Source organism: Chelonia mydas, chromosome 9 (genome assembly GCF_015237465.2).
Source record: "Chelonia mydas isolate rCheMyd1 chromosome 9, rCheMyd1.pri.v2, whole genome shotgun sequence".
In the NCBI taxonomy this organism is placed as follows: Eukaryota; Metazoa; Chordata; order Testudines; family Cheloniidae; genus Chelonia; species Chelonia mydas.
In genome coordinates this window covers 95417275-95682514 of record NC_057855.1, presented here as the reverse complement: position 1 = coordinate 95682514, position 265240 = coordinate 95417275, and the positions used below count along the sequence as shown (strand labels likewise).

At 43.5% G+C, this 265240-nt stretch overlaps 2 protein-coding genes and 1 long non-coding RNA gene across 3 annotated transcripts; 2 read left to right on the top strand and 1 right to left on the bottom strand.

Annotated features, from left to right (window-relative positions):
* Positions 1-68553: 68553 nt before the first annotated feature.
* LOC122461736 (zinc finger protein ZIC 4-like) lies at positions 68554-71847 on the bottom strand. The gene is made up of 2 exons (XM_043522713.1): positions 71117-71847; positions 68554-69766 (listed from the first exon to the last, which is right to left on the bottom strand). The coding sequence occupies exons 1-2, from the start codon at positions 71748-71750 to the stop codon at positions 69165-69167; spliced, it is 1236 nt and encodes a 411-aa protein (XP_043378648.1). The 5' UTR covers positions 71751-71847; the 3' UTR covers positions 68554-69164.
* A 12384-nt stretch (positions 71848-84231) lies between these two features.
* ZIC3 (Zic family member 3) lies at positions 84232-87893 on the top strand. The gene is made up of 3 exons (XM_007068670.4): positions 84232-85372; positions 86504-86667; positions 87419-87893. Exons 1-3 carry the CDS (start codon positions 84334-84336, stop codon positions 87599-87601), a joined length of 1386 nt encoding a protein of 461 aa, XP_007068732.3. The 5' UTR covers positions 84232-84333; the 3' UTR covers positions 87602-87893.
* A 20100-nt stretch (positions 87894-107993) lies between these two features.
* On the top strand, positions 107994-251845 carry LOC122461795. The gene is made up of 5 exons (XR_006283982.1): positions 107994-108209; positions 108549-108751; positions 248282-248419; positions 249391-249606; positions 251575-251845. It is a non-coding gene; the product is annotated as an uncharacterized LOC122461795 (long non-coding RNA).
* The last annotated feature ends 13395 nt before the right edge of the window (positions 251846-265240 follow it).

Genomic DNA, 265240 nt, shown 5'->3' with positions numbered 1-265240 from the left:
CTGCCTCCCTTCCCCCCCAGGATCTTGCAGAGCCCTCTAGCTGGCAGTCTGGGGTTTTCAATTCACTTTTATTCAACTGTATAAAGGCAAATCCAGCCTCCACATCTATGGCTTCAGAAGTCCCCTAGAAGTGGAACCGATGCAGGTCACCCACACTTTGAAGGGGTCACAAGGCGGTGGCACAGAGCCACAGCACGGTGGCATATGGGTAGGGCAGGAGTGGGACAGGAGAATGTGCCACTGTATGGCTCTTCTGGGCCTCCCACTGTGGTAGAGGGGCTTGGGGGCTGTGGGGAGCCTCTGGGCTGAAGTAGTCTCTGGAGATCATCTGTGGAGTTGCTTTGTGGCCTGGAGGAGAGGATTCCTTCCCCCTTCATCTCCTAAGACCGTTGCTTGGGCTAAGTATCGGTTCCCCTTTGGCCCTTAGTGCCTGTAGATTGACATAGATATCAGGAGAGAAGGGCAGACATGGTGGGCGAGAGGTTGAACAGGAAAGGGGGAGCTGGAAAGAGAAAACATGGGCTTTCTTGTCCCATTTCGGGATCCATGTGGCTGTGTAGGGCAACGCAAGGGTCTGCCTCATTTGGTTGATGCCCGTAAAAAAACCTGCATGGCAGGCAGAGCTCCCTTTCTTGCACGCCTGCTTCTCAGTGTGCCCACCCAAGTACTGGCATGGTTACTTAGGCTGTTAATTCCCTGTCCCAAAGAGTGTGCAGTCTACAGACGCCAGACAAAGGAATGACTATTATTTTCATTGTAAGCTCTTTGGGGGCAGGGACTGTCTTTTTGTTCTGTGTCTGCACAGTGCCTAGCACCATGGGGTCCTGGGCCATGCTCCTAGGGAGTGCAGTAAGACAATAATATTTATTATAGGTAGCAAATGAAGGTCTGTGAGCTGAAGAGTGGAATTTTCAAAAGGTCCAAGTGTGACTTGCCCAAGGTCATGTGGAACGTCTGTGGCAGAGCTGGGAAATGTACCCAGATCTCCTGCACCCTAGTCCCATGCCTTAGCCATAAGGCCAGCCTTCCTTTCTTTATTTTCAGACTTAAAATATTTGGAGATTCCCCTCCCCTCCCCAGGTTTTACACCAAGTTGATCAAACATCTTTAGAAATTGATCTCTTCTCCATGGGACTAGTAATGACAATTAATTTCTAACTCAACCAAGCCGCTGCGCAGTCTTGGCGACCCTTTGCCCTGTCTGTCTGTCTGTCTTCCTGCATCGCTCGGGGTCCGGGCTCATTTTTACACGCTTCTGCTGAGCTCCGGCATGGGAGTGCCAGCGACCTCTTTCTGGTGGGGGTGGCAGAGCTCAGTGACCACTTGAAGGCTTTCCATTTTCACACTAGGTGACAGCCAGCACTGAAAATTTGAGCCACCCTCCTTCTGACTAGTCAGGGGTGCAAAGCTATCAGCCAACAGCTCCGGCAAAGATGGCAGCCAGCCCACTATGTGGGCAGATGGTTACAGCTGAGGTGGGTGGCTTGTGGGTTTCTACCCACACTCTGAAATTTGGATTTGGGAGCCAAAGTCTGGGTTTGTTTTGTCTTGCAGTGGGGGAGGGGGGATTTGCAGCTTCAAGAAAATGTTCAGATGCTGTCTGTGGAACACGCATCTCCAAATATATCAGGACCCAGTTTATGCCTCTCAGAGGAAAACCCGGTGCATTTAGCCCAAACTTTCCTGGGGAGAGGCTCTGCCTGGAATCCGGATTTGCAGATCCGTTGCCGGGAAGGGGAGGAAGATACATAGAATGAACTGCTCTCCCCTGAGCAGCCCAGCTCTCTCTCTCCCTCCCTCCCGCTGCAGCTGTGGAAACCGCCCAAGTTATTGCAAACCCCTGGCTCTAGCCACCCTCTGTTCACAGCTTCCGTGCTGGGGGAAGGGAGTGCTGGGGCCATGTAATTAGATCAAGATCTTCCTTGAGACTTGTGGTGGATGGCTGCAGGCCAAGCTCTTCCTTCACGGTCCTGAGGGCTGTCTCATCCCCCTGCCTGAGATCTACCCAGAGCTTCTTTCAGAGACCCGGGCCCACCCAAGGAGCCTATCCACCCCAGCATGGGGCATGCTGTTAAACATGGTTTAAAATCTGCTTCCCCTGCCTGCTTCTTTCCCACCTCTGCTCCCATTCTGCCTTTCAGGGCTTCCCTTCCTGTGAGTTAGTTCTTCCCCAGGGCTCCTGGAATGTGATGTTTCACTTCTATAACTATTCCCCGCCTGCAGAGTAAGCAAGAGGGCAGACCCTCAGCTGCCACAGGCCCACTGATGTCAACAGGCCTATGACAATCTACCCCAGTTGAGGATCTACCCCAAAGTGCTGACTGTCTATCTTTCTGACCGTGTGCTTTCCAGTGGCACCTCTGTTACTGGCCCCAACCAGCTGAAATTAGTCTGCTGAGCCACGCGCTTCCTGTATTCGGCAGGTGCTCTCCCATGTGTTCTCTACTGTGGCTAACTGCAGTTCACAGGGGGCTCATCATCACCTTTTTCTTCAATGGTGGCTGAATGCTTTGTTCTTTATTGCTCCTTTCTTTAGAAAGAAGCCTCTGATAGCTCTTGGGAATTGACATATTCCATTAAGCATGCTCAGGGAATCTTCTAGCTGGTCTAGTGGGGGTTGTTCTTACTGGGGTGAATGAATGCCAGTGAGCTTGAGAAAAATGCCATGGAACTGTGGCCCAAAGTTTGGGGAACTGGCTCTTTCCTGGGTGACAGGTGTTTTCCTGCATCCAGCAAATGCGCTTTTTATGCCAGCTATCTGACTGCATACTCCTGGTATTGACTGGGAGGGAGAGGCCAATGGATGACATAAGCTGTCTGTGTGAATTCAGGAATGAAACTGCCAGCCAGGGAAGAGTAACAGAGGCCAAGAAAAATAAACCAGTGCATCCGATGCATCCGATGAAGTGAGCTGTAGCTCACGAAAGCTTATGCTCAAATAAATTGGTTAGTCTCTAAGGTGCCACAAGTCCTCCTTTTCTTTTTGCGAATACAGACTAACACGGCTGCTACTCTGATACCAGTGATTGGAATGCTCCCTTCTGGGGACATAAAATAGTTCCTCTTTTTAAAAGATGATCTGGTGTGTTACATGACAAGCCCATGAGCCCAGCAGTCCCCCTGGTTCTGAGTTCATATAGGAGAGGTATCAACTGGCACCTGCTTTGTAACTGCAGTTGGATTTCAAGGCAGCAAGAATTGGGGTTAGAGTAATTCATTTTGCCTAATTTCCCATCCATTTAAATACTGTGGATTTCAAAGTTCAGCTCAAATGTTGAATGATATTGGGTTAGCTTCCCACTTAGGAGAGGCTGTGGAAAAAATGTAGCTGAGATGGGGAGAGAGAAATTCTAATGAGAAAGTAAATTCTAATGAGAAAGACAGAATTTATACTATTTGTGCCACCCTAACTTTTGTTTGATCGTCGGGTGAGTGAGGGGAGAGCATCCTTCTCTCTGTAACACAAAACACAGGCTTCCTTCTAGCTAAAAAATCTTGTTTAGAAGTGAATCACTTTACAAAGTAATATGGGTTTAGATTACACAATAAAAAATAAATGAACTCAAACCATTTTTGCAAACACACTAATGAAGAGGTGTTTATGGGCTTCCGCAGAAAACTGACCGTTCATATGAACTGTACCCTCTGCCTCTGAATCTGAATTCATGACCCTCTGGAGTGTGCAGGACCTGGAGCGTTCTGGGGTGAAATCCTGGCTCCACTGGAGTCAATGGAAGAGCTTTGATGCTATGGTAATGGGCACATTAGAAATGCAAATACCATAGACATTATATCTGCAGCATTCAGTTTGCTGGGGTGGACCATAAACCATCAATGCTGTATGATAAGAGTGTGAAAACTTGCTTTCATAAACCTATTACAGATTTCCACATATTAAAAAAAGTGTAATTAATAATAAATTTTGCCACATATCAATGTCACTTTACATTTGTATTACTTTTCAGAGTGTGTGCTATGGTGGCAAGAACAACGTAATCTGGCAGAACTCTTTAACTGAAGTCAGCACATTTGTCAGCTGCCACTTGCACTGTGCACATTAGTTCTTCAAAACCCAGGTGCTTGAATTCCAGAAGGTGAAATTCTAATAGGCCACCATAAAAGTTCCTAATTTTCTAACATCCTAAGTGAGAAAAACTGGATCAACCAGCAACTTCCCTCTCTCTCTGTCTCTCTCATCTAAAATTTATGTTTTGGTCTTTGAAACAATTTAAAAATAATCAATGTTACAAATGTTTGTATTTTAAAATGAAAAGAAATGGTAAGGTTTCCTCGTTTAGTTTCCTTGTTTAGCCAAGGTTTCTCCTTATTAAGCTACTTAACATCTTAGAATAAATGTGTTCCCTCCAGTGTAATATAGGACCAGCTTCAAAGGGGAGACTGAGACGCTGTCTACATTTGAGAAGGTTCTCAAACGTTTCTCATTGCTAACACCAGTTCATCTCTACTAGTGTCAGGAATGTTGGTAGCCCTGGTGTAAAAGGACTGTCACATGCCACTGGCATTTTAAGCACCTAACACTGAATCTTGTCATCTAACCCTGCTTATGGCAGGTTCACTTGACACCTGGCTACCAACAGTGCTGATGCTCGTGCAATGAGAAATGTTTGGAAAATGTCCCTACTGTAGACCAGGCATTAGGGAGTCTGGGTGAGACTTCTGTAATGTACACCTCACTTCCACCCACCTCGCACTGTCACCCTAAGTTAGACTTACACCCCTTACCCTCATGTGACATGTGCCTGCTTCCACATCTCCTTTGAATATGGCCCACACACCTCAATCTATTTTATATAAAAATCAAGCACTGAATTAAACTGTGAGCTCTTCTAGTTAGGAACTGTCTCTTACTATGTATTTGTACCCGTATTGCCTTCAAAATCATGAATCAGGTGCCCAAAATCACAAGGTTGGCTTAAAAATCTGAACATTTTAAAAAAATAATAAACGTTGGGCTCTGTTATTTCTTCAGGAGTCATGTTTTCAAGCTTTTCTTTGCAACCACAAGGGCTAACAACTTTTTCTTTTAAAAAGCTTTTTAAATGAAAGCTGAGATGCTCACATAATCACATGACTCCAGGAGCTGGGGCTTTAAGAGCATCAAATATCATGCAACTTGTGATAAAATCATGAGAACTGGCAACAGTGACAGCGCCAAGCACAATGGGGCCCTGATTCTACTTGGGGTCTCTGAGTGCTACTGCAATACAAATAAATACTAGTAATATTAATAATTAGAGGGTATGTTCACAAGTAACTACCACCAGTACTAATATGTCGCAATAATGTGTATATACTGAGAGAGCAGTATGCCTTTTAGTCCTTATAGTATGGCATAAAATGTAGTAGAGACTTCTTGGAAGTGTTTGAGTCCCTGCTTCTCTGGTTAGAAAGACTCAGATGTTGTGTTGTGTTCTAATTTTCAGCTGCAGCTATTAATCTTCACATATATTAGTCACGTCACACAGCTAGAATACAGCAGCATACAAGGTTCCATTAAACAAACATTATAACTAGATTTCAGTACAGCAGGGGGAAAACACTTGAAGGTGACAGTAAATCATATAATATGCTTGCTGTAAGATGTAGCAGACAAGGATTTTGAAGGAAACTCCTGTTGATGGGATTTTTTCTGTGCCTTGTCTATGTTCATCCTTCTTTCTTTTCCTGTTTTTAAAATTTCATTTAAAATAAATTTTGTTGCTTGCGCAAAGTCCCTAGTCAACAACTTGACTGTTCAGCTTATCCCTAGAGCAGGTCCATTCTACCCATGACAAGACAAGTGTCAGCTTCTACATACCTCCACTCAGATCTCTAGGGCTGAGAAGGTAGTTTGGCCCCTCTGACCCACCCAGTATTTGACCCTTCTGCTTTGATTGCTACTAAGGGCTTGTCAAGTTTCCTTCCCCACTCTGAACTCTAGGATACAGATGTGGGGACCTGCATGAAAGACCCCCTAAGCTTATTCTTACCAGCTTAGGTTAAAAACTTCCTCAAGGTACAAACTTTGCCTTGTCCTTGAACCCTATGCTGCCACCACCAAGCGTGTTAAACAAAGAACAGGGAAAGAGCACACTTGGAGACGTCTTTCCCCAAAATGTCCCCCCAAGCCCTACACCCCCTTTCCTGGGGAACGCTTGATAAAAATCCTCACCAATTTTTACAGGTGAACACAGACCCAAACCCTTGGATCTTAAGAACAATTAAAAAGCAATCAGGTTCTTAAAAGGAGACTTTTAATAGAAGAAAAAGTAAAAGAATCACCTCTGTAAAAATCAGGATGGTAAATACCTTACAGGGTAATTCGATTCAAAACATAGAGAATCCCTCTAGGCAAAACCTTAAGTTACAAAAAGACAGAAAAGCAGGAATATTTTACCAGCCATTAAACAAAAGAAATCTAACGCATTTCTAGCTAGATTACTTACTAACTTTTTACAAGAGTTCTGAGCTGCATTCCTGATCTGTTCCCGGCAAAAGCATCACACAGACAGACAGACCCTTTGTCCTCCCCCCGCCAGCTTTGAAAGTATCTTGTTTCCTCATTGGTCATTTTGGTCAGGTGCCAGCGAGGTTATCTTAGCTTCTTAACCCTTTACAGGTGAAAGGGTTTTGCCTCTGGCCAGGAGGGATTTTATAGTTCTGTATACAGAAAGGTGGTTACCCTTCCCTTCATATTTATGACAGGGCTCCAAATGGTGCCGCTTTTGGTAGTGTATTTGGTGATGTGGACACTAGCCCAGTGGGCCAACTTACCTCTATTATATTCACTGCTTTGCATTATATTCTGCTTTATTATGTTCATCAGTAATGCAAGGAACCTACAGGCTTGTATCCCGTAAGACATGGCTTTAGCTGTTAGTATGAGACGTGAGGCCTATGAACTTTAGCAAAGATAAACTTAGGTAACTCATAAGCTTTGGTGAACTGGAAATAGAGCTTGGGGGGACTTTTGTCCATAATGACATCAGCCAACCACAGAACATGAACTGACACCAGCTTCTGGAAGGTTTTGGACATCTGGCCGCAAGAGTGCCATGGCAACAAATTGACAAATATGATAATGAGGTGAAATCATAAATACACTAACCTATAGAAGAAGGACACCTTAACATTGGTAAGGGGAGGAAATACAAATAAGGAAGAGGGGAGAAACCTCTATTGAATATGCATTAGACATGGTAATGTCAGCGTAACGTATTATAAAAGTGGCATCCCAGGGCAGTAGGGGTGAGAAACGTAGCCCTTGGGAGGGGCCAGAATGATGGCCACTGGTGAGGATGAGGAAGGTGACGGTGATGAGGAAGATAATGTTCCTAACAGTTCAGGTTGTTCTGCAAGGGATGGTGGGAGTATGGATGTTCAGATGTACTTTCTGCGTTATCTCTATCTACCTGACTGAGTTAGTGTGTGTGAGACTTTGCTAAATGTATTAATAAATTATTTATTTGTAAATATAGAAGAGTTCCTATAGTGTGAGTGTTGCACCTGTGCACATCGGGGTTCCCAACTATATAATAATTGTAATAATACCGGGCCTGATCTTGGGACATGAACCTGTCAACTTTCAAAGTAATAACTGGGAGTTTTTATTCATAATCTATGGATCAGGCTACAACACTGGGACAACCTACCTGCCACTGGAGCCCCATAGAGGGGCATCCAGAAAGCAAATGGCATGATGGGCCGAGAAATGCATGGCTAGGGGTGGGGGTGGGAAGAGGGGAAGTGGGATTGGGAGTCCAGCTTGGTATTTTTACAGCCCCAATATAGCCCTTGTAAACATGGAGATGTCCCCAGCGTTCCGAGTCTGTGGTGTCCCTTCAGAAGTATGTCAACACAGGGCACTTTTATTTATTCAGGTTGGACCAATTACTGCAATGGGTAGTGCACCTAACCCTGAAAATAGTGAGGATGTTTAGGGCCATTTTGCACCAGCCCTGAGTTTTTCATACCATTCTGTTGTTCCTAGCTGCAATGGTTGCATACACCTTCTCCCCAAACATTTCTACATATTGCTGCAAGAAGAAGTAAAACTAGTGAGCTGATTAGTCACTGTATCCTATTTGCATGAATGAACGTGCCGAGCACTGACGTGTAATGGTAGCTAAAGAACGGCTTGACAGGCTTTTGTTTGTTTAGTTCTGGTCACAGGGAGCTGCACTCTGAATAATGTAACTAGCTTTTTATTTGCAATGTATGCTGAACTTTACTGGCAACTCATGGATTCCAAGGCCAGGAGGGACCACTGTGATCATCTCGTCTGACCTCCTCCGTAACCCAGGCCAGAGAGTTTTCCCACAATAATTCCTAGAGCAGATCCTTTAGAAAAATGTCCGATCTTGATATAAAACTTGTTAGTGATGGACCATGACCCCTGGTAAATTGTTCCAATGGTTAATCATTCTCACTGTTAAAGATGTGTGCCTTATTTCGGGTCTGAATTTGTCTAGCTTCAACTTCCAGCCATTGGATCATGTTATACTTTTCTCTGCTAAATTGAAGTTCCCGTTATTAAATACTCATTCTCCATGTAGATACTTATGTACTGTAATCAAGTCACCCCTTAACTTTCTCTTTGTTAAGCTAAATAGATTGAGCTCTTTGAGTTTATCACTATAAGACACGTTTTCTAATCCTTTAATCATTCTCGTGGCTCTTCTCTGAACTCTCTCCAACTTATCAACATCCTTCTTGAGCTATGGGCACCAGAACTGGTATTCCAGGAGCGGTCCCACCAGTGCCAAGTAGAGAGGTAAAATAACCTCTTTACTCCTACTCAAGATTTTCCTGATTATGCATCCCAGATCACGTTAGCTCTTCTGGCCACAGTGTCACACTGGACGCTCGTGGTCAGCTGATTATCCACCACAACCCCTATATCTTTTTCAGAGTCGCTGCTTCCCAGGATAGAGTCTCCCATCATGTAAGTATGGCCTACGTTCTTTGTTCCTAGAGGTATACAATTACATTTAACTGTATTAAAACACACATTGCTTGCTTGCTCTCCATTTACCAAGTGATCCAGGGATCACCCTGTAACAGTGATCTGTCCTCTTCATTAGTTACCACTCCCCCAATTTTTGTGTCATCTGCAAACTTTATCAGTGATGATTTTATGTTTTCTTCCAGGTTATTGATAAAAATGTTAAATAGTTAATGGCCAAGAACAGACTCCTGGTGGGACCCTACTGGAAACACACCTGCTCCGTGGTGATTCCCCATTTACAATTAAATTTTGAGACCTATCTGTTAGCCAGTTTTTAATCTATTTAATGTGTGCTGTGTTAATTTTATATCATTCTAGCTTTTAATCAAAATGTCATGCAATACCAAGTTAAATGTCTTACAGAGGTCTAAGTATATTATATCAACACTACTATCTTTATGGACCAAACTTGTAAGCATAAAAAGATATCAAGATAGTTTGACAGGATATATTTTCCATAAACCCATGTTGATTTACATTAATTTCATTACCTTTCTGTAATTCTTGATTAATCGACTTCTGTATTAGCCATTCCATTATCTTGCCGGGGATCAATTTCAGGCTTACAGACCTATAATTACCTGAGTCATCCTGTTTACACTTTATAAAAATTGGCACAACATTAGCTTTCTTCCACTCTTCGGGAACTTCTGGAGTCCCCCAATACTTCCTGAAAATCAATATTAATGGTCCAGCAGTCATCTCAGCCAGCTCTTTTAAAACTCTTTGGTGCAAGTTTTCTGGATGTACTGATCTTAAAATGTCTGACTTTAGTAGCTTCTGTTTAACATCCCTCCAGAGATACTAGTAGATTGGAAAGAGTGTTATCATTACCATATGATGAGACTAGATCATCTACTTTTCCCCCCAAACACAGAACAGAAATAATAAATACTTCTGCCTTTTTAGTATTATTATTATTATTAATTCTACCATTTCCATCTAATAATGGACCAATATCATTTTCAAGATTCTTTTTGTTCCTAATATAATTAGAAACCCTCCTTCATATTGTCTTTAACTCTGCTGGCCATAGGTGTCGCCTTGTGTCCTTTTGCTTCCCTTATCAATTTTCTACAATTCAAAACTCTTGTGGTTTTACAGCTCTTACATCAGTTGGCAAGAGCAAATGGGACAAATGCCCAGTTTTGTCAAAAAAGTGGAGTGGGACCCCTACTGGGGCATGGAGGAACTTTGGGGGGAGTGGCAATGCCAGCCCTGTGCTGGACGGAGGGCTAGGGAGAACGGCTTGCCCTGTCTGGGCCGCCCCACATGCAGGGAGGAAAGGGGGTTCCCCGTGGGCAAAGGGGCAATGGGGAGGAGCTCAAGCCACCAGCCGCGTGGGTGGGAGAGTGGTGGGGAGAGGTCTCGGGCGGCTCTGCACATGGGGGAGAGAGGGACAATGGAGCGGCGGGGCTCATGATGGCCTGTGGGTGTCCCATATTCCCTTTGGGAAAATATGGTCACCGTAGGTTTAGAAGTTGCAAAGGCCTGGATGCACCAAGCTTACCCCATTCAGAAGGAGTTAGCATAAAAAGTGCCATTTTATAGTACAATGAAATTGACATAAAGTGATATGGGATTGGATATTAAAACTCTCTAGGAAAATGTTATTAAAACCTATAGCCGTACTCTATGATGTAAGTGCAGAATAGGTATCTCTATAGTATGCCATTCACAGCCCTGCCATTGATATGCCTGCCTATCCCCGGTTAATGCTAATGGGAGTCACACATGCACAGCAAGGGGAGAAGAGACATCTAGTACTTTTCAGTTATCTGTCAGCATTCCCATAAATATTTTAGTGAATATTCTTTGATTGTTCTTTTGCTAAAATATCTTTAAAAATAAATAATTTTTACTGAATTATGTTTTTAAAGTTACTTTTTGCAAGAAATATAGAACTTTATAAAAAAAAATCCCAACAACAACATCTGTAGCAATTTGTTTGAGGAGGGTCGAAAAATCCAAAGGCTGATTTCCCTTCAGCTATGAATAGTTAACATTCTAATAGAATTTTTGTTCTGTGATCCCAGACATTATCAGAACAGATTGATGAATAGCTAATCTTGTTATGGGATGTAATAGGTTGGTTAGAGCTAACGAAATAATCACATTTTATTAAAAATGGGACACATCCCAAGAATTTATCCTAAAGTACTTGAAATCTGTCTCTCACCATATCGGTCAGAGAGACAATTATTATTTTGACCAGGTTAAAGTGAATGGCTGAATTAAATTTAAATATTCTGGCTTTTTCTGCCATGAGCTACTAGTATCCGACTGCACAAACTTTAATGGAATTGCATGTGTGTATAAGAGAGCAGATTTTGGTCTGGAAACTCTATTTTATGATAACTGAGGTAAAGAAGGGTTCAAAACAATGCAAGATGGTGTTTTAAACTTCTATTATTGTCTTGGTGATTGACTGTACTAATTGCATCATGTGGTTGACATCTAGCTTTTAAAATATATATTTGTGATTAGTTTAATTCATGAGACCTTTTTCCTGTGAATTGATTTGATAAAATGAACTAAGCAAATAATAATTTTTTCACTTGAATGAATCTGTTTAATGAATTTAGACAATCAGTTTGTTCTTTGCTTAATAAGGTTTGCAAAAGAAAACAAAAGTATTTCATTAAAGGGATGACCACAGATTCATAATGAAAAGCGGCATCTAACATCAGGGTACATCTTACATATAAAATAAAAATAAGGAAATTAAAATGTTTGGTACAAATATTTGGCTCTAAAATTAATCTTCTGCTACTAAATTTAGGTATAAATCTTAAACTTTTTACACAGGTAAAATCCTATTGACTTATACGTAAGTTCTGCCTGTGTAAGAATTAGTGACTGGGTACACTGGTCCATATAGTGTACCCATTAAAACCAACAAGAATTTTGCTATTGACTTCAATGGGAGTTAAGATAGACCCTTAGTACATAATGTCCAGGCAAAACCCAGTAGTATTACATTGCAACTAGATACAGCCCTAAATATTAAAGTTATCTCAATATCATTTGCATTTCAAACAGGAAGTTTAATATGTACTATTACTGAATAACTAGATTCTTACAAGGGATTGAATATTAAAATCTTCTTTGACAAGCCAGCTAACTCAAAACATCTTCTCATGGCTAAAATAAACACTAGTATCCTGCAGAGTGAAATTGTTTATGTAGCAGCATACAGTACTGTTTGGTCTAGTCATTTTAAAGACATTATCTCCTCATGTTTGATTGTCTCTCTGTTATAGATTTTATGTGGATTTTAATTATTCCTCTTAGGAATAATATCTGGTGAACTGATGTTCGTGAACAGCAATGCAAAAGCATTATTCACCTATGGTAATTAAACATATTTCTTTGCCCCCAAGTACAACAATTTTACTTAAATCCTAGTGCAGAATGTCTAAACTCCCTTTGTAATCTCTGCCAGTGGAGTTTCTGACAATAGAAATCTCTAATACTAGTCTGCAAATTCTAGATGGCAGCTTCTAGGACCATTGAAAATCCCAACTGTTGTTCAAAAACCTATTTCTGTTCACAGCTCTGTCTCAAAAAAAGCAACCATAAGTTTTCTCATGTGCTCTATTAATTTAATAATTTGGGGCCTTGTGCTGTTCCTGTTGAAATTGGTGAGCTTTCTCCCACTAGTTTTACAGGAGCAGAATCAGATCTTTATAGATTGTTTTCACACATGTCTGTGGGCCTGATTCTGCTCTCTGCTCTCTCCCGATTCTGAAACTGGTTTTGACACTGGTGAGACAAGGTGGGTGAGGTAATATCTTTTATTGAACCAACTTCTGTTGGTGAGAGAGACGCTCATTCTAGTGAGTTCAGTGGAGTTACTCCTGGTTTACATTGGTGTAGCTGAGATCAGTCAGGCCCCAAATCTGTCTTACAGCTTCCCATTCTTTCTTGGTTACATCAATGCCTACTGCTGAATCAAAATCTTAGTCATCAAATATTCCCCTGAATTCAGTTCTGTACCTGCTCTGTAACATTGTTGCCCTGCTCTTTCAATACTAACAATTTCACAGTGATATTCACAAATACAGAATAATGTTGTTAGCCCCTACTTCATTCCAGTCTAATACTGTATGGATACGTAGTCTTAAATTTAATAAATTTAAATACCTTATATTAACACTACTTCTCAACCTTTGTTTAAAAAAAATTTGCTCCATCTCTTAATAATTTTAACCAGAAGAAGCTGTAATCCATAACCAGTCCAAACAAAAGAATAAGTATGTATAGTATGTATAGTATGTAAAGACAGATAACCTACCCTCTGGACTGCCCTCGATGAGCTCATGGGCCACCCAGCCACCCTTTCCTCCTTCGAATCCCTCCTCAAAATTCACCTTTCTGTACAGTCCTGCACACAAATATTCATAGAATTATCATGGCAAAATAAATAACTAAATTTAAAAGCAACTTGGAGCTAACATGATATGTCCCATGCATCTTGGCAATCCCAGGACCTTTTAATACACTCGTATTCCTTCCCTCACTTCTTTCTTCTTGCCTGCTGTTTATTTCTCCCTACACCCTGCTTTTGTCAGCTCTTTACTCACTGTGTAAAGTGCCATGCAAACCTATGGTGCTATATGCACATACTAGACAATAATGTAGGCTTTTTGTTTGTACACAGTGGATTGGGTTACATGTTATTCTGTAAAAGGAAAAGGAGTACTCGTGGCACCTTAGAGACTAACCAATTTATTTGAGCCTAAGCTTTCGTGAGCTACAGCTCACTTCATCGGATGCATTCAGTGGAAAATACTAAATGCATCTGATGAAGTGAGCTGTAGCTCACGAAGCTTAAGCTCAAATAAATTGGTTAGTCTCTAAGGTGCCACTAGTCCTCCGTTTCTTTTTGCCAATACAGACTAACATGGCTGCTACTCTGAAACATGTTATTTTGTCTCATTGTTGTACCAAAAGGCAGCCTGCAGTTAAAAAGTCCATGTTAATGTTTAGAGTCAGGCAGACTCATTTTAAAAAATGAAGAGTAACATACAAATATTGTTATACAGCCTTTATGCAAGAATTGGGAGAGCAAAAGGAAGCAGCACTATAATAAATAGTGGAGGAAAATGAAAACTTCCCTATTTAGTAAGTCTGTGTAGAATCCTGATAACTGGTTTCAGGGGAGATGTTTGTATATTAAAGGAGGCCACTGGGAAATATTCCTTTATCCCTTGCTGTACACAATCATCATCTCTACCCACCATTTTGGTATCCTTTGAAACCAGCAAAGTTGTAGTTGTCACATCATGCACATGCTAGTTGTACTTGCATCTTCCCAGTGATGATCGCTTGTATCTATTCTATTCCTGAGAAATGGATTGAATTTTGTGCTTTAATATTAATCAGTGTTCTTAAAGGCCTTAATGGCCCTTAAATCTGGGGGGAAATTATTTTAAGACTTCCTCTTTCAAAAGTTGTAACAATACGCTGTCATACCCTGCAAGCTTGACCTGTGGCGGGAGTTACGGTATGCCGCCAATGCATTATAACGGCATGGTGATTTGACATTTCCTGTGGTATTTTTATTGTACTGCAGAATAGTTAGAGGCAGTAAAACTGTGTAGCACGGTACATTCTAACCAGCTGTAGCTGGTTTGCAGGTTTCCCATCCTGGTGTTGGAAAACTCCCAGCTCCCCATTTAACACACTTTGCAGAGTTTATGTATTAGACCTAGGGAATTGTATATTTGTGAAAAACCCCTCCCCTTTCTGAGCTTTGCTCTCTTAGGTATACAATATATGAGACAGTTCATTCTCAGATGAAGAAATGAAAAGTGCAGCTCTTTAATTTTCAGCTGTGAAAAGTCACTATCAGTTTATGTCATAACTTTCTCAGCTGAGATAATGCTGTGCACCGATATGAATTGAACTTCTCTCTTCTGTTCAGCTTTATCTCATGTTTAAAGAAGTCAGGCCATCTTTCCCCCAAAAGCAGCAGTGTAGAATATTTAAGCTCCTCCATTCTTGTTTCCTATGGCTGTTAATGCTTTCCATGCACCACATTGGAAAATGGTAATATTTCCCACGCAGGCTTCTGGAAAGAATGAGAGTTGTTGTTCTGACAGTTACAGGGCCTGATCCTGCTTTTATTGATGCCAAGGGCAAAGCTCCTATTGGTTAAAATAGGGACCATAGTCTCTATTCATATAACGTTGTATTAGATTGAAAAGCAAAATGACAGAAGATTTGTATTCAAATTGCCAGTGGTATCCTAAATTTAATAATCCTGTAAATGAAACAGGCAATGCAATAACAAGCAATGGAAAGGATTTGTAAAATATAATAATCAAGGATTTCATGAAAAAATAAAGGGAAATATTTTCTTTTAATACTTCTTTCAAAGTTCTATTGAAACAATTCCCTAAACTTTCTTTTTGTGTAATCTTGTATTCATATGCAGAAATAATACATGAAAAATCTGTAGATGCTAGCACTACCTAGTGAGACAAGGTGGGTGAGGTCATATCTTTTATTGGACCAACTTCTGTTGATGAGAGAGACAAGCTTTCAAGCCACACAGAACTCTTCTTCAGAGCTATTGTACTTCAGAGCTATTTGTACTATTCCATATTAAACAACTAGTATGATTTAGTATAGAATAGTACAAATGAAAGACACATGAATACTGCTTTTTATTTAAATCACTTCAATAATTCATTTTACAAGGTTCCATTATGAAAAGTATTTTAATTGTTTTCTGTGGCATAAAATAATTGTTAAATAGAACCTGGTGCAAAAATGCATGTTACAAGATTAAACTGTCAAATGAGAAATGTTTAGAATGATGGAACTATATAGTCTATAAACAATTTGAACTATTTAAAAAAAAGTGTAATAATCAACATGCAGTAACGAGAGAGAGCCTCTAAAAGAAAAAAGACAAATTTAAATATGGTGAAATATTTCATGCTCTGTAGATACAATATATGCCTTACTTTTAGAAAGATTCTACACTGAGGGGGGGAAAATTGCTAACTCTTACATTGTACATTTCTTAATTTTAGGTGACTTAAGTTAAATAGAGTTATTTATACTGACATTTATTCCTGTACATTATATCTGAGTATCTGAGTAAACTTAAAACTGAATACAAAGCGGCATTGTTCATATGCAGAAATGTATTTCATTTTATTATTGGATTGTCATTAATCATGACCAATGTGTTTGAATTTTAATTCCTCGGAATGTTGCCAAGTGTTGTATGGTCAGGATCTATCTTGAAAGGTAAATTCATATTTTGTGTGTGTTTCCTACCAGCATAAAGGTTCCTAATTTATGAGACTATGATATCCCCCATAAAATAAAAATCAACACATGAAATATTCACAATCACAAAGAAAAATACAGTCTGAACTGTTTAAATATGTACAAATCAATTTTCAAAAGCCTCCCTTAGAATCTGTGTACTGAATTAGTTGTTTGTTACAATTCAGGAGCATGTTTTCAATAGCATATTTCTAAGCAGAAATTTCATATAATATTAGGGGTGAGGATGATCGTTCTGAACAATTTAACAAATTAAAGTGCTAGTTCTAACATTGCGCGAAAAATGTTGTTGCAGATTTAGCTTTACACGTTAAATGTCCCTGCACTTTGTTATTGTTGGCATCGTTCAGTAATTCGGCCAACTGTGCTAATAAACAGCAGAGCCGAAAACGTAGGGTTGTGTGGAAAACATGAACATTCTCACATCTACAGATTGCATCTCAGTAGAGCATGGCTGCGCTGTAAACATTAATGTTCTATTATAACATCTCTTGTGTTTTTAAGTACCCAGAAATCAAATATTACCAGGATTAAGAATTCAGTGTTACATGTGAGGCAAAGAGCTGTAGTTGGTGACAGGCAGCTGGATTGTGTTTGATCTGGCAGTTTTCATCTAGGCCACCATTTTATTGCTACTGTGGGACTGCAGCAAAATGGTGGTTTGCTTATACTGTACCTTAGTGATTAATAGGATGTGTAAAATAGCAGCATATATGCGCCTGGCTGTCTCTGGGAGAGAGAGCACTAAAAGAAATAGCCTTGCTAATATGTACTATATAATGGGAATTCCTACTGAGGGCTTCCCAATATTGGAGTGGGGAAAAGACTACATTAATTTCTCTCATGGGATGTGGATGTAGCAGTTTCATCATATAGTCTCATAGACTTCTAGACTTTAAGGCCAGAAGGGACCACTGTGATCATCTACTCAGACCTCCTGCACAATGTAAGCCACAGAACCTCACCCACCCACTTCTGTAATAACTTCTGACTGAGCTACTGAAGTTCTCAAATCTTGATTTAAAGATTTCAAGTTGGAGAGAAACCACCATTTATTGTAGTTCAAAGCAGCAAGTGACCCATGCCTCATCCTTCAGAGGAAGGCAAACCCCCCCAGGGTCTCTGCCAGTCTGATTGGGGGGAAATTCCTTCCCAACCCCAAATATGGTGATCAGTGAGACTCTGAGCATGCGGGTGAGACCCACCAGCCAAACACCTTGGAAAGAATTCTCTGCAGTAACTCAGAGACCTCCCCATCTAATGTCCCATCTCCATCAGTCCTCTCTACCTTTATAGTGTTTTCCTTGGGGGAAATCTAAGTACCAAGGGTCAGATCCTACTGTCCTCATGCAGACAAAACTCCCCCTCCCCATTGACGTTAGCATGAATTTTACTTGAGTAAGTATAGCAGGATTTGGCCCAAAGGCTGGGCATGGGGGCGTTCTGCAGGGGTCAGGGTCCCTGAGGAATGGTTCTTCCTTCTGAGTCCAAGGAATGGAAGTTGAGGCACTATGCAATTACTGCTGTTGGCTCCTGGCTATAGCAGCCCCATGGCTGCTACACACCCTCCCCCCATATGGGCTTGGCAGGAGAATTCATATACTTGTAACTCCCTGGGTCCCATCCTGTCCATCGCAGCTCCACCCCCAGCTTGGGATTTTAGCCTATGCACCTGAGTGTTCATGAATCCAGCAACTGTGTTTTCCCTGAGTGCCCACCTGCAATTTCCCCCACGTGCTGCCTGCCATGTGATGCTCTCCAGCAAAGCAAAGGAAGAAACAAAGCTGTCCTGTTTATTATCAGTCGGCCCTCTCACAAATCAACCCCCACACTAAAGCATCGGGAATCAATTTGCCAGTTCTGCCTTCTCTCCTGCCAGGCTGTTGCTTCAGCCATGCCTAAATCCCGACGTACTATTTGCTATCGATAGGGCCGTCTGGTTGATCAAAGTTAAACCTTTCACACGGGTCTCAAATGCTTGTCTATACATCTGAAAGCTCTCCATACATACCGAGTACAAACCCTTTGTTACTGCCTAACAGAATGCCTGGAGCTGTACTGACAGAGCAGGCACTGGAGAGCAAAGATATCCAGTGGACAAATGACCAGCAATCCATCAGCATTCATCTTACAAATGAATCTCGCCCCCTCGCATTGGCCTGGGAGACTGCGGTATTGGAGCTATCAGAAATACACAGGGCTGCGTGTCCCTCTCCAGGGGAAAATCCCCATAGGCGGGGAAATGCATGCAAGACACCCAGGAGGTGAGCCTCAAGGCATTTCCCTAGCCTGCTTTGCTCCAGGGTGCGGTTTGGGGATTCACACAGGAAGAGGCCTGCAAAGCCCACAGACTCTGGGAAAATGAGGCTTCACTTTAGGTGTTCCCAGGCAGTCACATGGGGAGATGTCCCCTGTGGAAGCCAGGCCTTCCTCTTTCCCTACCCCTCTGTAGAAGGCGCAGAGAGGGGAGCTGTCTTCACCCATATTTAATGACTGCATGGATTTCTACCAGTTGCTGAGGGGCGCTTGCTGCAGACAGCAGCTGTTCCCTCGCTGTCTGCCCCGTCCTCAGCCAGTATGCTCTGCCTCGCGCACCGAGAGCTCCGGCCCTGCAGCATCATGCTCTGGGAAAGAGCAAGAGAGATCATATTTCTGAGCTGCAGCTCAGTTTTGCAGTTTACACTATCAAGAATTTCCATCAGTCTAGTTTCACAGTGCTAATACTTTACAGTACTATATAGTGGAACAAAACACTCTTTGTTCGGCCGGTATGTTTAGGCCCAATCCAGCAACCAATGATTCCTGCAGATGACTTTACTCACACGAGTAGACCCTTTGATGCTTTCATACAGCATCGTTTGCAGGATCAGGCCCTTTATTTGCAAGAGAGAGTAGGGCCAAAGGGAGCATTGTTTGCAAGGGACGGGTGACATGGGCCATATAATTTCAGAGGATGTTGTGAGTGACCTTGGTGCTATACATAGTCACATATCTTGGCTGTGCCTAATTCTGTCTGCTGGTGAATTTTGTACTTTTTTTTAAAAGAACATTGTGACAGGGCACTGGAATGTATAAAGAGAGGTTTTGGGCATCGTAAAAGTTGTCTGCAGTGAGGTGTAATTAACTTAAAATAATGACTTCACTTAGCTCGGATGCAGACTTTTCCCTCTTCGGTGCATCTTACAAACGTTAATCCTCACAACAGCTCTTGCAAAGTAGGCAGGTAAGTAAAGGGGGACAGGAAATCCCCCGCCAATGAGATTAATTCAACTGATCCAATGCCCACTGAAGTCTACAGGTGTCTTTCCATTAACTTCATTAGACTTTGGGTCAGGCCCTAAGTGAAATGGGATGGCTTGTGTGAGTAATGGTGAGCTTCTAAAGACAATGGCTCCAGCAAATCTATAAATAAATAAAAACAGGACAGGGGTGGAGGCAGGGGGAAATATTGCATGCATCTCTCTGGGTCTATATGTTGTCTGTCCAGATTGCAACTCTTTGGGGGCGAGGATTTGTTTTGTTGTGTTAGCAAAGCATCTCGCACGCATTGGGTGCTGTATGAATAAGGCTACTTTAAATCACAGGTATTTTTAGTAAAAGTCATGGACAGGTCTCAGGGAATAAACAAAAATTCACGGCCCCATGACCTGTCCATGACTTGTACTATAAATGCTCTTGACTAAATCTTAGGTGCTCTGGGGGCCTCCAGGGTACCGCTGCTACTGTGGGGAGGGGGGCAGCCTGGGGCCTTGCTGCTGCTTCTTGTGGGTGGTCAGCCCGGGGTGCTGCGGCTTCTTTGCGGGGGGCCTCCAGGGTACTGTTGCTGCTCCTCGGGGGGGCAACCCAGGGCCCGTTGCTGCTCCTCATGGGGGGGCAACCCAGGGCCCGCTGCTGCTCCTCGGTGGGGGGGGCAGGGCCCCGCTGCTGCTCTGGGGGAAGGGGAGCTCCCTGGGGCACTGCAGCTGCTCCGAGGGGAGAGGGCTGCCCAGGGTGGTGTGGCTGCTCCTCGGGGGGGAGGGAGGGGGTGTGTGAGGGAGGCACAGCCCAGGGCCCTGCAGCTTCTCTGAGGGAAGGGAGGTGACCAGGGGACCCGTGGCTGCTCCCGGCGGACAGGGTGGCCCAGGGCCCCGCGGCTGCTCTGGGACCACTGCTGCTCTGGCATCCCCTGAGTCAAGCTGCCTGTGGCCGCCCAAGAAGTGGCAGGCCAGGTGGGCCCAGGGCTGCCAGCCACAGTGCTGCTGCAGAAGAAGCGTAGGTCCTGGAAAGTCATGGAATCCATGACTTCCATGACAGACCCGCAGCCTTACGTATGAATAACAAGAACGTCCTCTCCTGCGATTGTTTGTTTTCTAGAGGAACAAGTATGAGTTTAAAATGGAATTTTGTGCTGGGACAAGTTGGAAGAAAGAAGGCATTTAAGCCAAGAGCCTTTTCTGTGGCCTGCAATTTTCTGCGTGACTCAGCCACATTGTGTTTGAAAATGTGTGTATTGATAACAATTTCTGTACATTCCAATCTACTTTCTCCTTCTGCTCGTTCCTGTAAACAAGCCATTAAAATGTGTTTATGACATCACAGTTTGCTCCCATGGAGATGGCTTTGATGTTAGAATGACAAATACAGCATTATGACTTCACTGCAGGATCAGGGTGGGAGAAAGCCCATGTTCAAATGGTTGGTAATTAACAAAGGTGGTCAGGGGCGTCTTGAAAAACATAAGAAAAGTAAACTGATACATTTTTGAGTTTTCCTAAGCATAAAAATCCTCTTTAAAGAAAAAATCTTAGCTCATTGGTTGAACTATTTTAAATCAAGCCTGTAGGATAAATACAGAGCTGGAAAAACCTTCAGAATCATGATCACTCACATGCAAAAAACATGGTGCATCTTTTGAAGCTGAAATGGACTGCACTTAAATCAAATTTGGGACGTCTGGGACAGTCTAGACGAAAGGGGCTGATATGCCTGTATAAATCAGTTACAAAACAACCTGGACTTCAGGTAGAGCAGAACTGAGCCCATGGTCTGTTTTTTTTAAATCCCCATCAGCTGCTGTCTGCTTAGGCCACACCCTGCTGAGACTAAGCAGAATGGGATTTGATCCACAAGATTCAGAATGGCTGCTACTTACCCTGAAAAAAAATGCTCCTGATCAGAACTGGTTGCAAATTTTCTGATGGAACACTTTCCCTTTAGAAATATTGATTGACTTTAGAAATATTGATAGACTCATTGAAACCTTAGCTGGAAACCAGCAGGCTTTCCTGCCAGCCCTCATGGTTCCCCTGGCTGGCTAGTAGTCGGGGCTGACTGCCTGGTGGGATGGATGGCTCGCCAGCTCCCCACCTGCTTGGAATTTTTCAAACAATTGTGTTTCGATTCTTCCAAAATGGAATTAAGAACATAACATAAGAATGTAAGAACGGCCAGACTGGGTCATACCAAATGTCCATCTAGCCCAGTATCGTGTCTTCCGACAATGGCTAATGTCAGGTGTTTCAGAGGGAATGAACAGAACAGGTAATCAAGTGATCCATCCCCTGCTGCCTGTTCCCAGCTTCTGGCAAACAGAGACTAGGCATGGTTTTGCATCTCTGCCTATCCTGGCTAATAGCCATTGATAGACCTATCCTCCAGGAACTTATTTAGTTTTTTTTTTTAACCCTGTTATGGTCTTGGCCTTCACAACATCCTCTAGCAAAGAGTTCCACAGATTGACTGTTCGGTGTGTGAAGAAAGACTTCCTTTTGTTTGTTTTAAACCTGCTGCCTATTAATTTCATTTTGTGACCCCTTAGTTCTTGTGTGATGAGAAGGAGCAAATAATTATGTACTTTCTCCACACCAGTCATGATTTTATAGACCTCTATCATATCCCCCCTTAGTCGTTTCTTTTCCAAGCTGAAAAGTCCCAGTCTTATTAATCTCTTCTCATATGGAAGCTGTGCCCCTAATCATTTTTGTTGCCCTTTTCTGTACCTTTTCCAATTCCAACATATCTTCTTTGAGATGGGGCGACCAGATCTGCACGCAGTGCACGCAGTGTTCAAGGTATGGGCGTAACATGGATTTACCTAGAGGCAATATGATATTTTCTGTCTTATTATCTATCCCTTTCTTAATGATTCCCAATATTCTGTTAGCTTTTTTGACTGCTGCTGCACATTGAGTGATTGTTTTCACAGAACTATCCCCAATGAACCCAAGAATTTATCAAAAGTTTCTTTTTGTAGAAAATTTTGAAATTTTTTTGTTTTTTTTCCAGTTTGGAATGAAAACCAATTTTGACATTTTTAATTAAAAGGATTTTCTCAGCCAGCTCTGCTCCTGACTGTGGATGAAATCCTGGCCCCCTCGAAGTTAATAGGAGTTTTGCCATTGGTTTCAACTGAGCCACAATTTTACCCCATCTCTGCTTCCTCAGTGAACCCTGCTACCCCTTAATGGAACCCTGCTCCTTCCTAGTACACTCCGAAATTATCCTTCCCACAAAGAGCCCCCATCGGGGGAACGCAGCAGGGCTGGCTGACTTCCCCTGAGCTCAGCACTGCCTGTCTGTGTTACCAAAGATTCCTCTCCTTGGGCAAACATATTAAAGCAGTTAGGATGTGTTGTGAGCAAAGATGGGCCTAATTATGCAGAACTGGTCAAAATGAGCTTGATATGTTTTCTGCTTCATGTTTTCACAGCTCCTTCCGTTTTCTGATGGGAGATGCCCTCTGGAACTGAATGGGTGTATTTATGCTGATAACAGTCCTCTTTAATATTCTTTCAGTGACACATGATTGGGTCTGACCCAGCAGTGTAAAGCCACGCAAGAGGTCACACATCTGAAAGCAAGGCATGTCAGCACAGATCTTGGCCGTCAGTTCAGGTCTCTGTGAGTGGTGTGTTCTCCTCTGAGACCGACACAGAAATGTAAACAGGGAGCGGATGACTCATGGGGTTTGTAATGGGATATAGAACCTTTCACCTCTAGGTCACCCAGATCATATCCAATCCAGGTTAGCAGTGCCTGAAAGTTATTACTGTCTAATGGCTGTTCAGTGGCCCAAGTGGAAGGAGTTGGTGGTTTCAAGTCTGGCTCCCAGTGAAGTGATGTCCACGTGACACAAGCATCACCATCGTTGGCACTAATTAGAACCCTTAATAGCAACCCTAGCTCAGTTGGCATGCTGGACCACATTCTCACTCTCTGGGCTGGTATTGACCCACACTAGCAGGGCAAACTGCAGAAACCCATGCTGCTGCTGTGCTTGTAGGTAGAGGACTTTGAATCTGAAAGGCTGATCACCAAATTCCTTGCATGAGCACTGAGGACCTGAGCCAAAGCTCACTGACGCCCATTGACTTCGGATCAGGCCCTAAATTCACACCATTCCCCTTAGCAATGTTTCTATATTACCAGCTGTAATGGTTTTGCTGAATCACCATACTTCCCTCTTGAGTAAAGCCTGGGGAGATCTACCGTGTTCTCCTTTGCGCCTGCTGTGGAATGCCTGTTAGTGCTAGTGGCTTGTACTATGCATGTGTAGTAGGACACAATGAATCAGATTCCGATCTCATTTACTCAGTGTAAATGCAGGGTAACTCCACTGAAGTTAAGGTGGTTACTCCAGTTTACACCAGTTTAATGACAATCAGGATCCAAGCCCATAGAGTTTACCTACATGAGGAAATACCATTAACGTCAATAGGACTTTTCCTGGAAAAGGCTGCAGGATCAGGCCCATGCTTAATACACAGCATTGCAAAGAAAATAGGGCTTTGGGATAGGATTATTAAATAGCGCTAAAAACTTTAGATGCATTACTAAAAAAAGTACTGTTAGTCAAATCCCTTCTGGAGTCACTCTTTGAGCAATCACCCTCCAGTATGTAATTATGAATAAAACACCCTCTGAAAAGACCTCCTCAGAATCAGAGAGAGATGAGAACAATAGGGTAGGGATTAAAAAAGATTGGTTCGTCTCAGCTAATTGTTTTTAATAAAATGGTAAAAGTGAAGAAAACACCAGGAAACTATAATTAGGATAATAATCTATTGTTCTTCAGAAATATGTACCCTGTTGCCGCTGCCATTGCAAAGTAAGAAAGAAAATGAAGCAGAGGAGAAATGAATAGTAGGGATGAATGAGTAGTAAGGGTTGTTAAATGTCAGACTGCAAAGGTCAGGAATCCTTCCTTCAAGGTGAAGCTGGTGAAATTAACAGTAGTGGATACAGGACCAAATCCTGCTGGGTTTACTCAACCGGCTAGCCCCAGTGTAGTCAAGACCAGCAGGATTTGAAACCTTGTGATTTAAATACATATGTACAAATCTCTCTGCATACTGGTGCTAAACTCGCCCTCCCTGCTGCCTCCCCGTTCCCTTTCCGCCTTGTGGACATGGAGAGCTCTGCTTGCAGCAGATCCACTGCTGTCCTGATAGGAGAAAGGGCAGAACTCCTGGAGCACCAAAGGTGCTCTCCTCCTACCTGATGAGCTTTGAGGGAGCTTCTTCCACACCACTGCAGGGCTGGGGCTAGCAGATATGTGACTGCTCAGATCTGTCGGCATTATCATTGCCTCAGAGGGGAGCGTGGGCTGCTGAAGCTGCTGCAGTAGCAGGCAGGGAAAAGCTTCATTGCTGACCTGCAGAGGTGGAGAGAATTCCTTTCCACTCCACCCCGGCAAAGCCTTCCTGCACCAAGTCCATTTCCTGGGAAGGTTGTGTCACAATCCCACAGACCCTGGGGAGAGCATTTGCCTCAAGAAGAGGGATAAGTCCTCGGCAAAATCCACAAGGTCAGGACCATCTTTGTAGAGAGCGACTGGAAAGGACACATGTTTTAAACAGCGTTCCCAAAGGACCTGGCAAAAATGCATCTGAAAAACATCTTCAGAAAATGCATCCAGGATCTGTCCAACTCCTTGGTTAATGTGCTGTATATCTTCCTCTCCCCCGACTTTAATTTGAAAATTAAACATATATTCCAAGGGAAAGATCCTTCATGACCTATTGACTTTGATTATCCTATAAACTCTTTGTGGGCAAGAAGCATCTCTTTGTTTTATGTTTATACAGCGCCGAGCACAATGGGCTTCTGGTCCATGACTTGGGCTCTTAGGGCAGGAGTGACCAACCTGAGCCTGAGAAGGAGCCAGAATTTACCAATGAGCCACAGTAATATGTCAGCAGCTCCCCATCTGTTACCCTGCTTCAGCTCCCAGCGCCTCCCACCCACCAGCAGCCCCACCAATCAGCACCTCCCCCTCCCTCCCCACGCCTCCCACCTCGATGAAAACCTTAAAAATTTCCACTCAAAATTGTGATGAAAACAGAAACATAATGTCATGACTAGCTCTACAAATATTATTATTTAGATGGCACTAAGTGCCCCCCAAATCCTCATGAAACAAAGAGACAGTCTGTTTGCTGAGAGAGGACACATGCACAATCTGAACAAAGGTTTGTCTGATATTTTAAATTTTGATTTTCAGCTAAATCTTTTGATGAACACCTTTTCTCCATCCTCCCTCCTCTTCCGTCAATGCAACATGCAGCAGCTAAAATGAGCTCCCATCCCCACTATTCCCATTATGTCCCTTCGCTAGCTCCTTGTTTCTCTCTGGATCAAATGCAAATTGCTTGTGCTTCCCTTTAAAGTGCGATATGATGACTCTGCCCACCTTCCACATCTTGCCTAATTTTCTTCCATCCTCCTTTTGTGCCATACTCTCTGCTAACTGCGTTTGCTCCGTGGGTCCTTCATGTCCTCTGATTGGGTGCCGTAAGACGGAGCTTGATAAATTTATGAATGGGATTATACAACGGGAGTTGCCTGCAACTTGGGACCCAGGAGGTCCCTTCCAGTCTTATATTCCTATGTCCTTTTCTTGCTTGCCTTCTCTACCCCATAATGTTCCTGATCCAGTGCACCATAGAGCTGGGTGAACTGGCTGTAGCAAATAATTTATTCAGGTATCTTAGTCCTTTTCCTTGTTTTTAAATTTTCCAGGGACCGACTTGGATATTTACAGATTTGTTCGTTATTCAAAATTTCTCAGCAAATGGTTTTTGCCAGTGTATCTCGCGTTCTGGGTTGGTGGCAAACTCTTTGCTTTGGCTGTGTCTTCTACTATTCATTTTTGTTTGTTATTTCCAAAGTGTGATTGGTCCCCTAATCATGTGGGCATTGTATCTGCCTGCTGATTGGATGACTGACACTTTGACTTCTCTCCTGTTTTATAGAAGAGGTTTCAGGTTGACCTTGCAAGGGCTTTCCATGGAAATGTTCACACAAACACATATTCTCATGTGGATATGTAGGAGTTTTCACTTTCTGTGAATATTCTTATGAACAAAAAATTACTCAGATGTGCAAATACTACAAAGCAAATTTTAGCCAAACGAATATTTGCCAATGCAATGCCTTTTTGCAGTATTCACTGGGCTCTTCCTAGTGGGGTGTGTTGTACCTTGGGCCCTGATCTTGCAAGCAATTCTGCACTTTCCTAAGCATGTGCATAAGAATAGCCTTGTGATTCAGGTACTGGACTAAGACAAGTGGCCTCATCTTGCTTTGCCTCAGCTGTAAAACGTGGATAATAATTCTTCCTTTCTCACATCTTTTGCCAGTCTTGTCTGTGGCCAGCTCTTTGGCTTAGAGACCAAAGCTTTGCATTACTATTTGCAGTGCCCTGGCTGAGTCTGGATCACCTGTTGTATGAAAGCCATGGCTGTGGGTTTTAATTGTGCCTCCCAGGAGAGTCTTTTATGCCTCCAATTAACCTTCTGCATATTTATCAATAGATAAAAGCAGTCTGGCCCCACTGGAGATGGCAAAAGCCGCTGCTTGGCCAGGAGCCGTCCTTCCCTTTGAAGTGACAGGTCGCTCCTCCCTGTGGGCCCAGCCACCACATCCAGCACGACCAGGGCACTTTTATCTATTGATATTGATTGAAAAACAGGAAATATTCCATATCTGTATAAAAATAAATACAGACATCAGGTCCAGGTGTGTCCCAAGCAATATCCAGCCAGCCAAATCTCTGTCCACATGCAACTTACAGCCAAAAGCGTTTATAGGATACTAAACCTATGTGTTCCCTGCTCTCTGTGGGAAACAGGCCCCACAGAGCTGAGATCCCTTCGCAAAGCCCTCTCCTCTCCCTTTCTTGTACCCTCTAGGGTCTATTGCCCTTGCCATTTTGTCTTTACTCAAGAGAGTTTTTAATCTTCACAGCCACTGCATTATCCTTCATTATACCCCTCCTTAAGGGGCACCTCCGTCCTGATCCTTCGAAACCCTGCCTGCTGCCCATGGCTAGGCAAGGCAAGGCATGAGCTGTCCCTGGTCTCTTATCTAGATGTGTCCAGTATGGGGGGGGGGGGCTCCTTTGGTAGCTACCATAATATAAATGTTTAGTACTACTGCCAAGTTCCTTGGAGCAGGGTCCACGGGGCCAAATCTGCTCTCAGTGGTGTAACTCCATACTTACACCAGTGGAAGGACCAGTTCTGCTAAGCCCGTCCTGAAAGGGGTTCAGCTTCCTCATCTTATACAGACTCCAGTCGGAGGCCGAGGTGCATGCCACTTTGCAGAGGTTCTGAGATTCTTGCCGGATCAGCCCCTGGCTTCTGGCAGAATCTGGTCCGTGTCTTTCATACGCTCGTAAAGTGCCCTGCACATATGAGTTAGGTAAATAATAAGAAGAAGGAGTTCAAAGGGGGTGTTTTGTACTATACTATAATGGCCTTGATCTAGGCATTGCAGCTTTTCCAGTGGGTCAGGAGCTCTTTTAGCTACTGATACCTATTTATCAATAAATGCTGCCAGGTGGCAATGGCTCAGCCTTGAATGAGACACAACGAGCTGCTGAGCATGAATAACGCTATCAAAGGCACTATATATAGGATGGAGGAAGGGGGGTTGGGTGACACAGGGAAGCCAGAAGCAAGACGCCTGTATTGGGCTGTCAGGAAGGTTTTAAAGGTGATAGATGCTGTGCCAAATAAAACACGTACGTACAAATGTAGCCTGTCAGCTTGGTTTAGTGGATTTATCATTCAGCTTGGTGCAAGGGACCCCTGGAATCCCAACTTTGCTGCAGATTTGCTACTATATTTAACCTCTCTATCTTAGGTTTCAGAGTAGCAGCCATGTTAGTCTGTATATGCAAAAAGAAAAGGAGGACTTGTGGCATCTTAGAGACTAACCAATTTATTTGAGCATAAGCTTTTGTGAGCTACAGCTCACTTCATCAGATGCATGCAGTGGAAAAATGAAGTGAGCTGTAGCTCACGAAAGCTTATGCTCAAATAAATTTGTTAGTCTCTAAGGTGCCACAAGTACTCCTTTTCTTTTTGCTCTCTATCTTAGTGTCTCTATCTGTAAAATGGGGATAATAATACATCCACCCAGGGCCTGGTGAGCATCAGTGAAAGGAGCACTGCAAAGGAAAATACTTGGGCTCATGCCCTTTGAAACATCTTTATGGTGGATGAAGAAGGCTTGAAATGTTTCATTGTAAGGTGGTCATTTTCTGCTTAGAAATCCAGTTCTTGTCTAGGATGGAGGACTCTGTGGCGACTGGAGAAGTAGTGGAACAGTGATGCCCCAAGAGCCGGGAGGATGAAAGCTGAGTGTTGCGAGGGGAAGGAGCTCCTTTAGACAGGCTCATTTAAACTTCCTGGTTGTGTTTGTTACTGTTAACACCTGTTTCACTTCAATGCTTAATTAACATTTTAGCTAAAGGAAGCATTTGTTGATATTCAACGACCCCGCCCCTTCAATTAATACGATAAAAGCTCACTGCAAACATCTCTTAGTCTTCCCCATCCTTCAGTGAGGAAGTCAGGGCAGACCAGACTTTATATTGCTAATATTTCTAAAGCAAAACTCAAAGAAGGAGGAAAATAATAATGCTCTTTAACAAAACCCTTTCAGACTAATTTTATGCATCACGAAGAAACATAAAAAGGGCATGAAAACAATTTATTTTAAAATCCTTTGCCAGGTCACCTGTAACAGTTTGCAGGGCGTTGAAAATACAGAGGGCTAATCACAAGTGAGTGCAGAGTGGTGTTATTGTTTGTCTCTTTTTTCACTCCCACTTTTTTTTAAAGTTACTGTGGATTTAGATGAAAATTATGTTAAATTAGCAGTTTGCGGGGGGTGGGGGGGTAGGGGGCTGGGGGAAGTCAGTATGAGGCATACCTAAGAGTGCAGGTTGATTGGTTAGTGTTAAACAGTCTCCTTTCTTGTAGGCCGACTCCCTCCCTTGAGTTATCTAACCCTATAAAACCCCTCTGTGTTCCTCAAGAGAGTGGTCGTGATTTTCGCATAGCTGTTGTTTGAACTCTTTGGGTAGCAGGTAGGCAGTGATCACCAACATTTTAGCCACAAAGTCTTTTGTCAAAGGCAAAAATGTTGGTGGAGTGTCACCACCATGTGTATAGAGGGTTATTCTGGGGTTCTCAGAATTATCTGAAAACCAATCTTTTCTAACCTGAGTAGCTATTGAATGGATAATTTCCATACCCATTATCAAAATGATGTGCTGGAGGTGAAATGTAGCTGTATTGTATGTTATCAGTAATTGGGGAAATGTTTTCCTTGGGTTAAAAGTAGTGTCGGCAACAGCCCTGAATAGGGAATTACAAGGTGTTTAGATACATTTTGATTTATTCAGTTGCTTTATGTTATCCAAATACTTTGATAGTGTGGAAGAAGCTAACGGGATTTAGCTGAGTATTCAAAAATGAACCGCAAGGCTTTTTACCTTCCAAGACCTGATTTCAGAGTTCTGCATTTCTTCTGTTAATTACTGATGACATTACTAACACCTATAACTATGCTAGGAGCAGGACTCTTGATAATTAGCAATTTTCAACCCTGAAGCAAATTAAGATCGCCCAGGATTGATATCTAAGGCTCGAAAGAAAATAACACAAATATTATCGAGCAATTAGTAAAGAAAAAACAAAAAGGAGTGAACAGGCCCCTTGGTTTTGTTTCTTCTTTGACTCCCTGGTGGAAAGGTTTAAGATGATGTCTTATCCCTTTCTTCATCTTTGGCTACTTTAAATGACAATTTTATATCAGAAGCTTCTGTTTAGTTAAAACAAACCAAAGATTAGGACAAGCAGAGAGCAGCAGTGAATTCTGAAAGGGAGAGAAAATGTGATTTACAGTGAAAGGCAAACTGCAAAGGAAAGCTGCAAATGTGAACAGCTATTTTTCCCTCCCATCAAATCTGCCTTTTACATAATACGCTGTAATTAGGGGGTCAGTGCCTTACAACTCTGCATAGACACTTTAGTTTTAATTAACTGTACTTCAGTGCATTGGGGATATTTCAGTGTATAGGAAGATGGGACTCGCCAGGCGGGATCAGACTCCTGGTCCATCTAGTCCAGAATCCCATCACAGACAGTAGCCAGCACCAGATGCTTCAGAGGAAGGCTCAGGAAACTCGCAGATGTGGGATAATCTGCCCCCACCTGGGTCTCATCCCAGTCTCTAATAATTTAGAGATTGGTTTAAACCCTGAACCACAATGTTTAATCTTCCTTCCAAAATGTCTGGTCTTTAATTGTGGTAACTAGATAGTCTTGGTATTCATATCATTATCCAATCACACTTCAAACTTTGTTAGGTTCTTTCCTTCAGTGACTTCCTGCGACAGGCAGTTCCACAGGTTCTCCATTTTTGCATCTCTCCACTGGCTCCACCGCCTCATACATAAGCTACTTGTCTGCATTTTCAAGGCCCTTAGTGGCCTATCCCCACCCTACCTATCGTCTCTCGTTCACTATAAGGTGTTGACTCCTGCCACTGATTGGCCTCTTGATGCCAGCCTCACCCATTTGTTAAATTTTCCAATAAGCCCCTCTGTGCTTTCTCCCATGCTGCCCCTCAGGCTTTGGAGGTGCTCTCCACAAAGACTGACAAAGTTACTCCATGGTTCTCCTTTAAATGCACCTTAAAACTCTCCTGTGCTGTGATGCATACCAAAAACTTGCCAATGGTTAGGTTGCTGGTGTGCTAAGACCATAGCCATCATGCTGACCAATATTGTCTCATTGTTTTCTTGTACTCCCTGTTCTGCCTGTCTGAATCCATCTGTTCTCTTTTGTCTTACACTTAGGACAGCCCCCCATCCAAGGAATGCAAGTTTTACTCTGTCCACACTGGCGCTATGTCGGTGGGAGATGCTCTCCCGCCTATATAGCTTCTGCTTCTCACCAAGGTGGACTAATTATGCTGACGGGAGGGCGCTCTCCTGTCAGTGTAGCGCGTGTCTTCACCAGATGTGTTACACAGCACTGGTGCAGCTGCGCCGATGTAGTGCTGTAGTGTAGACTTGCCCTTAGATTGTAAGCTTTTTGAGGCAGGGAATGTCTTTTGTTGTGTGTTTGTACAGCGCCTAGCACAGTGGGGTCCTGGTCCATGACTGGAGCTCCTAGGCAATACCATAGTGTTGTGTTAGTAATTAATAATAATAATATTAATGTGTGGAAAGTGTTTCCTTTTTCAGTTTTGAGTTGCTCACCTTTTAAATTCACTGACTGTGCCCTTGTGCATGTGACAAGGTGGGTGAGGTAATATCTTTTATTGAACAAACTTCTGTTTTCAGAGAGATAAGCTGTAGTCGAAAGCTCGTCTCTCTCACCAACAGAAGTTGGTCCAATAAAGGACATTACCTCACCCACCTTGTCTCTCTAATATCCTGGGACCAACACAGATACAACTACCCTTGTTCTTATGAAAGAGGGAGAACAGATGCTCCCAACTTCCCTCCTTCCCTCTTCTTCATCTCCTGGCAAGGTAAACAATCCCAGTCTTTTCAATCTCTCTTCATCTGAGAGTTTTTCCAGGCCCTTGATCATTTTGTAGAGCAATATCTGCATGGCAATTGCCCTCCAAGTGGACTCTAAATTCTGTGAGATATGTGAGGATTTTGGAATGGCAGATTCCAGAAAGAATTATTGATATGAGTATGTGATCACCACTGTCAGTAAAGATTGCCCTGACTTACCCTTAGTCAGAGGTGAAAGTAAGCCGGTACGCCCCGGTACGGCGTACGGGTAAGAGCCGGTGCACCGTACTGGGGCAGCCCGGCTTCCCCAGGGGGCAATTTAAAGGGCCTGGGGCTCCCAGTAGTGGCTGGAGCCCCAGACCCTTTAAATTGCCTCCAGAGCCCCGCTGCTGGAGCCCTGGGGTAGCGGCTGCAGGGCACTGGCAGCTATTTAAACGGTCTGGGGCTCCCCTGCTTCTACCGCCCGGGCCCTTTAAATAGCCGCGAGAGCCCCGCCGCCGCTACTCCAGGGCTCCGGCGGCTATTTAAAGGACCGGGACGGTAGAAGCAGGAGAGCCGGGGCCCTTTAAATAGCCCCCGGAGCCTTGGGGTAGCGGGGGCTCCAGGGGCTATTTAAAGGGTCGGGGCTCCAGCTGCCTCTGCCGCCCCGGTCCTTTAAATAACCCCTGGAGACCCAGGCTGCTGCTGCTACCCCGGTGAGGGCGGGGCACTTACCTTACAGGGTGGGCTGGGGCTGGGGCTGGCTCTGACCCCCTCAACCCCGCTCCTTCCACCCTAGGCCCCGCCCCTTCTGGGGGCCAGAGTTGGCCCCAGAGTACCGGTAAGTCACTGGACTTACTTTCACCCCTGCCCTTAGTGAAATCTGGTGAATCAGTTCAGGAGCTATACTTCCCTTTCTCCATGAGAGGTAGCGTCTGTCAACTTAAACAGCATAACTTAGCAAAATATATAATTTTGCCCCCAAAACGTAAATTTTTTACTTGCCTTTGAACATTCCTAACGTAAAAGCAGACACCAATCAAGGGCCCACCATGCTTACACAGAAAGAGAACTGTCTGTGTCCATTGGATTACTAAGCTTCCCCTGGGTCAGTCATGAGATCCAAACCATCTCAGATAATGGACTGAGTCTAATCGGCTTTGCTAATGATTTTAGGAATGACAAAAAGTCTTCAAATATAAAAGTCAAGCCGGGACACTCAATTAAAAATGGAAGGATGGTGAACTATGGAGTCACCTGCTCGATCCCTCTGGCATTGGGAGGACAGATTTCACGGTTACTGAAGAATACTCAGTTCTGCAGTGAGTGATGAAGTCTAGCTCTAAAAAATGTCCCGAGATGGTGATTCTCTTGGAATGCAAACACCAAGTTTACTTCACACGTTATGTTCTGAGAGAATAAAGAGCAATTAATAAGGGAAGGCACGGGGATGGCCAGTCTCCTTAAACCGTGTCAGGTCATGCCTCGTGAAATGCAGAGCAAGGTCTTACCATAAGTCTTGAGTACGGGGCAGCACCAGAGCAGAGCAGAGGTGGAATTGGGGTTTGGATCCCAGCCTCTGCCCACTCCATTCTGTTACATCTTGCACTGGCCTTTATCTGGCGCAGCTTACTTCCCCCTCCACCCCAGCCCAGGTGTTGTGGGGGAAGGAAGAGGAACGGAGTCAGGACCTTACCCACTCCCTGCATTGTGTCCTGGGATGAATGTAGCCCTTGCAGAGGAGTAAGGGAGCACCTCATGCCCATTACTACTCTCCAAGCCATGTAAAGCAGCTCTCGGTCTGGCCCTTGGTAACTTACAAGACAGCACAGTGAGAGTCCCTCTTCAGAATTCTTCGCCTCCCTTCAGTCATTTGCAAAGGGATAGAACTGATCAAGTAAAGTAATGAACGGAACCAAACACGCCTGTCATAGTCAATAAGAATTGTTTGCTTCCCAGCAGCTTGTGAAGGAAATGGCCTAATGTTGACGGATGATGAGCCCTAATTTCTAAAGGAGTGAGTCTGTGCGAGCTTGTAACTCAGGATGGTCCCTATGTCTTGAGTGGCACCTGAGAAGTATTAGTCCATCAAAAATTCCCTTTGAAACTCCAAAGTTGTGCAATTTGCTTGGCTAAAAGGCAGTGTTACCAGGCATCTCTGCCTCTTTGAAAATTAGCCCCAGCAGGTGAACCATTACGCTTTCTATGCTGTGTGAAATGGTTTTTAGCAAGGCGTCAGAAGTCATCAGTGTACATGTGTTTGGTTTCTTTACCGTATGAAAAAAATATGCAAGAACACTATAAAATAACACTTTCTGATGCATCTTAAAACACATTGCGCTAGATGCCAGCATGGCGTATGGTCGCTTTGCACCATGATGCCAGTGAACTTTAGCCATCCTCAGACATGGGGAGCATCACCCCAGTGCCCTAGCTGCCTAGAGCTTGTGCAGGGGATCCTACACCACCCAGCCTCTTTGTTACCACTGTAGGGGCATGGCTCGGAAAACAAGAGTGTGGCATAGATTTGCCGCTGCTGTACAAATTCACCTGCCGTTCCTGCCTCCTTGGGTTGTTAGCAGCTAATAGTCTAGGAGCGAAGGAATACGGCTTGAGCTGTCTGCTCCTTGCCGAGAGTCATGTATCTGATCCACTGTATTTTAAGAAAATGTAGCCAATCAGCTAATGTATTTCTAAAGCACCCCTCATCATAGTACATCGGCACCTCCATATTCTCAAAGGAGAATGAACATTTTTACTTTAGCACATACATTTCTGGTACGTATAATCTGGTACACTGATCTCACGGCCTGCATTTTGGCCCCCAAAGAGCTGGTTAATACTGGTAAATAAGGTTGCAGCCTGAATTGTTTCATGCTGAAGCACTGTTGTGGGCTAGGCAGAGTGATCTATCCTTTTAAAAGAGCTCTACAGTATTCAGCATTAATGATCCAGAAAGGTGCAATTTACAGTTGGGTTATTGTAGGGTTTGGAGAAATTATATTAGCATACAGTAATATTTTTAAAGGGCATTTATTTGTGTCCTTTTCATGCTTGACATAAATTCAGTAGACTTACAGAAAGACAAATGCCATCTCTGTGTGGACTTGCAGATCCAAATTGCCAAGAATTTTGAGATGTTCAAAATTCTAATGCAAGTTTTGCAACTTGAGCCCATTTCTAGTTGTCCAGAAACACAGAAGAGAATTTTTAGCTGTTTTAGCGAATGTTAAAACATTCTAGCATCCCATCCTGATAGAAACTCATCCTGTGGTATGTCTATTGTATGATAAAGGATGGACTGCCACTGAATTTATAAATCCACTTTTGGATAACTGTGTACATTTTGTGGCAGAAATGTGCCTGTTTTTATCATCGGTTTATAGAATAATCTTTTACAGTACTTCATTATGTGCTGCATCCAACTCTCCTTCCCAGAATCTCCTCTCGCCCATGTGTAAAATAAAAGTTTAAATTATATAATACAGACTGCACTATGGGCTGAGAAGTCAACGGAATTAACTTGAATGTTTATTATGGAGTTGTACATTATAAACAAAGAGTTAAATGAAGTCAGTTTACAGGCTTTATTTTAGAATTTTAAAATAAAAATCGAGTGCAGTCTATTAAGGTACTTATGTGGCCCCATTACCATACATCTGAGTACCTCAGAATCTTTAATGTATTTAGTCACACAACACCCTGTAAGGTAGAGCAGTGCAGTTATCCCCATTTTACAGATGGGGGAATTGAGGCTAAGCCAAGATCAAACAGAGAATCTGTGGCAGACCAGAGAATTGAACTCAGGTCTTTCAAGTATCAGGCTCTCATTCTAATTCCTGGACTCTCCTTTCTCTCAAGCAATGACATAGTGTAATCTCTCTGGGAATAGAAGAACATGAATCATATTTAAGGATGTATCAAAAATAATTTTCAAAGCTTTTGTTGAGAGATCTCATGTAACATCTGTAACGGAGTCAGAGATATCCATTAATGTACTTTGCAAATTTCACCACTGACTTAGATGTTATAAATAGGCTTGGCAGAATTCAGTTATTTTTTCATCATTTCAATTGCTGATATCAATGTTTATTTTTAAGCCTTTCCCCCCATTCGTATGGGTTTAAATTTTCATATTTAAATGTGGGAAATTGTCGGGGAGGTCAGACAGTAGGAGGAGTCAAACAATCATTATTTAATGACAGGAGACATTGAGATTGGAGACATAAAACCACATTAAACCACAAACTGTCAACATCACATGTCAAAATATAAAAAGTAAATATCCTTAAGTCAAACTCTAATAAGTTCTTGAGCAGCATTTCTCTCACTTTGCGTATCTGTAAATTTCAATTATTATTGATGGAAACATTTTTGTCAGTCAGAGTGTAGACGGTGAAATCAGCATTTACGGATAAAAATCTAATCCAGCCAAGCCTACTTATAAAGCAAGCGTTAGCTCTAAATAGATTGTGTTAACCTGTATTTAAGACTGCTATCAACACTTGACACATGTGTAACATATGCTTATTCTAGGAGAACTCCGGCACCTCTAGGTTTGGCAGTTCATAGCGCTGGCAACTCTGGGCTTGCTGCATCAGTCATAAATGTAAAAAAATTGCTTGAGCCCCAGCACCTCTTTTGTTACAAATTAAGCACTGGGCAAAACTGAACTTTGCCTGTATAGCTTGTTTTGCTTGTGCTGGGGGTGGGGGGAATGGGGGGTTGGAATAAGCTATATTGGCAAACCCATGAATTTTGCTGGTATCAGCTGTGTCCATGTAGTAAACCAGTACCACTCTGCCAGCGAAACGTTCCTACCGTAAACCTGGCTCAAGAGAAGAAGGGTAAAAAAGCGGGAAGTTGTAGTGCACTCAGAAGTGATGCCTGGGAACACACACAACGCTGTAGAGCTGCCAAGTGTGAGCAATTTACATAAATTCTCCTCATCAGAAAAGCAAGCATGCTGAAAAAGTTCTGATGTGCATGGGAAGTGAATGCTGACCCTGGGCAGCCTTGATTTACATAGCACACTTGGGACCCGCTCATTACCTCAACATCTCCTAATCATCATTACCTGACATATGTAAATACTCCCTGAGATTCGTGACAATCACTAGTATTATCAAACCCAGTTTTTTCACAGTGATTGTGATGTGACAACTGCCTGTGTAATTGAAATCAGGGCTTCGCATCACATTGCACAATATAAATTAATAAAGTGAAAATACAGCCTTTAACACAACTTATGGTTTTGCCTATTATTACAATGCCCTACTTGTTCCAAAGGAAAGCAATTTTATGCTCCACTGAAGCACGGTTACCTTAGCCTTCAGCTAGCAGCAAATGCCAGATACTGCAAAATGTAACCATTATGGAAGCTATGTCCAATATTTATTTGCACGTACTAGAATAAAGACTAATTTCAAAAGAGAGCTGGAACTGAATTGCAACACCTGCTGCAAATACCTCTGAACTTTGGGAAAGTCAAGTACTCCAACTTTTGCATTTCTGCCTTCATTACATTGTGTACATCCCAGTTTATCAAGGTTCCCAAGACATACCTAACTTTAAGTATATAACTAGTCCCTTTGAACTCAGTGAAATGACACATGCTTAAAGTTAGGCAAATGCTTAAACACCTTGATGAACTGGGGCCTATGAGCCTTGTAATGAATGGGTAATAAACTAACCTTGACCTGAATCTCTTTTCATGCCATTAGGTGACTATCTGCATGGAGCAGCAATGAACACTACAGGACTATGATTTCTAAAGCACACAATTTGTTGTCCACTAACTGGTCTGTGTAGACCCTGCTGGTGTGCTTTAATGTAGTGCTGTTTGAAACAGTACCACATCAATACTAGGGAACTTTTACAGCTCACCAGCAGGGTTGGCACAAACAAGTCAGTGCACAACACATTAGTGTGCTTTAGAAATCACACCTTTGTACTGTGCATTGCTGCTCCAAGTAGACAAGCCCTTAAATATCTTATATAGGAGATGACTTTCCGCTGGGACATCCAAATAGCCATCCCTTCATCCCAACTATTCTAATCAAGAGAACAGGCCATTTAAAAATAAACACAATCTGAAAGACTTAAAGCTGCAAAAACACTGCATAGAATAAATGTACAAGAGTAAAAATTATAGCCACCGCGCATCCTCATTATTGCAAATGTGTTTCTTCCTTTTGTCATCTTTTTTCTGGGGAGATCTGTGTGAGAAGACCAGAGATTAACATTCCACATCTGTTTATCACTTAGTCAAATACACCTTAATCACTTGGCACTCAGGAAATGTGTCCCCATTAAGTGTGCTAAAATGGTCCCAGTTTAGCACAATATCATTCCACTGTTATTAAACTAAGCCAGCTTTTCCTCGGAGATGTCTCAGTAAACAATTCTTCTTGATTAAGCATGTCCCGACTGAGTGGACTACACTGTGAACAGACAAACTAATAAGCGGAAACCAACATTTTAAATCAGGTTCTGGCTACCTTCAGTGGGAGCTGAGGTTGTTCAGTGCCTCTGAAAATCAGACTATGTCTATAATACTACCGCGGTAGGTCGACCTAAGTTATGCAACTGCAACTACGTGAATAATGTAGCTGGAGTCGATGTAGCTTAGGTCGACTTACTGCAGTGTCTACACCATGCTGTGTCAATGGGAGATGCTCTCCCGTCGACTTACCTTACTCTTCTCATTTGGAATGGAGTACCAGGGTCAACCGGAAAGTGATCTGCAGTCGATTTGGTAGGTCTTCACTAGACCTGCTAAATCGACCCAGGTGCATCAATCGCCAGAGCGTCAATGTGGTGGCAGTGTAGACATAGCCTGAATGTGGATTTAAATGCCTAAACTTGGCCACCCAAGTTTGAAAGTGTTAGCCAGAATACACATGATATATGTTATACTGAATAGTTTTATTAAATTATGTTCTGACATCATCGAAATGAAGCATTTTACCTTATCAAAACAAAATGATTAGACATTATCCAAATGAAACATTTGAATAGTTCTGAATCAAACATTTTCAGAATTTCTGTTTTGTGGGAAATTTTGAAATTTTGACTTTTTCATTTTGATTTGCCACAAAAACAAATTTCAGCATGTCGGAATTTCCTGTGGCGTGGCCATTCCGGTTTCCAGCCAGTTCTCCTATCTATGCCATGCAGAGATAGGGGAGGATTGAAAGTTACAGTACATTGCAGTAGTCTGGGATATAGCCACTTAGGATGACGAGACGTCCTGATATTATCGGGACTATCGCAATATTAGGGGATTTGTCTTATATAGGCAACTAAACCCGCCTTCCTGCCCCCCCCCCAAAAAAAGTGTCCCAATTTTTCACACTTGCTATCTGGTCACCCTATAGCCACTGCAGGTGTGCTTCTTAATAAGGTATTAATTGATTAGTGGATGAACATAAATAGGAAGCATAGAGGGGGCTTATTGCTGAAGGAACCATGCTAATGTTGAGCACCTTTGTATCATGCCTAAGGACAGAATGCTGTGCAAAGGACACATATTTCTCCCTGTACAGTGCAACTCCATGGCATAAATGAAGATCTGTACAAAACCAGAATACCATAACGTGGGGCCGGAGGCATAAAAAGATTACATAGCCATCCCATTTTAAGCAAAACTCATTGATTTCATTGCGGAGTTGTGCTTAAAAACCTATTGCTATGTTTGCCTCTCTTTTGAAGTGGAAATGCAGTGTGAGGAATATTGTTGTTGTTTTGTGGTAGTTGAATAAAAAGAGAGTGTGCTTCACAGCTAATAAGTATTGGAGAATATGACCCAGACAGAAAGGTTCCTAGGAATTCAGTGCTGCTGCTGCATGGAGATAATAAATATTGTGTCCCTAAGATCACAAGAAGTGATATTGTTCATAAGATCCTCCCTTAGCTTTTGTTTGGTTACTTACATTCTCTAAGTGCATTGCACTGGCAGGAAGGGAGCAAGTGGAATCTGTTTTTTGGAAGTTGCTATTTGTATTACTGTTTTCATTCACTGGCGTGATGGTTGGATCTTTGCAGCAGTGGGAAAGGGCTCGGTTAGTGGGTGAGATTGCAGACCTCTATGCACACTGTGCTGATTTGCCTTTGAGCGGAGAAGAGAAGGAACAGCATCTCCATTAGGAAAACCCTAACGGGAGGAAAGATCTAAGGGCCACTCCTTGGGTCTGGCTGCACTTGGCACAGGACTCCGGGGTGGGCAAAGGTGGCTGTTTGGCACATCTAGGCTCATGTGACCCTGGGCCCCGATGGGGTCCAGGTCAGTCCCAGTGCAAATGGCAACCACCCGCCAACGAGCTGTTCTGTCAGCCAGCGATGACTGGAGTGCTGCAGTGCCCCTTCTCCCCTCACACCAGCCACAGACTCCAGGCTGGGGCTGGGAGGGGCATAGCTGTAGACCTGGTTATGCCTTCCCTGTGTAAGCCAGGGGTTCTGCTGCATCTGCTGGGCAGGTAAGCCAGCTGTGCACAGCTGGTGCGACTAGTGGCCAGGCCTAGCTCTACACATGGATGTTTAGGAGAGTTTTACTCAAGTTTGAGATTAAACTGACTTGCAGTAGCAACAGGCAAAACTCCTGTCCAAAGCACAGAAATCTTCACCACATCATGCCCCTCCTGGTGTCTCCAACAGCGAGTGACCCATGGTTGAAGACTGAAGATTGACCACGAGTGCGTAAGACCTCCCCATTCTGCCAGGGGCGATGCGCTGTTTTACTGAGCATTTGCCAGGCCAGGTTTTACTGGACCCTCACTAGCTGCAGAAGAGGCAGGCCTGACTGTGAAAGTTAGCAGGCGATGGCGTAGTAGAAGACCTAGTTTTCAGAGTGCGGGTGAATATGGTTGAGCACTGAGCCCGCAGCTGTAGAAGGAGGCTGCTTGCTGGTATTGCACTCGGAACTAGATACACTTTTCGGGCCCTGTCATCCCAGCCATAGCATGAGGCAGGAGAATGGAGAAAGGGGCATTTTATGTGCCATGGTTTCAACACAGGGACTAGGATAGAGTTTACAACGCCTGTCCTGGGCTGTCTGGGCCTGCACTGCCATCGGTGCCCATTCACCTTTGACAATGTGGTCTTCCTACTACCCCTATTTTCCCCTTTCCCCATTCTGGGGGGAAACTAATTACTAATGAATCCACCTACTTGTTTTTTCCATTTCTTTCTCCTTTGCCATTCCCCCATGGTAGCATCTTTATGATGGTACCTGGCCCTTCCCTTTGAATATATATGGTCTTGTTGCCCTTTTTTGGCCTCTGAGCTCATACTGGCTGCATGGGCCGTTGCACTTCACCGCATCATAGACTCATAAATTCATAGGTACTCAGGTCAGAAGGGACCATTATGATCATCTAGTCTGACCTCCTGCACAACGCAGGCCACAGAATCTCACCCACCCACTCCTTTGAAAAACCTCACCTATGTCTGAGCTAATGCGAGCACGGTTGCCTGTTATTCACTCTTTTGCAAATATTGGGAGAAAGAGACCGATTTTCCCCAGGTAGAAACTGATGCAATTTTCTGACATGACTTAAGCAGTCCCTGTTCATTAATGCATTTAGGAAAAGGGAAATGGAGCCCTCCCGTTTAATTGTGTCTATTATTTGGCCTAGGTTAATTCTGATTTTTCTCTTTTGATTCCTTTGTTATGTTTATTTCACGGCATTTATGTCACCTCTTTTTCTACTATAATGTGTTTTAAATATTTCTAACTGAAGTGATGACTTACAAGGTTCTGAGATTATGGTTTTTTGACACTCCTGTGTTCACCTAAAATTCCCACTGATTTCCTTTTTCCAAAATTACCCTCATGCATCTACAAGCTAGTGCTGTTACGCTGGAAAATTCTGTATTTCTTTAGAACTTAATGTTCGAAGGCATTTTCTACCCTCAGATCTCTGTCTGTCCCCTATTTCTGATTATGAGTATTAGGTTAACAATTATTTGTTATGATCATTCCGTGGTTGCATTTTTCTCTGGGAGGCTTTGAATATTCGTTTCAGGAGCTGAAAAAGACTTGAGGAAGAAAGTCAGAATGTTCTGTAGAAAATTCCCCACAGTCACAAACAAATATTGCCAGACATGAAAAACATTCAGCCAGCCTGGAAATTCCCCTGAAATATATAATGAAAATAGACAACTAGACAGATAGACACGTTTCTGTAATGTTGACATTAGCACGTAGCTTCTACTGTCACATGCAGACAGAATATGTGGACAGAATGATGATGTTGCTGTCCTGACTCTGGGGAATTTAATATATTATACAGACTAAAAGAATTTTTAATTGGACACATTTTACTTTTTTATCAGAGTCCAGACAATGCATCTGAACCCCTCTAGTTACCGGAGGCTTCCATAAGCTGCCAGATTATATTACGGAAGTTATGACTGGATTAATGAAAAGCATGTAACAAAACTATCCCAGTGAGGAGACGATCCTATTGGAGGCTTTAATTTCATTTGGTAAGACAAAATTAGTTTGAAATGAAACAAAACAACTAATTGTCTAGCTTTTGCTCAGTTGATAAATATGCTCGTAGATTCCCTTCCCAGGATGTCATTCGATTGTATAGACAGGTTTCAAGACAAAGTACACAAAACCACTCAATTTACCTGACTCCCCTAACTTCCGCCTGTCTTACAGCTACACCAAGTGCTTAGAGCTCTGCTGACTTGTAGATCACCTCTTATAGGCCCCAGTAGTGCAGCTGATTGCCTCCAGGAGACTGCTAAACCCGCCTAGATCCCCAGTGAAGACACTGGGGCATGCGGGAGTGGCTGTCTACTTGCATGCAAGAGGTTTCGGGAGTGGAGCCATACGTTATACTTCTGGGAACGATGCCATAGGTGAACCAACCAGCATCATTGCGTACCTTTGGTTGTTCCTTGCAAATAGGTTGGAACAACGTAGTACAGCTGGACCTCGGTCCAGCAAACTATTTATGCACATGAATAATCCCATTGGGTGCTTTGTTGCATCAGGATTTAGGACGCAACACCTACGCATGTGTCTGCCTGTATTGCTATGCTACCATCCAACAAAAGCTTCACATTTTCTGCCTTGCCTAGACACTTCAGACTGAGTTAAAGGGACTGTGTTTTTATTGGTTTATTTCTCAATATGACATGGACAGAGGTTTTGGGGAGAAGTAAAAGCATGTTCTTTCCCTTTGTCTCATTACTCTAATCAGCATCACTTACTGCATCCTCTGATAGAGAATATCCCAGCTGTAAAAACCCTTATACCTCAGACCTGCAGTTGGCAATGGGACACCTTTAAATATTTTAGAACTGGTTTATGGTGTTGGTGGTGTTTTGAAGTCTTTTTATCATTGCTTTGTGGCTTCTATGATTATTGAGTCATATCCTATTAGGAAGTTTTGCCATTTTTCATTGGAAAGAGAACAGCATAAAATACATACTATTTATTTAGTTTATAAACATTGAAGCCAATCTGCCAGATAAATTAGTGTTTTGACATTATCTTGACATGGCAGTTTGGTCTGCCCAGATTTGCACTGACACTGTCTAGAAATTGTTTTGATGTGGTTTTCTCTAACACAATTAATCTAATAGTCTTTAACCTGCATTGACACCACTTTTCCTCTAACGGCATCCTAATAGCATCACGAGATTGCGTTGGCTTTGGCTTGGAATCATGCTGGCATGGTGATGTTGTCTCCTAAAACTTGCAGTGAACTCATATTGCAATTCACAGCTAAGATAAGCACTCCAGAGTACACAGATATATCAGAAAAGACTAACTTTCAAGGCTTGTATTGGCATTTTAAAAGGGATTTTAACCCAAAGGGACAGTCTTGTGGGCAAAGGCACTGGGTTTAGGAGATCTGGGTTTAGTTCTCAGCACAGGTGCCGACCTCCTGTGTGACCTTAGGCAAACCGCTTAATCTCTGTGTCTCAGCTCCCCAGCTGTAAAATGGGGATAACCCTTTCTCACGCTCTTTGTCTTGTCTATTTAGGCCCCAGTCCTGCGCTGGGGACTTCACGGGTGCAGCCCTGCAGCTGTGTTGAGCACCGTGAAGTCAATAGAGGAGAGCAGGGCTACACCTACATGGTTCTCAATGGAGACTCAAGGCCAAAGAATGTCAATTCTTTAGGGCAAGGACTGTCTTACTATGTGTTTGTACAGCCCCTAGCACAATGGGCCCCGGATCCTGAGTGCATAATTATTATTAATAATAAGCCAACCTTTTGGCCCCTTGTGGGCCTCTCAAAAAGGGGATAAAATATTGGGCTTTTTCTCTGTTTTATTACATTTAGCATAAATCTATTATAAAAATGTTAATAGAAACTTTGAGCCATACTCTGGTGTTGTGTTGTCATTCCCCTCCACTCCTCTTCCTGTGGGCTCCATGGAGGGATCCAGGCAGGGGAGGGCTGTGATAAAGACATATCACTGTGACAACACTCACTTCTGAAAGGACAGGTTGCAACTGGTCAGTGCAGTACTGTCATCTGGGCCTCCAGCAGTAATTGAGGATTACCTCAAGAGTGAACCTCAGTCACATATAGTGGACAAACTCCACCAACTGAGGGGACTGATACTGCCTCCACTGAAATGTTTGAGGCTGTGGACAACATACCTGTAGTGAGCCATGTCTTCTCGTCAAGCAACGTGACAGACTGAACATGCAACACTGATAGGTCACGAGTACTCATGCAATGGCCAAATATCTTGGATGCTTTCATAACTTGCTGCTTATGCAGGGGGCTAGCAGGCCACATATCTAAGGAGCAAGCAGGAACACTTGAGCTGACTAGGCAGTGACATGCTCAGCTGAGAGAATGGAGAATGAAAGATTTGCTGACTCTTTGTCCAACCATCGCTATTCTTTACTCGTAGGAGATAATGTTCATCGGCAGGGGCCTTGGCTCATGACTGCGTTCATTGTCTCAGCTCGGGAGGAAGTATGGACCAGCCCATTTGACTCCTGCTCCATCAGCGAGCACAGTGTGGCTGCTGAAAAAGGGCTGCAGGTGCCTGGATGGGCTAAGGGCACACAGTTCTCATGTCCTTTGGCAGAGTGGCTTTCGCTGCATGTGCTAACCCAAGTCAGGAAAACAGACCACTGCAGAGGAGTGCTCCAAGTGGGAAATCATGGGTGCCGGAGCTTTATCAGCCGTTCCAGGACATTATAACACCAAAGGAGAAGGCAGCATTTCAGATTTTCATAGTGATTTCCAGAAGCTCAAGATAAGGCATACAAAATCCAGAGACGCACCATGTTCCAATATTACACATGATATTGGCCTCACTAGACAGGAAGAGGTAGTGGAGCAGGATTTCCTGTTTCTTATCCACCCAGACAACATCCTTGAGTCCAGTGTTTCTCAGTGACCAGTCTGTGGACCAGCGCTGGTCCCTGAGATCTCCCTGACACAAGATAGGAAGGCAGAAAGCCGGTCCCTGTATCAAAAAGGGTTGAGAAACACTGCTTAAGAATGCAGACTTTGGAGTTTGGTCCCCCCAGGTCTTTTTCTCCTGGAAAGTGTTAAAGATGCTGCCAAGGTGGCCTGAAATTAACACTGTAAGGGGATGGTATGCTTTCAGTTCTTGGCTCCTGAGAGTGGGTTCCTGAGACAGGAGAACCCATAGGATATATCTTGGCACCATGAGTGCCCTCAAGAGTAGGAAATCTAGGGAGTAAAATTATCTCACCATTGTGTAAAAAGAGCTGTGAGGTTTTGCTTGGAGTCAGCATATGGTAACAAGTGTATAAATGCAAAGCTATGGAGGCTATGCAAAGGATGGGGTCAGGAAGAAGCGAGTATCCCATGAACGAACACTGGCATCAATATGCTGCCTATCTTTCCAGCTTGTTCACAAGCTTAATTCCCCCCACAACTTGAAGGTTCCTAGCAGATTTGGATGTCCACAGAGGAGACAAAGGTCATAGAAGTGATAAGAGTCAAAATTACACCTGTATGATTTTCTCCAAAGCATCAAATCTGTTGGCTTAGGATGAAATTTGTCCCAGTTCAGCAATTTGTTCCTAAGCAATGCCCTGTACAGCACTGAGATATCTAACATTTGTGTTGGACATCATCCCATGACATCTTTGTCCTGCTGAGCTGGACCTACTGAGAGCAACTTCTCATATGTATTAATGTGTGAATATGTTGCATTCAGATACCACAACTGAACATCTCATTAGATAGATGTGGGATATTGGCAGTATCCTATTCTGACCCTGATTAATATTTCTAGTATTTTTTCCTACTGTTTAGTTACTTTTTTTACAAAAGGTACCTGGCTGGAAGATTCATCCTGCTTTTATCATGACATCATTACAGTGGATGTTGAGCACTGAAGTTATAATGCAACATTTTGCTCTTTCACTTTGTGAGATGATATCATCTCCATTGAAATGGTACAAATGGCTTCAATGGGTTTTACATTTCTATGTTGATGGTCTCCAGAGCTGGTGGTTCCACTATGAGACAAGATCAAGATCAGTCAAGAGTATTCATCAGTAAATACTATCGTTGAAGCCACACTTATTTTTGGGATCTTTCCTAGGTCCTTTTGTGTGTAGACACAGCTATTACATTAGCTTCTCTCCCAATGGTTGATATATCTCATGTTTATGATGAGTTTTAAATATATTTGCTAAGGAATTCTTAGGCTCTTTCTTTCCCTTCCCTATTACAGAGAGATGGCCCTCCTCTGGACCCAGAGTTTTGTCAGTCCGCATTCTAATTCTTTGATTTATTGTTGAGGTGCAAACCCAGTTTCCTTCAATATCTGTCTTCCGTCACTTGCCCTCATGTTGTAACTCCGAGGCAAATAAATCTTTGCTCAAGGCAATAAATCCATTGCCATTTCTCCAAGGTTTTATTTTCTCCCTTAGTGACCTCTTGTTCCTCCTGTTTTTGACACATCTCCTGTGTGCATTAACCAAATATGCAATCATCTTTTCATTCTCTATCTTTGCTTTCCTTATGATTTTTTACACTTCATTAAACTTCCCTCTGTAATTGCACCTCTTTGTTATTCCAAAGTTTTATGGTTCTTTCCTCTCCTCTATCACTTCTTGTGTTTCTTTGTTATTCACGTTAGCTTTTTTGACACTGTACTCCTAGTACATTTTCTAGGTGTCAGGCAAGCTCTTAGGCCTAAACTAATTTATCTTTGAACACTTTCCATTTCCACTTTATCGCTTTACCCCAGTGAATTCCATCCAGAAGTTCCTGTTCTTCTAAAATTTGCTGTGCTGCTTTTATTCAGTGTTCTCCCCTTTTGTCTTATTTTAGGCCTCATTATAAACCTGATTGTTAGATCCTGAATGCTTGCATGAGCACAACTCATTTAAGACTACAGTTTTGTCATGACTGCTGTGGGTGGATTATATGACAAAATTATATAATTCCCTGTATGTTAATTGTCATACTGGACACTCCAGCAGTCCACCTAGTCTGATATCCTGTCTTCAAAAGTAGCCAGTCCAGATGGTTCAGAGGAAGATGAAGAAACTCCATGATGGAATAACCTGTCTAAAGGAAAGTTTCTTCCTAACTCTTGTCAGTTAGTGGTTGGCTTATACCCTGAAGCATTATGTTTGTATCTCCTATGCGTTTTATCTTATCAAATGTAGCTGCGGGTGTTCTCAATATCAATATAAATGCCTAATCCTTTAAAAATCCTATTTATCTCTTGGCCTCAGTGCTATCTTGTGGCAATGAGTTCTATGGGCTAATTATTTATTGTGTAAAAATAAGTATTTCCTTTTATCATTTTTATATTTATTGCCTTCCAGTTTCATTGTATACCCCTTTATTATCGTGTTATGAGAGAAGATGAAAGGAACACCTTCTCTATACCATTCCCTATTTTATATACTTCTGTCATATCACCTTTTCTTCATCTCCCCATTACACTAAACAGCCTTTATGGTTTTAGTCTCTCCTCACATATAATTTTTCCCCCAAGCTCCTGATTATTCTCATTGTCCATCTCTGGACCTCTTCTATTTCTAGATCTTTTTACAGATGGGGTGACCAGAACGGAACACAGCATTTGTGGTAAAGTCAGACCATACGTTTCTATCTCAGTCCTATACAGCTAAACATTTTGTTTTCTTCTTTTGACCACTGCAGATCAATGAGCAAAGGTCTTAGTTGACCTGTGCACAGCACACCTGGGTCTTTTTCCTCAGAAGCCCTGAGATAATTTAGTGATAAGCACAGTATAAAAACCTATACAGGAAAGAATTTCCTGAGAAATTACAGCTAATTTAGAACCCAGACATGCATGAGTAATTCAGTTTTTTCCTTCCAGTGTGCATTACTACTTTGCCTGTATCAGCAATTAATTTCATCTGCCATCATGCTTTTCCTCCTCCATCCTGAGTCTAGCAGGGGGTCATTGATGGCACAGGAGAGAAAGGTTCTCTGCTCTCGGTTCAGTTGCTTGGTACCAGACCCAGCATGGCCCAGAGCAGCCCAGAGCTGTCATAGCAGGAGAAGTCCTGCTCAGCCCCATGTTGGAGCATGCTTAGTGTGGATAGAATCTTGGGGGAATTTAGCTGCTAAAATCTAAAAAAATCTCACTGAGCATGTGCGAACTGCAATTTTTCCAAAGGCTTATAACTTGGCCAAATTTGGGCAGATTTTCACAGGGAGGGCAAAAGGCACATCCACAACACAAAGTCTGCCCCCTGTCAAATGTCAAGACCCTTCTACAAAGCATGGGGGTGGGCTACGTTTACCTTCCTCCTCTGTTCCTCTTTTTCTTCCAGCAGCATAAGAGATCATGTTTAATGTACTCTCCAGGAGCTCTCAAGTCCTTTCCCTTGTAGGCTTTTTTCCCCTCCAATTCTGTGCTGTTCATGGAGGAAACATCACTTGCATTTGGGGACTCAGACCACAGCTCTGCCTTCCATTTTCTTTGACTCTCCAAACAAATAGCACCTTGTTTTGATGCTCCATCTTTACTCGTCTCCCCTGCCCTGTTTGTTGAATGCTGGTGCCTACACAGGTATAGACTGGAGGTGGGAAAACCATTCTAATGAACAATTTTGTAATGGATTTTGCCTCTATTCCTGCTGAGGAACTGTCAGTGACCAGACTGGGACTGTTTCAAACATATTTGTTACCCACAATCATTCTTGGTCTAGAGTTTGCTCATAATCAGTTTGTTGTGATTACTTGATGACAGAATTCAGGCCTGTATTTTCAAAAGTGACTGGGGGAGGGGGGGAACACCCATCTTGAGACTCTTTAAAGGGGTCTGATTTTCAGAGAGCAGGTGCTCAGCACTTTCTGAAACTCTGGCCCTTTAAGGTATCTCACTCAAAATCAAGTGACTCTGGAAAATTTCCAGCTGTTCTCACTGAGCACACAGGTCACCTGCCTATTTCTAATTCCTGATTGGATAAATGCAACTTAGATGCCCATTTCCAGGGTGGATACTTGGGCTGATGAGTTTGAAATTTGTTTTCCAGAAAATTTCTGCCATGTTTGCTTAACATAGGCAGACTCGGTGAATACCTGTGCCAGTAAACCCACTGGTTAGAGTTTTCATGGGACGTCAGCACTCATGGGGCACAGACAGTCCTAAATGTAGAACGAATGTATGTGAATATCCCTGGGGAAGTGTTTGCAGGATTTTCTCAGCTCTAATATAGATATCTACCTCCCCTCCCAAATCACAGTCAGAGCTAGATTATTACAGAAATCAGGTGGGTGAGGTAATAGAATATGAAAAAGATATTCTCATCCACCTTGTCTCCCAATCTCCTGGACTCACATCTACAGCTGCAAAGATTATGGCGGACATTGTCCTCTCATTCTGTTACCTTACAATTTCAGCTGTTTTAGCAGGCTTCTGCTCTTGGAACACCTTAAAAAATGTGCTATTTGGATACAATTCATCCTTCACTGCGAGTCTAAGAGAGGAACTGTAAGGTCTCTGAGGCAGGGACTGGTGCTTTGTGCTGTGTTTGTACAGAACCTGGCACAGGGGGTCCTGGCAGGGGCGGCTTTACCAATTTTGCCACCCCAAGCGGTCGCCGTTGAATTGCCGCAGCCGCAAGCCACTGCAGCGGGAAGAGGAGTGGAGCGGCCGCCGAATTGCCGCCGGGGGACACGGGCTGCTGCCCCATTCTGAATGCTGCCCCAAGCACCTGCTTGGAAAGCTGGTGCCTGGAGCCGGCCCTGGGTCCTGGTCCTGACTGGGGCTCCGAGGCACTATGGTAACATCAAGTAAAAAAGAAGAAGACTGGCAGCGAGTTTGCAAAGCTGGGGCAGGCTGTCAGAGCATGAAGCTGGTCTGTTCATTATTCATCTCTTCTCTAAAGCGTGCTTCTCTTACACATCATTCCTTCTGAAGCATCCGGCACCAGCCACTACCAGAGACAGGACACTGGGCTAGATGGACCACTGGCCTGACCCAGTCTGGCCGTTCTTCTGTTCTTACCTGTACTTAACTATTCACCATTTCCTGACCTGGCTTGTTCTGACCTTTTGGACTGGTACACAGGAAATGTAAGCAAGCTTTCCTGGACTGCCCAAATAATACAGGGATGGTCCCTTTAGGAAGGCTAACAAAAACAAATACTGAGATGTGCATTGTGTTTGTACGTGCTGAGTCAGCATGATCTGATTTCTGTTCCTGGCTCTGCCTCAGATTCCCCATGTGACCTTGGAAAAATCATTTAGTCACTCTGTGCCTCAGTTTCCCTACCTGCAAAATGGGTATAATAATTCCTATTGCACTGTGATGCTGTATGACGCTTAACTCTGTAATGTCTGTAAAGGGCATGAAGGTTCTCAGATGGAAGGTGCTGCAGAAATGCAAAATGTTGTTCTGAGTAATTCATGTTCATACCTGCCCTTGTCCAGGTATTTATGCAAGGAGAGAGAAATGTCACAGGTGGGGAGAGGACAGATGGCAGCACTGGCACACCAGGGCATACTGCAGGGATTGCACCATATAGCACAATAGGGAGTATGGAGGATGGGTTTAGAGGAAAGGGGGCATAGCTAGGCCCCAATAAAGGAGGGGATGGTGCCATTGTCAGTGGATGCTGGCAGGCACCTGGTTGGGCAATCACGTTCCTCAGGCTTGGAGGAACAGCAGCACGTGCTCCGGCGCCCGACAGTGTTTTGCAGCATCACACCCAGAGCCATCCTTCCCTTTGTGGTAAAGGCTTCATGTAGAGCAGAAGTTCTCAAACTTCAGTGCACCATCCCCCCCCCACCCCCCGACAACAAAAACTACTGCATGATCCCCCTTCCCCCAGCACAGGGCTGAAGCAGCAGCTCAAGACCCCTGCTGCCCCAGGGGGCTCGGGGTGGGGCTGAAGCTGCAGCCCAAGACCCCAGGTGCGGGGGGAGAGGCTGAAGCTGCAACTCAAGGTCCCCGCTGTCTCAGGCAGGTCAAGGGGGATGAAGCTGGCCCAAGCACCCCACCACCCTGGGCGGAAGCCCTCAGGCTTCAGCCCCAACGAGTTTAACACTGGCCCTGGCGGTCCCATTAAAACAGGGTCATGAACCACTCTGGGGTCACGATCCACAGTTTGAGAACTGCTGATGTAGCAGCATCTTGCCACTACATCAGTTGTGTTGGCCTGTCTCTGCTGGGGCAGGACTTGTGCTGTTTGCTAAAGCTGAATACCACAGGGGCAGATTGGAAAACTTCTGAACCGTTGAAATAAAACTAAGCCTGTCCAGATTCCAGTCCTCTCTTAAATTTGTTCAAGGTTACTGGGCAACGCGAAAAAAGATCCAGTACACAAAGCAGCAGCAGTTTTTAATATTGGCTAGTCAGTTTTTAGACATTCCCTGAAATTATATGAATTGCAATTAATTAAATGGAGATTAATGTGGCTATCCATCCTCTGGAATGCCTCTGCACTAATGAGTATTTTAACATAGGCCTGAAATTCCTACCATAACTTGCAATATCATTGCTTTTACTTTAGATATTATTTCGAAGCATTTGTGGGTATATATGTATGTGACAGACATTTTAATGATCTCTGGCTTATTTTTTGTGATAGCAGAAATGAGAGAAAGAGAGATACAGAGAGAAATCTCGTACAGAAGCTTATTTGATATACTAGACCTATGACAAGAGTTGACATGATAAATCAAATATCATATACACCATCATGTAAATAAATACACAGTCAGACTTTTTTCAAGTACGTAGTATTTGCTGTATGTGTGTAGGTGGCCAGTACTGGATCTTTATAGTCTTATCATTTAAGTGTGAATTTAGACAATGTTTAAAGTGACAATTATTTAATAGGCTAGAAGAAGCCTCTTGGGCCTGTTATTATCTCTCATGCAAATGCATGTGAAGACAATTGGAAAATGCACATCATGTTCTTGATGGAATGCATAGTTTCTGTGGAGATGCGAAGGGCCTTTGTGTTGTGTCATTCCACAGCCGACTGCTAGTGCTAAGCTGTGTGCGCTCCATGTGACATGAGCATTGGTTAATAGAAGAAGGAGGAGAGTGGATCCCTGGGGGCTCCAGACCAAAAGCCTTACTTACAGGAGAAATTAATCTACAAGTTAGATTGGGGGGAACTATAGTCCAGTCTACTAGCTGGAATGGCTAAGTGGGAAATGGCCCAGAAATCCAAGGTAAGTTAAAGATGAGAGTAAATCTTTGGGAGATGGTTTCGATGAACCTGCCTGGGCAGTTTCAGTCATTAATAGTGAATATTGTAATGTGATGCTGTTCCACTTTTAAGCTATTCGCCTTCCAGGAAACGAGAGCATAGGTCTATTACTTAGTGGGGAAGGAGAGCTAATAATTGGCAATACCAAGAAGGCTGAGGTGTTTAATGCCTATTTTGCTTCAGTCTTCATGAAAAAGGTTAATTGTGACCAGATGCTTAACACAATTAATATTAACCACCAGGGGGAAGAAGCATATGCCGAAACAGAGAAAGAACAGGTGAAAGAATATTTAGATGTCGATGTATGCAGGTCAGCAGGGACTGATGAAGTTCATTGCAGAGTACTTAAGGAATTACCTGAAGCAATTTTGGAACCATTAGCAATTATTGCTGAGAACTCATGGAGGCCAGGGGAGATCCCAGAGGCCTGGAGAAGGGCAAACATAAGACCTATCTTTTAAAAGAATAACAGAGAGGACTCGGAGAATTATAGACCAGTCAGCCTAATTTCAATACCTGGAAAGATACTGGAACTAACTATTAAACCACCAATTTGTAAGCACCTAGAGGATAATGGGGTTATGAAGAATAGCCAGCATGGATTTACCAAGAACAAATCATACCAAACCAACCTAATTTCCTTCTTGACAGAGTTACTGGCCTAGTGGTAGTGGGGAAGTAGTAGACATGATAAATCTTGATTTTAGTCATGCTTTTGACACAGTCCCACAGGACATTCTCATAAGCAAACTAGGGAAATGTGATCTGAATGAAATTTCTATAAGGAGGTGCACAACTGGTTGAAAGACCATACTCAAATGGTAATTCTACAGATTGTGAGGGTGTATCCAGTGGGATCCTGCAGGAGTCAGTTCTGAGTCTGGTTCTGTTCAATATTTTCATTAATGACTTGGCTAATGGAGGCTTATAAAATGTGCAGAGGACACTAAGCTGGGGCCGGGGGCTTGCAAGCACTTAGAAGGACAGGATTAGAATTTGCAGGGACCTTGACAAATTGGAGAATTGGTCTGAAATCTACAAGATGAAATTCAATAAAGACAAGTGCAAAGTACTTCACTTAAGAAAGAAAACTCGACTATATAGTTACAAAATTGGGACTAACTAGCTAGATAGTCGTACCACAGAAAAGGATCTGGCTGTTATAGTGGATCACAAATTGAATGTGAGCCAACAATGTGATGCAGTTTCAAAAAAGGCTAATATTCTGAGTGTATAAATAGGAGTGTTTTATGTAAGAACAGGAGGTCGTTGTCCCACTCTACTAAGCAGTGGTGAGGACTAAGATAGAATAGTTTTGCGTCCCACACTTTGAGAAAGATGGACAAACTGGAGACAGTCCAGAGGAGAGCAACAAAAATAATAAAAACGTTTAGAAAACCTGACCTCTGAGGAAAGATTTAAAAAACTGGGTATGATTAATCTTGAGAAAAGACTGAGCGGGGGAATCTGATAATCTTCAGATATGTTAAAGGCTGTTATTAAGAGCATACTGAAGGTAGGACAAAAAGCAATGGGCCTATTCTACAGCAAGGAAGATTTAGGTTAGATATTAGGAAAAACTCACTGTAAGGATAGTTAAGTACCGTAATAGGCTTCCAAGGGAGGTTGTGGAATCCCCATCACCAGAGGTTTTTAAGATCATGTTGGACAAATACCTGTCAGTGGTGGTCTAGGTTTACTTGGGTCCTGCTTCAGTGCTAAGGTCTGGACTAGATGACCTCTCAAGGTCTGTTCCAGCCCTATAGTTCCATGATTCCATGTACTGGAGAGTGAGGAACTTCTGAAAGCGTAAGGAACAAATGCTAGGGATTCTTTAGTTCATGTCTGTAAAAGGCTTTGAAGCGCTAAAGCACTATATAAGGGCTTAATATTATTACTGCTAATTAGCAAAAAATACAGTGCAACAATGCCATTAATAGGGGGTGGGGAGGAAGAGAGCCTGGCACTGCCCCAAAAGCTGGCTCCATGGCTAGATGTCACCACAAAGAAGAGGCACGCCTGGAAAGAAAAAAATTATAGGAGGTTCTCAAGATTACAATGTTACACTTGTGCTTATTGTGTGTTCTTGCTGCAGCCCATGAGTGCAGACCCCTTTCTGCTCTTGTTACAGCCTTTGGGCTAGATTCAGAAGCAGAAATAAGTCCCAACTGACTCAGGACTTTTTTTTTATTTATTCGACTCAATAAAAATCTGTGATTCATTAAGTGCTTGTCGTGTTTTGATGATTGATCAGTTCCTGATTCACGTGCCAGCCAAATTTAATAAAAGGAGCTCTATTCTTGGGAAATGAGCTCGTTACCATGCCAACTATCGATTTTCCCTGACAAGCTGCTGTAAGTCGCAAAATGGGGCCCTGATGGGCAGGTCTGTCTCCCTGCCAGCAGGAAATGGTGCCTATTTCATTCAACCTCTTTATTTTAAAGGGTTATACAACCCTATATTTTTTAATACTGCATCTATGTCATTCTTTGGGAAAGGCCCTAGAGTGCCCCAAACTATTGGAAATTGTCCAGAGACTTTATCTGACTTACCAGCATTACAGTGGTGGAAATATAACAGAAGAAATGCTGAGCTATAGACCTGTATGTTGACCATCATGCTGTTTGTTGCACCCTCGCCACAGAGAGAGAGAGAGGCTAAAGCGTAGCATCTATTGTTGTCTCATTGTCCCAAGGCCAGACCGCAGAGTCATTGGGCAGGTTGTCAGGTGCCATAAGCCTACCTCTGGTTTGGTGTGCATACATTGTTTATTGACATCCACTGGTGTGCACAGGTGCTGCATCTGCTGATGCAAACAGGCATTTGCTTGGCAAATCCAATCATTGCATGCCCAGTTGCCCCACTTTTGTATTCAGAGATCTTGATTTCATCAACTAAGGCTGTGTCTACATAAGGATTCCCCCCCGCCCCAAAAAACCCACCCCATTGTTGCTACCACCAGTCCAGATCATAGGAACATAGGAATCACCAGCCTGGATCAGGCCCAAGGGCTATTTAGCCCAGTATCCTGCCTCCAACGGTGGCCAGCACCAGATGCTTCAAGGGAAGGTGTAAGAACCCCACCGTAGGCAGCCTATAGGTCTTCCCTGTAGGTCTCATCCTGATCTCCGTGCATAAGATTAGATTCCCTGACACTAATGTATATTCACAGAGTATGTCTCCACTTGGAGCAGGGTGTGTGATTCCCAGCTCAGTGAGATCTAGTGCACTCAAAATCTAGTGCACATCTGATTGTACTTGGGGCAGCTAGCCCTTGGTGCCTGCACTACCATGGCTCCCCTACTGTTTTTAGCACACTAGCTCAATGACAGCTAGCATCACATCCCCAGCTCCAAGTGTAGACATACCCTTAGATGCCCCTTCTTCCACTTTCTTCTGCATCCTCAACATGAGAGTTAGAGCCACTTCGCCCCCTTCCACTTAGAGTGAGCAGGTGTAAGTAGGTATGGGGAGCCTAACAGCGAGCGGCAGAGCCTACGTTAGAATAAGATGGTCTTTATGATACCACCTTATGTGCCACTCTTGAACTTGGCCCAATATAAATACGTGTGTGTGTGTGTATTGCCAGCTGGTTAAAGCTGGGTAAGTGGCCAATAGAGATTATGGAGCTCAATAACTTTTCTTGTTCATTTATATCTTAAAACTAGAAGAAAAAAAACCCTTAAACCCTACTGGAGTGACTTGAAAATAGCTAATCGTGACTCAGCTAGTCCATGTAACCAAATGCGCCTCTCACTGCTGCCCTAGTCCCCTGCTCCCCATTTCCTCCATTTAGTTGTTGCATCCACATTGTAAGGTCTCCGGGTCAGGGATGTCTCCAACTATGTGTTTGTGCAGCTCTCAGCACAATGGTACCCTGATCCTGATGGGTGAGCCCTCTGGGTGCTCTTTTAATACAAATAAATACTCAAGCACACCATGTATGTGGCAGTAATATTCATGTGCCAAATCCCATTGATTCGACTTGTTCCCCTGCACCCTGTCCCGCTATTCTGTCTCCATCAGGACTTATTCTGAAATATCCAACCTCTGTGGGTGTGAGACCAGACTAGCCCCTTTGACAACCTCTCAATAAGCAATAAATCAGCATATTTTTCAAATGCCAGCTGCTGGACAGGGGTTTACTTCTCCCCACTCCCCTACACATATGCATGGAAAATTCCCCAAAACTGCACTGGTCTGAGATGGAGGCACCTATCATTCCCAGAACAGTGGCAGATTCAAGGGCTGGTGTTTGTGGTTCAAAAGGATTAAAAATGAGATTTTATTTTATTATGTATTATTTGTATTGTGGTAGCCCCTGTCATGGGCCAGGGTGCTGTATGAACACAGAGCAAAAAAGATGGTCTTTGCCCCAAAGATCTTACAATCAAAGAGTAAGACAAAAGATGGTACAAACAGACAGATGGGAGAGCAGAAGGAAGCAATGAGTCCATATTGCACACTAGCTACCATTATTTGATTCCCTGCCAGCCTTGCTTCTAGCATTGGAACGTTCCAAACCATTGGACGTCAAAGTCTCATGTTCTTCTCTATAAAAAAATGTTTTGTTCATTTTTAGAGGTTTTTAAAATGTATTAGCTACACAGGCTCTCTCTCAAGCATGGCCAATTGCACTGATTGTAACTAAGACTTTACAGGTGTAAGCATAAGGAAAACTGGCCCAACACGATATTTTAACACTCTCTAAGACTTTCCTAACATCGTTCATTCTGTACAAGAGGTGCAATGTGCAGAATGCCTGGTGGTGTTTATGAGGATCTTAATGACATTTGCCTGCATAGTTCACTCATAGCTCTGCCACAGCAGCAGCATCATTTGTCATTATTTATTCTTTTCTGTTGCACCAGTGCCTGCAATATACTAGGCACTGCCTACATAGAGAAGGGTTCCATCTGTGTCCCTAAGAACCTGGAATTTAAGGACACAACAAATGAGGGTTAGAGGAGAGGGCTACCCATGCAATCAAAAATAGTTTGCTTGTGAACATATATGTACTGTCACCAACTGTCCCTTTACCCAGTTAATAGTTGGTGAAAATCTCATGGTTATCGCAGTTACATGTGGGTTTTGTGAGGCGATAGGAAGGAAAATAGGGTAGTGGCCAAGAGGACTCATCTAGGGAGGCTGTTGTCAGGAATCAGAGCCTGCAGTTGAGCTACTCTCTGGGCTCCCCAACAAGCACAGCTGGCCTGCAGTAGATTGGCTACATCATTTGATTGGCTGGCAATGCCAGCTCTTAAGCCCTGCAGCAGTTGGGTGGCTGCTCAAAACATTTCCCCATTGCTGTGATAGTTCCTGTGTATGGTTGTATTGGGCCTTGCCCCTGCTTCGCCTTGTGCCAGGTAACAGTCCTGACCCTCGGCTCCTATTCCTGACTTCTGATTTCAGCTTGGACTGTTGGCTCTGGTGCCTGACCTCTGACTCCAGCTCTGATTCCTGGCTACCAACTCAGGCTCTAACCACTGGACCTGACTGTGGCTCCACTCACTAGGCCTGACTGCCCACACCCGGTCAGTGACAGATGTTCCCTGTGGTAGGGGTGGCTTGGAAGAAAGCAGGAAGGTAAGTGGATGAACAGCGGAGAGAGGCATGACAAGGCCGATAACAAGGCCTCTTGTGAATAATGTGTCCATTCCAAACTCATGTCAGTACAACCTTTATGCCACACAATCATGTATTTTCTCTCTCCATTGGTCTGAATGTGTGTATTGTGTATGTGCAGATTGATATCCTTATTATTACTGGAGTACCAAGGAGCTCTGGCATCGACCGGGACCCTGTTGGGCTAGGTGCTGAAAGAACACTGTGTGCATCTATTTACATAGAGAGAATTATACCCCATCCCGCAGCTAAAAATCCAAATACTATAAACCCATCCCCAAGTTGCACCTACTAGTTAAACCCCTCATAATTTATACCACTTGATAGCCTGTGAATTTACATTTTCTCCTCAATCCTTTTGCGTCTATGGAATGATGGATGAGAGAGAGAATGCTGTTAGACACAATTTAGATAACTGTATATTTCAAAAGTTGTGTGACACTCTCCAATTCCCTGATTTTAAGGATTTCATTGGATAGCATCTCATAACCCTAATCTGAGATCCACCATTCTTAAATCAATGAGTAACTAGCATGGCTAAGTGGTCAAGACTTAAAGTAAGGTAAATACCAAATTTATTTGCAGTGACATTTTCAAAAAAAATTTCGGCTCAGTTCTGTACTATGGGCTACATGCACACAGCACCTGAAAGCAGAACACGCCTGTACAAAGCTGGCACTTCGGAGTTATTAACCTGTGCTGCTGTCCACATTTCTGCAGTCCTCAGAAGTCCTGCAATCAGTACTAACTGGAAGGAATTACTACTTTATCTGCTTCCAAGGAATATTTTCCTTCTATTGAACATCCTCTAAGCCATATGCATTCATCCCCAATTCAACCCCCTCCCCTCCTCTCCTTCAGAGGTTCTGCGCTAACATGCCCGGCCACTTGGCAGACATGCCTGTGAAGCTTATTGACACTACCCATTGCATGGAACGGGTATTTAACAAGGGATGTAATTTCTTTGGTGACGTTTAATAATCTAGGGCCTGGTTCCCCATTGCATTACTCCAGCTTCATGTCAAGGTAAATCCATTGACTTCAATGGGACTTAATCATGTGCTTATAGTGCTGTATTGAATGGGGATGGTGTTAAGCATATGAAGTTAGGCATGTGAATAAGTGCATTGAGTTGGGGCCGAACACAAAACTCCTCTTAAAATCCAGTGAAGGTTTTGCTTGAGTAGGGACTGTGGGATGAGCCCTGTGATGACGATGTTCTGCAGATTCTGGCAAGATTTAAAAAAATGTTACCAACTTCCTGTAGGCTACCGTAACGGGGTCCACTCACCACTCTGGCGGCTCCTCAGCCTGTCTTGGGAATTAGCTCTGTGGTTGGGTGCATCCCCTGTGGGTGGTGCATTGCCGCCGTGACTCCCACTCTGGACCCACATCTCTCCAAGGATCGCAGTGTCCTCTTCAGCGACACAGCCCGCCGGCCGTGCCACACACTGTACTCCCCCCTTCCGGGGGGACCTGCAGTCCGCTGTTCGGCCACTTCCCATCAGTGGCTCCGGCACCCTCTTTACCCTTGTATCAGGGCCTCAGTCTGCAACCCGCCAGCAGCCAGCCAGGAGCGGTCTCTGGCTCCCTCGGCCCCTGTTTGCAGCACTGCTCTGTCCAGGGTGCTGGCAGTTCTCTTGGCCCTTCCGGGACACAGTCCTTCCTTCCTCCCCGGGTTCCCCACAGAGACAACTGCCTTCCTCTACCTTGCAGCTCCCTTTTTATATGGGCCTACTTGGCCCTGACTAGCTGCTCCCTTCAGCCCTCCTCTGATTGGCTGCCTCTGGCGCAGCCTCCCTAGGGCTGCTTTTAACCCCTTTTCTGCCAGTGAGAGGCAGCCACCCCATCACAGCTACTTTCAAAGCTTTGGACTACAGTCTATAGAGATCTCAAGATGGAGTATACAGTTAAATAGCTTGTCATATGCCAACAGTGGGCACATTTTGCAATTAATGTTGGAGACCTCAGACTCCTGACTCTGTAAAGCACACAGAAAGAGGAAAGATTTCAGCATTGCTCACTGGCAATAGGAATGCAATTTCTGTTATTGTCAATGGGTATTCCAAGCCAAATCCCTTCTGCGCAGAGCTACCATTCCCATCTGAGATAACTGAACCATAAAAATGTTGCAACAAATTCATCTGGATTATGATTTGACAGATTATCAGATTCGAAAATACCTCATGCTTAAGAGAGGTGTTAACTCTGTAATCCAAAAAGTCAGAATGCTACCAAAAGAAAATCCCACCTCACCATCATTAACTCTGATGGGTAAGTCCCTTCATGCCATGTTGGCAATGAATACATTCTTCATCAATTCTCGGGACCCTAACTCAAGGTTATAGATGCTTTAGCACAATGAGTTTTTCTCCTGAACGTTTAAAGAGCATGCTGTAAAGTTTCCCTGACAGACCAATTTGCCCTGCATATCAGAGTGATTTCAATTCAGATTGGAGATGGGTTATTTCTTTGACCCGAATATGTACAGTAAGTTTTCCAAAGACAAGATCTGTGTGTGTTTGGTGTGTGAAGTAGTAAGACTTTCCCAGCGTAAGATACAAGAAAAAAGTAACTTTGCCCTAAAATTCCAATGGAACCAAACACTTCTCCTGGGCAATAAATCAAAACAACATGAATTCTCCCAGACTGAACAGAAGTGGTTTCTTGGTTTCTTAAACAAACATGGCAGCAAAAAAGCCATCATATCCTCTTGAAAAGCCAAATTGACTCCTCTCGTACCGAACAGCCTCAACTCTCTGCTAAAAACAGCAAAATTAGGGTGGGAAATTGCTTTTGGAAAAATAGAGAGAAATATGCAGAAAGATGAGATCTGGCAACCCTTATGTGTGAAGTAGACCAGGCAGCTGTGTTTTATCATCAAATTAATACATAATATTGGTCATGAAATACTTTGATCTGGATACCATTCAAGTGTTCAAATACTGTGGAGATGAGAGTCTAGACAGATAGCTAGTTCAGCTCTATAGGAAAAAAAAGTCGTGTCGACTCATGTTTGGTGTTGCTTGTTTTCTCTTATGTTTTCCTTCTTATGTTTCTTTTTCTCAGCTAAAGTTGTTGTTATTCCTTTTCTCTGACTGCTTTTTCAATTTTCTTTCTCATTTTCTAGTCTTATCATGCAAACACATCATACCAAAGCAATGTAATCAATACATAATTTATTTGCTGAATAACTTATTGATTTTCATAATTAATATTGGAGTGTATACTGTATACATTTCATTATGTGAACACTCTTCAAAGCCTAATGAAATGTAAACCATAAAAAATAATAGCATGAATTCTGTGTAGAGATTTCTATGCAGTTTTGCACTAGTTGTAACAAGAATTTGGTACAAAGTCTACCCAAAACTCTTGCCACTGTTTTATCCATCCCCTTGCTCTAAAGGTGCAATAATTATGTCACACATCACAATATTGTCTAGTGCCATAAAATGGAATCTTAAAGACTTCTCTAGCTACAACCTCTTCCTCACTCTATTGTCCAGAGGTCAAGAATGAATATAGAAACAGTCATGCTGATTTCAAGGGTGGATGGAATTTATGAAGAAACATGTAATTGTCATACAAAGTGTTTTTTATGGTACAGCATGTAGATACAGCCAATAGCTCCATCCTTTAAGGTGCTGGGGTTGTCTTAGCTTCAGTGAGAGTTGAGGGCACTCAGAATCTCAGATATTATGCTCCAAGCACTTTATTTATATGCACGATAATTCTCTTCTATCAAATCAACCAGAAGAGCTTGAAGGAACCATCATAGTTTTCAGCTTCATAGAAAAGAAAACTGATCTGTCCTTCTTGTATTGTCCCTTTTATGCATTGTTTGAATAGTCTGACAAATTGTTGAGGTTTTTAATTCCTCGTGTTCATACTGAAAACTAATTCCAGCAACAAAGTCTACATGTAAGTGCTAATTGTTTTATTTTAATGCGGGTGAAGGGTATATTTAGGTAGGAACAGACCTCCAGGTAGAAAGATTCTCTCCACCCACCCACCCACCCACAGAGTTACATTCTGCCACCTTTACTCAAGCACAACTCTTATTCAAGTCCAGGGGCCATATCCTCAGCTTGGGTAAATAGCCAGAGCTCCACGGAAGTTGGTGAGATTATGACAATTTACCCTAGCTTAGGTCTGACCCAATGGGAGATTTGTTTGAGCTCAGGTAACAGTATCAGACGTGTGCTGTAGATATACACATGCTAAGGCTACCTGCTTCTCTTTCAACATGTGAGAGAGACCGTTAGTTAAGTTGTGCAAGTTAGTTAAGCATGTGCTTGAGTTCTTTGCTGGACTGGGGCCTGCAGGCCAAATCCTGCAACAATTGGCATGGATACATGTGAAAAAGCAGCGTTCCCTCTGCATAGGTGGTCAGAGGAGCAGAGAACCTACTCTGAGAGAGTCAACCCCCGTCAGTGATAAATGACAATGCATAACGAGGGGCCAAACGTTGCTCTGATTCACTGATTTCTTTGGAGTTGCACCAGATTTACACTGGAGTAACTACGAGCTGAATTTGGCCTTGTGTGCATCCATCAGAAACATCATTTCTTCTTTTGTATGTAAGAAGCTGGCTGTGTTAGAAATGCAGCTTCCTTTACTCTTCCATGACCAGAAACAATGTTTCTGTGTTCGGTTGATGCCCTATGGCTAACTTGCATTTCTGTCAATTTCACCTAGACACATTTATTACAAATAGCAGTTGGCAGCACAGACTGCAGTAATTGGGGTCCCTTCTACTTTATATATTCATGCACAGCTTCCATTGACACTATGCAATCATGTGGAGAAAGTAAGACTGCTGTAGACATGGTGAAATTAAATCTGGAACCTACCATTTGTAGAGATCAATGGGGGTCAGTAGTACAGAATTTATGCAGTCTGCATCTATCTAATTCAAACAACCAAACAAAAACTCTGCAGCAGATCTAGCAGTAGGCAGAAATCTGCACTCCTTCTGCACGTGTTCACTGCCCCACCAATCACTAAATTTCTCCTCCCACATAAAGAAGACAGCCCCATTTACATAAGGGGAGTTGCCCCCGTGTAATTGAGAGGAGAATTTGGTACTCTGATCAGCTGACTAGGTGTGTTAGAGGCTGGTTTAGGGTTGCAATTTTGGATTATTATTTTTTTTTAAATTTGGTGAGGATTATTTATATGTTAGGTAAGTATGTATACCGTAGGATCTGAGTTGTTTACACAGTGTTGCTAGCTCTCGCAATTGTATTGTGAGTCTTTGTGGTAATTGGCATTTTTCGTAAAGCCCCAGCTCCTGGAGTCCTGTGATTAGGTGACAATCTAGGCTTTCATTCTTTAAAGCAGTTATTTTTTTCTAGCCCTCATTATTGTGTAGAAAAGCTTAGTAATTTAAAACCCCGGTGCATACTAAAGGCTCAAAAACCAGAAAGTGAAGAAAAAAGAACCCGGCATATATTTTAAGCCAATTTCATGATCTTGGGGGCCTGACTCATGATTTTTGAATATTTTGGCCTGTCAATACTATGATGAACTCTATAAATAAATGAATCAAAAGGAAATAATTTTCTAAAATATGTCTAGTTATGTGTCACTTACATGGTTGCAGGTTTAAATCATACTAAAAATACCTAGCTCTCCTATAGCTGTATTCCTGTAGATATTCCCCCACCCACCTTCCTACATGGTGCTTATCAGAAATGACATAGTGGATAGCTCTCTGAAAACACCCACTCAATGTGCAGCGGCAGTCAAAAAAGCAAACAGAATGCTGGGAATAATTAAGAAAGGGCTAGATAACAGGACAGAAAATATCATGTTGCCTCTATATAAATCCATGGCACGCCCACATCTTGAATACTGTGTGCAGGTGTGGTCGCCCCATCTCAAAAAAGATATATAAGAATTGGAAAAGATGCAGAAAATGGCAACAAAATGATTAGGGGTATGGAACGGCTTCCATATGAGGAGAGATTAAAAAGACTGGGACTTTTCAACTTGGAAAAAAGATGGCTAAGGGGAGATATGATTGAGATTTATAAAATCATGACGGGTGTAGAGAAAGTAGATAAGGAAGTGTTGTTTACCACTTCTCATAACACGAGAACTAGGAGTGGCCACATTAAATTAATAGGCAGCGGGTTTAAAACAAACAAAAGGAAGTATTTCTTCACACAATGCACAGTCAACCTGTGGAACTCCTTTCCAGAGGATGTTGTGAAGTCCAAGAGCAAAACAGGGTTCAAAAAAGAACTAGATAAATTCATGGAGGATCGGTCCAATCGATGGCTATTAGCCAGGATGGGCAGGAATGGTGTCCCTAGCCTCTGTTTGCCAGAAGCTGGGAATGAGCGACAGGGAATGGATCACTTGATGATTACCTGTTCTGTTCATTCCCTCTGGGGCACCTGCCACTGGCCACTGTCGGAAGACAGGATACTGGGCTGGATGGACCCTTGGTCTGACCCAGGAGGGCCATTCTTATGTTCTTATGACAGCGGAGGGGACCATTTTCTGCTGCCAAGAGTTAATTGTAATTTGCTGACCTCAGAAATATCTATAAAGCAACATTCATAGGGGGCCTGAATCAAACCTTTTTGAAGCCAACGGGAGTCCTTCTAGTCTATTATATTTATTTTCTCATCTCCTTCACCCCACTCCTGTTACTTGTTTCTTTCATCCACTTGTTACATCTCCTCTTTGAGCTGGTCAGCTCTTTCTGGAAGGAGCAGTCATTTATTGTATGTTTGTGCCGCGCCTAGCACAATGCAGCCTAATCTGGCTGTGACTTTTAGGTGCTACCAGGATACAAGTGATTCATGGTAATAATCCTTCGAATGGGCTTTGGGTCAGGCCCATAGAGAGTCCTGGCTTTCCCCTAATACATCCTTCCTCTCACGCTTACCTATGTCCCCTTTTGGTGTCCAGGAGCTCCGCCTGGATTGTTTCCAAATCACAGCGTTCTCTGGGCGTCCAAGCATGGTCTCGGGTCACTACCTGCTGCGACCCCGAGGGACGATTATGTATCAGGGTTTAAAGTCCTAAATATCTTGAGTCAATTGCAGGAGCAAAACCCACCAAGCAAGGCGCTGCTGCCGCCAGTCACACCCTAGCCTGTGCCCTGAGGTCAGGGCAGCGTGTTAGAAATATTTCCCCTCCCTGGGCAGGACTTTCTAGGACTCCGTAGTGACCCCACCGCTTGTAACTTCTGAGCTCACCCCTCCAGTGGGATAATGTGTCTTTCATCCCAAATGCCGCCCTCCGCCTAGGCTGGGAAATCAACTCGAGGCTGAAGCAGCATCCACCCCTGAAACTTCAGATCCCTGCCTCGTTTACACCAGTGCAAATCCGGAGTGACTCCGCAGAGGCCAGGGCAGTACCCGGAGCGCACTTGGGGCATTCGGGCGGAGACAGCAGGAGTGTGCTTGTCGGGGTGACCACGGAGTCTCCTGGCTGTTGCATTGAAATAATCCCTGGGAGGGGGCTGAGAACTCCGGCTCCCTTTAGAGCAGCCGCGGGTGCCCGGAGAGGCAGCGTCCGGACCCCCATGCCAGTGTCACGGAGATGCGATGCGGGCGCCTTTGGGGGCGGCTGGGGCTAACAGCCAGGCTGCCGTGTGGCAGACCGGTTCGAGCCCCGGTCCACCCCTGCTCGCCAGTGCGGCTGAGTGACGGGCCAGCCGCTTAGCCCCGGCCTGCCCTGGCCTCCCTCCGCACGGGCAGAGCTCCCTCCTGCAGCCGCCTCTGCAGCCCTGCCTCCGGCGTGGCTGGGCGCCTGCTTTCCCTGGCTCCGCAGCGAGCTGGGAGGCCGGTCTGCTCCGCACACACTCTGCTGGGGGCGGGGGGGGGCGCAGATATTTCCTCTGCCGGGCACCTGTTTCCCCCCCCCCCCCAGTGCAGAAGCAGGTGGGGAAATAAAAGCTTTGAAACAGCCACGCTCCGGCGGTTCCAGCCCTTGCGCTGCATCCCAGAGTCGCCCCCGGCGGCTCCCTGCCTGGCTGTGGGTGCGAGCTGCCCAGCCCTCCCTGGGGGCACCCCGAGCGCAGAGAGGTCCCGCTCCACAGCCCTGGGTGCCGAGAGCCATGGGAACGCTCCAGACCAGGGGCTGGGCCGTGGCTCCCCCCCCCCCCCCCCACGCCACCCCTGGGCTCAATGGGCTGGGCTGGGGTTTCCTCTCTGTTGGCCTCTGGGGGTGCACTGACTGGGGGGGCTCCCCTTCCATTCCCCCCCTCCCCGCGGCTCTGCTGTCTGACCACAAGCCCCGAGAGCTGCGAACGACACACGGACACTGTCCCCCTTCCCCGGGGGTGACTCTGGGGTTCCGGGCCCCCCAGCCTGCCAGGAGCTTGCCCACCACAAGCAGCGGGGTGGGGGAAGAAACCCAGCCGTGAGGTTAGCCTCTCCGGGGAGCGGATCGTGTCCAACGCTGGGTTCCGCCGGCCAGAACTGCTCTGGGGACTGGGGCGGGATGAATTCAGCGACGAGCGGGTGGTAAAATGCGGTAGGGCATTGGGGGGGGGGGGTGTGAAATAAAGGGCATATTTTTCGGCGCGATCTACCCCCATACACCCCTCTGATCGATCTACCCCCATACACCTTATCTATCTATCTATCTATCTATCTATCTATCTATCTAAAGCACAGACTCTCCGCTAGTTTTCTATGAGAATTACATATCTTTAAAGGCTTTCGGATTTTTCCAGCCTAATTCATCAGAGCTCGGGTATGAGAAATTGGCCATGGAACACGGTCTAGTCCGGAGACGTAAATCCAAAGATCGGATGGCAAAGCGCTGTCTGCCCGGAGCCCAGAGCCGGGCGTTCTCTGTCTGCTCACTGCCTACTGGCGGCTGGTTGCCTGAGTTCTAGATTTCAGGGCTGGTTCTGATCTCGAACTCACGTGACGCACAAACTCCGCGAAAGATGGTTCGCCCCTGGCTCTGTCCGCTGGTGTCTGGGATCGAAGGTTAATGGGACGGAGGGTCTCTTTGTGTCCATCTGAGGTTTGAAGAATGGAACATCTGAACGCTGGTAAGCAGCCTCTGAATGCTTTTGATGAACTTAGGTAGGCAATGTAGCAATTAGGGACTGATCCCCTACCTCCATACTTGGGCAAGGAAGGGCCTCAGGATCGGGTCCCTCACAGAGCTTCAAAGTATCAGAATTGCATATGCGCACCGATGCTAGTCAAATCGCTGCTTACGCCAAAAGAGTTACAGGCACCAGTGTTAAAGGATCACAAAAATGTGTTAATAACGCTTGATCCGGAGAATCTTTTATCTGTCTGACATGCAGTAAAATTGCCACGGGCTTCCAAAGAGAATTGCTAATAACTGAAAGTCTGGGGAATCTGACAAGAGTTGATTAGGAATTACTTTTATATATATAGTGTAGATTAAAATACTCCACGTTTGCATGCTGTGTGCATATGAAAAGGGAAGCCGTCCTTTGCATTGCTTTGCTTGTCATTAAGGGTGAGACAAGCCATTGAGAATTGCATTCGCGCAAAATTGTTAAAAGTGCCACGGTTCACCCCCACCCCCAGCCCCGCAAAGTGTGACTTTTCAGAGATACTTTTAAGCTAGGAGTTCAAACCTGGCCAAAAAAAGGGAAAAGCCGTAGAGACAGATGGAGGTGGCAAATAGCCTGTCTGCATTTCCAGTGATGGATTGTGGAAAATGGTTTAATATCAATTTCCCCGACTGTGCTGGGGGTGGGGGGAGGGGGGAAGAAGAGAGGTTAATTCATGAGTAATTACAGCTAAGCGACTTCAGTCAAAGCCTGAGCTGTCGTTATCTAGACGCTTAACATTACAAGCCAGACTTGTATCACTGGGCTCCGTCCCCGGAAAATAGACTCCGCAGATCGGAGTATCTGCTGTCCAGCCCAGCTGACAGAACCGGTTCGGTGACTGGGATCTAGATAATTCCCAGCCAATAACTGGCAACACATCTCCCTGCGACCTGACGTGCCCGAGCCTGGAGCGCATTGGGTGATTTATTTCAAATCGTATGTCAAACATCGGTACCAAACGCGCACATCTAGAACATAAACAGAGCATAGCAAGGAAAGGGGCCAAATAATCCCATTAACATTAATGCTAAACAGTAAAACAACAAATCCCGCTTTGAGTGCTTTTCATGTCTATCTCTAAGCGCAGGGTTACAACCCTATTTTTGCAACGCCTCTATGAGACTGCAAATGTAACTGCGACAGGCTAAACCTCACTCGCCCATAACGTGCCAGTGAGAGCCAAGGAGACGCGTTCTGCACAGAAAGAAACCACTGGGCACACGGATGATTGAAATCCGTGCGGGCTAGTTTCCTGGCTGGCGGACAGGACCCAGGCTCAGCTGAGCGCCTGGAAGCACAGAACACACACGTCCTGAGTAACACGTGTGTGTGAGTGTGAGGGAGAGAGATGGGCCTTGAGCGCAGCACGTGGCACCGGGGGGCAAGAGGCGGGTTCGGGTTCTTGACGCTGATGAGCGCGGTGTTTCCAGGTGTTGCCGTGCCGGGAGGGCCGTGGGCTGCTCTTGGCTTGGATTCCTAGGCCAGCATTCGGGAGCCCTTTTGGCCATTGGGTGCTGCTAACCCCAGGTCCGAAGGAGGTTGCAGGCGATTCTCACCCACTGTACATGGACGGTCCAGTTCCCAGAGGGAGCTGCAGCTCCCCAGCGCTCGGCGCCGGCTGGGGGTCAGTGATTCCAAGCCTGGCGCGGGCAGGGGGAAGAAGGCTCCCTTTGGCCCCGGGGAAGTGACCCGTCAGAGCTCACTGAGCCCTCTCCTGGAGGGGGGAGCGCTTCTTCCGGGCCTGCTGTGGCCAGCGCCCGTGGCCCTGCTGTGCCCTGGCTCCCAGCCCTTTCCCAGCCCGGCCGGGAGTGTGAGTGGGCTGGGGGACCTGCGGGAGCCCTCGGAGGGCACCTTGCGCCAGAGCTGGGGGCGAGCCGGCAGAGGGGTCCGTCTGGCCTCACGCCCACTGCGGGAGGTAGCGTGGGAGGCGCCCCCTCTTTCCATCTCCGGGGATTCCCTCTCTCTCCCCTGGCACCTGGGGGGGCCACACCTGGTTAGACAAGCGGCGGAGCTGGCCAGTGACTGGCAGGCGCCAGCCCCCGGCTCCTGCGCCCCCGGGGGCTGTCCGGCCGCCCGGGGCTTGGTGGTGGCGGTGGAGGGGGCTGGCTCGAGGCTGCGGTGCGTTTTCAGGTGTTTGCGCAGGGAGCTGGGGTGGGTGTAGGATTTCTCGCACCCTGTGACTTTGCAGCGATACGGCTTGTCTCTCGAGTGCCCGTGGATGTGCTTCTTCCTGTCACTGCTGTTGGCAAAGCTCCTGTCACACCCCGCGAATTCACACACGAACGGCTTCTCTCCTGGAACAGAAACCCACATGCTCACCCGAAGCAAGGACTGGAGCGATCGCGTGTGGAAGGGGCACAAGAACGTGTCCGCGCTAGGCAACGCGTCATTTCCAGGAGCAAAAGGACCCACTGTTCGCAGAACCAGGGTTTTGTTCGTTCATGCCAGTAACTTTATGGTTGTCAGTGACACCTTTTAGTTACCCAGCATTTCAGAGCTTTCGTGTGATCGGCAGGCTGGGTGGTAGGCGCTTGCGGAGCAGCCATCACAACGTATGCCTTAAATTATGGCGCAAATAAATACATGAAATAATGCCTAGGATCGTTCAGGTTTGGGCAACCATCATCATAATTAATAAAGCGCCTGAAATCACTACCCCAATGCAAGTCCCCGCTCTGCCTTCAGAGGAAGCATAACATATGTTTACTCATTTCTCTGGTGTCAGAATTTGCTGGCTTTGTCTGGGTGGCTAGATAGAGGCAGTCACACACAGAGAGAATTTCCCAGCATGCCTCTAAAATTCTTGTTTTTTAAATATTTGTTTAACATTTCGGTTTGTCCACACTGGGATCTAATGCAAAATAATCCTCGGTAGCGTATTATCCTTTCCGCACAGCGTTTGCTCCCATCTTTCTTTTGGCCAGTAGAGATCTGAATAAAAAATTGTAGACTTGAAGGGGTCTTAAAAACGAGGGACACCAAAATCTAATTAGACAAAAAGCCGGGGCAAAATTTGGGCACGTTAAGTATATTTTTACAGGAAAACGTGGAGGAAAGCAGACGCTGCTGAGACATTTCTTTCACTCCTAGTTTTGTCTGTTTCTTCGTTCTAGCAGAAAAAATCACTTCCCTTTTTGTTTACTATGATATAATCACATGAAAGAAGACTCATTTTGTCAGGCGCTGTAAGGTTCTAGGGGAAGATAATGTCACTGGAACGTGAGTGTGGGAAGGGGAGGGGTACTTGTTACCTTCAGACAATATCAGTGTATTATTGACTGAAGAAGTATTAAATGTGGGTGGGTTGGGGGCTTACCTTTGGACAGTAGCCTGGAAACACAGAGTTTGAGGAGGAGGGGAGGGGAAATGTTAGTAAAAACAATCGTCTCTTGTTTCAGTTATAATACAGCAAAAATATTCCCCCAGTTATAATCAGCACCCAGAGGTAAAGCTATAGCACGTGCCACCGCTCTGGGGGCTTTTCCATTAATATGCAAGGAAAATTAATACTAAGGTATTATTTATTATGATTTTATTCTGATTGGCTTTTATTGCTAATTCAACCCTTTCAAGTCCAGGAAGCAAATGATCCCCCCAACCCCCCAAATCTACTTATGACTATTGCTACTTGCAGTCTAACTAACCTGTGTGGATTCTTTTATGTATCTTCAGGTTTTCAGCTCTTGCAAACACTTTCTCACACCCCGGAAACGGGCATAGAAATGGCCTTTCGCCTGTGTGCACTCTGATGTGGTTTATGAGTTTGTATTTGGCTTTAAAGGGTTTTTTCTCCCTAGCGCAGCCCTCCCAGTCACAAATATGGTTGGGCTGCTCTGGTCCTCCGACGTGCTCCATGGTGACATGGTGAACTAGCTCAAACATGGTGCTGAATATTCTCGAGCAAGCCTGCCTGGCGTGGTGTCCTTTGCTGTCAGTCCACTTGCAGATCAGTTCTTGTGGAATGGGCTGTCCAGGGGAGGGGAGAAAAGCGCCGGTCTCTCTGTGGATTGCCAGATTCATCGTCTGATACCCTTCTAGAACCGAAGAGGCAAAGGGCGGATCAGCCAGAGCTCCAGTTACTGGGCTGCAATGGTGGGACCTGGTTCTCAGACCCCTTGCCAGCCTCCGTGCCCCCTGCTCCTTAGAGTTTCTGGTGCTAGCTGTCTGCTTTGGCAAAGCCTGGTTTTCACGTCCCCTGTGCTTGGGTGAGTCTAGATACATCCGGAACGTGCCGTGGTACGAGGTTCTGGAGGAATTCTCATCTGCAGCTCCGGGCATGGAGGGTCCTGGGGGGATCTTGCTTTTGGGCGAGCTGTCCTAGCTGGTGTCGGAGACACTGGGGACCTCCAGCCATGCACCGAGCCCGGCGTCAGAATCTGGCAAACCGTGGGAGGAGCCGAGTTTTAAGGAATTGCCAGTGGGGTGCCCTCCATCCCCCAGTACTAAGGGTGGCAGCGCCATGCCGCGCTCGGTATTACCATCCCCAGGGTAGGGCAACTAATGAACCTCGACCAGCCTGTCATATTGTGAGCTAGGCAGGTGGATGGGAACCTCCAAAATTAATTATTCCTCCCCCCCCCCATATTTGCCTACTTGGTGTCCATAACAAACACAGCCCACGTGAGCCAGGAAAGGGGGAGAGAAAGACACACACAATAGCCAGGCAAATTGTCAGCAACTCCAGCGTTTGGGGCGCTCGGCACCGTAACTATGCCCTCGTCATTCAGAGCCCTTCAAGTGATAGTAAAAATGCATCTAAACATGCTGCCGTGTGATATATAAAAGCACAGCGGGATGAGCTGCTTTCCAGAAAGGGGCTCGGTGATTGGGTAGGGCTGGGCGTGATTGACAGGAGCTTAGTTTGGTGAAGAGAAGACACGCAAGCTTTCACAGCAGGATTTCTTTTCTAAACTATATCACACTGGCCTTTGAAAAGCGCCGCACACTCTCAGGGAAATAAGGTTTCACGGGCTTGCTTTCTAGGGCGCTGACATTTCTTTAAAACACAACGCAGATCAAAAAAAGAAATCAGATGTGTTCCGAACACAATGTGTTCATTAGTTTATTCCGCGCGGTTTGCTTTCATCTGGTGTCTATATCACCGAGCCCCACCCTTTAATTAAAACAACTGCCTGCCAGCCTGCACCGCAGCGCAGACACACGCTCAGCTTCCCCCTTTGTAGCTCCGGGCGAATGCAATTCAGTGCAACTCGCAGGCGCATGTTGAAAATAAGCGTGAGCGCCTCCAGAGCAGGACGGGCGTGGGCGAAGGCATCGGGAGCTGGCTGCTGCCCGGCTTTGGAGCCTTACGGGGAGCGGTGAGAGTACGTGTGAAATTCCGCTAGTGCCCAGATCGACTTCCACAACACCGCCAGGACAACGGGAGAGCCCGTTGCGACGCCCCTACAAAGGGAGCTCACATGGAACAACGACATGTAATTGTCTTGATCTGGGATCCACATGTGAAAGGCTACATTATTTATTTTTTAGTGGCAAAAGACATTCAAGCAAAGTTTAAATGCGCCCAGGTCTCGCCCCACTAGGCAATCGCTTCGCCGGCGTTTGCTGGTTCGTGTACCTTACAGTGATAACGCTCAGTCCTTTCTGAACCAGGCTTCTCATTGCAAAACTGACACGTCGAAAAACTGTCCCAGTAGGAATTGAATCCGCGGGGTGAAAAGCACACTGGTTGGAGGGGGGCTTAATTCTAGCCACAGAAGCGTGTTAGGTATTCTGCCTTACTTCTGCGAGCCGGAGAGAAAGCTACAATGAAATAATTGGATTTGTTTCCTAGCTGAGGCGTTCCTGCTAATATACCTGCAACCAACCAAACAAAAAGACCTAAAACTTCACCCTGGCAACTTCTAAAGCCTTTTGCAATCGACATGTGTTGATCTCTAGTCTGAGGCAACGACATGGTTATTCTAAACGAAAGACAAATTATTTGATTTATTCCTCAGTTATAAAAATATCCTATACAACCCCTTATAGCAGGCGGAAGGGCGGAATATTGAAATGCTGGTCAATGAATTGGCTAGTTTGCTGTGATATAAATGTAGCTACGGTCCATCAAATTAAAGTCAGATTCTGAGTTGTCGTGACATAAACATTTCCGGTTTAAATACAGTGCTGACGGGGAATTAATGATAACCCCGCCCGACTGATTAGTTTGTGAAAGTAAAAATAAACAGGTCTACAGAAATTCACAAATAAATGCAGCCGTAGTAGCAAAACTTGATCTTTTCTTAGTTCACTAGAAGGAAAATATGATGTTTTGCTAATCTTTCGCCCTCCGCATTTGGTTCTATTTTTAATTTTTGAAGACCAAATACAGGAGCTTTGAAAATAATATTTCCCAATGAAAGTGGTTCACTAATTCAATTCAACAGTAGGCAAACTGCAGGGGGAGCGAGGGACATTCCACTGAAGCCTAGTCATCTTCCCTAGTAAACTAGGAAGATTGCTTTCAAACTACATTTGCTTCTGTCGGTATAAAATTAAGTAATTGCGTCTATCTTCCCTTGACGTTGTTCCTGTCCTAGTCCTTTGTTACTTAACACACAGATATTGAAAAACACCTTATATCACCAATGAATATCTAATAGGTCCCCTATTCTGCCATCCGGGCAAATCAGACGGGTTCACTGAAAATAAAGCCATCTATCGGAACCGTTTAAACACTAAATAGCTCATTTGGTAGCAATAATAAACCCTTTATTTCAGGCATTCACAATAATATTATACGGTTTCCCAGGCTTGCTCGAATTGTCACTGATGTGATTACGCCTAATCCCAAACGATAAATAGAAACAAACGGACATTCAGTACCAACCTTCTCCACACAAACACGGAAGCTTTTATTGATCATGCCTTTTCGGTATCTTTTACCCCTGTGGCTGAAAACTTTCCTTAGCTCTCCAGGTTTATTAATTCACGAGGGATTGCTTTCGGAGCACGTGCATGGCAATTAAGACGTAGTGTGAATTATAAGCTGATTTCACTCCATATTTCCATTCAGAAATATCTTTGCAAAGGAATAAAGGGGTAAAAATAAATCCCAGATCAACATAAAGCCCTAGACGCAGAAACCCAAATGGCAAAATATGAAGAAACCGTTTCAAATCTAACAGGAAAGGCTACAAATATAGCAGAAGAAAAGGCTTAATTCTCCTGGGGGTGGAGGGGGGGGGGTCTAAATGTATCATTTAAGTGTTACTGAATATTGAAGCAACACATCCGGAGTGACTAAGGCATGTAAGCGAGGAAACTGAATACATTAAAACGATACTTCTGTGATGGGTTTTTTTGTTTTTTTGTAAGACCTTAAAATATTCAACACGTTGTTTAAAAATTTCTTCCGTGACATTAGAAACTCATTCGTTTCCTTAGGGGGTGCTAAATTATTTTGCTGGTACTTGAGAGCTAGTGAGTTCTGTGGGGAAACAACGCTAAAACAAACAGGAATGGAGTAATAAGGTGTCATGTTATGTCAAATACTCGGTGTTAACGTAAATCTGCCTCAGTGCTGCAAACCCACAGGGCCCACAAGTTTCCTGGGCTGCCAGGGCTGCCTGCAGGAATGGAGACCAGCAGCCTGAGGGAGGGCAGGAGGAGCAGACACAGGGCTGCAGGAGGGGAGGACCCAGCCAGCTCTGGAGAGGGCATGGCTCCGAAAGGAGAAGGGCTGGATCCTCGTCCCTCCTTCTCTGGGTCCCCTCTCTGCAGCTGCTGGCCAGAGGAGCAGGTGGGAGGGCAGGCACCAGAGACCACCTGAGCCGGAGCCCGAAGCGGCCCCGAGCTCATCGCTTCCGGCTGTGGCCTGCTGAACGTGGGGAGACCCAGCCCCACCGCACGGTGTGTGAAATCCATGAACCCCCCAACCCCGGAGCTCTCACCAAAGGGGGTGCCCAGTCCTCGGCCCTGGGCAGGCGGAGCGCAGCAGCTTCCTCCAAGCACCTGTCCGGGGCCAGGAGACTGCGGCTAGATAAACAGCTTCCCGGGGGGAGGCAGATCCCGCCCGGCTTGGGGAGCCGGCTGGAAGCCTCTGGTCGGATGCACGCAGATTGCCGAGCTACCAGCCACAGGCCCGCAACACGGACCCCTCTGCCCGGGTGGCTCAGGGCGCAGCGCTTGCTCTGCTTTCACCTGCTGGGCCCGGCCAGGCGTCCAAGAACTCCTCTTTCCCCTTATCTTTCATGTCAGGTCTCCTTGCCCACCCAGAGAAATACCTTTCACCTGCCCGCCTCCTGCCCCTGTGCTCCTGGGAGTCAGCTCCATCCCTCGGCTTCTCCCATTGCCAGGCTGCCTGGCTGCGGCTGCACCTGGAGGGCCAGGCTCCCATTGCCCTGACACTGGAAAAGCAAATCGGGCAAAAAGCTCGGGTTCTCTGGCGTGTCCCTGCCCAGAGGAGCTCCGGGAGCCGCCTCACACAGCTGGGTCTCCCCGGGAGGTTTAGGAGCTGGGCCCAGCTTCTGGTGCGGGCGCTGAGCACGCATAAAGCCGGGCAGGCCTTCACGGCAGTGGCCACAGAAGGGGCTGGTGGACTACTGCTGTCCATATGCAATGCGCCGGGAGCAGGGTCGGGCCCTACTCTGTAAAAGGCTGGAAGCGTCTCTTGTAAATAGTGTCGGCTGGTTTGGGGCCGGGGTGAGTCCTCCGGCTCCTTGTGGTACCCCAGGGGGGTACGTGGTCACGATGGGACCCAGGTCAGCAGCGAGAGAGACTTTAGAAGGGGAGGGTGTGACATTTACACCTGTTGGTATTAATTACAACGGCTCCGCGTGCCGAGGGAGAACCTCTCAGAACAGGGGAGACGTGGCAAGGGCCAGTCACACATCCCAGCCGGGTGGGGCCCGATCCTGCAAAAGGGCTATCTGCTTCGCTGGGAGCAGGATCGGGCCCGTATACCGGAAAACGAAGGGCGGAAATCACGGTTTGGCTAAAACCGGTAAAGCTACTGTGATGTTGGGCAGGACCAGAGCGGGCTGGCTGGGGGCGTCTTTCTTTTTTTATTGAACCTAAGGTCCCAGATTCCTGATGCGTTTAATTTCTTTTTTTCTCCATTCTAACGTGCTCCGCTTGTTTTCGATCTGGTATTTTCTCCTTCTTGGCAAATTCTAGGGTTTTTTCCCCTCGTAGTCTTTATGTTCCAAAGGGCCAGCGTGTGAGAGCTATTCTAAGAGAGAGAGAGGTGTGTGTGTGTGTGTGTGTGCGTGTGTGTGTCAGAGAGAGAGACCTGGTAAGCGGCTGGAGGGGGTGGGGAGGGTGATATGTATCCTGTTTGGAAGGGCAGAGAATAATAGAACAAGAGGCGACCCTTGTCCAAGGCAGCAGTTGTTCAGTGTCGCCATCCCAGGCCCGGGTGGCTCCAGGCAAGTCCGGAGCGAGACCCCGATGGCGAGGGAAACATGAAGACCGGGGGAGCTGGCAAGCACCCAGGCGTGACTCTAAGAGCCTGGGGCCCCGGGCCCAGCCCGGGGTGCAATTTGCTCTGCTCTGGAGCTCCCCCTAGTGTCGGGCTGCGCTCCCGTGCAGCTCGTTTCCTCGCCAGCCGCTGGGGCGTTGCTGGGCCGTCGCGCAGCCCGCGCAGTGGGTTTGGACGGCCGCCTTGCAGCGTGCGCCGAGTCCCGCGGGGCCTGCGGACGGGTTTGGGCCACCCCCCTCCGCAAACCTCAGCCCTTCTCCTCTTTCCCGTACCGAGCCCAGGGGCCAGCCAGCTCCAGCGGCTTCCCAACTCCCGCTGCTGCAGCCTGGCGGGCCGGGCGCTTGCAGAGGCTCCGGGGCGCCTGGCTTAGCCCCGAGCCCACCGCACTGGGGCGCGCGGGCTCTGGTGGGCGGGGCTGGGGGGGCAGGAGGACGCGCCAGGTCAGGACATGTGCAGCGCCCCCCCTCCCCCCCCTTTCAGAAACAGGGGGTCGCGCGCTGCCAAAAACGTGACACACACGCCTGCAAACGCCGCGCTGCTTCTCAGTCCATCGGGCTACCCGGGCGGAGGCCGGACTTCCCAGCCCGGCCTGAGCCAAACGGGGACGCGGCCGCAGTAAATCCGAGGGAGCCCGGAGCCGGGGCTGCTTGTCACGGTTCGCCGGAGTCTGAAGTCTCCACCTCAAATCTCCCCTGCAACGCTCCAGCCGAGCCGCGCAGACTTTGTTACAAGAGGATGCGGGTCTGGCGTTTTAGTGAAGTGATCGCTCCTGTTTTCATTCAGGGACTGGGCCCTGGGGGGGGGGGGGGGGGGGGGAGACACAGTAAATAACCTGATCGGTGCAATATTTGGTGCGACTCGAAAAGAAGGGCAAAGAAAAGTGCATATTTCTTCTGCACGTCTTTAACAGCCCTTTGCTACGCTCTCCCCTCTCGCCTCTTCCCTCCCCGTCCTCCGCACGCTGGCTCAGCCCGCTCTCCCCAGCTCAGATCTGCGGGGTGGAGCCCGGTACCCACCCTGCTCGGAGGGCAGCTTGCTTTTATGGGGCAGTTTCGTTGCTGATGAAAGCAGCCGAGGCCAGTGCGGGAAGCGAGGCGCGGAGCTGTTCTGTGGGCAGGCTGGGGACTGGGGACTCGCCACATGCCTTCGAGCCCTTTGGTGGCTTCGGTTGCCCCTCAGGGCTCAGTCACGCAGAAAGGGTCAATAAAGTGTGTGTCCCCCGCAAAAGAAGAAAGACAATAAAGCCACCCTCCAGGTCACAGGTCACCTCGTCACTGATTGAGATATTCGCAACTTTGTCCCCCTTCTACTTCTGAAAAGCTAAAGTTAGCTGGGGAGGGGGAGGAGGGAGCCGGAGCCTGAAAAGGAGACGGGCTTTTGATTCCGGCAACTAGCAAAAGACAACTTAAAATAAGCAAAACAGTCCTTGATTTAGTAAACCTCGCAAAGCTGTCATGGCACCCAGGAGCTGCAAACTCCCCCCCCCCCCCCTTGCCCATGCAAACTCCTTGCAGAGTGAAAGAGACCTGATTTCCTTCCCCAGGGTAGGCAGCTTTGATGTAACATCCCCTTTTTAAAAACAAATAATTAATGCCAGCATTTAGTCGACAAAGAAGGCTAAACAAGCTGGCAGGACTGCAGAAGTAACTTGGGTTTTTTTCCCATTCATATTCTGAAAAGCTAAAAGCTAGCATGCACGTTTGTTGTACCAAATGCATTGCCTGGAAGTAAGTGTGTGTGTGTGTGTGTGTGTGTTGAAGACAACATAATCGGGAGGTGGGGGTGGAAATGGGTATTCTTTAAAAAAAATTAATCTGTTGAACCCCAGATGCCTCTGTGTAAAATAATAATAATAGGCGGGTTGCATTCTAAAAAGAATCAAGAAAAGGAGTATTAGCTAATGTGGGGTTTTCAGGACAAATCTAGAAGTGATTTTTTAAATCTATGCGGTAAACGTAGAATTAAGGCACTGGCAGTGATGGGGGGGGGGGGTGCTGTTGTTTTTTGCTGTCCCTTTAGAAATGGATGTGGGCTCCCCAGATGGGAAAGTTCCTAAAGTCCGAGACATAATGCACACCTAAGACTAAGGTGTCTGAATCCACCCCTTAGACGTTTTTAATTTGTATTTTTACAAACACACATATAAGGAATACGAGAATCCACAGAGGGCACAACATCTTGCAAGAAGGGAGTGACTACAGTGGGCCCGAACAACTTTGTATTCAGCAGTTAATTACCGTCTCCATGTTATGGTCCCCTGGCATATTCCACCGTAAGCACAAATACTGTAAACGCGTCCACCTCAAACTCCGTGGTGTTTTCCCTCTGTAGCTCGCAGAGAGAAACTGAGCTCCCAGGTTCTCTGACTGAATCAGGCTGTATGTCACGAATTGTTTGGGCTTTTGAGAGCCCTGGTTTTGCAAAGGGAAGAACCCGTTTTATGTATGTATTTATTTTAGTCTTAAGAATAATTGAAAAATGCTCCTCAGATTTTGCAACCCAGAGGAACCATCCGTTATTTTAACCTGGTTTTTGTTCCCGTGTGGATTAAAATAGAACCTAAACTTCGCCCCGAAGCCAAATACAGAAAAAGATACTGGAGTCAAACAAGAATTCCGCTCCTTTTATTTACAGTATGTCCCTGATGTTCTTCCTAAGCATCACCCTGGCAGTTCAGCGATCTCTGCGTGCTTACTGGAGATATTTGCTTACCTTTCTATTGCTTTTGATTATCTAGGCTCTAGCATACAATTCACCCCATGCACTTATTAAATTTAATTCATTCATTACAGTACGCGGAGAGAGCGGGCGAGTTCCTACACACTTCCATTTTTTATAAACACAGCTCGTGTTTTTCACCCCCATTTTCGATACATTAAAGTATTTCTTCCTGCCTCTCTCTGCACTTTGATTTTCTGAACCCCTTTCTTTGTCGAAGTTCAGACCTGTTTACTTCAGCCGGTATCTCTGAAGTTCAAATGTACATGTGATTACCCCTCGACTGATTGACAGTTACAATGAAAATGTCTCATTCGCTTCTGGTTTGCATTTAATTACACTGGAATTGCAATATGGTTATGGCAAAAGAAAAACTACATTCCTTTCCGCTTATTAGTGAGATCCATTTGTCTATGATACACTGAATTGTAAAAGGAATTTAGCGCTCATAAAATATTTGCCTTTCTAGCTGGGGCTGCGGTTTGAAAACAAAAACTCTTTACACGGCCATCAAAAAACTTCCAGCCCAACCCAGCTATTCGCTTTTCAGCAGGCACAGAGCTGAGGAGAGATCAATACAGAAACTTCACCTGGAAAGCCCCATAGATACATTATCTTTAATGGGAAAGAAATGGCTTTGGGAAATTTGCCTCTTGTCTGACATTTCTGTGGGGAGTATCTGGGGCCCAGTCTCGCAGTTTTCACTCTGGCAATAGGACCATCGACTTGAATGGGAGTTTTGCTGGAGTAAGGGCGGTAAAATGAGATTTACAGTCAAGAAAACGCCCTTTTTGTCAGTTTCACGCACACACAAATGATCCTGGGTCTGATGTGCGTTGTAAAGCGAGGCGTACGGTTTGTCCGAGGGTAGGAGGATTTCGCAAAACCATGGGCACAGCAAATGGCTTCTTCACTCTATAAAACTCCCTCCCTCCCTGTATAACCAAAGACTCCTGTATTGAAATAAACCAGGGGTCATTCGCAGGAAGGGAAGGCGCTTGCTGCTTGAAAAGGTCTTTCGGGTTTTGTGGGTGTCCAATTCCAACCCCAGTCCAGATTTAAAAATAAAACAAACTAAAAAAGGGGCAAATTGCACAAATATGCGTTTGACCTGAAGCTGGAATAGGGATCCCCGCCTACTTTATCCATGCAGACTAAAAACGCCGGATGACGATTCAGCAATGCTAATTTCTTTGTGCATTTTTTATATTTAATGGCTTTAAAGGTGAGAGATATTTGACCTCTGTCTCTGCGAAATAAACACAAGGAATCTTGGACTGGTTATACAGTATACTGCAGTGAATCGAAACCACGATTTAGTGAACTTGTGAAAAGACAAACAAACCAATCACGTTGGTTTAGATGCAAAAAGGAAAAACAGAGAATGCGCTTTCCTATTAAACGTATGCAATTACTGGATATTTAGTTTCCTAATGCAAAATAAAAACAAGACCATCTACAATCTTTTATATACATACAAACATTATTACACACGCGCGCATATAGACCCGGCAAAGTAGACCTGGGAAACGTATAAAACAAAGATTTATGGGCTAGTTTATGTCGCCTGATCCACAAGTAGACTCTAGTATCTCAGGGCTGCTAACGTTGCCTTCTGCTAAGCATAGCATGGTTTCAGGAATGGCGAATCGGGGCTCGTTTAAAGCTACAGTCTCTTTCCCCGCTCGGGTTGCTTCTCTTGAGAAAATTTGGCGCTTTTACCACTAAAGAGCTAATATTTTGATATGCAAACGCCCCCCCCCCCCCAGCTTTTCCTGTGTAAAGCCAAGTTCGCCTCCCTCCTCCTCCACCGCGTTGAAAGGTTCCCTAAAAAAACCCGTGGCTGTCTGGCAACAGGGACTAGACTCTGAACTTCACTTTCTTTGCTGAGTTATTTATTTAATGAATGCTAAGCGGCCAGCAAGCCGCTCACATCTGGATAAATTTACCCATCCACCCTTTCAGAGCACCTGGGTCAAAAGAGAAACCACCCAACAAACAACAAATCCCCTCCGATGACAGAGCGCGCCCTGGGTTTTCGTGGTGAGCAGCAGAGCGCCTGGAAGCTGTTTTACATCATATTCAGGCTAAAGACAATGGACAGAACTACACGTGAGGCCTTCTGCAAAAGCAAAGGTCATTCGCCCTCGGTTGCCCCAGGTCGGGAACTTCACAGGCATTTCTCTACCCAACACTGGGTTGATGATCTAATTGAATTATGCCTTTTTGTTACAGAGACAACACAACACGTGCTGGAGGTAATTAATTATCCGACCTGGGCCCTCGCTCGGGCGGACACACAGACCAGGTACAGCACTTGGAAAGCCCCCTTCGGTTTGCAGTGTGCAATGAAACACGGAAAGGGGAAAGTTAGACGAACTTGGCTGAGCCCCTGGAGCGACACTGTAGTGATGTCGGAGTCCAGGGGCACTGGATATGGACTATCAGAAAACGGCCGAGCAGGTTACTGCTTTGGGCCTGAGTTTCGCACACTTCCTCTCACTCCACCCCCATCAGAGCCCTCAAGCATATTCTCAGATCTACACACACCGCACCGAACAAAGAACGACCACTGCATAGTCTCCGAGCTTTTAAATCCTTCCTTGTTCATTTTATTTTCTAACACTGATTCTCAGAGTTTAATGTGCCCCGTTTAGGCAAATGCCTCCCTGTTTGGTGTGTGTGTGAGAGTGTTTGTGTGTGTGAAACAAAACCCGAAGCAAACGGTATCCTCGGAGCCAGAACCCCGTCTCTCCTCCCCCGAAATCTGCATTAAATCGACTATTTTTCTATTGCAAGCGGGGTTTATTGTTTGTTTGTTTTTTTCTAGATGCAATAATCTAAGACAGAAGTGACTCACTCACCTTCCAACTTTGTGAATGTTCTTGATGGATGTGGAGTGTGAATTTTGATTGGTTTGATGGGAGATGGTGTTACTACTGAGGGAGATTTTATATCGGTGGCTTTTTTTTTCAAACCCTAAAATAAAGAATGTGAAGTCTTTCCTGGGGCTGATTGGGGGGAAGGATGTGAAAGGGCTGCAGTTATAAAGCGCTGCTTGAAGCAGTCTCTCAATGCGTCTCTGAACTTGATCAGATTTTATGTTTCCTGCAGAGAGACGGCGGCAATCCTGTGAGACTAGCTCAATAGACAGACTTTGGGGCTCAGCAAATCTCAGGATATTACAATTACAGCCATCTTTCTTTCTGCCTTTTATTTCCACTCTTGCTCCCCATAGTTCTTTGCAAATGCTTTCCAGAACAGAAAATGAGCGGATTTATGGGGCTGTCTGCAGCAGATAATTATTTCAAGGCAGAACGTTGCAATTGCAAAATAATAATAAAGTCCATCAATAAATAAATACAATAAAATAAACAAAAAAGGCAACTTTGATTGAGGCTTTGGTCCACATCTCTAGAGCAATTTATATAGTGATAAAAGAGAATCATTTACACTGTTTGTGGAGCTAAAACCCACGGCATTTAAGCTTAGGAACATGGCGGGTTTATGCCCTTTATCTTGTTCAGCCCAAGATTTGAAATAATCTCTCTTTTTTTTTTATTTCCTTCATCTTCTTGTGGGGAAAAAGAAGCGGTGTGTGGCGGCTAAACCTAAGCGAGGCCCACCAAATTTAGCACCTAAATACAATCGCTTTAAAGTCGCGGCTGTTCAGTCTCCCCCCTGCCCCCGCCCGCAGGAAGAGAGAGCACGCAAACGTTTGGCGAGCCGCTCTGATTTATGCCGCCTTAATTTTTATTCGTTTTTAAATCTTTTCTTTTTAATAGCACGAGAGATTTACGACTTCCAATCAAGGTGCCGTTTTTCAGCAGCTGGATCGCACCCGCGAAGGGCTACAGCCGCTATCCCGTTGCTCTCTGTGTCTTTTGATCTCTCCTTTGGCCCGTTAGTGGCTCCCCACGCGTTTCTTGGTTTATTTGTTTCTTTAAAAAAAAAAAACACCCCCCCAACCCGGACGCTTTAAAACGTGGGTGGAAGCAGGCGGGGGGGACGCACAGAGAGCGGGATGCGGGGGGGACTAGTGCATGGGATCCCGGGGACCGAGTGCAAGGAAGAGGGGAAAGGGAGGCAAGCCCGGGACTGGGGAAGCAGCCGGGAGCTCCGCCTCGCTTGCTCGGGCGGGCGGGAGGCCCCTTTAATGCGCTCCCGGCCCCAGCCGCTGCCGCGCGCCCCAAGAGCCGGGCCAGCCAACAAAACATGTGGGCTCGCGGGCACCCTTTAACCTCACCTGCGAGTCGCTAAAGCCGGGCGGGCCAATCAGCGCGCCGGCCGGGGCGCGAGCGGCCAGAGTCAATGTTGCACGCTGCCACTCACGCGCGGCGCGGCCAATGGGCGGGCCGGCCGGGGGTCAGGTGACGCCTTGCCAGCCGGCTCCCCATTGGCTGGGCGCGGGCTGGCTCCCGAGTTGGTTTATGTGCGGGGAGTGCGCGCGTGAGGGGAGCAGTCCAAGGACGTTGCCGGGCGGGAGCGGAGGGGCCGGACGCGGAGCCGGGCAGCCGGGCTGGGGTGCGCGGCGCTGCCCGCGGCTGGGCGGGGACGGGGGGCGCGGGGCAGCCCCCAGCCGGGCGCGCGTGGGGCGGTGTCGCGTGGGGCTGTGTCGCGGCCGCCGCCCGCCCGCCCGCGGTGCATGAGCTCGTCCCCCCGCGCCTGGCCCATTGTGCTGGGGGGGACCCTCCCTCGGGCTCCCGCCCGCCCTCCTCCATGGCCATGCTGCTGGACGGGGGGGCGCAGTTCCCCGCCCTGGGCGTCGGGGGCTTCGGGGCCCCCCGCCACCACGAGGGGCCCAGCCGCGGCGACGCCGCCGCCGGGATGGGGCTGAGCCCCTTCGGGGACGCCTCGCACGCGGCGGCCTTCAAGCTCAGCCCGGCCGCCCACGAGCTCTCGTCCGGGCAGAGCTCGGCCTTCACCCCGCAGGGCTCGGGCTATGCCAACGCGCTGGGGCACCACCACCACCATCACCACCACCACCACGCCGGCCAGGTGCCCGCCTACGGGGGCGCCGCCGCCGCCTTCAGCTCCACGCGGGACTTTCTCTTCCGCCAGCGGGGCGCCGGCCTCGGGGAGCCCGCCCCCGGGGGCGCCCAGCACGGCATCTTCGGCGGCTCCCCCGGCAGCCTGCACGGGCCGCCGGGCATCGCGGAGAGCCCGGGCTACCTGCTCTTCCCGGGGCTGCACGAGCAGGGCCCCAGCCACACCTCGCCCGGCGGGCACGTGGAGAACGGGCAGATGCACCTGGGGCTGCGGGGGGATCTCTTCGGCCGGCCGGACCCTTACCGGGCCGTCTCCAGCCCCCGCACGGACCCGTACGCCGGCGCCCAGTTCCACAACTACAACCCCATGAACGTGAACATGGGCATGAACGTGGCGGCCCATCACCACCACGGCCCGGGGGCTTTCTTCCGCTACATGCGCCAGCCCATCAAGCAAGAGCTGTCCTGCAAGTGGGTCGAGGAGAGCCAGATCAGCCGCCCCAAAAAGAGCTGCGACCGGACATTCAGCACCATGCACGAACTGGTCACCCATGTGACGATGGAGCATGTCGGGGGGCCGGAGCAGAACAACCACATCTGCTACTGGGAGGAATGTCCGAGGGAGGGCAAGTCCTTCAAGGCGAAATACAAACTGGTGAACCACATTCGGGTTCACACTGGGGAAAAACCGTTCCCTTGCCCGTTCCCAGGCTGCGGGAAAATCTTTGCCAGGTCCGAGAATCTGAAGATCCACAAAAGGACGCACACAGGTAAGGAGGGAGACGAAAAACGGGGTGCGTGAATTATGAAACGGTGGGAATTAAAGAACCGCCCTCAAATCCAAATATACTCCCCCCCCATCGATCCCACCGTGCGAGACCGAAAAGCGGGAATCAAATGCTACTTTCCCCGGTTTGGAGCTAAGTTACAGTTTGTTCGCGGTTCTTTAAAACTTCTCACTCTGCGAGTTTGGGTCGTTTAACATCCGCATGTTCCACGCGCTTGTAAATTTCAGTCCAAGAAGAGCAATCGCTTATTTCTCTATAGTCTAGCTTGACAGAGAGAAGATTTTGTCCGATTTTTTTGTTGGCTCGGTTTGGGGGTTTATATGAGGCAAAGAGAAATTGTTTTGTGTGGATTGCTTTACATACGATTTAGCTCTCTGCGTACATTCTGTTAAGGAAACCATACAAATGCTAATTCAATCTAATTTTCGGTTACTTCCGTTCTTTTTTAGTCTTGATTGGCACATCTCCTAATTAAATCAGTGATACTTTTGTCAAAGTATTTTTATTTGGAGCTCTGTCTTCAATTCAGGTCTCCACAAAAGTGAAGTAAAACTAGAAAAGGCAGGAAACCCACACATTTTCCTTCTTGTTGAGCGCATCTTGTAAAACTGTCTGTTGCTCCAGAATTTATCTGGATTTGCGCTCCCCCCCCTTCCCAACATCAAGTACTGGTAGTCTGCCTTTAACACTTCGCTTAGCACAACCGTTGCATTTGAAAGAGGCAAATTAAAAGTAACAAAGGACGGATTGAATTTAACTGTAACGTAACAAATCCTATTGTCTGATCCTTTTTTGTGTGTATGTGTGTGTGTGCATACTACCTCAGCCGAGGTGTTTGAGGGGTAAAGCTTGGGAAAGGAGGGGGTTGAAGGGAAATAAAAGTTAAATAATTAAGGGAAAAAAGAAATAAGTGTTTGATGCTTGGTGCGTTTCCACTGACATTGAAGGAAAACGGTTTGTGAGACGACGGACGAAAGCCAAGGGAGTGTCTGTCTTCCACTCTGCAGCAAATTAATTGTTTTAAGTGAGTTGCCAACGTGACCGATCCGCTAGCGGGGAATCAAAGTGAACCTTTCCTCTGGAGCCTCCTTTAACCCTTTCTGAATTTTGCAGGTGAAAAACCTTTTAAGTGTGAATTTGAAGGCTGTGATAGACGTTTTGCGAACAGTAGTGACAGAAAGAAGCACATGCATGTACACACTTCAGACAAGCCTTACATCTGCAAAGTGTGTGATAAGTCTTACACGCACCCCAGCTCTCTTAGGAAACACATGAAGGTAATTAACTCTTGATCGCTTTACTGTTACTAAATATCATCTCGGAGCCTGTTCTCTTCCCCCCCCTCCCCCTTAACCTACATTTGAACAATGATCGGTGCTGCTTTAGGATGACACAATTCACCCATTCGGAAAGATTTATGTTAACAGCATTTTACATTCGTCTCCGATTGATAAAAATGATCAGTAGGACTGTCTATTTTCGCTCTTATCTCACAGTTCAGGCTGTAATTGATAGCTAGGCCCTTTCAGTAATAACAGTCGTTTGGGTAAATTGCATTCTTTCTTTTCTTGTTCCAGAGACCGAATAGGAAAACATGTCCTGCAGCTCTTCAGTGAGGGATAAGTAGCTACTACCGATTACTGGCGAAGAAAGTATTGGCATGTTTTAAAAACTTTGACATCAACAACCAATGCTGAACATTCGTAAACGATATGTTCAAGTCAATACCTGGCATTTCCGCAATCAAACTCTAATAACTAGCTGGCATAAATGGTGGGGAGAAATATTCTCAGATTGTCAGTAAGGAGGGGGGAGGGAGAAAACTCGCTTTAAAATTACAATCTCACAGCTGCATGGATAAGTTTTCCATTCCCCGAATAATTTATGATTTGTTGACTGTATTAGGGTCATCAGGTAGGAAGTGTAAATACTTACCTGAGTCATCCTGCGCTGTTCGTCGTGTTCGAACTCGGACCGAGTAGTGTCAGTGTGACATGATATTTCTCACATTATACCTGTTCCTTTTAGGTTCACGAATCGCAAGGGTCAGATTCCTCCCCAGCTGCCAGTTCAGGCTACGAATCGTCCACTCCGCCCACTATAAGTTCTGCAAACAGTAAAGACTCTACTAAAAGTCCTCCATCAGCAGTTCAAAGTAACACAAGCCACAACCCCGGACTTCCACCCAATTTTAACGAATGGTACGTCTAAGGACAAAGCAGCCAAGCTTAACTGTAGACTGGACCAAATGAATTCAAAGGAAAACTGAAAATCAATCACACGGAAATGGAGTTTTCAGGCAAACAACCGTACAGGGCTACATCCAGTTCATTGCAATTATCCAGGAAAGGGTTTTTAATTTTTTTGCAAGATCCAGACGCTGGACTAGCATGTCCTTTTCTCAGGATTGGATTTTTTTTGTTTGGTTTTGGCATTTGCAGTAATTTCTTTGATTTTTTTTTCTCTTCCCCTCTTCCAATCGCCTCCCCTTCTCCCTTCATTTGAACACTGTTTTTTATTTTTTATTATTGTCTCTCTCCTTTTTTGGCTTTTTCTTCCTTCGGTGGGATGCTGACATGAGGATGCAAATTCTCCTTCGCCTTAGTGGTGATTGTTTAAACTCACATTCTTAAACCGTGCCAAAGTCCTGTTATGTCTTGAACCTCTCTCTCTCTCTCTCTCTCTCTCAGAGCATTATCCTTGTGAATGTATTCTCGTCTGATGGGTTCGTCCGGTATTTTTCAAGATGAGGCTGTGGTGTTATTCTACCCAGATTGTGACCGTTTAGTAAAACAGTTGCCTTTTTGTAATACCCTTTTTTGTAAATACATATCCATGATGCCATATTTATCGTTTGTAATTTAATTATTGATACGAAGTGCCGGGAACTGAACAATATTTATGGGGGGGGAAAAGTGTTTTCTAACAAAAAAAAAATACCCAACAAAAAAACCCAACAAAAAAATTACAAAACTCTGTACAGTTTTTGGTTATAACTGCTTTAGCATTAAAAATTTATTGTTTTTGAAAGAACACAATGGAATAGTTTTTGAACCACTGTCTTGTATTTCCTTATTGCTTTGTGAACTACTCTTTACACCCAGCACTGGCCGAGTAACCACATATCAAGGTGTTTGTATCTCATCCCCATTCTTTATAGGAATTGGTTTCCCTATTGCAGGCTAGCAATATACAGTGTTCCTTTCAATAGGGGAATGAGGGTCGTTGTTGTTTTTCCTTGTCTCCGCCCCCACATCCCAGTGGTTTGTTTTCACCTCGAGCTTCATATGTTTGTTCCTGCACTTTCTGGGAGCGAATCAAATATTACTGACCTGTCCTGTGAGTGTCCATGACGTCTCTCTATCTTGCACTTCAAAGAAGAAGAGCTGCATTTCGGCCTCCCAGTGCTGCATCCGTAAACATCAGAAGGTAAATGCAATGAGTTTTATCTTTGTGTGTGGCTCCTTTTTACCCTATGCAGAAAGGCATGCATATGTCTCCATGGATGGATGGATATACACACCCACCTCTCTCTATCTCTGTATCTATATATATGCTTTTTAAGAGGTTTAGCATGAATCTGAAATAGCTGGGTGGTGAGTAAAAGAGCCAGTTCCATCTGTTTACTTCAGATTAAAGTAAGTGCTTCTTAAAAGAATTATAGTTTCTCCGAGTATTAGAAAAGAAAAAAAAAGTGGATTTGTTTGGCTGTATATAACCCAATACACAGTTATCAAAATTATTCTGTATAGCCAACCCTATGATGACTTCAATAGTGTTTCTAGAAAAACACTATAGAAATTCTTTGACAAATATATTTTGCAAACCTAATGAGTTGTTGAGAGATGCTGATGAATTATTTCCATTAAAATCAGTAACATATGAAATACAATTGTTTGTTTTTGTAATAAAATTCTAACCTGGACATTTATTTTCTTTGGCCAAAGGAACATCGTAACTGAGCATATACACAATTCTAGACAACTAATATCTGTTTGATAATTAAATGTTTTTAAAAGAAAACCAATATTTAGTCATGTTTAGGAAGATTTATCAGTTTTCACTTTATACATGAAATTTAGGATGGTATGTTTTTATATTTAGTTTTTGGTTTCTAATTTTAGGTTAGTAATGAAGGCAAAGTGTGAACAGGGACTGTATTAAGGAAATGAAAGGCAGGAAATGGGGAAAAGATTGAAGAATTTAAGAGAGAAATGTTAGCTTGATAAATTACTACTGAAAAACAAAAAACACAAACCAAAACCTTCCCTCCCTCCATACTTCCCGCTCCAAAATATTTAAGATTTTTCATTTGTATCAGGATGATCTCGGTTGATGTAAACAATTAATGAATCCACCGTTTTGGTTTTTTCTCCGAGTTTTGAAAACTTAATCTTAGCATATATACACAGACTGGAGTGGACTGCTGTTTCTAATATTCATTTTGCATTTGGACCATCCTGTGCTTTGTTTAACTTTCTCAAAGTTAAAATACAGCCCCGTTCATTTTTAATTAATAAAAGATGCCATCTTTCCAGAAGTATTGGGATTGGAAATTAAAAATAGGTTGTATTGGTCTTCCTAAACTTGTGATTAAGATGAACTAATTGTTATATCTTATCTGCAGGATTTAACAATATATGATGCTACTGACTAGCACCACTTGTGTACATCCATAGAATGGAAGGCAGCATTTGAAGGTGTACACAGTTCAGCTGGAGAAAGCAACTTACTCTGTAGACTGTTAGCATTTCTCCCCTAGCTCTGAGGATGTGAGTAATTTGATGGGAGCCCTGCTGCACCTTTCATGTCTGGGTTTCCCCCAGACAGTCCCATCTTGAACTTGACACTGGGAAGGGCTGGACTGAGAATGCTGTTTGTTTACTTCTTGCTTTAGGATTTCTTTTATTTTAGGCAACTTAGATCAAATGCACAAATCGTTTTTTTTTTTTTTTTTAAAAAAAAAGGAAAAAAAAGAAAAAAGAAAAGTTGATCGGAAATAACGCCTGAGACCAAGCAGATCTATTAGGATCTTCGACAGGATGCCTGCACTTCCAAAATGAGGACTAGTTCGCCAGTTTCTACAATGCTCTTTTCCATGTCCTACTTTTCCCACTTGAAAGAATTATCTTTGATTTAAAAAATGTATTTCGATTTCTTCTGTGGAGCTAAATATTTCTTTTGCGATACACAGAGCAGACTTGGACCGCAAGGCAATGGATTGGAAACCCAGCACCACTAAAGTTCTCAGCTTTACACCGAAGCAAGTAGCCCTGTGCCACGCTGCAAAATAAAGGAAAAGCGCAAGGTGAGACGTTTTGTATTGCAACATGCTACTAATAAAATAAGAACTAAATGCAATAGATTGTTGCCGTGTGACAATTAAATGCAGCTTTTTAATGTTTTTTTTTTTTTTTTTTACATTTTCTGAACCTTTCCCAGTTACCTTCAGGTCTCACCAGACAATTCTCCATGATCATTTTAAAAATGCTCTTTTAACAGTAAGTTAAGGAGTTTTGCGTGTTCACCGCCCTGACACTGGACCTGTAACATACATCTCTAAATGCAGATTGGTTCGGTTTAACTGAGATGTCCCTTCCCGTGCTGTGCAGGAGCCCTAATGTTGGCCATTGGATTTTGGAATAACTTTCGGAGCGTTAAGTAGAGGGGGCAGGGTCGCTGGCCTGGGCTGCCCGCTGGCTTTCCGACGTTGCAAATCTTTTAAATGCTGTCAGACGCTTTTTGTTGCAGCTCCGGAAGCATCCTGGTGCTTGTTAAGCTCGCCCTTCCCCGTCTTCCGAGCCTCCGGTTTGAGCCTACGAGCCCCAGGCTCGCTGGGGGAGGAAAGGACTCGGAGCGCCGGGAAGTGTGGGGCTGGAAAGGCGGAGACGCGGCCGCCCGGAGCACACGGGGGTATGCCAACAAGTGGTGGGTGTGGGTGTGTCTCGGGGGGCTAAGTCGCTGCCCCCCAGAAGAAAGGGGGGGAATCGCAAGGGGGCGGCGTTTTCTCTCTAAATCCGTGGGAGAGAGAATCATGCCAAACCGGCCCGGCCCGGAGGATCCCCTGGCTGGAGGCTGCTGGACCCAGGAGGATCGCCCGGCCCGGCTTGGCTTGCTGGCTCGGACTCCAGCCCCGCTGAACCGCCCCCTGGCTAGAGCGCAGCCCCCAGGGCGGGCAGCCCGGATCGGCTCCTATTTTGATTTACACCGAGAGTCACGCTCCGATCCTGTGGCACCAAAGCCCCGGTTTATTTGTAGTCAGGGCTTAACCCTGGCCCGGTGGAGCCGGCCTTTCCGCAGCGAGGCACCGCCGGGGGGGGGGGGGGGGGGGCTGCTGCTGCCACCCGGCCCCAGGGCAAGTGGCTGCAACCCAGCCCCCCCTCTTCCCCACTCCATTAGTATGTCGGGGGCGGGGGGCCACTCTGGCTCGGGAACCCGGCTGCTTAGCGAGGGGGGGTATTTGTCTGGGGGAGGGGCGCAGGTTTGCAGCTGGCAGCAGCGCCCCCCATCCCAGCGGGGGGGGGGGGGGATCGTGGGGAGCAGCAGTCCCCGCCGCGAGGGGGGGGGGAGGTCTCCTGGCGCTGCGGGCTGGGGCTGCCCGGAGGGGGACTGGGACCTGCCTGCCCCTCCTTCCCTCCCCTCCCCCCGCCGCTTCCCTTTCAAGCCGCTTTGAAAGCGCCGGCGAGCCGCTGTTCCTCCCCCCGGGGCGCCGGCGCAAGCTTTGGGCTGGGGGGAGCCGCATGGCGGCGGGCTGGGCCGGGCCCTGGGGCACCTGCTCCCCGGGGTGTCTGGGGGGGACAGACGGACACGTGGCTGCTTCGCCCCTCCCTGGGCAGGGGAGGCTCTGCGGGAGTTGGGGTCGCCCCGGGCTGGCCCCCCAAAACAGCTGCACCAGCGGGGGTAAAGAAAGTGGAATGGGGCGGGGGTGGAGCCCCCCCCCCAATTGCCCTGGAGCGGGCTGGGTGCAGCATCCATGTGGGTGGGGCAGGCAGCCCCATCCCGGCCTTAGCGCGCCGAAACTGCCCCGTTTGCTCCACGGTCCGGGGGCCATGGGGGTAGCTGCAAAGGGGGCCCGCTCCAGCCAATCCGGGCACAAGCCGTGTTTGGCAACTCCCCTGGTTTTTATCCTGCAGTAGGGGCTGGGGGATTTCCCCCTCTTCCAGGCCCCAGCCCGGGGGCAGAGATCCTCAGCTCTCATTACAAAAAGAAAAGTGAGTTTCTAGCCCTCCTGCTCGCAGAGAAAAGGCTGAAGGGGAAGCCAGCGCTCCCCCATGGGCCGGCATGTATTGTTTAGTTTTGTTTTTTTAAATTCCTGATTTTATTGAAGTAAATCTGAGGACTTGGGGAAGGGCTGACTCATGATTGTCAAATGCTTGGGTTTGTGGCCACCCTGCTCATGGCTGCGGTCCCTGAGCACACCAGGGTCCCAAGTTAACTTCAGTGGCTTTCCACGGCCAGCGTTTATTTTATTTTTTTGCTGGTATGTGGATGTGGGAGGGGTTAAAAGATGTCCCCTGTATTGTTGGTGCCAGGCTAGTTCAGCTTTCAATGCATCATAATTAATAATAGCTCTGCCTTTCTTCTCCAAGTGCATTACCCACGCAGCGTCCCGGCGTTTACAAAGAAAGGGGACTGGCCTGTTTCATGCTGACAGCTCCGACGCAGTTACTGACACTGGACTTACTTGCAAGAGTCAGCTTAGCAGGATTTTACCCAAACTATACAGACCCCAGGAAGTTTTTTAAAAGCAGTAACAAGGTTTCATTGCATAATAAAGAATCTAAGCAAAAGCAGCTGACCAGCCATCCCCATTCCTCTTCTGCCCTGCTTTATGATCCGTGAATAATCTGGTTCCTTTGCGGGTATGATTGTTTTTGCATATTTGCATACCTTAGGTGCCAGCTTATGACAATCATGTTTTGTTTAAAGGTTTGTGTATGTTCTAAGCCCCGGCTGGTGCTTGAAGGCATGTGAAGCAGTTGTGCTCCCATATCTCAGTACTACCGCACCATTAATTAAGTTCCTATAGTAACTATTTTGGCTATAAAACTCTCTTGTTTCTGGAGCGGTGCCGTCCTATGGTGCACTGTTGCCGGTCGTCTTTTTTATAATGTTTCTAATCTAAAAACACTGCATATTAGCTCCTCCTCTTTCGACTAGACTGACTCTCCCAACTGCCCCAACACAAGTGCTGTTACTATGGTCAATCTAATTATGTGTGGAAATGTCTCTGCAGAGATATAGTACTGTTTTTGGAGAGGAACACTTCAGGAGATAGCCTTACATTTTCTGCAGAAAAATAATCTTAAAACTCTGCCTGTAAAAACAAATAATTAGATTCAGACTGGCTAATCTGCACATCAGTTGAAATAAGACACTTGTTTAACCTTGCTACAACATTAGCATTGGTTAGAAATATAGGCTGTCTCCGGCAAAGGCATACCCCTGGGAACCTTTGCTTATTCATGGCATCAAAGCCCATGAGAATACTCACAAGAGCTTGGAACCTAGTCTAGGCAGATTGGCCTCCAGAAGCTAAGGCTGTCTTCTCTCCAGGCTCTGTGACATCAGTGGGAGCTCTGTATGCAGAGTTTAGGGATGTGAGCAGGCTGAGGAATGAGCAGATATATTTTCATAGAATATGAGGGTTGGAAGGGACCTCAGGAGGCCATCTAGTCGAACTCCCTGCTCAAAGCAGGACCAATCCCCAATTTTTGCCCCAGATCCCTAAATGGCCCCCTCAACTATTGAACTTCCAACCCTGGGTTTAGCAGGCCAATGCTCAAGCCACTGAGCTATCCCTCCCTCCACAATTTTGATTGTGGGATGCTGAGTTTGATGCTCGGTAAACAAGGTATTCTGCTCTTTAGATATTTTTCAAGTACACGCATGCTGCTTGGTTCCATCGGTTTGCAAGCAAGGAAAGTTTAATTAAAAAGCGTTTAGCTCAGCGTTTTTGTGTTGCCAGCTCGTTCAGTAGCATCAGCTGTTGAATTGCTAAAACTAGGCTTTGTCATGAGCCAGGTGGGAAGCTTGCCATGCCTGAAGTTGGACAAGTTCTTTTTTGTAGGGCCTGATCACATTGTTTCATTAAAATCTCCGGGTGTACTCCTTTGCAAAGACAAAGACTATGCATGAGAGTAAACCGGGAGCCAGCCCTACGTCCTGAGTAACAACAAGAGACACACACCTATCTGGCTATGAGGGAAGTTAAGGACGGTGCGAGGCAGGCTTTAATTGCCCAGAAACCCTGAGGATAAATGTGGGTGGTTGCACTGTATATACATTACTTCCCATGTCTTTGGACTTTTTCAGAAGGGCAGGGGGCTCCTCGTTTGAACCTGCATTAACTCCAGAGATACAAAATGGCTGTTATGCAGCCATTTTGGATATGTAACGTGTAGATAAGGGCCCTGACTCAAAGACCACTGAAGACCGTGGTAGTCTTTCCATTGACTTCAATGGGCTTTGGATCAGGCCCTCACTGCATGTGATTCCTGACACACCCTGCTTCCAGCATGTCTCTTTTCGGGTTACATGGCTGCACCTGGTATGGCAGGAGCAGGAAGGTGAACCAGTCCTCTACAGCCCCGTTAGGGTGACCAAGACAGCACGTGTGAAAAATCGGGATGGGGGTGGGGGGCAATAGGAGCCTATATAAGAAAAAGACTATAAAATCGGGACTGTCCCTATAAAATCGGGGCATCTGGTCATCCTATGCCCAGTGTATTATGTGGAATAAACACTGTTCCACTGGGCGTAGGATGTCTAGGGCCTTATCCTGCCATGCGTTCTCAACTGCTGTTCATTTCAATGGGAGTTGAGGGAGCTCATCATGTTGCAGGATCAGCAATGGATGTGCTGCTCTGTGTATCCCAGTCCAGGACATGGCTCCTTGCTGGTAGTATTGTGTCAGTAAATATAAACCCTCAATACTTTGGTTCACACACCTTAAGGGCTGTGTGCATTTCTAGCCTACAAGAACTGTTTGCTTTGCAAAATGTTGTAACAATTGCAGAAAGTCCCTGCAGGGGTTGCATAGGGCCGGGGTGTGTGTGTGTGTATATATATTATATATATATATTGCCAGAGCTGGCAATGTTATAATAGTATTTATAGCTATTTTGTATTTTTAATCTGTCTATACATTTATTTTAAAATGAATCTCACACGAGGATTCTATTATTTGCTCTAACATTTTCATAAACGTTCAATTGATATATGATAAGTAATCAACATGATGCAAAATAAAATAAAATGAAAGTCAAAATGTGTCATCTGTTCCTCCCTGTTTCCCCCCCTTCATGTTTACTTCTAGTCTTGCAAGAGGTCCATGCAGGGAACTCTCAGTGTCATCAGTGAGCCCAAGATTTACCCCTGTGACATTTGGTGTTTCAAGCTGGGCACCAGAAAAACGAGCCAAACAAATGAGGATTAAGGTCTTGATCCAGCATCCACTGGAGTCAGTGGAAACTTTTTCATTTATTTCAGTGGGCCCAACTGTTGAGATAACTTTTGCAAACACTAGTTACTATGAATATCCTAATTTCTATGCAGTTTTAATTTATTAAACCTACCATACTCTACTGTAGAGTCCGTGTGATGCTGTCTTTAATCAGGATGACATTGCAATGAAGTCTACATCTATTATAGTCCCAATTTCAGACTGAGACTACTTGATCAACTTTTAAAAACACTGTTAAGGAACTAGAACAACTGTAATACTAAAGTGACTCTGAGCTTATTATGTTTATTTATTTTACTTAACGTTAAAAGAAAATATATATAGTAAAGAGAACACTTGTTATTGAAAGCTTATCAGCACTTGACTTTTTGTTGTTGGTATCCTATTTCTAGGTTTCATTGTTTTATAGTAGAATAATAAATGTATACTTCCAGATTGACAATACTTTGTCATTGTGTAAGAATGAAGCCATCACAAATGTCCTGTACAAAGTTAAGAGTTACAGATGCATCAGTGAAACATTTATTGGTTCTGACAATGTTTTCTTTCCTGTAATTTTCTGCTGTTAATCTTGGCCAATCTTTTACATAAAAGCTAATTGTCAGTGCCAGAATCTGATGAAATAGCATTCTGCAAAAAAAAAATTGATGCAAAGAAGGGACATTCAAGAAATACTGCATTTCATAAACACAATCGCTAGAGCATCAGGAGAACAAACGTGGTTTTATGAACATAGTTATGAATATTTAAACATGCAAAATGAAAATGTTACTAAATGTCTGGTTTCCATTATCTTTCAATGAACATTTTCAATTCCTGAAAACATTAATAGCTGCGGGCACCATACCATTACACCACAAAAATGACTTATGTGTAATATGAAAGTGTATTAAAATGCACAAGTGGCTCTCCTGTCTTCTAAACTGAAGTGTTCTTGGAGTGAAAACAGAACCTTTTTGCATCTGTCAGCAACTTTGTTATTAAATTATACTAAAATCGAAGCAAAGTATTTGAAAATATAAGATGACTTCAGCGTGTTTGGGGCTCCTTCCTGTAATCCCCTTTTGGACAAAATTCCCACAGAAGTCAAGATGATGATATTAATTATTATTTATTAATGTTATGTTAAAGTTCCCACAGGTGTGCTAGGTGCTTCATGGCAAACACAAAAGTCAGTTCCTTGCACTGAAGAGTTTACAGTCTGAATAAGAACAGTTTAGGGTCTACAAGAACTTCAGGATGCGGAGCTTAGCGCTTGGTCTGTAGCCCACTAAAGTCAAGAAAAAGACTCCCATTGACGTCAATGCGGTTGAGATCAAGCCTTTAAATGAGAGTGCGTATGGTAGTTTAGATACTGATCCTCTGCATGAGGGTGACAACAGGGAACTCGTTTGTACTCCGCTGATTTTAATAGGGTTTTGTGAAGGCACAGCCATTTGACTGTAGGATCAGGGCTTTAGTGTTATGCAGTTACTTTTGCTACAAGGCATTAAGATAACGTTACACTTTACTGTGCTGCGTGTGGTATAAACACAACATTTTCTGATGCATCAGGAAACTCTGTCATTTTGCATTCATCACACATTTAAGATGATGACTCTGAGCCTACATTCCTGGTGTGCCCTTTGTACTCTCATGTTTCTCCCACGGTTGCTACCATCAGCAAAGGTGGTTATTTTTAAGGCAAAGGACCGGATTATCAGTTGCACTAAGGTTGCTTGCTCGGGCAGTGTAAAGGGGCTTTAAAGGGGCCTACATTACATGTACACTGACTTAAGGACCCTTTGCACAGCCAGAACAATATAAAGCAACCTTAGCGTAAGTGAAAATCAGGCCCCAAAAAGGCTTCAGTAAAGTCTGGAGCTAATGTGTACACCTGTCTAGGGCATTACAGGGGTATTTTGGGGGCCTGATTCTCGCCTGCCTCACCTTACTATTATTATTGACCCTTGGGCAAAGTGGGTGTGAAATGCTCCCACTCTGGTTTGGTATTGTTCGGCATGCAGCTGAGAGTGACTGCAGCAGGGACAGGGCAATTGAGAATGGAGCCCTGTGTTTCTGTTTGCTGCTTTTGCCTGGGGTAGACTAAAAGCTTCAACATAAGAACACAAGAGCGGCCATACTGGGTCAGACCAAAGGTCCATTTAGCCCAGTATCCTGTCTTCCGACAGTGGCCAATGCCAGGTGCTACCGAGGGAATGAACAGAACAGGTAATCAAGTGATCCATCCCATCGCCCATTCCCAGCTTCTGGCAAACAGAGGCTAGGGACACCATCCCTGCCCACCCTGGCTTATAGCCATTGATGGACCTACCCTCCATGAAGTTACCTAGTTCTTTTTGAATCCTGGTGTCGTCTTAGCCTTCACAACATCCTCTAGCAAGGAGTTCCACAGGTTGAAGAAGTGACTGTTGGGAAGGGAAGTTGGAGAGTGCAGCCTGTGGGGTAAGCAAGGGAATCAAGATATAGAGGGATAACATGAAAGAGGGCACAGAGGCAGCTCTGGGAAAGGAGCAATAGAAGGGGCATGGGATGCAAAAATAGGCCAGGGCCAGTAAAAGGAGACCAGAGGCAAAAGGTGGGAAAGATGTAGGCTGTGGATGTCCTTGAAGGTGTGTATCTAAAGCCAAGTTCTGATCTCCTTACTCAGTGTTTGCACAGTCTCTGCTCAGGAAAAACTCACTGGGAATTTGCTTGAATAAGGACCTCAGGATTTGGCCCAGGAACAAGCTTAGATTTCCACTCGTACTGCCCAGTTTTAGGGCCCAGCCGGGTAAAGTTCTAGACTGCCATGGCAGTTTGGAGCATTCACTGACTACAGGACCAGGCCTGGCTCGTAGTCGGCCAAGGAAGTTGTCACTTCTTTCTCCACGGTGGGTATTGTGGACCTTTCCACTGACTCCAATCAATGCTAGATCAGGCCCTGTAAGATCATGGCCTTTCTGAGTTTAAAAAGGGGTGCTGAGCTATAACTGGTCCCAGTGGGATGCTGGTGTCAAGCAGAGGTCAGGCAGTCCTTGGCAGGCAGGACAGAATGGAGCTGGCAAGGGTTTTTTTTGGCCAGCTGCTGCTTACTCTAATGGCACATGCCATTTTAATGTAGAATGACTTTAGATCTGCCATTTTTAGCATATTTGAAAAGCCTCATCACCATTTCGAACAAAGTCCACAGGGTTTTGCTCGGTACGGTACATCCCAGGGATTGGAGAGGAAAATGGAAATTGCTCAAATTATTTTGCCTTGTGTCTGAAAAAAGCCTTCAGATTAGGCCACGTCAGTATAGCCCTTATCAAAATCTATGATAAAAGCTTCTCTTGACTAGTTAAATCTGCACATATAGTCCCATCAGTTTCAGCTAGAGGATTATTTACCATACTCAGCAAAGACTTGCCTCTCCAAAAAAATCTTCAGAATATGGTCCAAAGGCTCTGAGATAGATTTTACAGTCTGTCAATTTGTTAACTCTTATAGGTTTCAGAGTAACAGCCGTGTTAGTCTGTATTCGCAAAAAGAAAAGGAGTACTTGTGGCACCTTAGAGACTAACCAATTTATTTGAGCGTGAGCTTTCGTGAGCTACAGCTCACTTCATCGGATGCATACAGTGGAAACACAGTATGCATCTGATGAAGTGAGCTGTAGCTCACGAAAGCTCATGCTCAAATAAATTGGTTAGTCTCTAAGGTGCCACAAGTACTCCTTTTCTTTTTAATTCTTATAGTGGAAGCACAATCCTGTACTTTAGTTGCAAATTGTCTTGTAGAAATTGGTCCTCTCTCACGCTCTCTCTCTTTTTTTAAGGAAGATCCTGCTAGAAAATGTAAGCTTCTTGTGAAGTGATGGATTCATTTCAAACATCTAGAATTTTTCTTCATTTTTTTAAAAGAAATTCTGTTCTTGCTGTCTTTCTCTGAGATTGTTCAGGTCCATTATACCAATGCCAAAAACAAATACGCCAAAATCCAGATGTGGCTGGTTTTTCCTTCTGAAATATTTATGTAGAATGGGGAAAAATCTGTTATTTTAATTTTGAAAATAACATTCTTCATTTCTACCAAGTAATATCTTTATTTTGTATCAAGTCATCAGAAACATCATCGTACTCAGCAAATTATCTTCAACAGCAACTCCATCAAGAGAATCCTGGAATAATCAGCATGAGGAATGGATGTCACTCTGAGACAGATGCCTACATTTCTGGGTAATATAGTGCCATTTTAATATCTTGCTTTTAATTCAGCTCAGAGAACTGCTTGATGGACAAGGCACTGATGCTCACCAATCTGAATTCAGTTGTTAGTGGTATGTCAGATATTATTGTTCACAGCCAATCGTATAATAGCTGGAGCATCAGCTGCTATTAAGGGTATTATGACCTCTTTGATTCCAGCCCTAAAACGCCTGCTCCCTCCTGTACATTGTGGCCTCTCGTTTGCTTCTGTAGTCACAAGAACAGAAGGTCTTTCGTTAACTTCTGACCATTGACATATTAAATGAAGATACACATTTGAGCAACTTCAGTGATTTCAATTGACTCATCAATTGCCATTACATAGCAGTCATCATGTTTCACTTTGCTAACAAGCTGATCTACCATATCTGATGCCAACAATTCAGTCCTTCAAACAAATGACATGTTTGATGAAAAAATCTTTTTTAAATTCATTATGCATTTCAGCTTTTGTCTTTCCTTCTAGTACAGCATCTGTTGCAGCAGGGATACATTCCTTGATCTTTTCTGAGTCTGCAATTATTTTTATGCTTGTCCAGTATCCCAGAGATGTGAAACAAAACTGCCTGGCTATACTGTTGCATGCTGAAACTCTTCACAGAGATTCAGTTTCATCTCTTGGAACAGACTGCATTAAAGCAGTTTTATCAGTGCATGCGTGTGATGATAAAGCAGCATGAAGGACAACAGTGAACTAAAGCCCCTGTTTCTCCCCACCCCACAAATAACAATATGCTATCCATCCTTTGTTTTGTTCTTTAGCTATCTGGAGGAGCAGTGTACATTCAATTGAATTACTAACCTTTATCATTGGCATTTTTGCAATGGTGGAAAATGGTAGAGTTAAGAGTCCTCAGGGGAGTTTTATACCAAATACTCTATGCAAAGACAAATTAATAGTGATGGCGTGATATATTTTCCCATATAAAACCAACCTAGAAACAAATATAAAATTAAAGTAAAAATGATCTCTGCGGGACCCTGATCTCGTTGTTGCTGGGTGATATTATCCTGCTATGACCCTCAAAATTACTTACATAGACATTGCTAGAGTGCTCCCATGCAGCTCTCAAATGGACTGCTCTTTGCTTTTGCATTCGCCCACATCTCTCATGTCTGGGCTATAGAAATAACGGAGACTGGAAGAAACAACTAATGTCTTCAGTGCCATGGAGGATTCAGTCAGCTTTACTGTTCCTAACTCTGCTGATTACTGGGGATGAATCAAGGAGCCATTTGGGTCAGACGCTGCCAACTTTGTAGACACGGAGTGTCAAGAAGCTTTTTTGTCAACTTCATATCATTAGTATATTTGTCCTCAAGTTCAAAGCAGTGTTGGCCTCATACTTGTGATGTTTTCTGCCCTTTGCCCTTTTTGTTGACTCATCCCTCTTCCCTTTGAGGTCAACATCAAAATAGAGATGTATGTTTCTTTAGCCTGACCATGGGTCTGACTTTTTAGATCAGGATTCCTATAGTCCATTTGTCTTCCCATCTGTCAGCTGGCATTTGAAGCCAGCTTGTGCCTCTATTCTTTCAGACAAGTGTGAGAATCAGTAGGGTTTTTATAGAGAAGGTTTCAGTCGCTAAAGCATTTGCTAAGATACCACCTATTAAGAGCCCTTGATGGCACCTTGAATAGAGATCAAAAGCAACTGAGTTCACTCCACAACTTTAATTCCATCAGTCAGTTTAGGGCATTGAGGGGGGCACTGTGGTCTAGTGGTTAGAGCACAATGGGACAGTGAGACTCTGGATTCCATTCATGACTCTGCCACTGAATGACTTTGGGCAGGGATTGCACCACTGCAAAAACGGGTTTTACTAGCATTGCTTAATTTAATTTACAATGCAGTGTGGTTATACATAATGCAGATTATCTTAATATCAACAAGGCCTGGATTCTCTTGGCCCCAGTTCAGCAAAGTGTTTAAGCACATGCTGAAGTCCATCCCCATTCAGCATAGCATTTATGCAAGTGCTTAACTTTAACCAGAGGCTCAACATTCTGTGGTTAAATGCTTTCCTGAATATGGGTGGCCTGCTGAACTGGGAGTCTTTATGTCTCCGTTTCTTCCTCTGTACAATGACAACAGAGCTGTAGGGAGGCTTAATTAATTAACGATTGTAAAAACCCTTGAGATCCTTAGCTAAATGGTACTATCCAGTAAAAAGTATTGCTGTTAATACTACTACTATTACGCAATCATTCATGTTTTATACTTTCCGATACTGCCAATAATAGAGTATGTATATAATGTATGTTTCGCAGCAGGGAGAGTATTAAAGGCAGTGTGGAAAAATCTTATCCTTCAAAAGATTAATTCTGCATTAAGCTGCCATTCTCTTAAGCATTACTGAGGACCATCAGAAGGGGTAATTTATTTTTCAGAAGTGTTTCTGTTTTAAATGCTTGTAAGACCCTGCTGCGACCCCTTTGAAATTTCAGGGAAGCAATTTCCCTTACGTTGTATTTTTGGCATTGTTGTTTGACACTGTATTGTGTGCTAATTGGAGGTGATGACCACACAACTCTTCCCAGAAGCCTAACTTCATAAGCGTGAAAGCGAAATGAATGACAGTGCCTAGTTCTGAGTTTATAAGCTCTGCGAGATGGTTCTGATGTGCTAAATCTGAGAAAGGAAACAAAGCGTCCCCCTTATATTTCGATGGCATTCAATAGCACGAAATCCAGAGGAGCAGAATGGTAAGTCCTCAGATACATGGTTAATTTTACATAGGTGCTAAAGTTCCATGGACTGCACATGCTTCAATGCGTTGCTGAATCAGGGCCTTGCACAGCTCTGGTGGCTTATTCAAGTATACTCTGAAACCAGGATTTTGATCGTCCCATTTGGGTGTAAAGTAGCATGTGATTTGAGGTGGTCAAACCTACCCAGTGAATAGTGAATCTCAAGCTTTGAATACATATAGCTACAGGTGCAGTGATCCATTGGCTGAGGTATATGTACAAAAACCAGTTATATAATAATTTTGAATCGCAAACTAATTAATACCAACAGGATTGTTCATGGGAAATTTGAAAAGAGAAAAAAGCGCTAAATCCCCGAGATAAATTATTTTCTACAGATTGTTCACCCTGCTCCATTGAGGAATAACTTTATGCACCTGAAATTGACAATTGTCAGGCAGTAGAATAGGAGCGAGTTGGGCAATAATCCCTTTTCTCCTAATAATATTCCTTTTGTCCAAACCATCCCTGTTTTTGGAGCACCACCACCAGAACTGAGCTGAGTGAAGTCCATTTTAGGAGGAAAGCAAACACCTTACTACTTAGTTACACACACAACTGCAGTTCAAGGTCAGGTTATGGATTTTGAAGTATCCCCTGTGATTGGGATTATCAGGTACAATCCAAGCAGTAAAAATGCTCTCTCTGTTCATTTTGGATGGATGTTTTATTGGTAGCTGCACCAAAGGCCCTTCATTTCCTGCTGCATTTTGGGGGTGAAGGCTGAGGTGGAATTTGGAAAAGGTTGTGGTAAAGTTTTGCAAGTTCTTCTGGGGTTCTTGGATTTTTTCCTGGGGGAACCACATGTTAACAGAGAGTTTGGCTTGTGAATGTTGCCCTTCTCCTTCACAATTGCACAGCCTCCCCTCCCTTCCTAGTCATGATCACATGACTCCACCATTCCTCCTGTTGACACTCCCTGTGTCAGCCATGGCAGCTGGTTGCATGGAAAATTAACATTATTTAATGTAATTGTGGTTGTCTTTAATGCAACTCAACACTGGAAACAAGGAGGAGTCGGCATCTTGTGACTAGCCATCTCTCTTGGGACCAAGTGTTCTGAACTCTCCCAGTGTCCCAGAGAATGCAGTTTAGGAACCTGTGCAATTAGCACATTTTGCATTACCTCTCTTTAAAGAGTAACAAAAATCTTTATGCAACTTACACCAGGAGAATATGGCTCTTTGTCTTGCTGCAGTGGCTGGTCCATGAGGAGGTTTCTGGGTCTGCTATTGACCATACCTTTAGGCTTAAATAGTGCCGGCTTCTACATGTAGTACTGATGGTCCCCAGTTCAATCCTGCTGGTGGCCTAAGCAGGACTGATTACCATTACATATATAAGAAAATATCTAATGCTAATGTTTATCATTTTAGGAATGAAGGGAAACTATATTTCTTCGTTTCTACCTTTAAACTCAATGAAGAACTAGCTCTTTGTGTCAAGGTCAAAGGAGGTTATTATAATTGTTTTCTGATTTACTTAAGCAAACTGTGAGAAGCAAATATGTTTTTTCAAACTTATTTTTCATTCATTATATGGATGCCTACAAATCTGCCATGGTCTTCTTACATTTCTGGCATTCTACAGCAATTTACTCCTGAAGCAAAATATCCAGAATTTAGGTATGATAACAAAAGCACTGGAACTGTCAGTCTGCTGCAAAGCTGGATGATACTGGAACAATACAATGGTATTTGGCAAGAATAAATTGTGCTAATTACTAAAATGGTCGGGCTACTTACCCTGACTATTTAATCACAGGATTCTGGACTCAATTGCATACCCACGGCATCCCCTGACATAAATGGGAACAACGGGCGTGTGCATCTGCTGAGAGAATGTTGCCTAGAGTAAAACCTGTCACATATAGTTGTTGATCTGCTCTTTGTGCACCCATTTACACTACTGCAAAGTGGGGTGAAAAATGTCTTCATTCCAATTTCATAGCATTTTACACCCACTTTGCACCAATGTCATTGATTCCACAGGATGGTGGGTAACAGAAATTCAGTCTTTTGGCCAAACAAATTAATTTAAGCAATTGTCTTGAGGAGAAGAGAGAGCAAATCAGATGAATGTGATCAGTATTGAGACTTTGTCAGAAGGAATCACACCAAAGAAAACTGGGGGAATTCTATAACAGGAGACAGATTGGGCCAAATGCATCTGTGGTTTAATTTTATTGAAGCCAACAGAGCTACACCAGAGGAAACTTGACCCATTCTGCAACTCTAGGCTGTTAGGTCATTTGGCTAGGTATGCTTGATTTTCTGGTGTATTATTAACAGATGGAAAGGTGGATGGGTAATTAATGGACTGGGATGACAACAAGAGGCCATATTGTGGCACTGCTTGTAAAGCAGAATTCCTCATCTGAAGTTCTTCTTAAAATATCTCCTTTAAAAACTGGTGTCATAACATGGCCCAGGATCTCTTCGCCCTTTGCTGGAGATTCCATGCTGCAGCACCTGTTATGACTGATGCAGTAAAGAAGCCGTATTATAGCAATTATTATTGACGGCCCAAGAGTTTAAAAGTGTCTTCTTGCTGAATTAGCACTAACGCTGGTCAGGAATTTTTCAGCAAAACATTTTTATACCAACCCCCCCGATTCATTAAAATGGAAACTTTTAATGGAATGTGTTAGTTTCAATGAACATTTTGACAGGCAGGTTTCTCCGGGCCAGGATGAAATTTCTGGTCAAGATGAGAGAGCAATGGGCCCATTCCAGAAGAACTAAGATGCTTTCCTAGAATGGGGAAGATGCAGATTCAAGTCCCTGCCCTGAACCAGGCAGCGTAGGGAGCTGAACACAGGTCTCCCACATCCCAGCTGAGTGTGCTAACCATGAGGATATTCTGGGGAGGGGCTCTGTCTTTCATGTTTTATCATGAACATTTCTGAAAGATTTAATTGTTTTTCTGACTCAGAATGAAAACAAATATCAAAGCCTTGAAACTTTTTTCAAAACAGTATTCTTGTTTTCTGGCCAGCCCTAACTTCCACTTCACAGAAGTAAACCATAATATTGTACAGAACTTGACATTCCAAAGTGTTAAAAATACCAGTCATTTGATACAAGTGTCCTTCTTTAGAATATAAGTAATGCTAGTATCACGTCTGACTCTTTACAACTTCTTTTACCTTCATCTCCTTTTCATTATTTGCAGGAGGCTAACATCCTGCTATTGGAATTTGGTATTATGATGCCATCCTTAAAAATATGATTTCTATATTGTTCATCTCTCTCTCCTGTCAATGTAAACCCACTGTAAATAAACAGACTCTGCTAAATTGTAATGCAAGTTTGTATCATTATCTTGCTACAATTGCAGACTTCATTATGGATCAAGAATACACAGATTGGCATATGCTGTTTTTCAGTACTGTGGTAACACATTTCCCATACATTAGTGCTTGCATGCAATGGTAATATTGCTCTTACTTGTATGTAGTATGAAAGGCCTTTACTCCTCTCTGTCTGGCAAGACACATGTTTGCTGATATACTTACTATAGCCAATCAAGTCAGCTAGTACGTTTTATATTCGGAAAGTTATGCCTTTGCTTGCAGTGGTAGATTAAAGTCTTTCTCAGTGTTGCCGGAGACTGCATTGAATTGATCCCTTTAATGCAATTGCCTATGCCTTTTCAGAAGTTTGTTCCTTTTTATTGTTTTCTGAGAACATGGTAAAACTCCCCTGAGCGCACAGATTTCTTTATATCATAAAATGACATTACACTGCAGCTCAAGAATTGAAGTTTAACTGTGGGCAGATTCCATTTTCAGATAGCATTGTGGGGAGACTCTGTTTTCAAAAAAAGAAAAGGAGTACTTGTGGCACCTTAGAGACTAACAAATTTATTTGAGCATAAGCTTTCGTGAGCTACAGCTCACTTCATCGGATGCCACAAGTCCTCCTTTTCTTTTTGCGAATACAGACTAACATGGCTGCTACTCTGAAATCTGTTTTCAAAAGCATTAATTCAAACCACACTGATGCTCAACTGTTTTAAAAATAGGGGAATTTGCACATGTTTTTTATTAGAATACACATAAAACTAAAGTACAAAACAGTAGGTTTCAGTCATAAAAGAGAATAGTAGAGAGGTAAATTTTATGACTAGTTCTTTATATTAATGAATCCACTTTTCTTGCTGAACTAAATATGGATGAGTGCAAACACAGTAGTGGGGTTAGCCAGTGAAGCAGAGGAAGTGGTGTGGTTCAGAGTTCATTTCACAAGCCTTCTTCTAGGACAGAAATTGAGCACTGAATATTTGGTATCTTCTTTACTACCCAAACCACTAAAGAGACGTTTTCAGTCTAGTCAAATCACTGTTCTCCAGAAATCACTTCCTTAAGAAATACCCATATGTTGAGGGTCTCACCTGTACTTTGTGGGAAAGAAATTTATGGGCCAGAGCCATTCACTGTGTAATTCCACTGAAGTTGGATTCAGCTGGAATAAATGTCACTGTTATACCAGGGATGAATCTTCCTTTATGTTCTATGCACTGAAGCAAGATGTGGTGTAGTTGTAGATGGCTTTAGTTAACAGTAACATCTGCAGATGGTGGGATTCTCCAACAGTCATGGCACTGCAATCTCAGTGTTATGTGGGCACCTTAACCAGACACCCAGATCTTACTTTTGGAAGCTTAGATTTGCAATTAGGCATATAAACAAGGGTATTTACAGGCCAGAGTGCCAACGTGCCTGTCCAAATGTGGGATTGGGATCTCTTTCTCCCCCAAAAATTAGCTGTGGTTGTGTGCGTGTAGTACTTTGGAATGGTGCTGCCTTCATCTGGAAACTGCTGGGAGGAAGAACAGAATATAAACAATTGTGACAAGGTGGACAGAGCCATCCAGTGATTAGCAGAGAAGGGGTTAATTAATCCCCTCCCTCTGGCTAGAGGCAGAACCACAAATGCAGAGGGACTTGCAGGATGGCAGGGCTGGGCCTGCTGTGGGGAATCAATTAATCCCCTTCAGCAGCCTATTAAGAGGGGAGCTAAGAGTCAGTCTGGCAGTGAGAAAGACTCTCTAGGCAGAGGGTTAGAACTGGGAAGTGCTTAATAACCCACAGTTCAGACCTTTGCTTTGAGCTGAAAGAGGCTGCACGTAACTTACCTCTGGAGTTTGGTGGAAAGTTGCCCTGTGTATCTTTGGCCCTTAATGAGATAGGATGCCATTTAGACGTGCACACTATTTTACAGGAAAATACACCAGAAAGGTGGCAGCGTAGGTGTGCAGAAACCCTGTGTGTCCCCCCGGGTCTGTCAGTGTGCTCTCACCCTGCAGCACAGGGCCTCTGCTAGCAGGCACCCAGGTCAGCTCCTAAGGAACGAGCTGTGGGAGTGGAGGGTGAGTGCACCTAGCAGGTTAAAGCTGTCACACAAGAAAGCAGCCGGGGCCTGATTCTTCACTGCCTTGCAATTTCTGTAGTTATTGCTCAGGTGTGAAATGCTACTCTGTTGAGTTAGTCAATGAGCTTGCAGAGCAGAGGAGCAGCAGGATTCTTGGCTCTGTATAAAAGAAAGAAATTATAAGGGGGGGGGACAGCCTTCCAAAATAAGCATGAGTGCTCTGGGGAATGAGAGTGCTGGATGGTAGGGCACTGACTGAGGGAATTATCCAGAGGAGCAAGTGCAAGGCAGCTGGGTAAAGGTGGAAGTTTTTTGGAAGTTACCATTTCTCTTGCAGTGAGAGGCAGCTGGAGACACACCTAGGTCTGGATACTGGAAAGGGCAGGGGAACCCAACGGTGTTCTGATGAGTATGCAGCTGCTGTCTGGGTCCACTTCTAAGATATTTAAAAGAAAAAGGAAGAACCAGCACTGGAATGAAAGCAGGCAGAAATCCAGGTTTTTCTCTGGTGTTCCCAAAGCCATTCCAGATGGGAGAAAGGTAAGAAATAGGAGCAAAAGAGAGAAAATGGGAAATTTTATGTGAATGTGTATTTATCCCTGCACTTGGTTCGGTGACTCTACAAATGAACTCCCCAAGAGCTGGGAATCCTGTTGCAGTGATACTGCAGACCCCAGACACGAGCTTTCAGGAGATGCTATGGATGTCTGTTCCAAGAAGGCCAGGCAAAGAGGAGGAAGGGAAAAGCACAAGAGGGAGGATGAGAGGATTAAAGCAAATGATAGGAGATGCTGCTTCCTTTAGCTCTAGCCAAGCTCTAGTGGCCAAACTCCACTCTGTGTTTGCTCTGCATTGCATCAACTCATGTCTTTGAATTGTATCAACCCTGTTATCTCCCTGGCAGTGATCTATCTCCTTATGCTGCTGTGTCCATTTAATGGTGCTACCTAAATGATTATTAATAACCAGAGTTTGCCACTCCTCTCTTAGTCCTGTCTACACAAGCTTTACAACCAATGTTATCAATCATGCTTGAATTGTTTAAACTTGACCCTGCCAAGGACTCTACCATGCTATGGTAGATTACGATATAGTAGACCCTTGTTAAATAGAAACCATGTTCTACTGCATATTAATCAACCAGATTATGTCTAATGATGGCCTCAACCAAATTCAAGCCCTGACTAGAGAGAGTGGCTAATGTGAGTAAGACCTATGAGGGGCCAAAAGAAGAGGTAGCAAACTCCTGCTCTCCAAACCATGCCACCACTAATGGCCATTGGGTGTGACAGACTCCGAGCCCTCTTTATAGTCAGGGAAACTAGGACTGAATAATGACAGTAGGAACAGTGCTATTGTTTTCTGTCTTGAGGTTCCAGTGGTTCTGGTTACAATGTGTCTCTTGTGGCTTTTTCTCATTTCCACTTCAGATATTAATGTAGGGCTGAACCCTATTCCCATTGAAGTTGATGGCAAAACTCCATTGACTTCAGTGGACTAGCCTCCATCAGTGAAATCTCTGTTTTGAGCAATTCTTCTGTAGTACATGTGGGTTTGTTTTATTCTGTCCATCAGACTCGTTGCACTGATGTTTTCACTCTCTCTGGAGCAAAATGTTGCGTTCTTTTATGTACTATAGCAAATGTCTCCAAAGAAGAATTGCTCAACCAAAAGATTTAGCAACTTAGTCAAGTTAAACCAGTCCTCCCCCTCTACCTGGCATAAACATGTGTATGTTTGCAGTGTGGTAGCTGTGTTAATGCCAGAATATGAGAGAATCAAGATAGATGAGGTAATATCTTTTATTGGACCAACTTCTGTTGTTGGAAGGTGGAAGTTTTGAGTTTCACAGAGCTCGTCAGATCTGGGGAACGAAATCCGTGTCTGAACTAAACACAAATTGGGACAGATTATTAAGCATAAGGGCTTAACATGTTGTAGGAGACCACTTAAAATGGAGTTTAAGCATAACAATCTAATCCTCAGTTGCCATTCCATTGTAAGTGGTAACCTACAACATGTTAAGCATAGGGGACCCTATTCAAAGCCTTTCTAATTCTGAAATCTACCAAGGATTTTCTGTGTACAGAAATGTCAGCGAATGTATAAAGATTCTCCCAGAAATTGCTACTGCAGGGATTGCTACTCCATTGCAGCAGAATTACAGAGGAACAGTGGGCTCTTGTTAGGATATGGGCAAAGGAATGTTTTGGTAGGCAAAGGGTGAGCAGAACCAAACTTCTGTTTATATCACCTGGGAGAGGAAAAAGGTACAATGCAAAGGGGGATCCTGTAGGCAGAGCCTTGTAGTCACTGGATCTTCACATGGTCACACGTCCACCTTTGAGGATCCCCTGGCAGGATCAGGGCCTAAAACTTGTAACTCTCTAAAATATTTCATACAGGTATGTATGCTCCTGTTAGTTCTGAGTGAAGACCCCTATTCACATCAATGGGCCCCAGATTAGGCTTTAATACAAAAACCTTTATCTTCAACAGGCTTCTGCAGTATTTCATCTTCTGCCTATTTATTAACCTGGGCAAGGAGTTATGGTATTTTCAGAGTGACCCCTTCGTACCTGCTTGTGAGCTGGTGCTGCATTTCTACATGCTTTGGTGGAACAGGAGGAGGTTACAATTCCTACTTTGTATTTTTAACATAGAAGATCTTGCTCCAGACACTGATGTTCTCAACTATGTCTCTGACCAGAGGCTCCTTGCCTCATTTACTTAGATTGTAAGCTGTTTGGGGTCAGGGACTGCCTCTTCTGTTCTGTTTGTATAGTACCTAGCACAATGGGTCCTGGTCCATGACTAGGGCTCCCCAGTGCTACCACAATACAATTAATAACTTCGGGCCAAATCCTGACCCTGTGGAGATCAGTGGGTGTTTTCCTATTGATTACAATGTAATCAAGTTTTGGCCAGTAGTTCAATAGTGATTTGTCCATGTACCTGGGTCTCTGACTTCTGGATAGACAATACTGACCTGTGTAAAACTCCTGACGTGGAAGAAAGAAAAAGGATGGAGTAGGCAGCGCACAGTTTGGCTTGCTGATCTCTGCCTTGTAGAACAAAGCTTGTAGAATAAACCTGGGCTAGTATAAAAAAGCCAACCTTAAGAGGTCCCGTTGGCTAGCTAGCTTTAGTATGACTATTCATATCTGCTTTGCATGGTGCCTACTCTGAAATCTGAACCCCTAGGTTCAGTGCTGTTACTACACGGTTCTTTCTTTGAGTAATTAGTTAGTACACTATCAGTGGACAGTGTAAGAGAATTTTCCTTCTAGGCTACCATTTGAAGATTTAATTTAAATAAGGGGAAAATGGATTTTGAGATTTAATATTGGAAAATTGGAACTGGATGTGGAAAACCAGAAATAATCTCAACTTTTGCTGACTTTTTTATAAACAACTTTATATAAATCTGAATTGGACTTCTGTGACCTTGGACAGCTTAAACTACAAGTGTCTGCATTACAGCTTCCGTGATATCAGACCAAGGATCCAATTGCCACATGCCACGGCTAGCCTCCACCCCTAGGTCTAGGACCTTCTATAATTGCTTCTGTGGGACACTCTCCCCTTCAGGATGTGATTGTGAAGGAAACTGAGCCTCACAGGCTCCAGATTGTGGAATTTCCTGGGCACAGGGTCTGGCTCACGGAAAACAGAATGGCTAAGTGGTTAGAATTTTGATAAACTATCTCGTACTGTTCCCAGTTGAGGCAACTTACCATCTTTTTTTCTTTCTCTCTCTCCCCCTTGTGCAAACCTAACATCTCAACGTGCAGCTGTTCCAAATGGCATGTCGTCTTCCAGTAAGTACTAGTTTGCCCCAGTGGAAGAGAAGGAGTTTCCTCAATAGAATCCTACTGAATGAAGGGGTTTCTTAATTAAAATAATAATCTGAAAGTCATCATTGATCAACGGGTAAACAAGCTGATTGCAGCGAGGGCATGAATGGTTCTAATAAGCACGTGCGGCTATTAAATTAACCATGGCTCACAGACCGTCCATGGGGGCATGGCTATTTTTAAATAACTACTTTTCACAAGTGCTCGACTCTGCCCACCCCCGAAAGGACTTGTGTTTGTAATATGTTGTGCAATAGAGAAAAGCCTGATTCTCTTGCAAGCTGTGGGGGTGGGGAAAGGAAGCGCAGTTAAATAAATTTCCGCCGTTGAGATGAATTGAAAAACAGCCTATACTGTAGGCATTTTAGTCTATGGGGTGTGTCCTCGTGGTTACAACATGGAACTTCAGGGACATGGGCTCCAGTCCTGGCATTGTCAGTGGATTGCTGTATGGTCCTAGACAAGGCGTTTTACCTGTGTTTGCTCAGGGGAACCCAGTCTGTAAACTGGGGTAACAATAGCTGTCTCCCAGGGGTGCTGGGCAGGTTTGGAAGGAAGGCTCTATAGAAGTGCAAGTCATATCCTGTTCTTTATTATTTATGTATTATTCATCACAGTAAGTAGGTTGGAATGAGCAGGAAGCTCTTAGACTCAGTAGTTCTATGAACCTATTGAACTCTTATTACTTCCGTAAAATACTCTTACTAAAGAATGTTTATGTACTCACAATGCAGCAAACAGTGAGCTAGCCAATGATATTTACCAAAAAAAATTAAAAATAAATGTGCTGGACAGTAGTGGAAACAGATACATCCAAAGTATATTTGCTATGTACAGTAGGCCAGAACATAAATTTAGGTCGCTGTCCTACAAAGATTTAAGCAAGTACTTAACTTTATACATTGTGAGTAGACTCCCACCTAAGGCTTATTTTGTAAGCTCCTTTGGGTAGAGATTGTCATTTCAGTTTGTGCGCATACTACACCTAGTCTTCTGGGGTCCCCGATCCCTGACTAGGGTCTTAAGGTGCAATTGCTGTACCATATAGTTAACAATACAGATGCGTTTTAAAAAGATTATTAACAATAGAGGAGGAAATGAGAAGTAAGGAATCGTGTAGATTTGGAAATGCTGTTAGGGAGGATGCAATCATAGGGGTCAAGCCAACCATGCTGTTCAGTGCTAGGCAATTATGCACTGGCCCCTATCTGCCAAGTGTCGTGAGACTTTCCACATGATGGCTGACAGGGAGAAAGGTGGAAAACCCAGGAGCTCAGTTCTGTCCTCATTTTCACTGGGTTGACTCCACTTGGTTACTGATGTGTGCCTCCATGCCGAAAATCAGCAATGTTCTGCCAGGCTGCCTGGTAATCTTGGGCACAAGCCAAAGCCACCTGCCTCTCATGCTGCATAGCTGTTAGGTGCAGGGTTTGGAGGCATTTGGTCTTGGGAATCACATTTTACATGTGGCGGGATGCTGCTTTGTAATCCCGTAAAAACAATTCATCCCTGTGCTGGTGAAGAGACTGGCGCAGGAACTAGAGGGAGGGAGGCTTGTGTCCCTCCCACAACTCCTGAGTCTGGGCTGATTCATCTCCCTAGGACTCCCCTACCTTTGGGCCTTGCAGGCCTTACTGCCCTGACCACCCCCACTCCCAGAACTCTTCTGCCTCAGTATGCCCAGACTGGGCCCTGGGCTCTGTATAAGTGCAGATATTACCTTTAGCTGCAAAGAAAGCGACTGCAGGTTTCAGTTTGCAGGAGCGGAGGCGCAGAGCCGGTGGAGATTGCTTTCACACTGCTTGGGGAGCCCTTTGGTATCGGGGTAGGTGGCATTTATGTAGCTGCAGGGTGATTGTGAATTGGGACCATTGGCTCTGCGTCTCCATTTCATTTACACCAGTGGGAATCCACTGTCTTAAATGGAGTCACACCAGCATAACGTTGTCTACTCCGTTACACCAGTCAGTCCCAATGACTTTCATATTCTTAGGAAAAGGTTTGTGTGTGTTCCAATCATTGTAACAAGCTTTGCTCCCTTCCCTCTGACTTCTCAATTGAGTTCTGGGTGTTTTGCTTTATCAGAGCCTGTCTCCCAATTCAAACTAAGATGACAAATAAAACTTTAGGGTGAAATTCTGCTTTCAGACAGTCATACTCTGCTTCCTCCGAACTCAATGGAAGTGACATAGAATCATAGAATATCAGGGTTGGAAGGGACACAGGAGGTCAGCTAGTCCAACTCCCTGCTCAAAGCAGGACCAATCCCCAACTAAATCATCCCAGTCAGGGCTTTGTCAAGCCTGACCTTAAAAACTTCTAAGGAAGGAGATTCCACCACCTCCCTAGGTAACGCATTCCAGTGTTTCACCACCCTCCTAGTGAAAAAGTTTTTCCTAATATCCAACCTAAACCTCCCCCACTGCAACTTGAGACCATTACTCCTTGTTCTGTCATCTTCACGTGCACATGTGAAGTAAGAGTTCACATGTAAGCAGGGGCGTCCTTACCCATACGCAAAGCACGCAGCTGCATGGGGCACCAAATTTCCTGGTGCCCTGCGCAGTTGCATACTGCTCCAGCCCCTGCTCCGGCTCTTCTCTTCCCACCCCTGCTCCATCCCAGCCCCGCCCCCACTCCCCTGAGCTCTGCAGCAGGGCCAGGCCTGTGCTCACTGGTGGCGGGAAGTGCAGTGACCTAGCCCCAGCCATGCTGCTGGTGAGTGCTGGGGGGTGGTTCCCGCCTAACCCCCAAGCCAGCCCCCACCCCAAGGAGGCCTAGGACCAGCTCCCCCTCAGAGGCTTCCCCCCCGCCGGGGGAGCTGCCTAGGGCCCCAGAATTGCTAGGGACGGTCCTGCATGTTAGTTCATACGTTGATTCATACTGGTGGCATCCAAACCTGATCTCCCTTTTTTTTTAATTAGATGCAACTTCTCTCCTGCTATCTGTCGTCTCAGGATCTCGTGCTATTGTTATTAATCATGCCGACCCAGAATAGACAAACAGAAAAATGGATAATGATGGTGACAAAGAAACATATGATTAACAGGCTTTGGGCAGGAGTAGCCATCAGATAGAGGGCCAGACCCTCTCCTCCTTAGCTCTCAATGGGCCATGCTGTGTCCCTGCAGCGGGGGGTGGACTCCTGCTGCACTAAGGAAGCGTTTTGGATGCTGTGCTACTGGCTCCCCCTCCCCCACCCTCTCTCCGGCCCCAGGCTGCAGGTGGGGAGCCCCTGGAGGCACACAGGGTGCATTGACCTCCCAGGCAGGTTCCCCTGCATCCTCCCAACCCTTTCCAGGTGCTTTCTGTGCTCCTGGGGGAGGTGGCTGGGGGTGGGCACCTGGAGGCAGGGTTTGCCTTAAAAAGGACAGCTTCTTTAGGCAATAACTAATGGAAAGTGAAACCTGCATTCACTTTCTTTGAAACTAAAGGTAATTTTTGCACTTGTAGAGAGCCAGCCCCTTTCACCAAAGGGCCTTGGAGCCCTTTATAAGGGCAGGTGGTATTATTTCCAGTTTACAGAAGGGGAAACTGAGACACGGGAAAACAAAGTGATTTGCCCAAGGTCATAGTGCAGGTGAGTGGCAGAGCTGGGAGTAGAACCCAGGTCTCCTGAGTTCCACTCCTCATCCCCTGGCCATTACTGTTCAGCTGAACTCAATGATGTGTGAAGCAGGCCAAGTGTATATGTAGAGAAGCTCAGCGCTGTGCGAGTACTGTCATGAGTCACAGGCATCTGGCATACCTAGACAATGCTAATTAATCACGACCATCTGGAGTAGTGGCTTGCCTGCAGTAGCATGCTGTCTTCAGCATCATTTGGAAATCCCTGTTTGCTGCCAGGACGTCGTTCACTCTGAAAAGTCAACATCCTGATGTGAAAATCCCTGTGCTGCTTAGAGTTTCTCAGTCACGCAGCACTCTGATAGGCATGCATCTCCATTCAGGCAGACCTGGACTTTGCATTCATACACTGCATGCAAAATGTGCATCCAGAGACTGGTCAGATGCCTGCTTTTATGTCCATTTTCAGCACTTGTTTCAGTTACAGATTCCACCTCTGGCAACATCCTTCAGCAGCTCTCAGAGTTACTGATGCTCTAAGAGCAGGGATATCTTCCAACTGATACATGCCACGTGACTTTCTAGTTTAATCAAAGCCTAAGGATCTCCCTACAGTCAGCGAGAAAGGTTGGAGGATAGATCACTTATGCCAAACAAGAATCCAGGGTGGGTGCTATAGAGTTTGGAGTTCAAAATGACCCTCACTGGAGTTTTGTTCTGGTTCTGAGTTTTCATTCAGCTTGTGGGATGGTGGGGACTCCTTAGCTACACACGTACATCACTCTCATCACTAGCATCTCTGCACTTCATATGGTTTCTGCCCTGGGGAGGCAGGGAAGGATTACCCCCATTTTACAGCTGGGGAACTCAGGGTCAGAAGATGTGATGACTTGCTTAGGTTCACACAGGAAGTTTGGGGTGGAGCCAGGTCTTGAGTCTCTGAGTCCAGTGCTTTAACTGCTAGCCCATCCTTTCCTCCAACTTTATGCCTGATGTGCTTATCTTTGATGCCATCTTGCTGAATGACAGGCTGCCACTTGGTCTCATTCCCTCCTGGGATCACCATTCTTGTGCTCTGTTGTGCTGTAGATTCTGTGTGTGCCACTTTGTCACAGATTTTTAAAGGTATTTAGTGCTGGGGGGGTGTCACTGGGTGAGTTAGTGAGGCAGGTGCAGGTGGATGCCAGTGCAGGGCTAGCTGGTGACAGCAGGCTGGAAGCCTGGCCAGTCTGTAACACCACAAGGCACAGAGAGAGTTCCCAGCCGAGTGGTGATGTTCCGCTGGCTGGCTGCTCTTCCTGCGGGATTAAATAGCTGTCCATGGGCATCATCTGACCCGGTCCTTGCTCATGGATTGGTTGCTGCAGCATGCCTGAAGGATGAGTCATTTCAGGCTCCAGCTGAAGGACGAAGCATTGGAGGCTCTGACTGAGGGCTGACCTCACATGTAGGCATTGCTGCACTCAGTGCTGCAATTTCTAACTGATTTAGGAGCCTAAATCTCCTTTTCAAAAGTGATTTTGGGCACATTCCTTGTCCATGCGATTTAGGCTCCTGAATTAGTTCGGCATTGCAATGCTGAGTATACTTACTCACATGAGTCATCACCATCAACTCTAGTGGGATTACTGGTGTGAGTAAATACTACCTCCCCACAGTGATTAAAGGTCCTGTATCTGTGAAGCCTGAGTAACCCCCTCTCTGCACCCCCGTCAGTGTGTAGTACACCCTGCCCTGTGCCCGATTCACAGAAGATGTGAGTGCTACAGCCCCCAACTACAAAGCCAGGTTTTTAGGCCCAGCTATCGACTCATGCTGTCAGCTCTGCTCTGAGGGGTCCCCATTCAAACCTTGGTGCATTGGCTAACCTGGGGCTGTTACACAGCTCAGTGTGTACCTTCCGGTATGCTGCAGATGGGAATGGCAGGGGTCCCTGTGTGTGACACTGCAGTGGGGACCAGAGGCAGGGGTGGAAGCTAGCAAACCTGGCACTAGGCAGCAGATACACTGGCTTACTCAGAATTTATTACAGTTTGCCTCTCCCTTGATGTGGAGAGGAATATGCACAAAACCTTTGTTGACTGAGCTGAGATTTTTTCCCCAACACTTCAAGAAAACTACGCTGTTTTAGATAAAAAATATAAAACAGATTTACGGACCAGAGACAGATTTTAACTGATTATAAGTAATAGCAAACAGATCAAAGATGGTTACCTAAGAAATAAACAAAACCGCCGCCTGTCTTATACAGACTAGATAGAATTTGAATCAAGCAGTGTCTCACGCTGTGAGATAGTACAAACAGCCTATCAAGCGTCTATACGCAGGCTAGAAATCCCGTTAGCCTAGGTCCAGCACTTTCCACAATTCAGTCTTTGTTCCTCAGGTGTTTCCAGGTGTTCTTTTGTGTGGGGAGTGGGCCCTGTGGTGATGCCCCTGCCCCCTTATATAGTTTCTTCTATAGGGTGGGAGCCCCTTTGTTCCAAGCAAAGTTCCCAGCTCCGTTTGTGGAAAAATACAGGTACCAAAATGGAGTTCAGTGTCATGTGATCTAGTCACAAGCCGTTGCATGCTTCCGGTGAGTTCTGGCAGCCATTGTTCATAGACTGACTGAAGCATCCACAGGTGAGGATAAGCTCTTCATTGGTCCATTGTGTTCGCTGATGGGCACTGTCACTGTCTAGCTTCTTTATTATTGTACCTGAAAGGCTAGTGGTGGGTGTTTCCAACTTCACAGCATCTTTCAGTAACACACTTCTAGCAAAACTTCATAACTTCACATACAATGACAGCACATACAATTCAACAGGATATTAATGTTCAACAGATCAAGACTTTTAGAATGATACCTCACAAGGCATGCTTTGTACAAAACATATCATAATCCTATGACAGTGGGGAATGTGGGGGTGCCAGGGTGTTGCTTTGGGGCACAGAGTGTCTCAGCATGTATGCAGAACAAAGACAAATACTGTGAACTGCTTCTTTGAAGTAGCATTTTAAATGCCTTATTTTATCTTTATTCTCCCCCTTTCCTGCCCCCTCCCCCCAAAGCCCAATGGCAGAAAAGGCGTGGAGGCATTTATCTACACTGCAGGAAAATGGACTGCAAATTTTGGTGGTTTGCGTCAAAGTTGAGTTTTTTTATTGTAGGAGCACAGAAAGTCATCTAAATCCCCCTCAATATTTGCTGTTTGAAAAATAGCTGACTAATTTCAAACAGGTGTATTTAGACTGTAAAGTCTAAGGGTATGTCCTCAGGGTCTGGTACTTGGATTGTAAGTTCTTTGAGGCAGGAACCATCTCTTGGTTCTATATTTATGCCATGCCTAGCACACCATAGGCACTATTATAATACAAATTAATAACAATAAACTATTATAAAATGGGCTTCTGGTGTGAGATCTAAGATGACAAATTTGAAATGGGAGTAAGTGGGACAGCTAAGTTACAAGAGAGAAAGGATGGGCCAATGGTTTGGGCCCTAGCCTGGGCCATGGGAGACCTGTGTTCAATTTCTTGCTCTGCTATAGACTGTTCGTGTGACCCATTTAGCTCCTCCATGCCTTAGTTCTCTGTCTGTGAAATGGGGACGATAGCTCTGGTGTTAAGAGGATAAATACATTACAAAGATTCAGGTGCTCAGATACTGTGGTTAAGGGGGTGAAAGGAGTACCTACAATAGTTCAGAAAACATTGTTTATCATTGAAAACAACGCACACAAACTGTATTCAATTCTTAACAACAGTGACTCTAGAAACCCCATTCCTATAGCCATAGCTTTAGTCTTCTCCTAACTATTGTTTCTTGTATAAAATGGACATCGTTGACCAAAAATGCCATTCTTAGATGATCTGCTTAACTCTTTCTGTTCTGGGAAGTACTTGTGCCGTAGCTTGTGTGTGGACAGGCATCCATTTCACTTTGAGGGTGCAGCTGCTATTGAGGTATTATTAATCTCCAGCATGACTGCGATGGTGGCTATGTTGGCTGACACACCAGGAATTGAACTGGGGTCTTCCAGAGTTAAAAGCATAAGGTGCTACATCTTGAGCTCAAGAGTCTAGGCTCAGTAGCTGTGGGCTGTTGAAGAACTCATGTCCTCAGCAGATTGGCACAGAAGGGGACACGCTCACCAGTGGGTTATAATTGCTCTGTCTTTTCTTCCTGGACCCGCAGTGACTAGGTTCCAATATGGATTTTGTTGTGCTGAGGATATCTAGTGAAGGAGCTTGGAGGATCCCCTGCATGTAGATCCCCTAGGTCATGTAATGCCACCTCTACAGTCCTTGGTCTCAGGCCACGTCAACTCTTCTGTGGTTTCTTTTCTTGCTGAGAACTTACCCTCAATGCCTTAAGAGTTTGGGGTGCATTCAATTCCCTATGGAGCCATGACAGCAGGGAGCCCACAGAACCACTGATTAGAGGCAGGGAGCTGTCCTGGAGTGGGATTCTTGGGAACTCCTCCTTTCACCAGATATCCTCCAACATGGTATTTCCTCTAGAAAGGGTTAACCTGGGTTCTCAAGGTAGTTTTGCATGGTAGACAGCCAGATCATGCTTCACAAGATTAAATAACCTGTGAATGACCATCACTTTTGGATCCATAAACTATATTAAGCTAGCTGTTTGCCCAAAAATTCAAGTTACGTTTGGTTTGAGAGAGAGCAATTCTCTGTAAAATTTTGTAAGAACCAAGATATTTTTTCTGATATTACTGTGCTTCATAGAAGCAGATCACACATTACAAGCAAACAATTTACTTTTGTTAAGGTAAACATTGAGATGGATCCCAGGGTGAAATAAACATGAAATTGGTTTGTATATTATCATACATATTCTAAATGTTTGCACCACCAACATCTAGACATTTCTGGCCATGAATTTCCTAAGTGTAACCATTTAAAAATATTCTAAAGGGGATTTGAAGTTTGGGACCCAAGGGAAAAAAAAAAACCTTACCCTAAATGAGCCAGTTTGGAAAAGAGATTTGCTCATGGAATAAACAATGCATTTGAGTCCAGAAACAACTGTAGCCATAAAAAGAAAAGACCAAGCCTGGCCCAGACTATGTAATAACTGTTTGCAAGGTAGAAATAATAATTTATAATGCACACAGCTGTGTAAGCCCTCAGCAGAATCAATGATGGAACATTTTATTTTGTGCATCACCTGGGAACTGCATGTCTTCCCAAAGCTTGCACAGAAGAGATACAAGAGGTCTGGTTAAAGCTTATAGGCAGGGTGGCTTCCAATAGCAAATAGTAAACCAATGATGTCAACAAATGACAGGAAATCCACACTTTGGCTCCTTATTCCTCCATGGCTGTCCCTACATCCTGTCTCTGGGGTGTGTATGTAGCAGTACTTACAATTATGAACCACTGTGTTCACACAGTTGCAGAGATCCTCTTTAAAGTGACTGATTTGTGGGATGTTTCGGTGCTTAATACAGACATTCTCATTCTTCTTAAAAATATAAACAACTCTTTACCAGCTGTGCTCACAGAGTGAATCCGAAGATCGAAATCGTTCCATCTGTTGCAGTAGGATGGAGGAAATAGAATTTTTTAATAGTCATATTTCTGTTGAATTTACTATCCATTATATTACACATTAATATCTGCATGTCATATGGGATTTCTATTTTAGCAGCTGCCAAATGCCAACATTCCTATTTTACATCATCTTTCTAGATTTTCTTGGCCTGTGTTGCACTTTAACAAATTCACAGGTTGAGCTCTGGTGACAGAAGCTTTTGCTGAAAGCCTTTTGAACATGCAAAGCATTTTTGTAAGTGCTAAGCATTGATGTCAGCTGTGTGTGTGTCCCCAGCTGGGATCAGGACCCTATTGTGCTAGGTGCTGTGGAAACACGCACACAGAGAGAGAAAGAGTTCCTGCCTTCAAATTCCTTACAATAGACAAGACAGTGATGGTTCTCAGGGTACCCAGGTCTCTGAATCACCTTATGTATTCCCCCCGGGTCTTCAGCAAGAAAGAGACTTAGTTGTGCTTAACTGGGTATCGGCTCCCTGACACTGCCAGCTTGTTAGCACCCAAACAATCTCCTTTGGGCTTGGCCAGCCTTTACTTTGCCTTGCAAGTTAACAATAGGTACATTCCAATCCCTGAGCCCCTTTGAAGCCTCCCCCAGTAGTGTTTAGCTCCTTATCCACTGGTCATTCAAGGTAATAGCCGATCTGCTATCCCAAAGGGACAGTGAACGTACCAGCTTGAATGGTTCAGATCAGGGTCAGCTCCTGGCGCAGTACTGCAGCACTGAGATATAATTATAGTGAAAATAATCCTAAATTTATTACCGAAGCTCAAGATTCAGAAGACGGAAGATAATGAAAAAAAAGGGGTTACATATAAGCTTTCTAGTGACTAAATTTAACTTTAACAGGCTAACCTCCTGTCTAATCCTAAAAACATGAATGATGTAAACTGCCAGGCATAGAAAGGATGGTCCTTGCCATATTTAATGGAGGTGAATGCCATTACATATAAACCACGTAACTTGCTTTTAAAGACGAGGATCATGTTTTGCAGACTCAAAACATCACTAAAGATAAGTAGATTTTCCAGCGGATATTGATTAAAACAAGATGAACGAGTGCAAATGTTCTTCTTCACTGCCAGTTTAACATGAAGATAATTTTATTCAATATTCCATTGTAATCAATTCCCATTTTCCCTAGTGCATGTTTGGGAAAAGCAGGCAATACTGTAATACAGTAATTAGCAATATTTGCCTTTACTACATGTGAATAAGATTAATATACCGGAGTGTTCAACCTAATTGATCTATTATGTGATAGGGACTCACAACCACACTGCAAATTACAGTTTAACCCCCCAAAGGGATAGATTTGTTTAGAAAATGTGCAAGTCTTTAAGAGATAAAATTAATAGAACTGACATTGACCTACATCTGCAGCGTTAACAACTGTGCCAGTGGATTTTGCTGCTTTAGTGCGCCACTAAGAACTCTGTGCATTTAGAAAGGCGAGAGTTTGTGATGACAGCATTGGAAGAATGGTGAACAGAAAGCATGACATTATTGCGAGCCAGGTTTCCTGGTTTAAAAAGTGATCATCACAGGGTCTTAAAACTGCTATTCCATGTGGGAGTGTTTAAAGAAATCATCCATGCAGCACACTTAGAACATAATGGCTCTGTGGGAAAAAATGTAAATCAGGTTTTTCTATTAATGAAAATGGCTTATTATGGTTCTAATGACCCATTTTTCAGTCTTCACCAGAAAGTAATTACCAGTTAGATAGTGCTTTGGGCTTTGTGCGGGCTCTTGTAATTCCTGAGGTCCGTCGCAGAGGAGAAAGGTCTGCCCCTTGCTTTGTGGGTGTCCCCAGCTTAGTGACTTGCCTGTGGCAGACAGGGTGCAGTGGGGAGCTGACACAGGTCTCTGGAAGCTGTGTGTGTGCGCCTCCAGCTCCTCTGCTTGGATGGGTATTTTGGGGCAGGGGGAGCTGTGAAAGGGCAAACCAGCCTTGAGGCAGCAAGCTGCTGTTGCTGCTCCATGACCTCGAGTGGAGGAGTACACCCCATCCCGTACCCAGGTTCCAGTTGGTATCCCCTGTGCACAACACCATGATGTAGTTTATTAGGGTTGGAATAACACCTGGAGACCGCAGCGTAGAGCAGGGCCCATTAAGTCCTGTATAAACACACCAGGGAGAGAGAGCCCCTGTACCAAAGAGTTTATAACCTAAACGGATACAATGTGGAAGGGGAAATAGAAGCTCAGAGAGATGACATGACTTGGCCAAGGTCATGCAGCAGAGCTTGGAATAGAACCTGGAACCTCTGAACTCCCTGGGTGCCGGATCAGACTGTGCCTCCTATGTTATGTTGAGTTATCTGTAGAAACTAAGATTTGGCCCTACACAACAGAAACCTTTTGAAGGGGCCCTTAGCATTTAGAGTATATTCAAGCATTAACTGCTACATGCAGAACAGGGCTGTGTGACTGTGGATGGTCACATGAGTGGTGTGACTGCTCCTGGAATAGTGTGTCCCGTTCTGGTGTTCACAGTTCAGGAAGGATGCTGAAAAATTGGGCAGGGTTCAGAGAAGACTCACAAAAAGGATTAAAGAACTCGAAAACAGGCCTTACCATGAGACTCAAGGGGCTCAATGTGTTTATCTTAACAAAGAGAAGGTTAAGGGGTGATTCGATCAGTCTGTAAATACCTACAGGGGAAACAGAAATAACACAAAGCAATGACTAGAAGTTGAAACTATACAATTCAGACTAGAAATATGGTGCAAATTTTTAACAGTGAGAATAATTAGTCATTGGGGCAATTTACCCAGGGCTGTGGTGGATTCTCTCTCACTAGAAACTCTTAAATCAAAATGGGATGTTTTTCTGAAAGCTGTGCTCTAGTTCAATCACAGCTATTAGACTTGGAGCAGGAGTTAATTGAGGAAAATCCCATGGCCGGTGTTTTACAGGAGGTCAGAGTACATGATCACAATAGTCTCTGCTGGCCTTAACATCTACCAATCTGGAGCATGTTTTTCTAAAACACTGGGAGGACTAATGTGACCGACCTCCTTAACTGTAATCATCTTCTGCCTGAGTTGCCTTTACCTCCTCCCTTCCTGGAGTCTTTGCAGAGCAGGTGGCTGGCCCATTCCCCAAGTCCCTGGCTTCTGAAAAGTTGACAGGTTGGATTCTCCCCCAGTCCAAGAAAGAGCCTTCTGGGGAGCTGTCAGCTCCTCCTCCCCTCCATACTGCAGCCATGGGGCAGGAGACAGTACTGCTCCCATTGCTTTTTATTGCTTAGTCAGGGATCAGAGATGCCCCAAAGTACCCTGTGGTAGTGGGTGGGTTTTCCCTATTACCCTTAACATGAGTAGAGAAAAGAGGGGTTGTGTAGGAAGGGGATAGGATCCTGGTGATGCTTGGGCGATGTAGGAAAGTTCCCAGTGCCTGCGGAGGGAATGGTGGAGACACACCATTGAGTTTTGGGTGGATTCATTCCAGTTTTGTTCAAAGTTTTGGTGTCCAAATGAACCCAAAGCTCCAAATGAAACCTGCAAACCATTGTGTCTTCAGCTTCTGATTTGGGTTTGCTAGGCTAGCTGGACTGCGACCAGTCTGTTTCACGCAACCTGAGCTATGAGGCTTTCTCTGCTGATTTGTGTTAATTGTTGCAGCTTACGCATTCGAAGGGGGACTCTCAGAGGGAAGCAAATGTGATAGTTGCAGTCATTCAGGTATTTGTTTATAAATGGGAACTTTCTTCCTCACAACTGCAGTTTATATTAGAAAGTCAGGTCTTGTGTGGCCTTGAAGGTTCTCTGGCAACTGCAAAAGCTAGTGAAATGAACACAACAAATGGCTAAAACTGAACAACTGAGGGGATTTTTAATCAGTCTGTCTAAAGCTGCCCTTTTAATTTATTAACCTATATTTAATTCTAAGGCCCAACAAATGCTTGAAAGAGAGGGTATCTTTAAATATTCAACATCCTTAGCCTTTCTTTTAAGTTGGAAGAACTCATACATCTTAGACCTTCTCAAAAAGTACTCCACAAAACTAGGAAGAGACCAGACATGAAATTCCTCATATTGCTGAAGTGAAGGGGGAGAGAAAAAGGAGAAAAAACAAGCTTTTCTGGAGGAAATAAAAGACTCTCAGGCTTCCTTTATGCATCATAAAGAAGCGTAAAAGGGACACACATCAATTTTATAAAAATCCTTTGCAGGTCACCTTTAAGGGAAATAATTTAATGGCATTCAATGCCACGCATTGTAAATTTTGTCAGAAATACAGAGAAACACGGCTTTTTGTAAAAAATTTTTGAAGTGAAAGTGGTTCACAAGGTATACTGGGGAGACGATTCCATGCTTATAGCTGTATGATATGTCAGAGTCTGGTAAGCTCAAAGAAGGTTGTCTTTATTGTGCTTTCCTTTTCATCTCACAAAGTTTGAGCCCCTGTGTTCCTATTATTTTCCCTTCCCGTGTTAGTAAGAAGCACATTCTAAACAATGGTGTTCTTTTTGATACATTACATAATAAGGGAGTGCTGACTTGAGAAGAACAGTGGATCACAACTGTCTGCAGATAGGCATAGGAGACGCTAATCCTTTTGGCATGACATTGTCTAAGTCATTCCCATGCGGCTGTTTGTTGGCAACAGCTCCCCTCAAAATTGTTGTTCTTTTTTTAACATAAAGATTGCGAGGAAGCTTCCCTTGACAGCCCACCTGTGACTTATTTTTGTTGCAGCTTGTTAGGAATAGTTCTATAGAAGATAAGACTCATAGACTTTAAGGCCAGAAGGGACCATCATGATGATCTAGTCTGATCACCTGCACGTTGCCGGTCACCGGACCTCACCCACCCACTCCTGCTATAGACCCATTACCTCTGGATGAGTCACTGAAGTCCTTGATTTAAAGACTTCATTTACTGTAGCTCAAATTAGCAAGTGACCCGTGCCCCACGGTACAGGGGAAGGCAAAAAAAATCCAGGGTCTCTGCCAGTCTGACCTGGGGGAAAAAAATTTCCTGACCCCAAATATGGTGATCAATTAGATCCTGAACATGTGGGTGAGGCCCCTGGGAAAGAATTCTCTGTAGTAACTCAGAGCCCTCCCCATCTGGTGTCCCGTCTCTGGCCATGAAGATACTTTTATTTCAGGTAAAAGAACCACCCCCGCCCCCCCCCCTGCAAGCCTGCCCAGGATAAATTTTGTACTTTGTTGTAGGCCTTGTCTGCATTGCTAAAAAAGGTGCATTTTTTTTTATCTCAGGGTAACTAACACACGTGTGCTATCCTGAGGTAAACGCACAGTGAAGACAAGGTACACTTGAGTTTTGCTGCAAGGTCAACTTGCTGACCTCAGCGCGATACCGCTGCCCGGGGCTCACCTTTGTGAAACTATCTTGTGGTAAAACTACAGATGTTCACTGTGTCTTTTTGCCTTGGAATAGCTCCTTTGTATGGGTTACTTTGAGGTAAAAATACACCATTTTTAGCAGTGACGACAAGGCCTTGGTCTATGGAATGCACAACTTGAATGCACCCTACCCATTTCTCACATTAGACTGTAGCTTCTCGGCCTCAAAAATAAGTCTTTTTTGTGTATGTGCATGTGCGAGAGGAGAGAGAGAGTAGGGCCGGGCTTTCAGCATACCTATCTGAGAGAAGAGAAGGGAGGTGCAAATGTTTGTGCAACTGAGTTTTACTGGCAAAGATGTTCACAGAAAGCAAATATCAACGTCACATGCATGAGGAAACTGAACATTAATTTATAAGTGCATCTATTTGTACCAGCGGTGCTTGTTAACTCACCCAGCCAAGGAAAAGAGGCAGTACCATGTGGCTCCTCTGACTACTCGCAGCTAAGCCAGAGCTTGAATTGCAAATGTTCATAATCAACACATGGAGTAAAAACAAACAAACAAAAATCCCAAAACAAAAACCTAAGCGACGTGAATTGAATATATCAGGAGAACAAATACTTTTGCAGAAATCTCTGCTTGTGAATAATGCCCAAGTGCACACACAAAAGGACAAAATCTACTTAATTGCAACTTATTCATTCTAATGTATAATATTTAATAATTCATCAGATACTTCAGTCAGTACTGGTAATATTGCAAATATGTCTAGTTCTCTTGTAAATTGTTCTAAGCATCAACATCACTATCCAGTACTGTATTTTGAAAGGAGATCATGCTAATGGCCATATTCTGTCTTGAGATCAGCACTGTGTATCTCTGAGAAATGGAATGAATTATATGGTTGAGGGGCTGTCAGCAGTTCCTGCACTTCATGCATGATCTCACGACATTTTGCCATCCACAGATCTTCCATGTATATGACGGCAGATCCCCCAAAAGGTGTTTTTTTATGATAAAAAATGGGCTTCTGGCATCAAGCCTGGAGCACCGATTCATGCTACCATCAGAAACAGGTATGTGTGTCAAAGCTTCTTTTAGCAAATAAATTACTTCTGACCTTAACTGGAATATCTTATGTCTTACATGCTTGAGGTGGCTTAGATGTGTATCCAATAGGGAAAGCTGTCTGGATACATGTGTTTTCACAAAGCTTTCACCTAAATCAGAGACCCATATACAAAACTGAGTAGTGGGGGACCAGTGTGCATTTGTCACTTCCTGTAGGAATTTGGATCTGTCATAAATCAGTGCCTGGATTGTACATAACTGTCAGCAGTTCTGTCATTTAATGACATTCTTCATTTAATAAATAAGTGTATTTTTGTGATTGAGTTTTTATTGTTTTTCGTATTTAAAATAATGAAAAGTACAAAAAGGTGAATGATATATAGCTTGTATGTGTTTCTGAACACTGCATGCTGCTTGGGAACTCCAATACCATTATGTAATTATACAATTTTTCAACTTATCAAAGCAGCAAGACCAGACAATACAAAACACGCCAATACTACAAAGACATACCGTGTTAGAGTGGGGGTTACAATAATGAAATAGACAAAGATGTACATAAATAAAGAGGAAAGCAATGGGACAGACAGGGGAGGGAAAAGGAGGGGAGGGTTAGATTTTTAGATAAAAAAGTTTCTCTAAATGTATCTAAAATGGGGCCCAAATTTTTTCAACATCATATAATTGACCTCTCCGACAATAAGCTATTCTTTCTTTGACTGCTCATTTAGACATGTCCAAATACCACTGCCCTATTCTGAGCTCAAGCTCACTCGTCCATTTTTCTAAAATCATGTTCTTGGTGATCTTTGCCGTCCTAATTGGTGTATTTTTAATAAAAGGTTAATATTAAAAGTTAAAATTTTCATTCATTTTACTCATCTGTCTCAGAAAACTATGTGAAAGAACACAACTGAATGGAAATGTTTGTATGGAACACGTTCTATCAATCTATGACACTAAATAGCATTGCGTTGCTATTTTTTTCTTGCAACATTCAGAAAGAGGATGCGTCTATTGGGTAAAATGTTCCATGTATTTTCAGATTGTGCATATGTTTGTTCAGAGGGCTGGACCCTGACTCTGGTTCTTTCAGCATGTAATACCAGTTACACTTGGTAAGTTGACTTAATGCTATGCCTGGTGAGCAAATATTTAGGAAGCCCAGGTTAGACAGTCTGGTGCATATAATAACTAGGAAAGTGCTTAAGGTGTACAGTTCAATGTGTGGGTTAAATGTTGATTGCAATTGTTAGAGATATAGACATGCAAGGGCTGCTTCCACTGGCTCTCTCCATACAGGTCCACTAAAATCAAATGGTAAGATATGAGTTGATTTCTGCTTTTCTTATTTTAGAATAGAGACTTGCTGGAGTTTTTAAAAATCACTATTCTCTTGTTGTTTTTTGTTCCTCCCCAAAGGGCAAAATTTCACTTGTAAGACTGTACATACAACCGCAAGATGTACAGTTTCATAGCACTCATAATTTTGTTCAGCAATTTTGTTTCAGCTATTTTGAAAATGAAGCATTAATGACAAGATTGAAAAATACTTTAAATTCTTTTTGATAACTTCAAAAATGTTTTCAGTAGCAACTGAGTCGTCAGAAAATATTTACATAAGTGCATCTGTGAACCTTGCTGCGATATCTCAAGATCTGGAGCAGTTTTGTCACTTCCTTACAAATAGCTGTGAGCGATCTATTATGTAAAAAGGTTCAGTTTAATTTAACAGGAAGCCTTACATTTTTTTCCAAATGCCATGTTTACAAGATTTTTCTTTTTTTTTTTCTTGAACTGTTTGCAAGGCTCGTTCTGTGACTTTTATAAGGAAGCATATAAAAAAAGAGAGACATAAAATGAATCTGCAATTTGTGAATGCTTCCTCTATCATACTAACCAAAATGCTGAGATCCTTCAGAGCAGTTAATCCAAGGTGTTAAAAAAAAGTCTAGGGTTGACTAAGTCGCTGAGATAGTACCTTACTCCACTGAAAGCAATGGGAATGCTCCTGGAGTAAGGGACAACTCAATGTGAGTGAGGCAGAATCTGGCCCTCAGTTTTTACTTGCCCTTTCTCGGAGAGGATGAGCTTGTGATGAAAGCACTGAATGAGGACTTAAGAGATCTAGGCTCAAATTCCCAGCTCTGCCACAGACTTCCTGTGTGACCTCGGGTAAGTTACTTAACCACACTGTGCTTCAGTTCCCCCTTTGTGAAATGGAGATAATACCTTGCTCCCACTCTGCCTTTTCTATTTAGATTGGGGCAGGGACTGTCTCTTAATATGAATGTCTACAACACCAGGTACACTGGGGTCCTCATCTCACTTGCAACCTCATGGTACTTCTGTATTACAATAATAATAATCAGACAAACACCCACTGACTTTAATGTGATTTTTGCCTATGTATGAACATTGGGATTTCACTGATTCCTTCCATGCAGAGGACTCCTTGTTTAAAGGGCTGCTAAACTAGCACCTATTGAACTAGATTGGTTTCCTAAAACTGATTTAGTTAGCTTGGTGCAAGTCTCTCTGTGTGGGCACTTTTTATTCTGAAATAAGTCGCTAAAGTGCAGAACCACTACCCAGGAACGGAACCACTAACCCAGGAACCTATTCTTGCAACAAAGCCCGTTGCCAACTGTGTCCACATATCTATTCAGGGGACACCATCATAGGGCCTAATCACATCAGCCACACTATCAGAGGCTTGTTCACCTGCACATCTACCAATGTGATATATGCCATCATGTGCCAGCAGTGCCCTCTGCCAGGTACATTGGTCAAACTGGACAGTCTCTACGTAAAAGAATAAATGGACACAAATCAGACGTCAAGAATTATAACATTCAAAAACCAGTTGGAGAACACTTCAATCTCTCTGGTCACGCGATTACAGACCTAAAAGTGGCAATTCTTCAACAAAAAAATTTCAAAAACAGACTCCAATGAGAGACTGCTAAATTGGAATTAATTTGCAAACTGGATACAATTAACTTAGGCTTGAATAGAGACTGGGTGTGGATGGGTCATTACACAAACTCTTTCCCCATGTTTGTTTCCCCCCCCCCCCCGCCACCCGCCTCTGTTCCTCAGATGTTCTTGTCAACTGCTGGAAATGGCCCACCTTGATTATCACTACAAAAAGTTCTCCCCTCCCGCCCCCCATTCTCCTGCTGGTAATAGCTCACCTTAAGTGATCACTCTCCTTACAGCGTGTATGGTAACACCTATTGTTTCATGTTCTCTATGTATATAAATCTCCTCACTGTATTTTCCACTGAATGCATCCGATGAAGTGAGCTGTAGCTCACGAAAGCTTATGCTCAAATAAATTGGTTAGTCTCTAAGGTGCCACAAGTCCTCCTTTTCTTTTTGCGAATACAGACTAACACGGCTGCTACTCTGAAACCTTGTAGTGAAGCTGTACCCCATGGGAATGCATACTTAGCAACACTGTGGGAATGTTTCTCTTCTCTCTCCTTATCTGCATTGACAGTGTAACTATCTATTCAGACATCTTTCTCCCTTAAGTGTAAAGCTAGAGACAATGATAATGGGAACAATTATTTTTTCCAGCATGGTGTCCCAGATCTGGCTTTTCCTGAGAGAATACAACCTTTAGTTCCTTCGATCCCCACCTTCTCAAACACTATATCACAAGTTACCAAGGAGATAGCCCAGGGAAATGAATAATCTTTGTTTCAAACTCCATGAAACGTAAAGAATCAGACGCTGATTTCCAGTTGATGATGAACTAAAATAATACAACAACAGAGAGACCAGGTAAGTGGTGCAAAATTCTCCAGAGAGAGGTGATACATGGGGTCTGAACCTGCCTTTCTTGGCAGAAACTCCTGCTAATGTCAACGGGCATATTGGTTGAGTAAGGAGTGCAATCTCAGGATAGCGCTAAAGATGCTGACATTTGGGTAGCAGTTTGTGCACAAAGGGTGGAATGTTCAAAACAACACAGTAGAGTTACTTGAAAATGTTAACTGAAAAAGGTTCCTGGTGAAATACAGAGTTTTGCCAAAATAAAATCTTTTAGTGGGAAAATGTTAATTTGGACAAATGGTGGTGGGTTTTTTTTGTTTTTTGTTTTTGTTTTTGACAGGAAAAGTCACAACAGACACTTCTTTTCAAAGCGATGCTTCAGAGCTTTGAAAATGTTTGTTTTTCATTTTGACCCTTTGGAATTGAAAATTTTTGGATTTCCTGGTTCATGAAAATATTTGAAACTTAAACTTTTTGTCCCATTTTTCACGAGGAAATCAAACAGTGAAATACTGAAATTCCCCCAGTGACAGAAATTCCCCAGCAGCTCTTGTATTCAGCACTGATCCGACTCCCACTGAAGTCACTGGCGTGGTTACCAGGTTTAGTTTTTTATCCCCAAATAATAATCGCCCCATCTTTCTCTACCCTACAGATAAGGAGCTGAAATAATTTGACCTTTCAACTCCTAGGGAACTCCTGGTGAGTGGAGGGACCATGCTATAACGCACAGCTGGTCACAACTGGAATAGGTGAAATGCCTCAGTGGCAATAGCAAGAGGAACAGTACATTTTAAATCTTCTTTTGTACAAAATGTTCAGTGTAATGTTAGTTTCCAGTTCACTAGACACTCCCACCCCACTGTTTCCCAGGAACTGGGGTGGCAAATGTGATCCTCTATGCAGAACCCAGCCCCAAAGGGTCTTCGGTGTCCTATACATGCAGCAGCATTATGGCAATGGCCAGCTTTGTTGGCGAGTTTAATAATTCAGGGCCTGACTCTGAAGTGCATCGCAGCTGCTTTATCCCACTCGGAAAATTGAAAGGGAATCCTTGGGTGCCACAGAGCCTGTGTTGCTGCTTTGCACCTCATCCCCCTGCCCATCCCCTGGGGTAGGGAGCTTCCCTGGCCACAAGACAGTTCAACCAGTTTCAAGCCTGTTTCTTTCAAGGTGCAAAAAGAGCATCTGACAGCAGCACAATCTAGGCTGCAAACTTTTCCTTTAAAAAACAACTGAAGAGGATTGAGCAGCAATCAGAAAGCTGCTGAATTGTCCGGTCCTTTTCCAGCCCAGTAGATCAGTCCTGTTTGGCTAGATCATAATTAAAACCCCAAAATGTCTGAACTTCATTGCAATTTTTCAGTCTCTTCATCCTGGACCAATGTAACTGTTCTCCAGAGTACAACGTCCTGTCTTGCTTTCTTGATTTACTCAAGTCCTTTCCTAGCTAGTTTTTCTGTTTAGGTCTGGATTATCTTTTCTACAGGTACATACACTGGATGGCTGGATCTTTTTTAAGATGCTCTATTAAAAAGTCCTCTCTTCAGGTTATTTTTAGGTTTCTAAGCTCTAATGCACTTCCATGCAACTCCCAAGGTGTCGCTCCCACCCTTAGTCTTTGTTTTCCAATATTCTGGGGTTTTGTTTTTTTTTTGTCTCCATAATATCTGCCCTGAGTCAGCATTTTAAAAAATAAAGCCAGTCAGTAGAGAGATGATTGAAAAGGGTTTTTTTTCCCTGAAAAATACAACTGGCAAATTTATAAAGAGCTGATTAATCAAGAGATCTGGAAACTAAAATAATGTCCTTTTTAAACAAGAATTTTAAAACTTACTTATTTTAAAAGTGACCAGTGATTCTGAGTGGCCAACCTGTGATGCTTAAATTATGAGCCACCTGACCCCTCAAAATCAGGCCACTTTTAAGATACCTCAAATTGGGCACTTAAACTTACTAGTCACTTCTGTAAATATGACAGGTTTCAGAGTAACAGCTGTGTTAGTCTGTATTCGCAAAAAGAGAAGGAGGACTTGTGGCACCTTAGAGACTAACCAATTTATTTGAGCATAAGCTTTCGTGAGCTACAGCTCACTTCATCGGATGCATACTGTGGAAAGTATAGAAGATCTTTTTATACACACAAAGCATGAAAAAATGGGTGTTTACCACTACAAAAGGTTTTCTCTCCCCCCACCCCACTCTCCTGCTGGTAATAGCTTATCTAAAGTGATCACTCTCCTTACAGTGTGTATGATAATCAAGGTGGGCCATTTCCAGCACAAATCCAGGGTTTAACAAGAACGTCTGGGGGGGGGGGTAGGAAAAAACAAGGGGAAAAAGTTACCTTGCATAATGACTTAGCCACTCCCAGTCTCTATTCAAGCTTAAGTTAATTGTATCCAATTTGCAAATGAATTCCAATTCAACAGTCTCTCGCTGGAGTCTGGTTTTGAAGTGTTTTTGCTGTAATATCACAACTTTCATGTCTGTAATCGCGTGACCAGAGAGATTGAAGTGTTCTCCTACTGGTTTATGAATGTTATAATTCTTGACATCTGATTTGTGTCCATTTATTCTTTTACATAGAGACTGTCCAGTTTGACCAATGTACATGGCAGAGGGGCATTGCTGGCACATGATGGCATATATCACATTGGTGGATGTGCAGGTGAACGAGCCTCTGATAGTGAGGCTGATGTTATTAGGCCCTGTGATGGTGTCCCCTGAATAGATATGTTGGCACAGTTGGCAACGGGCTTTGTTGCAAGGATAGGTTCCTGGGTTAGTGGTTCTGTTGTGTGGTATGTGGTTGCTGGTGAGTATTTGCTTCCGGTTGGGGGGCTGTCTGTAGGCAAGGACTGGCCTGTCTCCCAAGATTTGTGAGAGTCTTGGGTCATCCTTCAGGATAGGTTGTAGATCATTAATAATGCTTTGGAGGGGTTTTAGTTGGGGGCTGAAGGTGACGGCTAGTGGCGTTCTGTTATTTTCTTTGTTAGGCCTGTCCTGTAGTAGGTGACTTCTGGGAACTCTTCTGGCTCTATCAATCTGTTTCTTCACTTCCGCAGGTGGGTATTATGGTTGTAAGAATGCTTGATAGAGATCTTGTAGGCGTTTGTCTCTGTCTGAGGGGTTGGAGCAAATGCGGTTGTATCGCAGAGCTTGGCTGTAGACAATGGATCGTGTGGCGTGGTCAGGGTGAAAGCTGGAGGCATGTAGTTAGGAATAGCGGTCAGTAGGTTTCCGGTATAGGGTGGTGTTTATGTGACCATTGTTTATTAGCACTGTAGTGTCCAGGAAGTGGATCTCTTGTGTGGACTGGACCAGGCTGAGGTTGACGGTGGGATGGAAATTGTTGAAATCATGGTGGAATTCCTCAAGGGCTTCTTTTCCATGGGTCCAGATGATGAAGATGTCATCAATATAGCGCAAGTAGAGTAGGGGCGTTAGGGGACAAGAGCTGAGGAAGCGTTGTTCTAAGTCAGCCATAAAAATGTTGGCATACTGTGGGGCCATGCGGTACCCATAGCAGTGCCGCTGATTCAGGGGACACCATCACAGGGCCTTATAACATCAGCCACACTATCAGATACTCGTTCACCTGCACATCTACCAATGTGATATATGCCATCATGTGCCAGCATTGCCCCTCTGCCATGTACATTGGTCAAACTGGACAGTCTCTACGTAAAAGAATAAATGGACACAAATCAGATGTCAAATAAATAGAAAAATAAATAGTGATGAAAGTGTATTTTTTTTACCTGTAGCAATCATAAGATACATTTTTAGTGCTCCTGTTACTGGATGACTGCGAGTGCTAAAGAAATACCTGTAAGTAGTAATGTTTAAAAAGCGAGGAAGGATGGATAAAGTATTAGGTTGGGTCTCAGGAGATCTGGATTCAGTTCCTTGCTCTGCCAGACTTCCTGTCAGACCTTTGGCATGTCACTTAAATCTCTCAGTGTCGTAGTTCCCCTTCTGTAAAATGGGAGCAATAATGCTTCCTTTCTCCCACCCTACCATCTAAATAGTGAAGACAAAATCTCTTAGTTCATGTATGTATTGTGCCTAGCCCAAGGGGGCCCTGATCTTTATGGTCAGACAAATAACAGTGACCTAAAATGGATTTATATTTTTCATTTTCCTAGTGTATTGGAATTTTCAAATTCCTATAGTGAAAATGGAGAAACGTTTGAGTTTTTTCTCCCTTGGTCAGCTTCATGAAGGAACTTTTTACTTTTTGGCGAACGTCCATTTGAGAAGAGAAGTATGTTGGCTAAGTAGGATGGTACAGTAGACAGGTTTTTCTGGACGGTCTCCTTAAGGATGCTGCCAAGATGACTTTTTAGTTTTGGAAGATCCTGATTCAGCTGCATTTTCTCCTGGGCACTGCATTGAATACTTGTGCTGAATTTCAGGCCTTACGATGCATACATTCTGAGTTTTGAAAGAACAACTTGAGCATTTTGGATTTCTGAGTAAAGTATTCTGATTATTATTATTATTTTATTTTTGCGCACTAGCACAGAGGCAGCCTAAGGAACTAACAGGCTTTAGTAGCAATTGTTAAAATCAACCCATCGACTACAACATGTATTGCCAAATCACTGTGCCTTACTGAGATCAAATGTGGGATGCTTTATTTTTATAAATTGGGGTGAGGGGGGCAAGGGGAAAATGAGACTTGCTGTGTTAAATTGCACACAGTGTTGAAATAATGGTATATCTGGTGTAAATTGCACTTAGAAAAAGTGGGGAGTGTCAGCAGTTGGCTCCAAATGGGTGTCCCGCGTTAGGAAGCAGCGTTGAGCTGTGGGAATCATGCTATTTAATATTGTGAATTACAGCCAGCCAGCTGATATAGAACTGTTTAACATACCAGAAACACATGCCAACAAATTTAAAAGCTGTATGCAGGAAAAGCTTCCTTTCATCAGTCCAGTTTCTCACACCACAAGGACTTGTGCTGTGAACTCAGCACGATATGAAAAAGTACCAATGACTTTGATCTGTTTTCTGTCCAGAACGATGGAAAATCATTAGCTTCTCCTTGCAATTCAGAATAAGGTTCTCTGGCTATAAGCAAGTGAACTTTTGTGAACATGTATTTTGGACTGTACTAGACAATTTATTCCAACTGCTGTTTATCAAGTTACCAGAAACTTTTGAGCATTCTACTAGTCTGAGGCTATAGTGAAAAATAATGGGATGAAATGAATAGAGGAAAAATTTTAGATAGAAAAATCTTAGGCTGTGGAATAGCTTCTCAAGGGACCATAGGAATTGCCAGACTGGCTCAGATGCAAGGTCTATTTAGCCCAGTATCCTGTCTTGGGACAGAGGCCAGTACCAGATGCTTATGAGAGAGATGTGAGACCCGCCCCCCTCCCACCCCCCACAGGCAGATGTGGGATAATATGCACTCTACATTAGCTCCCATCTTGGTCTCTGATAGTTAGAGATCATCTTAAGCCCTGAAGCCTGAGGTTTAATATCCTTCCAAAACATTTTATAATGAATGATGACAACTCTGGATATTCTTGTTATCCCTGTAAATGTCCAATCCCTTTGGGAAAGGATGGAGTCCCCACTGCATGGGATGTTTTAAAGCTATCCTGAGCAAAATACAAGTAAACATACAATAGAGCATAATTCTTTCACTGGAAAGAAGTATATTGAATGATCTAATAGATCTCCCTTTCCATGATTTTGTGGTAATCTCTCTGGTCCAAATTTTTAGCTGTTAAGACATCTTCTAAATCTGCATATATATTTTTCATAAACTAAGTAGCTGGACTCCTGACAGCCTGATCTGTGCTCACAAATGCAGTAACTGTGCATGCAGCCTTTTTGAAAACGTGGTCAGGTATGTGATTTCAGCCTGCAATGAACAAAGTGTGGCTGCTGTTCGGGCATATATATGTATGAAATTATGAAATATGTGCCATTATGCAGTCTAGTTGGAAATGTATGCTGCAGGTGTAGACTCTGATAAAGTACCCTTCGAATAATTGTTCTATTATGGAAAAAAAATTCCATCGCATCCCAAACCTCCATGAGCAGCCATTAGACTGTACTTTTGCTATCATGCATAGAGTAATTCTAGCCAAGATACAAGATTTAGCAGATGTTTAGGAAAAGGTTCCATTTTTCTTGCCATAAGCACATGTGGAGCTGTCAAGAGCCTAGTAAAGATTTTACAAGTTTTATAAGTCATAAGACATAGTTTATAGAGCTTGGGAAAGAATTTAACGTGTCATCATGATCTTGGAAGTTGTTTCTTTAAACTATACATTTTTATTTGTCTTTTAACAAAAACGTTATAGGTTTGTGAGCACTGGAACAAGAAAAGCTAAATATCCTTTGTACATATTGATTCTCTACTTCTCTGGACTCTCTTAAGTACCTTAATGTCTGCTTGTAAGAGTTCTTACATAGTTGTACTTCCTTTAAGGGATGAAACTACTACCAAGCTGAATCAGCACTTCTAAGCAAAATGGATTTGGTTTAACTTTCCATTAAGGAATGTTCTCTACCAAATCTCTTCTAGAATTATGCAAATGAATGCAAGGAACCCAATTTATTAAAATACATTAGGTGCTAAAAGTAATATTTTTATGATAGAAATTTAAGAAGGAATTTGTGGAGCACTTAAACACAAAAATCATCAGTCTTGCAGCATGATGTGAGGGAGATATGAGGCATGATGGAAAAAGAAATCTAATTCAGGCAGAAGAAGGCAGCCATAGAACCAAGTGCTGCTTACACTTCTCACCAAGCATAATTCTTACCACTGTGACTCACAGGGATTATTCACAGTAGTGAGCCTCTGCAAGATTTGGTCCATAGACCATTGTACTGTGTAAAGTACCTGGTGGCCATTGGCCATAATTCTGTAGCTATGTCCTTTCACATTGAAAGTCTGTTGATCTGTTTAAGTCATTTGAAGTTCACTGCTGGAGTCACTCATGGGAGAACTGCATGAATGACTGCACTTTCCATCAATGTTATTGCTGTGGATGGCCTGGCATCGGAGCTATAACAAGTCTCAATAATTCAGGTGTGAAGTGAAAGGAAAACTGTTAGTGGTGGAACATGCAATGCATTGTACGTTAGATTGAAAAGAACTATCATAAACACATAATGATACCTAGCATTTACACTCTTAAAAACACTTTAGTAACATTGCCTGATCTCCCAGAACTCCACAGAAATAACAGTAAGTAGCATAGTCTCTTTCAGACCATGACTCCCCCAGAATTATAGAAAGGGATGAGACTTGTACTACCAACTGAAATGCACTTTCTCCAGCAACATTGGTGAGAACCACCGCACCATTTGCTCAACAAAGAGCGGGCCCTCTCAAAAGCCATTAGCTGTGACAGGGTCAGAAAGACAGAAAAGGTAGAGTTAAGAGCTGATAAAGATGTGTCTAACCCAGGATACGCTTCTGTACATGGGTATGCTGGTCGTACACACACATGCTGTCAATACACTAGAAGTTCAGAGAAAGCTATTACATTATGGTTAGGTAAATGACATGACCAAACAGAACATAGCAGCTTAGAGAGCTAAATGTAGTACTCTATTGTCTGGTTCTAAATTTGGAAAGACACCCCTCCCCTCCCCCGCCCACGAATAACAGTAGAACAGAGCTGGATTAAATTCTGGTTTGGATTTTATAATGAGTTTCCCTGGTAAATTATCCGCCCTCTTAGATTAGCACTGGTCTGGAGTAATTTTGGATTTTCCCTGGTGTAACTGAGAGCAGGATTTGTTCGACAGAGTGTTATGAGACGCAGAAGTGCATTGCAACAAGTAGAACTAATCAGCATGGTGCAGAGAATGGGTACAGTTCAGAAGTGTGATGAGTAACATAAAAGGAATGTGTCATAAGGGGGATGAGTGGGAGTCATGCATTGACTGACAAGACATGCTGGATGACAGGTGTGACAGTTAACTGAATGGATCTGTGGTGTTGCCTGAGTGAAGGACTGCAAGATTTGGGTCTACGTATGCTAAAGTGCTTTCTTGTTAGTGAATAATTGGAAAAAAATTGCACTCATTATTGAATTTTTATATTTTGTGGGAATGCATTTTATTTTCATTATAATTCTTTTATTGAGAATATTTGGCTCAGTATGTCAAGGGCAAATATTCAAAGTAGCGCTGGTAGTAAGTATGCATATGCAGGCAGACATTACCAGCCAGATCTTCAGATGATATAAATTGGAGTACCTCCATTGAAGTCCATAGAGCTATTTTGATTTACACCAGGTGAGGACAAAACCGCATTCTACAAAGTGAGTGTTGTACCCATTCACAGCACAAAATAAAGTGGCGGTGGAAGGAGGAAAGAGGAATACTATTCTTTAAACAGCAGCAGTTCACCTGAAACTGGTGTAGTGATGAGGAAAGTAAGGCCCCGCCTTCTCATAAGAACATAAAAATGGCCATACTGGGTCAGACCAAAGGTCCATCTAGCCCAGTATCCTGTCTTCTGACAGTGGCCAATGCCAGGTGCCCCAGAAGGAATGAACAGAACAGAGTAATCATCAAGTAATCCATCCCCTGTCGCTCATTCCCAGCTTCTGGCAAACAGAGGCTCAGGACACCATCCCTGCACATCCTGGCTAATAGCCATTGAGGGACCTATCCTCCATGAATTTTTCTAGTTCTTTTTTGAACCCTGTTATAGTCTTGGCCTTTACAACATCCTCTGGTTTCAGAGTAGCAGCCGTGTTAGTCTGTATTGGCAAAAAGAAGAGGGGCACTTGTGGCACCTTAGAGACTAACCAATTTATTTGAGCATAAGCTTTCGTGAGCTACAGCTCACTTCATCGGATGCATTCAGTGGAAAATACAGTGGGGAGATTTATATACACGAACATGAAACAATGGGTGTTACCATACACACTGTAAGGAGAGTGATCACTTAAGATGAGCTAATACCAGCAGGAGAGCCGGGAGGTAGGGCTGGGGGAGAAAACCTTTTGTAGTGATAATCAAGGTCGGCCAATACCAGCAGTTGACAAGAATGTCTCAGAAACAGTGGGGCCGGGGGGAGGGAATAAACATGGGGAAATAGTTTTACTTTGTGTAATGACCCATCCACTCCCAGTCTCTATTCAAGCCTAAGTTAATTGTATCCAGTTTGCAAATTAATTCCAATTCAGCAGTCTCTCGTTGGAGTCTGTTTTTGAAGTCTTTTTTGTTGTAATATTGCGACTTTTAGGTCTGTAATCGAGTGACCAGAGAGATTGAAGTGTTCTCCGACTGGTTTATGAATGTTATAATTCTTGACATCTGATTTGTGTCCATTTATTCTTTTACATGGAGACTGTCCAGTTTGACCAATGTACCCATAGCAGTGCCGCTGATTTGAAGGTATACATTGTCCCCAAATGTGAAATAGTTATGGGTGAGGATAAAGTCACAAAGTTCAGCCACCAGGTTTGCTGTGACATTATCGGGGATACTGTTCCTGACGGCTTGTAGTCCATCTTTGTGTGGAATGTTGGTGTAGAGGGCTTCTACATCCATAGTGGCCAAGATGATGTTTTCAGGAAGATCACTGACGGATTGTAGTTTCCTCAGCAAGTCGGTGGTGTCTCGAAGATAGCTGGGAGTGCTGGTAGTGTAGGGCCTGAGGAGGGAGTCTACATAGCCAGACAATCCTGCTGTCAGGGTGCCAATGCCTGAGATGATGGGGTGTCCAGGATTTCCAGGTTTATGGATCTTGGGTAGCAGATAGAATACCCCAGGTCAGGGTTCCAGGGGTGTGTCTGTGCGGATTTGTTCTTTTGCTTTTTCAGTGAGTTTCTTGATCAAATGGTGTAGTTTCTTTTTGGTAACCCTCAGTGGGATCAGAGGATAATGGCTTGTAGAAAGTGGTGTTAGAGAGCTGCCTAGCAGCTTCTTGTTCATATTCCGACCTATTCATGATGACGACAGCACCTCCTTTGTCAGCCTTTTTGATTATGATGTCAGAGTTGTTTCTGAGGCTGTGGATGGTATTGTGTTCTGCACGGCTGAGGTTATGGGGCAAGTGATGCTGCTTTTCCACAATCTCAGCCCGTGCATGTCGGTGGAAGCATTTTATGTAGAAGTCCAGTCTGTTGTTTCGACCTTCAGGAGGAGTCCACCCAGAATCCTTCTTTTTGTAGTGTTGGTAGGAAGGTCTCTGTGGATTAGTATGTTCAGAGGTGTGTTGGAAATATTCCTTGAGTCGGAGACGTCGAAAATAGGATTCTAGGTCACCACAGAACTGTATCATGTTCGTGGGGGTGGAGGGGCTTATTCCTTCACCCACTTACTTCCCTGGTCCTTCTTGCATGAGCAGAGAGCAACAATACCTGAAGTCCAAAAGTGCAAACAATTCGATGTTTGTTTGGAGTGAATTTCCAGCAAGCATGATTCCAGTTTCCTTCCTTGGTGTCCCCCTTCCCAGCTCTGACACCACAGAGGCTTATCTGTGTCCCTGTTCCCATTTCCCCCTTTAGCTAAACATGATTCCAATTTCCCCACCCCCATTCCCTGTTCCCATTTCCCCCACCCCCCACCCTGTAACACTCTGGTTACAGTGTGTATGGTAACACCCATTGTTTCATGTTCTCTATGTATATAAATCTCCCCACTGTATTTTCCACTGAATGCATCCGATGAAGTGAGCTGTAGCTCACGAAAGCTTATGCTCAAATAAATTTGTTAGTCCCTAGGTGCCACAAGTACTCCTCTTCTTTTTGCGAACATCCTCTGGCATTCTCTTAGGATTTTCTTAGATTCAGTGGAACCCCTGGCATGGATAAGAAAAGCCATTATTTTCACTGGTAGAACTCATCAGTCCTTTAAACTAGGGCAAACTCCACTGGTGCAAATTGTGGTTTTGATTATCTACACTAGTTTGCAATGGGTTAGGGTTCCAGAAGTGGATAAAATCCCCAGTGTAGACTAGGCCTAATGGTACTCTGCAACCAATCAGGGCATGATTGTTGCCAAGTTACACAGGCTTGTGGACATTATATACAGGTTATATAAAAAAATCTACATTAAAAGAACACTAAGGTTGAAAAGTCAAGCTCTCAAATTAGGATATACCAAATTTATGATTGCTTGTGAAACCTATGTTCAGTTCTCTTTTGTGTATGCATTGTGATTAGAGCTGGACAGAACTTTTGTGTGAAACTTTTTTTGATGAAAAATGCAGATTTTGGTTTACTGAAAAATTTAAATTCTGGTGGATTTCAGCCAATTGTTTTGGTTAAAGAGAAAAAAATTTGGAAATGTCAAAACTGTTTTGGCATTTCCAGAATGAAACACTTTGACTTTTTTTGTTTTGGAATTTCCTTCCATTTTATTTTTTTAAAAAAACATTTAAAAACATTTTAAATAACCTTGAAATTGAAATGAAACCTTTTGTTTCAGGTTGACGCATTTTTTTTTTTTTTTGACGTTTCGGTATGCCAGCAATTTCATTTTCAGTTTAGGCCATCTGAAACAATTTTTCTTCCTGATTTCTTTTTGGACCTGCATCCAAACTGAATATTCTGTTATTTGGACAGCTCTACTTATGACGTAGTATGTGATCATGTAATTAAAGACTGTTTTTTACCGCATGACCACTGCCCTACACAGGAAAAGGATAGTTATTTAGTGTTGCCTTTTATCCTGTGCATTAAATGTGTGGATAAGTAAGTAAGCAAGCCCAGACCTATCTTACTCATCTTTCAAACCTTGCACTGAATATAACATTATTAATTTCCTCCTGGGCATTTCTATGGTGCCTTCACCATAGAATCTGAGTGCTTCACACACATTAATATCTATTCACAACAGCCCAGTGAGAATAGGTGGCTTTATTTTCCCTATGTTATGGGAATGAGGAACTGAGGCAGAGAGTTTAAGGCCAAAATTATCAAAAGTGCCCACTACCTTTGGGTGCCCCACTTGACATACCTCTGTCTTAATAGCATTTTTATAGCACATCATCTGTTCAAAGCATAACTCCAGTTGACATACATTGCAGCCGTTGAGCTCTCAGCACGTCTGCAAATTTGGTCCCAGGTATCTCATGTTGGGCACCCAGAAAATGAACCTATTCTCCACGCCTCCTCCCCCACATCCCTTGGCTCTGCCCCTCTGCCTCCTTCACCTGTGTGTTTATCCTCACCCCCATTCATACCTATATACCACTCATACCCCTCCCCCTCCATTCCGGCCTCTACTCCTATTCATCTGCCAACGCCTGTTCCCCTCCTCTTCTGGTGTCCCAACCTGTCACATTTCCTGTCTCCTACCACTTCTTCCCCTCTCTCTAGCTCCTGCAAACCCCTCTCCTACCCCCCACTCCATTCCTCACTTCCCTGCACTCTAAGGGTATGCCTACACTACGAAATTAGGTCGAATTTATAGAAGTCGGGTTTTTAGAAATCGTTTTTATATATTCGAGTGTGTGTGTCCCCACAGAAAATGCTCTAAGTGCATTAACTCGGCGGAGTGCTTCCACAGTACCGAGGCTAGAGTCGACTTCCGGAGTGTTGCACTGTAGGTAGCTATTCCACAGTTCCCGCAGTCTCCGCTGCCCATTGGAATTCTGGGTTGAGATCCCAATGCCTGATGGGGCTAAAACATTGTCGTGGGTGGTTCTGGGTACATATCGTCAGGCCCCCGTTCCCTCCCTCCCTCCGTGAAAGCAAGGGCAGACAATCGTTTCACTCCTTTTTTTCCTGAGTTACCTGTGCAGATGCCATACCACGGCAAGCATGGAGCCCGCTCATGTAACCGTCACCATATGTCTCCTGGGTGCTGGCAGACATGGTACTGCATTGCTACACAGCAGCATCAACCCATTGCCTTGTGGCAGCAGACGGTACAGTACGACTGGTAGCCGTCATTGTCATGTCCGAGGTGCTCCTGGCCACATTGGCCAGGAGCGCCTGGGCAGACATGGGCGCAGGGACTAAATTTGGAGTGACTTGACCAGGTCATTCTCTTTAGTCCTGCAGTCAGTCCTATTGAACCATCTTATGGTGAGCAGTCAGGCGATACGGATTGCTAGCAGTCCTATTGCATCATCTTCTGCCAGGCAGGCAAGAGATGAGGATGGCTAGCAGTCCTACTGGCACCGTCTTCTGCCGAGCAGCCATGAGATGTGGATGGCTTGCAGTCCTTCTGCACCGTCTGCTGCCAGCCAAAGATGTAAAAGATAGATGGAGTGGATAAAAACAAGAAAGAGACCAGATTTGTTTTGTACTCATTTGCAAACCCCCTCCCCCGTCTAGGGGACTCATTCCTCTAGGTCACACTGCAGTCCCTCACAGAGAAGGTGCAGCGAGGTAAATCTAGCCATGTATCAATCAGCGGCCAGACCAACCTGCTTGTTCCAATAAGAACAATTACTTAGGTGCACCATTTCTTATTGGGACCCTCCATGAAGTCCTGCCTGAAATACTCATTGATGTAAAGCCACCCCCTTTGTTGATTTTAATTCCCTGTAAGCCAACCCTGTAAGCCATGTCGTCAGTCGCCCCTCCCTCCATCAGAGCAACGGCAGACAATCGTTCTGCGCCTTTTTTCTGTGCGGACGCCATACCAAGGCAAGCATGGAGGCCGCTCAGCTCACTTTGGCAATTAGGAGCACATTAAACACCACACACATTATCCAGCAGTATATGCAGCACCAGAACCTGGCAGAGCGATACCGGGCGAGGAGGCGACGTCAGCACGGTCACGTGAGTGATCAGGACGTAGACACAGATTTCTCTGAAAGCATGGGCCCTGCCAATGCATGCATCATGGTGCTAATGGGGCAGGTTCATGCTGTGGAACGCCGATTCTGGGCTCGGGAAACAAGCACAGACTGGTGGGACCACATAGTGTTGCAGGTCTGGAACAATTCCCAGTGGCTGTGAAACTTTCACATGCGTAAGGGCACTTTCATGGAACTTTGTGACTTGCTTTCCCCTCCCCTGAAGTACATGAATACCAAGATGAGAGCAGCCCTCACAGTTGAGAAGCGAGTGGCGATAGCCCTGTGGAAGCTTGCAACGCCAGACAGCTACCGGTCAGTTGGGAATCAATTTGGAGTGGGCAAATCTACTGTTGGGGCTGCTGTGGTGCAAGTAGCCCACGCAATCAAAGATCTGCTGATATCAAGGGTAGTGACCCTGGGAAATGTGCAGGTCATAGTGGATGGCTTTGCTGCAATGGGATTCCCTAACATAGATGGAACCCATATCCCTCTCTTGGCACCGGAGCACCAAGTCGGCGAGTACATAAACTGCAAGGGGTACTTTTCAATAGTGCTGCAAGCTCTGGTGGATCACAAGGGATGTTTCACCAACGTCAATGTGGGATGGCTGGGAAAGGTACATGACGCTCGCATCTTCAGGAACTCTGGTCTGTTTCAAAAGATGCAGGATGGGACTTTATTCCCAGACCAGAAAATAACTGTTGGGGATGTTGAAATGCCTATAGTAATCCTTGGACAGTAGTCAGGAGCTGTTCAACTACAGGCTGAGCAAGTGCAGAATGATGGTAGAATGTGCATTTGGACGTTTAAAGGTGTGCTGGCGCAGTTTACTGACTCACTTAGACCTCAGCGAAACCAATATTCCCACTGTTATTACTGCTTGCTGTGTGCTCCACAATATCTGTCAGAGTAAGGGGGAGACGTTTATGGCGGGGTGGGATGTTGAGGCAAATCGCCTGGCTGCTGGTTACGTGCAGCCAGACGCCAGGGCGGTTGGAAGAGCACAGGAGGGCGCGGTACGGATCAGAGAAGCTTTGAAAACCAATTTCATGACTGGCCAGGCTACGGTGTGAAAGTTCTGTTTGTTTCTGCTTGATGAAACCCCCCGCCCCTTGGTTCACTCTACTTCCCTGTAAGCTAACCACCCTCCCCTCCTCCCTTCGATCACCACTTGCAGAGGCAATAAAGTCATTGTTGCTTCACATTCATGCATTCTTTATTCATTCATCACACAAATAGGGGGATGACTACCAAGGTAGCCCAGGAGGGGTGGTGGAGAAGGGAAGGAAAATGCCACACAGAGCTTTAAAAGTTTACAACTTTAAAATTTATTGAATGCCGGCCTTCTGTTTTTTGGGCAATCCTCTGTGGTGGAGTGGCTGGTTGGCTGGAGGCCCCCCCCGCACCGCGTTCTTGGGTGTCTGGGTGTGGAGGCTATGGAACTTGGGGAGGAGGGCGGTTGGTTACACAGGGGCTGTAGTGGCAGTCTGTGCTCCAGCTGCCTTTGCTGCAGCTCAACCATACACTGGAGCATACTGGTTTGATCCTCCAGCAGCTTCAGCATTGAATCCTGCCTCCTCTCATCACGCTGCCGCCACATCTGAGCTTCAGCCCTGTCTTCAGCCTGCCACTTACTCTTTTCAGCCCGCCACCTCTCCTCCCGGTCATTTTGTGCTTTCCTGCACTCTGACATTATTTGCCTCCACACATTTGTCTGTGCTCTGTCAGTGTGGGAGGACAGCATGAGCTCAGAGCACATTTCATCATGAGTGCGTTTTTTTTCTTTCTAATCTTCACTAGCCTCTGGGAAGGAGAAGATCCTGTGATCATTGAAACACATGCAGCTGGTGGAGGAAAAAAAAAAGGGACAGCGGTCTTTAAAAAGACACATTTTATAAAACAGTGGCTACACTCTTTCAGGGTAAACCTTGCTGTTAACATTACATACATAGCACATGTGCTTTCGTTACAAGGTCGCATTTTGCCTCCCCTCAGTGCGTGGCTACCCCCTCAACCCTCCCCCCTACCCATGGCTAACAGCGGGGAACATTTCTGTTCAGCCACAGGCAAACAGCCCAGCAGGAACGGGCACCTCTGAGTGTCCCCTGAAGAAAAGCACCCTATTTCAACCAGGTGACCATGAATGATATCTCACTCTCCTGAGGATAACACAGAGAGATAAAGAACGGATGTTGTTTGAACGCCAGCAAACATACACTGCAATGCTTTGTTGTACAATGATTCCCGAGTATGTGTTACTGGCCTGGAGTGGTAAAGTGTCCTACCATGGAGGACCCAATAAGGCTGCCCTCCCCAGAAACCTTTTGCAAAGGCTTTGGGAGTACATCCAGGAGAGCCGCGAATGCTAGGGCAAATTAATCCTTTCACATGCTTGCTTTTAAACCATGTATAGTATTTTAAAAGGTACACTCACCGGAGGTCCCTTCTCTGCCTGCTGGGTCCAGGAGGCAGCCTTGGGTGGGTTTGGGGGGTACTGGCTCCAGGTCCAGGGTGAGAAACAGTTCCTGGCTGTCGGGAAAACCGGTTTCTCCGCTTGCTTGCATGAGCTATCTACAACCTCATCATCATCATCTTCTTCGTCCCCAAAACCTGCTTCCGTGTTGCCTCCATCTCCATTGAAGGAGTCAAACAACACGGCTGGGGTAGTGGTGGCTGAACCCCCTAAAATGGCATGCAGCTCATCCTAGAAGTGGCATGTTTGGGGCTCTGACCCGGAGCGGCCGTTCGCCTCTCTGGTTTTCTGGTAGGCTTGCCTCAGCTCCTTAAGTTTCACGTGGCACTGCTTCGGGTCCCTGTTATGGCCTCTGTCCTTCATGCTCTGGGAGATTTTGACAAAGGTTTTGGCATTTCGAAAACTGGAATGGAGTTCTGATAGCACAGATTCCTCTCCCCATAAGGCGATCAGATCCCGTACCTCCTGTTCGGTCCATGCTGGAGCTCTTTTGCGATTCTGGGACTCCATCATGGTCACCTCTGCTGATGAGCTCTGCATGGTCACCTGCAGCTTGCCATGCTGGCCAAACAGGAAATGAGATTCAGAAGTTCGCGGTTCTTTTCCTGTCTACCTGCCAGTGCATCTGAGTTGAGAGTGCTGTCCAGAGCGGTCACAATGGAGCACTCTGGGATAGATCCCGGAGGCCAATACCGTCGAATTGTGTCCACAGTACCCCAAATTCGACCCGGCAAGGCCGATTTAAGCGCTAATCCACTTGTCAGGGATGGAGTAAGGAAATCGATTTTAAGAGCCCTTTAAGTCGAAATAAAGGGCTTCATCTTGTGGACGGGTGCAGGTTTACATTGATTTAACGCTGCTAAATTTGACCTAAAGTCCCAGTGTAGACCAGGGCTAAGTCAGGCAGCTTTCTCCTTACTGCCTGGGTGCCAGCTTGGGGGAGGGGGAGCGCACTGGAAAGCACAGGAGAGGCTGTCTCCCTGCTCTGTTTTGGTGTCCAGCACCACAGCAGCTCAAAGCAGCAATTTCAAGGAAACTCCTGCTCAGCCCTGCAGCTCCTCGATGGAACATGCTCAGTTGCTTTCTGAGGATGGAGCACCTGCAGCCCGGTCATACATAGGTGTGAGAGGACGGAGCATGCTCAGTACTGGTGAAATCTTCAGAGATTTTAGGTGCCAAACTCTAAAGCCCCTACTGAGCACGTGCAAACTGAGATTTTTTTCATGACTTGGACAAATGTGGGTGGTTTTTCATGGGAACAGCGAAAGGCACCAATATCACCTTTCTGCCCAATTTGAAATCCTTGCTCCAAAGAAATGTATTGTCCCCTAATATTCTTGGAAACGGATTAACCATTTTTGCTGAAACTTTCAGTAAAAATCAGGCTGAGGCAGACACGCAAGAATGGAAAACTTCAGCCTGAATAATTAGTGTGGCCAAGTTATAAGCCGCTGAAAACAGGGTCTTCTAATAGGAAGTATCTGGCAACCTTAATTTATAGGCATTGCTAACGGCAGGGCTTATAACAGACAGAGTGAGGAGACAAATATTGCCTTTAAGAGTATTTTTATTTGGAAAGTGAATCTTTAAATGGGGTATCACTATTACATTTTATTTTCAGTAGGTGATACTGTTTTCTGTGTTATATGCTCTTCGGAGTAACATACATCAACAGCCCATGTAAATTTCAGGGATAAAATCCTGACCCCATTGAAGTCAATGGCAAAACTCCTACTCATGTCAGTGAGGCCAGGATTTCAGCCTAGAAGCTCAAGAGCAAACTGATGCATAAGTCCATTTAAAAATATCTGTGGGTTGTGGTTCTGACTTTCTAGAGCTTAGCTCCCAGTTACGCACCTAAAGAAGGGTCAACACCCAACGTACTGAGATCTCTTGAAAATCAAGCCACTTATTTTGGAGCCTAAATGGGAGATGGGCTCTTTCAAAAATGTGGCCCTATATTTTTTTGTAAAAAAAACTTTTTGTGCAATGGACATAATAATTGCAATAATAATGCAATATTATAAAACATAAAGGCAATTGACAATCAGTTTCAACTTTGTATAATGGTCAGAAATTGAAAGTCTCAATCAGGCTTGGTTAGGATATTTGGCTGTTTTGCAGATTCTGCCCTTGCTAAGTTATATTTCTATTTTTTCCAAACAAGATACTATGTAGAGTGTGTGTGTGTGTGTGTGTGTGTGTGTGTGTGTGTGTATGTGTATATATATATATATACACACACAGTAGATCTCTTGAGAATATATATATGTGTGTGTATGTATGTGTGTGTGTGTGTGTGTATATATATAATATATATACATTCTCAAGAGATCTACTGTCCGCTCTGTAACTGTGAGTAGCTCTCATTAATGTTAATGGGAATTACATGTGCATTGAGAAGTGAGTGAACTCCCAGGTGATGTCTTGAGAATGAAGACTAATATCTAAATGGCGTGTAATTATTTGTGTAAGTAGTGTACTATGTGATGTCTCTGTTATATCGTATTTATTATGAGAATCCACTTGGTAAAATTGTTTAGGAAAATGACCCCCCCCCCCCCCAAAGTGACAGATTGGATTAATTGTTACACCTAGCCTCAGTTTGCCCCTTTCCCATTTTCTAAAAAAAGAGTGTGTGTGGGTAACACTAGAATTTAAATTCCAATGTGTTTATGGAAATTGCTGTTCACTAAGGAACTGTAAAAGGTTTGTTTTTCTCGTTGTTCAGCGGTGTCCTGCTTAAGGCCCCAATTCAGCAAGGTACATGAGCAGTCCCATTGTAGGACTTAATATTAGACATGTTAAAAAGTCGCACCGGGCTGAAGTGGGGCCTTAGAAAGATATTGGACTTGTTCCTTTGATTCACTGCGTGCTCTCGACTGCCCCTGGAGACAATGGGAGCTGACGGCACTCAGGATCTGGATGGTTGATTGTTATCATTTTTGCCATGCGATGCTGTGCTTATAATGGAACGTGTATCATTAATGAATAATTATCCATAGTATTTTTCTTTTTTGGTGTGCGCAGGGGAGAAAAGCAAACTTTTGTATATTGGCTGACATTTGTAAAAGACAGAAAACAGCCACTAGGAGTTATGCCCCTGTGTAGGAACATGTGCTTTGACAGTTTGCACAAAAGAGAGAACAGCTGAAACTCCAGAATGTAAGGCCCGATTCACAGCTCTGTAATTTTGTTCTTTTTAAAGACATCTTGGGGAGTGTGTGTGTGTGTGTGTGCATGCGCGTATTTAACTGTATAAGAAACAATATTTGATGTCTCTTCCTCCTCCTTTTTTTTTTTTTTTTTTTTTTTGACAATTATACAAATCTGCTATGAAAGTACCTGAATGCTGCAATGTTACCTTTGACAAACCTCTGGAGGATTTTAGAGGAAGCAAATTGGCTGGCAGTGCAGCTGCTTTCTGGTTGCTCTTGGCTAGTGCTGCTGAACAAGCTCTGCCTTCTCCAGAAATCCTCTCCAGGGCTTGGATGTTTGGAAATTGCTGAGCCCCCTGGGCTCCCACTGAATGCAATGAGAGTTGAGGGAGCCTAGCATCTCCTAGGGTAGGGTCTCATTATCTGAGTGTTTGACCATTACGCTAACCTGTCTATGCGCAATGAATATATATATCCCATGCAAAAAACCTCCATTAATAGAATATTCAAGTTGCAAAGTCAAGCATTCAAAAGCTAGGAAATGCCAGAATTAAGGCTGCCTGTGCAACTTTAATTTGGCCCCTTTGTGCATATGTTTGATGGTAGCCTTTCTTTACAAGATCACATATTGTTTTTCCATTGTCTTATTCGGTGCACAGGATGGATGGTGCTCCCTGAATGGGTAGCTATTCTGTACTTCGTTTTATCCTTCTCGTTCATTGTGTGGCCCCATGCTTTGTTTACTGCACACCATTCACACTCTGTTCCGAATACAAAATTATTAATTTCCTCATGGACTTTTCTGCAGTGCTTCTGATTTATCTGAGTGCTTTTCAAACAATATTTATTTTATCTTCACAGCATCATTGTGAGGAGTGGGGGTGATATTATCCCCATTTTACAGCTTGGGAACTGAGTCATTAAGATCAATGTCAGAAGTGCCTACTAATTTGGTGACCACTTTGAGAAGCCTAGGGCCTATTTTTTTTTTTTTTTTTAGTAGTTAGCATTTTATGTTCAGAGCAGAGCTCTCATTGATCCCAACTACGGCTGTGTGCACTCAGAACAGACCCCAGGTTCCTCAAGTTGGGTACCCAAAAATGACAAACACTCAAGGACAGCCTGAAATAAGTATCAAAATAAATATTGATGATCACTGATGGCTATGGTTACTAGATCTATCATTTCTTTTTCTATTTAGTTAAATAGCAGCATCACTTTTTAAATCTAAATCAAGTTGCTGAAGAATTTCCAATCTCTCGCTGCAGCAGGGCTGTGTCCACAGAGCCTTGCCAGTGTTTTTTAGGCCAAGCAAATAAGGTCTTGGCTACCATCACATGGCACGTGATGGGTGCTATGTAGAAATGGATGGAAAATTCCATTTCATGAAGAAGGATTTTGAAATTTGGCTTTGGTCCAAAAAGGCTTGAAAACTGAAAAATTTCAAATTTTCCATAAAGGAAAATTCTGGAGGAAAACAAATTCAGGTTATTCTAAACATTTTGTTTCAGCTGTTTAAAACCTCTGACTATACTATAAATGTAATTTAAAAAAATTCAAAATGAAAAATCATTTCAAAATGAAAAATTGAAATGGTCCGTTCCTAAGATGTCAAAACAGGTCATGTTGACGTTGTTGGAATGCAGTTTTTCCAGGTCTTCCTAGATGAATTCCAACATAATTGACCTGAAGCACATGGCCTTGGCCATTCTTAGAGATAGGATATTGGGCAGTTCCTATACTCAGAGTAACCAAAACAGGCAGGTTAGTTAGGTGATTAAAATTAATCCTTTTTCTCTTCCTACAGCTTCTTCTGCTCTTACTAACAGTTGGCATTTTCAGCGAAGAACAATATTCCTCCCTTTCCATATTTTTTTGGCTGGTTCATGTTAGAATTCGAACCAATGCAGCTTGGCCAATCATGCATTTCTGATCACCATTCAAGGTAAGAGAGACAAAAGAAAGAGCTTAGCAGTCAAGAGAGTACTAATGTGAGGGGAAATAGCTTATTTGAAAGGCTTTTTGAGCACTCTTCTGTTTCTCAACAAACAGAGTTTACCACTATCCTGTTATCCCTCTGTAGTGCCAGACAGATTGTCCAGTATTTAAGAACCTCTTAAAAAGCACTTTCTCTCCTATTGGTGTAATCTCTTTTCTCTCTCTTGTGCTACTAGTTGGAATGGGTTAGGACTGCGTATGATTGGCTAGCTGGCACGGACGCTATTATTGGCCTCAGGTGTGAGTTGAAACAGAAGGGGAAGTTAGAACCAAGAATTCTCGAAATGATGTGTCTGCTGCTTGGGCTTTAAGTTTTAATAAACATTAAAGCTGGTAAAAAAATTGGGGAGAATAAACAGAAAATATTTTTTCAAAATTTTCTTCCTATTTTCACCAAAATGTTGGCAAATACCAACCTCTGTAATATGTGTTTTCCATTACAATGAAATAGACTGGATTGTTCAGTTTTATCACTGCTGGAAAATAAAACTCCAAAAAATCCCGTAATTTCTTGGAAAGTACCTTGATTGTTATCTCCCTTATACTTCCGATAGCTGACTGGTTCAGTTTCACGACTTGTGCATGTCATCCCTCTGATATCAGCTGCAAAGGGTGAATAAATTAAAGGTAGTAGGGACGTTTAAATAGTTTTGCTACAATGCTAGGAATTGCTCTGTAATTCTCACTGCTCTTTAATGCATCTATTTGTATCAGAGTAGCACCTACAGGCTGCAACCAACATTGAGGCCCTATTTGTTAGGTGCAATCTAAATAGACAAGTCAGACACAGTGAGTGAGCGTGAGAAGAGAAATATCAGTATCCCCATTTTACAGAGGGGAAGCAGAGGCACAGGGAGGGACTCGATTTGTTCAAAGTCTGACCAGAAGTTTGCAGAGACTCTCCCGAGTCTCATTCCGCAAGACCATCCTGAGGCATAAGCCCATCGTTCCAGCTTCTGCAAGAGTCTGTGGAGAATAGCTGGGATGTGTGAATGGTTCACAACATCACCATGAACCACACAATACTCTGCTGTTTTTGTTTCAAACTTGAAATTCAGATCAGTTCCATCTATAGCACCTGCAAAGCTTTCATATGAGCCTTCCTGTCTAGCTAGCACACCTCCAAACAGTTCTGGGTTTCATGGGACTGTCCTGCTTTGACCCCCCAAAGCTCCTTTCCTGGTTGAAGCAGAACATCTCCCACATTCAGGGCCCCATCTGCCTCTCTGTCTCTGTCTACAGAGGTGTGGATGGGCCAAACCTGCATAGACTGCATCCCATTTTAGCCATTTGAAATACAGGGAGGTATGAGCTGGAGTGAGTGATGGTTTTGCATTGAAACAAGGAGTTATCTGTGGTTCTGTCATGAAACCAGGCTACAAATAAGTAGAGCTGAGTAAAATTTGGAATGTCTGTCCTGTGGGAAATTCTGACACTTCAACATTAGTTTTCATCCCAAATCAGGAGAAAAAGTTGACATTTCAATTTTTTTTTTCAGAATGGAAATTCCAAAACATTTTGATTCAGAAACGTCTCAAGATTTTATTTTAACATTTTTGATTCAAATGAAACATTTTTTGAAATTCCAGAAATCAGAATGTTTCTTTTTATTGTACTGACTTTAAACACTTCATTCTGAGTCAGTCCAATATTAAACTGCATTTTCCTCAGTGCTGAATTGTCTCATGAGAATTGTAGTTTGGGATCCTGATGCCCTCATTCTTCCCTATGGGCAGGCTCCTGGGTAGACTTCATTTCCAAAGATGCACCACTCAGCTCAGAGGGAGATCTGCATTGTATTACGGGAAATGTAGTCCTCTGGGGGGACCCAGCCATAGGAGAGAATGGGGGCCCAATGTATAACTCTGGTACGGTAATGTGATGATAGGGAAACGCAATTTCATGTTTTATTGAACTGATTCAAACCAAAATGTTTCAAGTCAGTTCAACAAAATGAAATATTCTAATTCAGGCTGAACCAACCAGAAACCAAATATTTGCATTTTCCTAATGGAAAATCAAAAATTTTCGTCAACGTCAACTTTTTCACAGAAACCGCATTTTTCATAAGAAAAATCATTCCAACCGAAAATTCCCAGTCACTTCTACAAATGAGTTTTGCTTTGACTTGTTAAACCCCCAAGTACAAGGATGTAAAACCATGTGTCTCAAAAGTGAAGAACATGTTGGTATGAACGACTTGCAAAGTAAACCCAGTGAATTTCACATGGTTCTACACCACAGGCTATAGTCATCCAGACAGAATACACAAAAGGTTATACCTGCTATGGACTCTCACTTGCCATATGGGGAACAGAAGTGCCCCCAAATATCCCTTTCTTCTTTGCGCTATGTCTATGAGCATATGCAATAAATAAGAAGTGCAATTGCTCACAGACTTTGGTCCTATGTGGAACACCTAAGTAACTTGGCTTTGCACATAGGATCTATGTGGGGAATGTGGGACAGAAGGAATCCTCCCCAACAAACCACAGCAGGATGTGGTACATATGTATAACCCACAGTTTTGGGACTCCTGAAGTGGCTGTAGCCAACTATGTGATCACTGTGCATGTATTTTGGTGAGATATATGCAGTCCAACTCACTATGTTCTCACTCTGGCTACAACCTCCCTGCTTCTGCCATGGACAATGACACCCCAGAGCAGTGCTCCATAGTTCATTCACAGTAGGTGCTGAGCGCCTTTGCACGACCTTTTAATGGAGGGATGCTAAACTATGCATCAAAACTGCACCAGTTCCACTGCTTCTGTGGTCCATAGGATTTGGTCCTCCTTGGAGGGACTGTGTGTGGAAAGTGTAGGAAGCAAAGTGTTCTTCCAGTTTTGAACAGCAAGAATCTATTAAGAGGGTGTACCAGGTTAAATCTCCCTGCCCTGAAATCAGGGAGCGTCCTACTGGCGCAGTCCAAGATAGAGGGCAGACTTCAGTGCTGACAGCTCACAAGTCGTAGAGCAGAATTGTAATCACTCCCTAAGCAACTTCTCAAGGGCATGGCTGCTTCAGACTATGTAAACCTGCCATGATGTGTTTTGAAACAGCCATCTCATTTTTGTTTGCCTTAGTTATCTTTTTAAATAGCTTGCTTCCTAGCGCTCTTTCCTTTGCAATGACAGATTTATACATTTGCTTTATTAGAAATATTATCCTTCTGCAATAATATGGTGGCTTTTTTGACCCACGGTTAATTTTTTCATGAATATTTTTGTATAATGAAGGACTTGTTTAAATAAAAAATCCCTCTTTAGGTCCAATTCTTCAGTCCTTCTGCATGCACAGCTCCCATAGCAGGACTGCAGGGTCAGGAATATTAGCTAAATAAACCTTGGAATCAGAAACACTGGGTGGTATTGTTACTGGCAACCAAATAAATGTAGCAATTGAAATCCTGATAGTGATGTATTAACCATTTAAATGCTGTAGCCCATTAAATATGGATTCAGGACTATAATACCATCAGCCTATGTTCCTGAATTGCAAATAATAAGATTTGGTATGATGGTCTTGTCAGTTAGTGAAAGTTTAGTTTAATTGGCTCCAGTAATAATTCTGTATTGTTCAGTGTAATCTGAATTAAACATTGGTTTGGCTGCGTACATAGTTTTATCTTCCTTGAAGAAATAGGAGTTCCTTTCAGAATGCTCAGTAGACTTAGACAGTTGGATCAGCTTTGAAGTTTTGCTATTCCTAGCTCAGAAATTGATTTTGACATTAATGTTGCTTTCTTACCTTTTTCCTCTTGAATGTTTTGCCTTCCCCCTCTTTAATTTCTTTGCTTTGACATAATTTAAAATGTGCAGAATTACACAGCAGAAAAAAATCATGACTATGGCCAGCCCCCACATAGAATCTTAAGATTTAATATGCCATTAGGCTAATTAAGAGTGAATTATATTACTCCATGCAACTTTTAATTACTTTATATAAAACTATTCCACTGTTCACTTACAAAATGTTCAATAGCTAGATCTTTCTAATCATTTAACTATCATATGGATTCGTACATTGATGTAGATATACGTATATATATTTTTGGTGTTTTATCCTGTGAAAATGCTTTGGTGCCTCTTAGTTAAGAGATGTGGCATAAATATGTACAGTACATGTATTTAGAGTCCAAGCAGCACTGAAATTAGCATTTTACTTAAGCTCTTCAAACCTTATCCTGATTAATTGTATGTAGGCAGGGTAGCTTAAATTCACTCTCTAGAATAAATAGATCTTGCTTTTAACTGACAGATATGATTTAGTCAAGTGAAATTTTCTTTTTGGGCAGGAAAAAAAAAGCTTGACTTTATTCTGAACTTTCCCCTTGTTTCTTGAAGAAACTTTTTGTGAGAGAGACTTGTTGTCAGTGCACAAAAAAATGACTTAAGATTTGCATTCTTTTGCCACAGGAATAAATGAACAAAGTTTGCAACTGAAAAGGCAGTTTTACACCTTTTGTTGTTTAGGCACATAGAAATCTCATTATGCTTCACGCATAGCCCTAAGGAATGTGCAAACAAGTATTAGATCAATGGCATGTCTTTGTAGCTTCCTTTATCGTGAGTATTTAAAACTGAATATTCAAACATTCATTCATATTTCAAACATCTGTCTCGAATAGTGCATTTGTATCTGAGTATGTTCTATTGCCAATAGCTAGGTTAAATGTAAGGCTTTTAAAAATAGTCTTTTATTATAACAATGCATGAAAAGATTGTCATGTAATTAAGGGATTGTGAGCACATAGCTATAGCTTTTATCAATAATAGCTGTGGGTTTTATATGCTTTCTTGAGGGCCTGCTATTCAAATCTTCTACATCTCCACGGAATAAAGCACGAGGATCAGATTCTTGTTTTCACTTTGGCCATGTAAAAGGATTCTTAATATTATGATAAATACGGTCCATGAATATTCATAATGCTGATGACAATTGAAGTCTGATATGGAAGATTTCTCATCCTAATATTTCCCATTCTTTATTTATTATGGACCCTTATTAATTACCCTGTGTCGACTTCCTGAGGCCATGTGTGTGTAGAAGGTGGCAGGACCAGGCCTTGTGATTGAAAAGTTCTCTGTAATAGTTCAGAATTTGGGTCAGTGTCACCAGCATTCTCTTACTGATGTGCAAAGTCACATGGAAGCATTTCACACTGTCCTGCAATTTTCTTTCCTTCACAAATACAACATTAAGGGAATGGGGTGGGGAATGCAGTGAAGACCCCATGATTTCAGAGAGCAAACCTGGACACCTCAATTTGAAAAAGAATAATCTTATTTCTGAGACCTTATCTACCTTTGAGAAGTTTGCATTTGTGTAATTACAGTAGTGCAAATTTCTAGTGCAGATGTGCTGCATTGATTTATTATTATTAATAATGTTTATTACAATAGTGGCTAAAAGCAGAATGGGATGCGTTTATGCTAGGGGCTGTACAAACTCAGAGTAGACACACATTTAGATTGTAAGCTCTTTGGGGCAGAGACCATTGTTTGTCCTGTGTCTGTAGAGCGCCTAGCACAAGCGGTCCCGGGTTATGACTAGCGCTCTGGCATGCGGTGGTGGTGGTGGTGGTGATAATAAAGTGGAATCTGCCCTGGTGCAGTTTATTTCAGTAATTTACCACATTGTCACATTGGGGTGACCCTGGCTTTACTTTGTTGTAGTGTGTCTACCCCTTAGGGGTTTGCACTAGGACAGATTATCCTCATGTTGAAAAGCTTGTTGATTCTTCCAAAATTCGATGAAAAGTTGGGATGATTTTTTTGTGATTCCCTCCCCCCAAAAAACGTTGATGGGGGAGGGACGGGGAGTGTGAATTTTTTGTTGCAAACTTTCCCATTTTTTCAACCAGCTTGTAGGTAGGCCCTCAGATTAGAAAATAGTGGCAGAGAGTAAATACTCAACAAGGCCCTGAACCACAAAGACTTTATTCAGGTGCTAAACTGCTCACACAATGAGTAGTTCTACTGAAGTCCCACATGTACAAATCTCGGCCTTAGTCACACTAGGAGATGTAATACAAATTAAGGAACTTTGGAAATTAGTAAGTGAACAATCCCAGTAAAATGGCCAGGATAATGCATTCCCAAAACTTTTTTGTCCCCTAATTGAAAAGTGCAGTTTATTTGTAATTACAATAATAATAGTTATTAAATGTTCCACAGTATGTTTTCTAAAAGTAATGAATACTTAGTAACACATGACCTCACAGCAACACTTTGCTTTCCAGACCACTGATGTGGGCCTTTGATTTTGCACCTCTAATTTTGTGTGTGTGCAGTTTAGAAGATTAGACTCTTCAGAACCTGATTTGCAGGCACAAAAAATGAAGATCTATGTCTAAGCAAGCATCTCGCCTTAATTTTTGCTGAGAAGTTGATGGAAAGACTGACTTCCTTGTGGGGTTGTCTACATACAAAGTTGCACCAGTTTAGATAAACCAATGGAGAAGACTACGGAGTGGCTTATTTCAGTTCAGTTTAACTCTGTCCCTAAATCTACTTTAAACTAAGCCAAAATAAGAGTGTTCACACAGCCTTTTGCATTGGTTTAACTAAACTGGCTTAAAAAAACACATTTAGTTAAACTGGTGCTACTGTGCATGTGGACAAGCCCTGAATTTGGGTGAGATATAGTGAACTTATTAATGGCATTAACAACAAAGCAAGATTAACTAATAGGCAAGTTTCTGTTGTATGCTGGTCTATATCAAATACAACACAATACATAAGTAAACAGTGGAACTCATTGCTACAGGAAATAGATGAAACCAAAAGTTTAGAAGAAAATCAAACACTCAAGTGAGGAAATGCCAGAATTAAGGTTGCCTGTGAGTTTCATAGTTACTTGCTGACAGTAGAGGAATGGTGAGACTCAGGAATCTTGGGTTCCATGCCGACTTTGGAGGGCAGCCCTTCTGCCTCTGTGTCATGTCTCTCACCACCACACAGTCTCCTGAGCCCATTTGCCTGTGTCATTTTCAGCCTGCCCCTGTGCCATGCCATGCCAGTCCTGTCTCTCCCCACAGATCCTCATCCCCATCCCAATCTCTACCTCACCTCCTCCTGGGGTCCTCATCCCAGTTCCTCTCTTCTTGCCCAGACAGTCCCAGTCACCTTACTTCATGGCTCCTCATCCAGTCTGTCTCTTCCCATTCCCCCAACTGGCTCCCAGTCCCAGTCTCCTTTCCAAGCCAGTAACAGTATCCATCTCCTCTCCTTCCCAGCCCTCAGTTCCCCATCTTCCCCAGCCAGGCTCCTGGTCCCAATCTACTCTGTCTACTGCCAGGCCTGGCTCTTTACCCCCTCTGCATTTCAGACAGGTTGCTTCCTCCTCGCTATCTTGGCAGCAGCGATGGGAGCATTGAGAGCACAGGAGAGAGAGGCTCTCTGCTCTCAGTTCCTATGCCCCTGGCTACCAAGAGGAGCAATTAGAGTGATTGTAGCCCCGGCTGGAGAATGCCCTGTGCAGAAAGAATCTTCAGAGACTGTAGCTACCACACTTGATCAAACCTCTAGAGAACATGTGCAAAGTGAGATTTTCACAGGCTTATAACCTGGCCAAATTTGGGCATTTTTTCACATGACCCATCCCTGACTCCCAGGGCGACTCTGCTGCCAAATTTCAAACTCTCTTGTTTCAAAGCATGGAGGGCTTCTCAACAAAATGGTTGCAATAACTTTTAACATTGGCAAAATAAAATTTATCCCTAACCTCATTCTCAGAAATGGCTGAACTGTTTTTGCTCAAACTCTCCTCTCCCCACAGCCCATTCAGCTCGACGCAAACATCTTGCATGAAAAATTTCAGGCCAAATGACTAAAGTTTGACAAATGTATAAGGAGTTGAAAACATGGACCTGAAAAGAGGGGGTACTCAGTTCTGCCTATAATGTGAACATAAATTTTGGAAGAGATATTGAACTAGGGTGTGTGAATAACTTTTGTGAGGTGGGGCGGTGAGAGGAGTTGATGGTTGAATTGGAAAATAAATAAATAAATTTTGAATCAGACACATTCTTTTGTTTAACCCAAAATGTGGTGGTCTATTATTTTACATTTAAAAAAAATATTTAAATTTGAGATAAAATTTGAAAAGTTGTTTCATATTGAAAAGTTAAAAAGTTTTGTTTAGAAAATGTCAAATAATTACGAATATTTTTTGGTTTGCTTTTGACCAAAACAATTTTGGCTAATGCACAGAATATTTTGGACAACCTGAATCTGCATTTTTCACTCCCCCCTCCAAGCCCCCCCCCCAAAAGAAAAAGGGTTGTATGAAAAAATTCATTCAGCTTTATATTGAACCTCTTGCTTCAGGTTTTAAGAGATAATTAATGTGAGGGATAGATTATCCCACATCTGCCTACTGTGGGGTTTCTTGCAACTTCCTCTTAAGCATCTGAAATTGGCCTCTCTCAGAGACACGATACTAGACTTTGTAAAACAAGAACTTCTACTAGTTTATCTTTATTTTGTGCATCTGTTCTTTATAGCTCATTTGTATTGACCAGACTGGTGTGTGTGTGTGTGTGTGAGAGAGAGAGAGAGAAAGTGAGAGAGAAGCAAGGCCCTGATTCAGAAAAACACTTAATTCCATCCAGGGCTTAAATTCAGCCAGAGCTGTCCGGAGTGGAGCTCCAGTAAATATTTTCAAACCCCCTGGAGTTTTTATAGTTGGGGGAGGGTATGGAAATACTCCAGGAAATACTCTATGAAAATTTAAGCCCGGATTCCATCCTTATCAGCAAAACACGTAAGCATATTCCTAATTCTAAACACATGCTTTATGGATTTAAGCATGTGCTTAAAAGTTAGGAATGTGCTTAAATGATTTGCTGAATAAGGAAAACTCATGCTGTGCTGAATTTGGCTCAAATTTTGCTTCCCAATATGAGGGCCCAATCCTGTTAAGTGTCAAGTACAGTCTGAAGTCAATAGGAAACAAGGATGCTTAGTCCCTTGTAGGATCAGGCTTTAATAGTGTGACTTTACATTAGCAATCACTAATATATTTTTAAATTCTGGTTAATGGGACTTTATATAATTAGCGATGAGACTGGACTAAAGTTCAGATTTCAGTCCTGCTTCTGTTGAAGACAGTGGGGATGAAATCGTGACTCCTACTGAAATCAAGGAAAAATCATCCACTGACTTCAGTGGGGCCAGAGTATCACCCTGGGGGTGTTTACCATTGATCAGTGCTGGGTATTTTTGAAAAGCCAGCCCTCGATTTCAAGTTTCATTGCGGTGTTAGGTCTCTTCGCTCCCCTCCATTGAAATAGAACATTTAGGCCCTTTTTTCCTTTTCCCACTTTAAATATCTGGATTGGTGTACATCTCTGCTGTGACCAAATGTAAGAATCAAAAGTAACAAATAGTGACTTTAATTAGCGTAGGCTACTTTTCCACTCTTCCTTTGTGCAGAAGAATAACAACAACAAATATGAAAGTGCGATCTAAAAGCTACGAATTAAATAGTAAGAGGTATTTTTTTTTAAATTAAGATCTTCACATACTGTAATTTTTTTTTAAAGCTTTAGTCTCATATTTGAAAGGGCAACCTATGGAGGGTGCGGGGGAATCAAACTATTTAGTTAATACAAACGGATGCGCTGAATTTGAAAGCAATTAAAAGAAGGGATGGAACATCTAAGGAAAGTGTTGTCCTTAGTTTTATTTTAGTTAAAATTATTGTACATGTTTAGTTTTCAATGAAGGAAAAATAATACTTTGAAATATAATTACATTTAACAGTCTTGTAGCTTTGTACTTTGTGCTATAAATTGCGTTCCCAGCTGTTTTTCATCTCCTGTAATTTAAATAAGTAAACCTTTTGTTCTTAAAAACTCACTTAGTTCTTTCTAATTCTGTTGATGGACATCCATTTCTACTGCCTTATTTTATGTTAATATATAACAATGCAATGCAGTTACCCTCCTGCTGGTCAAGGCTCCGCCTCCTTTGTTTTTGGAAGCTCTTTTTTTCTTTAGCCTTTACTTTTATAGAAGACTCTAAACTTCCTGTCGCAGCATCTAGTCAAGAGCTGGTTTCTGCATAAGCTAAAAAAATCCCTAGGAAAAGGCTATAGCCCCCAAGTGTGGAAGGTGGTGCTTAGCTGTCAATTCTCTTTTGTTATTCGCTCAGATGGAATTATGAAATGTATGTTGCTTTGTAGGACAGAGCAAATTTATGCCAAGGAAATGCAAATCCACTAGGTGTGCCCAGGTAATTTAAAATGTTCATGCTGGCAGCTTTTCTGCATGAGTAAAGCTGTTTAATTAATACACTTCCCCCTTTTTTTTCTGATTAGTTGATTCAAATATCCTTTGAGTCATTTAAACTGTCTGTAACATGTTTTCCATGGCTCTCAAGGAATGGTAACTCCTATCAGGAAAAGAAAATAAAAGGCATTACATTCTTCCTTATATAGTTCTCTCTGTGACCGTAGCTTTTCCAGAAAGCTCACTGGGGAGAGTAGTGGATTGACAGGAGGAGAACCTGTCATTTGGCTCTATAATGCCCATTTGTGTTGTAACAGATTAAGGCAAGTTTTTGTAATTGAGTGGTACATTTCCAGTTTGATGTACAGGGAATTATACATGTGACTCCTGGTAGCAATAGCAGGAGTTGTGGGCGCACCTTTCTGATCACCATTTGGCACGTTCACCCTACTCACTTTTACCCCCAGAGACGTAAAGCAGCCTGAATGTAAAGGGTGCATCACACAGAAGTCCAGTAAATACCCCCATCTCCAGAAGCTCATTTTTAATTAACTTGCCTCTGTGGTTTCAGAAAAGTGCAACATATTGCCATATAGGAGACCTGAGTTCAGGAGTAACAAAGGCAGCATGGGGAATTTCAGCCACTGCCTTTGAAATGGGCCTTGACAATGAGAGAGTGGGAGCCCCACTGTTCAGTCTTCTTTATAGTGTTAATATACTGTCCAGAAAGAAGGGAAGCAAGAAATTGCTCAGATTTCATCTCTGATTTCATCTCACAGCTAGAGTGCCGAAACAAATCAAACTGAAATGGGCCCCTTCCTGGCTTCTGAGTTACCATGTGGAGCTGCCTAGGGCCTCTTGCTTTTTTTTTTTTTTCCCCTCCTTTCTGGTGAAGGTTGTAATGCTTAGCAAGCATTCAGGAAGCAGGCTGGTCAGGAGAGAACACACAACACTTATTAATTGCACAAGCATCCTGCTAAGATTGAGTCTGCTCTGGCTTCTGAAAAGAACTAGGTCATAGTGAGCATGCTGAGAGGCTTGGGGCAGGTATTAGGACAGTCACACCCATGCTAACATCACATGATGTCAGTGCATTCACACTTGTACCAAGGTAGCTATCCCTGCCACGCTGAGTTGCATTGCAAAAGTGATGTACTGAGGCTTCAAAGAGAGGCGATATCTGCTGGCTGCACGCCCGGGACAATTCTTGAAACTACATAGGTGCTGGTGACTACTCCCCTTGAATGCTGCTGGGGCAATTTAAAAAGGAAGTTATTGAAGTGAAAATAAAAGGGGCTGGCCTGGAAGTGCAAAGCCCTTGGCTGGACTCAGCTTGTAGACAAGGCTAACACTTGCAAAGAGACCGTACTCAATGGCCACCAGCAAAATAAAGGTAACTATTTGTTCATGATGGTTTAATGGAAATGAATTGTGTACATTATATTTCTAAATGTGCAAACTGTTCCTCACCAAGAAACTATTTTATTGTTTGTTTGTGTTCTCATGGCATTTACGAGCCCTAGTCACGGACCAGAACCCTTTGTGCTAGGTGCCGTGCAAACACAGAACAATATTACGGTGGAACCTCGTGTCCCAACCAAAATCGGAACTGTATACCCCCGTCATAAGAGACTGTCCCTGCCCTGAGGAGATTACAATTGTACAGACAAATCAAAGTCACAGAGCAAGTCTATGGCAGAGTTGGATATTGAACCCATGTCTTCTAATTCCCCGCCCTGTGCCTTAACCACGGAAAACATCTAAAGGTTTGGTTCTGCATTTGACCTGTACTCAAAACTCCTGTTGATTTCCAGTGGAATTCTGTGCAGTGAACATTGTAGGCTCAGGGGGGAAAAATGGAGATGAAGGTTTTCTTGAACATGCAGCATTACTTGCGATAGGTTTCCATTACATTGCCGGCACTGGGACCACTGGAAAACCGTGGACACTGTATCTTATTACATGCAGAAATATTGTGGGCACGTGTAACACTTACAGTCTGCAATTGTTGGTTAAAGCTATTTTATTATTATTCTAACGTAACATTTTTTGTTGTGATAAGACCCGGAGGCCAGCCAGGTTGGGTCTCCATTGTTTGTACAGAACCTACCACAAATAGATGTCAGTCCAAAGAGTTTATAATCTGACATAACAGGTGCATGAGACACACGAATAAAATCAGGTTAGGGTGGGGAAAATGAGCCTTTCAGGAGCAGTAATCACATAATGCAAGTTTCCCTGTGGGATGCAATTGACCAGATCCTTAGCAGTTCAATGTTTGATGGCAATTTATATAAACTGAGGATTGGGGCCAACGCATTCTAGGGAACCTCTGAAATCTTTCCATTTGCATTCATCATAATTGTAAGTTCAAATTCCCTGCTTGCTCCTCCATTCTGCTGGCATCTCTGTTCTGTTAAACAGAAGAGCCTATCAGCTGGCATAAAGAGGAGCAGGAGCAACCAAAGATAAAACTTGCAAAGTAGTGAGGTTATACTGAATTCTGGTTCTACCGAATAATTTTGTGGTCTTCATGAAGGATTCTTGCAAAGAGCCAGCACTTACTTCAGAGGTGTGTTTTTTTGTTTTACCATCTGTGAGCGTACTTGAGCAACAAAAGTGAAAGCAAAGACTTCTGGGAAGCTGCGTTGTCCCTTCGTAGGTGAACCTTTGTTGCACATAATTATGTGTTCCACAGCAAATCCTTCTCTTTCCCCTCATCCATTTCCATTCTTTTCTTTCCCCTTTCTCATTTCACTTCAGTTCCATGCCTCTCCTTCCTTTCCCCCATCTCACCCTATCCTTTTTTTTCTTATTCTTGCTCACAGTAGTTCTGGAAGTGCTGATTCAGCAAGGCAATAGACAACCATTACTAAGGTTTTTATAGGAGCCTCCTAGCTTCGGACAGGTGTGTCCAGCTGATAAGTTATGAGTCCATATTACAGGTTTGTTTGCCAGTTTTAAACAGGGACTTGCTTTAATTCTTCTATCGGTATCTTCCATTGCAGTTTGTGGATGAGCTTGGAAAAGGGATTTAGTGGCCAGATAGGTAAATGCACATAGTCTAGTCATAGGAAATTGGATACTGTGCATCAAGTTACACTTGAATAATTTGTTAGTATACCTGCAATATGCTTAACTTTAGTGCAAATGTGGAGAAGGAAGTTCACATATTTAAAACATACTGTGCCCTGTATACATAGTCAAAAAAATCTGCAGCTCCTTATGTATGCTCATTCAAGGTTCCCATAGAAGTGAAACCACCTGTATTAATCTAAAGATTGTTCATTTTATGTAACCCCACCCTCTGAGAATATCTATTGAAGAAGCTAGGGCTGTGTGTTTATACAGAACTAGTAGAGTGAAAGCTCTTCAGTAATTGCCCTATTGTCTTTCATAATTAGGAAATGGAATTTGGTGCTTGAATCCTTTTGCATCCAGGGATATTTAGCTCTTAGATGGCAGGAAAATGAGTATTAGTAGATTGTTTTCCCCTATTTTAATCCCCCAAGAGCACTAAAGGAAATGCCAAATAAACCTTGCTCCATCAGCAGGGACTCCTGCCATTTATTTTTCTAAGTGCACACACGTTCAGAGTCACCACTGCCCCAGGGGCTCAGAATCTCTCTTCAAAAAGTGTGGGCAGAGAGAGGAGAGGAGAGAAAGAACACGTGCTATTTTGTTCTCATTGGCTCTGATGTACAAAATTTGCAGCATACAAAGTCTTTTCCCATACAATTACTTCAAAACATGTGGCCTAAAGTAAGCCACTAAATGCAAAACCTCTTGGGTGGGAAATTTAAATGATTACAAATGTCTCTTAAAAAACAGAGCTATTTCTGAGCAGAATGCTGTAAGGATCAGTCTTAGGCCTGGTCTACACTACAGACCAGGCAGCTTACGTCGATCTAACTGTGTAAGTGTCTACAGTAAAATTTCGCTCTGGCCAATACAACTTCCCCGCTATGAAGACTTAACTGCACCTCCACAAGAGGTGTCGAGTCAGTGTCAATGTAGTTAGATCGATGCTGTATCAGTGTAGACATGGTGTTGCTTACGTCAACAGTTACTGGCTTTCAGGAGCCATCCCCCAATGCCCCACACTGACTGCACAATTGGTACAAGCGAATCTTGTGGGGACACGCACCGCCCACCAGCCCAAGGAGCAAAGTGCAAACATGCACAAGCAATGTAGTTACTGTGGCAGCTATATGCCGACGTAAGTTAGGTCAACTTAATTTTGTAACGTGGACATGCCCTCAGTGCACTCTGCTTTAATAGCTTCAAGTGAGAACAACACAGTCCCCATGATCTGTAGCTCCTTTTGGAGAAAATCTCCTTGTTCTAGTAATTGAGGCATACAGTGCCCATCCAGTCACGTGCAATGTAAGTGACAGTGACGCAGTGTAAAATAAACGTGATTCAGCTATCCTTTAAAGGGAAGATTGGACAGCAGCTATTAATTCACTGCAAGCTTGTCTGGGTAAAGCAACAGTCGCTGATCGATATTGATTCACGAACACATTATTGTTGGGTCAGGCAGCGCATTTCTAATTTGAATTTATGGCTTTTGGGATGTGTCTCTGTTGGGTCAATGCACTTGCCCTTCATCTCCGAAGGCCTAATTTCCAACCCAATTTGAAGTGCTTCTCAAAGCCCCTACTTGACTAGGACCAGGTCTAACCAGCACTTATTTGTTCTGATGGGCTCAGAGGCCCGAGACTTGTAGTAGTGTTTTCAGGCCACTTGAGAAGCATTGGCAGAGTTGTGTGGTGAGGCTTGTCTGTGCTGTATTGTACTTGGAGCTGCCCTGAGCAATTAGCTCTTCTGTCTAATGATCTCGCCGCTCATCACGGGGTACAAAGCAAGGGACTGGCCTGACTGTCCGAGGCGCTAACTGCCAAAATTTCCACTTCAAGTCAAGCGGAGCTGCAGATGCTCAGTTCTTCTGGAACTCAGGCCCAGCGTCTTTTGTTGCGATGTAGCAGATCTTCCTTCATACATAAATGGCTTGTTTGCCGCGGCTTCTGGAAGGGATGCAGCCCCAGTTCATTTATTACTAATATATAAGAGCAAGGAATCAACTTCTTAGTGCTGGGAAGACTGAGGCTGAATTGGATAGACATGATGAAGAATCCCATAGACCAAAAAGGTTTAAAGATGAACAAAGCCGGGAAGTGGTAGCAAGACTTATTTGGCCTCATCGTTGCTGTTGATGTGATGGTTGGGAATGAAAGAAGATCTGAAAGCAAATGCATATTCAGGGTGCCAATAAACCTGTGCTCAACCAAAGAACAGCTACCACCAGTCGGGATTTCCCCTGTGCAGATATACAGACAGGCCATGTATCACACCCCTACATGTATGTTATGGGTTGGATTTGCAAAAGAGTGCAGTCTGTTGCAAAACTCCCACTGATTCCAATGGAATCAGAGCTGGCCCACAATGAGTACTTCTGAAAAATCTGTCTCATTCACAGATGCACATGAGTAGGGCTCCTATGAAGAAGTTCTAACTGGTATTTGTATGATGTCATGTCATAGTTCTATCTTACCAATCGAAATTAGTTTGCAAACTGAATTTCATTGAAAGAGAATCCCACCTTTCAGTTTAATAAAGCTACTTGTACCATTCTGAGGCTGGCCTGTAGAACACTTCTCCATGTTCTGTTACTGCATGACTTCTGGATCTGTAAGCAACAAAGATGTTACTGCATTAGCAGCCCTGCCACTTATACTTGTGCAGTACTATAATTGCAACATGAGGGCACTTGGAAAGAGATAGTTATAGTTATAGAGCTACAAATGATCAATAACTTTTTGATTACTCTGTCACTGAACAGCAGGTTGAGACATGGAATGGCAACATCAATTTAGGGATGATAGATTTTTAGAAAATAAATCAGTAGGGAATGCAGGCAGATTGGTTTCCAGTTCAAATCCTTCCAAAAACATGGAGCCTGTTTGTTCAAGAACAACACTCATACTTTGATATCGAGGACACTGCTTTTCATTAGGGTCAGCATTTTTGATGAGGCAGAGGGAATCCAGTGTATAGGATGCTAGACTGGAAATCAGACGGGGTTTCTATTTGCAGGGTCCTGGAAGCCATTTCCCTCTCTCTCGCTCAGTTTCCCCATCTGTAAAATGGGGCTAATCATCCTACTTTGTCTATGGAGATTGCACACAATTTGGGGTTGGGGGTGTGTTCATACAGTGCCTAATCCAATGGGGCTCTGATCTCAGATGGGGTCTCTTGACACTACTATTATTTAGACAATTAGCAGAAAAAAATCTTAATTCTCTTAATTTAGGTAAGTTTGCCTTCAAAATGCCTTTTTTGAATGCTCAAGCAAGTGGTCTTGGGTTTAACTGTTAATTGTATGATTGCAGTAGTGTCCTCTGTGCATAGATAGATAAGACAGACAGCTGGAATGTCACCAATGAAGCACGTCTTTGCACCTCTGCAAGGATATGTGCCTGAGTAATGGAGAACACCTCTGGAGCTCCTTCTGGGCTTGTGCTTCCCCCACGTCCCTCTAATGCAGATAGAGCCACATCTTAGTCATGTGTGTTGAGTTGAAACCGATGGAAAGGAGTAAAGAAAAAAACGTTCTAAAATCCGTTTTGAAAAATATGGTTATTCTTCCCTCCCCCACAAATTTCCTTTTGTGAGAAGGGGTGTATGTGTATGAGAGAGAGAGAGAGAGAGAGAGAGAGAGAGAGAGAGAGATACTAGATCCAGTGGATTTGTCTTGACCGGAAGCAAGTCCATATCCTGCCATCTGTCCTCTACCACCTTCCCTGGGCTCCCATTTATCCCTGAATCCACTTCAAAATTTCCTCTTGGTTTGCAAAGCTTACCTCTGGAGCATCACTCCAATGCTGATTTACCTCTCTCACCAGTTTTGCTTCATCTTGAAAGAAGAAGTTACTCCTGATTTACTCCAGGGTAAGTAAGAGCAGAATCAGGCCCCATAGTTATCTACTTTACTGCCTGCTCACTCTGTGTCTCCAGTCTTGGCCTCCTCTTGGTCATCTTTCTCTTATATTATTCACACTTGGTTTTTTTTTTTTCTCTTGTGTTGCTCCATCTATGGCCCCAATCTTGCAAACACTCAGTTTGCACTTAAGCTTGTGTGCAAGAGTTTGCAGGATCAGGGCTGATGTGAGACTCCCATACTCAATCACTTCTATATGTTTTGCTTTAAAGCTTTCTAACTCTCTTGCTTGCAATGAATCTTCTTGAAAGCTTTTTGTGATACTGTGTTTTAGGGACAATTCACAGAAAATACGCTACATTTTATTTTCATACTCTGGTGGAACAATGAGAGCGATGCAATCAGTGTGAGATCCTCAAGCATTTTTCGCATAGGTTGCAATTTTATTTCTGGATGCACAGTAAAACAGTTGTAGCCAAGGTTGAGGGGCTGCCATGCTCTGCAGGAAATTGTGCACCGAAGATCCATAAAGTGTGCAGAAGGGCTTTCCATAATTGTGTAGCAGTTCTGCAGTGGTCGCCAGACTCGTTTCTGTTCATATGCCGTCAGTCAAAGAATATCAGTCAGCTTGTACCTTGAGCTAGCCAGCTGCCATGTCATCAGAGTACAATCACGGGGCACACTTACATCTCTGATGGGGGTCCCACTGGACAAACTTATCTGAAGGAAAAGGTTAGGGAGTATTTGAAAATTGTTCCATCAGGAAGCTCCATTCCTCTTCTTCCAAAATGTCAGACTTGGACTCTTGCTGCTCCTGTTGTATATAGCTGGCTCTACACCAAGAGGAAGATGGTCTAGTAGTGGGTAGAGTATTAGCTTTTGTCTTGGGAGGGTTCGAGTCCCTGCACTGCCACAGACTTCTTGTGTGACCTTGGGTAAGTCATTTAGCCTCTTTGTTCCGCAGTTCCCCAGGGATAACAACACTTCCATATCTCACAGGGGCAGTAAGGATGAATGCAGTAAAAGACGGTGAGATGCTCAGATGCTATGTTAATGGGAGCCGTGTAAATACCTAAAGCAGATAGCTAGATTTTGTTCCCATCGAGGTCAAGCTTCCCTATGGGAGCAGGATCTGGCCCCCATCTGATAAAGAATTTCATCTGGATTGCATAGGAGGCTGGGCATTCTCAGTTCAAGGACCCTACGTAAGGATCTCCCATTCTGATACATCCACAGAAGCCCTTCTGTATCTGTATTCAAGGCTCAGTGTAAAGTCCATCTCCTCAGGACAATTCATCTTGGATCATTCACAGGCTCTTGCTTGTCTAAGCAGGACCCCCTCCATCAATAATAGACTTGGGTGGAAACTGCTGTGCAAGGGGAGACTGGAGCATCTGTTCTTTATTTGAACCCGAACCGTTGGTTAGATAAATGGCACGCACATGCCCTGAGATTGGGACAGGCTGCTATTTAAGTCAATGCAAAACTGTCCTTAACTCCAGTGCGAAAAGTCTCAAGTGTCTGGTTACAGCTTATACCTTTAGAATATCTGACTCCAGCAGAGTGACAAACCCATTGTGGATTTATCCTGCCTGATGGACTCTGATCCAGGAAGGTTTGTAAAATCTCTCCTGGGGCAAGAGAGTTGATAATCTATTAGAATAGCGGGATGATAGAACAAGGGCTGTGATCTACATGACCACTTACTCTTACTGTTGCTATAGGCCATTATATATTTTAAAATGATAATTCAAAATGTCCATGTCAATGGCTAGTCTCTAAGGTGCCACAAGTACTCCTTTTCTTTTTGCGAATACAGACTAACACGGCTGCTACTCTGAAACCTAAGATGTTTAATATCGCTGTGAGACTGTTGCTTATATGAATAACAATACAGTACTTCTGTTTTTATATTTCTTTCCATGGGTTATGCTCTGATGTGCTATTGTCAAAGGTGGGTTTAAACATGAGCGGAAACCTATGCCCCGAATACGTTAAACGTTCATGTAAGTCACTTGGTCATTGCACAGTATTTGTGTTTCTGATGTAGCTTTGCCCTAAATTCATATTCACCAACACAGTTTACTCCGTACTTAATGGGACACTTGGACATTGTGTGGCAGGGAGCGGACAATTCTATAGGAGGGGGAAGAATGAAGACCGATGTGGATGAACCTCCTCAAACAGGCACAAAATGCTGATTCCTGAATAAAGAATGTGAAAAGGTCAAGTGCCCCCAGAGACTTCTATTGTGACAGGCACTTAACCCCTTCACTCCTGGTTAGCTGCTTCCACTGCTGCGCTGGCTCAGTGTTTCGAACTGCCACTCACGTCAGTGCGATGTTGGAACCTGCTGAGCACATTCACTCTCGCAGGACGTTCGTTCTGCTAGACCCACCGACCACGCTAGGTGGCAGTCAGTGGTATTAGTGGGAAGTAGTTCTTGTAGACACTGACCTTGTCCGCAGCCAAGTCTAGAGATAATTAATTCCCAAGGACGACCTTTTCATGGTCAATTGCTTCAGTGTATTAAACAGACACATGATTTCCTGCAGGTTGCAAAACTTCTTGTCCTTCCTGTTTTGTTTTTTTTTCCTCCATAACATACTTATTTTAGGAATTTCATGGAAAGTTCCACTCTCCATTAAATGGAAAATGGTTGACTATGTAAATGGGAAATATGTTAGATTCTCCACTCATAGTCTAGCTGAAGGAATGAAGAGTGTGGGTCCACTCCTACATTGTTTTGGCAAGAGGGGATTTCGCTTTAAGAATCTAATACCAAAAAGGCAACTGTCAGCATTTAGTAATCTTCTGCACCACCAGATCCATCTATTGTTGACTGAACTTGGCTTACCTCTTCCTAGCTTGTGATGCTTCAGTGTATGCTCCTTGACACATCACACAGACATCTAAAGTAGCAAGATCAGCAGTATTTTCCACTGAATGCATCCGATGAAGTGAGCTGTAGCTCACGAAAGCTTATGCTCAAATAAATTGGTTAGTCTCTAAGGTGCCACAAGTCCTCCTTTTCTTTTTAAGATCAGCAGAGTATGTCCGTACAGCAGCTCTAAAGGCATCAGACTTGATATCATAAGGAACAACGATATGAGCAGACTGCGTTAAGACAGTTCTCTTGCATGACACCATGAGCTCAACCTGGTCCTGGCTGAAGTGTACATTGACGGAGGCTGTTTGGGTGTTGAGGAGCCCAGCAAAGTGAGGCAGAGAACCATACATTATGCCCCAAATACTTTCTTGTGACTACAGTCTGCAAGCACCGTTAGTCAAACCCAACCCAGAAGCCAATACACAATCATGCATTTAAGAGGATCTCTTTTATAAGCACCATAAGGGAGTTAATTCATCTGGCCCCTTAGAGGAATTACACAGACCCACCTGTGCAAACAGAACAATGTATAACCAGGGAGCACTGCTGAGCATTAATCATAGCTAATATTTTTACAACCTCTTTTCATTTTGTAACTATGTAATTGATTAAAAAAAAAAAAAACTAGGCCAATTGTCACTGGATTTTGCAAGAAAGACTCTTCAGCTAAATCCCCAGGTTTTAGCTGAGCATTCATGTAAAGAAGGACTTAGGGAAAGTATAAATATACCACAATCTCACTTGAGAAATTTGTAGGCAATGATGTGGGATTCACTAATATTTTCATATTCCTAAGACTAAATATAAAGCCATTGTTTAAAAGCAAATGAGTACACAGGTGCGTCCTGATCTTTAGTTAGGGAAAACTCCCGTTGACATCAATAGGGGGTTTGACTTGAATAAGAGTGTCAGGATCAGGTTCATAATTTGGTATCTGGGATTTGATTAAGCAGCAAAATTATGACAGTGGTTTCCCCACGAGTATAATTGCCTAATTAATTTTTAAAATAGCTAACTTCAGCAATGAATATGGTGAAGGAATGAATATTCAGCATACAAAGCGCTTAGTGTAATCAAAACCAATGTAGCTATTTGCAGGTGCTTTGTTGAGATTTTTTTTTGTATGGCTAAATAGTCATATTTATTTACAGCTCTAAAGTGGTCACCAGATGTGAAATAATAGCATGGTCCCAAGTCTTTTACAAAATGTAAATTTGTAATAGAGTCTAGCCGGGGTATTAACATTTTTAAAGAACATAAAAGTGCACATACATTAGTAGCCTCTTGTAATTCTTGAGTTCTGGCTACTAAATTGTTTTCTTTATTAAAGGGGAATATAATTTTGAATGCTGTGTTAAACCAGTCCCCTAAGTGAATTTTCTACATTCTTTGAATTTAATGTTTTGAAAAGATTTTCATGTCTAAATGAATATTTTAATTATGTTGTTTCTGATGCCTAAACTTAACAAATGCCTGATTTTGTTGTAAAGTTCCAGATCATGGACCCTAAGCTATAACAAAAACAGCTGCTGAAAAAAAGACTTAACTTTCACAATTTAAAACAAGACTTTTTTTTTAAAAAAAGAAAAACTTTATTATGTGTACAGCATAAAAGCGATAGGGAAGTTATAATGTGGTTCCCATAAATGGAGAAAAGCACAGAAATGCTTCAAAATAAGTAGAGGTTCTCTACTTAAAAATGTAACTCGTCAGTGGACACAGTGCATTTAATTACCAACCCCATCTAGTTACGCTCTCCTGAATCTGGTCAGGAATTTTTCAACAAAACTTTTTTTGGTTGGAAAATGCTGATTTGTCAAAGCCAAAACTTTTCATAGAAGCTGTCTTTTGATGAAGGCTTCATTGGGAAGGTTTCTCAATTCTATCCTGGACCTTCTGGAGAGAGACTCACCTCAGAATTGCCAATAACCTGTGTCAGGCAGCAGGCCAGCGATTTGAGCCTGGCGCTCTCACATCCCTGCTGAGTGTCCTAACCAGCCTTTTGGCTATTCTAGGCTCACTTGCTCTCTCTCACTCCCTCCTGTTTTTCCCCCAATCACAGTCTTTGGGTTATTCTTTCTAGGCTTTCTCTCTTTCTCATATTTTTTTCCCATGAAAAATTTAAATCGTTTTCATTTTCATTCTGATCTGGAATGAAAACAAATTTCGAAACCTGACAATTTTTGCACAATGGAATTCTCATTTGTCGGCTGGCCCTACACTTTTCTGAATGTTATCAAAATTCTTAAGGTGACCGCACAGGAACTGGCCCTGCATAAGGACCACGTCAGACAGCAAAGGGGACCAATTTGCTTCTAGGGCTGGTTGCTTCGAGAAGGTAGGTATTTGTGGGTTGACCTGAGTGGTGCTTATTAAGGACTCCAAGCAAGGTGCCGAATGCCTCCTGCTGAGAGGTGAACCCCTAGCTGTCATTACAGTAAATACTTAGCCTTGTTGGAGGCTGTCAGCACCCCACAACATCAGGCCCTGTGTTTCCAACCAAAGTTCCAATGTGTGAGGGCCCAAACCTTGGCATAATTGCCTTCTGCCCTCTTCAAAGCAGTAGATCTAGGTAAGACTAAAACTAGTGTAGCCATGTTAAAAGCGCTTGGACCAAAGGTGCTATCCAGAGATAAGGGCTGAAATCTTAAAAAATGACTCTTCTGCATTACTAAGGTCTGGGGAGTTTATATTTAACATTACATTATTTTTGTGTAAGTATTATATAACTCTTAACACAACAGCTCTGAGTTTGATGTTCACTGAAGCCTGCAGCTCCCTGCAGTCTGGTAGCCCACCTTCCAAAATGGCAGATGAACTTTAATGTTTCCCACCAGGCCTGCACTGCTAGATAGTATTCCCAGCCCCATGTGCTGAGAAATCATGAATCAGGTCCCAGAAAATCATGAGATTTTTTTTTTTTAATTGGAGTTCTTTTTATTTGCCTTCTGGTTTCTGAGCCTTTAGTTTGCACTTGCTTCATGTTTCAAGTTTTCTTATTCTGAGGGATAGAAATTTGCTTTCTTATTCTTTTAATGAAAGCAGAAATTCTCATGCAGCCTCATGATTCCGACAGCTGGGCCTTTAAGAAAAAATATTAAATATCGCATGACTCACAATCAGATTGCGAGTGTTCGCAGTGTCACTAGCTCTAGCACAGTGACCACAGATGTCTGAGTGCTTTGGGTCTTGGGTCGGTGCACAGCTTTTGGGACACCTTCATTTTCAGAGGTGCTGCGCACCACAGCCCTTACTGACATCAGTGATGTAGGAGCTATGGCTACTCAGCAGCTCTGAAAATCAAAGTGGAACAACAGGTGCCCCCAAAGCCACTTTTAACCATTTAGGCCTTAATTTGCCTTCCTACCCCACCCAAACACTGACTCTGTAACTCACCTCCACTCAACTGCAGCACTCTGTCATCCCCTAGTGGTGACTGGTCCAGAGAGATAGGCTGATGAGCCAGCTACAGGGATCCCAGGTTTGATCTTTGCCGCCAACAACCCAACCAACATGCGGTGTAACACCTCCCTCTGAATCAAGAGATGTTGACTCTTCATCTCCTGTCTTAAGCTCTGCTTAGGACAACACGAAAAACTGAGCTTCTCATCAAACTTTGCCACTCAAAACAGCCTAAGGACCGCATGGCAGTGTGAGTCCAACAGATGCTATCAGCCATGCATATTTTTAGGCGAGGTTTATAACAAAGAAAACCACGAACAACAAATACCCAAAAGTTTATTGTTAAAGCAAATAGTGGGAATGGAATCAAGTTTCCATTTCTACTTCTAATTTATGCACGTCTCTTCCTAGCCATAGACACTTGAAAAATCAAGAGTATCTTTTCAAAGGCAAGTGCTGCATGAATGTAGATCGCTGAACTGTGTTACTGACCCTTGCTGTGGCTGTGCCTTTTTATGGTGCACAATCTTTATGGTCTGTAAAGAAAGGAAAAGAGCCTTTTAACTGCTGCAGGAAATAAAAGTGAGCTAGCCTTGTACAGGTAACCAAGTGTTATCAGGAATCCGATACTACACAGACACGAAGGGCTACTAGCCCTAACATAGCTGCAGAGGGGAGTAGTAGAGCAGAGCTCTGCTAGGCTACCTGCGACTGGGGCCTGTATGGTGCATAGGGGCTTCGCTCTGGATTCTTTCCCCAGGGAGCAGGTGGTGCTCATGGGAGAGTGGGCAGAGACTTGTTGGTCCATGGAGTTGGTTTAGCAAATGTGAGAAAAAAATTAAACTGAGCTGCAGCAAATTATATCCTTCCAACCTCAGAGCAAGAGGGGAGTATGGGAAGAATTGTGACGCTGCGTGCCAGGGGCCCTTGTTCAGGGCTAATTGTAAAAAGCACAATCTATTAATCCTCTCAGTGGCCTTCTGAAGTGAGGTATTCTCTCCATTTTACACATAGGGAACCTGAGATGAACAGAGATTAAATGATTTACCCAAAGCTACACAAGAACAAGTGGCAAAGCTGGGACTAGAACATAGGTGCCCTTGGTTGTGTTGTTTCCAAGACCAATGAAGCAAGAAATAGATTTGGGTTACTCAAATTGCAAGAATTGTCTCATGGAGTGACTGGTTTATGAGCAGTATACATTCTAGTGACTAATGCCTGCTCACCTCTTTCCAAAAGCTCCAGAGTTTTCCACGCTTAGTAAATTGCAATGTTTTATCAATGTAAACATATCCTGAGTCTTAAACAACATACCTGTGCTTCTGTGAACCCCCAATGAGATCTTAAGAGTCTACAGATATTTTTCCTTTTTTTGGTTTTGCTCTGAGATTTTGCTGAGTGAGAAAGTTGGGTTTTATCACAAGTAAAAACTGAATATTTAGCTGCTGATTAATTTCTCCAGTATATTTTGTCGTCTTTTTACCAAAAGTAATTTGTATCCTGCAGTCCTGTAGCAATCCAAGAAAGTAAAGATGGCAGCAGATCTCCACTATATATTTGGTTGTGGAAACAATTGGCTTAATCTGATTGTAGAAAATTAAAGGGCCTAATTCTTTGCTCACTTCTTTAGCAGTGCAAATCAGGAGCAGCTCCATTGAGATCAATGGAGTTACACCAGTTTAAAAGCTGAGTGAGGGTGGGGGCCAGCCTCCCTAAAAAAACCCCCAGATCACGATGTGGAGAGTATACTAGGGTTATTGGGACAATTTCTTGTCCAACAGTTGAAATAATATCAAGGGATGGGGAGAGAGTTGTTGTACAGATGTAATTGAGGGAAAAATCTTGGTATTGCCGACTCTTGACATTTTACCCTGAGTCTTACGATACTTGGCCATTTTTCTTAAGACTTAATGTTAGTCACATGGTTATGTGAGAGTTTCTGGGGTCATTATAAAAGAATTAAGTTCCTAGCCCTCATGGTAGCAAAGAAAACCTTGGAAACACGAACTCTAAAGGATAAAAAATAGTGATTTTTTTTTTTAGCCAATCTTGTGATTTTTAAGGAGGGGGTTAAGGTCTGAGTCATGATTTTTGACTGCGTGATGTTGGCAATGCTGGAATCTGGCCATGTGACTTCATGTAAAAATACCTTCGTCTTTTCTATTGGTGCTCGACCTTGTTAATAGGACTCAGTGGCTGTGCAGGCACAGCTAAGGTCAATTAGCTCCTTTTGGAGCATCAAGCAGGCCAAACGTGTCTGAACTACTCATTTCCCAAGTGTCCCGCCTCTAGCTGACCATCCCGCGTTGGATGGAAGGGACCAGGACTTTGCAGCACAAACTCTTGTAGGATGATGGGAAGAAAGACATCTTCAATCATCTTGGAAGAGTGCTCTCTCTATCCCCCATATGAGACCATCAGAGGATTCCATAAACATGCAGAATCAGAGTCCCTGCTGTAAGAAATCTGTTGCATGTTTGAGACCAGCCCAGGATATAAGAGACTTAATTAATTAGTGACAAGAAAGGGGGAAAAAGTTTTGTTGGCACAAGACAAAAATGAAACATCATTTTGCTTGACGATTTGAGGAATTTAAAATAAAAGAAATCCTATAACAAAAGAGAGAGAAGAATGAGACACGGCACAAAATAAAACAGCATGTTGTAGTATGTTTTTCTCAGAGCTTTGCGTTCTACTCCTGGATCTAGTAGTTTTATTATTTCCTGTTGCCATCCTTTATTCACATGTTAAATACTTCTGAAATTGATTCACCTTCTGAGCTTGGAGGATTTAGGATTCAATTCCCCCCTCTATGAAAAGAGTTTGCTTACCTAGGCAGGTTTTCCTAAGCACTCACTTGCTCCAATTAAAATGGATCGAACTATTTCGCAGCAAGTCAGTTTTGGGAACATGGGGCCAGCATCTCAGAGGGTGTAAATTGGCATCACTCCATTGACTTCGGTAGAATCCTGTTGATTTTATGCCAGCTGCAGTTCTGGCCTACTGTCAAGTCTGATCATGTTAGGTTCGTAATCAAAGACCCGCATAACTTGATGACCTGATCTTGCAAGCCAAAACTCCCACAGAGGTGAGTGACTGTTTGGAGGCAGAATGAGGATTCCATCCTGCGAGGCGCAAAGCACCCTCAACTCCCAATGACCTAGAGGTGCTTGGCAGCCTCGCAGGATCAGGTCCCTAATAGTCATAACAGAGAGAACTTATCAAACCCATGTGTTAAATGGCATTAGCACCATATCCCTGTTTGCAGTCCAGTTCTGCCCTCGTGAAAAATACCCCTTAAGCCATAATGACAGGTTTCAGAGTAGCAGCCGTGTTAGTCTGTATTCGCAAAAAGAAAAGGAGTACTCGTGGCACCTTAGAGACGAACCAATTTATTTGAGCATAAGCTTTCGTGAGCTACAGCTCACTTCATCGGATGTATTCAGTGGAAAATACAGTGGGGAGATTTATATACATTGTTTCATGTTCTCTATGTATATAAATCTCCCCACTGTATTTTCCACTGAATGCATCCAATGAAGTGAGCTGTAGCTCACGAAAGCTTATGCTCAAATAAATTTGTTAGTCTCTAAGGCGCCACAGGTACTCCTTTTCTTTAAGCCCTAATGGAAGGGTATAGAGAGAGAATACATTGTCACTCATTATAAAGCATGTTTAAAACCTTTGCAGCTTTATCTCTGCTATGTTACGTTAACCCTTTGGAAACCAGCAGAATCCCAGGTTAGTGACATACGTGAATAGGTTAATTTCCAAATGTCTGGGCTGATCACCAGGGAGGGAACACAGGAAAAGTTTGTAGCCAATGGGAGATGGGCCTGGGCTAGTACTAAGTTGGAGCAAATCTCACCAGTAGTGGGTGGGAGTCTTGTATTTAAGATTACTCAGGAAGACTGTTACTGATTGGCTATGAATTAAGCATATTCTTATTATGATTTAAAGATAACATTATTTTTGTTTTTTTCCTTCCCCTCTTCTACCCTGCTTATTGACCCACCTGTCCACCTCATGTAGTGTTATAAACTGTGTCACTTTGGGGCAGGGACTGTCATTTACTATCTATTAGTACAGCACCTGGCACAATGTACCCCAAGTCCGATAGGCCTCCAAGCTCTACCGTCATATAAAGCTTAAATAATAACTAGAAATGGGTGTTGCTTTAAGCTATGTGACACCGCATACTGATGAGCTCTGGGATGTGGCAAATGGGATCATTTTTAAAATTAAACTGTAGTGCAGATTGGATGAGAAGGGTTCTCCGGGTTGCCGGTGGGGTGCACTTGGCCTAGGAGTAATGAGATCATAACGATGTATGGTTCCCAAAATACGCTGCTGGTTAGAATATGTGGCCCGCTTTATGGTATTTTTCTTATGGCCTTTTAAAGCTGTATGAGTTTCCAAAAGCTTGGCAGGCAGAAAAGCTCTCGGAGCTCTCAAAGGATGCTGCTAGCTTTCCTCTCTCACCTCCGACAGTATCTATCTTTTTTCCCCTAGCAAGGCACTGCGTGCAGTCTTCTGTGAAGCTTAGTGGGCTAGATTTCTCCCAGGTGCCTTTTTCCTCCTCGGCAGCTGCAAAAAGTGGCAGCAGATCTTAGGAGGAGGTGTATTTTGTGATTTCTGACATTTTAAAAAGTGCATTTCAGTGCTGGATTGACAGTGCTGGAGACCAAAGTCCACTGTTTTTCTATACTCTAGGTAGTGCATAGGCAGCTGCAGGAGAGAGTTTCCCTGAAGTGCCCTATCAGTCCACCTTAGAGCCTAATGTGGGGGAACCATCTGTGGGAATGAAAGAGTGGTTCAGTGTCCCTGTGTAATAACTTGCCAACAGGGAGCAGATTAGTCCCCACTGAGATCATGACTCTTCCACTAGGAACTGGACTACGACTGGCAGTTTGTTTTCCATAGACTGTGACTAGTGTGTGCTAGTGATCCAGGTGTGAAAAGTTTCCTATCAATCCAGCCACCCACAAATGGAGCCTATTTCAAGAACTCTACTTTCTTCTTCTTCTTCTTCATTTCTACTTTCTCAGTCACCACTTAGCTACAGCAGCCCTGACTCCTCCCACTTTTGCTGGTGTAAAGCTGGTCGAACTCCAGTGTGACTGAGTGGAGAACCAGGCCCAATTTACTTTACTCCACCTCACACACCCAGTTCAAACTTTGCTCTTTCCCTTGATGCTTTTATACTATCCACTGTCTATTCCTTTTCCCTTATGTAGCTCCATGCCTGGAGCTCTGTCTGTCTACTTATATGGCCTCCATTAACCTAGGCTCAGCTTCTCAAAGGGAACCACTGGCCCATCCTCCCATTGGCCTGGTAAGCTGTACGCATCACAATCAGCAATGGAGCTTTTCCTCACAACACTCCTGTGAGAGGGAATTGGTGGGTTGATTTGCCCAAGATCCCACAGAGCTGGGAGTTGAATCCTTGTCTCCTGAATCCCCGTCCAGTGGCCTACCTATTGCCTGGAATTCTCCCTCTCCCATTGATTCACCGGGTGTATCACAGTGGATTATATTCTTGAAAGAAGTTTCCCTCCTGACAATCTCATCTGTGACTCTAAGCTGGGCATAAGGCTAGCAGTATAAGACAAGGTCCTAGACTCTGCTTGGAAAATTTTGAGTGATGTGTTTGCCAGCATAGAAGTAGTTGGCAGATAACACAACTGCACTAATATTCCCTGGCAGCAGCCTTCAGTTAGTATTTTCTCACGCCTAGCTCATCTTAAAGTGCTTTGTAGAGCTCAATAAGTACCAGTATCTTCTATTTAGAGATGAGGAAACTGAAGTATAGAGAATCCAAAGCCCACTGACATCAGTGGAAATCCCGCTCCCACTGACGTCAACGGGGACTCCTCACACAAGTCATTTCTCTAAGGTTACACATGTTAGGGGCAGTAACAGAACCCAGCTCTTTTGGTTTCCGGTCCAATTCCCTACCAGTAGGCCGTGTTCCTCCCATGGTGTGAAATCCTGCAGTTCTCCTTTAGCTGATATTTTCCTTATGCATCCAGCACTAATGTTCTTGATATTAACTAAGAAAAAAAGGAGGAAATCGCATCTATATTTAATTAACATTTTATTCATATTTTATTGCCAAGAGCCCTTAGGTGAAGGAAGATTCTTAAGAAGAACAATTGTTGTTGAGTATTAGAGCTACTCCATAGTATTCTGTAGACCCTGGAACTCCGTTTTTTCTTTTTTTTTCTTTTTTTTTATTAATCTAGTGCACTCCGGGGAAGTTCAGAAACTAACTGCCACTCACCACTCAGCCTGTGGCTAAAAAAAGCATGCAGCACATTTGCTAGTATTTGATTAGCTGTAATATCTGATAATTCATCAGCAGGGGAAAGAGGCTAGGCGGGCTCAGGACAAAACCATAGCAATTAAATCTTTTCTTTCTTCCTTTAGCCATTCTATAAGCGAGCAGGCTTGGAGAGACTTTCTCTTCAGAGCACAGAACGTGCTCACCAGTTCCAGCTGCATGCTCTATTCCCCCCCGCTCCTTCCTGCTGTTTAAGTCTTTTTTAGAGGCCCGATTCTGTATTCCTTGCTTCAACACTCAAGCCTCCCTCTGTGGGAGTTTGACTGAATAGGGAATGCAGAATTGGATCCTTGCATAGCCCAAACAATGCAAATTAAGGGTGCAATCCTGCTCCCATTGACTTCAAAGGCAATCTTCATTGTCCTGAGGAGATGCAGGATTGGACCAAGGAGGAGACATTTTACAGAGACACAAGAGAAATGTAAAATATAGACTTAGATTTGACGATGGGCAGTTTATAGCACATGTACAATGTAAAAGCTATGTACAAACACATCACACAAAAGTGTAATATCAAATGTATATATTACACTTCCCTTTCAGAAATGCTATTCCTTGATGTGTTTTTTACTATAACAAAATATAAGAACAATAATTCAAATAGAACTAAATATAATTTCACTTTAATTCCTCCTCTGGCATTCTCGCTCCAGATTTTTGCCTGTGTCTAAAATCACGAAAGAAAAATAAACTTAATTCATAGATAAATGTTTACCGAAAGAAGGAACATTTCTGCCTTCCTAAAACTACAGAAGAAACATTTGTTGCCTCAGATAACTCTTAAGTAAACTGCTGTCAAAACAATTAGTGTTATTTTTCTATTATCTTCCTATTTGAGAGTAAATAAACATTTCATGAATATGTTAATTACCTAGAAGGTGCTAAAGATAAGTAGGATGGCATATCTCCAAAATGATGATAAATCATCCATTGTATACAAAAATTTCCAACAATAAAGTTTCCCAAGTACTGTGATCCTCCAATCACACTTAAACTGTTGAGAATTAAACACATTTCACTTTGATAACTTTAAACCAAATAAAAAAAAAAAGTAGCACCAAAACCAAATGTGGATTGTTTTCAAAACAGAAAAGTGTGAGCAATGGGAACTGAAACCCTGCAATATTCTGACATTAAAATATTGTTGTATTTTTATATTAATCAAGTTTACAGTTTAAAGGCGTCTGGAAAGATTGATGAAAATGTCAAATATTTTAATGGCATCTTTAAGTGCTGCCTCTTAACATGTCTACATGCCTTTAACTGCATGCAATTTTTATTTAAAATGGATTTAAAATAAGAGTGGTTTATTCAGTTTAAATTGTTTGGATAGAGTCTTTGTAGCAGAAATGATTTCTGAACACATTTCTCTGGATGTACCACAGGTCCCCAGATAGATTTGTTTGAATTTTTTTAAACCATTCAAAGATTTTTTTAAAAAAAATATTTTATTGAGAAAGTGCTCATTTTGGGGATGGAGAAGCAGAAAAGTGCTACTTTTCCCCTTGGAGATATGTACATATAAAAAAAATTCAATATTTTGAAAAGTTGAATGCACCATTGTGCCAGATAATTAAAATGTAAATTTAAGTATCTATGCCTGCTTTGTGATTTTTTTTAATACTTTTAAGTTAGTTGTCTTTTAAAACATGTGGTCAGCTGTTGTATTCACATATGGTCAAATGATCAAAGTCTGAACTCCTCTCTAATTGTCCCCTGCTGCTTGTCTGCTCTGTCCATGATCAGGGCCTCAGCAGGTGATAAGAAAGGCATGAGAACAGGCTGGAAGGAGAATGAACTACTGAGGGGCCCAAGCTGAAAGAAATAAAGACTTCCAGTACATCACCCTGACAGTAAAGAGCCAAGGAAAAGTGAAGTCTGGTTAGTTCTTATTTTTTTTCATTCACTGATCTGCATATTTTTTTAAGGCAAAATGCAAATGTGGGAGACTCTGTGTATTCTCAGCTTGTATAAAACAGAACTAAACAGGCCACTGCAGACGTGTTGTGTTTGTTTACTTGACTAGGGGAGGAAGCTGCTAAGTCACACAGTTTATAGTATTTCACATGTTTGTGGAAATCATTGCAATTCTTTTCACTTGTGCTTGTCATTGTCTGCCTGGAGTTCACTTTGCCAGATGGCTCTTTATTGTCACTAGTGTCCACACCTCGCGATTGGATCACTTCAAGACCAAATGGTGTGAAGAGCTTTAATACTGAGAGGATTTAGTAAAAGTAAATCCACACTTTGTGGGACCTTCATTCTCAGCTATTCAAGCAGGTCTAGCACTAATTCATAGATGGGCTAGTCGACCCAAGAAATCAAGAAAAGAGAATATAAATGTACAGCCTTTTTGTTACTGATCCTCCATTCATTTACAGTCAAAACTATGATGGAAAATTAACGATGAAATTTGAATTTAATATAAATTAATAATCATTTTAAAAAAGGAAAAATACAAGCAAGAATGTTTTTCTTTGCAATCAGTTAGGTATAACTTAAAAATTGTATCGATTGCATTTCTTAGGTTAATTTTCTTAGGCTTACTTTAGTATTAGTGTATTCGTGTGTATGTTTTTTAGAATAATATGACTGTTCATTTTTTACACTGTGAATAGAACACAGCCTTAGACTTCTGTAGGGTCCTTTCAGCTGAGGACGTTGGAGCTTTTACGAATGTTTGACTCCAGAATATCCATAAGAGACATGGTGGTGTCCCATTTTACAGATGGGGAACGCAAAGCGCAGAGAAGTTGCTATTTGCCCAGAGTCATGCAGCAAGTCAGTGACAGAGCTGGAAGTATGAACCTAGCTCTCTGGACTCCCAATCCTGTGTGCTGACCTCTGAATCATACTATTATGAAAAATATGTTCTCACCTTGGAATAAGAGAGAATTATGACATCTAGGGGGATTTATAATTCCTAGTCCATTGTAAGTGAAGATATTTCCTGTCTTATATGGAATTAAAATATAGACTGTATCACAAATGGACTTGTTTGGCCACCTCAAGGTCTCTGGTTTTAGAATGGATACACTATTTGGATATTTAAATTGTGTTCAATTCTTAAACATATTTCTCTACTGTGTTCTATCTAGCTTAGGTACTTATACAACATGCATTACTGTAATGTCTGAATGCCTCATTATTTTTAATGTATTAATCTTCCCAGCACCCCTGTGAGGTAGGGAAGTGGTGTTATCCCCATTTTACGGATTGGAAACTGAGGCACAGAGCAGCTGAGTGGTTTGCCCAAAGTTACACAGAAAGTCTGTGGTGGAGTAGGGACTTAAACTCAGATCTCCCAAATCCTAGGCTAATGCCCAACCCATTGGACCGTCCTTCCCTCTTCTCATTTGTTTGGTATATCCTGAGACTCCATGCATGTGGAAGGATGCTTTTATTACAAGCTAAATTCATGATCTCGCAGCAGTGAAGGGAGTAAGCAAATAAAGTACTGATTGTACCGCTTATTTATTTGTATTTGGTTGTGCAGTGCTATTTGTTTCACTATTAAATATAAGTTCAAGCAGCCCTGGCCCTAATTTTTGTAGGTAGTAGCATAGTATTATCCTAACAATCCAAAGCACTATAATTGTAAGAAGGACAAGAAAGAGAACTAATGTGAAGAGTGTGTGTGTGTCTGTTGTTGGAGGGGGCTAGAACAGGAGGTAGGTGCTTCAGGATTTAGAGGTTATTGTAGAAAAATCCTTGCAGTGATCAGCCTCGTACATGGCTGCAGTAAAATAAGCCAGTGGGTTAATGGGATGTATCTGCAGCAGGAAGGAATACAAATCAAAGTAGTGCTATTTTGTAGTCCGTGTACAAGGCACTGGTTAGAATTCACCTAGATTAAAGTGTTCCATGATCTATTTTTCACCAGAATAATATTGAGGACTTGTGATGGGTACAAGCAATAAGACATCGAGGGTGATCCCAGGTTTTAAGGTTTGTTTTCTTATGAGGCAACATTGAAGAAGGTAAACTGCTTCTCAATAGAAGGAAAATCTCAAGACTCTGAGGTGTAATATTCAGAATTCTGTAGGGTAGCACTGGGGCTGATAACAGAGAATGCAATCAGCTGTCCACACAGGCAAAGGGATAAAAGAAAAACCCCAAATAAAGGATGTAACACATTCTGACCATGAAGCTTTACAGGGCCTGACGTCGCAATGCTGAAATGAGGTGTGTGTGTGGTGCCTTGCACCTCAGAAGCCAATTTTGTGCGTCAAATCTTTGCACTTCAGTTTTTGCACATTTACTTTCTGGTGCTTGTATTGCTGGGTATGGAAAAGCGTGGGTGTGCAAACTATGGGGCTACTCACACACTTAATTACCTGTAGGTTTCAGACTAGGTACTCACACACTTAATTACCTTCCTGAATCTGGGTCTGTTTGCACATGCAATGTGTGTTTGGTGTCCAGGGGTGGCTCTTTTAAAATTAAGACTAAATGGAGCTGTTCCATTCTAAGTGCAGTAAAGGTATGAAATAGGCTGCGGAGTAAGGTCCGCAAGGCAGTGCGGAAAAAAGAGCTTAAGAGACAGCTAGAGGGATTTATGTGGGGGTGGGGTGAAGGGGTTGAAGGATACAGAGTTGAAGTGACAAAGCAAGAAAGGGGGGGGATAAATTTAATGCAGACCGGCCGGTTGGGCCAAGTGATCTTTTCCTGTCTAGTAATTTCCTATGGCAGATTTGAAGCATGGGCAAATAGAGGAAAGTGTAACAGGTCCAGTTTAATTATAAAAAGGGACACGCCAGCATTCCAAAAGTGCTCCTCAAATATGGATGTGCATGCAGTAGGGAAGGTAACGTTGTAATATTGTATTATTTATTATGCACATAATACTGTAATAATAAATATTACTGTGTGTCTCAAACCCTTGAGCAGATAGGAAGGTGGATCATGGGAGGTTCCTTTAGCTTGCTGCTGTTTGCTTCCCCATTCCTATGTCCCTATGAGTGTTTAATGCAATAATCTCTGAAGCCATTGGACCCCCAGAATAATCACAGCTCCTCAACTGCCTGGTGCCAGCTTAGAAGGTGTGTGTTTTGGGGAGCATGTCACATTGGTTTTGCTCTGCTCTAGTGACTCCCTGCTCCTTTGCTTCCCTCTGCATTGCAGAAGGGGAAGAGGGCGTTAGGCCCATAGTTAAATGCTCCTGTCCAGCAAAGGGCCATGTGGTACCATTTGAACCACACGTGATTTTAGTTCCAAGTAGTGAGTTATATTAGGTGGGCTTTGCTAGCTGGAATGATTAATTTATGCTCTGTGGGACTCTACCATCCACTCAAATGGTGCTTAACTCCAGATGCTCCTGCTTTCTGCGTTTCAGACACAGGAGCGCCAAAAAGGCTATTGCAGACCCACGGCTCCTGTTACTCTAATGTTGCCACTGGAAAAAAGATGAGTGTATTTCGTCAGTTAAAGCTGACTGTTTAGCTTCAGACATTAAAACGGGAAATCCCTCCTCTCTGCTGAAAATGTTTCTGATGACACACCTTATAAACCTCTGTTTCTGGGCTTCCATGAGAGAGACCAATGGCCAGCATCGCCACTGGACATTGAGTGATATACTACCCCTCCATCAGGATCTGCCCTGCTCTAACGACACACCTGTAAATATTTATTATCTATAAAAGAAAATCTTCTTGGAAGGGGGACACACATGTTGTTGAGAACAGAACCAGACAAACTTGAGCAGGCCAGCTTATAAAACTTGTCTTGTACTATTTTTGGTCCCAGCCTTCTTTGGAAATAAAACTGTCCCCCCCCAAAATCCGAATCCCCTGGATATTTTCCAAGCTGTTGCTTGTAGGACCTTCAGAACTGTGAAGACAGGTCCATTTCCCATAAGAAAAATACAGCCTTGCTCATAGACGCCAGTGAAAATGTAGACCTTAAAACCCCACTGTTTGTAATGGTAGGCTTTGCAGAACACATTGATTTGTCATGGCAAATATATCGCAAATCATGGCATTGTAGTAAAAGTATTGAGAACTCACGAACCAGAATATCGCCCATATGACACTAAATTAAATTTACAGACTGAAATATTTAGATGAGGACTTGGACGCCCATCGTTTTAACCATTATGGGCCCAAATCTCTTTATTTTAGGGTCCTTCCCAGGCAAAATTAGCCTTCATGATGTCCCATGGAAACTCCATGAGCAATGAAGACCATTCTTTGTTTGGGAACTCCATGCCTGCCATCTATGGCAGTCAGTGCTGTGTTGTTTTCTTGGAAAGTGTGGTGGAGAATATGCCACCCCCCCAAAGTAAGTTAAAGCGGTCACCAAATAAAATAGATTCTTTCTGCTTTCCTTCCTTCCCCATATGTTCATAACAAGTAACTGACAAAAAGATAATGGATTAGTGCATAATGCACCACTGCAACATGGTGAAGAAAGTTATGTTCCCAGTAAAATCAGTTTCTGAATTCCAATACTGAGTAAGCCAAGGGGCAATGTACAAAGAGAAAATGTTGCCTCTCAAAATAGACTTTAGTCTAAAGTAATCTATATTGGAAGAAAGATACAGAAAATACAAAGTGTGTAACATTAATACCATTACTCATGTGCCTCACTAAGATTAGCTTATTGCGCAATGATTGCCTGCAGAGGTGCAGCTTAGTGATCTGAGCACAGGACTGGAAGCCAGGTGCTCCGGAGGTTCACTTCAGCTCGGACATTCTCCCTGTCCGGCTCTGGGGAAATCCTTTGCCTGAATTCCTCAGCTTCCCCATCCATGAAAAAGGAATGACCATGCTTATTTAATGACCTCACTGGGGTCTTGTGACAAATTATAATGATTTATTATTTATTTAGCGCACAGACATGGATGTTGGTTTAGATAAAAGGATTGAATGCTGTCCAAGAGGAATTTACAATCTAGGGCCCTGATACAGGAAATTGCTCCTCCTGGGGGGACCTCTGGGCCTAGAAGAGTCCCACTGGAGTCAAATTTATCTCATATCAGTCTCGGGGCCTAAATTAGATACCACCTAATGAAAAGTGATAAACAGAGGGCAATGGGTTTATAAGGAGGATGGGTGCTGCAACTGTGAGAGATAATGAGAAACACCTATTGAGGTGCAAATCTCATTAGCAGTTTTTTAAAAATTAAAATGTAATTTGAGTGAACAATCAGCCAAGAGGTTAGAAGCAAGAGGGTGCTTTCCCTCCTGCCATACTGGAACAACTAAACACCGAAGTAATTAAACTCCCAGACCAGAGTACTTACCCACATCTTTGTGTCATGGTGTGAGAGTCCTGTAGCATTGTCTGAAGGTGATGTTTCTTCCATCTCCCATTGACAGCTATGTTAATGCTGTAGGCCCAGTCCTCAGGATGTGACACCTAGCTCTTGCAGAGGACTGACTATCTTCTATCTCTGTTAGGTGCCTATCACCTTGGTACATAGGGGTTAACTAGAAATGCAGGATTTGTAAAGGCGTTTGACATCACTATTCTAATTTCACAGTTTCAGGATTGCTCAGAGCTTTGTAATAATGTTACCAGACCTGTTGAAGCATCTGAGTAATGAGGTTTAATGTTAAGCATCTTTCATTTTCTGTTTTTTCCTCCATTAGCTATCATTTTAATTATATTAAAAGTAGATTCAAAGAGGCACCGAGGGAAATGCAGTATTTTCAGAAGGCACAAATAGCCATTAGCTACCTAAGGTAAAATTTTCAAAAGCACCTGAGTGACTTATGAGGTTGAATTCCATTGAAAGTCATTGGGAACAGGCACTATAGCACTTTGAAAATGTTACCTCTAACTTCCATTGACTATTGAAGATAGGTATCCGACTTTGCCATTTGTGCCTCGGATCATTTCCCCTGGTGCTTGGCTGTAGGGCCAGAAAGAGTAACAAACACAGTATTAGAAATCTAACATTTAAAAATAAGTAGAGAGATAAATCCACTTGTAACACTTTGCAAAAGGACACAGAAGGTCCAGAGGAAAGCTATGAAACACATTTAAATTATAGCGTTACTTGGCCACAATGATAGGCTGAGTTACTAAAGCCTGTACAGTGAGGAAGAAAGGAGGGTAAAAGCAGTGGAGCTCATCTTGACACGGATAACTACCTAAAAGGGGATTTGAAACTCCTCGGTAAGGACTGGGGAGGAACATGTGGGCTCTCTGAAATTAAAAGTCAAGTAATAAGAGAATGAAAAAAATAATCACAATGTGCACAAATGCTACATTTCCATAGGAGTATTTCTTCACTGTAAGTCTGCTTAAAAATAATTGCCTCTTTGCCCCCGGACACACATCCAACAATTAAATGGTAAGGTTAAAAGATGACATGTACCAAAGCCAGGAAGTTCAGTGTTAAGGTTCCCATAGCAACCTTGACTCCACCCTCTTGTGTATATGCATTACAATAGGGTCATTCAATACATAATCACATAATATATTCACAAGGATGCAAAATGCTGCAAGTGTGATATCAAAGGTTGTAGAAAAGATGATAAAATATTTAAAATAAAACCAGCCCTTTCGTCTTATTTTACAGGGTTGATGGAGGAGCAGTATAGTAAAAAGTGCAGTTCCTTTCCAGATGCTTGTTTGATGGTATGTTGCTTTGCTCACTGTCTTAGAGTGTAGGAAAGACCCTGTTGTAATGTAGACACACAAGTGGGCAAGTTTGCCTTCTCAGCTATCAATTCTGACTGTTTTGTTAGTGGTATGTATATCCCTCAGGGTGCTGCAAAGGATTATTAGATGTAGGACTAGCGTTCTTATTTGACTCATGTGAGCACGTGTTTCATAGACCTCTGTTTCCCTTGCATACCTCCCAGACAAGACCCAGCCCAGCTCACTTTATAAAACCAGCTGAGATCAAGCATATTCAAACGAACATAGCACCTGCTCTTTCTTAAATCCAGTGACTACATCTTAAATTGCAACTTCCAATGGCTCTCCTAATTTATTATCCCCTGAGACACATATGCACCTGCAATGTCATTTAATTGAAGGTGAGGTGTGTGTTATCATTAGCTTTGTAATTTCATAAACCGCTCCATAGTTAGCAAATAACCATGGCTGTTGTTTCAGGAAAGGGTGCGTGTATGTGGCGCGTGTGCACAGGCATGTACATGAGTCTGCGAGAGAAAGAGAGAAGCAGTGAGTTTTCTCACCAAAAGTGTCAGAGGGTTTAGAAGATGGGTATAAATGTGCTTGACACCCAGAAAGCTCTTCAGATCTAAATGCCACCTCAGCCTCACTCATTCTCCCTTTTCTAATATCCTGGGGGATTTTTCAAGGTGTCCCTATTGGGTCATAGGTTTTCTGTGCATCAGGGTTATGTATGTAACAGTCACAAGGTGGCAGGACTCTGCTGCTAACCTACCATGTTAGCAGCAGTTTGAAATCCTGCAGGATCGATTCTTGCCAGCTCAGTGTGAGGGGTGTAGCTTGTTATATCCACAGGGGAATGAGGGGACGCAGGCATTAGGATGGGCACAGACCCAGGGGTTTTAACAGTTGGGGACTGGTTAGTTTCCAGACGCTGTCACTTACAAGTCTTGTGCTGGGTAAGAGGTTTTTGCTGTCTGGGAGGCAGGCCCAGTTGGCGATACTTAGGTAGCGCAAGCCCAGCCCTGGCTTCCCCTGCTGCTGCTGCTGCCTTCTTCCGTGGGTGAGTGGGTTATAGGAGGCAGTCAGGCCAGGGAGGGACCAGTATGGAGCCCAGAGCAGCTCTGTGCAGGGAGGGAGCGAGGAGCATTCTAGTGTCAAGCAGGGGAGTTTGCAGCAGTTCCATGGAGGCAGAAAGGCAGGACCTCCTCTCCTCTGGGGGAGGGAGGAGTAGAGACAACCTGTACCTGCGAATAGTGGTTGGGGGGCAGAATGAGGGCAGTGGCATCAGCAGATGTTACTGAGCATGCTCAGTACAAGCCAAGCAGCAACTTTGGGAGGGCACAGGACTCTGCATCCTCTTATCACCTCTGAGGAGGTTGTAGCCAGAGGCCCAGTAGCTTCCACCTAAGTATTTGGAGGGTTAAAAATAGTTCTGGTAAAGGAGTGCTTCATTTAAAAAACAAAACAAAACCCATACGTGCAAGAATGGTCCTTCTGCGCCCTGTAATCCAGATGTGTTAGCAGTCCCTGGGATTACAACTTCAGTCTAAATCCTGGAGTGAGGTTGCAATCTGCTGCAGAAATGCAACTCCCTGGAGCAGAGTGTGAGTGGCTGGTGACCTCCTCTCCCCAACCACCGAATGGCGGCATCGTCCCGTTTCACTTTCTTTGTTGTGGTTTGCATACTGTAGATAATCTACATGAGGCTGGGCACCACAGGCTGGCCAGAGACTGCAGCTGGAATTGTTGGCATCAGCAAGCAGCCATGTTGCCTGGCCCGAGAATGTGTTTTTTCCTTGTTTATCAGTCAGGGCTATTTCCCAGCGTCAGTATTACTAAACAGTTTCACTTCAGGCTTTGGGCTGGATTTCCCTCCCCTGCTGGCACACTGAGGTGTAAATGACACTTCCTTGCGCCAGCCCGAGTTCCTGGGGGAGGGATTCCCCCTGAGGAAAGCTAGTTGTGTTACTGTCACCTCCTTCGCTTGGTGCTTCTGCAGTGGATGAGCAGCTGCAAGCTACAACAGGGCCCTACTGAGAGAGGCTGCCCAGGAATGGACTGAATACTTTACCTCTGGTCACACTGGACACTTGCACTCCCCAACCAGGAGTGCTCCCTGTTTTTGTGGGCTGCCCCATTGAATAAGAGGTGCCAGCTTCTTTGCGCTACTTCAGCTCCCCCTCAGGTAAAATTTTTGCTGCTGGGGATTCTCCTGGGATGTGTAGAGGGGGGATGGTCCAGTAATCAGAGTGCAAGTCAAGGATTTGGGAGATCCAGGTTCAATTCCCTGCCTTGCCACAGAGTCATTAAGGCCATGTCTACACTATAGGGACTATAGCTATGCTGGCAAACCCATAGTGTAGATGCGACCTATACTGACAGCAGGTTTTTTTCCATCAGTGTAGGAAAATCACCACTCTGAGTGATGGTAGCTAGGTCAACAGAAGCATTCTTCCACTAACCTAGCTGCATCTACACGGGGGTTATGTTGGAATAGCAATAGCACTGCGGGATGTGGATTTTTCACACCTCTGAACACAGTAGCTATGTTGACCTAGGTTTTAAGTGTAGACCAGGCCTTAGTCTCTCTGTGGTATGTTCATGGCATCAGGGCTGGATTAAGGCAGGGGCTTTAGTGGCTGCAGCCCAGGGCCCTGGCTCAAGGGGGCCCTGCAAAAATAAATAACAGGCAGCAGTCTCCAACTCCAGGCCACTAAAAGTCCTGCGTTAAAGTGGGTCGCTCACGCAGGCTGCCTGCATGCCATGGCCCCACGCCGCTCCCTGAAGCAGCCGGCTGCTAGAATGTCTCTGCGGCCCCTGGTGGCGCGGGGGAGGAGGCAGCTCTGTGCGCTGCCCCCACCCCCAGCACCGTCCCTTCAGCTACAGGGGTGGTGCTTGCAGGCGTGGACAGCACATGGAGACGCGCAGTCCCCCTCCCCTCAGGGGCCACAGAGACGTGCTAGCCGCCAGCCGCTTCCGGGAGTGGCGTGGGGCCACGGCATGCAGTGGCCGGAGCCACCTGTGGTAAGTGCCTCCCGGCCAGACCCCGCACCCCCCCACCCCCTCCTGCACCCCAATCCCCTGTCCCAGCCCCCTCCTGCACCAAAGTCCCTCCCAGGAAAAAGGCCCCACAAAATCTAATAGCCCCGGGCCCACAAGAGTGTTAATCTGGCCCTGCATGGCATGCACACAGAGAATCCAGTGTGATAACACTCAATAACCCCAAAATGGAGACAAAGCAGGCTGCTCCCTAAAACAGAGAGGCACAACTCACCCCACCTTACTCTAGCCTGGCAGTCTGCTGTCTGACCTCTGCTAAGCACAGTTCCATACAGAGCGTCCTAGTCTACGAGCAGGACCAGGAAAAAATCCTGAAATTTAAAGTGTCAGCTTACAATTGTAACAGAGTTTTCAATACACTATGTGCCTTAGCTCCCAACCTGTATAACAGAGATAAAATCTCATAGGGGTATTGTGAAGAAACCAGATTAAAGATTGTGAGGGTCTCAGATAACATGTTAATGGGAAGGGAGGGAGGGGGAGGAGCACAGAAATACCTAAGGAAGTTATGTCAACTTCTACCCTGTGCTGGATCTGACAGACTCCATGACTTTGCATAATGCTTCTTCTGTATTAAACCTGACAGACACTTGGGTGCTATATTATTTACATGGCCATTTGCGGACTATTTAGAAAGATAGCACTATAAAAATGCATATCTCTTTTATAGGCCTTAATGATTTTATTTTCATTATCAGTTTGATTGAATTGTTGCCTTTCTGAGATAAACCTGGCTAGAGCTCGGTTGGTTGCTGTAGCTCACGAAAGCTTATGCTCAAATAAATTGGTTAGTCTCTAAGGTGCCACTAGTACTCCTTTTCTTTTTGCGAATACAGACTAACACGGCTGCTACTCTGAGAACTAAACTGGCTTATTACAATCCCTTTTAAAAAAGGGGTAGCCAATTTAATAGATGCTGATAATGTTCTCCAGCATAACTCACACTCATGTTCTTGCTCTGATCCTCAGCAAAGTGGCACAAGCAGTGTAAATGCCTCTGTACTGAAAATGGAAACTGGGATTTTAAAGGAAAACTGGATGTCCATAATAGGGAGGTGAAAGAAAATGAGAGATGGTATTTGTGTTTCCTGCATCTCTAACTGCATGTGGAAAGTCAGCGTTTTCTCTCATATACAGTCTCCAGGATCTCCATTGGTCAGTCACCATAAAGTGGTGCTTCCATAAATGTTGATGAATCCCAGAGAGAGATTTGTGACCCAAATACAAGCATTATGCTGCGTATAGCACCTTACAGCAGGCACACGCAGCATAGAGAGAGCAGTGGGGAAACCTTTCCCTATCCTGGCTGGCAGTTAATAAATTTACTTGCTGGAACAAGGAATTCATTTGCCACCAATTAGCCACTGGTTAAGAGACAAATTCATCTAATGAATAGAGCTGGATGAAAGACAGACACCACCACTGCCACCGCTGGCATTTTGGCAAAAGCTGATACTTTCCTGAGAAAATGTCTGCATTTGCCAATTTTTTGCATTTTGACAAATGAGCCTCTCCCCAAATTGCAAAATATTTTGTTCAAAAAAAAAAAATTTTTTTTTTCAGAAAATAAGACATTTTTGGAGCAGCTGTGCTAAAAATTTCGGCTGGGATTTGCTCAATGGAATGTGGCTGTGACTGTAACTAATAAAAGCGGAGGGGTAGATCCTCAGTTTGTGTCCATCAGAATCCTTCCAATAAGGTCAAGTATGCAGTCACCCCAAATTACACCAGTTGGGGATCTATCCCTGATTCAGCATTTTTAATGGGAAGAAGTAGGCAGTCTCATTCAAACCATGCTCAAACTTTAGTAATGTCACATAGAGACATTTATGACACATTTCAGAGTAACAGCCGTGTTAGTCTGTATTCGCAAAAAGAAAAGGAGTACTTGTGGCACCTTCGAGACTAACCAATTTATTTGAGCATAAGCTTTCGTGAGCTACAGCTCACTTCATCGGATGCATGTAGCTCACGAAAGCTTATGCTCAAATAAATTGGTTAGTCTCGAAGGTGCCACAAGTACTCCTTTTCTATTTATGACACAAATGGCCTTTCTTTTTCCCAGTATTCAGGCCTGGCACCTCAACAATCTCCAAAGAAATAGTATCTTTCTGAGGTGGAAATTGTTCCTCTTTTTGTTTGTGAAACTTTTGGAAGAGAATCACTGGTTAGGTATTACTGTGTAAAGCAACTAAATGACAAAGTGTCAGGTGTGTCCTGGCAGATATTTTCCATTTGGACAAGACTTTTGGTTATCCCTGCTGAGATGAGATAAAGCAAACAACTTGAGCAAATAAAACACTTATGAAGTATACTACAAACCTCTCCCTACAGTATGCAAAGTAACTGCAAATAGTCTGTGTTTCTACAGCAAGTTCTGTATGAAAAGCAATGGTATGGGGAAGGGGCTGGAAGTACTTGGAGCAGACTGTATTATTTTCAGAACAGTGCAAATGTGCTTACTTTCTAACAAAAAGAAGTTGGGCTATGATGATATAATTCTGGTTTCCATGGAATGTTGTGGCTCTTAGAGGCAGGAGATAAAAGACGCAAAAACAAGAAAGCAGTTCATTTCAGGCGGTTTATTTTATATTAAAACATCATTTTTGTAGCAAATACATACCGAATGTGAGTGAAAAAGCTTATTGCGTTTCTAGGCATCAAAATTAAAACATGCACGTAGATTATTTTTATTGCACTGAGAGCCCATCTGAATATCACTTCAATTTATTTGAATAAAGTATCTTTATTTGGCAGCCAAACTGCAGCAATTTAACATGAGGAAAGTCAGCAGAGGTGTGCGATGACAATGCCATGAAAGGCAATGTTCATGGAGAAGAAATATTTATGTACCATCCTTCAGTGGCAAAACATGTTTCTTCAATTTACATTCTTATTTTCTTTAGGGAAAAAAAAAGTGCATAATAAGTTAGTGTAGCACTGGAAACATGGGCCAGATCTAATTTCAGCAGATTTATCCAACTTGTTCAACACACAAGCAGCCCCCATAGCAACTGCTAAATCACAAACTGTTACGATACTTCCAAGAGACAGGTTGTCTTTTAAAAGAAACACAAATGCACAAATATGTGTGTCAACTTTATTTAATAGTTGCAAAGCTTTTTTTTTTTAGGGTGAAATTATGATATTTAAAAAATATACATTTTTTTCTAGGGTCTTATAGCTTATTTTGATGGTTGGTTGTTCTTTTCCTTTCATTTTACTATGTATTTTTCATTATGCTATCTATTTTTATGAACTTTTTTAAGGAATAGTTAATTATGATGATCATTTAATAATTCATATTATGGTAGTGCCTAAAGGTCCCGACCAAGAGTGGGGCCTCCTTGTGCCAGTCGCTGTTAAAAAATATTAGCAAGAGATACTCCCTGCATAGACGAGCTTAAGATATCTATTGATAAGTTGTGTAAAAGCAACAAGAGGCAAAGTGACTTGCCCAAGGTCACACACCAGACTAGGGAATAGGACCCATATCACCTGAGACTTGGTCTGGTGCTCTACCTTCTGGATAACACTGCTTCCTCTGTGAGTTCTAATCTTGGCTCTGTTATGGATACCGTGCATTATGGGATTTGGTCTCTGCTCCAGTGTGTTGCTTCCTAAACGCAACAAAATATGGGCTTCTGTTAGATAACTGGAAAAAGGAGAAAAGCAGTGGAGTGTTGACTAGAGTATCTGCTATATCACATACATTAATATATTTATCCTCCCAGTGCCTAGGAGTTGAGGTATAATTCCCATTTTACAGATGGGTAAACTGAGCCACAGTTTAGAGGTCTCACAGTGGATTTGTGGCTGAATGAACATCTCCTAATTACTGTATATGCTGCCCTCCAGTGGTATGAATTGATGGGAGGAGAGGCCAGAACAGCATAGGGTCAGTGAAGAAGGTGGTGGTAGTGGTTTCATGACAAGCTTTCCTCTGTTTCCATAGGCATCTTTCTACCATAAACCAGCTGTGGTGGTGCAGGTGCTTTTATGTGCACCCATGAGTGTGCTTGGCCTATAGACACTTGGATAGTAAAAACCTAAAATTAAGGTGATTCTCAAATTAAAAGGCGAAGGTTGATCTCTCCTGAACTATATTATACATGATTTGTATTTGGAGAACTACCAGGTAACAGTGCAAGCGTACATGAATCGTGAGTGTTTCCCAGATTTTGTGCCTCACAGTGATTTATAGCTCTCAGCAGCTCATGAATCACAATTCATTATTATTCTCTTTGAAAACATTTCAGTCACCCACTCAGTCATGTGAGTTAAGTGACCCATCGCACAACATGTAGAACAAATACTTGCTACCCAAAAGCAGAGAGTTCCTGAGTGAACCATAGTCTGGTTTTCTCATTGGTTGAGCCTATTCTGAGCTACCAAGAGGGTTGGCAGAAGCCATTTTGAATCATTTTCTCTCAGTTGTTACTTTTTGAGCTAATCCCAAAAATACTGTCAGTGGTATTGGGTGGATTCTCCTGGTGTTGCTCCCTAATGGAGTATCCTCTCTAAATAGGACCTTCTTGGATTTAAGGGAGAAGTTGTTCTGCCCCCTGTACTCCTCCTCCCAGTGGAGACATCATGAGGTGGTTAGGTAGTAGCCAGTGAGCCTAAGTAGCCAGTAGGTCGCACCAGATGGAGTTGGAAAGGAATTGTGTAGAGAGGAAGAGAGAGATATGGAGAAGCAGCCAAACTCCAAACTGTGTGGACATCTCCTCCTAGCACCAGATATGTCATTTGGCAATGTTGAGGCTGGTTTGCTGTGCACTTTTTCCATGTGGCTTATACCGTCTTGCCAACCTTAAGCGTTCAAATTTCATGGGGCTGACTACAAAATATCATGAAGTTCATTTAAAAAATCATCAGATTTTTAAAAAATCATTTGGATTCATTTGCTTTGTCAGTTTAATGAGCTTTTAGGTTCACCTTTTCAAGCTTTTCTCCACAACTATGAGTGCTAGAATTTTACTTTTTATACATGTGTGATGGGTTGCCCAGGTCCCAATCCTGCAGCGTGGATCCTTGCACCGCTACAGAGCATCCTTGACTTTAATGGGCATTCAGAGGGCATACACATCCACCTGGATGGATCTGTTTTCAGGTACCGGACTTTACTGGGTGACATAAAATAAGACTTATTTATAACAGTTTACATAGATGAGCAAAGGGTCAGAAATCTTTTTCTAGAATAGCCTTGGGGGTGAGAGTGAATAACAAATTTACCTGAACTTTAACACTAGTTAGAGATCCTTAAAGAAATTGAATGCCTTTCCTTTGTGCAGTGCTCACAATTAATTGATTAGACCATCAGTAACTTGAGCAAGATCCAGTGAATTTATTTCCAGATCATGGGGACTCTCCAGGAGTTTCATCCAGTTTCCCTTCCTTTTCAGTCCTCTCTAGGTTAAATCTAAGACCTCATCTAATGCTTTCTGCTCACCAACCAACTCCTCCTGTTCATGGCTGCTCTCGATGTCCCCTGTAGAATGTGATTGAAATGTCAAAGTCTGCATCTATCCTGTCTGAGTCAGGAAAGTATATTAACCCCATTTTACAGATGAAGAAACCGAGGCAAAATGAAATAAAGTGACATGCCCGAAATCACACAGTGCTAAGAATAAACCTCTGGTCTCCTGATTCCCACTCTTGTGCTTAGCCACCAGACCATCTCTACTTTCCACTAATCCCTAATGGAAATTCCGTTAGACTCTACCAGAATCCTTCAGCTAGCCTCTGTTGCTTTCTACTGGAAGAAATAGAAAGCTATATATATATATATATTGTAGCGCTATATGGAAGCTACTTCTATAGATATACTTTTAACTCTGTTTCAAAATCTACTTGCTAAATAGAACCAATATAAAACAGCTGGAATTTCCACTGGTAACAGACAGGAGCAAAGGGGCATTGCTGAGCAGCAGTAGCTGAATTGTTAACCGATTAACTGAACATTCAGATCTTGTTCCCTTTGAAGACAGTGGAGATTTTGCCATTGACCTCAATGGCACCAATACTGGCCATTATGGGGACCTAGAAAAAAACCTTGAGTTACTCCTAGCAATCTATCTTCAGCTGCAGATTGTTTCCTCAAATTTAAGCCCAAAGAAAAGTCATTTGAATTGAAAAAAGTCAGGTTTTGACATTTCTGTAGAAAGCAAGAAAAAAAAAGGGGGGGGGGGAGTGGCTGACATTTTCTGCAAAATAAATGCATGAAAAACATGTCCCTTTGTTGACCAGATCTAATTATGAAAACTAACTGAACATGAGATCACAGAAATTATGTTTGAAGGAGAACCAGTTATTTCTCAGAGAAAAGAAGGATGTTTCTATACTTACTGCACAGGAGACTAATGATCTAATCTAATCCCAGCTGTTTCATAGGCTTCCTCTGTAACCCTGGGCAAATCACTCAGCCTCTCCATGCCTCAGTTTCCCCATCTGTACAGTGGGGATAATAATAATACCTTCCCCCTAAAGGTGTTGTGAAGATAAAGTCATTAATATTTGCAAAGATTTTTGAGATGGAAGTAGCTGGAATAGACTTCCTGAATGGAAAGGCAAAGTAATATTGTTTTTGCAGGTTCTCTCACCAAAATTTCTAAATATTAAAAATTCAAATTCTGATTTTAAAAAATCAGATTTAGGGTAAAATTTTCAAACTCACCTAAGTGAGTTAGGAGCTTTAGTGTCATTTTCAGGAGAGACTTAGGCACACAGGCGCAGAACCCAAGAAATATTTTGGCACCAATGGGAGTTAGGTGCCGAAATATCTTGGAGGAACTGAGCTTTAGGAGCCCAAGTCTCATTGAAAGGCAATGTGACTTAGGGCATGGCTACACTGGAAACTTCAAAGCGCTGTCACAGGAGAGCTCCTGCAGCAGCGCTTTGAAGTGCGAGTGTCATCGCGCTCCTGGTAATCCACTCCATGAGAAGATTAGCTCCGAGCTCTGGGAGCCCAGCTCCCAGTGCTCGGAGCCTGTTTACACTAGTGCTTTAAAGCGCCCTGACGTCCTGCGCTCAGGGGGGTGATTTTTCGCTCCCCTGAGCCAGCAAGTTAGAGCGCTATAAAATGTAAGGTTTCAGAGTAGCAGCCGTATTAGTATCCGCAAAAAGAAAAGGAGGACTTGTGGCACCTTAGAGACGAACAAATTTATCTGAGCATAAGCTTTTGTGAGCTACAGCTCACTTCATCAGATGCATGCAGTGGAAAATACAGTGGGGAGATTTATATACACAGAGAACGTGAAACAATGGGTGTTACCATACACACTGTAACAAGAGTGAGCAGGTAAGGTGAGCTATTACCAGCAGGAGAGCAGGGGGGAAAAAAACCTTTTGTAGTGATAATCAAGGTGGGCCAAGTGTAGCCAAGCCCTTAGGCTACTATATGAAAACGGAACCTAGGCCCTTTTGAAAATTTTACCCTTAACATCTAAATCTAAAAAGAAAAGGAGGACTTGTGGCACCTTAGAGACTAACAAATTTATTTGAGCATAAGCTTTCGTGAGCTACAGCTCACTTCATCGGATGAATCCGATGAAGTGAGCTGTAGCTCACGAAAGCTTATGCTCAAATAAATTTGTTAGTCTCTAAGGTGCCACAAATAAATTTGTTAGTCTCTAAGGTGCCCCAAGTCCTCCTTTTCTTTTTGCGTATACAGACTAACACGGCTGCTACTCTGAAACCTATCTAAATCTAGTTACGGACTTGGCATCAATACAGACTGAAGTGGAAGTGTTGTCCTAATCTGGGGAAGAATCTATTACTCCATAACTTCCACTCTACCTTGAATGGTACCTTACAATATGTTCTAGCTACTTATTCTAACAACTCTGTTCCACCTTGCATTTTGCTGTGATGCTGGGAGTTCCTTTCCCAGACCTGAAGAAGAGCTCTGTGTGGCTTGAAAACTTCTCTCTCACTAACAGAAGTTGATCCAATAAAAGATATGACCTCACCCACCTTGTCTCTCTAATATCCCAGTACTGACATGGCTACAGCTATACTGCATCCTTTCCTTTTGACATTCTTGTTCTTCCAGTCCAGGTTTTCTTAGTAATGGACAACAAAAAATATTTTAGACCATCTGAGCCTTAGTTCGACGCATCCCTCTTGCTGTCCTGAATCAGTTTCTACCCAGTCAAAATGCCATGGTATTCAAGGTGACCACGTAGCATATCTGCCAGCATTGTTTCCAGCCACAAGCCTTTCTGAAATGACTAGCAAAAGCTCAAAGTCATAAAACACCAAATAGATGGAAATTCAATTGGTATTTTTAGCAACGTGCTTCTTTGACTTCAGCAATGGTTTTAAAAATCGATCCCCGTGTTAATATTCTGGAAAACTTCATTGCCAGATGCAGTATTATATTTATTCCACGCAGCATTATGAAGATGAGAGCGGGGCATGGGGGAAAGATGGGCAAAAGGATGGAAAGTGATTGTGAAAAGAAGAGTGTATATTACAGCAAGAGAGAGGTCGCAAATGTACCAGGTGCTATCAGAGCCCTGGGGACTGCTCTCCCGTCAGATATGTGCAGACAGTTCCCACTGAACGCCATGGGAATAAAAAGATGATTAGGAATTCAGAGCTGAGGAAAAATAATCCTTCTGCATTTTTACCCTCTACTACTCTTCCTGTCTGGCTCAAGGGCCTTCTCCTCCAAGGAATAAACTTCAAAATCGACCATGCTGACTGCAATGGCAAACCCCCCCATTGATTTCAATGGTGTAAAATCAGTCCTGTAGTTAGCGCTATATAGAAGTTGTTCATTTTTTCAGTACATTTGTGACCTTAACTCCGAACATGCTAAAAAAACAGGTTACATGAACTGCTAATATAGTCTCTTTACTCTACAGTAACTCTCAGTACCCTAAAGTAACAATGCCAAACACTTTAATAACATCCCTGGAAATTATTGGGAATTGGAACCTTACTATAGAATAATGGGCGTATTCATAAGGGTGTTCTGTGTATACTCACTCCTGGCCACATTCTCCTCTATATCCTTCCACTAACACAGAGTCAGCCATCATTTTACACCATTGGAAACTGCCACTGGAGGCACAGATGGATCCACCATTGGATCTGGGGATCAGTCCTTTCTTGAGGTTTGACATTTACAGCTATTTCCCTCCCCTACCCGCTTTCCCAAATTAAAAGAAGATGAAGACCACAGAACATGAGCTAATGCCCTGTGCTTGATGGCACAAACCACATTTGTGCCAATTATTAGATGCATCAAACACAAGATGGGGGAGAGGAAAGAGCAACCCACTTGGTGATCTTGTCATATAAAACTTCTCAAACACACACTTCAGTGTGGGTTTATTCAAGGCTTTGGCTGGTGATGAACGCTGGCTACCCAGTGAAATAGCTTGGTGAGAAGCAGAGAGAAAAAGAAACTCAATAAGCATTACCATGCACACTCTCCACTGATGCACATTTCAGTAACATCCGTCACCTGGACCTTCCCTTGACACTATCTTTGCCTTACCCCTGCTTCTCAGACAGGTTTTAAGCCATGCCAGATACCCTTTGTCAGAGGTTATTGTCAAATATATGGTGCTTTGGAATGGAGACTCCATGGGTTCCCAAAACATTTGCCTTCTACACGCGTCAAGGGAAACTGCAAGCATGTTTTGCTAATGTCATATTCACCATGCAAACTGCGAGAGGATTTTTGCTGTGGTTTGTTATCTTACAATAATCAGAATGTGACAGAAAATATTCCCAAAGTGCCACGTTGCCTGCAGCACCTGCCTCTATTAAACTGACTTCTCTGTAAACACTACCCTGGGCGCGATAACGGAGTCTGCGCCACTCAAAGAGGGTGCCCATATCTGATCTATTCCCAGGCATGCTTGGCGCTCTCCTTTCTTCATTCCCTCTCCTCCTTTCTGCACTCCAGCTAGCCTGCCTCACACTGAGCTGATGTCCCATTGTTTATTTTTCAAGTATCTTCCCAAGGCAGAAATTTCCCAAGTGGCTAACTTCCTTCTGCAGACTCTTTTCTCACACAGCCAGAGGCTGCATTTCTGCTGCTGCTGCCTTTTTTGATCTGGAGACAGAGGTGGGGAGGAGGGGGGAATTCCACACCAATGCTATTGGTTTTCTTTTCAGAAGGCCTGGCTATGTTGCACATAGCTACATGCCTCCCTCGCCAGCCCTGCTTGCACAGGCTCTTTAGGACGACAGCCCCAGTTCCCTTATTCCCACTGTTTGCTTTCCACCGCGTCCGACTCCTGCTGAAACTGACACCATAGCACTGCCACCCCCTGATTCACTTGATGATTCCTTTGTGCTACCTCATGTGAGATCAAGAACACCATCCTCTCAACGGTTTCTCATGCTGGCTCGTGCTACTAAAGTCAGAGAGGGAGCGGATGTCTGGGTGAATGGTCACCCTCTCGCAGGTGGTTCCTGCGGCTGGCTTCATGATCCGCAGTCATTTTCACACCACCTTGCAGGGGACAAGGGAGTAGGGGGTTACAGGACTGATGTTAAATTCATCATGAACAATTTAATGTGAGCTGGTTCCATGCATCTGGGCATCAGCACCATAGAGAGCTGTCATTTTGCATTGTTTCTGAAGAATCCCTACTCTTTGCAAAGGAAGCTGGCTGTTTCAACATGGATGCAACCCGGTGTCCAGGCAGGGGGACTGGGTCAGGGCTGACTCAGTAGGATAAATAACGAGGAGTCCTTGTGGCATCTTAGAGACGAACACATTTATTACGAAAGCTTATGCCCAAATAAATGTGTTAGTCTCTAAGGGGCCACAAGGACTCCTTGTTGTTTTTGCTGATACAGACTAACACAGCTGCCACTCTGAAACCCATCTGTAGGATAAGGCACCTACTGTGCCACAAGTACTCCTTTTCTTTTTGCACCTACTGTAGTTTACTGCCACTGCCTCCTCCTTTTGCATGTGTTTTCCTCTGAGGTCTCCCATCCAAGTTCAACCCCATTTACTTTGAGACTCAATACTGTTTAACATATGAGATCTGCCAAAGTGCTGTGGCTGTGGTCTTAAAAACTGTTGGTTATCTAGCTACATTTGCCAAAGGATTTTTCAAAGCAATTTCAACGTTTTTCCTGCAAGCCTGAAATGTTTGAGCAACGTTGTTTATATATGTCATGATGAAGCACCTCAATCCCCTTTTTACTACTCTGTATTAAATATATATGCAACTTTATTTTTATCCTGCACTGCTGTGGGCTAACTTTATTATGTATGATTCACTTTGTGTGTTTTTGATGTTTGATATAAAACCGTTTAATTGTTTAAAAAAAATCATAGTGTTTGCTAAATTTGGGGGGGAGGGGAAAGGAAATGGGTAGGGTAAGGAAAGTTATTGCATGGTCCAAAACAGGTATCACAACTCCTCCCTTTCACCTCTTCACCTTTGATTAGCAGAGCTGATAGGCTATGTTTTTATTATGGGTTTCTGCAGAAGGCCAGTCTTTCTGGAGACTAACTTGGCTTCTCACCAAACCAGGATTCTCACTTTTCAGGGAGATGCAGATATTTATTTTCTCAATAGTATTTTGTTTGAAATTTAAGGGCTTTCAGTAGGGGAAGAAATCTTAAGAGCCAAGAAATCCCTCATAAATCTAAAGAAAGTCAGCCATGACCTAAAGGTGTATGTCAAATGGAGTACCACTAATGAACTCTGGCAGTATGCTATTCAGGGGTGTTCTACATAAGGATCAGAGCCTCTGGAATCTGTGTAGTTCCATTGAAGTTAATGGATACACCAGCTGAGAATCTGTCCTACTGGGTGCATATTTTAGGATTATGCCAAGACAAAATCAGTAGCTTGCATCATGCCTTCATATTGGGGTGTTCAATTCAGAAGACTCTCTTTGCTGCTAGCTCAAACTGTGCTTCTTGCCGAAATAAAACCAGACCAAATTGCATTGATTTTGACTAATATGTATTTGCAGAGAGATAATTGCTGTTCCCTGAGTCAGTGCAGGGTGGGCACCAAGGAGGATTCATGCAGGGAGGAGGCTCTTTGCACTGCTGTCCTCCCCCAGGTGTTCCAAGAGGAGAGGAGCACTTTCAGTTGTGTTGAGCATTCCATGGAAGCCCATTGGTGGAGGCTGCCTGGAACACATACTGAATCAGCTGTTTCCCTGGCTGCCCAGGACATACCCTCTCCTTGGCTAAACTGTCCATTTGCAGCGACTGGAGCAGAGATTGCAGGTGCTTTTTGTGGCAGAGTAGGGATGGCAGGCTTCTTGCAGTTCAACCTTTCTTCAAGAGGAGCTTTGAAGAAAGTTAGTGCATACTTATTAACACGCTTTATTCAGCTTCTGGTTACATCAGGTGATGTAACGAGAAGCTGAATAAAGTGTGTTAATAAGTATGCTGTAATCTGCACTGACTTGCACCCTGTGTGATTTAAATCAATGGATGGAGCTGCATGTGTGGGAGAGGTGGATCTTCAATGCAGAATTTGGCCCCGTGTGGTCACTGATTGGTAAGAGTTTTGTGTGTAGTCCAGTTTTTCAGAATTCTAATAGAGCCCACTGAATCCACATTTTTTCTGATTTCTCCATTATCTCAAAAATTTCTCAGTGAAAGAGTTTTTTCCATTGAAAAATGCTGATTTGACTAAATCTAAATGTTTTGCAGGGAATGTCTTGATTTTGTAGGAAAATGTTTCACTTTGACTTTGTTATACGTTATCACATATACGTTGTACATTATAACAATCTATTATAACATAAGACAAAAGGATAACACTGAAATGAAATGTTTTGACCGTATCAGAAAAAATTGAAATAAAACATTAAGGTAAGAGCAAAAGGAATATTTTAAAATTTTGTTTCAGAAAAAATTCTGAGATTTTGACTTTTTATCCTAATTTTGGATGAAATCAAATGTCAAACTCTGAATTTCCCAGAGTGGAAATTCAATTTTTTTTTTTTTACCAGCTCTAGCTATGAAACACCAGGTGTAAAATATCATTAGCTAGCAAATATGAATCCAAGTAGAAAGTCACACTGACATTATTTTGGGAGGAACAAACAATATTGTCTCTGTTATTCCATTTGTATTTTGCAAGCTCAGATGTATGATGGATAACATCAATAGCAATAAATATAGAGGAGGGGCTATGGTACCGAGTAACTCTGAACCAGTCAATAGTTCAGAAAAATAAAGTCAGGGTTATCTGGTCAGCTGGCCTTGTCTTAATTAGTCAGATTGTGTTTGGCAATCAGAATACATGTAGTTTTGTGTGTTGAACAGACAGACTCATCACTCTCACATTCCTGGGCTTTTTTCTCCCCTTCATAATAGATTATTTTTCTCCCCATCGCTTTTTAGCAAGTAGTATTTTTTCCCAGACAGACAATGTGGATTTTGCTTTGCATTTGTAACTCCTCTTCTCTTCCAAAGGAAAGTCTGACACTTTGAAACCTGTTAAATTCAGCAGTCATTGAGCAAGTGCTTATAAAGAGATGATTATTCTCTGTCACTGGGGCAAGCATCTTTTTTTGCTAGTGGGAAGTACTTCTGAAGATTTTTGCTGCTATTAAGGAGAGCTTCCCTAAAGATCTTTGTATTTTTACCTGCTATGAATTAGGTCCTGCAGACTCTTTCTTTAAACCATGTCTCAAAGAGGTGTAGATAATTTTACAGAGAAACCTATAAGGTAATGTGTATCGGGGGTAGCCGTGTTAGTCTGTATCCACAAGAACAACAAGGAGTCCGGTGGCACCTTAAAGACTAACAGATTTATTTGGGCATAAGCTTTCGTGGGTAAAAAACCACTTCTGATCTGAAGAAGTGTTTTTTTACCCACAAAAGCTTATGCGCAAATAAATCTGTTAGTCTTTAAGGTGCCCCCGGACTCCTTGTTGTTTGTATAAGGGAATATGTGCTTTTGTGAGTCACTTTAAAGCTGTGCATTAATTCTTGAGAACTGAGGTTACTTCTATGCTGAGATCTATACGATCAGATACCTATGCTATGACTCATTTCATGATATGAGAAGCAGGAAGTAATATTGACTCCTTAAGATACATAATGGCTATTAATAGTAGTAGTAATAGGGAGGCAGTGTTGCCTAGTGGGTAGAGAACTGGGCTGGGACTCTAGAGACCTGTGTTCTATTTCCAGTTCTGCCACAGAAGTGAGAACACAGGGTGGCCTGCTGGGTGACCTTGGGCATGTAACTTCACCTCTCTGTTTGTTTCCCTGTCTGTGGAATGGGGTTAATGATGCTGACTTCCTTTGTAAAGTGCTTTGAGATCTACTGATAAGTGCTATACAAGAGCTAGGTAGTAATATAATTAACTAATAAGTAAGAACATCAATAACACGTTTCACTTATGTAGGACTCTTTTATCTGTAGATCTCAACCCACTTCCTCGAAGAGAGTAACATTATTCCCATTTTACAGATGGGGGAACTGAGGTGTTAATGAGGGTTCTCTCTCTGTATTGAAGAATATTAAACTCTGATCACACTGTGCCCACATACTGCTAGATTAGCATATAGTTTTTACAATTTTGCTTTTGAAGTGGAAACATCATTGCCATACTGCATCTGGATAGATCTTATCAGCATCCTTATGTGAGAGAACTGTAGTGTGAGGACATACAGAGAAAGAGCCATGCTTTGAGCAGCAACTAGAGAACTCCCTGAGGAGGAAGTGCCCAAGTTTTAGCTTCCTGTGGCAACACATCCTGGTCTTCTCTGGTAACTGTGGAAGATCACAAGCTCTATAACTACTCCACATCTCCCTTTATAATAAAAGATCAAAACTTTAATTATAAACTAATGTATATACAAATAATTCAAAATAAACTTCAAATTCTTTAAAATTATTTACACTACTATGTTCCCTTATTTATTCCATTTAAATAGTCCCGAGCAGTAATATAAAGATAAAGTATTTGAGGGAATCTGAGCAATCTTCCAGATTGTGTTCTCACTTCCGTTGAGTTTGTGTGTTGAGTTACTTGGGCAGGGGGCTCACTGACAGAGTATCTGCAGGCCCCAGACTGTCTCTCTGTTGAGAAATATGGAAGATGAATCCAGTTCCTCCAGAGATGTACCTTTGGAGTCTCCATTAGATAGGATCTAGGAGTTTCTGCCTGGTTCCAAATGGTCCCTAATGTCTCGGAGTTTTTGAGCAAAACCTTGTTCCCTGATTTTAGTTCAGGTAGTGTTTTTGTTCTGTGCCAAACACTGAAGTTCTTTTTGTGCCAAAATTTTATTTTGGATGGATCCCGTTTTCAGGTTGAGCCATTTAGTTTTGAGCTATATTGGTGCCACAGGTAAACGTGTCCTTAGTAGTCTTCTCATTAAAAGTTCTGCTGGAGATAGTCAGCACCGCTTGCATCCAGACTGATACGCCAGAAGTGTTTTATATGGGTCCACTGATTTTTTTCAGACTTTTAAAGTCTGCATTGCTCTGTCCACCTCCCTATTCCGCTGGGAGAAACGTGACTACTAGTATGCTGTTCAAAATCAAAGCCCTATGGAAATTGCTAGGAATGTTTCACAGGTGAATTGAGGTCCATTATCTGATATGAGGACTATAGGGACACCATGTTTTGCAAATACTGACTTTGGTTTCTGGATGACCTGTGCTGATGAAGTCTGCGTAAGTAAAGCCAAGTCAATATATGTGGAGAAGTAATCAACTACAATAATGCATGTGTGTCAATTCCAGAAAAACACATCTCTTGCTACTCTCTGCCAAGATCTGTCAGGTAGCTTTGTAGAAGGTAATGGTTTGGTGGTTTATTATTTTCCTTGTTTCATTCCTTGTAGCCTTTTAATAAAGTCTGAATTTGCTTACTCAGACTGGGACAGCAGTGGATTGTTGTGCTTGCCCTGCATTTTTTTTATGCCTTGAAGTCCCTAATAGATTTTGGAGAGTATCTTTTTCTGAAATATTGTAGGGATAAAAATCTGCCATCCTTTTAGAAAGCAGACGTGAAGGTCATTTTGTTTCTGCCAATATGGTAGAAGGCCTGTTGAAAGCTGACTCTTTTGACCCCACCCTCTTTGGAAGAATTGAGTAAGTTTCTGGGAAATCTCATCCTTTAGTTGTTCATCTCTGATTTGCTGAAGTCGGCTGGCAGATGCTGGAATTGCTGCCAGCACAAGGTCAGTGTAGACTTTGACATCTTTCTCTAAAGCCTTTTCATCTTCCATTGGTGGTTGCTTGATTGGAATTCTAGATAGAACATCTGCTGCTTTGAGTGTCTTCCCTGGTATGTCTACAATGTTGAAGAAAATCACATCAGCCGTAGTCCATTCTAGGTGGAAGGTCACCCAGTTGTTTTGATCCCAGTAATACCCTTAAGGGTTTGTGGTCTGTTTCTATGTTAAACTCCAAACCAAACAGATATGTACTGAGCCATTCACAAGACCAAGTGACTGCTAGAGCTTCCATTTCTACTTGAGCGTCCTGATGTTTGGTTTCTGTGAGGCTTCTTGATACAAATGCAACAGGTCTCTAGTCTCCAGGCTGCTTTTGTGTGACCACTGCTCCTAAACCATAGGAAGATGAATCCACTAGTACTATTGTTGGATAGTTTACCAAGTATTGTGCCAAAACAGGTGGAGTTGTCAATAGTTCTTTTATTTTATTAAATGCATTTTGTTGTGCGCTCCCCCAAAGCCACATATTGCGACTATTAAGGAGATACCTAAAGGGTTTTGTTACATGAACTAAATTTGGTAAAAAGAAAAGGAGTACTTGTGGCACCTTAGAGACTAACCAATTTATTTGAGCATAAGCTTTATGCTCACAAAAGCTTATGCTCAAATAAATTGGTTAGTCTCTAAGATGCCACAAGTACTCCTTTTCTTTTTGCGAATACAGACTAACACGGCTGCTACTCTGAAACCTGTCATTAAATTTGGTAAGAATTTCCACAAATGATTTGTCATGCCCAGGAATCTTCTTATGGCAAAAATGTCTTCAGGATTCAGGTAAGGTCAGTAATGCCTTCAATTTATCTGAATCTAGCGAGTACCCTTTGCTAATTATGTGCCCTACAAATTTTATCTGCTCCTTTCTAAATTCAGGGCTAGCTTTGTTGGAAGCATCTCAAAACTACATGTAGTTGCTCCTGTTCATTGTTATCTCTGCATGGCAAAGGACACCAGGCAAACCTGGCACGATCAGAGAGATTCTCCTTTGGAAATGTTCTGGTTCTGATGAGATACTGAATGGAAGCTGACTGAAACAGTATCTTCCAGATGGGATGAATGTAGTTAATGGTATAGAATAGTCTCCTGCATTCTGCCTCTTTAGCTGGACATTGCTGGTATCTTCCACAGCTCTTCCAACCTTCCCTTTTATGAAGGTCCTTTGGTCTCCTGTTCTTATGTTGTAAATTTAATCTGACTGCTCCTTTCACATTTGTGTCTTTTCTGTTTACTTTGTCAGTATTGTCTGATGCAGTCTCCCCTATGCTGCTAACATGTAAGTTGCATTGCTGTTTCTTTATGCTTTCTTGCATTCTCACTTTTGCTATAGCTTTTGCTAGTGTGAGATCTGGGTCTAGCTGAAGCTGGGCTGATAAATTGATGTCTCTTATGACAACAACTACTCTGTTATTAGTTCTTCTAAAATTCCATATTTGCAATGTTCAGCAAGATTATGAACTGCAGTAATAAACATCTTAGCTGTTTCTCCTTGTTCCTGGTACCTCCTATTAAATTTGTCCCTTTCATCCATAATATTCTGTCTGTGAATGAAATGGACATCAAAAGCCTCATCTGCTTAGTGTATTCTTTCTTCTCCTCATCAGTGAGGGATAGGGCACATAGGATATCCTCATCGGCATCACCCCTGGCAAATATCAGGGCATTTACCTGGCATTCTCATGCTTTTTTTTGTTAAACCAGAAGCCATCCAGAATCACTCAAATCTCCAGATTCAGCAAGACCAATTCCTGGGTTGCAAAAATCAAACTTCTTTAACAGAGCTGTTTGTGCTGTGGGGTCCATTGCTGCATTAAGACAGGGCTCTGCCCAGGGATGCTGGAACGGGGGTGGGGAAATGGCTATGCCCTCCCACTTTTTGCTGACTGTAAGGGAGAGCAATGAGGGGGGAAGGGAAGGGGGTGGAGAGGAGTGAATGGGGGGTGTGGTCTTGGGCGAAGGGACAGTGCTAGAGTGGGGGCTTGGAGGGAATGGGGAGCGTGGAGGCAATGCATTGGAGGAAGGGGCAGTGTGGGGGTTGGTGGGAAGGGGCGGCGTGGGCGGGGCAGGGCCCCGGTTCAGGTGCTGGTGGCCCCCCCACTTTTAGGGAGCTTCCATGGCTCCTGGCTCTGCCTCCTTGCTGCAGCTCTCATAGGTCTCCTCCCTGATTTTCCACTTATTCACTACTCTGGCAGTCTGTGGGGATCTCTCCTCTTTCCTTTAATCCTCCTTTAGGGAAAAAGATTCACTCACTTCTGCCATCATGTAGAGCGAGGACACAAAGGAAAAGAGCCATGCTTTAAGTAGCAATCAGAGTACTGACCAGGCAGTCCCCATGTGTGTTAAGTTCCCTGCTGCAACACATTCTGGTCCTCCCTGAACCAGAACCTCTGTAATCACTTCACAGGAACAACTGTAACGAAAGCCACTCAACCCATGACATGGCTCTTGGTCCAGCACAGCTGTTGACCGCAGAAATTCATCCCAATATTGAATTTTCAGGAATTTCAGTATATTAATATATTAAATTAACAGCCAAGAATGACAGCATTATAGTATAGGATGAAGCTGTTCGTTTAGCCATTAGGAAAGTGTTTACCTGTTGAACCTCTGAGCTCCTTTGCCACAGCCCACACACCTTTTTCCTGTGGGAACACCAGCCTGCAGGTAATTGGATTTACTCAGCTAGTAGGTTAGAGTCCATATCAGGAAAGCATAAACCCTGGTAAGGATCATACTAAGGGTCAAATTTGATCCAATCCTGCCATCCTTAGGTAGTCAAGTAGACCTTGCACATGTTAGTAATCCCACTGAACAAAATTTATTTATCATTACTGTTATTTCCTTATTAAGATTGTGGTAGTCCTCAAATGTTCCAAAGACAGAAATCATAATTCATGCCTCACAATGCCACCTACAATCTGAAAAGTCAAGGAGGCCAGTCATAGGAGTAAGAGGTGTACACGGGTTGTATGTTTTGAGTCTTAAGGCTGATTTACTAGCTATTGCAAATCCATTGACTTAAATAGCATGGCACTGGCTATAATTCAGCATAGAATTTGGTCCTTTTCCCTTATAGCAGTTGCTAAATTTAGGACCAAAACTGGATGTGGGAGATACAAGAAGGCTGACTTTTTACATGTAAATACTATGGGCATGTTTTGAATTATACTGCTGAAAAGAATTGCTTTCTTTAATAAAATAAGAAAGTGTTAAGTGCACCAGGTATGGTTTATCTTATTTATTCATATCCAAGAAAATAATTTACAGAATAGTTGTAAAAGAGTGTTTTTCAAAATATTATTGTTCGTATCCTCTCTGCCCAAGGAACAAACTTTGAGGAATTAACATTATGAAGGACTGAGAAATTGAAAAGGGGAAGTTTTCAGTGAAATTACTCTGAATCGCTCTTATATTTTCTTTTCTCTTAAGGGATTAGCAGAATGCTAGAATAATCTGCTACCTATTAAAGGGAACAAACCAACACTGTCTCTTTTTTTTCTTTTTGTAGCACAAAGAAACAAATGTTTTAAGATTCACAGATTGCTTCAAAAAATAGCTTGATGAAAACCAACATAATACCCAATGAAATATTTCACTAAAATGACCCTTATTGAAGCAAAGTCAAGGGTAATAAGTAACACAATTGTTACGTTTTGTGTAATCATTCCCTTTGTAAGCTCCTGCGGCACAATTATTTTAAGTAATTTGAAATGTCTATAGATGCAGCCCTGTTTTTCTCTAACTGAAAAACCCAACAAAACCCTGACTTAATCTTTCAAATATTACAAACATTAAGCTGTATGTTTGAAGATTTCACTCTTTGTTTTATTTTTGTAGCTAAATATCTTTCTTATGAAGCATTCTCTCTAATGATACCAGCATTTACTAGCTTCAGTCTGAATGACAAAGGGTAGTTAACTAGTAAGTTGGCTTTTCAAAAGATGGAAGAGTCTTTTGAGTTGCATCCTTGAGTTTTGGCAGGAGTGTGTGTGTGTGTGTGTGTTTGTGTGTGTTTTTACAGAAACTGCCTAGAAAATCTGATTCAAGAATGGAAAATCCCCTAGATCAGTGCTACTCAAAGTGGTGGTCCATGGACCAGTGCCGGTCCGCGAGCCATCGGCTGCCTGTCTGCATGGACATTGGGAAAAAAAATTGCCGGTCCCCCACATCAGATATAGCTTGAGAAGCACTGCCCTAGATAACCAATAAATCCAATACACAGAAATGGGGCCTGATTCACCCATGTTGGTAAAAATTTCTGCACTGTTGGTAGATTCTGCCCATGCCCTCTGGAGACTTTTGCACTGTTGCTCTCTTTGGGGTTCCACCCATACATTCACTACAGTCAGAGCTCCTTGGGGCAGCCACCTGGCTATCTCTTGTGTCAAACCCTGTCCTTACAAGCTGCACTGCCTGGCTGTGGACTCCTTGGTGGAGAGGTGTTTGCAGGAGCTTTGTACCAGTGCATGCCATCTGTGGGTGGAATTTTCACTACATCATGCCCTGGAATATACCAGCAAAAGTCAATATAGCCCAGAGATTGACTCCAGCCTATGGAAGTCTGTTTCTTGGGCTCCATGGTTCAGAGTGCTGCAGCCAGACCACTCTCTTGCTCCCAGGAGAAGGATTTTGGGTCCATATCATTCCCATCCTCCATCACCTTTGCCGGTTTCCTAGACATCTAATTCAATATTTCCCTTTCTAATTTCCAAAGCTCTCCATAGACCTTGGACTAAACTACCTTTCTGCACTGAACTCTCATCCACCACCTCTTCCACCCACTCACTTTGAGTTGTTGGCTGCCTCCTGATCTCCCCCCTCTGACTTTTCATAGGTGGACTGTTTATCTTTCACTTGTACTCTCCCAAGTATTTGGAACTTGCCCCCTCTACCTCCAAGTTGCAGAGTCACTTCCTGCCTCCAAATGTTGCCTTGGAACCTCTGTATTGATTTTCGTATATTATTGACTCTCTGTCTTTTGAATATTTTTGTAATGCATTTTGTCCAATATCCTGCTGTTGGTAATGGCCCGTGTTAAATGATTCAGCGGAAGCTGCGAAAAACCTTACAGTGGATAATAATAGACTCATTTTCCTACAGGGGACGTTTCTTACTGGCCCAGGCAGTGAATGGTTGGCCGCTGCCATGAAGCATGAGGGTTTATATCAATTGTAATTTTTTTTACCCTGTGTGTCATAGCTGGGGAGGCTCTTGCTATCCACATAAGCCTAACACCTTTTTGAATCCTACTGAGCTCTTGGCAAGTAGCTCCACAGGTTAATCTATGCATGTTTTTTTAAAAAGTATTTCCTTTAATCAGTCGGAAATTTGTTGCTTTTGATTTTCATTGGATTCATAGAGTTTAAAGCTAGTAGAAGGGACAATCAAGTCTGACCTCCTGTATGTCACAGGCCATTAAATTTCAACAGGTTACTGCTTTATTGAGCTCAACAGCTTGTGTTTGGTTAAAGCATCTCTTCCAGGAAGGAATCAAGAGATCCCGAATCCACCTCTTCCTTGGATGGTTTGTTCCAATGGCTAATCACCCTCACTGTTAAAAATCTGTGCTTTGGAACACTGTTCTAGCCAGGCTGGTCCCAGGATAGGACAAAGACAAGATAGGTCAGGGCATATATTTTCTTGGACAATAAATAAAATAAAAGATATTACCACACCTACCTTGTGTGTCTCATAATTTGTGCCTAATATCTAATTTGAATTTGTAGCATCAGCATCCATTGGTTCTCATACTGCCTTTCTCTGTTAGATTAAAGAGATCTTTAGTACCCAATATTTTCTCCCTCTGAAGGACTTAGGTACTTTAATCAAGTCACCTTTCAGTTTTCTTTATGATAAGAACCCACTGAGCTCTTTAAGTGTCGCACTGTGAGGTCTAATTCCAGGGCTGGAGAAAATTTTTGTGGCCCTTTTCTGTATCATCTCCAATTTTCTTCAAATCTTTTTACAAATGTGGACGCCAGAAGTGTATGCAGCATTCCAGTAGTGCTCTCACCAATGCCGTATACAGAGGTAAAATCACCTTCTTGCTCCTGCTGACTACTCCCATGTTTATACATCCAAGAATCTTATTCGTCCTTTATGCCATAGCATCACACTGGGAGCTAATGCGGAGTTGCTTGTTCACTATGACCTCTAAATCCTTTTCAGTCACTGCTTTGCAGGATACAATCCCCCATTCTGCGGATATGGTCAGCAGTCCTTGTTCCTAGATGTATAACTTTGCATTTGGCTGTATTAAAATGTATTTTGTTTGAATGGGCCCAGGTGATCAAACAAACCAGATCTCTCTGCATGACTGCTCTGCCATCACCATTATCTATCATTCTGCCAATCTTTGAGTCATTTGCCAATCCCTGCGGCACCTCCCTAGAAACCCCCATTCAGTGATGATTCCCCATTGACAACTACTATCAATTAGCCATTTCTTAGTCCATCTTTGTGTTTTATTGATATTGTATAGTGCTGTTTTTTTATAATTGGATGTCGTGGTAGTAAGTCAAATGCCTAACAAAAGTCTACGTGTATTACATCTATGCAGCTGCCTTTGTCAACCAAATTTGTTTTTCTCATCAAAGAAAGAAATTGGGTTTGTTTCCATAAAAATGTGTTGACCGGCATTGTTTATGTCCCTATTCTTTAATTCTTTATTAACTGAATCCTGTATCAGCTTTCTCATTGTTTTGCCTGGGATTGACGTCAGGCTAACTGGCTTAAAGTTACCAAGGTCATCCCACTTGCCCTTTTTGACTATTGATACAACATTAATACTCTTCAGTCTTCTGGATGTCCCTTTGCTCTCATTATCAGAGAGAATAAAAAGGAGCCCAGATTTATCTTCACTGTATCATTCATTCAGTTGTATACCTTGACCATTTCCCCATTACCACTTCATTTTCCTTTAAGTAAATGGTCCTAATCTTTTCGGTCTCTCCACATGTGAAAGGCTTTCTGTCGCTCCCTCATTATTTCCATCAGCCATTTTCTGATGCCTTCTGCTTCCGATATACATTTTTTTAAATAGGGAGGTCAGGATTGAACTCTGTGTTCGAGGTGATGGCATGAGTGCCCAGGCACCAACAGAGTGGGACAGAGCTGGAGGGTTCCAGGAGCGGTGTCAGGGGAGTTCCTGAATGTGGCTGACAGGAGGCTCAAGGGGCTCCAGCAGAAGAAAGGACAGTCATCATCGCTCTTATTCCCAGAATACTGGGCATTCAGGTACTTCCGGGAATGGCCTGGGCCTGTCCCGTGACCTCGGATGCATGGTGCATAGAATCATAGACGTGTAGGACCAGACGGGATCTCAGTAGGTCATCTAGTGCAGTCCCTTGCACTCAAGGCAGGACTACACAGTAACTAGACCGCACCACATGGGGGAGGCCATTTTTAAAAGTGTCCCACCCCATCCCCGCCTGCATGACCTTGGACACATGGTGCATGTGAGGCCACACCAGATGTGGGTGCCATTTTTAAGAGTGCCCTGCCCTCACCAGCGTGACCTTGGACGCACCATGAGTGCGAGGTCACACGGCATGGGAGTGGAGCAGCGTGCTCTTCAAAATGGCCCTCCTCCCCCAAATACCAGACAAAACCATGTCCTTGAAAAGCAGGACTGTGTGGTTTAATAGCAGATGAGTGGCCTGCCTAATCCTGCTTAGCATGTATGCTTGCAGAGCACAGGTGGGCCAGAAGCAATGGAGGCTATTTGTGTCTAGGCTGAGCTTTTAGCACTAATTTTTCAGAGTTTATTGGATATTTAGCCTTTGTGACTCCTGTTTCAAATTAATGGGTGTTACACAGGTGGAAACTCTGCAGGTCACCCGGAGAATGGACCCCTTGGTGAGCACTGAAGCTGGGGCTTCAGAGTTTATGCCATAAGCAGAGATTTTGCTGAATGGGTGTGATTCCCCCCCTCCTTCCCCAAAGCCTTCTGCATTGGCCTTACTCTTTTCCCATTGGATTCAGCCATGAGGCAAAGTTAGGCCATTGCAGAGGGCTTTGAAAAAAACCCACCTGAAATTCCTAGTGAACTGGCATTATCTGTAGGTGTAAAATTTGATTGCCAGTTCCACTGCCTTGGTGAATCACTGGGCTGCTGAAGAGATCTGGGATCAGATGTCAACTTAATCTCTCATATTTTGGGACAGCAGCACTAATGAGAGCAACGTCCTTGATGGCCGTGTCAGCCAGTGAGGCACACAATGTCTTCATTAGTTAGCACATATAGATTAATCAAAGACATCTGGGGCAGCTTATTCTTCTCACAGGAAATAATACTTTCATTTTTTAGAGAAAAGGTTCCATCTCAGAATATGAATTGCGTGTTCACTATGACCTGTAAATCCTTTTCAGTCACTGCTTTGCAGGATACAGTTCCGCAGATATGGCCAGCATTCCTTGTTCCTAGGTGTATGACTTTGCACCTCACCAGGACACTGGATAGGGCCGAAGGGCTATAAAATGAGCATGTTACCATCTGCCAGTCAAAACTTTTAAGGTGTTCAGGGCCAGCCCTAGACCAAATGGTGTCCCAGGCGAGGAACATCTCTGGTGCTCCCCCACCACTTGTTAAACTTTTGAATTCCTTACAGCAGTGGTTCTCAAAGCTGGTCTGCCGCTTGTTCAGGGAAAGCCCCTGGAGGGCCGGGCCAGTTTGTTTACCTGCCGCGTCCACAGGTTCGGCCGATCGCGGCTCCCACTGGCTGCGGTTCACCGCTCCAGGCCAATGGGGGCTGCAGAAAGTGGCGCGGGCCGAGGGATGTGCTGGCCGCCCTTTCTGAAGCCCCCATTGGCCTGGAGTGGTGAACCGTGGCCAGTGGGAGCTGCGATCGGCCGGACCTGCGGATGCGGCAGGTAAACAAACTGGCCCGGCCCACCAGGGGCTTTCCCTGAACAAGCGGCAGACCTGTTTCTCAAAACACTGCCTCAAAGCACTCCAAGCCAGGCACCCCAGAGGTTGGCTGCCCCTAAATCCAGCTCTGAAGTAGTTTTCCCCCCAAATAAAAGTATGAGGTAATTAGATTTTTTTTTTTTTAGAAAAAATCCATACTTATTAAATAATACCAAGCTTTGTTATGCAAAGGGCCCAATCCTGTGAAGTCCTGATTTCCCTCAACTCCCAGGCAGCTGTGACTCATATATATGAGCAATCTCAGCTTTGAATTTCCAAGGCTTCTGTAGGCCTTTCTTACAAGAGTCTTAAACCCTAGTGCTTCCATGTTTCATATGGCAATAATTACAATTTCCGCCTGTGATGTTCTGGATAATGTTTAACTCTTTTTATTACATGCTACTGTGCTGGTTTTAATTTAATTATGGATCATTTGCAAATAATTTTTAAAGCCCTGATTCAACAAGGTACTCAAGTAGATGCCTAACTTTAAGCAGATGATTCATCCCATTGAAGTCATTGAGTGCCTGCTTAAATACCTTGCTGAAAACCTAAAACTGCATTAATGTCACTGCTCAATGCCAATACATTAAAACAGCACTAACAAACTAGAGTTGAGTTACACGTTGCTGTTAATTATTGCTATAGAGGCTTCTGGAACTTTATTTTTCCTATAAAAATCTACGCTTTATTTTTGTTTTCTCAGCCCAAACTAAGGTTCTGATTCTACAAATACTTTTGGGCATGCTGCTACTTATCGTAACATGTGCTATACCCAATAAGTGTTTGCAGAATTAGACACTGTAGATCACTATACTAAATCTAGCACATTTAGAATATTATAGAATTTAATGGACTGGCTGAAAATGTGTGACAAAATATAGGGTGTGTGAGTTATTTGTTAGCTGCCTATGTAATTACCTTATTTTAATATTGAATTGTGTTGATCTTTCTTTGTTCAGTAGAGAAAAAAGATCTTTTTTTGTCTATTCACAAGAACTGGGCTATTGGTTAGGGGGCTTTGCAGCTAATCTTTCTGATTGTTCAAATGTCACCATAAAATATTTATCACCTCGATAATTCTAAAGCTATCACAACAGATTGGATGGTAACAATTAAAATTATACTAACATCACTAAAACAGATATAACAAAGAGTGATGCTTGTTAAGCACTTAATGATCCCTTTCTCCAAGGAATTGCATTTCAGTATCTTTATGCTGCCTGATTGCCTTACCACAACCTGCCAGTTTTTGTGGACTGCTGCTCGGTGTAATACATATTCAAACCCTGCTCTGCAGCACTCATCATGCCAATCAAAGATGCAAATGGAGAGCTATTTGACTGTGTGATCAGAATTTCTTGCATTGCAAGGACATAAATAATGGTGAATAAGAAGCTGCTGTTGAACCATGTAAAAGCAATCATACTGTCCATCTGAATTGTAGTCAGTACTCAATATGGACCTGATCCAACATCCATTGAAATCAGTTGGAGACTTTCTATGACTTTAATGGGAGTTAGATTGGGCTTTTTATGTTGCTTCAAAATTCAGCTGCCAGATCCTCAGTGTAAACAATATTGGGCCAGATCCTCAGTGTAAACCATCATAACTACTCTGAAGTCCATAGGGCTATTCTGGTTTACACCAGCTGAGGATTTGGCTAGTAATACGGTAGCCTACACTCCTACTCAGATAATGTTCCTACTGACTTCAGGAAGGCTTTCTATTCAATGAGGAATTATGCCGTAGGTCTTTCCTTTTACTGAATTACTCGGTGAAGATACTCAACTATTATTTAAAAACTGTTAAAATTAGTAATCATCTCTTTAAAAGTTTTATAATAATACCTAGCTTTTATATAGCACTTTGCATCAGTTGCTATCAAAGTGCTTCACAATCTTTTAAAGTTATCCCCACAATAACCCTCTGAAGCAGGGCAGTGCTCCTATACTCATTGCCTCAGTTTCCCATCTGCGCACAGAAAGACTAAGTGACTTTCCCTTCACTGACGACAGGTAGGAAGTCTGGTGGAACGGGGAATTGAACCTGGGTCTCCCAAGTCCTAGGGCTGAGGCGAGTGTGCTAAACATCCCTCCTCTCTTAAACTGAAGCAACTGTAACTGTCATTATTTTGAACTTTAATATTATGCCATTTTCAGCTATAAGGAGACCAGATGGGTGAGGTAATTTCTTTTATTGGACTGACTTCTGTTGGTGAGAGAGACTGACATGGCTACAACAACACTGCATACAAGGGGAACTATGTCTTTTATTCTGACTGATAGGAAAAATGAGCATAATTAGCAAAAAAAATTGTTTTCCTACCAATTGGGTTTCTAACTTCCAGGATTTTCACTGTGGATGGTAGTATTCAACATCATAAAGTCCCCAGCAAGTTGTTCCACCAGTATCCCAAGCAGAGATGCCCCATAGAGAAAGTGACACTTGGCAACATGTGCAGATATGAATCATGTTGCCTAATGCACTACGGGAGGGTGCTTAGATTCCAGGGTGAAGAGCACGGCGTAAGAACCTGTATAAAGCAGAACAAAGTTAACGTGATGTGGATGGGATGATGGATTTTTGAGTGTTTTTATTTTCAATCTTATATGCCATGAATTAAGACTGCTCCCTTGTCTATTGCATCTTTCATCAATTCCAAAGCCTTAAGGGACCATTGTGATTCTCTAGTCTGACCTCCTGTATAACACTGGCCATACAAGTTCCGCACAATAATTCCTAGAGCATATTTTTTGGAAAAATATCCGATCTTGATTTAACAATAGTCAGTGATGGAGACTCCACCATGACCCTTGGTCAATTATTGCAATGATTAAATCACTGTTTAAAATGTACACCTTATTTCTAGTCTGAATTTGTCTAGGTTCAACTTCCAGCCATTGGATCATGTTATACCTTTCTCTGCTAGAATGAGGAACCAATTATTAAGTATTTGTACACCGTGTAGATACTTATAGGCTATAATCAAGTCACCCCTTAACCTTCTCTTTTGTAAACCAGATAGATTGAGCTCTTTAAGTCTATCACTATAAGGCATGGTTTCTAATCCTTTAATCATTCTTGTGACTCTTCAATGAACTCTCTTCAATTTAACAACATCCTTCTTGAATCAGAACTGGACACAGTATTCCAGCAATGGTTGTACCAGTGCCAAATATAGAGATAAAATAACCTCTCCAGTCCTATTCTAGATTCCCATGGTTATGCATCCCAGGATTGTACTAGCTCTTCTGACAACACTGGGAGCTCGTGTTCAGCTGATTATCCACCAACCCCCTCCCAATCTTTTTCAGAGTCACTGCTTCCCAGGATGGAGTCCCCCATCTTGTAAGTATGGCCTACATTCTTTGTTCCTAGATGTGTACATTTACATTTAACCATATTAAAACACACATTGTTTGCTTGTGCCCATTTTACCAAGCCATCCTGATCGCTCTGAAGCAGTGACCTGTCCTCATCATTATTTACCACTCCCCCAATTTTTATGTCATCTGCAAACTTTATCAGTGATGATTTTATGTTTTCTTGCAGGTCATTGATAAGAATATTAAATAGCATAGGGCCAAGAACTGATCCTTGCAGGACCACACTGGAAACACACCTGCTTGATGATGATTCTCTGCTTACAATGACATTTTGAGATTGATCATTTAGGCAGTTTTTAATCCATTTGTGTGCCATGTTAATTTTATATCATTCTAGTTTTTTAATCAAAATGTTGTATGGTACCAAGTCAAATGCCCTAGAGAAGTCTAAGTGTTACATCAACACTACTACCTTTATCAACCAAACTTGTAATCCCATTAAAAAAACAGCTATTAGGTTAATTTGACAGGATCTATTTTCCATAAACCCATGTTGATTTGCATTAATTACATCACCCTCCTTTAATTCTTTATTAATCAAGTCCAGTATCACCTACTACATTATCTTTCCAGGGACTGATGTCAGACTGACTGGTCTATAATTACCCAGGTCATCCTGTTTATCCTTTTTTAAAAACGGCATAACATTAGCTTTCTTCCACTCTTCTGCAACTTCCCCAGTGCTCCAAGACTCCTCAGTCAACTCCTTTAAGATTCTTGGGTACAAGTTATCTGGACCTGCTGATTTAAAAATGACTGACTTTAGAAGTTTCTGTTTGTTTGACATCCTCCAGAGATACTGGTGGAAAGTGTGTTCTCATCACCATATGACGACTATATCATGTGTTTTTCCCCAAATATAGAACAGAAATATTTGATTTTACAGTAAGCCTAGTAGATGATATATAATAATTTAGGTTGAATCTTTCCCTGGCCAGTGCTGCTATGGATTGAAAGTATCTGGCAAGTGCATCCTTCAGGAAGCCTCCTGTCCGGTCCAGGATCCCTCAAGACAGGCCTGGGACCACGCTAGCCTGCTGCTTTGGAAAGGTTTTGTCTAGCCTGTGATGGCAAGTGCGGCGTATGCAGTGGTCTGCTCATGGGAATGGGGAGGTGAAGCCGTACATGCTCCCCAGTTGCACTGTAAATGAGTGAACTCCTTCCAGGTGCCTCCTCCTGGCCCTAGGGCAGCCTTGCGAGTGGTCCCTTGCCTCAGTTTCCCTCTTGAGTTCACAGTAAGTCCAAAACATGCATGTCTTTAAGTCCCTCATGGTTTATTAACCAAATCACAGAACAAAAGCCCCAAACCCAAAGTCCCACAATGTAGTCCACATCAACGCTTTGCATGTAGTTTTTAAAAACTCAGCTCTCTTCTCACCAAGCTGGTGTCTTCTGCCAGAACTGCATTCTTTATCAGTCATCCTCTGTATCTGCACCAGGACAGCCACCCCAACCCTTCCTTCTGGGGCACAATCCCGTACTTCCCAGTGGGAACTCTCACAGCCCCTCTGCTAGGAGCCTCTCCTGATTCGTCTAGGACCCAGCTCGCTGACAAGGAGATGCCGGTGGGTAAGCCCCTCCTTTCAGCCCTCTGCCCCTTGGCTCTGGCTTTCTAGCTTAGAGCCAGAGGGCATCTGCCTCTACTGCTCCTTCCAGTCTTCAGCCCTCTAGCCTTGGCTCAGGGGTACCAGCCAGCAAACCTCTTGCTGCTCTCCTGCTTTCAGCTCTCTCCCAGGAACCACTCTTCCTGACTGAACCAACCTGCTCTGAGCCTCTAAACTCACTCTCAGGCTTTTTTCAGCTTCCCAGATGCTTCCCTGTCTTCTTAATTGGCACAAACAGAGAGCATCTTTACTGGAATAGGAGAGTTTCCTTTAATGGGCCAGCTACCCTGTACATGCATATTATTATTTGTTTTCTTATTATGAGATAGCTCTCCAGCTGCTTTAGATCAGGGCATGTCTACACTTATTGGCACTGCTGCAATCAATGCAGCGAGTGTCGATTTAGTGGGTCTGGTGAAGACACACTAAATCGATGGGAGAGCACTTCACCTCCCCAACAGGTGTAAGAGAAGTCAATGGGAGATGCCGTCTCATCGACACAGCGCAGCGTAGCCACCACGGTAAGTGGATCTAACTACGTCGACTTCAGTTACGTTATTCACGTCACTGAAGTTGCGTCAGATCGATTTACCGCAGTAGTGTAGACCAGCCCTCAGTGTAGCTCCATTTACTTCAACAGAGCTATGCTGATATACAGCAGGAGAAGGGTGCAGGAAACTTCTCTTCCCAACAGACTGCCTAGTGACCATTGCACTAGGCAAAGTTTTAAAAGCCCCAAGATATCGCCTCCAGTCTGCGTAAAGGGGGAAGTTCAATAGCTCAGCTATATACGGTACGCAAACACTATGTCATTACGAGATGTCTGTTCTCCAGTCAGGGAAGCGGCAAATTATATCGTAACACACAGTGCACTTGGTAAAATTCTACTGGATGCAGGACTTAATAGTTTAAATTCTTTGGCTGTACTATGTAGGAGGTCAAACTAGATAATTACAACTGTCCCTTCTGGACTTAAAATCTATGAATCCATTGTGTCTGCAAATAACTGCTGAAACAGGGAGATACAGACACAACAACATTTCATAGGAGTTAGCTCTCTCAGTACTGACTTGACACATGAACACCTTTTAAGTCTGCAAGCAACCTGGAATGAACTGACTTTTGTCCAGAGTTCTGGTTGTAGCTTGCTTAGGAACTGCCTATGGCACATCCATAAAATCTTAAAGTTCTCTGGCTCTGTAAGGATCAAATCAGTGTTCTTCACCTTTGCTCTGAACATTGAATTTTCCTGTGTACAAAATCTCTACTGATACATTTTTCAAAGAGAAAGATTGGTACTAATGGTCTCCTTTTTCTTTTCTTCGTACCGCGGGCCATCAGCACGAGAAGAGGAGAGCATGTTAGGCTTTGCAGATTATTATTTTTTATTTCTGATTCTTTATGTAAAATTCCCTCTTGGAATAGAATATCCATGAGGCCCCAGCTCTTTCCTTTGCTGGGGGTTGGTAACCCCTGCTCAGCCTCAGATCCCACCCCTTCCCCCAAGCCTCCCTTTCCGCCCCCTCTCTGCCTCAGACCGTGCCCCCACTCCACTCCTTCCCCCAAGACCCTACCCCGCCTCTTCCCGCCCAGTTCTGCCCCCTCCCCTGAGCACATCCCATCCCCACTCCTCCTGCTCCCTCCCAGCACCTCCTGCATGCTGCAGAACAGCTGATTGCAGGTGGGTGAGAGGCGCTGGGTGGGAGGAGTGGGGAGCTGGCTGCCAGTGGGTGCTAAGCACCCACTAATTTTTTTCCGTGGGTGCTCCAGCCCTGGAGTACCCCTGGAGTCAGCACCTATGCGGACAATGACACCCCAGGAAACTGTGTCACTGTCTTTTAGTCGTTTTCTAGATTCCGGCATGTATTGGGCTTTATTTTTAGCAAATTAAGCCAAGAAGCCAAACAGTTGCACTTTGTTCTTTATTTTTGTCCTCTTTCATGTATTCAGTATGAACAATGCTACAACATCTGGTCTCCGCCCACCTCCTGTGTTCCTTCAATACCGAGCCATGCTGCAACGAGCACGCATGTAGTACAGGCTCTCTTCTGAGAGAGGCTCTTCTGGAGCATTTAACTGCCAAAATATCTGGTAGTCATTGCTTTGAAAAGGGAATTGTCATCGCCTCCTATTTTCCCTGCAACGGCTCTGGAAATGCCCCCCCACCATTTATTAAACACTTGCGTTCATGTGGATTTGACTGAACCAAAAAGCTGAAGGCCAAAACTGCAGAGCTGGGTGGGGCAGACAGGAAACAGAAGCAACCAGAAAGGGAAGGAGGGATTGATCAGTTCTTTAAAGCAAGAAAGGCGATGGGGATATTTTACTGTTGTTTAGCCACTCAGCCTCCCAAACGATATTTTCTCCACCTGTTTCTGCTGAGTCACTGTGCTTTGTATGGGTGAGTGTAAACGGGCGGAGAAAGGACTTCCTCTGTGACCGGCGCTGGAAAAGATGGATGGGAATCTTGTGGATACTGTTTCCCTTTTGTTCCTCCGCATCTTAGAACGCTCTGCTTACAGATGATTTGTTTCAACGCTGTTTTAACTCTTAGCACAGAGACGGAGGCTCCCTTCTGCATTGGCACAGCAAAAAACCTGGGAGAAATGGGCATAGAATTTGCTTATGCGATCGTTAGATTAATTCTGAAATCCTGAAGTGAGCACGTGTAGTGGTCCTTCACTCTCAAGTGGGGAGAGAGGCCCCTCCGCCTCACTGCTTCAGGCAGCAGTAGTTGGGCTTGGGCCCTGCTGGCTGGGGCCAAGCAACAAGCCGGTTATAGCTTGCAGCCTCCTGGCTGGTGCAAACAACCATTAACAGTCTGGAGCTCTGGCCCCCGGCCAGGCAGAGCAGTAAGCGGTTTTTAGCCCTGGGGCTCCTGGCTAGGGCTGACAGCAATTAACAGTGTAGGGCTTTAGGCAGGGCAGAGCAACAAGTAGTTGTTAGCCTAGAGCAGTGGTTCTCAAACTGCGGGCCACTTGTGACCCAGTCAGCACATAGCTGCGGCTCACATGACATCCTCAGGGCCATAACTAGGGTGGGGTGGGCTGGGATGGACACCTGCCCTGGGTGCAGAGCTGGCAGCAGGGGAGTGCAAAATGGGGCAGTGCATGACTGGGCCCAGCGGTGTCAATCAGGCCTGGGGTGAGTGTGTTGCCAATCCCCAGATGTGGGGTAAATGGCAAAAAGGGGTAGGGGGACCTGAGCCCATCCTACTCCACTGGGCCACAGCCCAAGGCCCTGGTAGTGGAGGGTGGTCCCACCACTGGGTCGGTGGGGAAACTGAAATCCACTGTCTCACTTCCCGGCAGCACAACCTGACCGAAGTCTGGTTCCCCTGGCTACTTCCCACCCCTCCTTAGTTTGTGTTGCTCCGTCAAGCTGGGGCTCTGTCTTGCCACCTCAGCCACTCCTTGGGGTCCTCTGTCTCTTCGCTCAGTAGGGCATTGGGCTGCTCAGTTGCTGGTCCAGGGTCCCGCAGAAGGCTCGGCTCCCTAGAAGAGACATCCATCTCCTTCCCTGGTGCAGCTGCAACTGTGCTGCAGGGCCCTCCCTTTATACTTCCTGCCCCGCCCTGGTACTTCTGGCGAGGGGGGTGGGGCAGGTTTGGCTCTGCCCACTCAGGGGTGGGAAGGTAGTGGCGCCTTGCTCTCAAGTCTGGAGGAAGGCCACTCTGCACTTCACTAGAGGAAGCCATCCAAATTCATTAACTGTCCATGCACAAATGCACCAACCCTTCCCCAATATTTCAGTAGTTCTCCAACTTTCCCCATCATTACATTCACCTCTTTCCCCCAGTCCATTAAGTCTCTTTCCCATCAACTTGATCCCTCCCCCCCATTGGCTCCTCATCTCCCTCTTCCCCTCAGTCTGTTAGCTCACCCTTCCCCATTTCACTGCCTCAGTTCTCCCTAATCCAGTCAATTAGACCTTCCTCTATCAATGCTGGAAATCAGGTCAATAAATCTTCTCTTTCCCCTCTTTACTTACAAATGTAGCAGGCTACAGTCAATAGTAAAAATACTTAGCACTTCATCCCATATCCTACTGCCGTTGAAGTCCAGGGGAGTTTGCCATTGAGTTCTGAGGGATTAGAATTTGGCCCATTACAGCCTTTCAATTTCAAAGCAATTTACAAATATCAACCAGTGTATTTTTCCACAGTCACACACAGTTTGAGCCATTTAGGAAGTGCGGTTCTCAAGAAGTTGTTTACGCAGAGCTACTCCAGAAGTACTGAGATTAAAATTTCTTGTCAGACTGGACATGTATACACTTTCAAGCATGAGCTGATTTATTCTGATAGGTAATTACAAAGATTTTTCAAACCTGTATGTGATTAGTTTTATAACGTAGTTAAACCATATACACAGATAGACAAACTGTACTTTCCCCCAAATTCAGCTTCATCTCCAGATGACTTTAAAACTGCTCCATGGTGCCCTTAAGACCTATAAAATAAGAACAAGTTTATAAATTCACATTTTCAGTTATTAAAAGTGCTTTTCTCATTCCAATCTGTCGCTGTGGAGATAGATACAATATAGGAACCTTGGCAGTATGACAAGCAATTAAAATACCAAGATGTTTAGCCATGTATGAGCATTTTCACAGAGTGAGACCTCTAAGTTTAGCCTGGTACTACTGACATTGTTAGTTATTGAATCAATTACACAAGATGAGGTTGACAGATGTAATTCTATATTTCTATGGTGATTATGTATGGCCTGTCATAGAGACCAACAAGCCTGTTACTTTGCACTCATTTAAGTAGTCACTTGTCGAGTGAAGTATTAAAGTGCCATTTAGTAGTGAAGGAAATCCATAACAAAGCAGGAGTCCATTGCAAAATATAATTCATCCATCATCCCACTGATGAGCATTGACTGCATTTATTATCTTCCGATATTCTCTGTCATCTGATTACTTAAGCGTCATTTTCTCACCCGTACTCAAAACAGTTAATTGGAAACTATGGGCCATATCCTCAGCAGGTATAAAATGGCATAACTCCAGGAGCTGCTTCATAACAGCTCAGGATGGGGCCCACTTTTGAAATAATCAGTTGGATAAGTAAAAACTTCTGTTAAGTCTTAAAATATTAATATCTTTTCAAATAAACAAATCTCCAGGTATTTTGCTGCATGGTTATTACCTTTCTTCCTCTATAATAAGTGTTTTTCAAAGTGTGGTTAATATAATACGAAGCAGATACTTTCTTGGAATTCATCCTGGTAAGACAAGGGCAATTGCTGAAATTCCTCCTCCACCTGATCACCATCAAACTCTCTAAATAGAACTACATCATCTGAAAAAATTATCACATCAGTTTCCACATGGTTCTCTCTCATTGGCCCTTAGCGTTACCATGATTATATGAACAAAACTCTTTCCTGAAACAGGATAGAAGACAAAAGGAGATCAAAGAGAAAATAAACACTGGCTTGTTATTTCATTGGTGGATCATCCATTTACCTCAGCTGAAATCAAGCAACTCACTTAACCATTTTCGATAGCCATTTTCCTGAACAGGATATAGTTGCTAGTAGATCTATCATCTCATTTCTTCACCTTCTCAGAGAAGGAGACTGATTGTGGTCTTTATCCTGGGAAGAAACAAAGCTGTCCTCACGTTCCACCTTCAGCTAACGCTGGTCAAAAAATTGGGGAAATGTTGATGTTATGAGTTTCTTTCTGATTCACTGGGTTTGAAATGAACCCATTTCCCACATTTTTCAAAAAAAAATCTATTTTTTAATTAAAATTATCAGCATCATTTTCAAAACACGTTGTTGACTGAAAATCTGGTTTTCAATAAGAAAATGCAGTTTTCAGGAGGTGAAAATGTTTCATTACGTTTTAAAAAATGATTTCAATAACATTTTGGTAAAAAAGAAATCATGGAAAATTTTGTGAAAAATGATTTTTTTTTATCCCAGAGAGTGTGGAGCAGAGGGATAATTAATATGGAAAGATTAGCAGTACTGATTCACATTTTGCAAAAATAAGTTAAATGGCCTTCACGATAGTTGAGCCTGGAGATGCTGGAATTTGATTAACCTGAGCAAACCATTGTGTTCCTGCAAACTTCTGAAATTTGAATTCAAACAACTGCAGTTCCACCCATTTGCATATAGAAAAGGACATCTGAAGTTCAGGACTTGTAATCCTGAAGAACTAAATGTTGTTTTTATCAACTTTCTTAGGTTCTTATTCCCCTTTTGAGAGACATTTCACTCCACATCCTACATAGTCATCCAATTGAGGACTAGTATGTCTGCCATGCTAGAAGGCCTACTGGAAACAGGTTCACAGTTATTGATGGGTGAATAGTTCCATACACCTTGAGTTCTATAGGAGTTTTAGTATTCAGAAAAATGAAGATGCACTAGTCTACTAGAGGTGAAACAGGGGTATGGAGAAATAGTGAGGTAATTTTTGTGGTTCATTTATAAAACTTGGAATGTTTGTGCTTTGTTGTGCAGAGGAATTGGGCAATCTAAAAACATGTATCAGTTTGGATTTAAACTGAAATCATTAACCCAACATTAATAGGAACATTCTTCCAGAAATCGGTATGTCATCAAGGAATGGTTTAAGTATACTAAATCTGCCCATTATATGGGAAGTATGAGCTCTTCTTACTGTGTGGAGTATATTCTTCCTTTTCAGACATGTAACTTATTCTTGACTTTGCTAACATGTTGGAAGGCTGGTCCTATAATAGAGTATTTGCATCTTCACTTTCAGTCTCAAATGAAAACTAACAACATTTTCAACAACAGTGGCAGGTGCCAGAGAAGTTGCAGCCTAAAAATCAAATTCTCTCGCCATTCTCTCGGCTGACAACTAGTGCCATGTCCTGAGGTGGAGTGGCCTCCCACAGAGTCGAAGGGGAAGGAACCACTCTCTGAACCTAGGTGGGCGGAGCCAGGCCGTGCCTGCCCTCCCCGCCCCCCCTGGAAGTTAGAAGGTGGGACAGGTAATATAAAGGGCAGGTCCTGGAGCTCAGTTGGGCTGCAGCCACTGGAAGAGACAGACACCTTCTGCCCGCTCCCAAGCCTGGAGACTGAAGGGGAGCCTCACTGAGGGCTGGCCGGAGGCCGACCGAGACACTGAGGAGTCGCTGGACTGCTGCTAGCTACCTACCCTGAGGAGACAGAGGACACCCATGGATCCAGGTACACCCCGAGGGGAGGGGAGGAAGTGGCCCAGGGATAGCCAATTCCAGTCTGACTGCATTGCTGCTGGAGACCCAGTAAGCGTGTTGTGGCTGGACTCCCCACTGACCCAGTGGCAGAACACGCCACCACTGTTAGGCTCTGGGCTGAGACCTGGTGGAGTTGGGTGGGCCCGGGTCCCCCTGCCACTTCACCCCGGGGGTGGCAGCCTCCTTGCTGTAGGCCAGGAGGCCTGTGTTAGCCTCCACCAGAGCTAGGACATTAGACTATCCACTGCTCTTCCCTGACTGAGGGCTGAGTTTCCTAGACTGTTTGGTGCTCTGCCCTGCCCCAGGGCCTGAGCCCTAAACCTTCACTACTCTTGCCTTTTCTGAGGGTTGAGCTTTTAGACTGTTTGGAGCCTTGTCCTGCCTAGGGCCTGAGTACACAGACTGCTTGTAGCCTGCCTGGCCTGAAAGCTGGAGTCCCTTAAGACCGTGAGTCCACTGCACCCTGCCACCGGGGCCCCGGATCTTCACTCCAGACTTTGCTAATTCCCTGATTGTGCGCGATGCCTACTGACGCAGTGAGGTGGAGTGGCCTCCCATTGAGTCAGAGGGGGAGGAACCACCACTAACCCACTACATGTCAGTTCAGAGGACTGAAGAATATTAATAAAACTGGCATTTGGAGTCAGCAGTTATAAGGGACCCAAACTACAAAATGTGGATGTAGGTCTTATCTACGCTAGTGTTTAGAAGTGCTCAGATCTAGTTTTTCAGTTCTAATCTGGCCAGCTCATACTGGCAATATAGTTTACAGGGGGAGGAGTTCATGATAATATCTAACTTTCTAGTCTTGTGCCTGGTAAGACAGGCACATACAGCTTCTGTTGCTGTTGTTGCAGAAAGTTTCTCAAGTGTGCAGTAAAATGCAGGACCTTCCAGCAAATGTCCTACTTGAACTGAAGTTTTGTAACATTATGTTCTCCGTACATGTAATTGTTTTTCATTTTTGTTTGTTGGAGTTCACATCCTCTCCAACCATCTGCATGTATCATCCCTAATACTTTTTCACTGTCAGAGTTATCATACCCCAAGGACATTGATCTGCACTTTTAAGCAGAGTGCAAGGCTTGGGATTTGCATACAGTCTGTATCTTAATAGAAAAACACCTGACGGAAAAAATCCAATGCCTAGAAACTTGTGGGTAAATGTCACTCTGCTTTGTAGTAGATTGACTGATGTGTAGCAGATTTCAGGTGTTGTATAGGCCTGCAGATCTGCTCTGGCCTGTGTGTGAAGAAAAACAAACCTGAATTTCTAAAGGCATCGTTAGAATATTTGAGGCACCGTTTGACACCATGCAAATCTATACCAAACTGGAAAGGGTAAAAGCTGTGTTTAAAACACCTGCGCCTTCTGATGCAAGGCAACCAAAGTCAGATTTGGGGTTGCTGAATTACTATGGGAAATTCATTCCTAATCCAGCAACTGTGGTGGAACCTCACAAAAATGGTAAAACAAAGAAACAACACAATTCTTTCCATACTTCATTTTAAACAGTTGCAAGGATAACCTGATTCATCAGCCCTTAACCTTCACACAGGTCATGCCTCCTGGTCTGATATTTAAGAGAAGATATCAGCCTCTGTGAGGCTGATAAATACCAGGGGTGAAATCTTGGCCCCACTGAAGTCAATGGGAAAACTCCCACTGACTTCAATAGGGCCGGGTTTTCACTCTAAGTATCCACTCCTTATTGTGAAGAGTGCGCTCCACTTCTCCCTCTCAATTTCTAGGACCCCAGGTGGAACCTTTCCATAACTCACCTTGTAGCAAAGTCTTTTCTCCAACTATTTTAGGTGGACCTTTATTCCATCATGATCTGCATACTGTAGCTCAGTCTCTTGGGACTCATACCTGCATGTTAGCTGGATCCCCTGCGTCTTTCCTGGTGCTCTTTGGTCTGGAGGAGTTGGATAGGGCAGGCAGACTGGACACTGAGCAATATGTTGTAAGATTAACATGCAATCTATGTACAGCCACGGATTATAACATGCACATGCATGTTGGCCAGAACACTGGGATTATTCTGTTTTTTTTTAAAAAGCTACAGATCTTTAACTTTCCCCCTGAGACTGAAAAAGAACATTCCAGACTGGAAAAGAGGGGCATCCGCTTAATATGTCATCAGGAGAGATCCCCTTTGTGTTTCAATTCTTACATTTTTGTGCATGACTTCATCAAGTTGAGGAACAGTGTTTTTGCACAGAGCAAGGGTAAAGGAACACCTTCATAGGGTTCAGCTGCCTCCCCAGATTTTTGTGACCCCTTTGCTGGAGTTGGAAACGATGTTAAATGGCAAAAGCAGTTTGCCTCTGCCAGGTTAATTCCAAGCCTGTGCACATGGGTGATTCACTTAGCTTTATATGTTATTCCACAAAATAGCACTTGTCTTGGACTAGTCATTAGTGTTCTCCCGGCAGAAGACTCTGGTGTTGCTCTGTTGCATTTCAGAACTTTCCCTCCCATTAGCCGGTTTACTACCGATGTGGGGCTAGAGGATTATTGGGGATGGTTAGACAGTTCTCTAAAAATCAGTTGCAGTTGGTCTATTTCTTCTCAGTGCCTTTCTCTCCTGGCCACCCGAGTAGCTCTTTGTTTTTTTAAGCTTATTGCCACTGAAGCTGGTGTTTCTCTTCCAAGTGTTATCTCAACACTGCTGTCCCCAGGTGTCCTACCATCCTTGCCTTGACTGTTGCTTCAGTGGTTGGTGCTACAAATGGTTCAGTGTATATTTTTTGGATCAGTGTAAAAGCAACCATATGGCTGACTTCTTGAGCAGTAGCTGCTGGTGAAGAAGACTAACACTGCTTGGAAATATCTGAGAGTGAACTTTTCTTTGATTCCATGGGCAGAGCTCCTGATTGTGACTTGCTCCATTCCCTCGCCCTTTCTTATTGCTCATTTTTCAAAGCAGTCACTAGAGGCAGTTTGTCATGCAATTCCCATGAGTCAAATGGCACGTTGAGACTTAAACAGCTACTGGGCAAAATCGATCCCTGATGAATTCCAGTGGATTTACACTAGGGATGAGTATAGCTCAATATGTTAGCATTACTCTCAGCCACAGATCCTATCAGCAAAGGTATTTTCCAAACTAGATTCCATCACTCTGGCTTATTTCACCTCCCTTCCGCTGACACACTGACAAAGTCCTTAGACCTCTGCTTCCGCCCCTGGTTCTGAGCTGCTATGTGGGGTCGTTATTGTTTGATGCTCTGCACACAGGCACATCTTATTTATCAGGGATAGGCAAGTGTTTCCTAGAAACCAAATACCATATTTACCTGGTCACAGAGGGGTGAGTGTGTATGTACAGTACTATTAGTGAAAAGCAAGGGACTGAATTCACCCATTTACACCGCAGCTACGAATCTATTGAAGTCAAGGCAGTGATGTTTACTTCAATCCCAGGGTAAATTTGGCCCAGCATCTCTAGAAAAGGCAGCACAACAGCAGCTGTTCAGTGTTACCGGTTTAGGGATCATAAACTATAGTTAGCTGCAGTAAAAACCAAAATTACGCCTGTGTCATGTTTAGTAATGAAGGGTTGGATTCTCTTATCCACCAAGTTTGCTTTGACTTATGCCAGGATTGGGCAGCTGAGAATCGGAGAGCTGTAACCAGCTTCTTGACAGTGGAGGTTCAAACTCATAGTAACTAGCTAAAAATGCCTTCCCTTACTGGCAAGCACTAGTAATATTTTAGTTCAGTAATGAACTGTTTCTGCATATTTCTAGAAGAGTACAATAATGGCAGAAAGCCTTGCAGGCTGACTACTCTCTAGTACAGTGGTTCCCAAACTTGTTCCGCCGCTTGTGCAGGGAAAGCCCCTGGTGGGCCGGGCCGGTTTGTTTACCTGCCGCGTCCGCAGCTTTGGCCGATCGCGGCTCCCAGTGGCCGCGGTTCGCTGCTCCAGGCCAATGGGAGCTGCTGGAAGTGGCAGCCAGTAAGTCCCTCGGCCTGCACCGCTTCCAGCAGCTCCCATTGGCCTGGAGCAGCGAGCAGCTCCCATTGGCCTCTAGCAGCGAACCGCGGCCACTGAGAGCCGCGATTGGCCGAACCTGCGGATGCAGCAGGTAAACAAACTAGCCTGGCCCGCCAGGGGCTTTCCCTGCACAAGCGGCAAAAACAAGTTTGGGAACCACTGCTCTAGTAAATACATATTTTGGTGCTATTCCACAGGAACCAAACTCCATTTAAGTAGAATTAGCTGGAAAATGGTGACTTTAACTGGGGGAAAATTGGAATTTTTTAACTGAAAAAAATTGTTGCATTTAAAAGTGTCACCATGCTCTATGTTTCTATATTCTATAACTCAGGAAATGGAAATCTGGAGAAAAGTTTTGGATTTAAGTTCAGAGGGAGCTATTGTTATTTTAGGTCCCACACACAGCTCAGCTCTAGCATTGCTTTCCTGATCAGCATGGCAGGGAGTTATTATTTCCCCACAGGCCCATGTTATAAATCTGTTAGAAAAATCAAATGGTCAGCTTTACTGCCTGATCCAATTCCCATTGATTTCAAAGGCTAAACTCACATTAACTTCAATGGCAGTTGGATTGGGCCCTTGATTGGCCAGCAAGTTGTGTTTATGAAACATAGACGTTGAGCGCAGTTCTCAGAAAAAGCATCCTGCCTGTGCCGTTTAGGGAAAAGTTACTAGAACTGTGGCAGCAGCATCCGTGTCTGAATATGATTGCTGCTGGCATGGCTCAGCCATGGCCCACCGTCCTACAAAGACTGCCCCAGAGAGGAAGGATAGTCCAGTGGTTAGGGCACTAGCTGGAAACTGAGAGACTCGGGTTCAGTCCCCTGCTCTCTCACAGACTGTGTGTGGACCTTGGGTAAATCTCTTAAGCCTGGTCTACAATTAAAAATGTGATCGACCCAGCTATGTCGCTCAGGATTGTGGAAAATTTTGCCCTTGAGCATTGTAGTTAGCTTGACTAACCCCTGATGTAGACACAGCTACATTAATGGAAAAATTCTTACGTTGGCCTAGCTACTGCCTCTCCATTGATGTAGGAAGTGTCTACGCTGCGGCGGCACTGCTGCAGTGGCTGTAATGTAGACATGACCTCAGTCTCTCCATGCCTGCACTCCCCACATGTAAAATAATACTTCCCTATCTCAGGAGGGTTTTGGGAGCAGAAATACGTTAGATTGTGGGGCTCTCAGTTACTATGGGACATGGGCCTCGTAAGTATCTAAGATAGATGGACAGGCTTCAAAGGGATTATTCACAGTGCATGAAGTTAAGCACATGCAGGATCTGGGCCTTAGTGTGTGCTGGCCCCTTGGAAGATGAAATCAGGGACATTTGGAATGGTGATGCAGGACAGTAGAGTTCAGGGGTTACTAAACGCGGAAGATGTGAGGCTAGAGCTGAGCTCGGTAAACAAACGTTTGAGCAGAAAAAAAAAAGTGGGGAACTAGTGGGAGGGCAGCGGGGAAGGGACTTTGATCAGAATTTAACTTGCTTTGGAGCATCTTGTCCCAGTAATCTAATTTGCTCAGGCAACTTGCCTTTTATTAATGCTATGAAATGGCATTGATTTTTAATACCTCAGTTTTATGGCCAACAGCTTTATACTAGCAGTGTGGATGCCCCTTCCCAGATGTACCGCACACCTCATTTGCCAGGAGAGAGTGACACATTTTCATCATCTGTAGGTTTAAGAACCCTCTTGGTAGCCCTAAAAATCTATAAAGGTGAAAATGGTGGACAGGAAATGTTGTAAAAATTTTAGCTGCATAGTCAGAGAGTCATCTGGATCATTTGAGATTCAGTCTTCAATTATTGTCATTACAAACTTCCAGCTCTGGAGGAACACTGAAATATAATTGGGATAGGATATGAGGTTGGAGGGAGAGTTTGCTTTTACTATATCCATTCTCTTTCTTTTGGTATAAGTATTTATTTCTGACTTTAAAGTGATTCCTTGTGTTTTATTCCAATTTTAACCACATGGTTGGCCTCCAGAAATTCCAATAGCTTGTGTAACTGATGTTCCAACATGATGTAGTCACAAACTGAATAGTTTTTTTCTTTTAAACTTACCTTTTATAATTAGTTTAAGGGCTAAACGTGAATGCCTTCGCTTATTTGTGCACAAAACTCGACAATAGAAAGAGTTTGCTTATTTAATATTTGCTTTGATTTGGTGATTAGTCATTGCTCTTAATTATTTTTTACCATTTCCACATGACTGATCAGGAAATGAACTGCTGTCTCACACTTTCAGCAAGTTACAAAGAGCCTAACTATGGTATTTCCTTATTGACTTTTTGCTTGCCCCTGTGCAGAATGTTTTAAGATGTTGCTGCTCTCGAGTCGCCCACCTCACAGCTTGAGTAATGCCACAGCTTTTCAAAATGTTTCCCTTCTGACTTTCTGGGGTGAGGAAGACAAGTAAAGTCATCCAGCATAAAAGGTTTACATGAACAAAACATGAATCTAAAGCCTGGGTCAAGTTACAATCTAAGCAAGGAAAATATTAAAAACAGTTTTAGAGACTTAAGGAGGCAAGTCTTGCAGTATGTGGCTAAAATGAAAAACAACCCCACCTCCACAGCTTAGTGTCCTTTATACTCCAAGGGCTGGTTCACCCCCAAAAAACCTCCCCCAAAAGTTGTTCTTTTCTGCTCAGTTTTGTTACCTTTTTGTTTTTTGCACCTTTGCAAACCAGTAATGTGTAAATCAACTAATTGCTTTGGAGGCTGTTATTTTAAAGGGACTATGGCCTGATTCTACAGCTTACCTATTATTAATTGCTTTATTGAATTTTTTACTAAGCTGTAATAAGAGTGTCCATACAATGCTCTGGGTGCCTTTTAACAATACATCAAAATAAGCAGACCCATCTATTGTCCCTGATCAAATCAAACAACTGAGTAACAACACTGACATAACAAAATGTAATCAGCCTCTTCATGCAATCCCTCTGGAGTCTCAAATCACCGCCACCCTGCCAGACTCAACAGACCAGGGAGAACAGGTGAGCCTTACAGACAGTGTATGGTTATGGGTGCTGGTGGACATGAATAGTCTCGTTAGGTTCAATGGGATTATTTGGTTGATTTCAGTGTTTATGAAGGACGATGATTCTTAGGTGATTGTTGCAGAGTTGGGCCATAAATTGTGACGATTGGTTTCCAAGTATTCACTGTTGGTATGGATTCAAGAAAAACAGTCTTCAGAACTTTCACGTTATGCTTCCAAAAGTGGCATGTAGGCCCAAAGCCTGGTCCTGTTGATGTCAATGGGAGTTTTGTCATTGTCTTTAATGGGATCAGCGTTTGGCCCTTAGTGAGGATGTGTGACAATGTTGAATCGTGGGAATTAGCACGGGAAACAGCAGGGCTAATTCTGCCCTGAGATCCACCCCTGCAATTCCATTAACTTTAGTTGGCTTGCAGAGATGTAACTGAGAACAGAGTTTGGCTGTCCCATTTAGAGCAGCTGAAATAACCCAATTGTCGTGTGGCAGAGTAAGAGGGACGATGCCAGATTTTGTCTGCATTGGCACAACACATTTTTAAAAGACTCCTGTGCATTCTGCAAACCACAAGGCAGCATTGTAAACTCTGACGACGCAGTGGCCCCAGAGTACTCCAGAAAGTGACATCTTCTGACCTACATTGCAGGTCAAAGGGAATGTAACACAGGCATACCAGATTCCACTAAGGTGATAATTGCCAGTTTTCTCTGCATGGGGTATACTAATAGAAAACCCACTGAAATGTTGTGGGGCTTTCTAAATTTTTCAGCTCTTGGAAGGTTACATCAGCTCCAAAAGAAAAGAAATAAAACAAGGTAGCGTGCAAATGTTGTTGTAGGCAATTAGTCTCTTTATCCAGACACACATGTCTGTCATTTATTGAATTCTTTAATTTTTCCTGTTAAAAGTATAACATTGTTTACTAAAATTATTGGAAATTAGGTGACTCACTCGAATTTAGTATTTTAAATAATTTAAAATCAGTGTAAATGGGGGGGGGAGAATAGGAACTTTCATTTTATGTTTCATTTTATGGGAGGAGGGTGGTATGAAAGCACTCAAGTTTAGCCATATCTCTAGTTCCATTTGTTGCTAACTGGCAGCTTCATTTTCATGCACTAGTTTCCACTGGCGACTTAGGGAGCTAGAACCTTGAGCTTTAGAAGGTTTTGATATGATAGCAAGGGCTAATACATTCATACAATTCCTTTGCCTTGGTGTTGAGGGGTTCAGTTTTATTTACATTTCCAAGTTGTTCAGACATCTGGGTAGACATGGGCTAAAGATTAATTTTAGGACCTTTGTTAGAATGTATTTCCAAAATTTTCACAAATGGGTGCTAAAGTTAGGCTTTTAAGACCGTATTTAGGCATCTAAATAGATGAGCTGGTTTTCCAAGATGCTGAGCACCCAGCAGCTCCATTGACCTCAGAGGGTCTAGGATCATACCCTAGGAGAGCTGCAGAGAGATGTCTGACATCCGATGAAGTGAGCTGTAGCACACGAAAGCTCATGCTCAAATAAATTGGTTAGTCTCTAAGGTGCCACTAGTACTCCTTTTCTTTTTGCAAATACAGACTAACATGGCTGCTACTCTGAAACCTGACCTCTAAAGGGTACAACCACACAAAGACAGACCCACAGCAGTGAGCCTCAGAACCTGAGTCACCTGTCTTTGGCTCATGCTGCAGGCCTAAAAATAGCAGTGTAGACATTCAGGCTTTAGCTATAGATTGGGCTCTGGAGCCTGGCAAGGGGGGAAGGTCTTGGAGCTTGGGCTCCAGCCTGAGCCTGAATATGTCTCTGCTGTTTTTAGCCCTGCATCATGATCCCAAGTCAATTGACCTAGGCTCTGAGACTCGCTGTCAGGGGAGTCTTTTTGCTCTGTAGATATACCCTAAGACATGGCTCCTGTATAAATGGTGACCTATTTCTAAGGTCCTGGACCAATGGCCAGAAGTGTGAGAACCAAATCCAAGGAAGAGACTTGTCAAGAGCCAACATAGCAATACTGACACTGTTCTTAACTTTTTATGTGTTGGAAAACTCTGCATTACACTCAAACTTTAGTACAGCAATTTTTGCCATCTTTTCCCACTTGCCTTGAAATGGTTACTGCAAGCACTTAGATAAATGTACTGAAAAGTTGCTTAGTGTGACCTTCACATCTATAAACAATTTTGCATCCTAATTGAAATGGTATTTTATAAATTTCCAAAACAATATTACTCAGTAAAGCCAAACAATCATCTGTATGCATTTGCTCACCATAGAATACTACGTGGCCTACATTTCCTCATTGCTGTGGTGGAAATACACCAGCGTTGCTAAAAAATTGTGCTTGAACAGAAAGTCTAGGAGTCGTCTATTCCCTGGAACTAACAGGTCCTGCTCTTAAAGTGTGCCCCTCAAAAATAATGGCCACCATGAAACCTTGAATGTCCTTCTGCACATTAACCCCCCTCCCAAGTACAGAAGACTAGAAGCATCTGAATGTTTTTGTACCCCACCCCAAGCCACGCCCTGCTTTTTGTAGAAGTGGTTCTTCTAACTACCCAGGGAAATTTGGCCATCATACACTCACGTTTTCATTTGGGACTTGCAGAATTTACCAGCCACCCAGGGCCGGTGCAACCACTGGGCGAACTAGGCGGTCGCTTAGGGCGCCTAGTGGTTGGGGGCGGCCAAAAGCGCGCTCTGGGGAGGCGGTGGAGTGGAGGTGAGCTGGGGCAGAGGGGTGAGGGAGGGCTGCCTGCAGCAAATAACAGGATGGGGGGCGGTGCACAGGGGAACCGCTCCCTGCCCCAGCTCACCTCTGCTCCGCCTCCTCCCCTGAACACCGCTCCGCTCTGCTTCTCTCCCTCCCAGGCTTGCGTGCCAAACAGCTGATTGGCACCACAAGCCTGGGAGGTGGGAGAAGCGGTGGCGGTGGCATGCTCAGGGAGGAGGCGGAGCAGAGGTGAGCTGGGGCGGAGAGCTGCCACACGCAGCTCCCCGGGCCTAGGGAGGGGGCGGCTGGGAGTTGCCGCACGGCTCCCCGGGCCAAGGGGAGGAAGGGAGGGAAGGAGGGGGTGGCGGGGAGCTGCCGCAGGGGGAGCGCCTCAGGGCGGGGGGGGGGGCATGGAGATGCCACAGGGAGGGTGCCTCAGGGCGAGGAGGGGGGCGGGGAGCTGCCGCAGGGCTGGGGGGGGGCGGGCGCAAGGTGGAAGTTTCGCCTAGGGTGCGAAACATCCTTGCACTGGCCCTACAGCCACCCACTGTGTGTGGAGGACTAAATCAGAGGATGTTATAAAAGATCGGGGACCACCAGCTAGGTCCAAGGACAGAAGTGAGAAGTCCAGCCCCACCCATCCCCAGCTGCTTGGAAAGGGGAGGATTTCTATGAGACTTCCCATCATTCTGTCTCTCAGTCATACTTGGCTCAGGTTTCATGTTTTCATACCAGCTTCTGGCTAGCAGGTGTCCAACGAATTTGGTGCACTGGCTGCTGGAAGGGAGGCATTCTCTCTCACCCCAGCTCTCCTGTACTGGGGGCGAGAAGGGGAAGAGAAGGGAGCATCCCTTGTACTCAACAGCTCCTACAGCCTCAGAGTTTGGGGTCCTCCTCACCAACAAATAGCAACAGTGTCTCTATTACAGGAGTGCTCAATACATTTCATATACATTTTAATTATATTAATAGTTAATAGATAGGGTGCGGTAGATGGTGCATAAGAATATGCAGCATAGTTACTGGGCTTCTAGGACCAATAAAACTAGTTCTCGAGCGTTGCAAATTGCTTCTCGTGTGTTGCTCTTTACATGGAGCTCTTAATATCCTCTGCTGCTGTTCACAGTTTGCCCTAGCCAGAGCAGGAGACATTGACATGATTCTCCTCAATTCCAGTGCTGCTCTTCAGAGTCAGAGGGCAGGTGTGAAATTGACCAGTGTTGTGAATTTCCTGCTGCTTCTGCAGGGGACATCAGAGGCACTAGAGCTGTCTGCCTTCAGATTCAGCAAGGCAACTTTGCACTAGTTCACATTTGGAAAATTACCTCTGAGAATGTAAGGGTTAGGCTTTTTTAGATAAAAGCTTAAATTCGAAGGGCAGGAGGAATGAGTTAAAATTCCCAACAAATCACCTACTCCTCAGTGTAAAACAGATATTGCAACCCTGCTTTAATTCTTTTTTTGTATCTTACTGTACTTTTGACAAAATTATGTGGCATCAGGCCTCAATCTCCCTCTTTTGAAGATACAGAGTGGATGAGGTCATATCTTTTATTGGACCATCTTCTTTTGGTGAGAGAGACATGCTTTTGAGCTACACAGAGCTCTTCTTCACATCTGGGAATGGTACTCAGAGTGTCACTGCTAAATACAAAATTGAAGAGATAGTTTAAGCTTAAGTAGTTAGCACATATTCTACAGGACCAAGTTGAAGATGTTTAATAAGATTGGACCTTGTGGCACCCAACTACACAGCTCCCCCTAGTGGATACATTCCAACCTAAATTACCCTTTATTTCCCTCTATCAGTCAACCTGTGGTTTCCATTCAATAAACTCTACTGCAATGATGGAGTGTAGCTTTTCTAACAGATGACTAAAATGTGCATTTCAATTTAAAATATTAAAAATTATATTTAAAAAAATAAAATGTTTATTTTTTAAAAAATATTGTTTTTGCTCACCCTCTGATAAGGAAAGAGTAATAGAGGGCAGGATTTAACCTATAAGAATATTTTTTTTAACAGTATGTAGGCAAAAAGGATGACTGGCAGTGCAAAGTTTTTTTTTTTTTAAACTCTAGGTAAGTGAAACCAACATTACCTGTTTTTTTGTTTTGTTTTTTGTTTTTGTTTTACTTTACAGAAATAAAAATTAAATAGAGTTCATATGTAAAGCAAAAAAGAAGAAGGGTATAATGAGTCCATTCCTACTACCATTTAGAGCTACCCCTCTGTTGGTAAATATTAACCTACCTGAATAGTCCCATTGACTTCAGTAGGGCTGTATGCATGAGTAAATGTTCACCAAGAGGAGGAAGAATTGCATTATCCAGCCCTCCAGATTTTGCCATTGACTTCAGTGAGAGCAGAATAGGGCCCAGAATATGACTTATATTTTAGTCATCGGATCTGTTTTGGCTTCTCCTTGCGAAAAGGAAAATCCTTTTGAAACCCCACAGCTATATAAATATAACATTATCCCTGCATGATCAGCAGCTGCAACAGTTTTTTGTACTAAGTAATCATGAAAAACAGATTCCAATGCACCTAACCTGCTACTAGAAATATGAATGATATCTCTTTGTACCAGTTGCTTTTCATACTACTCCTGTCTGTTCGTGGTATTATCACATTTCCCAAAGATTGCAAGATTAAGCAAGAAGAATGCTTTATGAAATGTGTGACTTTTGGAAAATAAAGAACATATTATAGACTTCTACTGAAGAATTTTACTTTTATGCATTCCAGTGTGTGTGTGTGTGTGTGTGCATGCGTGCATGCACATTTTTAGTATGCATCTGGAACTAGATCAAGAAATAATTCTCTGCCTTGAGCAAGGAGCAGTGCATTGCGGTGCTGCCCCTGGAACAGCTTGTGAGGGAGATGATGTTCACTGAGTAACAACCTCCATCCTGGTCTCCCTGCTGCTCTGGGAAGGGAGTGATCTCAGCCGGGTCTCAGAGCCTTCTGAGTTTGCTGACATGCTGGCAGGCCAGACTCTGCCCTTCTATCTTCCGCCGCCTCCTGCTCACCTGCAGAGGGAGGGAAAGGGGATATAGCCGCTCTGTGGAGCCTGCTTCCCTTCCCGTGGGGAATGTGAGCTGTGGAATGGGTAGCTGGCACAAGGTAATAAAGGGAGGGTGCCTTATGCCCCCCGATTGCCCAGTGGTGATAGAACAAAGTTTATAGGGGGGTGCTGAGAGCCACTGAACCAAACTCTAAACCCTGCATATAATGGAACCACTTCAAGCCAGGGGGTGCGGTTCTAGCACCTATGCGATTGCCTCGCATGGCTGCACACTTGAGCTCATGAAAATGGGACATGTTAGGCGGCCTTCATAAAAGGGCTTGCTACCAGCACCCCCTATAATTATAGACACACAGAGCACAGAACATAAAGATACCTAGAAAGGTGCACTACATTTTGGGGTGCTGAACTGCTGGAGATTAGAAGCAATCTCAGTGTGAGATGATGCAAAGTTTTTAGACAGTTTCCAGTTTGAGTTGGTGGAAAGTTCATTGGGAATTTGATATATTTTTCACAGTTCAGTTTGCCTAGAGTTTGAAATAAGCAAAATTTTGAGCTGGTCCCAGTTTGGGAAAGATGGAATGGGAGGCAAAGGGATGGGAGCTGGAAGAATCTGTCAGGGATTGGGAGACTAGAACCTGACAGCACACGTTAATCAAAAGGCGAGAGAAAGCAATAGACATAGGTTCCAGTTCGACAAGGCACTTAAGCACATGTTCAGCCTTAAGCAGCTGATAGTGCTATTGGCTTCAGTGTTCTCATGAGCTTCGCGAGAATGGAGCGGCAGTGCTTGGACTACACAGAGGTGGGGGCAGGGGAACAGAAAGAGTTTGTAGAGCACCACAGAACGTCATCATTGAGCCATCAGCCACTTGGAAGCTGAAGCCAGTGCAGAATGCTGCAGCTAGCTCCCTTATTAAGTGGAGTTGCATTTTAGGAGCACATTAGACCAGTGCTTTGTGATCTGCACGGCCTTCCAATAAGCTTTCAGTTGAACCTATAAAGCCCTAAATGGTTTGGGACCTGGTTACTGAGACTGGTGTGCTCTCTCCCTGGGCTACACGGACACGCCTGAGATCAAAAGAGGTGCTGCAAAGCCCACCTTCAGACCTGTTTGTTAGGGCTGCTGAGGAGGGTGTGGGCTGACAGAGAAATATTCAGGGGCAGTCCCTTTGTTTATGTTGTGATTCTTCACTGACTGGCTAGGATCCCAAAGCACTGGGGACAGGTGCCTATTCTGTATTTTAGAAAACTGAAACAATAAATAAATCAAAGACTAATCCAGTTTGGGGAATTCCATCCAGTCAATTAATGTCGTAGCTTTATTTTACAATATTTTTAATGTCACAAAAATCTGTTTAAAGAAACATGCTAATGAATGCAACAAAAGCAATATTCTAACTGCAATATGCAGTAGGTGTGAAAGTACAAATACATGTCAGGGGGTTTAACAGAACAGAATTCCCAGAAATCTTCTAGAGTAATTAGAATTTAGAAGCTGTTAAGATTCTCTGTGCCTCAGTGCTCCCATTATGCCATGCTTTAGGAATCCTAGTCTAACATTTTATTTTCTGCGTGCAACTGACTTTGGATATCTCTATCTAAAGAAGAATAATCCGTGAGGTTAAAAAAGAGGTCATTTTCAACGCCTTCTGAACCATAGGCCTCACTTTTCTTTTTGACCTCGTGCCATTTAAAATGAATGATGATATCCAGAGATGTCTTAGATTTTGGCTTGCACTCTTTAGATGCCATTCACTGCTGCACCTGTCATCCATTAGTGGACCTCCTTCTGTGATCTTTCATCATTCAGAATGTATGATGATTTTCTTAGCCACCTTAGCTAATTGGGAGTTATTGTTCCTTTAAAATAGCTGGCAGCATTAATAAATACTGGACTCCAGGCATGCTTGAAAGTTTTGTAAATACATGCAATTAGACTGGAATCACCAAACATATAAACCCATCATCAATTTAGATGAATAACATCAGGTTCCTGTTTATTTTCAAAATAGCATTTGGCCCAGTGTGTTCTTCAAGCATCCCAGCGCACTGTTCTTTATTGCAAGGGAACAACCCTCTGGGGTTGTCCTCCTCGCTCAATGCGCTTAGTGCTTTTACGGTGGTTTCACAACCAATGGCAAAGTGAGTTGGTTCTGTAATGTCCTGTGTTACCTTAAAGCCAGCACACTTTCTATTTTTAAAGTTATAAACTGGAAAACTTAAGTTCCCAAAACATGAAAAGCATGTACAGTATGCACAGCATTATAAATGATGGGCCAAAGATCCTCAGCCACTGTAAACTACTGTATCCCCATTGAAGTCAAAGGAGCTGTGTTGATTTATATCAGCTCGAGATCCAGCCGTCCAAATAAATTTTGAATGCAAATAGTTGTTCTTTTCTCTCCCCTTTGCTTTCCTGTCACAACCCAGGTTCAGAGCTTGATGTCGTGTGCACCAGGTGGTGGTATAACAGTGCAGCTTGGAACATCCTCAATGGAAGCAAGATAAAAACACCAAACTAGTGCTGGGTGAAATTTCTGGCTGAAACTTTTTTCTGTGAAAAATGCAGCTTTGGCAACACTGGAATATTTTGCAAATTTGTGTCAGTTTTCAGAATAACGATGGTGGACAATTCGGGTTGCTATTGATGATACAAGAGTTGATAAAGAAAATGTTAAATGAAAGCATCTCTGAGGCGCAGCCTGCAGAACACTCCCATACTAGGAAGCTTTCTGAGTGATGTGAAAAAGCACCTGTGTAAATATCTTAGATAGGAAATGCTCAGCTAAAAGCTGACTGGGTCTGGAGGATGGCTATCACTGATGACTGTGAGGTTTATCCCTTGTGACTCTGTTGATGGCTACCAGTCCTTCAATGGAAATACACTGCTGCATGCCAGCTGAGGATCTGGTTTATATAGTCCATTTAATCTTATATGCTTTCTACATGTGGGTGAAAAAGATTTGACAATGATCAAATCCACCTCAGTAGCATGATTACATACTGAGATCATAAAGAAAAGATTGAAAGATGTTGATTAATCCCATCCGTCTTAGCAGACATATTTTATCAGACATGCCCCCTGGGGTGCTATGGGGTTGAGGAACACCTCACAAAGCTAAGTGGGATAGCAGCGATACAGCAAATCAGGTACCCCTTCTTATCTTGCAAAGTGTTCTGCAACTATAATTAAGATAGCTGGCGGGTGAGTCCTGTTTACAAGGGAGTCTAAATAAACATCTTGACATCTGAGTTTATGTAACCTGTGTTATAGTGCTAACCAGAAGCACCCTCAAGTTATAGGGCAGTTGGTAGACTGACACGTCCCATTCTCAAACTTCTCATTGTTATTATAGAGTTATTTAGAGAGGAAGGATGGTCTAGTGGTTAGGGCACCAGCCTCAGAGGTCTGGAAGACCCTGGTTCAAGTCCCTGCTCTGTCAGAGGCTTCCTGGGTGATGCTGGATTACTTAGCATCTCTGTGCCTCACTTCCACATCTGTATGACGCCCTACTTCACAAGGGTGTAGCCAGGATAAATACATTAAAGACGGTGAGGTGCTCTGATACTGTGGTGGGGCAGATCCTGGGTCAGGAAGGAGTTAAAGAGCTCCTCCTCTGGGCACAAGCAGCTGCAATCAAGTCTGGAGAGGGACAGGTCCTTTAAAGGGAGGATCTAAGGCCCAGTCTAGGTTGGCACACTGAGATGAGGAGAGCTCCCTAGCCCTACAGAACAGGGGGCTGCTTAGCAGGAAAGCTGCTGAAGAGCCTCTGGAGAAGCAGAGGGACCGTCTTTGCTTGGTTTTCATTTTAAGATCCCAGGGCACTCAGCCTGGCTATTTCAGGCACTCTGTGGGTTAGGGGCCTGGGCTCCTTTCACAGAGGTGTAACCCTTGCTTTGCTTTGCAGGGAACTGTGGGGTGAGTGGGCTGTTTTGAAAGCTGCAGGCTTCTTTTGTTTCCCTTTTTCATTTGGATTGTTTTGCACTCCAGAAGGGGGTGACTTCCATAAGCCATCCAGCCAGAGGACCACATGCTGAATTCCAAACTGGCTCTGCAGTGACTTCAACATCCGGGGAAGGACATCTTGAATGAGAGAGGTGGCCCTCATCCCAAGGGCGCATGCTTGAGGTACAACCTATTACATACAGTGAAGGGGCCATATAAGTACATAAAATATCTATCTCAATAGAGAGCATCATTAGGTAAATGGCACTTGACAAATACATGGAAAAACAATATCCCTGCCCTTGAAGATATTGCAACCTAAATCACAGAGATGTAGAACAAAAACATTTAAGAGATGTCACTGAATAAAAAACAATCATCTGAATGGAAATGGTAAGTTGATTTAGCCAGTTGTGTGTTACATATGGATGGTATGTGTCCAGGACAGTAGCAAATCAGAATTCAGGAATTTGCATACTGGGTTTATTAACGCTAAGGCACAGTGGAAGTGCAGATAATTGAATTCTGGAGGTCCAGTTTCAAAACTTGGGCACCTTAGTTATTTTCCAAATCAGCATCTGTGTGCTCCTAGCAGCATCATGGTACCCAAACAAACCTCAATTCCCCAAATGAGGTAAGGGAGAAACAGCTGAATGGCTCAGACCACACATGTGGACTGTTCAAAACCAATCAGGCTTGGAACAGATATTTGCACAGACTGATTCTGCAGTATTCAGCCAGCTCAGGTTTTTAGCATCATAGTTTTATGAGAATACAGCTATTAAAATCCTCTTGGAACTGAGCTGGGTGAAGGGAAATAACAAGGGGGCAATCAGAATGACGTGATTTTCAGATACAATGACCAGGGCTTGAAACAATCACTTCATGCCATGGGAAAACTGTGAAACTCTGCTCTCAAGTGAGGTGAAGCATTCATTCCTAGCCTGTGCAGTTTGCAAGAAAGTGTTGCTACAGCTGGTGCATGGTCTAGCAGTGCTTTCACTGGCTTGTGTCTGGGATAGAATATATCGCAAGTTCTAGACCTTGGATCCGTATAATTTGCAGTTCTTCAGTTTTATATTTTAATGCCATGTTTGCTCAACAAACTTAAAACAAAGCATGACAATTAAACATGGCCTTCCCATTTCTTTCAGCCATTGTTTTTCCAGTGGATGGAGATTAAGTTTCTGAACACGAGAGGATCATGAGGCAACAGTGTAATAAGGAACACAGAAGAACTGGAAAACCTCTAACTATCTGGAAACGAATCAGTATTTTCTTGAGCAGCACACTTACATCAGTTACTATTGCACTTGGAATCTAAACAAAACATGTCGTTCCCTGTCTTCCCCCCGCTGCCCTGTCCCCAGGTAATTGCCAAGAGTTTAAACCAGGTTTTTATTCAACAACTTTTAAGAGCTGCAAACAGACTTATTGGCAGGTTTTCAGATCTCGTGTGGCAATCTAAAGCAGCTGATGCATGTTCTCAAATGTATGTGGAGACTGCCAGAACTTATGACTCAATTAATAAAACAAATGTGCCTATGAACTGCAGTGTTGCCCTTTTGACCTTAATTCAGTCTTAAAACATTAGTGAATCTGTTTCAACTTTTAAAATCTACGCAGACCTAATATTTGCACATGCACCCATCCCCACCCCTACCTCTTTCCAAGTTTTAATGTGATTGGCAGTCTAGAAAAGGTCATCAGTCAAAGGGTTAAAGTTCTATGTTCTATTACTTAAGTTAACTTTCGTCCAATTCATTGCTATGGTGCAGGCCAGATTGTGCCTGACCGTAGGACCAGTTTCCAAAGGAAAAATCTAATGAGTCCTCTCTCCTTGTTCATCCCTGGCAGCTTTGCAATCTCTATGTCCTCCCAAGAGCAGGATCAGTTTTCTCCTAATGCAGCAGACATGCCAAAGGGAACAGGGAGGGGCAACATCCTACATTAGCTAGCAGAGCTGGCTGGCTGGGCAGCGGAGAACATTCTGCACTCTCCTAGGGCAAGATGTGGCGTTCATGCTCCCCTGTGCTCTTGTGGCTCGCATCCACTCTGAATGTGGGTCTGAACCTTTAAGGCATATCATGTCTCTGTGTTACCCAGCTTCCTTTTCACCCCTCAGATGTCAGGATAAGAAGATTTTAGGCAGATAATCCAGACAAAATTGTTCCACAAGAAAGCATTTAAAAAGACTAATAATAAAAGCTCCTGGGGCACCGCAATCACCCACGTGGAACCTTCGTATTGCAAAACGAATTGCTCTTTACATTTAGGGCAATCTGCTTTCCAGATAAGTTCCAAGTCAGCTCCACCTCGTTCTATCTACGAATACCTCACTGAGATGGTGGGTTTGGGCAGCAAGTGCAATCGGGTAGAGCTTCCCGTATGCATGTATCTTTTGTTCTCAAGCTAAAGCTAGTGTGGAATGCAACAGCCTTCTGCACAGGTGGACCATCTCGTCATGAGCATACTCGGTGGGTGCGTCATGATCCACCCTGCCTGCCTGTGGGCTCCAGGGGGAGTTAGAGATGCTGGTATTGACCAATAAAGCCTTAAATGACTTGAGACTTACCTACCTGAGGCACTGCCTCTATCCTGTGCTGTATTGCCACGTTCGAGACATTCTGATGTACTCAACTGGGTGCCCAGGCTCTTGGTATAAAAGCGAGGGGGCTGCCAGCAGCCGGCTTTCTGGGAGGGCTCCCTTCCATGGGGATGAGCTTCTTGCCTTTGCCTGAATCCGTCAAACTTCAGCTTAGGTTTCAAGGCTCATCTCCACAGGAGGGCTGCTGGCAAAGCAGCTGTTGGGGCTGATGTCTAGGGAGAGTGGGGAATTTGAGTTATTTTTACACTACCTGCTTTGGGATTATTAATATATGTTACAGGCTGATTCCTTTTGGAGTCACTGTATTTATCTGATGCTCTTAGTGCTTGGAAAGGGGGTTTCTTGATGTTTTATAAATTTCAATGTATATCGAAGTTGCGGAATTGAACTAAACCCCCAAGTTGCATAGGACCACGTGTGTTTCCAATTTTTAAGGGGTGTAAATGGGAGATGGGCAAAGTATTGACCCTGTGAGTGTTCAGTTGTGGTTTCATTTTGATTTTTAAGCTTGTGGGGATTGAAAAACAAAAAGCGGGAAAAACCTTTATAATGTTGTTCTTCTCTGATGGGTCTGGTTGGTGTCACTCTGATCTTGAAGACCATGTATCACATGAATGTAGAAGGTCCAAGAATGGAGATCTATGGAGTATTTTCTGGGGTCTGGACTAGAAGAGGAAAGTGAAGGTCACATTTCACCCACAATGACTCACCCATTCTCTTTTGTGCCAAGGAACAGGAGCACTCAACAACAATTTCAGCTGCAATGTTGCTGTCAGCCATCAAGGGAATGGAGGAAATTTGAAGGAGAAAATTGATGTGTTTGCTCCACAGATTCTTAAGATGGAAGGTTCAGATGAACTTCTGGAAGACAACTTAATAACTGAGTAGTCAACATCAACACAGAATGTTAAAATCTGAATTGTAGAGTATCTGCTATCTCAAGGACTTTAATAAAGGGAAATGCATTGCTTCCCAGAAGAGCTGAAAAACTTGAATATAAAATTAAGTCGTAAAAATTATGCTTTCTGCATCTTCTTTTGTCCCTTTCTGCTCTTGGTCTGTGTCTTCCTTCCAAACTATCTTTTTCTCTGCCTTTTTATGTAAATGTATTAAGTGGTCCAACTTGATAGGGAAACTCAGACCCAAGTTCCCTACATCATCTGATAATTTGCTACCGTAACTATATGAATTTTGTCTATGTCATTATCCTGGTTAAACCCACGTCTGCAAATTAGATATTACCTTTGCATTATGGAGTCAGATGACAAAAAAATTATAAATTATAATGCTTTATTTAAGGGGCAGAAGTAAATGAGATGTGTAAGATTGAACTGGAAAAGGGATCTTAGAAGGGGAAGGAGAAAAGGAGCTTGGGAATCATGACCGAGTTGTTTTAATGTTTTGGTTTAAATCTCAAACTCTGCTTCACTTTAACCTGAGTCAGATCCAGGTTTACAACTCTCTTGGGCTTTGTCTCTAAAGTGGTTGAGTTGAGGAAAGGCTTAGCTAACATGAACTAGCTAAGCACAACCTAAATTCAACTCATTTTCTAGAATGTCAGGACCAGGGCATGGACCTAAGGGTTAGTGTCAAGCACTGGCTAAGGGCTGAATTACCAGGACTCCAACCAGGTTGGAACACCAGAAGATTAAATTTGAGAGACAAACCAGAGGGCTGGGATCAAGAGTCAGGCCAAGTCAGGATCCAGGAGGCCAGCATTGGGAGATGGAACTGGAGGGCAGGAGCCAGGAGGCAGTTACCAAGAGTCAGGGTGAATCAGGGTGCCAGGAGGTCAGGACCAGAAGACAGGCACAAGTAACATCAGGCCAATTTTTCCATGGCAGGGTGAAGCCCAGTTTTTCGGACAACTGGTTGCCTCCTTTGGCTTAAATAGGGACTGCACCCCAATCAGAAATCTTGGAGCTCTCCCAGTGAGAGTGTAGAGGTGGGTCTTGTGTCCCAGTTGAGTTTCATGGGCCCCAGACCAAGCTACTGTCTGTGAGCGGCCGGGTGAAGGATTGTTGTATGATGACTATCAGGACCCCCACAGACACACTTTCAAGACCCCCGGGGCCTGACATAGACAGGAGGCATAATTTAATTTAAGATTTAAAAAATTTTTTGGTGTTTGATGAGAGGGCGAGAACAAAGCACAGTAGAGTTTGGAGCAATGAGTTTTTTGCCAGTTTCCAGTTTTATTTTTTCTCTTGCCACTCCATAACTTTTTTAAGTTTCCTCAACTTTGGTAAAGTTATAAAACAACAAAAAGAAAACTGAAACTCTGCCACTCTGTAGCTTTCCCAAAGCTTAAGGAAGTTTTGAAAAGTTCCAGAGTGGAAAAAGAAAAAAAATGATAAAGCAAAAGCAAAACAAACAAACCTAGCAAACTCCCTGGACATCATTCTATGGCTCCCAGGGGCAAAAAGGAATACAGGAGAAAACAAAAAAAAGCTTTAATAAATTTGAAAAAAATGTCGTTATTTTGAAATTTTCTGTTTTGACAAAAAATGAAAAAATTGCACAAACCCAAAAGTTTTTTGTTTTGAAAAATGATCAATTTTCACAATTTTTTTCGAACAACAAAAAAACAACTGCTCTTTGCCAGCTATGTCCTAGGTACATATTCGTCTGTTTATTCCACTCAGTGTCCAGGGCAGCTCCTTGAGAAGTAGGAAACACAGGCAAATAAACATGTGCAGTGAGTAATAGTGCCCTCTATTTTTTGAACTTGTAACCTAACCTTTGTTCCACATTCATTCTGGGTATAACCCCTTCCTACTACTCAGTTACTTTCATTTGATATTTCAGTTCCAGGGGATCTGGGCTGGATTTAACTGAAGTAGGCTGATCTCTTTTTCACAGTGGAGGGATACGTCCAATAGGCTGGAGCCAGATGCTGGTGATAGTTTCTGAGAATGGAGATTTGGTGAGTAAAGTCCCAGCTATTGGGTTGTCTTGTGGATAGAGTTTCTGGGGGGAGGGAGGGTTAGCTGCTGTTTTTGTTTTTGTCATGTTATTATTTTAAATAATGTTAAAGGTGCCCGGAGTATCAACAGAGCTCCATCTGGTATGTTGTTACAAAGTGAAACTGAAAATATATAGAAAGGATGTTTTTGTGGGTTAAGCTATGGGCTGGAACTCAGGAGACCTGGATTCATTTCCTGGCTGTGCCACAGACTTTGTGTGTGACCTTTGATATGTCACCTACATCAGACAAGCCATACAGGCTCAGACCAATGGTCCATCTAGCCCAATATCCTGTCTGCTGACAGTGACTAGTGCCAGATGCTTCAAAGGAAATGAACAGAACAGGGCAATCCTCTGTTGTCAAGTCCCAGCTTCTGGCAGTTGGATGTCCCTAAACCTCCAGAATATGGGGTTGTATCCCTGACCATCTTAGCTAATAGCCTGTCCTCCATGAACATATCTAATTCTTTTTGAACCCAGTTATACTTTTGTGTCTCAGTGCCTCAGTTCCCCATTTCTTTCCCCACATTGTTTGCCTTGCAGAGTATTTGTACGCTTGTACGCTATTGGGGTTGGGGACTGTCTCTTACTAAATGTATATGACAGGTTTCAGCGTAGCAGCCGTGTTAGTCTGTATTCGCAAAAAGAAAAGGAGTACTTGTGGCACCTTAGAGACTAACCAATTTATTTGAGCATAAGCTTTCGTGAGCTACAGCTCACTTCATCGGATGCATACCTGATGAAGTGAGCATCCGATGAAGTGAGCTGTAGCTCATGAAAGCTTATTCTCAAATAAATTGGTTAGTCTCTAAGGTGCCACAAGTACTCCTTTTCTTTTTGTAAATGTATATGCAGCATCTAGCACAGTGGGCCTGGGTCTTCAGGGCCTATAATAATGAAATAACAGAATATAATTATTATAATAGAATAATGATATAAACGCTCCAAAATTGTGGGGTTATTTTAAAGTAAAAGACTGAAATGTACAATTAAGGAGCCAGTTTTCAGTTGCAATAATTCATGCTGCCAAGTTTTGCCTCATATAGTGTGTGCCTTGGATGTGCTGTGAACAGCCTGGCTGGTTTATTTTTACAAGACCTTGTTTTTGGTGGTCCAGAATTCCTCTTAAAATCAGGCCCACAGTTACTATCTATATGAAACGGTGCTTTACAAACTAATCAACTACTTAAAGAATCCCCCAAACTCTATATTAAAAAAAAATCAAGCTTGATCCAGAAGCCGACAAAAGTAAGGAAATTCAGACATGAGGAGGGAAGTGTTCCATATGCTCTCCAATACCTAGGCACAACTGGGGGCCACTTTAATGACTATCTGAATGCTCCCCGTTGTTACTAGGTACTGGAGAACATATGGTATGTTTTCCCCTTTAACTGTGAATTTCCTTGCTTTTGTCAGTAGGTGTCTTAACCATAATGTATTTTAATGTGGTGTTTGTGTGTCTGAATATAGTCCAACATTGTTCTTAGAGAGGCAAATCAAATAGGAGGTACAGATGTTGATTATCACATATTCTTACTGAAAATACGCTGCAAAATATATGTGGATTTTAAAAAGCTTGAAATTGTTAATAAGGGCCCTTGTGGGGGTTTAAAAATCATTTCACTGTGCTCCAAACTTAGCATGGATGATAAATGACCATTTAGTTGCCAATATAGCACAATATTTCAATTTCCTGCCTTCACAGAGGTATTCCAAAGGTTGTATGGAGTTCATACTCACAGTATGTGTTGTCTAGAACTCGATGATCTCTCGCTGGCAAACTTCAAGCAAAACCATTTCCATTAACTAAACCCATTCCTTGAAGATTCCAGCTGCCTGGAATGCTAGACAAGTATAGCTTCAGTGATGTTTTACAATGAAAAATCCTACATTAAGTTGTGTCCAGACTGTTATTTTAGCTGATGTAAAACTTATGTTTTGGGGGGAGCGATAGCTCAGTGGTTTGAGCATTGGCCTGCTAAACCCAGGGTTGTGAGTTCAATCCCTGAGGGGGTCATTTAGGGATCTGGGGCAAAAATTGGGGATTGGTCCTGCTTCAAGCAGGGGGTTGCACTAGATGACCTCCTGAAGGCCCTTCCAACCCTGACCTTCTATGATTATGCAGTTGGTAAAAGAGTCAGAAGCCACTGGGGTAAATTTTGCTCTATTACATCAGTGTAAATCCAGAGTAATTCCACTGAGTTTCACAGGAGTCCTGATTTACACTGGTGTAACTCTGAGCAGAATTTGGCCCATGGTCAGCGCCATGGTGACAGTTTCAGCAAAAGAACAGGATACTCTGTCATTTTACCTAGACCAAATCAGAGTCTCAGATTCTATTCCAGAGAGGGATCTATATCACACCTTCATGTTAGCAAAGGAAGGTCTTGCACCGAAAGTTCAGATGGCGGATTTGTGATCTGGTAGCTACATTGCTGACCCCAAAATCATGTGCAGCAAAGGAAAATATGGGAAAGGGGCTGCTTCTCCACGGTTCCTGCGCCTGAAATCATTGATCCAGGGTAGAGGTGGGCCAAAATTTTTTTTTGGCAAACAGTAAATTCACCAACAACTGCATTTTTGGAGGGCACCGAAACTATTAGTGAATTCGGGTCAAATTCAGAACATTGTTTTGGATGGAAATTCCCCCCCCCCACCCTGAAATGTCAAAATGATTCATTTGACCTGAACAAATTTTGTTTTGCTTTTTTTTTTTTTTTGGTTTCGTGACCAAACTGAGAAATTTGTTATTCACTCAGCTTTTATCAGAAATTCATGTAAAATACTGCTTACTCCATGAACACCAGACAAAGGTCCAAATTCTCTGGCAGAATATCACCACCAAATTCATTGCAGTTAACCAGCAGAGAATTTGACTGGAAATATACAAATTTATCTCATCTGACTATTTATCAATATAGCAAGAGGTTCAGGTGAAATGACAAACCATTGAGAATACTGCCTAATATCTGTTGTTTACGCCTTTCAGCAAAACTAAATAGTATATTCCTTTTGTGTTTGGTTACTTCTGATTTGTCCTCTAGCAATGATTGGATCCTGCCTCTATTCTTGAGTGTGGACTCAATGATTTGAAAGGTCTTTTCTGTCTGTAACCAACCTGTTGACTGAAGAGCCCATTAGAACAAGATCAACCCAGGCTTTGCCATGTATTGCCTGAGAAAATGTATTACATCATTAATGCTGGGAGACACATTTCCATTAGCTGGTCACTGATGACATCTTTAGATAATGGTGATCTAAACTAGCTGAAGAGGTCTGCCAACTACTCATTTAATTACTGCCTTTCAAAGTATAAATTACCCTCGGTGTTTATACCCCTAAGCATATCATTATATTGATGTACATGCAGAAGGGTTCCAAGGTGCATTCCTCACACGCACACGAATCACTTCTTGAAATGTAACGAATTTGGGATGAAACATAGCAACTGCTTAGCAGTGCATAGGAACACAACACATCATCTTGAATAACTGCCCTCCTAGCTGATCATCTACAGACTGGCTAGCCGTTAGCTTAAATGATAGCTCCTAAGGCTTCAGGTCATCTAACTAGCAAGCCAAGAGGTGGGGTTGTTTGCATCTTGACTGCTCTCCCTCCCTCCTGTTTCCTTTAGGTATTGTTCCCATCTTACTACTTCTTCTCCAAAGGGTTTTCTTTTGTCTCACCAAGGTGCTGCATGTTTTGTAGCATCTCTGGAGCTGTGATGTTACCCCAGCATGGTCTGTGCTGGTTGTTGCAGCCATTTAAGTGATTTAGCCTGTACAGTTGTCATTTGCACAAGTCACCGGTACCTCGGGATCCTCTCTGCCAGCTGCCACAATGCTTTCCCTTGATCTCTTTCCTGGGAGTAGGGGTGTGTGGGGCATGTGCCTTTTCAAGAGCAGAAATTGGCCATACGGCAACAGCTGGACAGACTTTGAAGCAGCCCTTTAACTTGTTCAGAAATCAACATTGGGGGGAAAAGAAATATCCCCTTTCGCCCATACAAGACTAGAGTTTGCATGTGGCACTATAATGAGCTATGGCCAGCTATAATTCTGCATCACTGGAGGCAGGACAAACGATGGGACAGAAAAGAGATGGCAGATAAGAGATAGGCCGGTTCTCCCTAGAACAGAATTTTTTATTGTCGCCATTCAACTCTATTTTCAAAACACTGCTGCAGTTTGATTCCAAAAGGGAATGTGCTGACATGAGGAATTAAATCTGCCGGGGAAGAAATGTTCCCCTGTTGTTTCACATTAGTGTGGCAGCCACTCTAAACAGTGTGCTGTGTCTTTAAGGAGCTATGTAGCCTGTAATCCAGTAAATACCATGCACTCCCTTACTGAATATTGCAACAAATAATCACTTACAAGCCCACACAAATTACTAAAGCTCAAATGAATGTGGTCTATGCCATGGCTAGATTTTTTTTTTTTCCCAGTCAGGATGCAGCTGGGGACATTGTGGTTTTCTGGAAACCTGTTGTATTTAATTAGTTGGACAAAGATATTATCAAGATCCTGAAATGGTCCAGCCTGAAACAGTTTTAAACAAAATTTGGGGTTTGGTATCCAGAGACAGCCGCCTGCTTAGTACCGTGGCAAACGCATCAGGAAATCCATGCCCAAAGTTAGAGACTTATCGATTGAAACGCACAAAAAGATGGGGGGGAGGGGGAAATCAAAGCAAGGTAAAAAGCATTTGGTTGCTTGGTTATGCAAAACAAACATAATCAAAACCTGGAGATAATGAATATTGGTTAAAGTCTCTTATTCAGTTACTCATTCTTGGTGGGGAAGCACAGGTTAGTTCTGTTCAAATCCAAGTCAGGAATGAGAGTCACTTTCCTGTTTTAGACAAAACAAACACAGAAGGAAAAGAAGAGACAGAATAGTAAAGACAGGGGAATATGCCTTTTATTGATGTCCTTGGGCTGGTTGGTCATGGATGGTTGCTTTGGAGCCAGCAGGTCGGCCACAACAGCTGTTGTTCTGGCCCCCAGCTTGCCTCCCTGGCCACAGTGATATCATCTGGTTGGTCTGGTCAGGTTCCTCTCCTTCAATGGTCCTTCTCAGGCTGAGCAGAGCTGGCAGGGCTGTTTCATCTCACCATGCTGGTGCTGTGCAGCACAGCTGATTTCAGGAGCAGTTGAAAAGCCAAGAGAGAGAGGACAGGAGGAAGAGCAGGGAGCAGAGTGGGGCAGAACAGGATCTCACATGTATCAGATAGGGGCACTTGCTGGTGCAGTGATGATGGTCAAGCATCCCCACTGGAGTATCAAGGTGTGGTGTCATGACACAATCCTTCCACTACAACCCTGGTGATGGTTTGTTTTTCTCCCCCAAAGTCCCCCAAAAGGCAATGGTTGGAATAATCCATCCTCTTAGGCACTTACAAGCATACATTCCACTGACTTTCAGTAAGACTTGAGCTCCTAAGTGCTTAAATCACTTTTGAGAATGACAACTTAGACTCCTAAGTCATTTAGGCCTTGCCACGCTGAGCAGAGCAATGCCTCAATACCTTTAAAAACCTGGGCTTAAATGGCCTGTCCAAGGAGAGTCTGGCAAAGCTGGGACTTTGAACCCAGATCGCCTGAATCCAATGCCATGACCACAAGACCATCCTGCCCTTGAGCAGTTTGTTCAGTTTTGTGGGTTGGAGTTGCAGATTATGCAACTGATTCCATGTCTCTGTGGATGGGCTACCTGCCCCGTAGAATGTTTTGCCCTGACTCTGCAGAGCTAACTATTGACCTCAGAAATCCTGCCTTTGGTGGCAGCTGTGATTTATGGTGACTCACCTTCCCATTGTCCTGGTCACCTGAGTTACTCTGATCTGTACAATGTCTGAGCTGCATGAAGGACACAGGACTGCACAATGTCCTAGAGCCAAACATTCATACCACTCCGCCACTCTGTGGTAAACCATCTTGCTTGTTAGATTGGAGCCTGGTCCTCTGCCTTAAGTCTGAATGTTCTGGCTTTTTCTTTCAACTTCTCTCATTTTTGCGTTTAGAGTGGGAATGAGCAGGTTGATCGGGCTGGATTTTCCAGCACACCAAGTGGACTTAGTGTCAATTATGCATTTATGCAGCACAAAGTGACTTAAACCAGCTGGAACGTCCCCTTGTGTTGTGGGACTCTCCATCAGCGTAGCCATCTTCTCCTGTGTTAACTGCCCTACCACCCCCAGCATAATGGGGAAGCCGGGGCATGGTGAAGCCACGCTCAACAATACCTCATCCTCTGCTGATATAAAGCTCTATTATGGAGCTTATGCCAGTGGTGGAAGAAGGCCCTACTGCTGCTTTAATCTCCATTGCGGCCAGGGATGCAGATTGACTGCAGTGTAGAATCTGGGCCCATTGTTTTTGAGTGGATGAAATTTGTGCTTTGAGGCATGCCACATCACTCTTGTGAGGGACTTGCATGATTTTTTGAATGTCCACATAAATTGTATTAACTGGTTCTCCTTTATCCATTGTTCTATTGACACACATGAAAAATTCTAGTAGATTGCATAGGTACAGTTGTCCTTTGCAGAATCTGCGCTGGTTAGTCCTATCAAGTTCATCTAGGTTTTTCATAATTCTCTCCTTAATTATTGTTTTAACAGAAATTGCATGTTACTAGTCTAAACTGAACTGCGACTGATGAATTCCTGGCCTGGAATTCCTAACATCACTGCTAGTACTTTTTTTTTTTTAAACAAACAGCTACAGCTTTTGCTACAGAACATTCTTCAGAACTGCTGGATAGACTGGCTGGTTCTGGTGACCTCCTGCTCTTTAATTTATCAGTTTCAGGCCCTCTTAATTTGATACCTCTGCTTTTCACAGTACCCCCTAAAAGAGGTATGTCTGGGCTAGCTAGCTCCTCAACATCTTCTGTGATGAAGTCTGATTAAGAGAAATCATGTCTCTTCTCTGTGATGACCTTCTTCTCTTTAATTGCTCCCTAGACTCCTCCAGCAGCCCTGCTGAATCTCTCTGGTGCTTCCTGCTTCTGATACGCTAAATACTTTTATCTGTTTTTACATTTTCAGCTATTTGCTCCTCAAAATCCCTCTTAGCCCTGCTAGTTTCTCTCTCATGGATACCACAGCTATCACAATTCCTGGGACGACTTCTTCAGCAATCTTCTGTGCAATGCTTAAGACCTGCAGAAGGCCGTGCTCCTTTCTATTGCCTGAACCTGAGCTGGATTTTTCATTTTTGAAAGCTACTTGTTTGGCTTAAATTACCTCTTGAACCTTGCCATTTTCCTATGCTAATTTTGTTTTGCTTTCCTACTCACTTGTGCTGTGCAGAGCGAGGCGTTCCTTCTGGGACTTTGTAATGGTTGCTTAAGTGGCCTCCATGCTGAGTCGAAGGATTTTAATTTCCTCACTTCTGACTTCACAGCATTTTAGGAGTCCTCTTCCCCCTCCCCCCTTTTGCTAAAGTTTCATGTCTCATTGCTAGTTTTTGGTGCAGTCCCTCCCACAAGGATGTTAAACTTAATTATATCGTCCCCCTTTTACTTAGAGGCCCAGCTACTGTTAATTCTTCAATCCGTTCCTGCGTGTCTCTGCTACTAAGGTTTTGTCATCACCGCTAAAAAGGTATTTCAGAGATAATTACTGCTTGGGAGAAGCTCCCTGCAAACATCGGCAAAGCCGCATCATCGTTCTCCTTTCAATCCCTCCTCAAAACTCTCCTTTGCCACAGTGCCTACAAAAACTTGACAACGGCTAGGCCACTGGTGTACTGAGACGAATGCCTACCACGTGACCAATATTGTCTCCTTGTTTCCTTGTACTCCCCCATTTATCTATATCCATCTGTTATCTTTTGTCTTATACCGAAATTGTAAGCTCTTAGGAGCAGGGGCAGTCTTTGTGTATTTTGTACGTGCCAAGCACAAAGGGGTCCTGGTCCATGACTAGGGCTTGTAGGTGCTACAGAAACACAAATAAATAATAATAAGGCATAACAGTTATCTTACTGCAAAATCCTACTGGAGGCAAGGCGCCAGTAGAGGTAGCTAGGCGAGATTAACACTATACTCCGGGGCCCCTGGTTGACTATGTCTAGTTTACTTCTCAGTAACACATTACTTTGTCTCTACTAGGGCTGTACAATGGAATAGCTAATACAGGTTAGTTTTCTCACGGTAAGACACACTTTTTTTTTTTTTTTTTTAGCAGTGAAGTCAGTTTCCATGGAGAATAGTCTTTCCTTTTGTGTGTTTAGGATTTAGCTATTTTAAAAACAATAGTTTAAGGTGCTGAGAAATTCTTTATCTAAACTGTGTCCTGATGTGATATTTAACTAGTTTCATTTAGTTCTTATCTCCTTGATCTTCCTCATCCTTATTACTAATTACCTGTTCTGGAGGCTGGTACTATCATCCTGCTAGTATATTGGAATTCTTCAGATTTGGGATTTGTGTCAATAGAGATTATACTCCATGGATCCATCAGATGCTATGTCTCCTTGTGTTCTATGGAATATTTTAAGTTTAGTGTTACTCCCACCGTCTCTGTGTCCTGGTCTGTCCTCCTTTTATAGTTCGTAGTACTGTTGTGCTTTCTAACACGATCAGGCAGCTGAGAGTATCTTGCTCATGAGTCTTCTGCAACCTCTGGAACCTAGAGTGAAACCTAGAATGTGAAGTTTAAACCACAACTTTCTTTGTTAGATGTACAGAAACAGAGTCCTACCGGCTCTGAGCAGGCAGACCTTGAGTGTGCCTGCATCATGTGAGAGACCCCTTACACCAGGTGCCCTCTGTTGACTACATATGAGTGAGGCTGAGAGTTGGTCATGGATTTCATGATTTTACGTGACCTGTGCAACTTCAGTTATGGGTGGTGGGCTCGGGCTGTCAGCCACGGGTGGCAGGGCTCAGGCTTTCGTGATTTATTGTTTGTTGCCTGTGTCCTATTCGTGACAATCTCAGCCTTACACATGTCTAATCTTAAAGAAACAGTGCCACAATATACTATAACTATGATACTATCCCTTTCCTTTTTGCCATTCTGCCGTATTTCAGTAATGCTTCTTAGGTTACAGTTCTCTTCCATTGCCAAGCTTCCTATTTTTGTTTTTTGTGTTTAAGCTTCTCCCCTAGCATTTTTGGATTCCAGTTCTAATTGGGTTCTCTAGGCCCTTTTGAAATTAAAATAAATAATAATATAATCGGGAGATGTTTATATTGTTTGTATGACCATTTGTCTGGTTTTATTTAACTTTGATTGTGATGCCCTCTTATATTTCTGGAGTATCCCCCTGTCATCTCAACCTGCCCCATTCTAGCTTGGCTACAATTTCTGTCTTCTTTATGACCAGATACCCTGTTATGTTTGTATAACTGGCATTCCTAGTAGATGTCTTTGTCTGCCTTGAATGCTCTGTTTTTTCCTGGCCTCTAGTTTAAATAACATCTTCAAACCTTGTCAGTTTTCTGCATCAGCAGTCTGATTCTAGTTCGGCTCTATTTACCCCAAAAAGTTCCCCAGTGCCTAATCAATGGAGACTCCTCCTCCCTCTAGCATCTTCTTATCCATGGGTTGAAACTCTGACGTTCCTCCTGTTTAGCTGGCCCTGGGTATGGAACTGGAAGGATTTCAGGGCAAGCTACTGTAGAGCCTCCTCTCCAGTAATTTAAATTTAGTTTCCAGGGCCTCTCTCCTATACCTCTCTGTGCCACTTGTACCAATATGAGGCTAGCCTAGATGTCCTGTGACAATGGCCATCTTAACACCCAGTAGGCAAACCACCTTAATGGTTCTCATGGTCACCACTAGCTAATGATAGAATCTCTTATCAGCACAGCCACTTTCTCAGTACCTGAGGGATCTGAGGAAGACGGGTGTTTGTCCCTCCATCCCGCCTGCACAAAAGGTTCATACAGTGGTAACACGTATTATATAGTTTGTGAGGATAAACTCCTCCACTTGTTATTGTACCATGTTTCGTTATTTCTGTTTTTTACCAAACTATAATACAACGACCAGCCATCCAATGCTCAGGGAGCCCTCCAGAGTTGTTTAAAAATGCACTGATAAATAAATATGTCCATTCAATACCCCCCGATTGGCTCAAGTAACCCAGTGACAACATGCTTGGACCATAAATGAATGGATTCCCTCACCCAATCCCCAGCCCCACCCAACACCCACCAAGAAGAAAAGGCAGGCCCCCGGGGGCTGACCAGCTGGGGCTGTTCTCTGGAGAGGATGCAAGTTCCAAAGGTCCAAACTGATGACTTAGTACCCTAATGCGTTTTGTGCATTACTGTTTGCAATCTGGTAACGCGTGAATCGTTGCTTTACCGTCCGATCTGATAGCATGCGTTACCTATGACACCCTCTATGGGAGTCCTTTCAACACTGGCCTGTTGTGATACCTTGGTTTGTTGAATTTTGCTTCCTTTGTTTTCTTTCCTCGGGACAATCGGTTCAATGTTGCCACAAGACTCCTCATTGCTTCCATCATATACATGTAAATAGACGTGTGGTTCTGAGTTCTCAGTATTTTTACCCAGAAAACTACAATAAGATAAATTTAGACTAAGGTTTGAGCACATAATTATAGAATGACGTGAAACAAAGAGAGAATTAAAAATACCCAGCTAAAACCTACAGCACTAAATACTGCACAGCGCCCTGGTTAACGTTACAGAACACTGTCAATCAGACTGTTCTTTGATCCATTCTTTTTCATTTCACCCCTCCGAACCTTTCTGGGCTATACAAGCCTCTGTGCTTTACACAGAAATAAAGCTACCTGCATAGTGAGTGTGTGTGTGTGTGTGTGTGATACCTCTGGCGCCCGTTTGTGTGTGTGTGTGTGTGTGTGTGTGTGTGTGAGAGATACCTCTGGCGCCCGTTTGGTTCGCTATATGAAACAAGCTGTTGGCCTCAGTCCATATCCTAGTGGGCAGGTGTCCACGGTGCACAGCCAACATGGCAATCAGCACAAATGGACTAATGCTGTGTCAGTCACAGCCCAGAGGCCAAGGACTGAGTGGGCAGAGGACAGTGGCTGCTGACTCCCTCACCAAGGGCCTGATCCGAAGACCACTGAACTACTGACGTCGATAGGCTTTGGATCAGGCCTGGAGTTCCTTTACATACCCCCTACAACAGATCTGACTGTCTCCCTAACCCTGCTCCCATCCAAAGCACTCAGCTACCTCCTCTCCCCATCCATCTCCTTACTGTTGCCAGCCCATCTGCTTGCTCCGTTCAACTACTGGGCTCCCCTATCACAGCCAGTCAACTTCCCTTGTCATGCTGATTCCCAGCCTAACGGTCAGGGTCAGGGGTGGAAGTGGAGTTCAGTTAGGGTCTCCTGTCACAGGGAGATAGGGCAGGTCAGGACTTGCTTTAGCCAACAATAGGTCCACCCTGCCTCCCCATTACTCCTGCCATTG

Bases quoted from the DNA above. Each gene is read 5' to 3' on its own strand.
- LOC122461736 (XM_043522713.1), bottom strand. From the start codon at position 71,750: ATGCCCGGAGCTGCAGATGAGAATTCCTCCAGAACCTCGTACCACGGC. The intron at 69,767-71,116 runs GTTAGTTAGACT...TTTCTGTTCCAG, and splicing joins ACATAAAAGAATCCACACAG to GAGAGAAGCCGTTCGTGTGT.
- ZIC3 (XM_007068670.4), top strand. From the start codon at position 84,334: ATGGCCATGCTGCTGGACGGGGGGGCGCAGTTCCCCGCCCTGGGCGTC. The intron at 85,373-86,503 runs GTAAGGAGGGAG...TGAATTTTGCAG, and splicing joins CCACAAAAGGACGCACACAG to GTGAAAAACCTTTTAAGTGT. The intron at 86,668-87,418 runs GTAATTAACTCT...TGTTCCTTTTAG, and splicing joins CTCTTAGGAAACACATGAAG to GTTCACGAATCGCAAGGGTC.